Here is a 230,355-nt window from a genome sequence, read left to right on the forward strand (position 1 = left end):
TGCGCCACATTTGACCTTAAGTGGGCCAATTCGGCGAAACCCCCCTGCTTTCAGTGTAAAGACGTTTAATCACACATTTAATCCGTCAGAGATCTTAATATGAGATAAAGCGGTTGAGTTTCAACAGTATACATTAGTTTTTCTACATGACAAAGAAATGCTTTTGTAGTAAACGAAAGAAATATCTCAGCCCAACTATTTGAGCTTAAAATGGCATAAACAAATGTGTAAATTTACAGAAAAAGCTAGCGCCAGATTTGGGTATCAGATTGGAGGCCTCCAGGCCAAATGTTTGACATGCCCAAAGTAGAATAATAATGGGCATGTGGCTTAAATATCTAATTAAAGTATGGATATATTAAAATGATTCAACGATGAATGACAGTTTCACATTTCCCATCCTGTGCAAGTCATTCTTGAAGTAGCCTACATTTTTTAGACTAATATATTACACTTTATGTCCTCATATCACCAAAGAATGAGTTCAAATAGATCCCACCCAACCCCACCTCATCCCTACCCAGCCGACAAAGATCCGAGCTTCTCATACACTCCTGTCTGATCCTATATCTGTCTGTCCGCTTACTTTTTATTCAAACACACAGTCACGCTTTCCCCAATACAGTATGCCCCCTGGCACTGGCTAGTTCAGACAGACTGGCAGTGTTCTCAGAGATCTGGAAGAGCAGGTGTACTGCTGTCAACAGAGGGCCCATGATCTAAGACAGATTACACACTCATGTGTTCATATAAAAGCCACTATTAAAATATTTTCTCTCTGCAAAGGGAGCTGTGCACTGTACAGCTGATGTGAAGCAGCTTAGTCATTCATTTCACAGATGCAGAGCTGGCACACCGGCTTTTCCTTCAAACAGTTTTCCAAAAAAGGAGGGTGTTACAGTTTTATTACTGCTCAGACTGCACACCTTGAACCAACAGGGTGACATATTTATTACGTTTTATGATGTTTTTTTAGTGTAGCATTTCACTCCCTCTCAGCTTCTCTCATCTGCGCCCATGAGACTGAGCCGTGTCCAAATAAAGGCTGCAAAGAGCACCAGCGGCACTCTTACTGGATGCTGCTGTACATTACCCACAGTGCTTTGCCGTGTCTCATTCCATGGCTGCCAAGACAGTGGCTTTAGGCACCGGAGCTCCATATGTTTCTCTCAGGGGCCTTGAGCACCGTGTACTTGGCATGCTCAGAATAAGCCCAATGATCTCCAATTACCCTCCTCTCACGGATTGTTTGGTGTCACTTGCCGTCTGCCGGCTGGATATGATGATTCTGCGCCTACAGTGTAAAAGGATAGTCGCACAGTTCTCTTGGCATGCACTGTGCTCCTTACAACTCAATTGGAGCGGTGACCCGAAACCAGTCCAAACTAGACAATTATGAATTTCAAAAGCTCTTCAAGCCACACGAGTCAAGTCAGTGTTGTACTTGTGTTCCCCCTTTTGAGCTTAAGTTCTAATTCTTGTCTTTTATTTCCTTCACTTCTTGATGCCTGCTCCAAACGATGTCAGAGGTTGTGCCATGATGAGTTGGCCCAAAATAAGCCAGCTTGACTATCATCATTTCTCCAGTAATTTAGAGAAATAATAAACTACAGCAAATAATAAAATACAGCTACCGGCCTTCCTCCTGTTTGATTGAAACTAAAGCTGCATCATACATCTGACATTTGGATGCAGAAGCTGTCAACATATCCGATTATGGGAAACTCAGACAGGACACATTCATCATTGCTCCAATGTGAAAATAGAACGTGAAATAGACCGGAACAAACTTGCATTTTGTGCCAGTGAGAAGGCTTTCAGCTCTGCCACTCTATCACATTCTCATATGTACTGCTAAGTCCAGTCAAATAAAACGTCGACTGTACTGAAACACTGTACTGTAAGCAGTCAGGGTGCCCTGGCTGACCTGATATGGGTGAAGGTTGCCGTGCGACATGATGCCCGGGAAGACGACTCTACACTGGTGAAATGAGCGGAAGGAGGAGTTTGGCAATAAGCAAAAAGGAAGGATTCTGTATGGAAACACCATCTGTCCATCTCTTTGGCTTCGTTCACGTCTTTTTTTCCTATTGAAAAGCAGAGATGGACTGAATGGTGCATGCTGTTTCCTCCTGGGAACAACATCCTGATGCTGTCTGGGTGTGTAAAGCAGAACTCCAGCATCAGTGATTTTGTTGCCAGGGGGAGGACTAAGTCAACAGAAAAGCTGTATGGTGATAATAAAAAGTAAAACCAAAAAAAAAAAGGGAACAATGTGCAGATGCAATGTCAACAGCTGTGGTAAACGTATTATTTATAGCTGCAATGATCCAGCAGAAGCAGCTTTAATATTATTTCCATTTGTAGGTGAAACATATTATAGCCTACAGCAACATTAGCAGTCTAATATGTATAAGTAGGATGTGTATCTCATATTATTATATCAGGGTTTGAATGTATTTATTTTATATGCCAGGTCTCCAGTTTTCAGTAGGAACGGCTCCTAAAACTGCCTGTTATTCTGCTTCCAGCCTCTAGAGGGAGCGCTATTCATTGTTGAAACAATACTCATGAGACTGTCGGGGTCTTTCCAAGTATTTGGCCTTACAAATGCGTGGAATATATACTCTTAGGACACCAACTCACTGCTAAGGAGACAGTTTTTTTTTTATCTTCACCGGGTCAGACACAAACTGGACACTTTGCTCTAATGCATGAAGTTATTTTTGGTCGTGTTGTGTTTTTATTTGAAACTCCTTTTTCAAGGGAAACACTTTTGTTGGCAAATATGCAAATATTAAGGTTAGGCTGTAAATGTTTGGTTCTACTTCTGAGATTTGACTTGCCCTACTTTGTGTGCATGTTAACAGTGCAGTGTGTCACAAAATTACTTCTCTTGTACTAAAAATCTTGGAAAATGCTGCACTGCTCTTTTACGGGAGAGAGGAAAGTGAGAGGTAGAGCCATGTGAAAACACTGTAATGGTTTGGAGTCACATTTTTTGCTTTTTGCCAGTGATGTTGAGGGTCTTGTTAAAACTGGTGTAACTGTGAACACATAAAAGTACCGTCAGGTTTTGATCCACTATTCAATACTGTAATACATCTTAGAAGAGCTTGACTGACAACAGTTTCATAGTTTCATTTTTCAACATGACAATGCTCGCAAAAACCCTGCCAGTGCATTAAAAGCACACCTGGACAAAAAAATGAATTGGCATCCTCAGAGCCTGGACATCAACATTATTCAAGCAGTGTGGGATCATCTCGACAGAGGACAGAACAAAAGGGAGCCAAGATCCAAAGAAGTTCTTCAAGAAGAAGCCTGCAGAGCTATTCCTGAAGACTACTTAAAGAAATTACAGAAAAGCTCCCCAAGAACGTTCAGGCTGTGCTGAAGAATAAAGGTGGTCATAACCAAATGTTGACTTTCAAACTTGTTAAAATCGTTTTCTCTTTATGTACTGTATCTCCATGTATGTTTGCACATAATTCAACAAATCATTGCACCTATTTTCCATTTCCCTAGGAAAACATAAAGAAATGCTTTGTCATTTCATTTAAAGTGTAAAGAAATGCTGCCAACACACACGTGTTAACATATTTTATACTGTAACATCTTTGAGAATAGTGTAACAGCCACAAAGTGTCACAGATTTTATATAAGTCTACATGTCACTGTGACATTCACTCTTCTGCTATTCTCCATCAGCAAAGACAGATGTGTTACATTAGACGGGATAAGTTATTGATCCCCGTCCTGCACTCTGCTGCCGGGAATTCTCCCGGAAGAGTGTACTGTACATCCAACCCCCACCAACTGCTTTTCTGTGCATCTCTCCGTCTCTTCTCTCTCGCTCTCTCTCTCTTCTCCGTATGCTTAGCTTATCTCTTTTGTTTTCCTCGATAAGGTTCCTGCAATGCATTAAAATCAGGGGACTTACTTGGGCTGACTGAATGCAAGGTAAGAAAAGAAATGTGTTGGTTCTGTGCATGCCTACTGCTGCTGCTCAGAGATTATGGTGCAACACATTATGCAGTGTCATGATGCAGCAATGCATGTGAATCGATAAGCAGGTTCTTCTCTTTATTTTTACAGAGTTAAAACATTTCGGGGGTGGAGCCGCAGTGGTGATTTCATTGGATAGTTTGAACTTGCTTTCTAAGAGGAAATGCACTAACAAAGGAATAAGGAAAAGGTATCATTTGCTTTTTAATTATGCCTTGGAGTCTGTGTAGTATTTGGAGACACTAAGGGTGTAATGTGCAGTGTTTTCCTTTTCTTACTTGTAGACCTTTGAGATATCTGTTCATGGTTTTGCTGGATGGAAGTTTTATAATCTTATCCCGAGTCTGTCCACCTGTTACACAGTGAGGTGTTAATTTACCCGAAACAGGGCAGATTACAGGCTTTATGGCCTGCTGCATACGTGTGTGTGTGTGCGTGTGCGACCATGAGAGTGTGTGTGTGTCTTTTCACATCGTTTACGTCACAGCTGCTGTGAGTCAGCTCCTCTCTTCCTTTCCTGAGTCACTCATCCAGTGGTTGCTTGGTTACTGCAGAGCGGTGAAAGTTTCCTATTGCGTCTTTGTCTCCGTGGACGGATGGGCTTCGATATTTATTCAGGCTCAGGAGTGAGTGGTCAAATAATGTACGTGTTTGTGTGCATGCGTGCATCTGCGGTCGCTGCTTCAGCCAACGGGCAAAGGCTGACAAATCAGTTTCAGCACATCCTGTTATTGAGAGACACTGGACGTCTGGGCACTGCAACTGAACCCTTAATAAGCTGACACTGCCAAGGAATTGTATTTAGAGGAGACACAAAAGAGAATCCTAATTAGAAAAAGCATGCATGTCATTTTTGGTCATATTTTTAAAATTGCGACAGGTTCCATCCTCACACTATCAACATCCAAATGTTTTTGGCCAGGCGATTAAAAAGTCCATTTTAATATTTAAGCTACTGGGGCATAATTTTTAAAGGCAATTTGAGCCTGAGCACTGACTACTTAATTTTAAGTGGCATCGACACCATTAGCTGGTAGGTGATGAAACTGTGGAGATTGGTGACATATTAAAGGAAAAACCAATATTAAGTGTGCCAGCATGACCCCCAGAACAGCCTCATTGTTCCTTGCAATTGATTTTCTTTGTTTCTGGAACTATTCAGGAATGACAGAGCGCCATTCTTTAAAAAAAGAAAGAAAAAAAAAAGCCACCAGTTGTTTTTTTTTTCTCAACCCAAGATCAGATCTCAACCCAAGATCTCACTTGGGTTGAGATCTTATGACTTCAAACATGTTATTCACATAATTTTCAGACTCTTCCTTTGTTACATGCCTCTCCAACCCTACTGGACTGCAGTGACAGTCCAATGTTGTTATATGGACTTATTTGGAGGTGTAAATAAAGGATAGATAGATTGGGTTTTTTAATTATAACTATAACATAGTGAGTGTATTGGCCTACATAATGAATTTTATTTTATTATAACGTGTATTATCTCTGTATTCATTGAAGTATTTGCCAATCTGTGAATATGCTGATAGCACAAACATCACCACGACAACAGCAAGGCAAGAAACACATGTAGGTGGTCAGACAGTAGGTTAGTGCGTTAATTAGTTTGAGGTGAAGCTGTCTGAGTCATTGTGAATCATTCATACAGGGATGAAGAGCTTCATTTGTGGATGTCCTCAGGTCAGATGATACAGGATGACGAGGAGGGACTACCAGTCACCTGCTTCTGTTTTCAAAGATGCTGCTCAACCTGTAAACCGTGGAGGAGCACTGACTCCAGATCAAGCCTGGTAACAGCATCATCATCCTTCTCCCTCTTTCGCCAGCGCCGACGGATCAAGCAACTAGCGTTTGCTTTGCTTGATCTTTTTGGTACAGATTCCCCACTTGGACAAGACTTAGTTTAAATGTGTGGGACACAGTTTTAACACAAAGAATTTAAATATGGCCGCCCGCCAAGATCACCACAATAAGTTTATCAGTTTCAGCGATGACTGTATGCCAGCACAACTTTTTAGTGACATTTACTCCTTGCAGAATTGCAATACTTTTCTTGGGAATAGTGATTGTCTTATCAGTGACAACAACAATATGACAGCTATGAAAAGCTCCACTGCGCAATGCCCCTTCTGTCCGAACACTAACTCTGAGAATGACCAGAGGGAAAATGTTGACGGAGACAATTTAAATACTGCCAGCCAAAGAAGACTTCCAACATCCTCTCAAAACTACAATCACCCAGGAGAATCATGTGGACGGGACAGGAAAGTGAAAATAAGGAAGAGTGTGTCATTTGATGATGATGTCATTGTCTACCTGTTTGATCAGGTACTGATTTCCTGTTCTACTTTAACCTTTATTTTAATGCATTTTGAGGCTTTTTATCTTCTTTTTTTTAGCTAATAATGTGTTTATTAAATGTTTTTAACAGGACTATTTCAACCATGTTACTGAATACTGAATACCTCCTGTTTATTCTTAGGAGAGTCCAACTCTGGAGATGCACTTTGAGTCTTACACATCTCTGATGAGCAGCTATTCCTCCAACCTGCCAGGTGTCACATTAGAAGATAATGGTAATGTCTTCAAGAATTACACAAGTGATTTTGTAAATTGTATGCCATTATTTAGAAAAAGAGCAAAACACACACTGTACCAGTGAAACATATTACACTTTTACTTAACACATTCATTCATGCTGTAATTTATATTTAGTAGTATCATCATGTAAAGCTGAGGCAGAGAGAGCAACAGCAATACCTCACTATTGCAGGTATCCATAGCAACAAAATTGGGGTCTGCATGAAAAGAAGGAGCTGGGCTCGAGGTGGGTTGCAAAGTGGCTTGCAGATGAAGCTGTAGAAAGGCTGGCGTACATGACAGTTATCAATTTGACGGAGATAAGGGTATCAGCTATGTCATCAGTTTGACTGAAGTAATGCTACACTTCAGTTACTGTGTTTTTTTACATTACTTTTTCCTTTATATTTACAGAGAGACGGAACAATGAGCACATAAAATATGATGGCGATGTTATCACCATCAGCAACAGGAGTACAATTCTAAATAATATTTGACAGTGTTATTAACAGTTTTATCTTTTTATCTGTATCAAACAAAAGGCTTATGGCAATGTAACAAGATTAAGGGTTGCACCATGCACTGCAGGATATCTCACAGTTGTCAGTGTGGCTAATTATGCATGTGGTTGGTTTTGCGTGCAGCCTTCGAATGGGAGGATGACTTCTCGGCTTTGGAGAAGAGCTGCCATTTTCAGTATGACGGGCACTCTCATCCCTACAGCCTACTGCAGACACATAACCGGACCGCCCAGTCCAGACCAGAGAATGGCTGTCTATCCCAAACCTGCCTTTTCCTCACCTATGTCACTGAGTCAGACCTGGAGTGAGATAAGGGTGAGTGACACGCAAATGCACACACATACTGAGCTGCATGTGGTGATTTTTATGACACGTGGTAAGGTAAAGACAGCCTTTCTATCAGAATGTCTGCCTTCAGCCTAAGGCCATCTCACTGTCACCATGGCCTAATGTGACATCCACACTTGTTTTTCTTTCAGAGAGCCAGCCTTGGCCTAATGGAAAAACTGACTAATCGTCCAGATCTCTCCTCTTCACCCTAACTCATCTCCTACCCGCCCTCCCCCTTTTATGATGACTCAGGGATTTTAATAGCTTTTTTTTCACTCCGTCTTTGCTCCAAATAGATTCAGCGCACTTGCCATTCATGACATCACAGCTGAGCAGGACTCTCTGACAGCGCATTCAGTTTTCACAGTTGTTGGTATGACAAGATTACTGCCCATGATGTCAAATAACGGCAAATAAGAGTTGCATAAGAGTGCTGGTGCCTTTCCAGCTGCAAACTGCGTTGGAAGCTACTCTTTATGCCAGGTTGCGTCCTTGGACCTGATGTAGGAAACAGAAAAATGGCTGCTCAAACTTACGTGAGTTTAACAAACTCCTGTCTGCTTCTGCAGTTGCACTTTATCTTTAAATTGTTGTAATTTTCAGGCTAATCTTGGTGTTGGAGAAAATATGTTGTTTATACGGTTTGTTTTGCTCAAACAGAGCATGCTTGTGGGGGCCCTGTTTGCTTGCCTCATTACTGAAGTGTATTGAGCTCAGAACATATCAGCAGCTGTGGTAAAATAAACAGTGTAAGCCTTAGGGCCAATGGAGAAAGAAACTGTGCACACTAAAGCGCAAAGATAATATTTCCACAGAGGCAACTTCAGCAAGGTTTGGTTGATTAGATACAATGTACCTGAGGAGGGAAGGAAACCTGGCAGGACCTGTCTTACTGTTCACACACACACACACACACACACACACACACACACACACACACACACACACACACACACACACACACACACACACACACACCTCTTTAGAAGACATCAAAATAAATCCCATTCATTTATTAGAGACTTGTAGTAACCTTAAGCCAAGCGTCCTCCTAAATATCCTCTAATGATTGACATTATGTGGACTTTTGGGGCTTTTGTCCTTATATGGGAGGCGAGTCCCCACTGTGTGACTGTGTAAACAGGTTTATGTTCCCACAACATGAGTAATAGAAGTACACACACACACACAAACACACACAAGCTGCTCAAGGGCATCGAACGCTGGAAGTGTTTGCTTCTAAAAGCTGGGAGCTTCACACCTGTAACGTTGCTGTGTCTGTGACATCCCAACACTGTGCTAATGTTGTTAATGCTCAGACTAAGAGGTTTGGAGAAAAAGTTAGAGAGGTGAGGCTGAGATGGTTTGGGCATGTGCAGAGGAAAGATTGGACCAAAGATGCTGAAGATGAAGCTCCCAGGCAGAAGGAAAGGAGGAAGACCTCAGAGAAGATTCATGGATGGAGCAAAGGAAGACAGGCAGTGGGTTGAAGTGACCGAGAAGGATGATAGAAATAGAGTGAGATAGAGGCTGATAATCCACTGTCGTGACCCCTAAAGGGAATAACTAAAATAATAAGAAATCCATTAGCCATTAACTTGTTGAATAGAAAAAATGTATTGGCCAACTGCCATGAAGCAGTGTGGTTTCTGTGTATAGACATGAAGTTTTGTATGTTTTCTAGAGATTTGTTTCGTCACAAACAGCAACACCATTGTTTAGGTCTTGTGAGTGTGTAGGCCATATAGTAAGAATAAGCACACAAAGCTGAATGTGTGCCGCCGACGCATAACTGGTTCATAGTGTCCAGATCTGAAAAGTGAGGCCAATGTGGATGTGTCTTAACCTCCTAAGACCCGAACTCTTCCACGGCACGCATGTTTAATTTCTCTTTGATATTTGGGCTGATTGGGGCCCGATGAATGTAAAAAGAAAGAATTACCAGATTTTTTTTTTTACCTTATTTTTGTTTTTAAGAAAAATAAGAGCCAAGATATCAGGCCCTTGTAGAGCAAAATTTAGTATTTTGGTCTAAATAACCCAAAATGTGATGTCCACATATGTGGACGCCAGTCAGGGGCAATTCCTAAAAGACAGATACTGTTGAATACTGTACTGATACTGTAGAAGTCTATGAGAAAACAGCCCTCGGGCACTCCTGACCTTTGAACTCAGTAAACACCTTTCTAATCAGATTATGTTCTCCATCACTAGCTTCAGACCTCCCCAAATCAAACGTGATGTTTATTTCGGAAATTATGGGTGCCTTTAGAGTCGAAAGGGAGGATAAAGCAGGGTCAGTCTTATGACTGACAAATTGCTATCCCACGAGCCTGCACTGTGTCTGAGATTCACAGTCAGTCACCTCTCATTCGCCACATTGAATTTCAAAACACCAAAACTCAAATGTCAAAAGCAGGTAGCTTGAAGCGACAAGCCCATTGCCCCCCTACTTTAAGCCCTTCCCCAACATTGTTTTAAATTTTTATGTATTCCTACCTACCCAAATGAGGAATCATCACCTGATATATAAACATTCAGTATCTATGCACTGCGATAGCATAACTGCAATCATTTACCCTTGTGAGTCTCTCTGCCTGTGTATATGTGTCACTGAAGCAAAATATGGAATTGAAGACCATCAGTGTTTGTCCCTAATCTTCCAGATGTTTGCAGACACAGCAAATGCAGTCACTGATGAACAGTCAGTATACCTCACCGCAGTGACGCCTCCCTGTCTTTGTAGTCTTGCTACCACAACATAAGGTAATCCTAACTGCCAACAGCTGCATTAGGCTGCCAAGTTAAACAGTTGGATTACTGCAGATCACATTTCCATGTGAAGAAGGAGCGTGTTAATAATTGCAGTTGTTCTGCTTTTCTTTTATGGCATGTTTTTTTGTAATGTGTGTGTGTGTGTGTTTTTTGTGTGTTTTTTTTAGTTTTCTAGTGGCCTGAGGATGTCCATCAGAAGTAATGCAATGCAAAAAGCTCAAAAAGCTTGTCTGTTGAAAAGCAAATATTGGAGCAAAGTTTAAATGAGGCCTACATTCAGCTGTAGCCCGGAGGACTGTATTCAAATGAAGGAGCAGAAGGTGATAAGTCACAATGGAAAATATGTTAACTGTTCAGACGAACTAACTTTACTACAGTTGTCTTAAAGGTAAGAGCACCTCTGCAGCTTAGCAGCAAAAGAAGAAGGTTTACTTACGTTCACCTGAATGAATAAAAAGCATTTCACAGTTGGAAATGCTGTTGCTGAGCGTGTTATCGGCATATCAGTATGGAAAAAAGAGCAGTTTTTGTAAGGGTTTTAAAATATTAGACCATACCATTCAATTCCACCACTGCAATCTCATTATATTGCCTTAAATGTTTTTTAATGAAATACAGTAAAGTAAAACTCCTCAGTTACATTAGTTAGCCAGTAAATCCTTAACATTTTGCTTGCCAACTACAAAACGGCTACACTTTCTAGAAATTGGAAGCAGGAAACGCAAAAATATCACATCAAAATATTCCTAATTCAGCAGGTAAACTCGCCAAACTAACACTGAAAGGGTTTCAATTAAATATTTTTTTCATCACTGAACTACGGCACACAAATTTTCACTGTTCTCTGAATCTATGCAAATATCAGCTATCAGCTGGAACTTGTGAATGGTAAGTACGCATATTCAACCAATTGTACTCGACGTATTTCACTTTCTGAACTGAATAGTCGTGTTCTGACTGCTATTTGTGCTTTTTCTCAAATGAACAGTTGCACAGATATTAAAGCACACAAGCCTGCAGGACACTAAGATCTGTCTCCGTAACCATGTTTATATAAGATGATCCCTGGATTTGAATGCTGCTTCCACCAACTACTAAGTATCGTTGGAAAACATTAGTGGGAGCCAAAGTTAATCTGAATCCCCCCAAAATAAAAATAAAAAACATCCTAGTATAAATGTAAGTTCAGTATAATTCTTGCACATCTCTGACTTTCTGCAGCAACAGCAGCAGGTTGTTGGGAGGTTTGGGGTTGAGGGCGGAGCTAGCGGGGGAAAGGGCTGTCTCTCTATTGGCTGAACAGCGCGACGTGTACATCTGTTAGCAACAGGTAGCCGTTCACATGTGACAGTTATCTGTGAGCCTCGCGCTGATGTGCTGCTCTCGCGCTCCCTCCTTCCCACTGCTCCTTTAATTGACTTTATGTCGCTGATCATGTCCGGCTGCATGCTGACGCTTTTTCTGTAAAAAGAAACAGGAGGGCGAATATTAGTGTAACTTCCCAGGTAAGGCTTTTAGTTCCCTTCCATTTGTGTTGTGAGTGAATTTGACTTGTGTCTGCTCATCTTCATATCGGTTACAGCAGTGCCGTTGGTGTGATTAAGCTGAGGTTAGGGAAATAATGACGATGATGGAGAAATACCCGTAGTTTTTTTATTGTGCGTACTTATCTATGTAAAACAGCTTTATCTGACAGCATGTGATAGTATAGTTTAAACTGTCACTGTTTGTAAATTCACATTTAAAATATATAATAGTAATAGAACCTCTTCTTAAATAAGTTTAGGAGCTGATGGTTTAGTCTTAATATGTGAAGCCAAACTATGCAGTGAGTTAAAGTGAAGTTAAAGAGCTTTGCTGTTGCTATGAGCTGCCAGGTCTGTTTTTGTGAGTGTAACCTTGACATGGGCATTATCTCTGAACTGTGGGGTAAGAGGTGTGGAGTAACAGACCAACATCATGGAGTTTTCACACTGCAAGAGTCTGATTAGATACAACAGGATGCCAAGTTGTTTGAACTGGAGCTGACTGAAGGAAAACTATGAAGCGGGCCACTTTATATCCTTTTTTTCTTGTCCTTAACACTCCTATCTTGTCTTCCAGGTTTGTTGAAGCTGAGATCTGTTCTGTCAGAGATAAGAGGAGTAGCAAGATGAAATCCAAAGGGAAGGCTGTGAAGCCATCCAGAAGGACCTGGTCCGACCCGGAGCCGGAATTCGAGCCAGACACAGAGCCGGGCTCCAGCGAGCAGGAAGGCTCAGAGGCCTCGGTCCGGATCCGTGGCTCCTGGAGGGGCTCTCTGAGGAGCGGCGATGGCAAGAGGCAGGGAGGAGGCCGGCGACGCAAGCATGGCTCCAGCACCAAAGAGCGCAGCATCCGTCGACTGGAAAGCAACGAAAGGGAACGCCAGCGCATGCACAAACTCAACAATGCCTTCCAAGCGCTGCGCGAGGCCATCCCGCATGTGAAAACCGAGAAGAAGCTGTCCAAGATTGAAACGCTGACCCTGGCTAAGAATTACATCAAAGCTTTGACCACCATCATCCTGGATATGTCAGGGGGCTGCCTGCCTGCTGGGGGGGTCCCTTCAGAGGCCAGCGCTGCCAAGCTCCTCCAGTGCTACCAGCAGCACCTGGAGGAAGAGGGGGAGGAAGGTCTCACCCAATACCTAACCAGCATGCATAGCTTCAGCCAGCAAAGCTAACAGTAAGATTAAAGCAAGGGGAGCCACCAGGAGGGCTGGACAAATCAAACATTACCCACTTCCTACAGTCACACTGCTCTTAGAGACGTTCAGCTGTGTTTCCTGTAGGAAGTGGGCTCTTTTTTCCACCCCCCAGATCATAGACCTCTAATAAATGCTAGCAAGAGGTGGGCTGTGCAGAACTCCATGCAAAATATGGAAGGATTTTATACAGCAGACATGAAGAATGCAGACTGGAAAGTGAAACCAAATGGACCATAGTTGTGTAATGTTATGTGCCCAGGAAAGAAGGGCTGCTTTTTTTCCACTCTTTTTTTTCTTTTTCTTCTTGCGTGTTGTGGTTTAAACTGGGGAAGGGGATTGTTCTCTTTTGTGTTATCTTGCCATCTTCTTGTATCGACTCTTGAGAAACCTGCTCAGTGTAACCTCGAGCCATAACTGTTGCATCCATGAAAGAAAGACAACTAAGCAGAAGGCTTAAATATTGAGGTGTTGTTGCAAGAAAGTGCTCACAATGATAATCCACCCTTGATCTGAACGCGTAGCTCATTTCTCTTCTTCTGCACACAGAAGAGTTCTTAAAGGCACAGATGCTATTTAACGTGTATGTTACTTGCTTATCCCCCCTCCCTGCTGTGTTTCCATGTGTGTTTAAGCTGCAAACTTTGTGTGAAACATCATAACGGGGAAAAAAAAACATTTGAGAAGTTGTTATTAATAAATACATTTATTTATTATTGACACAGACTGTTTCTTTTTTTGACCATGCACAAATGGACCACACACACAATGTTCAGTATTCACAGATAATAGAGATCTCACTTGCAACATTTACAAATAGTTCAGCAGATTTAGACAGCGAAGGTGCATTTAAGCAGCTATCGACATAAACTGATGCCTGTGCATGATGTTTAGTAGTCCGTGTAATATTACAACTGCCACGATACTGAGTAGATACTAGTATTTTGCAATCTTGCAACAAAAGATAGTGTTTTTTTTCCCCCTTACTGCTCAGTCATTCTACAACCATTATGTCAAAGGAAGTAAACAGCATGCAGCACTCCTGAGAAAGAGGAAGGTTCAGTTTGAGCGTTTCAGCTATAAGACTACAGTAATTTTCCTCTTTTTTACAATATTCACCAGTGTACACGCTTCATGATAATGATAGATTTTTTTAGGTAATAACATCAGAAGTCCTTGCACAAGGCATGTGTAAGTTTAAACCAGTGTAGGTGTTCTAACAGCTGCTACATACTGGCTCCAAAAAGCAGTCCATGGGTAAACCTCTACGATCTGTCTAGAAACAATACTTGACTGATTAGAAGTGACTAATGCTAATTACAGAGCGTGTTTTGGAGTGTATTTTTACAATTCTCTCAGCCAGTGTCATTCAGCTAACAGTGGGTTCAGTTTACCTCACAAGCTGACTTTTTACATGCAATAATCACCCCAATTCTTGTCTTCAGAATCCAAAAGATGACACATAGATGCACATAAAAGTATTCAGTAGTGCCAACGGTGTGTCAGATCAGCGCACAAAAGGAGCAGACAAGTAAACAAAGATAAAACTTGCGTCAGATTAACTTGCCCTGTTGACTTGTTGCTCACAGGATAAAATGCAAAATAGCACTCACTCTGAAGCTGGTGGTCCAGCAACTATTCAACTACAATTCAAGCACATTTTAAAAAATATACATCTTTCATAAAACCCCCCCTACCGTCTTAACCTTAACTTGTTGTAGTAATCTATACACAGAAACCACACATATCATGAACATCACATCCTGATTAATAAATAAGGACAAAAATGAATTAAGACCACTAAGTTCAATGGCAAAAGACTAACCGCACTTACAGAAACATACACAGAAATGCCCTGACCATCACATGAATGGCTAGTACAAATAAAAACAACACAGGGACAGATCAGATCAGCATGTTTGTCATCAGCGATGGCTCTGATTGTCTGAAATCCATTGCTCTGTTTCACTGGCTCACAAGGTGTGAGAACTCCAACCTAAGGATTTAAGGATCACCTTGCTATTCCAGTGTTAAAATAAGCTGTGCTTTAAAAAAATACTACAAAGGTAATCTGAGTTTTTTTGTTTCTTTTTATACAGTTTGTGTGCACAAATTTGTGTTTGTCTAACATCCTGAAGTACCGCTGTCGACCTCCGTGTTCCTGACTTCCAGCAGGCTCCGAGGGGATGAGGTGTCTGTTAGAGAGGGAAGACGGATGTGGGGCGGTTCTACAGAGTTCCCTCTCACTGTGATATGGTCCCATCCACCCTAAAAACAATGACACAGGGGTCATAATTATTATTACTGAGGATAAGTTTGTTTACCATCTGGCTATAAGGACTAAACAAAGCCATGAAAACTGGGAGCCACACCTTTCTGTTGTTGTTCTACTGCAGTTTGCACATGAAGACTGAAGTGTTCCCGCAACGAATATTTACTCTACTGTTGTTGTTTTTTTCAAACGGCAATAAGCTTGATATACTTTGTGTTGGTAATTGTAGTTTTCAACACCTCCCATCCAACTCATATTAAAAAAATTTCCCCCATAAAAAACTGCATATATAAAATGTGACCCCTCTTTTTTTAATGAAAAAAATAAACAAGCCAAAAGAAAATAATATTACAATTAGCATGTTGAACACACCCCAGATTATGTACAGCGTTTACTTTACTTGAACAAGCTGCACAGGATGCTTGATGGATGATGCTTTTTAGGATTTTTAGGACAAGGAGACAAACTTCAGCAGATAATAAAAAATTCTAAGTCTGTGGGAAAATGTGATGTATAAATATATCTGCTGGAGACTGCTGTGCTCAAAATATCAACAACTACCAATAAACTGCTGCATTACTGTGATAACAATATGCCTTTATTTTGTTGGCCTATTGCATTTTGGGAAGGACAGGATCAGTAAAAAAAATGGTGACAATTTCACTCATGACACATATACAGTAGGGGAAATTATTGGACCTCATGTTGAATAGGTTTGCTCACTCACGAAGAAACAAGTGGTTTCTAATTTGTTATGGTAGTTTTACTTTACTGGGGAGAGATATATATCAACCAAAAATCCAGAAAAAACATATTACATAAAAAGTTGATTTGCAAATCACTGACTGAACTAAGATTACAGATTACAATCAGTCCAGTCAATCGCAAATACTCCTGATCCAGCTGTACTGGAAAATCTTGGATGAGAATCTCCTTCCCTCAGCCAGACTGCTGTAGATGGGTCGTCCAGCATGACAATGACCCAAAACATATTGATTTATAAATAAATCAACATCATGTGTTTTTTAGTTGATATTTTTTCTCTCCACTAAAATGAAACTAGCATAGAAGTTAGAAACTGTTCAGAAACTGTTATTTTCCACCACTGTACAGTCATACTGTTCGGTTTCTTTACCCCAATGCCATAGTCCCAGGACTGTCCTTTGGGCTGCATGGGTTGGACTGCGAGTCGATGGCACACCGTCCCGCAGCTTAGACTGTGGCTGCCCTGCACCTTGTCTGCTATGATCCATACCTGCAGCCCCAAAACAAAATCACCCACAAATAAACATGCGGTGTGGTACATGTTCACTGAACTGAATCAATTTTACATTAGAAGTGCCAAAAAGTAGAAAGACAAGAAGTCTGAACCTCCATGCCTATAAATATGTGAGGTAAAATCTGTTAACTGCATTCAGCTTTTAAGGATGAAATGGATGAAGGTGGTGCCATAATGTCCTACCTGGTCCAGAGGGCCTACAGAGACTTTGCGGACATTGTTGGATACGTGTTCCCAGGAGGAGCCCTGAGGGTAGCTGGGGGTCACACCCTGTCGATACCACAGGTTACCTTGATAGAAAAACACCCACATCAGACATCTTGTAAAAAATACATACCAGGAACTATAAACAGAACACACTACGTCATTCATCTATAAAAGTAACTTATAAACCTAAGCTGTAAATAAAAATCTGTGCTGCGTTTTGCGCTTTACCGTTCTCATCTACAGTGTAGACCGATGTTCTTCCCACAGACACCTGCTTCAGCTTCTGTTTGGCTGGAGACGGGATGTGGTACCAACAATCTCCTGCAGAGGGAGACACCCGCACACATAAAACACAGGTAAAATGCATCTGCTTGAGTAAATTTTATTTCAATATGCAGACATGACAAATGTAATTAAAATTTTCAGCCTTCACTTTCAGTTTTCATTTTTTCCCCACTGACCTGCCGGGTTCTGTGGTGACACAGATCCCCTGTAGAAGGCAGATCCGTCCCTGGCAATAGCCCACACCTGGCTGGCAGCCCCAATGGAGATGGACTTGAAAGGCTGGTCTGTTCCCACGTGGAGCCATGAAGATCCCTGAGAGAGCAGACAGAGAAAGCACTACCTCTCAAAAACCTGCTTCTCCATATTTAGATGTTCATAAACAGAAATAAAAGAAACTTTGGACGTTTTTGGTCTGTTGATAAACATCATTTCTTTTTTTTCCCTTTTTCTTTTTGTCTTTAGAAGCACTAATAAATTTAGCATAAAATAATACAATAATTATCTTTCTCCAAATGAGAAATTAAGCCAAGTATAGCTACCCTAACTCTGGCAAATCTGCATGCTGCAAGCCGCTTTTCAACCCACAACCAGCTCCTATTCATGAAACGTCTGACTTAGTCAGTCATCATTATCATCATATCATATTTCTTGTCATTAATGCCTGCCCTGCTGATAGAAATTACAATCTTCTTTTGACTGAAGTGGTTGTATTTGAAATAAATGCAAATATCTCTCAAACTCTCCACACTAGAAGCCCACATTAGAACTAAAAGAACCTCCACAGTAAAAATAAATGACAACGTGCTAATGCACCTCTCTGTACTTTGTGTGCATTTGTTATGCAAGCGGAAAAAATGACAATAAGCTTTAATGGTGGCTCTCCAAAGATGTTAAACCAGTTCATTTGGTGTCCGCTTGCATATTATTAATGACTCACAGCAGGTGTCAGGGCGGTGACTCCCAGTCGGCAAAGCACGTCGCCCTTGTTACTGATCGCCCACACAGGAACCATGTCCACGGTGCTCTGAGCTGCACATGGCAGGATGGTCACATCACTTAGTGCGATGGGGGGAACTTCTTGCCAAGGTCCTGTAGTGGTCAGTTTACACTTCCTGTGCATGAAGGCCAAATAAACACTCAAAGGTGTCCTTGACAACAAATCTCTTCAGTTAAATACCCTCCTGCACATTATTTCAGATTTTCTCCAGAATTTAAAATTCTACAGTAACAAGCTTTATATGATTAACACCACAATATATTTTGCTGATTATGGCCCATTTGTCCCAGTCTGATTAAAAAACAAACACAGGGATGGCAACTTTCAGAGTGCTGTGTGCCTGCTGAATAAATAGTGCACAGACCAATAAGCCAGTGATGCTTTTTATAGTACCTTGCCCATCGCCTACGACGCACAAAGTCCTTCATCGTTTTATAGCCATGATATGACCTGCACAGAGACACAGGGAAGCGAAAGAATGAATTAAAGGAAAGATAAATAAATCAAGATCATAGTTTGAACCAAGTGAAGCAGCAGGTGGGGTTTCAGGAACAGCATATGAAACCTACGCTGGAAAATCAGCTGCATACTGCCAGCCTTCTCTGTCCGTCCCACCAGACACGCTGTAGTCGATAGCCCATTCTGACACCTGAAAACAGCAAACAGGGGAAGTGAAACACTCAACGCACCTGCAGGTCTGGCCACACCCCTTATCTGCGATATATTTAAGAAAAGATACTAGTATTTTTCAAACTAATGGTTAGAAGGCCATAATAGCAGCTACTGTAATTATCACAGAGAAGGTTACAGATCAACACAGGGAATCTCCCACTGTGGGTGTGTCTGCCTACCCATGTCCACTGAGGGGAGGGAGGTTTTGTATTTGCTTTGGTGCACTCGTGTAGTCCTGAAGCATCACTCCACATGTAGCGGTCTGTTGGTAAGCCTCTAAAAGAAAGAATAGCAACGTTCAATGACAGAAAACACACATATTAAAACAACATGTGATTCAGCTGAAATGACTGTTAAAATATGTTGTCTATTTGTCACATCAGAGTGCAATGGCAACGTTTTAAATGTTTCTACAATTGCTCAGTTTATGTAAAAATAATAATAATAATGATAAAATAAAATAAAGAAATCTCAAATGGACTTGATCAGATGTTGGTTTTTGGTGTAGCTAGGCAACCTTTCAGTACACTGTTCATCAGAAAAGAAACTAGGATCCTGTTTCTTTTCTGGGCTCCGTCTCCCCCAAAAAATACAAAAATAAAATAAAAATCACACATATATTAATGTAAATAGTATGAAAAAAACCTTAAATCCACTGTTGTAACAGTTAAAGTGGAAGAGAATGGGATCAGAAATTCTCGATTAACTTATTTTTAGTGAAACACCTGCACCTGCTGGTGTTGGCAGGGAGAGGCTTATATAAAAAAAATGACACCTATTTTTCCCCCTTTTTTAAATCTCTACCTACTGCAGCTTTAACAAATGTATGAGATCTATTACATTTATTACATGTGAAAATTTCCCCTCTTTACAGTTATATTTGTCTGAGTGCAGAGGAGATAACAGGAGATGGGCTGTTACACAAGGAGTGCTGGATAGGGCCCTAAAAGAGCATCAACACAGGAGCAGGACTGGTATGAGCACAGGTCCCACTAAAGGATGAAACCGTCACAGAGTCTGTTTTGGACAGTTTTGCTCAGAAACATGAACATGCCTATTAGAAGTATTTTTGTAGGGCTCCTTTTTTCTCCTAGCACAAAGGAGCAAATACCGGTCCTGCTGCTGGGTTGACGCTCTGTCTCTCTCAAAACATTCTTGCAATTTCACTTATGCGTGTACTATGTTAGACAAGCTGTACTACCGGTGCAATGTAAATGCCAAAAAGCAAAACTAGAGTAAATTCAGTCAGGAGTCCAACCTAGAGGAAATGCATTTATTTCCTCTAGGTTGGACTATCGCAATTCAATATTATCACGTTGCTCTGAAATCTCGGTGAAAAGCCTTCTGCTGAATGCTGCAGCGAGAGCACTGACAGGAAGCAGTTAGAATATATTTCTCTCGTACTGGCTTCTCTTCATTGGCTCCCTGTTAAAATCCTTTTCTAAAATTCCGATCTTAGAGACTTCACAGTATCTCAGTATCCTAACAGAGCACATCACTCTGAGCCCGCTGGCTTACTTGAGCTTTCAAGTAAGCTTTCAGGCCCCTCTTCTGTGGAACCAGGTCCCAGTTTGGATTTGGGAGACAGACACCCTCTCTATTTTCAAGATCAGGCTTAAAACGTTCCTTCTTGGTAACGCTTATAGTTAAGCCTGAACCATAACTTAGTTGCAATAGGCTGTAGTGGGTGAGTATTTCTTCTTCACTTACCTCTTTGTGTTTATATTCGATTGCATTTAACCATTAGTAATCATTAAATTATTTTGTCCTGTCTCCCTCCGCTCACCTCCCAAACGGTCATGGGAGACGCCCGCCTCTCCCTGAATGAGTTTTTCCTTCCCATTGTCACCAAGTGATTACTTATAAGGGGTTGTGGGATTGTTGGGGTTATCTCTGTATTACTGTAGGGTTTTTACCATATAAAATAAACCACCTTGAAGTGACTGTTGATGTGAATTTGTGCTACATAAATACAAGTGAATTGAATTGTTGCTTCTCCAGAGCACCTGCTCCTGTACTTGCACCAGTTTAGATTAAATTAATTCTTATGCTTCCTAAAAGGACAGATTGGTATCCCTGGAGTTTAACTGACTTTGTGTTACACAGTGGACATATTGTACAGCTAGGTATTAGACTGGATATTTCTGTGTCCTTGACATAAAAGAATTAACTCTACAAAACAAATTATCGCATATATTCTGACAACACTTTCCAAAGCGACAGAAGCTCCACTCTTGCACAGTACCTGTTGGTGTAGCCAGTAACGGGGTTCCACCGCTGATTCTCATAAATGTAAACGCTCTTAACGTCCGTCTGGGTGTAAATATTATCTGTGCTGCTTGCCAATCCCTGGAAGAACCCTCCTCCGTAGCCCCCGGTGTAGATCCAGGCTGTGTGGTCAAAGCCGATCCCCCACACTATCCCAACACTGTTACACTCCACTATATGCAGATGGCCTCCAACCTGCCGCCAGAACCTGCAGACAGGAAAGAAATATAGCTAAGTGGTTAGAATAGAAAGTCATATATCAGAAGGTTAAAGCCATCAGTCTAGTGACGTGCAGCTCATTCTTACATCTGGTCGCAGGGTGTCGGGTAAGGCACGGCCTCTAGGCCAGGTGAGGGTTCACTGACAAAGATGTCCCCTTTACAGGTAATGGACCAGATGGCCTGTTTGGAGGGAGGACCCTGGATCCCCCTTGAGTCACAGCATGACACGCTCAACAATGCCAGCTGAAGAGCAGGACAGAGCAGACGGAGGGAGCCAAAGATGGAGAAACAAATGAGGAATCATTAGAGAGAGCAGAGAGAAGATAAGAAAAAGTAGAAACTGTAAAATGAATGTCAAATTCCTACTGGCACAGAGAAGCCACTGCAATAGTAAATCATTTTCCCCCTCACAGTATTTAGAATGAATGTGTTTTGTTTTATTTTCCTTACTAAGCCTGGTATACTCTGGTTAGAAGACTGACATGTATTTATCTATTTCATCTCAACCCTTTTTTTTTGTACAGTCTCAAAAAGTACACATTTTTAGATGATATAATGAATAAATTCTGCATAGCATTACATTATTACTTTCCACTGTGCTATTTTTTCTTTCCATACCCACCCAATCATGCATTTCCAGCTCTGTGGCAGCCGCCAATCGAATAGGCCACCTCTGTTTGGTCCGCTCAGGAGTATAGATGGCAAAAGTGTGTTTGGAGTCATTTAGCACAGGAACCAGGATGGTAACTTCATTGATAAAGGCATGCAGGTACTGAAAGAAGTGTTAGCAAAGAGAAGTTGAAATATACAGTAAGCCTTTAGTAAGCCAGTCTGCTTTGGTGTTATTTCGCAGCCAGCGGTAAATGATAATCAAAGAAAAGTTAATACATGAAACTTAAGGAAGACACTTTTTTACTAAACAAACGCACACTTCCGTCTAACCTTCTTTTCCTCATAATAGTTGTAATAGATGAACAGGATGCCATCCTTGTTGCCCTCCGGTCCTGAGAACTGCTCCAAGGCAAAATGAACATCTATCCACTTATGTGGCTTCCAGTCTCTCCACCACTGCATGCTTCCCTTCTTCACCCACACAGACTGCAACAGGATTGGATCAAGTGAACGAATCAAATGACATGCTAATGAAAGAAACGGCTGGTAAAGTGCATGGTTGAGAAGGTACCTGTTCTATGGCTTGTTCATAATGTTTGAAATTATCAATCTCTCTCCTGGTCCGCTCGCTGAGTTGCTCAAAGATTTGTTTTCGCCAAGCTGCCGTCTGGGCTGGACTGACTGACAAACTCATGGACTGGACCGACTGGACTAAAGCTGGATGAATAAAAGGACAAAAATAATGACATCAACGCAGCTTCAGTGAAACTGAGCATAAGCACTGACTTTACATCCTTTTATACAAGTTACATGTTACTTAAAGTTACATAAAAATCTAAATGTTCAATCAATCACCGGTGAGTTAGCTCACTGAACTCACATGCAGCATTCACAGAGTTAAACCAGCTGAGCTGGGAGTGACTGTCCACAGAGCAGCCTCCTCCACTGACCCAGGCCCACAGAGGGTGCTCGTCTCCACCATAAGGATCCTCCATGGCAAGGGTGTAGGTGGCTACTGAGGACAAGCTGCAGGTGTCAGCTGAGTCCAGCACTGCTCCAGTTTGAGCCTGCTGGCTCTGTGCCTCCTCCAGATCCACATTACTCCACTGGGTATCAAGAGGGCTGCCAGACTGGCTAGGAGAGAGAGCAACACCAGCGCAGGGGGCTTTGGCATCTCCTTCGTGTGAGATGGTGTCCTCCTCTAGGACAGTGGGAGTGGCTTTTCCAACATCTCTCGAGGTCTTCCCCAATTCTCGATCGGAGACGAGTTCAGAGATGAAGCTGTCGCTGGTGACCTTGGGGATACGGGGTTTGGGAGTGTCAGTGGGCGGGTCAGATGGGGCGTCCACAAAGGTATCCGGGGAGGTGGAGGTGACGAGGCAACCGGGCCCATCTGCAGATCCTTTCTCTAGGTCTGATTCTGCATCACTTGCTACTGACGGAGCACGCACCTCACCACAGAAAAAACATCCGGCACTGAGAAACACAGACAGAGAGAGAATTAACTTTATTATTATATTTTTAAAAAGTTAACTAGAGTGTGTGTCCTCTGAGGCGCATCCACCTCTGCAGGCTGTTTGCGCTGGCGCTGGAGTGGGATCGGTCTCCGTCTCGGGGAACGGTAATAGCCTTCCAAGTTTTCCCACTCAGCTCACTTGAGGTCACGCCTTGTCTGAAGTACACAGCTCGGTCCTCAGAGCTGATAGCCCACACCTATGAACACCAGCAACTTTCAGAAAACCTCAGCATGACTACATCACTTGCAAACATGCAGTAATAAAGCCATGTAGTAATCCTTATAAGATTCCCAGCAGTTACACTGAGGACACACTGAATCACCTGGTCGTTCTGTCCTACGTTGATCATGATCATTTCTCCAACCATGCTGATCCAGCCGGAGCCACACGGGTTATGAGAATTCACGCCACGCCTGAACCACACCTGGTAAAGCAGGAGTGTAGAGTGAGAGGTATTCTGAAGACATCGCAGGTTTAATCCCTGCAGTTTTAACAACAAGCTGTTACAAGCCTGTTTAACTATGTTTAGACATTTTTCATGTTGCGTCAGTCACAGTGTTGAAATTAGGAGTGAACTGTGAAGTGCCAACACAGATTATTAAAGTAAAAGATTGGCAGAGCAGCTTCTAATATTTGTTTCTGTTCTTTTACTTTGCATTTGTTGGTCTTTATGCTCCATTTACTGAGCTGAGGAAAGAAATAAATCTTCATTATAAATAAATAAGTGAAACATTTGAAAGCTTTTAGCTTGGTCACACCGCCATCTTTGCACATTCAGCTAGTGTAAACTGACAAAACAGAATTAGCCACTCACACAGGAAAATGCAAAATCTTATTTGCCAACAGGCCAAGATATTTAATGTATTGGAAGTACTTCCACTGATTACACGTGATTGCAGCACTATCTTACTTTATTGTCCTTCGTCACAACCCAGACCACGTTGTTTCCCACGGCTACGTGTGTAGCTCCCACATCGGAGCTGGGAGACTCCACTATTGCCCAAGAGGCACCTGGATTGCAGGAAATATTAGTTCTCAACACATTCACTCAGAAACACCACGTCACCCTCCCATCAATGAGCCTGTCTGTACCTTTAGGGCAGTCTCTGCTTATGCCCTCCCTGACAATGAGCTGCCCCTCCCAGAGCACAGCCCAGACCAGGTCTGCTGGGCCACAGCTGATCTGGACCACCTCCCCAGGTAGAAGCACCTCCTCCCATGAAGCGCCCTCAGGATTTTGGTGATAGATTCCCTCTCTAAACCACACCTGAACAGAGACAAAGACAGACTCTGGAAATTAAGAGTTGGTTTCAAGCAATTTTGGTGTGACACGATTGTATATGTGAGACCATATCATTTTAAAGTAGTTAGTTAGCATGCTGCTAATGTCTAACTCTGCTTTTAATGGCAAATGATTTGAAGCATACACAGTTAATAAACACACATTACTTCTACAATCAAGAAATTCTCAATCTGAGCCTATAGCAGCATAATAACATTGCCACTGAAACCTAAAACAAGGTAGGTGCTGCCCTGTATATATAATCTATACCTTGCCCTGCAGGGACACAGCCCACAGAGACAGCCGGCCCCTGGGTTCCTCACTAATCTCCCAACCTCCACAGCTGATGTCGCTGAAGGGATCTGGTAGAGTTGTGTGCTGTGAGGGGATCTGCCATGCACACAAGGAAAACAAGAACTTAAAACGCGCATTCACCCATCAGCACTCATTACATGCATATGTTATGCAGTAACACCCACCTTAGCCCAGGTGTCCATTGCTTTGTACTTCCTGTAGCGGAGCCATCGCCTGCGACGGACACAGGAGTTCCACTTCTTGTCTTTAGTATAGGTGGCAGGGAAATCGATGGCATAGGTCCATCCCTGGAAACACAAACATCTGAACAGGTCACACAAGAGAAGGGAAAAAAGGGCAGTAATTGAAGCAGACACATTTTTTAAACTCACCCCTTTCTCTGTGGGCTCTCCCTCAAAGTTTTCATCCACATACCAGTCACCCTCCCACTCCCAGCTGCTGGAGGGCAGCTGGAAGCTGTCCAGAGGTTGGTGCTGCAGACCTGTGACGTCGCTCCACTGCCAGCGGTCGCTTGGCAGCAAACGTTCAGAGAAACCGTCTACGGGATTCCAACGCTGACAAAAAGTTGGGCAGAGAGAGTGAACTGCGTTAAAGCCGGTGGTGTTGCCTTTTATTTCATATTAAGGGAAAAAAATAGCACTTTTAGTGAGATATCCCATGGAGATGTAGCCACAAGAATGAAAATGACTGAGTGTCGACGTAATGGGGATAATCTGACAGAGCAGTGTTATAAAAGGTCTCGTGATCTTGCACTGTGAGAATTTTTTCCCATTAAAAACTGGTTTAGCGTGCTTCTAAGGTTCACTTGTTAAGGCACGTAGCCTAATGGCTTGTGGATTTAACAACAGAGAAGTGGGACTCTGCCATATGAGGATGCTGAACATATAATGGGGAACTTTAACTTTCAATTTTACTTGTGCAATAATAAAAAAAAAAGAAAAGGTATTATAAACTTGCTTAAAGAAAGACGAATAATGTGGGTTCCTTATTACATATTTCTTGGCTTTTACAAGAACTTATTTTAATGTAAATACAGTCATTAAAGAATGACAGCCCCCGACTAGTCACAGAGACCCACTTGATTTTCGTAGGTCTCCTCTTGGTAGCGGATGGACAGGTCGGAAGCGTGAACGTTCAGGTAGATGTTGTTGTCGCAGGCGATGCCCCAGCAGCACTGCTGTGCCGCCGTGACCCGCTTGAACTCCATCTGGGCATCGCGGCACTGATCCCACTGCTGCCCCGCCGTGGACAGGCCGTAGACCCGCCCGTAGACATCCACAGCCCTCAGCAGGGAGACGGGCATGGCTGCACCTGGAACCTGACGAAGAAAATGGCTTAATGCTGATAATGTGGCTTTCAACTTACATTGTACATTTTCCCACAATGAATGGCTATAATACTGGGACGTGTATCACAACATTTGGCATCAGCTGCTGTGTAAAGATGCTGAAGTGTGTGTTTAAATACACTGGGCCTCATAAAAATGTTTTGGACATAGCAAAAATAAGTGAAATTGGCTCAGAGATAGGGTTGGACACTCTATTTAAGCAGATCAGTAAAAAAATTCAATTTGAATCCTTCACAGCTGGTCCATGCGTGGACTTATACGTGGAGCCGGCAGTCTAGAACTCCCACTTCCTGGCCGTCTCCTCTAGCTCTCTTGGGGGACACCATGGTGTTCCGATGCCAGCATGGGATTTGTCCCTCCCTTTTAGACATCTGTGAAACATCATCCTACTCAGATGGTTAAAACACCTTAAATCCCCTTGTAAATGAGTGAGTTCCTGACACTTTCTCTAAAGCTGAGCCCAGAGACACTTTGGAGTAAACACGTTTCAGCTGCTTCTATCTGCAATCTCATTTTTCAGTCACTCCAAACCATACGTGACTATATATAAAAGCAGGAACATAGATCAGCCAGTAAAACTGACAGTTTTGCTTTCACAGTAAACTGTCTCTTTATCACAACAGATGGATACAGTGATTCTACAATACTGCAGACACTATACCAGTCCATCTGTCTCCCCCGCCAATCTCCCCTCACTGTATCGCAGTGCATTATGATTTTATCACAAGTGATTCTTTTCTTACTCAACACTATATCTCAACACTATATATATAAAAAGTGGGATGGTGTTCCCTAGCAAATCGCAGAGAGCAGCATTGTATGATGTTTGTTTACAAGGCTCTGCTCCCAAGATTCCCTTAGCTTACCCCTGCTCCTTGATTGAATTTAAACCAGTACTTACAATGTCAGGTCATGGGACGTTTTAACATTAGCTGTACCTCTTGATCAGTCTGAACTTAATGGTTGCATCTGTCTATCTGCAACTACTTTTGCATATCTTTTTCTTAATATGTGATCATGTCTTTTATTATTTAGCTGTCTCAATTTTTGAATGTTTTCTGTACTCAGGCCTCTCGCACTATCCTGCTGAAAGACACCACAGCCATCAGGGAATGCCGTTTCCATGAAAGCGTGTACATGGTCTATAACAATGCTTAGATATGCGGCATGTGTCAAAGTAACATCCACATGGACCCAAGGTTGCCCAGCAGAACATTTCTCAAAGCATCACACTGCCTTAGCCGGCTTGCCTTCTTCCCATAATAAATCGTCGTATCAGGTGTTCCCCAGCAAAGCACCCACATGCACCTGGCCGTCCACATGATATCAAATAAACATGATTCATCAGATTAGGCACATCTTCTTTTGTGGCTCACATGCTCACTGGTGGTGCTTTCAGGGGTAGACAGGGGTCAGCATGGGCACCCTGACTGGTCTGCAACTATGGAGCCCCATATGCAACAAACCGTGATGGACTCTGTTTTTTTGTTTGTTTTCCAGAACCAAACCAGCATTACATTATTCTACAAGCAGCAACAGTAGTTCCTCAGCTGGATCAGACCACACAGGCCCCAAGTGTACTTGTGATCCTTGGCTGGTTCACCATTGTTCCTTCCATGGACAATGTTTAATAGATACTTAGCACTGCAGACCAGAAACATCCCACAAGAGCTGCAGTTTATGAGATGCTCTGACCCAGTCATCTAGCCATCACAATTTGACCTTATGAAACTGACTCAAATTGTTTGCTTCCCCATTTTTATTGCTTCTAACGTGTCAACTATGAGGACAAAATGTTCACGTGCTCCCTAGCATACCCACCCACTAACAGGTGCCATAATGAACAGATAATCAGAGTTATTCACTTCACCTGTCAGTGGTCAGAATGTCATACTTGATTGGTATAAATATATTTTTCATGACCACTGCATATCAAGCAAAGCATACTACACAATTTAAAATGAGCAGGAGCCTAAAGACATAAGACACCAACAGTACAGAAGTAAAAAGCAGGCCACAATTATACACAAATATGAACAAAGTGTGTGTGGAAAATAGGGAGATAAGGGCCACATGGCCTCCTTAGAGAACAGTTGTTTACCAATCTGTAAACATTAGTTGTTAAGATCATGCGCTGTAGTGGCGATGACCCTTGCACTGCGTTGCTCGATGTCTTCTCAGCGCAATTTGCTGACCCACATTTAACACACTATACGTGTGGCATTTGTAATAACCAAGCCTGTATGTGAAATGTACACAGATCACAGAGTGGGCTCTGGGCTAGCTAAGTGGCAGTCAACTGTTTCACAGCATCTCGTAACAAGTAGGGACGCTGCTGCTGCTACAAGGCGTATCCTGTCACTCACAGCTGTACATGCAGCACACGTCAGGTTGATGGTAACAATGAAATACATAAGGATATCACACGCACACATGTTTGAAGCGACTGCGCTTGTTCACCCGTGGGGCTTACTACCAAGTAATAAAGTACGTAGCTGCCTATTAGCAAGGGTGTAAGATTAGCCTGAAATATTGGACTATTTACAGTAGAGGCGACAGACAGGAGAGGGAAATGTGAAATGAAATGCCCCCAAACGAACGTGTACAGTAAAGCCAGCTCTGTGATTTAACGAAAATGCTCAGCTTGTTTTGGTACAGGCTTACGGGCTTAGCCCGATAGAAATAGCAAACTGAAAGAGTTCAAGCAGCCAACCTTGAGCCTCCTCTCATAAAGTGGCTGTCGGCGGTGGTGAGAAGTCACAGCTGTTCATTCATCCAGTGGAGATGGATCGTAAGCTGTCCAAATCATTCTGTGTGCCGTAGCTGCTCACTCACAGCAGAAATGATTCAGTTTGAAACAGGAAGTGCTGTTACTTCTGTTCCCACTGGCAGTTTCCGTGGCAGCAGGCGCTTGTAGAGGTGCTGTTTAGCAGACAAGCAGCAGAGGGTGCTGTAAAGCTATAATTCATGTTCAGGCTGTTCAGGAGTAGTACTGCGCAAATATCCCGAGCTCTCTTGTATTTATATTTTGCTTCTAAAGAGCCAGACTTCATTGAGCAATAGTTCTCCAGTCTTTCTTTGGGCATTGGCTGCTTTTTCACTTGTTTTCACTCCAGTCCTTAAGTTATGATTATAATCACTTTCTTTCATTTCAGCTAACAGACAGTTAAATTAGTGAGAAGACAACAGAAAATGAACATTCAGGCTTTATGATGTTTTATTGAAAAAAAAAAAAAAAAAAAAAGACTATCGGTCAACACAGTGGCAAGGTACTCGGAAGAAAAGCATGTTTCATTATGGCAGTGTGATGGGTTCACTTACATCAGTGGGTTAATACGATTCAATAAACTGTCTTATGAATCACTTGCTCATCATACAGCTGAACTCAGAAAAGCAAATTCATGGGGGAAAAAGTCATTTTCCTCACAAAATAACACTTTGAAGATTTCAAACAATGAGTCATTTTACTTATGCACATTTCAAATGATTGCCGTTAAAGTACATTCTCATTTTGCATAAACTATGTTGTGCACAGAAGCTACATATAACAACTACGAAACAAACAATGAGGAGTGAAATAATTCCCTTCATCAAAAGGTCATCTTATCCATTTAATATGCAAAAGCAGCAGTCAGGCCTAACAAAAAAAAAAAGAAAAAAAGAAAAGAAAAGTAGCATCCATGGCTCCGACTGAGCGTGGTGACTGCTGTGTCTGACTTTTGTTTACAGATTTATTAAATATTTCATACAAACTTATTTTATATATAAATACCTTTGTCATTCAAAACTGTGACTTAGTGTTTTTGCCTTTAATCCAATGACAAACCCCTTCTTTCCCAATATCACTCTCCCTTCATTCTCACAACTAAATACCTCGACAAAAAAAAAGAGACAAAAATAACTAGTAAAAAAAAGAAAGAACTAAAGATACAGATATTTTGGCAAGTCAGGGAGACAACCTGTATGCTTGTCTGTTTCATCAGTATCAGGTAGCAAACGTTTACATCTGGATCTCATCATTTTTCAATGAAACAAGCCTGACCGAGTGTCTTACAAAGCAATAAAGAGACCGGTTCATTCCAAAATGAAAACAAAGACTTCATCTACCAAATAGCATATCAGTAAAGTTTTGGTTAATACGTGGAAGGCCCAATAATTTTACCTGGGCCTTATAAGAAGAACAAAAGGCAATTTAAATATACAAATACATAGCGGAAAATTAGGCAAATAGAGCTCTTAATGTTTTGCAATTGTTAGTACCCAAAATGCCGGGAGTAGGTGGAAGACTGTTAAAGGAGTGTGGCCAAACTAGAATATAAAGGATACTTCGCCTCTTAGTTCTTTTGTCAGATTGAAAACGAAAGCACTGATCCCTTTGATCCTCTCCAGAGAAGCAAAGATAAAGTGCAGAAATAGCCCAAAAATTCTGGTGGCTGCTTGTGCCACCCCTCAGCCTCCTAGTAGCCTAGTAGACATCACCTACGTCTTCACCTAGAGAACTTCTCAGAGATCTTTAGTAGACGAATTTCAAACTTGGGTGTCCATGCCCTGTCCACCCAGCAGGGTGACAACAATACCCCATCAGCCTTTTACAACTGAGGAGTAAAAAGCAATGGTCGTTCAACCTGTTTACTTGGAGTAGCTGTGTATGTGGACTTTTTCCTGGTAGTGACAGAGGAAAATCTTCTAGTGGATTTCTCTGGACTGTTTTAAAGACGCATGACTGCAATTCAGTGCAATTTGATTACTTTGATAACAGCCTCACTGTTTACAGTTTTCTGTCTCCGCTCAGTATCAGGAGTCATATTAAGTTCCTGGTAAACAACATAAAGCAAATACTTTCTAATGGCACTGCAGATCACATGGCGGCTTTCACTGCAAAGCAGCCACAGGAAATGCAGCACATTCACCAATTTAAATGCTACTTTTACTAAAACGACAGGGATCAGAGGGAAGTCTAAATGTTCATTTTGTTGTGAATGTCTACTTGTTACACAAACTCAAACCAGAAGAACACACCAAACACTTTCTTTGTCCACAGTTTTTCCACAATTCCCGTGTCTCCAAATGTGGGTTATCGTGTGGTGGCTGATGATAAAACACGCGCTGGTACTGAGGAAAACAAAACTAGCATGCAGGCTGGTGAGATGTTGGGTTGGGGAGATAGTCAGTGTGTTGCAGAGGGGGTTGTATGATTCCAGTACAAGAGTCCCCTGAAGGCATAACAGCGGTGAAGAACCCCCCCACCACCCTAATAAGCTTAGAGTTAGATGAGTGGTGCAGATCTGTCATTTGTGACAGTCGGCTTCAGCTTGACCATGGCAAAGGGGTTCCCTCCTCTGCGGAAAGAAAATGAACAAAGATGTATGAGGTTATTGTCAAATAGAGTTTTAATTAGTCATATAGATATGTGAAAATCTGCCAGCTGTGTCACTCACGCAAGAAAAGGAGCCTTTGGAGTCCCATTGACTAAAGAAACCTGTTATTAAAGAAAAAGCAGAAGAAATTACTCTTTAACTTCAAGTCACCAAAATGGAAACAACAAAGTTCAACAGGCATCAGTGCAATCTCCAAAAACTGCCTCCAGCTATTAAGAAAGCACTAGTTGTCGGACTGGTTTGATCAGACTTCCCATCAACAGTTGTCTCCCCCCCCCCACCTTCCTTTGACATATAATTACACCACAAAACTCAGAACTCACTGAACCTGGAATCTAGACAATCTAGAAAGGCTGCCAATTGAAACACTTTTTTTTTTTACCCCCTCTCACCTTAGGGTGGTGATAATCTTACTGCCTGCAGAGCGAAAGGTGAGCATGGAAAACAACGAAGTTCAGGAGCAGAAATCTCTGAGCTGCATGCCCCGAGGGCTGCCGTAGTCACACAATATGTTCCGTGACAAAATGTTTTAAAATGAACCATCATTGCCACAGTGGTTTCTGTTTGCAGGTTTATGTTTTTCATGGTAGATCACATCAGCTCATGCAGATAATTTTATTATGTGTATGACAAGGCCGTTTTTGTTGTGTTTTTTTGTAGGAAACAGACATTACCCATCTTTTCCCCTAGAGAGCAGGCAACACCCAGGCGTCACCAAAAAAATGTGACAGTTCTTAAAGCCACAGACGGGCTTTTAAGGCATTACATTCATCATTCATTCGTTTGAAACATCCTGGCTTTTTTGTAGTTCTCAGCAAACTTTTACTTCTGATTAGATGAATCACAAATAAATAAGCACAGATTCGCTTCACAAAGAGAAAACCTCAATCAAAATTGTGTTAAAAAAAATGGAATTTCTTCTCCAGTTCAACTGATTATGTCAAAAAACCTCCCTAACCCTGCTTAAAGTTGTGTCCTGCAATTTTTCCCCTCAAACAGCACAGAATATAATTGTGTCCAACACACACTGATCAACTATGATGTAAAGTGACCCCTGATCATTGTGATTATGCACTGTTAGAATAATGCACAGCTTTTCCTTTGTCACATACCAGGCAATGTACACACCCCCATGGCAACAGCACTTCCTAGCAGTGGATATGGCCAGAAGGAAGGACAATGTGTTCCTTGAGACACTCCTGAGTTGCTTTTGTAGTGGAACACAAACTAACCCCACCTCGAAAAGCCCCAGATCCCAAATGAACTGATCGTTTTTGGGATGTGCTGGAAGAGGTCCCACCTCCCACAATTCACAGGACACCCAGGGGGTTCTATTATTGTAACTGATAGCTAGCTGATAGGGCTGATCTGAACATAAACGCTTTTTTGGTGGTAAATTTGTAGCTCCTACTTTCTCAAACAGGACGTAAAATTTTGGGGTACGCTGGGTTGGTATTTTCCCCACTGTCGTATATTTCATAGTGAAACCCTGACGCAGCAAACTCAGAGGACAGTACAGACAGTCCAGAACAGAAAGGAAGGTGATGAGAAAGGAGTGTGCCTGGGCTTGCCTGCTGGCTCAACAGATAGTTCATTTTCAGTCAGGCAGCACAGCACAGTCACAAAATTAAATTGAGACTGTACTCTCTCATCCTTTATGCTTCCATCTGTAACTCTTCTCTAGTCAAAACCTGTCTGGGAGTATTTTACCACCTTTTTCTCCTCTCCGATTTGTTTTACACTTTTCTTCTAGATACCGCGGTCATGCCTGTATCTGTCAAAATTGCAAACAGGCCCCTACTGAATGTGACTTCTCTGAAGATTAAACATACTTCGGGGAAACTATAGTCTTGATAAATATAGCGCATTTCCTTGAACCTTGTTTATAGAACACAGGTGTGCTTCTAGCTGTGCTGTTTCAAGGGCGTGGAGCCGGTGACTGCACACTAAGGAGATGTTGGTAAGACGCGATCAGTTCGACTTAAAAGTTCAGCCTGCGTGGTGGCATTTATGGTGCAGGAGTGGAGTGACGACTCAGCAAGGGCACGTGTCCCATCAGGAAGAAATAACCTTGTGTGAAAATGATGACTAACTCCACAAACTTCAGCCATTAAACTTCGCCAACGAGCAGCAGCCGGGGAAAAATGCATTTCACATTACGGAGCAGCTGCAGGATATTAGCTTTTATAATGTCTCTACAAAGTGCAATGTTTGCTGAGGACTTAAATATATCAAGACTCCCATGCAAACTTTGCAGAAATTCATTTTTGTGAATCACAAGGACTCTGGTGGTTCTTTTTCTTTATCTCCAAGTAGCCTAGAGTTTGACATGTGGTTCAGAGTGGAAGAGAGAACCACAGCCGATCAAAAAAAACAAAACAAAACAAAAAAAAACCCTTTCTTTAAATCTGACTGAAATCAGTAAATAAAAACTTGCTTGTGCTTGAGGCACAGCTGTTCTGAACAGCATACCATGTCGTATTTGACAATCCTTTGACAAGTACTGCATTCTGGATTTTTCAGCAGACTAACTCCTTTCTGTTCACAGACTGGGTGTCAAAACTCAACAGAGAGAGGGGAGGGCATGTGTGAGATATGGGGTTGCAGTTAGCTCAGACCTATTTCTAATAGCAAAGAGGGCCGAAGATGACGAGCAGCTACTCTTTTCGCTCCAAGCTTTCAACCGTCACTCTTAGCTGTTCTTTGTGTTGGTGCCTAATATTAAACTTAACAGCATGTTAGTATCTGATGGAACAAGGCCCATCAAAGAAAAGCCCTGAGGGAAGGCATGACTGGTGCAAACAGACTACTTTTATTGGACTGGAAATCGACATCACCTCCCTGTTTTTAAAAGGTGGCTCAGTGAGACGCTGCTTGAATGGACTTGAATGGCAAAGGCAGGTCTTGCACCAGCTTTCAAGGCACCTGGAAATGATTCCTGAATTTGCTGGTTAGATCATGATCTCAAGGGGCTGTTTTTTGCCACTGCGGGGTATTTGATCATTTTGTATAGGTCTTTTTTCAAAATAAAATTTAAATGAAATATTTTTAAATGCCCAGCATGTCAGCATAACAATATTAGCGCTTAAAGGAGACACATTATGTTCATTTTTCAATAAAGCTGTTTTAGCTTCTCTTGGCTAGCTTTCCTGCAATTGGCTACCTCTCACAAGCAAAAGGTTTCAACAGCAGCTTCTGTGCTCACACCAAGAGATGTGTGAATTAGACGACCGTATCAAGGATAGCTGCAGCCATACAAAGCCAAGAGCAGAAATGATAATGTGAAAGATTGTTAGAAGCAGCGTGAAATACACAGAAAAAAAGTATACTTATTGTTTTACAATGTAATGGAAAACTATAGAGCAGATTCAGAAAAATGCTGAGTAACACACTCACTGAACAGCTTCCCTAAATGACAACCCCTGATCATCCTTATAAATCAATCATTTGTGAAATTGCACAAATTCCATACATGCTTGTTGTGTTACAGCAAAACATCCAGTGTAAAGGCATGTTGTTTATCCGTTTTCTTCTACAGCACGTGTTCTTGGTAATACCTACAAAACTCAAATTGCTTAACTGCAGCACTATTTCAAAGCATTGCCACCTAAAGATACGTCATATCAACCCGAATTATCAAAACATGAGGGAAAAAAAGATATCAGGTCACGCTCTGGAAATGCTCCTGATACAGCTGATGACAGGTGGTTTACTTAATCGAGTGCTGATACTGACCGTGTTTACTGGCGAAGGCATTGAAAGGACAACTGGGCTGGAGGGGGCGTCGTCGCTGTAGTCTGGTGGTGGCAGCAACACTGTTTCGTCCTCCTCCTCCTCAGTCTCTGGCAGGCTAATCGTACTAAGATGATGCACCGGCGTGCCTAGATTACTACTGAGACACATTACATAAAGCTTCAGTTATCCAACAGCAGCTGTGAAATTTAAAAAAAAAAAGTTATTGATTCAATGCTTGGCATGCTCTGACACCTCTTACCTATTTGATACCACCGACTCAGTGTAAGTTCGACAATAGGATGAGGGAAACCAGCCCCGCCTGGGAACAGAAGCACATTGTTTCATCTTTAAAAAATGTCAAAATAAAATTACATAACGAGTCATGCAATTTCTTAGCCGTCATCTGGAATCCATCACGACAGAGAATCACCGCAGCAGACAAAACACTTGAATGAAATTCTAACATCAGACACAGAATAGAAGATTTTGTTCACTAAGACTCCAAAGTTGTCTCCAAGTCACGTCTGGAGAAAACGATGGCTTATCAGACCAGTGCAGTGGATTTGTTGCTAAGAAACAGAAAGCACTGATTTCTCCCAACACGGCCTCTTCTTGGGGGAAAAGAAGAAAAGGGAAAAAAAAGCCATTGACTGCATTAAAATCACTTGAAATTAAAAAGGCCGCTTAATGCCACGCACAACAAGCAGATAAGGCTCGTGTAAATTCTTTCAAAGTGGGACAAACGCAAACTGAAAGCACTCCATAATCCTGCATGATGAGCCCTAAGTGATCTGGCAAGGATGAATATGAACGTAATTATACACAGAAGGAGGGTAATGCTGCTGCAGCCACATATGCAAACACAGCCTGCTGTACATAAACAAGCCTGATCATTTGTAGAAGCGGATGCAAAGCTAACAGGTGCTATGTTTGTCTAGGGGAATAAAAAGCAGGGAGATCTTTCATTTAGCACCTGTGAACATTTTTCCTCCTTCTCTGGAGGTGACACGTAATCACAGCTGCTAAAAAGGTGTGACTTCATTGGAATCTATAAAAGTTCCAGCTAAAATATTTTCTTCCCTCGTGTTTGGGGAAGGAAAATGTTGTTGAGTAAAATCTACAAGATGCCTCCCGGTTTGTTTTGTTTGTTTTTTTTTTGCATGTGTACGTGAGCGAGCCAGATCAGGCTTTATGACTGTCGTGTTGAACATACCTGACATATTCTGTATTTTGAGGCATGTGGTACTAGCACGACAAAGCAGCAAAAGCACAAAAGAGAAACTTGTACTGTCAGCTGAGTTATGTGGGAAAAAAAAAATACCCGTGTGCCACGACTGCTACGTCTTTCTTGTAACAGAAGTATCATTCCTGTCTTAGGTGTACCAACAAGTTAAAAAAAAAAATTTTAAACGCTAAAGCGCCCACCATAGCTAAGGTTATGCACTTGAAAGGGACTGGTGGGGACAAGAAAACAGAATTCAGTTGACCACAATCTGCAATTCACTGACATCTAATGGTGAGATTTTACAAACTGTACCTTTATTGTTTTGATATTGCCTAAAAATTAATAAATAAAGGAATAAATAAAAATAATATTCAACTAGAGGTATTTGGGATTTCTAGACAACAAATCTATTGAGTGAATAAAATGAACGACACCCAGATTACAAAATGTAACTGTAACTGAGATTGTGGAGACTAAGCTCAGGTTCTCTTAGCTGTCAACACAGCCCTGAATACAAAAGCAGATGAAGACTCACTGCTGCGTCTTCTCCAGCTCTCCGTACAACCAGCCGTCCTTCTCGTCCTGGATGAGCAGAGTGATGATGTCGCCTTCATCGAAGCTCAGGAGCGTGTTGTTGTTGCCTGCTGTGTGAGGGAAAATGGTTCTAACCCGGAACTTCTTGCTCACGTTCAGACCAGATGACTGGGATGTAGATCTCGACAGACTGCCATCTCCAATACTGCCCTGATCTGGAGGCAGAAGGGGGGGGGGGGGGGGGGGGATGGATGGCTAGCTGTTTTAATGGACAGCTCTGGCATGAGAACTTTTCCTTTACACTTATACAGGAAATATGAGAGAGCCTGGCTATTTTAGACAGAAAGAAAAATAAAAAATAAAAACCACACATCATGTAGATAACAAGTTGATTTAATCTTCACCAATAAAGATTATATATTTATTTATGCAGTTCACATAAGCCAACTTTACCTGAGTTGTGGTCTGAAGAGGAGTTAAATGGAAATGTGGGCTCTTGATTAAACATGTTGGCAAGTGGGCTGAACTGAGCTTTGAGGGGTGGTGCTGGAGGAGGGCCAGAGTCCACATTGACCTGAAGAGATCACAAAGACTGATTAGTGGATGCATCAATATGACAAAGTGAATTGGCATTATTCAGATCTCAACAGGTCCTTAGTGCTATAATCAAACAGTCACACAGTAAATGGAGTTTATTTTCTTCCTCCGTGCGAAGCACTAAACAGCAGTTGCCTCACTGGACCTTAACACCACACAACAGCAACAACACAGCTGAGATTTCCTGCTGATAACAATCACCCATGTCTTACTACTTTACACAACAGCTTTCATCTGATACAACAGATTTCATCACTTTAACAAGATAAAGTACAACACAACAACTTGAGAAGATAAAAACCCCACAGGGCCAGTCTTTTACAAATGCTTTGTTCTCGTTATGCACTACAGCATGCTCTAGCCTCAGTTTTAATCTAAACTACCCCCATGGTACGATAAGAATATGTGATCGAACAAGGTAATACATGACAGAAGAATGCTTAACATCTACAAATTTCACACTTACAAATCAAATAATAAAATCAAACTAACCCTGTTACAGTGATCAACCAGCGGTGATTGTTGTGGAACGACGGACAGCCCTTCTATCATGCTCACCACAGAGTCTGGCACCTTGGTGATGTCGCTGCACTTTTCCTGCCAGGTGGGGATCTTCACCGACAGTATTTCTTTGGCCTGAAAGCACCAGAGAATGAGAGCAAGTTAACTGATCCATTATAGAAGGTGTGATGCAACTGTGCTGGATGTTCATCTCCGTCCTTGCTTACGTTCTCGTAGAAGTTGCTAATTTGACCGGAGAACATGCAGTGTTTGTCCGCCAGGAAACAGAAGCGTCGCTTTTCTTCCAGCAAAGCCTCTCTGCAGCCGTCAGCAATGAACTTCTGCATGTCCATCTGGCGTGATGAGATAGTCCGCAAGTACTGCAGAAGGTGGTCACAGGACAAGAGGTTACAGAATAGGGTGAATAACAACAATTTAATCTGTGCTTCATCGGGTTCATTATATGCATCGATGAGCTTATAGTTAAGAGGATCTATTGAGCCAATTTTCAGCTCCATAGTTTTGTTGTTTGGCTGTATTAGAGTAGCTTTGCATGATTCACAGTTCAAAATAATCTTTATTCATCTCAGTTCAAAAAATGTCAGAAGAAAGGCTATGACAAACAAAAGGCTTTAACCACATGTAGGTGGAGCTATTAACTTAATTACTATCATTAATATTGATGTCCATTTATTTATTCTATTTGTAGTTTATTTATTGTAGTATTAATATAGGTCCATTTAATTAAGTATTTTTGCAATTTTTTAACATGCATTATCCCTTTTGTTTTTTAAACTTTGCATTTATATATACATATATATTCAGTCACATCTGTATCAGGCCATAATTGCAACATAAATAAAATCCTCTTTTAAATGGAGTAAGGTGACTATTGAAAATACTTGCTGTTTATTTAATTTAATTTAATTTAATTTAATTTAATTCTTTGCTACCAGGTGCCAACGCCTCTGATCGGGGGACTTTTGTTGCTTTAACACCCAAGACTGGGAAAACTGACTCTTGATGGCTCCCTGTGAGCAAAAGCTGTTTGGGTGCTCAGGTTAGATGCACAAATCACGCTCCTAATGAGCTTTGTAGTCAAAGTCCCTGCACTTAGGGACAAGTTTATTTGAGTCTCCTGCTGCTCCTGGATCAATCTTAGCTCAGCGGGAGACCAAATCAGTCTTCTCCTTCCCCACAGAGAGCCTGAGACTGAGTCTACGTGTCACACCACACACACGGGCAACTGGACCCTGACACAAGGCACACTGAACCCTTTAAAATAAACTTCCCAACCTTCACTCCATCCCTTTTTTATTCAACGCCTACTCCCCCAATCTTTTTCATTTTCCCCAGGTTGTCATGGTGATGGTAAAGCAGCCTATCTCTAAGGGCTCTGTCAAAGACCCTCCCCTACTGTCTGGTCTGATTCCCTCTATGCGTGTCTCTCTCTCAGACACGGAATCAAAGCTCTTCATTTCCCATTTTCACCACTAAAATTGCCCAGACGTGAGGTGGAAGAGCAGGCCGACAGGGCTGAGCTCATTACTGGCCCCTTACTCAAGCCCTACACATTATTAGAAAGCTGGGCAGTTAGACTCGTCTCGCATGTAGCTCACTGGTGTCATTTTTATCAGATAATGAAAAAGTCCATTCTGAGGAAAGAAAGGCCCCAGTTTCAACCCGGCTTGAGAAACAGGATCAGGCTATTAAGCTCCACCCAGACAACATGGCTTATTGTATGGGTGTCTTTTAAAAGGTGCCATTCAAATGCAAGGATAAACAGAGGACTGATACAGAGTTTAGCAGCAGGAAAACACAACATTTGTAGAGGCAAACCTAGAACACTTAGATCTCTTTTGCTCTTTGTTTTTACTCCTTAAAGAATCTCATAATACACAAGTTTTAGACACTATCCATCATAGAAGCAAGGCCATGAACTCAGTAAAGTCAGAATAAACAGACAGGAGTTACTTATCAGGCTCTGTGCTGTCTGATATAGCTGCTCAACAGTCCTGGGTCTGCTTTGCCATGTTTTTCATTTTATGATGATTGAAATGTTTTCAACTTGTGAAAGGTCTGGACTGCAGGCATGCAAGTTCCCAGACTCTTCTACTTTTACTATGAAGCCATGCTGTCATTGTAGGTCCAGTTTAGCATTAGCATTGTCTTTATACAATGCAGATGAACAACACTGTACAGTACCAACTATGAAGCATTATGCTAGCAATAATAATAAAAGCCTTAGTGAGCATATTTGAATAACGATGATAAATTCAGCTACACACTTTCTAATGCCTTACATTACTGTGGACTTCGAACTGACATTCATTTTAATAATTTTCACTTTTGGTGTTGGTTGTGAACATTTTATTAAAAAGGATCTTCAGATACTTAAATGTAAATAGCTTATACCTGTAGACACTACTGTGGACTCCACTTTAAGTTTCCGTACTTAGATAAATGCATCATACTACGTCTCACAATAAGCATATCAGTCCACTTCAGTCCACCAGAGTGGACTGAAGGTTAAAAAGCCACAGAAATGCTTCTGTTTTGTTGTCATAAGAAAACATAATTACATGATGAAAACTTTCTGAGCAGAATGCAAATCAATGATAAGAATGATGGAGGGGTAGTATTTATATACCAACACAACACCCACACACACCTGAATGCATTCAAAGTTAATCAAATTAACTAGTCCATCAGTCAGTAATAACTGGATATTTAAAACAACTGTATTTTGACTGTTTTTGTGGGTTTTTCTAAATGGAATTGTATTTATTTAATCACTGCTTACATTTGTGGTTTACATGAATGAAACTTATTAGTAGACCAATCTGATGTGCTGCATCCAACACAACCTGAATCTCAACAGGGTTTGAATCTGTGCCTGCATGCATGCTTTCCTTTGTACAAAAATGGGTGTGTGTACCTTCTATGAAAACAGTCATTTAAGCCATATGTTTGTTCTATTGTGCACCATGTAAAAACAGGTGAACTGCACGCAGCTTTGACCACGGTGACTTCTTTGATAGTTTTATTACTACATGAAAGGTTTTTAAAATGCCCTTTTATCCCACATAAGTCAAAACATTTGAAGACACCAAGGGTGTCCTTTCTCAAACGCCTGTCGTCAGTGGCGCTATTATGTAATACTTTAAAAACAAAAAAATAAATCAACAACTGGAAAGCAAACGTGGAATTTCATTCCAATGAGTTGCCCTAATATTACAGGCAAACTAATCCCTATCACGAGAAGCCTTGGCCTCAATTCATTACCCTGTCAAATAAATGTTATACTAGTCATCCAGTCTTCACAGCCAGCCGAGTGTCAGCATTCAAACTCCACATACTTTAAAAAAAACATCCAAAGTATTAGCACACAGTCGCCTTTTAATGTTCAGGAAAGATTGGAGCTGGTTTTGTTTCAAGCTCACCTCGTTCTCTCTGAGGTCATATTTGGATGAGTGCTTTCCCTGGCTTTTCCTCCTGAGCTTCTTCAGGTCTGTCTGAGAACGGTCTAGGGATTCCTGTTTCACCTTGTGCTCTGACTGATAGCGCTTGAAGGTGGCCTGCAGGAGTCATTTAACAAGAGGAAAACAGCCATTTCACTACACAAACAAGGAGTAAACCATCATCAATGCTTCCCTTAGGGACGCTTAGCTTGCATGAAATATAGTTACATAAACAAGATAGGTTTTTGTATGCAAGAGGAAACTTCTGGAAAAAAGAAGAAGTAGTAATGCCTAAAACTGCATTTGCTGAAATAATCAATGTAGCTAGCTCCAAAAGTGATCCTTCCAACAGAACTCAACATGTGGTATGAAAAGGCTGGTATAAAATTCTTTTTATACCAGCCGTTCTTTTTAACTTCCAACCAAAGCTTTAATTTTAATAAAAGCTTAATGTTGTGTACTATTAGAGTGTGGCCACATTAAGTACATGTAGAACTCTTGACAGGTGCTTGTCGCTAGTAGCTTCCTGCTGGGCTTCTCCTCAGATCGTTAGAACCACTGAACTCTCGACCTGTGTTTGTGATTTTGGAAGATTTGTAATGCAGTTATTATATACAAATATGCCTTGCACTGTGGTTATTTGTACTAATAGACCATCCAAGCTTAAACTCTGGTACACATTTCTGATAACATAGCAGTCTACCCTGTGTTCCAAACTACTGGTTATGATCAAAATGCTAAAATTAAGGGTTCAAAATGTGATATCTAAAAATACTTGTTGATGTCAGGGTCGCCATGCCCATCTTTCATACTGTGACTGTGTTTGGATTAGAGACAGAAAAACGCTGTTTTCTCTATGGAGACACTTACGTTCATATATTTGACATCCATCTCTGTCTTCTTCTCCAGCTCGATAATAACATCTCTGTGGAATCTCTTGAACTGCAGAGAGGAAACATCACAAATTTGTTAATACATACATCAAAGTTACAGTTCAGTTCAGTCACATCACTCGTTGTGTACAGTAAGCATGGAGTGATCTTCTGGAATATTTGATAATGGGTTTCTGAGTGGACAGGATTTCACCCAGAGCACATAGTTTATCAGCTTATTAAGGTTAGAAAATTCCCAGTGTTGGCCCCTCCCAGGTAAATTAGGCAGTTAAGAGAAAAGATTTTTTGAATGCATATAGCATTGATTTTGTCACATCATTTTTAGACTTTTGTGCTTCAGTTGTTGACATATTTCATTTGGGAACACTTGTCTTCCGTTTCTATGTTGTCACAAGGTATCTGAAGCATTTTACCCTAAGGCACAGGTGTCAAACTCCAGGCCTCGAGGGCCGGTGTCCTGCAGGTTTTAGATGTGTCCTTGATCCAACACAGCAGATTTAAATGGCTAAATTACCTCCTCAACATGTCTTGCAGTTCTCCAGAGGCCTGGTAATGAACTAATCATTTGATTCAGGTGTGTTGACCCAGGGTGATATCAAAAACCTGCAGGACACCGGCCCTCGAGGCCTGGAGTTCGACACCCCTGCCCTAAGGCATCAGGTCCTGAAAATAATCATGTGGCTTTTCTACTTTATCAGCAGTTCTGTCACTTTTGCTTACAACGATTTTAAACTCAAAGGTTTGTAGAGGCTTGTGATAGCGAGAGTACAGAGGGAAAAAAAAAAGTTCAGCATTTGTTCACTAACATTTAGAGATAAGTATTTGTGGCCATAAATACTTATAGCTAGTAATTAATGTAATTAATAGCTTGCTCAGGATAAGGCCAGCACATATTGTGTTTTTGCCCTGCAATACTTCCTTACTTTGTGACTCCGTCTTTGATACTCATATTTTAAAAATGCTATGTGAGAGACAATAATTATAAAAATATGACTTCTTCTTTAAAAAGGTACTTACGTTATCTTCCAGGTCATTATGGACCTTCTTCTGGGCTTCTGCAATCTCCATCAGAACCACACCTGAGGAAAAATTCAGGAGAAGATTTAGTATTTCATCTTGATGCATTCTCAATCATCCAGGAAAGTAAATCTCCAAAAGTTGAATCTGTTCATCTGGACGTAGCGTTTTGTGGGAGAAACGTTTCGTCACTTATCCAAGTGACTTCTTCAGTCTCAGCTGACTGCAGGTTTCCCCAAATCTTATAAACACGGGTCTCTGTGGCTTTTAAACCTCAAAACATGCTGCGCCAAAAACTGGTCCACCCCAAGGATCGGGTCCCCCGACACAAACAGAGTAACATAGTGTACGCTGTTAAGTGCCAGGAGGATTGCCAGGATTTATACATCGGGGAAACCAAACAACCTCTGGCGAAGCGGATGGCACAACACAGAAGAGCTACCTCGTCAGGCCAGGACTCTGCAGTCTATTTACACCTACAGTCCAGTGGACACTCTTTCAAGGATGAGGATGTACACATCCTGGACAGGGAGGAACGCTGGTTTGAGCGCGGAGTCAAGGAGGCCATTTACGTGAAAAGGGAAAGACCATCTCTGAATCGAGGAGGGGGCCTAAGGGTACATCTGTCACCATCTTACAATGCTGTGATTGCAGCCATTCCTCAACTCTCTGTGAATGGTACTCATGGCCATTGATCAGTGGTCTTTGATCAGTGGTTGTTGATCAATGGTCATGAGAATTTGCATAATTATGATTAAGGAACTGACCTCCCAGCCCATTGTTCCTTCAGTGGGCTAGTTCAGTCATTATGCAAATGTACTGTTTATAAGATTTGGGGGAAACCTGCAGTCAGCTGAGACCGAAGAAGTCACTTGGATAAGTGACGAAATGTTTCTCCCACAAAACGCTACGTCCAGATGAACAGATTCAACTTTTGGAGATTTAGTATTTCAGTAATTACATCTAATCATTGATTTGTGTATCATGTGGGGTTCCACAAGGTGCAATCCTTGGTCCCATTTTGTTCAGCCGGTAGCAAAAAAGGTTTGTACATATTTCTAAAAATGATTTACTGACAAAAGGTTTACTGAGCTTTAAAGTTGCTGGCAGAGATTTATTGTTAGAACACCCTTTGACAGAATTATTTTGCTCTACACCCACAAAAAGGTACCTTATTTTTATTTTTTACTGCTGGTTCTAACTTCATTTACTACAGGGACACAAGAAGGTAGCCGATCATTTAATCAAAATTTGCACAGGAAATCCTCGAAGATTATAATACCATGAATCTTAACCTGTTTCTTTATGAGGGGTAGGACACAGCATTGGAAACCAGCAGGCACAGATGCGAAAACATAATATCAACAATTATTACTTTTTCAGAAACTTTGTGTATAAATCCATCGAGCCTGTCATACATTTGTTACAGTCCATATTTTACAGATGACTTCTCTTCTTTCAATATTTGAACAGCTGTCAATAAGTAATCTCCTATGAAACATTCTGGTATTGTGCAGTCGGATACAGAACAGTCTCCATTCACAGACAGGCTAAAGCACAGACCGAGCAGCATATGACATGAAACAATGGGAGTGACTCAATACTGTAAACAGAAGGGGACAATCATAGCTAAGCAGTTTATACTGCTACCTCTATCACAATTGGGTGAAATCTAGAGTCGAGGTTTATTACAGGGCAAAATGCTCTGGTGAAACCGGCAAAACATGCACAGCACACCCCACCCCCCACCCTCTACCTCATTTCTGAACATGTGATAGTCAATGAGGGAAAAGAGCAAAAGTGAATGACCTACATGGATTTCAACACCTTGTGAAGAAAGTGTAGAAAGCACAAGCATCAGTTTCACTTTGTCATTTTTGGGTGAAAACAAAAAAATCTCTATAAGTCACCCTGGTCAGCACACTCCACCTTTGAACACCTACACATATACATTCGATCCAACACCTGACATTCCTCTTTATATGACACCCCCTCCCCAGCTCAGAGCAAACAAACGTAACGATACAGAAGTGTACTTCTGTATCCAGCAGGCAGCATCCAGCTACAACAACATTGCCCTCTGAAGGTCACCAGAACGTACTGGTAAATGCTGCCTTTGTGTTTCAACCCGGGGGTTGGTGGGGGGTGGCCACTGGATGTTGAGCTGTTTGCACAGCCTCAACAACAGACCACATGGGGTGGAAGGGGGAGGCTGAGAAAGGCCAGGAGGGGGAGGCGGCGGGGTTCAAAGAGGCCATTGTACACCTGCCAGTTTCACCTTTGGGGTGAACAAGGTGTGAAAGCCTGCCTCAGTGAGGATAAATGCTACAGAAAGTCATCAGAGGGTGCATGAGCCTATCACATGAACAACTGACGGCTGAATCAGAGTTAAGAAAAACAGCACAATGTATGACGTCTGTGATTTTTTCTTTTTCTTTTTTTTAAGTGCAGGTAAAGAAAAAAAAAGTCTTTCTAGCTAGAGTGCCAAAAATGGAATTATGAAAAAGCTGTAACTGGCTACATAATTTTAACTTAAATTTTAACAGAAAACGGGGCTTTTCAGTTCATCTGAATATCCGTGTCTGTTGTTTGTATTTGAGGGCTGTAAGTAGACAGTGCAACTTCCCCTCAAATCTTTCAAATGAACAACTCCACATTCACATTTTTTTTTTGCAGGTTAATACAAGTTTGAGAAAAGATCCTTGTGGAAAAAGCACACATGATTCACACCTGTGATTCATTATTATTAATGCCGAACCCCTCATTCAACACCCGCTGAGTCCATGTAAAATTTACTCTAGCCTGTATATTACAGATAAGGTGTCTCACGACGCCATTAAATGACCTTTGGATTTTAATCAAACACATGTTGTTTGGAGGATCTGAAGCTTAAACAAAGCAAGAAAAACCATAACCCAACTGCGCTGTAGAACAAAGCAAAGGCTGAAATGAACCCCTAAAAAGACATTTCTTTGAGATTATGTTAAACTTCAAACAGCACCATGTCTCCACAATTGGCACTATTGAATAACTGCTGATAAATCGCAGAGTAGACAAGGCCTTAGACACTGTCAATAGGTGACTCTTTTTATGAGACGGATATGCCCTGTGCCAACAAAAAAGCAAAAGCAAAAAAAAAAAAAATCCCGCCTATGTGGAGTTAGATAAGGAAGCTGTCCAACATGAGGTGATGTTGGCATGGCAAACAGCGGCACTGACTTTTCTAGCATAGACTCTCTTTGTTTGAAAGTTTGATCAAACTCATGTTTCACCCATTCAACGAGTGTACACAGCAATCAACTAGCTCAGGAAGTGTCCCCAGTCATCGGCCACCGTCTCGCAACACGGTTTGATCACTGAGACACATCACTGGGCTTGTTCCAGCAAGCATGCAGTGTCTGCAGTGAATCATGGCCGCCTCCTGTGTGAATCAGGATCCAAGTTATAAACATCGCAATGAAGGTGGGACAAGTATTGTGTTTGGGGGTTGCCATGGAGGAGCTACTCCCTTAATATCAACATAATGATGTCACTGTAACCAATGATATCGAGAATGATAATGAGAACCGCAATATGCAGTTCATCCATCCAGATGACTTCATGAACAAAGTGCAACTGTAGACTACATTAAATGAAGTATGTCTAGTGTTTCACGTGATTTCCCTTCACACTGCCGGCTGGGTGTTGGCATAATCCGCCAAGGTAGATTCTTTAGGCACTGCCAGCTGAAGGTTTGCCAAAAACAAAGAACACATTTTTTAAAGTAGTAAGTAATGAATAGAAAGCAAATAGTTGCATTACAAATAAAATAAATTATAGAAAATCTGCTTACATTTTCTCTTCTCAGGAAAACACAGATATGATAGCTCGGCAAACATTTACTGATTACTATAATATCCTTCTTTTTTTTTTTTTTTTTTTTGTAAAGAGATCAAAAGCTTCAGAATGACTAAACAAATGGCACTTAAAGTGAGGCAGTTTTGTCAAAAAACAAAACAAAACAAACCCTCCGGTATAAAATCAAACAAGCATTCTCCAGCACACACACACACACGAACTAATTTTCACACATGGGCTTTCTGACCAGACCTCTTCCTTTACTTTAACACACACTGAAATTTCAAGTAGCAGGAGCAGTTCTGAGTTTGACGGCTTCCTCCTGTGTACTTAAAACATTTCGTAGTCTGATTCCCCTAAAATTCTTCAAAGTTCACACGAATGAAGGTGCTTATCTGCTTAGTGCATTATGGATTGAATCTTTCAGTCATCATCATCATTTACATAAGGCAATTTTGGGTGTTGATTGTAAGTTTCTATTCAATAACAATCACCCACAGTAACATTTTTTGGTTGAATGTTGTTTAATGGCTTGAGTAGTTACAGTGAATAAATATCTACTTGGTCTGTGGACAATCAATATCAGTGTAAGTTGGCTTGACAAAGAGCAATGACTTGCCGTCACATAGAGTACAGAATATCATTTATTAATACCAGAGCCAATAATACCCCGATCACAATGAGTCTCAATTTTCTTAATAGATTAAATTAAACACCAGCTTCAAAGGACTTCTAAAGGTTAGTTGAGGTTGTTACATAAAAACAATCATCATATGTACAGTATACACAATTGAAGTTTCATATCAAGCACAATGTCAGCTGTTTAGTTTCTCATATGCTGTGATATTAGGTTTTAACACTTTAGTTTGGATGATTCATTAGTTCAATCATGCCCATGGTTAGACAGTAGGATATATACCATGTCTGCAAATAAATGTAAAGAACTTTCAGCCTCAATTTCTCAGCTTAGCCAATCTCTGTATGAGAGTAAGAAAGATAACACAAATAAGATGTTATTTAAAAATTGTCCAAATGTGGTTTTGAGCTGTAGGCTGGTAGATTTTTTTTAACCTCTTGACAGTGTTAGCAATGTTCTCATTTACAGTCTTTAAACTAAACTAAGTTAACGATCTCCGGCTGCTGCATTGTAAATTAATGGCGCAGTCACACTAGAATAAAAATAGGACAGCAACCTCCTTGTCTCCAGGGAAGAAGAAGAAATTGGAAAAAAAAAAAAATTATCCACTGATTGCACTGGACATTTCTACACTTGAGGACAAACAGCTAGTACCTGTGTCAGCTAAACTGCCAGAGTGCAACAGCCTCTGCCTCTGGGGAACCACTTTTGAAGGCAAGGCGATTCCACAGGTTACCTGGGATGAAGCAACCTGTCTCCACACAATTGCAGTCTGACTTGGACTGTCTGCAGTCGCTCTCACAGACTGGTAAAGGTTTGCAAGTAAGTGCTGTCTAATTTATAAACACGGACAGACAGCCGGGACGCTCCAATCTCAGTCAGTCTATGCTAATTATCACAACTCATCAGCCATATGCAATGAGATTGCAAGTTCATTGCACGTGGTCACAATAAATTTAGTCATGCTATACCCAACCATTTTCTCCCAGTTGTAGCATATGAATTAAAAGAGGACATCAATCGTTTTGCTAAACTCCCAGAACGAAACAAACACATTTTCTCAAGAAATATTAAACTTTTGTTTTACCTCAACTTCTATAATTTTCTGTTATTCTATTATTACTTCACAATCATGATGGCAATGATTTTGATTTTTCAAAATAGGCGTAAATAATGCATCACAGCACCACTATTTTGAGAACAGCGCTTTTAAAACACAGCTGACCTGAAAAAGTCAGGCAAAAAAAGAAACGCCATCACAGATGATTCTCCACAGGAGAAAAAAAAATGTTGGTATGTCACCAAAGGAAAGACACAAGTATTACTAATGACTTAAAAATGACTGCTCCTTTTAAGCTGATCAGGTTCCAGGGTCATGGTAAAGTGCACGATGACTCACCAGCATACCTTTCTGAGACACTTAAAGAAGCTGAACCATCACTCCAGCTAAAACGTTCATCATAAAAATACATTTGATAAGGAGGAACACATTTTTACTCATTAAAGTCCAACACTGCAGGATATTGCAGATCTAAGTTTGCAACGTGTTTTCTTTTTCTTTTTTGAGGGGCAGGATTTCTTCGAAACAAGGTACATTTTTGACTTCTCTGAATCATTTCTGCCTGTTAGTAAAAATAAACCGCTTAATCACACACTGATTACATAGGCTTTACTGAGTGTCATGTCTAAAGATTAAAGCCATCCTCTGAAACAGCTACAAAAAAGATATTTGAAGTGCCGGAAAGTCTTATTCACCATAACATTAACCAGCCTCCAGAAGAAATGGTGCCTCTCAAAAGCAGAAACTTGCTACAAAAGCTATCAGCAGGACACACTCAGCAGACTCCCAGCTCTGAATTCTCACTCTCTAAAGTGAAAGAAAAAATCATTCTGGCTGACATAACCATTTTTTCTGTTGCAGACAGTTTACGTCAATATTATTTTTTTTTTAAATGAACTAAGGCTTGACAAACAGTGCAGAGAAAAGGTGGAAGGGGTGCGGTTCGTGCTATTCATTCGCCTGTAACATTTTCAACCTTTCGATACCTGCCGCTTTTCAAAGTGGAATAGCTCCCTGTGGAGTCCAGCCATTTGCTCATGCATAGGCAATTTCGAAATGTAAACCCACTGGATATGACATTCATCAATCAAAAGAAAACTTTTTGTAATAACCCGCTGAAATGTAATTTAGGACTAGCAAAAGCAGGCGACAGCTATAGAAGTCTGCAAACCAGCTATGCAGAGACAGACAGCAGTAGTTAGTAGTAGCAGTGCATTGAATGATCACAGATGGAAGGAGATGTGGGACAAAAAGAGTGCATGGCTGAAAAGCTCATTATCCAAGGAACTTACTGATAAAGTGAATTCCCTACAGTGCTGCCTTTTATGAATCCACTAAATGAGATTAAAGGAGTGCAAGAAGAGTGACACAGGTTAAAGGCTTTCACTCATCTGAGTACTTAGTGTTTCTTCAAAAAGAAAAAAAAAAATTCTTTTCTTATTACTTTCACATCCATCACAGCAAGAATCTGAGAAATTGAGCAGCACCCAAGTAAAAGCCTCGGGTAGCTTTCAGCAAATACCTGCTAACCTCTGTGACGCACGAGCTTTGTGCCATTCACTGAGGGAGGAAGAGAAAAAAAACAAAACAATCTATGACTACAGAGAAAAAATCTTTACAGGTGTCTGCAGCAGAGAAGTGCAGAGTAATCTATCAGGCGCCTCATTCTGAAGAGTCGTGCTGCTTAGAGTAAATAAAGATTAAACACTCGCTTTGAGCCGCGATAAACAAGTAGAAATCCTGCAAAAGTCAAGGCATCCTCTTTTTCAGACCGTTTGGAGAGGCAGATGGAGGGATAGGGGGATGAGGATGAGGATCAGCGGTGGGTAGACGGTCTCCTCTGTCTATCTGCCTGTCTGTCTGTTTGTTCAGCACGTTTGCAACTCTACGTGCTGCAGTGGGTGAGAGAATTCACACCATCATGTTGTCTACGCCAGGCGGTGAAGGAACGGCCACGGAGCCTGGAGTTCAACACTTCACCTGCCATTTCTGTATTCATTCTTATTCAAAGTCGAATTGATTTTTTTATGACTGAAGTCACATAACGTGATGGGAGTACATACAGATGAATGCACCTAAAAGAAGAATACACAAACCATGTAGCACAAACTCTATTCTTGAGCATTTGTTAACCAGAAGGGGTCTGTTTCAATAAGGCTAGATTTGACTAGAAAGCTCAGAGTCACACCTCCCATCTGTGACTTTCCACAACAGGAAAGAGAACAAAAAAAGAAAGAAAGTAAAGCTGTTTCACTTCAGCGTTTTTGGTATGCACAGACAATGCTACGTAACACCAACATATTATTAAATGAAGAAATGAAAACTGCTATTGTTCGCTGACAAGAGCGCCTTAACAAACATGGGCAGCATTTCATAACAGCGCAGTATGAGACGTCTCCGATTACATTAAAACATTTCAGCCTTTGTCAGAATGTCAAAATACAAATTTCCCTTGTGTGCGTTGCCACTTTGTAGCTAGATGGGCTGCGCTATTTTTTTTTCAGTCTATGCTGTAAGGAAAAAGCCTTTATTTTTATTTTTTAAATATCATTCGGTCTAACTTGTTTGCTCATTTTATGAGTTTTATCCTCAAAATTCAGAAAAAGAAACTGAACAAGAAAAGGCTGAGAATCTTGTCTGGGAGTCTACTTTAGCATTAAAACGCATTCTTCATCTCTGTGTTTTACCATGACTGCTTTTGTCCTTCACTGAAATTTTTATTTTCTTCTAAAAATTCTTTGATTTTTAGTCTAAAATCTTATCAAAGCTTAATAAAGGCTTAAAGGAAAGCGGATTTGATTTAAAATAAGAAAACTTGTTCAGAAATAACAGCGAAGAAATCAAAACACAGGAGACAACCACTGTCATCACAATAGTCCTTTACAAAAAAAAAAAAAGAAAAAAGACACTGACAGAGCATCATCTTTTAACTACCCTGCTCTGATTTCCTGTCACATCACTCTGATTCACAAAAGGCCGAACTGCAAAGCCCGGCGTTACAGAGTGATGCAGCAGAATACAAAAAGCAACTTAATGAATTGCAATAGCGGGGAATTATGACCCCCACCCCCCCACACCCGAACAAAGCAGGTCGGCTCCAAATTTCAGCACTAATAGAATAATTGGAGATGACTCACAGGATGGATGAAAAACAACCTGTACGTGCTTGATGGCAGCCTCAGAGAGGAGGCTGAAAAGAGAAAGTGCTTCAGATGGAATGAGAGATAGACAGGACATAATAATGAATTTCTGCTAAGTACCTCACCCCCAGGGTTGAAGCGTTGTTATTTTCAGATGCTTGTATAATTAACTTGCATATTGGGTGATGCAAGCAGAACGTGTCACTATTACGCTGAAACTGCAGGAAAGAGCATTTAGATACGAGTCCAGCTCACGTAATACTGGCTGGATGTGAGAGAGTTTAGCATCATTTCAAGAGAAACTTCAACCATGTGGAAAATATATGTAAAATGTTTGGGAACAAAGTGGTTTCTTATCAAATGTTGCCAACTTGTACAGGTGTAGGGTTTGTTTTTTGTTTTTTTGCACAGCTAATACAAATAGAGTAATCAAGAGGAAAACAGGAAGCCTATACTTGTTAGCTTGCCCTTTCCCAAGCTAACAAAAATAAATCTGTCACACTGATATTAATCAAAGCACAAGTGTTAAACTTCAAGTCTGCAAAGCCAATCCATTGCTACAGTACTTTAAACCTACATTCTAGCCACCAGGGGGCGACTTGTCTGGTTGGTAAAAAGAACTTGGCTTGTATATAGATTTATGAGAAAATGAAGTTACTTCTCACTTGATTTATGACATGACTATGCACTTTACTAATGTGTTTTAGGTCTCAGTTACTAATTTTAAGTCTTATTTAATAGAGCACAATGCTTATTTTGAAAAATTATAATTTTGAGCAGCGGCCAGAATCAGCCCTGGGCCTTATGTTTTACAATGTGTTCACAGTAAAATACATAAATAAAAAAGGACATTTTTTGTGAACTAACACATTAACAGTAATTGTTGTTAATTACAGCACAATCTGGGCAACGAGCTACCAGAAAATTTTTTGTAATTTATTTCATACAATTTACTCCTATATAGTATTTATCATGTAGAAAAACTGAGACGTGCACTTCTTTAGCATATATCAAGTCCTCTCTGGGATTAAATGTGCAGTTAAACTACCAGAACACTTAAGATTAAAGTGGGATCCATGTAAAATGTGTTCGACTTCCCCGACTTAGATGAGTACTCTAACAGGGACAACTGAACAAGGTATGATTCAGGGTACAGGTATTATAATCTGTTAAACAGACATTTTCAGACTAGTTTCTACTGTATGAGTACACACTTTCAAGGTCTTTCACGGTGACTGTAAAAATACTAAAACTGAGGCTTCAAAATGGTCTTTCACAAACTAATTGTTGACAACAGCGAGGCACATAACCCTGCTGTAAAGATACAAATTAGTGTTTCTGCACATTAGTAACACAGAATATTTGTGAATTGTTCTTTGGGGTAGCAAAGTGGATTTTGTTGGTTTAGTTTAGTTTTCAAGGTCTATAATAAGCTAATGGCTTCTGGCTATATTCTTACTTTCGTGTAGAAACATTAACTTTAAATAAATTTTAATAAAATAATTATTCCACGATGTCCAACTATTCCTTTAATTGTATTTAAACATAAGAGGAAGTTTAGAGTCACATTCTTTTAAAAGCTTCAATCTCACAGCAGAGACATTTCTAGCATGGATATCAGACAGACCCTCTCGAGAGCTCCCACATTGCAGGTAGATTTAAAGTAGACTTGCATAATACTCACCGAGCTCTCTGGAGACTGGAGACACGATAGCAGTTTCTCCGATCTTTGACACTGCATCAAAATAAGCCTTTCCAGCAAGAGCCATTGCTGTGCGGGCAGACAGACAAGACACTGTTAAGCTCCAGACGATTTCCAGGATCATTTATAGCTCTGCTTTGACCATTTAAAAGTGCTGCCAGTGTAAAAACAGCTGAGGTACACCAAAATTCATTGTAGCGGTTGCGGACCATTATGGGCTTATGCCCTTTTGTCCCTCGTGAGGGTGAAAACTGTGTTTACCTGTGACTGATTTCTCATAGCTCTTTCCGAGGTTGACCAGGTTCCTCAGGCCTGGATTGAACTGCTCCATTACATTCTGGGGTAAAGAGCAGAGTCTTATTATTGTGGATAAAAGCAAGAAAAAGCAAACAAACAACTTTAACTTTAAGACTCGTTTTTCCCTTTTTGAAATAGGTAGGTCTCGTCATTAACAATAAAACCCTCATAAGGCTATTTTTGTGGGAGTGGGTGGAGAAGAGAAATCCATGAAAACAAGAGCAAGTGTTTGTGCTGTTGCTCTATAAATATCTCCATGTGAGAACAATAAAACTTTCAATCTTTAACTTGACCCCTCACGTATGCCATGCAACTCCCTCGAAAGAGCGAAGTCCTACACAAAGTCCCAGCTATTTGCAGCACTAACTTCATCACTCTCACCAAACCACCCATCTCCCCCTCCCTCTATTGTAATCTCCCAATAATCAAGCACTGCTCACCCCCTGCCTCTATTCCCCTGGCACACCCTCAATAGAACAATGAAGGGGGGCAGGTATGGCTTTACATGAGTGGGGGGCAGCTGAGAGGAAAAACAGTAAACTACTGTAAACTACAAGTAGGACTAGTTCAGTCTCTTTTTCCCTGCTCCCCAAACCAGAGAGGGCACTTCAAAATGCACCCAAATCCAACCCAACTGTCATACTTAAACTTTTACTCTAAACTGTTGTCTATTTCTACTTCCTGTCATAGACAGTGAAGGCTCACTGCTTATCACCATTGAGAGGTAGAAGTATAATGTTGATTAGATTAGCCAGGAACGACCAATCAAGATTACACTCAAATTATTGCTCCAGTGATTTCAGATGTTCTGATAAAGCCACAGCAGATTGATTGAGCTGTGAGAAGCTTTAACACTGCTGTGGTTCACTGTGATTTACGAAATTATTTAATAACAGGGAGTGTCCCTGCTGTGGCAGTGGCATTGTTGAATTTTCTTTTCCCCTGGTAAACAACAGAAAGTTTCAGTTGCTCGATCAGTTTCCTTGAAACAAGAGGTAACAAAAGGTAAGGGAAACAGCCTATAAAGCATATTTAGTCCCAATAAAACAAAAGCACTTCATTATTTTATGGTACTTTACCTGTGGTTTACAGCCACTGTTGAAAAGCAACAAAGCAGACTCGCCGAACTATAAATTTCTGATTACACCTGAAGTGAACTACATTAAAAAAGCGACCCCTCCCAAAAAATAAAAATAAAAATAAAACAAAACAGGCATTTCCTTAAATGCTGAATGCATCACTCACCTTAAAAGTACTTTCAGTGAGCTTGCTCACATGCTCCGGATCCCGAGCCATCACGGCAGGTTGTTTCTTAAGCTCAGAATTTAAAAATATATATATGTATACACACAATATAAATAATATTTAAAAAAAAAAATAACAACAAAGCGGAGAACAAAAAGACACTTGGTAATCCAGGAGTTGTCTCGGTCCGAGTAATAAATCCCAGCGCGAATCCTGCTCCGTGTCTGTACACTGTGCACGCGAGCAAGCTGAAACGCTCGTGCAGCCGGCGGCGGACGAACTGACTGGGACACCGAGAGACTTCCCCGTGCCTTTAGGGGCGAAGGGGGGGGGGGGCAGCGCGGAAGGGTGGTGGTGGTGGAGGAGGGTGACGTCACAAGAGGTGTTACACAGGTCAAAGTTCTCAGCTGGTGAGTTAGAAAGCTGTGGGCTGTTCATTCTCAGGGCTGTTAGCGAAAAACACCATAGAAATGTGACGTATTTTGTCAGTGGGTTTTAGATATAATATTGCTTTTGGCCTGGAGAGGGCGCTGCTGTACAATAATTAGTACTGTCAAAATGACGAAGGAGGTTTTGGACCATGAAAAAGTCGTAGAAGGTTTAATGGAAATCTGTGCTTTAACGAGAATTCGTATTATTTCTCAACTCAAACTAGTCTTCTCTTTAAACTTTAGTTAGTCGCGATTTTTAACCTCTAATGCTGAATACACCATCAGTAGCTCTCAACAGGTGAAATGCATCAGAATATTATCTTTGTACATGAAAGGTCAGTGGGTATATTTCTTATGTTATGTGGGCCAGATAATTGTGATTCATCATCAATATCCCATCAACCTATGAGTTCTTAAACGATTGACTATACGTTTGGGGATTTTAATGAGTAATTAGGAAGACCTATCCATCCAAAGCAGTAGTACAAAAAACTAGGACTTTATTAGCCTAGTAGTGGTAAATCCGGACTGATTTACAGTTAAAAATACACTGCCATATTTTGACACATACTATATCAATGTTCAGGATCAGCTTGTAAACCTTCAGGTAATGTACATATTATTTAACAATGCAATTTGCAGCACTCTCTTGGATAATGTATCTTTATTTATACACAATATGTGTATATTTCACAAACCAGCATGCTCTGTTTAAGTACATGCATATGCTGTTGACATATTTACTCCCCCATGACCCTGAATTGAATTAGTGGAAGAAGATGGATGCATGGAAGTTATAAACATGAATACTGAGAGGTGAATGCAACTGTCACACTCCAGTTGAGTATTCACTTCATGTGCAGTTAAGTTCAAAGCAGGTACAATTTATGCTGATTTACACTGAGCCTGCTGCTTTCTCAGTGCTTAAAAATGGTCTAAGATCTCCCACACTAACAAGCTTTAAAACTATCTGAACCTTCTGTGACGTAATCACAGCAATCTCAATGCCAGTGAGTTGCAAACCACACCCATCATTGAAACTAGCCTTCATTTAGATATCAGCAATGGACTTGTAAAGTTGCGTAACTGTATCTTTTGTCATGGTAAAATGTGTCCAGAGACATGCAGCACTACACCTGCAGATGAACTCAAACCCACCTTGGTAGTAGTTTCCAGAACAATAGGTCTCAGCAGCATGTCATCTTGCTACACATTAGTGATTTTTTTTTCTGTAACCGCAAATTTAAAACACAACTGTGTGAAAGAAATGGACAAATGAAAAGTTAAATTATTTTCTATACATTTTTTACATTTTATTGGAACCTTAACAGCCTGACTGCTACTGGTGACAGAGTGTGCAAAATAAAGAGGGAAAAATTCAACTCTAAGTGAAGCAAGACCTTTAGGATTTTATCTATAGGTTAGTTAAATTACAATCATTTAGGAAAATAACCAAGTATGTCATTTGACCAGATTCCATGTTTTACATTGCATCCTACATTGCATGTAAGAGAGATTTAAAAAAGCAAAGAAAAAAAAGAAAATTAACAGTAAACCTAGCCCTGTAACTGACGATTATTTATTATTATGTGTATATTATGTTTTATATTTTATTGTTTGACTTTTTCCAGTAATGACTGGAAAAAGGAGAAAAATGTCTTGAATGTTTGTCATATGTCAGTGTGTCATATCTCATACGTATATCTCGTACGTCTTTGTGATTTGTTTTTGTAACCCTCTTACAATTGCAAAAAAAAAGGCCAAATGAAGCAAAAATGATACAAATTAACTTCTCTCTTTAAAAAAAAAATGTCAGAAGGTTTGATGAACACTAAAGTTTAAAAAAATAAAAATGAAAATTTTCTGGCAATTATTTCATGCTTCAGTCTTCTTTAGGGTTAACTCAATTTAAGTACTGTCCCAGTAACAAGTCAGTAGTTGTGCAATTTTTGTTGAGCTGATGATAATTTCCAGATACAATAAACACAGAGATAAACCCACCACATTTAAGAAGTTGTCCCATGTAACTGACAGTAATGTGACCCAGGCCGGAACCACCTACTCAAAAGCCGATTGTTGCTCATCATCCATGTGATTGAAACGCATGGTTATGATTTCAAGCCTTTACAGTTCTTATCTCTGAATCTCACTGACCAGAAGTAACAGCCTTCCATCCTTTTTCCCCAATGTCACTCGACTGCTGTTTTCAGAACTAGCTTCATACTGTGAGAGGACGAGCAGATATGGACGGGTAAGTCGAACATCCACCACATTAACATCATTAACTGACACGTTTTCAAACTTTCATACGCGTGCTTCCAGAAAACACATCGTGTGGATGTTGATGCTTCCCATACTGGTTCTCCTGGGTGGAACAGAGACTACAGAGTCTTTGATAGATTTGAGTATGTCATCCATTTTCTATCTGTCTCTCTTTTACTGTTCATTCTTCTTGACTCCGCAACTAAATACAGCTTCTCTTTTGACTAGAAAATATTGAAGGGAAGCTTGTTTTCTATCAAATGGAGGGAAATGCCACCTATGTGAGAGACAGAGGTGAACTGGCGTCAGATGTTCCCACAGAGACGATGTTTGAACTCTTTGATCCCCAAAAGAATTTCAGCTCAGCAAAGTTCACCTATACTTGGGACTTAGGGAACGGGTATGATTTCTTACACTTTTAAATATAGATTTTCAAAAAAATGTCAGAGATGATTTTCTTTGTCTCATATTCTTTTTTGATCTTTGATACAGACAAGTGATTAACGGCACTGAGCCGGTTGTCCGCTATTATTACCCAGAATCAGGAAACTACACAATGTGGTTGAAAGTGGGAGCAAATGTGACCAAATATTCACCTCCGGTCACCGAAGTCTACTCCACAGATGTTCAAGTGCTTGGTTTGTGGCTTTGAATTCATATATGCATTAATATATTCCAGTATAACTTTTTCCATTTTCAATAGGAAAAAGCAGTCTGCTGTAGGCTGAACATTCCTGGAAAATTTAATTTGAACCGTGACATGATGACCTGATGTAACTATCAGGATTCATAAGAAAGCAGATTTTGTAGCAATTCTAAGTTAAGGTGGTTTCAAAGTAGTACTTCTTAAGCTTGAGGGAGGGAGTTCATGGTGCAGAAGGGGCATAGATGGAGTGAAATTAAGTTGAATTAATGTGATTTATGTAGGGAAAAATTTCCAAAATGCTATCATCTTGATCTTTGTGGTCTTTGTGTGGGGAAACTAGAACACTTCTGTAAAGTTTTCCCACTAAAGAACAAAATGACTAATAGCTAAAACTTATTTGTAGATGCCATCAAGAACATCGAGCTGAAGGGGCCATCAGAATATGAGGTGTCACAGGACGTCAGTCTGATTTTTCATGTTGATGGAAGGTGAGCTGCGTTTACCAGGAACATTGCTATATATTAGATCAATGCAAGTTTAAAATAGTGTGAGCCTGAATAGTGCCCTTTCTTTTCCATTCAGCTTTTTATTTAATATTAATTTTGTCATTGTATTATAAAGAAAAGCTCCTCAATCCTGTGTGTGTGTGTGTGTGTGTGTGTGTGTGTGTGTGTGTGTGTGTGTGTGTGTGTGTGTGTGTGTGTGTGTGTGTGTGTGATTTTAGTCCTCCCATATGGGTTTGCTGGCGTTTTCTCCCCAACTGCATGCCGGACGTGACGGAAGGCTGCACGCTGACCATGTTGTATGACAACATGTTGAAACTGAACCACACCTTCGCCTCTGCCGGCTACCACTGTCTGGACATCAGTGTCCGGAACGAAATCAGTAAGCTGCAGACCTCCTTCAGCCTCTACGTCAGGAGAAACAGTGAGTATCCACCCACCCACCAGCAGAAATACCTGCAGGCATGTAATGCAGACATGTTGCTTTCTGTGACATTAAAGCAGAGGACATAGGGAAGAAGAGAAAGAAAAGACATAAACTGATGTGGCAGCGAAATGCTTTTAGGGCAGAGGATCGTTTAGAAGAAACCTTGTTACAAAATGTGTTGGATAACGTCAAAAAATGCACTGTCATGATATCAGAAAACACAGCTGAAACTCACACGGGAAAAGTGTATGTTGAGTGCTCCCTGCCAGACTTGCTCTGCTGGATTTAATCATTGTTTTTTAACTCAAGCAGTAAACTTTTCACACCCCAACCAAAACCAAAACCTAATCAAAGCCTAACCAAAGCACAGCTGAAAAATACAAAAGAATAAAGAAAGAACAGAAATAAAAGTTAAAAAGTTAAGAAAGCCGGAAAACTTTGGAAAGCTAGATTGGCCCCATTCATCAACATAAGACTGCATCTTCCTAATAGCTTCATTAGTACTACAGAGTACCGAGGAGTTGGGAGATGAATTTATTGGGAAAGTTAGCGGAACCAAGCTACTTGATCATAAATGACACAGAGGAGCTCACGATTCAGCAGCATATTCAGTTTTGAGTGCTGAGAATGGATTCTGCTTAATGACTTCTAAATGCACCTAACAGGAAGCCAACTGACTGCTGCTATAGGTAAACCTGAAGGGCCAACCTGGGAAAAAAAGGGGACATCCAAGGTGTTCAGGCCAGCTTTACTAATCTAAAACAAGGGAGGCAGGTTGAAGTTTCACATATGATCAAACGTTAAGACTCCCTAATTACTCCCATAACATTTACAACCTGTTTATGCTGCATGACAAATCACTTCACCCTGTGTAGAAAACCATATTTTTACTGTTCAAAAAGTATAACATGGAACACAAAATGCAACAGCTGCATTTTCCTCTCTTTGTGGCAGCCTGTAGTAAGAGGTTTCATTTTCACTTATTAACTCAGAGTTAATTAAAAAGGTTACTGGATAACTGAAGGAATGGGAGACATAAATGAAACAAAAGCACAGCAAATATTTGATATCTTGTCTATTTTCTTTTCTGAATGAACTGTCAGAAATGCCAAATATCATCAGCACCCCCTAAATTTGTAAATTTACTAAATCTACTTTTTACTGTTTTACTTTTTATACATCAATAAAAAAAGTTGGGGTGTTGTGTGAAATGTAAATAAAAACATAATGCAAAGATTTTTAAATCACATATTCCATTCACACTATAACATACGGATGTTTAAACTGAGAAAAAGCTCAATGTTAAGAAAGATATGAGGTGAAATTTAACGTTGGCCATCTTCAACACTGTGTAGCGTTCCGTCTTCTTTTAACAACAGTCTGTAAACATCTGGGAATTGACGAGAGCAGCTGCTGGAGCTTTGGGAGAGGAACATTGCTCCATTCTTGCATTGGATTCTAGCTGCTCAACAGTCCTCTACTCTGTTGCATTCTTTATTTCATTATGTGCCAAATGTTTTTAACCAGTGAAAAGTCTTGACTGCAGACAGGCACATTCATCACCTGTGCTCTTCTACTACAAAGCCATGTGTAAGAGATGCAGTGAGGGTTTAGCACTGTGTTGTTGAATAAGAAACGCCTGCTCCAAAAAAAGACACCTTCTGGTTGGATCATATGTTACATACCTTTCAGCACTGATGGTGCCTTTCCAGATGTGCAGCTAACAATTCCATAGGCACTAATGCAGCTCCATCAGAGATGCAGGCTTGAGTGCTGATAACAGGCCAGAAGGTCTCTTTCCTTTTCAGTCCAGAGAATGTGAATGTTTTCCATGTTTTACAAAAACAGCTGCGAACTTTGATTTGTATGATGGGCGACACACTGTTGCAGTTTGGGACCTTTTGAGTGTGGAGTACACATGTTCTCCCTGTGTTTGTCTGGGTTCTGTCCAGGTATTCCAGCTTTCCCCCAGAATACAAAGTTATGCTTGAGTTTAGGCTTACTGATGATTTTAAACTGATCATAGGCATGAATGTGAGTGTGAATGGATGTTTGCCTCTCTTTGTTAGCCAATTAGTCTGTGACAGAAGGGCAACCTGTCTTGGGATGTACTCTGCCTTCTGCCCCATGACAGCTGGGATTGGCTCCAGCCCCCTACAACCCTGAATCAGAGAAGTGAAAGAAAATGGATTTGTCTTATAGCGGAACACTTTTTCACTTTGCTTCAGTTCATGTTAAATGGCTCAGAGAAGATGGCAGCATTTCTTGATTTGACTTAATTTTTACATACGTCGTCTTCATGCATGATAGAGCTTCCTCAGCCCGTCCAATGATCCTGCCTAAAGACGAGATCCGCATTGCGCATAGATTTCTCTATCCTTTAAAGATATTGATGATTCAAAATGTTCCCAATTTTACATTGAGGAACGTTCCACAATTTCTTGATGCAGTTTTTGCTTACTGGTGAACCGCTTTCAACCTAATTAGTTGCAAAATGTTCTTCCAGTGGTTTCTTTTATTACCACTTACTTTTCCATCCTTTTACTGTTCCGGAACTAACTTTTTTGAGATGCGCTGCTGCGATCAAATTCAAAATAAGCCATTACTCTTTATGAAACAGTAAAATGTCTCAGGTCAAACGTTTGATATGTTTTCTGTGTTTTATTATGAATAATGTGTGGGTTTATGAGATTTTCAAATCACTGCATTCTATTTTTATTCACATTTTATCCAGCATTGCAACTTTTAACATTTATTAATAAAAATCCTTAAAGTATTTTTGGCTTTTTTTTTTAACCATCGCTCCTTTAGCTCATAGAAATTGCAGATAAACTGCACTTTTAATGCTTCATAGCTGGTCCAAACATTTCAGGTTGTAAACACATTGATAAGCATATCTGGACAATGTTCGTAAATTTCAGATGAATACCTTCACATGCTTTACCTTTCTGTGAATTTTGAACTGATGTTCATGTCAATTATTTTCCCTTTTAATGCATTTTTCTATGCAATGTTGGTCTTGTTCCAAGCATTATAGCATGTGGAAACATACACATGCTACTGAACACAATGAAACAAAACTAGAACAGCAACTTTTTTGAAACTGGAGTTGTAAAATGAATTAGCAAGTTTAAGGCGATTTGCAAAGTTCTCTTGGCTCTAAATATGAACTATTTTTGTATTAGTCATTGTGTACCTTCTGCTTTAATAAAGTTTGACTCAATCACAATAAATCTAAATCAATACAGCAAAATATTTTGAAACAAAGGTCAGCTGTACTGTGTCATGAGGTGTTTCATGTGCTGTTTAGCTGTGTTAGTTCAACAGACACAGATGAAAGAGTGAAAATGGAGGAATCCAAGCGTATCAGAGTAGGCTGGTCCAAACATGTCTGCTGTCCTCAATTGATTCGTTGTTGTGATTTTACTAAAGTTTCTATTGAGCCAAAATTAGCGTCCGCTTCCTACTTACTCAGAAACGCAGATTTTCTGGGACAAATTTGGAACTTTAGACTCAGTTTTAGAGTGTGTTGTGCTACTTAACACACAACAGAGTGCCTCACTTTCTTCTATCATTATACCGAACAGGGTCATAAAGCCAGTAAGAAAATTGTACGCTTTCTAAAACCACCATATTCATTTACAATAAAGAGCCAACACAGCATTCTAGTTACAGTGTGTAGCATGGAGAGTAGAGACTCATAGAATAAGTATATGAGATATAATTGTTTCAATTGCTTATAATTGTTTTTACTGCATCGTTAACAACAGACCCACACTCTGTCTGCTTCTTTCTTCCTTAATTACAGATGGTGCTCAAATTTTCTTCATCCTGTCATGTGCTGCCATTCTTGTGGCAACGTTCTCCTTCATCACAGTCATCGCCTGTCACCCTCATCATCACAACAAACTTAAGGTACACATGTTTGTGGTTCATTAACCACGTATTAACAAGATAAAGGCACAATGCAAACCCTTCAAAAACTTTAAAGGCCATATCAGTAAATGATTATAAAATTGTGTACCTCATCAATACTGTATATCCCAGTGGTTAGAGTTTAAGCAAATAGCCTATTATCCTAGTTTACAATAGCTCAACGAGTGCCAGTGATTGCAGTTAATTGCTGTGTATGACCACAAGGAGGCTGCCTATTTCCAGAAATAAATCACACTTGAACAACAACAAACTATAAACCACATATGCTCAGATATTTGAACCTACTTAACTGTGATACTGCATTTTTATCTAAAAGCAACTTTGAAGCTGGCTGACGTTTTTCTGGTAAATGTTATTTTGCAGATTGCTGCTTCCAGTAATGCTGTATTTCTGAAGAACCAAGAATCTGATGGTCAAAGCTTAATTCTTTTAAAGCTCTCCAACATTGAGAAAGCAGAGAAAGAGCCACTCCTGTTGCAATATGGGACTCAAGGCCGCTCTTAACCAGCACACTGCTTCTCTTTCTGTCCTCTTATTGTGGCTGCATACACATGTATTTGGCAAAGAAAAATCTAAAACTGCTAGTAACTGTGACCCTGCATATCTTGCATGTGTGATTATAGATATATTTTGCTAATATGTGCATGATCAAGTAGCTTGATATTGCATTTTGAAAAACAAAAAGAAGAAATAAAGTGCCTGTATGTATTTAGAACTATCCTCTAAGCTGGGTTAATTGGTGGTTTCACGGCCAATGTTCAGTAGGCTAATAGGTCAAACACTGTATTTGTCATAAAATAATGATGGCGATCAATTAATGAGTCACAGAACTCAGGCTGACATTCAAATAAACTCATAAAAAATTAACAGCTCAAGCGCGGGTCATGTTTAAACAATGAGTGTTAATAATCATGCTGTGAATGGATTGGACCACTCATTTATTCCATGTTTTTAATTGATGTATGAATCTAGGCCTTGCGTCGGTGTTACTTTCCAGAAAAACAATTAAATATTTGTTTTGACCTTCATCTTGCAGTCCTAAACGCTGAGGCACAGCTGCACAAGATTTCTTTTTTTGCAGAGAGCTAATACTTGACTCTGTCCTATCATGCCTGATGCTCAGGTTCACAATTCAAATGAGCATATTTATCTGAACAACTTCTACTTAGAACTTTACAGAAAGTACATGTGAAGCTGTTTATCTTTTATAAACCTTGTGTTTTGTATCAGTTATATTGATACAATTCAATGGACTATGAATGAATGTTACATTGAAATTTGGGGTCATGTCATGAACATGGTTGTGGTAGGTAACATGTTTTTGGTGTCACTGGACAGGAAATCAACCTGTTCATCCATTTTCTTTCATCTAACCAATTCAAGAGTTTCTATCACAGCTGTCTTAGGGCAATAGGCAGGCAACACCCTGGACAGGTTGCTAATCTGTCAGCTGCTGCAGTGCTAACACAAAACACATCACTCACGATCACACCTATGGTCAATTTAGAATCACCAATTAACCTAATGCCATATGTGTCTTTGTACTGTGGGAGAAAGCTAGAGAGAAACTGTCACGGCAGGCCGTGTGGAGGTGAGGTAAGGACCCAAATGCAGGTACTGACGTAGATGCGGAGATTGAGCTTTATTTTGTGAGGTGAACACAATGCAGGAGGAACGGAGAAGGGCACACAGATAAACCTAAACTGAGAAAACTAACAAAACTGACCTGAAACTATCATACGGCAGAAACACAGGGAGCCTCGAGGAGACAACACAGACGGAGCAGCAACAAGCAAGAGAAAACACAGGGCTTATATACTCACAGGGGCAATCAGGGAATGGGATACAGGAGGGAAACGCAGCTGGGAGAAATCAGAGCTGACGAGACAGGGGAACCGTAAACTGAACACACTGACATAAGACAAGGACCTTCAAAATAAAACAGGAAATACAACAGGTATGCACAGACATGAGATTAACACAAGACATGGCAACAGGGAGGCAGACAGACAGAACAAAAGGAGCTCGAAAACAAAACAAACTAAACCTGAGAACAAGAAATTCCTAACAAGAATGAACCTAAAACATAAAATAATCAAAACCAAAACCAATGAGTCCACAGACTCAGGACCAAGGACAGTAACCATGTAAACACAGGGAGAACATGCCAACTCTACACAAAAACACATTTTTCGATACTCTTGAGTGGGTCTCCAAGAATCATTCTCTAGGTTTCTTGAAGGACATTCAAAGTCCTTCTTTAGCTGTTGGCTGCCTTTTGTTCAGTTCTCTGTCAAGATGATCCCAGGCTGCTTCAATAATGTTGAGGTCCAGGCTCTGGACTCTGTGCTTCCAACCCATCTTACAGATGGCTGTAGACACTCACTGTTGTACAGCTCTCTGACGTCCTCCATATATATTAATGACAATTTGATCTGTTTCCTTTCTGTATGAATGACTTCTTTACAGCCTTCCAAATGTATCTCTGGGTCCTCTTTTAGGTCTTTGCTCAATTTTTGTCATATTTTTAAGGACATGACATTTAGATCTTAATAGTTTACTTCTTCCTTTGTCTTCCACTTGTTTGCTTTACTTAGATTTTTAAAATGAGAAAACTGGACAAGTGAAGAACTGCTGCAAAGAAAAATGGGCCAAACGTCCTAACAATGTGAGATAAAGTCATACAGAAAACCATTACTTCATTAGCTTGTACCAGTGAACCATGCGGTGAGGTGTTCTTAGTTTAACACACACAGTGCTATTTTATTAAATAAATGCATACCTAATATAATACGTCACATCTTCTTCATCTGTCTTTAAGTAGTTGTAGAACCTGGTATGGACCAGATTTGTCACAGCCGAGCAGGCCGGTGTGTTTGAGGTGTGGACAAAAATGCAGACACGGGAGAAAAACTAAGTGTAACAAAAAGCGAGCCGTTTGATTGCTATGATGTCAAAACAAGGCAAGGCAAACTGGAGAAAAACTAACCTGGAAACCTAAACTGAGAAAAACTAAAACATGAAAACTGTGACATGAACACTCTAACGTGAGGACATGAATGTGAACAGGCGCTTGAGAGAAAACCTGAGACATGGAAAGCCGAGACTCACAGAAACATGTAGAAAGACAGACAGATGACCCAACGCTGAACAGAGGACGACAGAGGACAGAAGGGTAATGAGGGAAGTGGAGACACAGCTGACACAAATGATCATGACGCCACAGGGAAAAGTAAAACCCTAACACACTAAACATGGAAACACCAGGCCTTTCAAAATAAAACAGGAAGCATGGAGAGACGAAGACGTAATAACACAAGCTTGACAACATGAAACACACAGACAAGAAACGTGACCGACTGGGTAGACATGAAGCACAGGGAGATACAAGGGAGATGCAAGCATGGGCATAACTAAACGTTAAACAAAGAGGAGAAGACTAAATAATAGCACAAGAACTTAGCATTATTGCAATGATGTAAGAAAATCAAAAATAAACTCAAGACACTGGGTCACGGACCCAAACCCTGACAGATTATTTTTGAGTGTGTACTAATGTGCAATATTTTAGAATAAAATGAGGGTGTACTTTGTTTTTCACATGGTTCTAGACTCAATCGCCTCCTCTGGATTTGTTTTTAGGCTTAGCTCACGAGGCTTGAGACAATCACAGGTCTTTCAGGCCAGATCTAGTGAGCATAGCAAAAACTTGTTTAAAAAGCAAAGTAGTGATACGGCATGGTTAGGCAACAAAAGCCCTTCACCTGGAAAGGCAGGGTTTGAGTCCTGTGTAAAACCAGAATGCAGGTTTGTTTGTTTTCTCTTTATTACTGATTAAGCCATTACCCAATTGTTGTTGAGAAATCAATACCACAAATATGAATGTGGTGTCATCAGCAGTTACTGGGTTAATGACTGACCTGTCCTCCACAGAGCCATATTACCTTCTTTTAATAAGACTTTATCGTAATCAAAACAAATTCAATCAAAATTATTTAAATTCAACTTTGTGATAGAAACATAAAAAATATAAAGCGATATTGTTTCTAATTACTGCAAAATGAAGCATCAGCCTGAGATGAAAGAAAGGATTGATTCAAATTCAGTAGAAAAACAGGAAGAGTTGTAAAAGTTGACCTTACATAAACTCTTTGAATCTTTTCTAACTCCTCTGGCGTCAGTCACGTTATTTTTATTCAGTTTTTTACCTTGATGGTGTTTAATGATAGTGTGTTCTCTGTTAGAGACGTCAGCATTATTAATTGTGAGTGTTTTGATGAATGCTGGTTGTCAAAGACACTGCGGGGAGATGCAGATGCTAAGATGAATATCAGGATGACCTTGAGCTAAAAAAACCCGTTAAAGTCTGCAGCTGTTCGCATTTTTTAAGAAAAAAATCTGTCATTAAATTTCAGCTCTGTTATATTCACTCATATCTACTGAAACCAACGTTTGAGGTTTGGATGTGGCAATATAAACATATGAAAATATATGTAATATACATATAGTATGGATCACATCACTGATGTGTAAAAAAAATTAAATGACTTAATTAGACATGTGGGACTTGTTTTTTGTTTGTTTTTGCTTCTTTTCTTCTCTTTTCAAATGTCAAACTTTGATTCTTTTTTCATCACCATCTTTTGCAACTTCAAGGTCTGCGTTTTAGCTGCGAGAGACAAAAGTGACCAGAGAGTGAAAGTTATAAACTAACACTACCAAGCTTGATTGGCAAGGTGCCATAACTGATATGGATGCATGCACAGATGCAGGCATGGTAAAATACAAATAAACCAACAGAAAGCAACAAAAAATAAAATAAAATTCCCCTCTCGCCCCTGCGGGCGGTCAGGGGAATTTTCAAGCTCAGGTCCTCTACCAGAGGCCTGGGAGCTTGAGGGTCCTTCACAGTCCTAGGAAAAGCTAATATACCGCGAAGGACCCTCACAGAGATCTTGGATGTTGTTCCTGGGATCTGCTGGAGCCACTCCCCTAGCTTGGGGGTCACTGCACCGAATGCTTCGATTACCACTGAGACTTTCACCCTCCACATCTTCTCAAGCTCTTCTCTGAGCTCTTGTTACTTCTCCAGCTTCTTGTGTTCCTTCTTCCTGATGTTGCTCTCATTCGGAATCACTACATCTATCACTACGGCCGTCTTCCTCTGTTTGTCTACCACTACTATGTCTGGTTTGTTAGCCATCACCAGTTTGTCCGTCTGTATCTGGAAGTCCCACAGGATCTTAGCTCAGTCATTCTCGACCACCCTAGGGGGCGTCTCCCATTTTGACTTCGGAACTTCCAGGCCATATTCTGCATAGATGTTCCTGTATACTATGCCGGCCACTTGGTTATGGCGTTCCATGTATACGCTGCCTGCTAGCATTTTGCATCCTTCTGTTATGTGCTGGATTGTCTTTAAACAGCCCCCACCTGGGGTCTTGCCTGGTGTGGTAGACCGCAGCCTCTATGGATCTTGTACTTAGAGGTTGTTCCTGTGCTGTCATGATTTTTGCCTCTTTTGTGTCTTTCAGCTTTGTCTAGCCTCTGGTAGGATTTCTGGATGTCTGCTACTTCCTCTATCTGTCAGTCCTACATATCATGCAGGCGCCTGTCCTTCCATGAATTGTTCCTCCGCGTTCTCCTTCTTCTTGGGTTTCTGCTGCCTGAGGTATTTACTAAGTACACAGTGAGTTGTGGCCATTTTGCTGATGTACTCTTGGCCGTTCGTTGTCTCATCCTGAACAGTCGTTCTGACACTCACTAAAACCCTTCCTTCTGTTTATAGTACAGTCTCAGGGTGCTGGATTTGGACTTTGTCTGAACCATTGCAGCACACCGATTCTTTGTTTTTATTCTGTTAATTTGGGCCAAGCTTCAGCTGTTGGATAGATGGTCTCACATTTAAATCTATAATACTTTGGTACACAGAGGAGTTCATGGTGGACTCAGTGACTGATGAGGGGGCCCAGGTCCTGTGTCTGTAAACAAACACAAATCATCACCTCTCCACCACCATTCCTGACAGCTGGTATGAGGTTTTTGTGCTGAGATGCTATGTTTGATTTTCCCCAAATGTGGTGCAGTGCATTACAGCCACATATCTCCCCTTTGATCTTGTCTGTCCAGAGTATATTGTTCCAGATGTTTTTTGGTTTGTTCAGATGCAACTTTGCAAACCTAAGCAATGCTGCAATGTTCTTTTTATAGCAAATGGCTTTCTCCAGGCAAACAAGTCTTTTGTTGTTCAGTTTTTGTTTAATTAAACTTTAATTGACTCCTCCCTGATTGATGGGCAGCAACAGTTGTTTCTACTAGGTTCCTTGCTGATGTTTATCCTCCTTAGCATTGTGTTACCAAATACCTGAATGCTCCAGAGCAGCGAACTGCAAAAGCTTCTGCTTTCATAGAAATGGCCACACTTGCTGATGATCAATTAATCAAGTGGATTTGATTTGCAGCATCTGGCTGATACTTACCCTCTTAATTCCTGTGGAAGCAGGAAGGGTGTACTTAGTTTTTACACACTGCTTCTGTGTGTCAATTACATTTTTAAGACCTGCTAAGAACCAGCTTATTTTTTATTATGTCCTGAACCTTTAAGGGTTTGCTTTCTTTTGACCAGTCTAAGCTTCTTAAATGCTTATCTAACCTGAAAACAACCTGTGTGAATTATATAAATTATTCTTCGCTACTAATTCACAAGAGCACAGTTAATATTCCCATCTTCAAAGACCCTTAGAGTATAACAGGTTTTGACAGTTCTTGGTATTGAGAAATGCAACAAATATTTTTCACCTGTCAAACTTAACTGATTGCTTTGTTTTGCTCAAGCTGGGCGGCTAAGCTAACATATAAAAAGATGGTATTCTATATGATTTCATAATTCTGGATTTAGTGAAACTTAAACTTAAATAACTCAAATAATGAATGTGTGTCATGTAGTTTCAAGGCTATGGCAGACTTGTCTTGTCTAACGGAGAGTGTCCGTGATGTCACCCCTGACCTTTCTCATCTGTTAAGAGTTGCTAAATCCACCTGGGACATCTGTTGCTGTTTGACTGAAGCCATCAGAGTCTGAACAGCCGTAAGACAGTAAGTCTGTCTTACTCGTGTGACGCCTAACCGTTGTCACAAACAAGATGGTTTTAAAACTGGCATATAAGATTCATATGATTTTTTTTTAAACAAAGTCTCACAGAGATTACTCGTATTCACTTGTAAATTCATTTTGCAGGAATAATTATCTTTATTTTCAACATTTTCTGTACATGGTAAACATTTGGAAACACTTAGTAAACATTTAATGGCACTTATATGAAAAGGCCACAGGACAAGGTGGAGAAAGCCTTACAAATGTGCTAAAAACAGACCACATTAAAAAAATACTTTTTTTTTCTGGACAGAGACGCTACATAATGGAAAGTTACATTCAAATTTACATTCAAGCACATGTTATAAGGTTTTAATTGATTCTTTTACTCTTCGTCTTCACAACACAGAAGCTGTGTGTATGTTTTCAAAATGATTCACCATTTCCTATGATGGAAAAAGCCAGGAAGAGAGAACAGTGATGAGCAGCAGCACTGGTGACAGATATCCATCTCACTTTTGTTTTTCACTACGTAAGCTATAAAATGAAATCAGCAGCATGTCTTACACAGATTTAGTTCAATCGCTGATGTGCTTCATCCATCAGTGCCACATGAAATATGGTCTTTGGGCTTTTCTGGGTTTTTTTTTTTTTTAGTATTATCCCTTTAAAAGAGCCAAACATGTGAGGATCAGATTGCTGTTGGCTCAGTGCTATTGCCTGGTTAAAGAGGTGGCATAACATTAGCCACCCTTTTAATCTTTCCTCCTACACAGCACGCAACACTCGCTCACATGTTAATGGCAACGTCGGTCTGAACCTTAATGTGTTTGTCATACTACAAGTGTGCTGCACTAGAGTGGATTTTCTTTACTCCAGAGCTTCGGAGTGAGCGTGTGTATGTGTGTGTGTGTGTGTGGGGGGGGGGGGGGGGGGGGGGGGGGGGGGTCGTTTTACGTCTTAGCACCAATACCTGCGGGGACTATGTTACTGCGGCTGTTGAAGTCAAGTATCCTAATCGTGATGAAGAAACTGCTGTCACTAAGGAGCGCTCTAATTGCCACTGGAAACAGCAAGCAGAGGTGATTGTGATCAGCCTGGCCGAAACAATACACACTTAGATGTGTGGCCCTGAACGCTGGATCACACCAAATGGTCAAAATGTCACAGCTGTAATCTCAGGGGGTCTTTTTTTTGTCCTTTTTCAGAATTGGTTCAGTAATCCCAAAGCTGTAAATGTAAACCAGACTACGAAAAGCATCCATCTATAAAAAAATAAAATGAACAAGCTGCCTCACAGTAAGAACAGACTACTTAAAATAAAAAAAGTTGAATGGATGGAAACATTAACAAATCAAATGACAGGCTGAGAGGTTTTTTTAAGCGTTGGGCAACCTCTCCTGGCATATCTCCAAGGGCCGCTTGAACGCTCCCCTCCCGAAAACTTCGACGTTGCTCGCCAGCCAGGAGACGACATTCCCAGGGACGTACGAAGTGCAGTTGGCCATAGACTGGATCTCGACGGGCTTCAGAACGCGATCCCAAATGTTCACCTGACTCAGCTCGCCCACGAAAGCCTGTCCGGCATCAAAGCGCCCGCCCACCACGTCCTGGAAGAGCCATAAACAGCAGGATGTGAATTTAAACCGCATCGACAACAACATCATCAAACGTAATTACCTGTTCCAGTGCGGAGGAAGAGCCAGTCAGTGGGAATGAATTGCTCATTAAACTTTTGTATTGTCTTTTAAAGTACTCTTGGACACGAGGTCAAGTCCTTTATCTGTTTTCTGAGAAATTTGTCATTTTGTAAAGACTTTATGTTTCATAATTTAGTAACACTAACAAATATAAGCAATCACGTGAGAGCATCATGGGTATTCATGTTGATTTGAACTTTAGATTCACGGTTAATATATTTGGTTTTTGTTTGGCTTTTATTGTTCTTCTGGCATTTGTAATCTTGATTATGTGTTCACTGAATTGTTGAATTCCTGATTTGATTAATTTATTATTTTAACAGAGGTTGAGTTTTTTTTTCTTGTGATATTATTGACTCTTTTCTTCTCTTTTAATTTTCAGTTTTACAGTTGTGTGTTTTTTGGTTCGTGCCTTCATTTTTATTCTTTTAGTTCCCACTGTGTTCCCTTGTTCAGCCCTCTGTGTTTATATAGTCCTGTTTTTCCTATGTCACTTTGGCAAAGCATCTATCATGCTTCCCTGTGTGCCACCTGCTGTGATCTCCTGTGGTTTTGGAATAAAGGCTTGCCTTCAGTTATTTAAGCCAGCCTCTGCCTCACATTCAGATTCTCACTCAATCTCTCTCCCTTGACAGATAAACTGCTTGAGAAACAAAACTTAGGAAACGGATTTTAAAACTGTTGATTTCAAAATGAAAATATGAAAAATACTTAATATTTATTTGTCATATCTGGTAGAAAAATGTTGTGGTAGACAGATAAGAGTGCAAAGTCCTTAGACAAACAGTTCTCCTGACCTTGGTCAAGCTGGTCCTTGTTACAGCTGAAGCACCTTTTCACACCATCTTCACACAATTTTGAGAAGCTTGACCTGAAGACCTGAAGCAATCATCTGACACAGTCATCTGTCTGCACTGCAGTTGCAATCCTTGTTAGGTGTAGTCTATAAAGTCCAGTGGTTTTATGTGTTTGCAATCAAGAGTATGATAAAACTACCAAGCCAAATTTCATGAATCCTATTGATTGGTCCCCAGCTCTGTCTGTCTTGGTCGTTGTGTCCTTGGGCAAGACACTTCACCTACCGCCTACTGGTGTTGGCCAGAGGGACCGATGGCGCAATATGGCAGCCTCGCTTCTGTCAGTCTGCCCCAGGGCAGCTGTGGCTGCAACTGTAGCCTGCCTCCACCAGTGTGTGAGAGTGAATGAATAGTGGAATTGTAAAGTGCTTTAAGGGTCTCGAAAAGCGATATATAAATGCATTCCATTATTATTATTATTATCATTAAGACAGAGAACTGACATCGGCTTTGGTGATGTATGTACTCTTCAAGTGCCCATCTAGTGGCTCAGATATTTCAGTATTGCGCAAGGTAGCAAACTGAGTTACCAACTAACAGACCGAAAATTATAGGTTCAGTGTTGATGCATATATACAACAGTCAGCATTTGTGCCAGTAATCCCTGTGAGCTAAAGGATCAGGCTTCAGAGGGCTCCAAATGCTCAGAGTTATGCTGTTTTTTCTAGTCTTGAATCTGTATGATGTCAAAGACAGTGGATATACTAAATATGGTCATTTCAGACACACACCTCTGGCTGTGAGAATAACAGTCCCAACCGATCTACTGTACAGAGTGCAAGGGACAGCCATTCAGAAGAAAGCTGGCTTAAAAGGAGTCTGGTTATAAAGGGAGAGGAGTAAAAAGGCTCGTCTCAGGTAGAGGAGGAACTGAGGAGTTATTTTGTACTGTGAATCATGCAAAGCTACTCTAACAGAAACCAAGAATATAAATATGGAAGTGGAAATTAGGTTCCCTTCAATCACATAAATATTCTGCATGCTGCTATGTAAACTTTGATTAGCAGTGATTTGGATACCAAATGTTCCCTACAGAACTAAACAGTAATACGATTTTTTTTTTTAAAACAACGATAACAGCACTCAAAGACCACAAGCCTCAGCAAACGGCCATTCATGCCTTTTAAAGAGGGATCTGGATGCACACCAGATATTTAATGGCTTCTTCCCTCAACACGAAGTGTCACGAAAATAGACTGGGCAGGTTTTGTGTAAAGCCATTAAAAGGGACACAAATAAACGTCAATAAAAACATGCATTATTACCTGCTTGGCAGAGGTAATAATACATTGATTCATTTAGCGACAGACCTCAGCATCTGTGGGCAGTGATAGATTCACTGTTGTTTCTGTTAATTGTTTTGTTCTGATAATCAGCCTGGATCTAATTTGTGCCGCTTTAAATCTGGGTAATTTTCTTCTTTCCATCTGCAATTTGCAGAGACACCTCATAAATAGTGCGTCTTATCAGTCGAAGCGCTTGGTACAGCATTTTCAAGTTTTTTTCTTCTTGCAGTAATGTGAGTGTGTTGAGTTGAGAGCACATAGCTGCAACACTTTCTTTTTTTGACGATGAATCTAAAAATAGACATTCATCAAAGATTTTACTGTATCATTTTACCTGCTCCTGCCCCAGGATGATCACTCCTCCAGGTTTGATGGGGTGCCAGGCCGCCAGGTTGTCACCAGCTCCCAGCTTCTCCCCGTCTTGGTAAGCCTCCCACTGACCATCTCGCGTGGTCCAAGAGATGCAGATGTGGTGCCACCTGCCGTCGCGTACCTCCAGGGGAAGCTGAGCAACCTGGGGTCAAAAAGACATAATTTTGAAACGTGTGTTTTGGTACAAATATGATTTTTACTAAATCACTATTTCAATCTGATTTAATTACTTGCCTTGTCATTAATGAGAAGCTCAATTGGGTTGTTGCCCCATTCAATCAGCACAATCTCATTTGCTTGCCCTGGTACACCGTAAGAAAAAGGCGTGCCTATGCCAGGGCCAGCGCTGGACTTGATCCACATGCAGAGAGTGAAAGCATACATCTCTGGCAAGCTCTTGGTGATACGGCCATACAAGTAGTTGGTACGCTGGGGCAGGGACAGCTTAAACTGCTCTGGGGATATGAAGTCTCCTCCGCCTGTAATAAGATCGGCAGAAAAGACCCGTGGTGTAAGGAGGGAGCGGTGACCCATGAGGCTAAATCTTTTCACCCTTATTTCACCTTTGGTGATTCATAAGATCATCTTGACTATTCTGAGTGCTGCCCTCTGTTTCAGAGTAAACTTCAGAGGGCAGCAGCCTTTCTCCACTCTTGTAATTTTCCTTTCGTGTGGCACTATTCTCTGTGTAGTCATCCAATCTGTTCAATGTGCTGTATGTCATTGAAACCTATTTATATCTCAAAATAACATTTCCTCTTGTTCTCTACAGCTATTGTAATGTAAATATGTGAGCTTGTGCTTGGCTGTACCTTTCTCCAACTCATTGATCCGCTCTACCAATGCGTTTAGAGTGCTCTCTGTTTTCAGCCTGTAGGCAGCTGTGGCATTGGACAGCATGCTCTTTTCCGCCTCCAAGGTGCTGACTTTTTTCAGGAGCTGTTTCTCCAGTTCTCCAAGACGTTGCTGCAGCAGGTCACGGAGCTCACTGGGGAACGAGGCTCCAGATATGTTGGCCCTCATTTGCTGTTGCTAAGGAAGAATCAACATCACCAGTTATCATAAGCAGGATGTGCACTAAGCCCCCCTGAGAGCTGTGAGCTTCTGTGTGACTGATTGGCAGGTTTACAGATTAAGTTTAAATAAAAGTCTTTCAGTCAGTTTTCCTCTCCTGTCAGGAGAATCCACTCATTTATTTTAATGTGGGAGGCACATACTGGGCTTGAAACAGAGTATTTTCATACTGTGTGGTAGTCATGGTAAGACTAGGAACAAAAGACTCTTCAATTTATTGAAAGCGCAAGCAAAGTGAAGGCAGGTCACACGAGGTCCTGCATCACAGGAAATTAACCAATTAGCTGTATAATCTCTTCCCACATACTGTTTTGATTCTCCACGATAAACTCAGTAACAATTCTTAGAAGTCACGCTCTGCTTTTGTGCGAATCGACAGTTTGTTTTAATCCCCTTAAATCCGTAATCCGTAAGCAAACTAGGTTTTTAGGTTCGGGCTTTGGCACAATGCTTTGCGCAATTATGCTTACCTCAAGGTTTTCCAGTCGGTCCTTGAGCCCCTGCATGGTTTTTCCAAGATTGTCGATAGTTTCATTTGGATCCCCGGGAACGTCCCCCATCGTGTTTTGTTTGTCTTTGCCCCATGTTCCCCCTTTGTCGTACTTTCTATCGGTGGTTGCTGACGCGCACAGAGACAGCTTGGTGGTAAGCTCGTTGATGGTGCCAATCTGTTTGGAAATCGTTTCTTTCTGTTGTAAAATCGTCTCCCTTAGCTGCATGACCGTGTTTCTGAGCTCTTCTTCTTGACCCCCGGCATTTAACTCGGGTAGCAAAGTCACAGGGCAACTGGCATCGCCCGTGAGGGGTATTGCCCGGCAAATGTAGCGCTTTCCATCGTCCGCCTGCCTGTTTGTTAGCTGACCACATCCCAGAGCACAAAAACATAACATCCAGGACAAGAGTGAAAACATACCGGCGGCTTGTGTCGCTCAGAGAGGTCAAGAAAGAGGTGAAAACCTCACAGTTAAATTCTCAGCACTCCAACGCGAGCCCGATGTTGAGTTCAGTGCGTAAAAGTGTACTCCAAACGGGTCTGCGCAAAAAGCGTCATGTATAACTATCTTTACAAAGTAGCGACATGATGTCCGACCGGCAAAATCAGGAGTGGAAAATCCGATCAGGGGAGTGTAAGCCTGTTAATGTGGCTTGTGATAACGGAACTATTCCTGGCACGAACGGAGCGCACAGTGTGGTGCTCATCAGACAGCTCCTCTCGATAAAGAGGATTACCAAAAAAAGGTGTCTGTGAAAAGTCCTGGATGTGTTGTAGTAGGCTGACGTCACCGAGTCTAGGTGAACTGTTTGCTTAAATGATGATTTGTTAAGCTGATTAAGACTCTAATACTCTAAGTCGTTGTCGGAAATTGATAGGATTGAAAGGTGTGGTCGATTAGAAGGCGTGGTTATTTTCATACGGATGCCTTATGATCCACCACGTTATCATGCTTTATTTTTTACCCGGTTCCCATCCCCAGACATATGTGTGAGTGTGCGCTGTATGTGGTAGAATTTGAGGTATATATGGATAATAAACAATAGAATAACTTCAGAACACATTTATGGAAGTCCTGCAATAAAATAAATAAATAAAAAAATAAAAGAAGAATCGATCTGAGTTTGGATGCATCAATTTTTCAAACATTGCACCAACACACGTGGCCTCAAGGCAATTTAGAGACTGAATTGCAGCTGTGAAAAAACATAACAAATGATTCCCAATGCAGGTGAGCCTCTTCAATAAAGCCAACGGTGGAGAAACAGGATGTGGTGGTAAACAATTAGCAACAGTTGCCTGCCTAGTTGCAAAAGGTCAATAAAGCCTGTTGTGCTGACTGGAAGCCTACCACTGTGCTTTGAAGATGGCATCCAACCATGATCCAAACCACAAAGTCAATCAGAGCTGTTTTACACTCGGGGATGATAAAATGGAAGCAGTCGAGCGCTGAGCAAAAACTGTTCAATTCTGGGATTTAAAACAGCAGAAATGAAGCTCGTGGAGATTTTGATTTTCTCCAAAGATATGATCAAAGACTTAGATAATTGCATGCAGAGTCGGTAAAAGACTAAACATTTTACAATTATTTTCATGTTAAATAAAATGAAGGCATCGCATCTTCAAGCTGTCCACGTCTGACTCATCACTCTCTCTCATTAGGAAGCACATGAATCAGAGAACTCGTGGCTGTAATCCAGCCAGATTTGTGAAAAATTGTCATTAAGAGCAACAATTATTGTCACTCTTGGAACTTTGGTTGGAACAATTTTTAATTGCCATGCAAGCTTTAGTAAAGTTAGGGGTAAAGTTACAACATACAGTACATAAGTACGGTTAGATATAGTCAGGTTTCCAACCAAGAGGCAACTTAACGTTCAAAAAATCAACATGGAAGTGAAAACTGTGGAGAAAAAATAAGTGTGGTACCCGGATTGTTCTATTTTTTGTGTAGAACATTTTTGAAATCACTGGGCTTGATCCTATTCTTCTTCTTTTTTCAATAAAACATCTAACACCTCAGACATTTGAACTGTGTCACGGAGGTTTCAACCAGTCCAGACACAGCTTCTTTTTATAAGGGTTCATAGGCCATAAAAGTTAGAACTCACTGGTTTAATATTATTAAAGCAATTAAAGTTTGATACTTGGCACCTTTCGTAGTTTTAGTTCGTGACAGTGCAAAGCTCAGCAGGACGATGGCCCAAAAACCCTCAGAGAACATTACTGCAAATCTGTTTGATGATTTAAGCAGTAATGGACAGCAGGGACTGACCATCAACGCTGTTAGTTTGGCCATGGGGTTCAGTTGCTTGTGCTCGTGCACACGTCTTGATTAAACACAAACGCTTTAACGCTGACTCTCACTATCTACTTTGTGTTTACTATAGGATAAAGACATAACTCACCTACCGGCAACGGCCAACAAACTTGGGACGTCAGTGCCGTTACAAAATTATGATTTTCATTAACAAGCATATTCACCGTGGAGGAGATTCTGCTATGAGTGTTTGCCTGTGTCACAGAGAACATGTCTCTTATTCATACAGACCTCAGGAGTGATATTAAAAAAAATGAGTGAATGTCCACGGGCGCTTCAGATGCATGAATAGATTTTTGGGTATTGTTGATGATTCAGACCCAGTCTCAAGGAAAGTGCACTTCTTTCTATGGAAGAAATAATGCAGGGGCGATGCGGCTTCATCATAAGGGCATCACCAGTCGCTGCAGAGCACTGAGAAAAACACATATCTAATGGACAGATGAGTGGTTTTGGAAACCAGTGTGTCATCCACTCTTCCCTCTCAGGATAAAGCCCCCATCAGGGAGAGAAAGAAAAAAAAAACCACTGATGAAACAAACAGGACAGCCCAATAAGCCAGAGACAAACATCTTTTAGCAGATCATTATTACTTAGGGAACATAGAGTGCAAAGGAGAATGAGAAAGTCACATTATATGTCAGATTAACTCTTACATCATATGTGGCATTCAGTGAGAGGGATATCTCATTCTGCAGTCTTTGTGCCAGTGGCTCCAGTCTATGGAAGGAGGAGGAGGAGGAGGGCTGTGAAGGAGGGAATTAAAACCCATTAGCAAAGCTTGTGGGTAGGACACAGGCTTGATAGATTATGCAAGATAAATAATGATCATCTTTCAACCAGACTTCATTATTTCCAGAGCTATTAAAACAAGCATTATGAAAAAAAAAAAGAAATCTCAAGCCTTATCCCTACACTGTCATTTGTGAACCACAAAAGCGTGCATGACAGCAACTTAATGTGGTCAAAATGAAAGTCGGGGGCTGTTTTAAAAATGATCATGAAAAGGTTACATGCTCTGATCTCATAGAATAACTGTTTAGCTTGTGACTCACTTCACAGAGTCAAGAGGATCAATGAACACTGTTAACATTCATTGCAAAATGTATAACTTTAGTTATTAATACAGTAAGGTGGCAAAGTATGGGGGCATCTTTAGTTTTTTAAATATATTTTGCTGGGAAAATGGGAAATAGGTGAAGGGAATACAGGCAAAAACAGAGTTTGTATTATTCAAATGAGCTTGAATGAATTGAATGAATTTCTATTGAGGCTTCAGTGAACAGGTGAGAGTTCAACTGAAGGGCCAGATTGATTTCTCATGTCAGCTGTTCATCTGCTGTAGATAGTTTTCTTTTTTTAGGCTTTGCACTTCTTTCGTCCTCCTCTTGTCTGGTTTCCTTTAAATTTTTAAGGACACACTGCACATCATGTTGAGCTATGCCAAGTCTCCTGCTAATAGCTCTTTGGGAATCACCTTGTTGGTGCAAAAACACAATTTCATGCCTGTCACACTGTAGTATTTTTGGCATTTATCACACATTCAACTAAACACATGGGAGCAAATTAGGGGTGGCTCAAGATTTTTGCACAATACCTTATTTTTCAAGTGTTTTCTTACCTTAGGATTTAGTACAAGCCAATACAAAACACAATAAAGCAAATCCATAACAACGTAATTCATCAACCCAGAATTGAGTCATTTTTTAAATTAATAATGTTATCAAACTGTTTGCCTGTTTTCCTAGGATATTGTTGAATCATAACTCACTGTTGCACATATTTCCTTTGGTATTGTCCCAGTCATGTGACAGTCTCAATTAATTAAAAAAGAACAACAACAAAGAATCAACTTGAAGCATAAGATTCCACTTTTGCTCTCTGTAAAAATCACATAACCTGGCATCAGGTGAGAGTAAATGTGTCATGTTTGCAAAACTTTGCAGTCTGTGACATTTTATTATTAATAAAGGATGGCATCACATTCACTTTACTTTGAGCACTGGTAATTTCAGAACATGGATAGACTCCAGAAACAGCTTCAGTAGGCTGCCATCTTGTGGTTAAAACAGCTCACGATAACTAACAAAAGCAACACGAACACATGGAACAAATTAGTCAATAAATTTAATTCAGATTAAATATCACTACATCCCATGGCCAATTAAATACAATTCCGCATACACTAGTGATTAGTTATTAATATTATCTATTGATCTTTTGCTATGTAGAGCAATATCCCCCTGGACAATGTTTACTGTCCTCCAGCACTGCTACTGATGCAAAATCTGTTCAACTCCGTGTAAACACATCCCTTAAAACATTATTTTGCTAACATTTGAAAGGCATCTACATGTGTGTTGGCTTTCCAAAATGCAAACTCATGACCTGTTATTAATTACAGTAGTTATTTATTGTATGTCCCATCAGTATTGTGGAATAGCATGGCAACCAGGTATCCATATAACTAAAAAAAAGGGCTTCAAATTGCCTATTTTAAAACGAAGCCATCAGTACAAACTTCTATTTTAAGTCCTCTATTAATGATTGCTTATATTTGAATATATATTGTTTGCACAAAGACCACTGATATTATATTTATTCAAGGTGAAACGTCTACCCCACTGGGAAGCCTATTACCTCCAGGAACCATGTTACTTAGCCTACTACTTCCTCTACTGTAGAAGCCTAGGAGCCAGAAGACCATCGAAAATGATGGTCTTATAGCTACTGTTTTACACTATATATTCTTCCGCGGGTACTAGAATAACAGCTTTTCATTTTAAAAATATATCATTGTAGAGCTGAATAACGAATTTGTCACTATTATGCACATAAATGCTAAACAGATATCATAATACCATATGTTATTGTTAAAAAAGAAGCTATAATATGCATTACGCGGAGAGATATCACACATCGTTGGGCGCAAACGGGAGCGCGAGCACGGCGCATACAGGCGAGGGACAGTTTCCTGTCTGTGGCGTTTGGTAAGTGAAAGATTCGCTCTCTCTTACAAACTTTGGATAAATATGAGCAGTTTTTTGGAGTCTTAGATACTGGTGTTTTGGGGTAGTTTTTAGTTGAAGCAAATGTGCTTTGTTTTTTTGTGGCTCTTGTTTATAGTCTCTTTAAAGGAGTTTAATGTTCTGGGATGCGCGAGCGCTTTCTTTCTTTAACGAAACTAGCTTAGCATTGCCGTTCGACAGCTGGTTCTCTAAAATAAATGTGTATAAATTTGTGTTTCATTGAGTAAATCATTAAGATTGTAATGCATCTTAACAAAACATTGGTTCCAGTTTTATGCCGAAACCCCAAGTTTTTTCATTTAAATTTTCAAACGCTATTAGAGTGCACAGAAATTGTGCTAGCTGATGTATAATGATGTCATCACTCTGCGCCCATTTATTGGCATGTTATTTATTATGGACGTTACCGGTTTGTTGGTGGGACGCAGCAGGTTTCCTGTTACAAACTAATTTTACCTGAATGCTCATCAGATACATCTTCTGTTTTTTTGGGGTGTTTTTTGCATGCAAAGATAAGGAAAGTAGTTTATCTCCTCTTGCAGGTAGTGTACATGAGCTCAAAGTGATCGCGTAGACCTGTGCAGACTGCATCCCAGTCTGTCCGTGCTGCCACCATGGCCTTTGTACCCGCGCCCAGTCCCACTGTGGTGGACCAGACCACGCTTATGAAGAAGTACCTGCAGTTTGTGGCAGCTCTAACAGATGCGAACACACGTAAGTTCATAAACATTGCTGTGTATTTTTTGGTGTCAAATGTTTGAAAAATCTGGAAAAAATTATTTAGTTTTAGAAAATATCTATTTGATTTTGTGAGGATTACTGTTTCAAATGCAGATTTATTGTTTGAATAGCTGCAAATGTAGTTTAAGCCTCTAAACACATAAATGCCCTTATGGGTTTAAAAGGTTTTATCCAACAGTAATCCAGCAGTTACAGATAAATTGTTGGGATTTAGAGGCATTATCCAATTTAAGCATAGATACTTGGCATGCATATTTAACGGTTATTAGGAGGAAGATGTGTGTGCATTAATTTTTTTTATAAAAGTGTTGTGGATGTGTCAGTTGATTTTGGCCTTTTTCACTGATATTTGCCATTAATCAAAAAGAGAGTGACATTTGCCAATGACAGTAGTTAGCAGTAATCAATTTTGCACAAGCTAAATGTTCATAGGTAATGTGATGAGGAGCTGAGCAACTTTAAAAGATTCAGTTATCTTATACAGTGCAGATTTCCTTGATTCCTTGTTTATAAAGAGTGAGATAGATGACTAGGGATGGGTATCGTTTAGGTTTTATCTGATACCGGTGCCAAACCGGTACTTTTGAAACGGTGCCGGTTTGAGCACCGTGCTCAAACCAGTGCTTAAAGAATGGAGAACACAAAATTGGTCCAAAAACCTCTCATGTTCAGCTGTTGTTGTTTTTTTTGTAAAAAGATAACAATATTAGCCTTTTCTGCAGCTATAGGGCATATACAGTATGGCATCACTCTTGGCTGGAAGCAGTGCTTAAACAATGGAAAAAACTTTGTCCAAAAACCTCTCATGTTTAACTGTTTTCCACTTTTTCTTTGGTCATTTTAGCCTTTTTGGCCAGGGTGAAGGCAGTATCTGCCGTCAAACAAGAAGACAGCCGCATGTAACTACGACGGTGTTTGCTAGTTCACCTTACATGCATTAATGTAATAACGTGGTTAGCCTACTCAATGTAAATTACACACGAACAACATTAAGCTACTCACGCAGAGAAGAACGGCTGCTGCTGCCATCATCATCGTCATCATTTCTGCTACACTGGCAGGGCTAGGGGCCAGGACTCTCCTTTTCGGGTTTTTGGGGGATGTTGCTAACTCCGCGTCCGATAACAGGCACCACACCCGCAGTAGATGTGCTCGGTGTGAGGTCTCGCAGCAAGCTATCAAACACGGCGCATTTCTCGGCTTTTAAAAAAACGCTGTGACGCCAGGTGTTTCATCGGATTTGAGGTGTTACCTCCTTTGACAGTATCACAGTATCACCTTAAAGCACTTGTTGCAGGCTGCTGAGTTTGCATCTTTTGCTGTGAAGTACAGCCAGACTTTTGACCGCTTCGCCTTGGGCATTTTTAATCTGTAGCTCTGCTCTAAAAGAACGTACGTACCTGGGCCCGCCTACTATCCTCGGAAACGTAAAATGATTGGCTAGAATTGGCTCAGGAAAAAAAAAAGCACCGAAATAAAGCACCGAAATGTGCGCTGCTTTTCGGTCTGGTTACTACCGTTTATGTCAGAACTGGTGCCATCATGGCACCGGACACCGGTACCCATCCCTATAGATGACAATAACAACAAAACCCCGAACTATCAGTAGCAGTGGCTGTTGGCGAAATTGTTACTTTAAACTTCAGGGTCCAACCAGAATTTTGCAATTAGTATATGAAAGAATAAATGTACACATTTGTTGATGGGCAAGGGAATAGTTAATGTGAGAAATGATAAGAAGGACATTTCTTATGCACATTAGTTATTAGATGCAGCTCGTTACTCCTGTTTGGTGTGTCCAAAATTGCTCAGATGAGGTCCCTGTGCTTAGCATGAGCGATGTGATGAGAGCGATATGCTTTAGTCCAGTCAAAGGTACGTATGTGTGGGAGAGTGCTTGTCAGTGTGAGTGTGTGCGTGTGTGTCTGTGTGATTCTTGATGTACCTTTTGATTAGCCTGGACGCTGAAAGTAAAACTGATAAGATCTGAGAGCCCCTGCTGAGCACATGGAGATAACAATGACACCTGGAACTGTATCATTAGCAAGTTTGATTAATGGCGACACTCTTGTCCTTCAACTTCCAGCTGATGAAACTAAACTGAAGATGATGCAGGAGGTCAGCGAGAACTTTGAGGTGAGTTTGATGAATGTTTCCACTCTGTGATGGAGTAGATTCATTTTCTTTGTCTCTAAAGATAGATTATGGTGGATTTTTGGTAGGTTTTATGGATCTTACTAAAATGTAATTGTGTGAGATTTTGGGTGGTAACTGGAATCCTAACCTTAAAAAATATTTGTATTTTAAATGTTGAGAATATTTGCAAAGATGAAAATGCTTTAATACAGGAAACTTTTGGATTTTTACTTGTAATCTATTTGTTGCACCATTAGTCATGAGAAATTATATCTGAGTGGGTTTTGGATGCATGTAGGTAAACAAACCTTGAGAAAGGAAATCTCTAAATAACTGGCTGTAACACAGTTTTGCTAATTAAAATTGACTTGCCTTCATATTTGTACTGTAAACAAAGACCCACAGATGGAATATAAAGTAAAGTATTGGTATGGGTAATATTGTCTATTAGCTTGGTATGCACAGGCTACACCAGAAGCCCTATTGGTCATTACCATGAGATGTTAGGTTATCAGATGAGAACTTCTAACGTAAGCATGCAGAAACATGAAAATGCTTGTAAAAAAGTTGCTCTTTTTTTGTACTTGACTATTTCAGAATGTGACCTCTTCACCTCAGTACTCCACCTTCTTAGAACATATCATCCCTCGCTTCCTTACATTTCTTCAGGATGGAGAGGTGCAGTTTCTTCAAGAAAAACCAACACAGGTAACTTTAAAAAGATGTGTTATCTATCTAGATTGGTGTGAGTTTTTAACATACTTTTTGTAAAGGTGTCTGATTTCTCTTTGTTATAATAGAACTAATAGCACATCTTTTTGCTACATAAAGCACCACTTGATTAAATCAACAGGACACGGTTACTGAAATGTTAATCAATGAATAACTGAACTAGACCCATCAATTGGATAGCGGTCTCTGAGCTGTACTGTTAGCTAGCTGCATCTTTGGTTGTTCTATGTAAACACTAGAAAAAGTCACTCCTTCAGTGACCCTGAAGATGATGACTTGTGCCTTTCTTTTCAGTAACTGAGTCATGAGGTTTTGCTTAGAGCACCACAAGGACAGTGTTTTTTTTTTTTAAATGCAGACATCTCTACAACTGATAACACCAAAGCTAATCAACTCACACCAAAACAATCTACATGGATGAAAAGCACTGCAGGCCAGAGGAAAATGCACAAATTGATTGATTGAGTTACCTTAACTTATTTCAGTTATATTCAGTAGTGTGCAGAAAAATCTACAGCTAATATCAACAAAGCTTATCACCTGACAGCACAACAGTGTAGATGGATGAACAGAACTGCAGAACCAGAGAGAGCTGCATGAATTGATTGAGTTACCCAAACTTACTGTTTAAGCATGGATTCCCCCCCCCCCCCTTACAGAGCTGTTAAATGTTTGTGGTATATTAATGAAATTCATGTCAATGAAATTCATTATAACACATCTCATGAATTTAGTGACTGTTGGATTTAATCAAAGTTGTATTATTGTAGGGTGTTTACCTTACAATATAAAGTACCTTGAGGCAACTGTTGTGATTTGGCGCTATATAAATAAAATTGAACTGAATTGAAATGATATGAGTGCAATCAAGTTTGAATTCTTAATTTAAATGTGATTACCTGTTATTTATTTCATTTTATTTTAATTTTTTAAGCAATTGCGAAAGCTAGTGCTGGAAATCATCCATCGCATTCCAACAAATGAGCACCTTCGTCCCCACACCAAGAACATCCTCTCTGTGATGTTCCGCTTCCTGGAGGTATGAACCCCTGTTTTCTTACAATATCTTGATTTTTATGGTTTTGTACCTGTCAGGTGCTTTAAAATTATATTGTCAATATTCTTACTGTAAATATTTTGCATCTTGATGTTTGATTTTTACCACTCACTGTGAATAGTAGGAATTAGTAATTTATCATATATGTAATTATGCATTGCACACATGAAGTCAGGTGGCTGCTTTTTATGTTTATATTTCCCCCTTTGTTTTTGTTTTTTTTTTTTTTTTTTCTAGATTGAAAGTGAGGAAAATGTGCTGATATGCCTTCGCATCATTATTGAGCTACACAAACAGTTCCGGCCTCCAATCTCTCAGGAGGTGAGCGTCTCTGTGTTCTGTGTTTAAAGTTTGTTGGGCATTGTAATGACGTTTGAGAAAGTGATGATGCTGATATTATGTGTGTCTTCAGTCTGAATTCTTAGTTAACTAATAATCAGTTAAAAAAACCTGATCATTGGTCATAAATGCTGTCCTTAATGAAGAAATATTGTGATCTCTTGAAGGACACTTTTTTATAAATGGTCATTAGATGTGATGAACACCAAGTCATAATTAATAAATACAGTAAATACTTTATCTCTTAAAACACACAGTGATCAATAAAAATATGACTAGCAAACTAAACATGTTTAGAAGAACATGAATGAGAGACGGCAGGGGGCAGAAGTACTTGTGTAACTTTTCATGAAAAATAGAACATTTAAGCAGTTTGTGAGTATTAGATCAACATGTTTACCGTATTCTTCTCTTCCCAGATTCACCACTTTTTGGACTTTGTGAAGCAGATTTACAAAGACCTTCCTAAAGTTGTTGTAAGTACAGGCTTTTCAGCAGGTGGTTTTGGGTATAGTGAGTAAAAGTGTTGGTTCTGATGTGACTCTGTTTTTAGTGAAAGCACTTTTAAGTTACCATTGTTTTCTCTCACTGCTCGCCTCCCTTGCCACCTGTATCTTTATCAAGGTGTAATTTCCTTCTATTTCTACTTTCTTCTAGGCGAGGTATTTTGAGAATCCACAGGTGATAGCAGAGAACACAGTTCCCTCACCAGAAATGGTGGGGATGATCACATCAGTGCTGGTTAAGACTGCACCTGAGAGGGAAGATAGTGAAACACGAACAGTAAGCTAACCGCCCCTTTCTAGCTGTTGTTTCTACATAATACTGTCTACTTTTTACAGTACTGCCTGCAGCCAGTGGAGGGTAGTAGTGCACCGTTTTGATACAATAAGAGCAACTGCAACAAAACCATAATATAAAATGTATTAAATAATACATTGTGCTCTTATTTTTAAAGCAGCGACCTCTTTTACATTTTAGACACACAAGGATTCAGCATTATTATAGTAATGAATTCTCTGCTCAGGGTAAACTGAACATTTATAAGCCATACAGTTTTGTCAGTTTAATCTGACGCTGCATATAATTTTTGTCTCGCTGGGAAACTTTGTCCATTATTAAATGTAAATTTCATAAACTCTTTTCCTTAAAATGAGTTCTGGTCTTCATTGGACAAAAACTATAGTGGAAGCATAACTTTGCAAGAAAAATCCAGAAAATGTGAACGCAAACAGTAGTTGTTTTTACTCCACGGAGCTATTTACCTCCTCTTTATGCAGCAGTATTGCATTTCCTGGAAACAGTTTTTATGTCCAGCTTGTGTGTCACTCAGGACTTACATTTGTCCTTTTCTTTCTGCCTCAAGCACACCATCATCCCGCGGGGGTCCTTGTCTCTCAAGGTGCTAGCAGAGCTGCCTATCATAGTGGTGCTGATGTATCAAGTGAGTGTAATACTCTTGAACTTCTGTAATATACACATCTGTTCACACAGGAAAATAAGGTGACGTTGTTCCAGAATGAGAAAAAAAGAATGAAGGTTGCTACAAAATGGGACGTTTTCTTGCTTATAAAACATTTTATAATATATTATGTTTAAAACTTGTAATCTAAATGCAAAGGAATAACAGCAATGTATTTTGATATATACATTACAATGTATATATCAAAATGTTGGGGGGTTTTTTGGTGTAGTAACTCAGGTTGTATGTTTGCTCTGTCTCCTCAGCTGTACAAACTAAACATTCACAATGTGGTGTCAGAATTTGTGCCTCTCATCATGAACACCATCATGCTTCAAGTGTCTCCCCAGGCCAGGTAAAGTATATCCGGCTAAAAGCATCTATGTGAGCTGTGGGAGTGTATCTCAGATCCAATTTACAGCCTTTGAAATGGGTTTGAGGAACTGATTTCATTTTCCTCTTTTTTTTTTTTTGCTGCTAATGCCAAGTTAGCTGACAGTGTTGCTTGGCTCTTTGCTTGCTAAAACCTACTTGGGGAAGGTAAAATTGTTAAAAAAATTGTTGTTTTAGTAAGAGACGAGACCTTTCTGGGTGGGGAGAGGGTTTTGTTAAGCATTCTGAACAGAAGGGAAATGGAGCAGAATTAATTTAACACAAAATACCTCAGCAGTCTCTATCAGGTACAGAGAAACAGTTTCTGCTTCATTCAGTAATAGCTGTGACGCAAGCAAATAAGTCACCCTTGTAGAATTGACTCCCACGATTTTAACCTCTGTAATTACTGCAGGCATACATCATCATTAACACTGTCATCAGTGTTTTGATGGGACTAAATGATTTTTTTGTTTCTTTTTTTAGGCAACACAAGCTTTATAACAAGGAGCTGTATGCAGACTTCATTGCTGCCCAGATCAAGACACTGTCATTCCTGGCCTACATCATTCGAATCTACCAGGTACTTCTTATTGATGGTTAATGACACTGCAAAACAGTGTCATTTGGTCCTGCTGAGTGAAGTAACATAAATGTAATTTCAGATGAATCTTTGTATGTGTCATGATGTTGTGAATCGTTTGTTTGAATTTTGTTTCTGCACATAGCTGTTGTGATTGGTAGGAAAAGGTGTACTATAATCTGTTCAGTAATTGGAAGACAATGGAAAAACGAAGCTAAAACTGAGTTACACTTGCTTTAGTTTCTTAAACCAAAATAATAATAATAATAATAAATAATAATAGCACAAATAGCTTCTCTGAATTTACCACCTGCTTTATTCACTGTGTGTAAACATTCTGAGACAACTTGTACTGATTTCAAAAACACTGACAGAAATTAGAACCCACTTACAGGAATTATATTAGCAAGCTTTTCTGTGTGTGTGTGTGTGTGTGTGTGTGTGTGTGTGTGTGTGTGTGTGTCCGCATTGCAAAGAAAGAGCTTGGCTGCTAGTCTAAAGATTTTCCTTGTATTATTACTGCCTTCTTTTTTTGTTTTGTTTTTGTTTTTATTTTGGTGTGTGACTGCCCTCAGAATAATCAATTTTAAAATAATCCTAATCATTAATGATACTGTATGTGTTTGTTTACCATATTAGGACTTGGTAGCAAAGTACTCTCAACAGATGGTAAAGGGTATGCTGCAGTTGCTGACCAATTGCCCCTCTGAGACTGCTCATCTCCGCAAAGAACTGCTCATTGCAGCCAAGCACATCCTCACAACTGACCTGCGTAGCCGTACGTATATGGACACAAACACATTCCATGTAATCCATCCTAACAAAGAATGATTTGAAGTCTCGAAAATATTTTTTACAGTCTTAAAGTCTTTTTTCTTTTTTTCCCTTTTTTGGCACTAGACATGTTTTGCCTTTTTCTAAAACGTTAATGCTAAGTGTAACTTAATGTGTTTGTTCTAGTCAAAACACCAGCAGCCTGGATCCTTTCCAAGGCATACTTGAGTTTACACATTTCACCCTTTCCAAAATAACATTTTTATTAGCTGTCAAAATGTAGCTGTAGAATCTCAGTTTGAATTGGTGACTGAGAGGTTAAAAGTGAGACTGTAGATGAAATGGAATGAAAGCACAACCATCCATCAGTGAAGCCTTGACACAGCATGACACATTTTGGATGATTTTCTGCATTTTACTGCAAGTTAGTTCTTCTGCTGCAGGTCAAACCACTTTTACTGATTTTTGGCTTATTTTCTGTGACAGATTTACCAACGCTGTTAGGTGTTTGCTGTTAACCTCCTGCTGACAGAGCAGTGTCAGGCACAGTGCTAAATTTATAATATTAAACAAACCAAATGGCATGTAATTTTTTTTTCTTGTATTAATCACAAATAAAAGCATTTCCAGTAACACCCTCTTCATATTTTTTTTTACTGCTTTTATTTAATTCTGTCACCCATCGGCTGTTGTTTCAGGTTCAACTATCAGCTCTGAATTCACAATATCTACTTCATTGTGTTTCAGAGTTTATCCCATGTATGGACAAACTTTTTGATGAGTCCATCCTCATCGGTTCTGGCTACACTGCTCGGGAGACGCTTAGGTAAGTTCTTTGTATGTGTAGTCACGATCATTCGAACTCCTCTGTGTCAGAACAGCCTCTTTCTCATGGATGATTTCTCAGCCAGGTGCATGTTAAGTGTCCTAGCATATTAATCAGGTAGTTCTCAGTACTGCAAAATTCTCAAGGAAGCTGACTGAAAACACTGCAGCACAGAAGGCACTGTCAAGTTGTCATGTACACCCTCATCTCCAGAGTGCAGGCTGCTTGCACATCCTCCTTTAGTTCGATTGCAAAACCTCCTTGACCCGCCTCAGTTGCCAAACTAGCTCACCTCATCAACAAAATGCCTGTCATTTCACATTAGTAATACATAGGAAGCACGGCAGCTGGATGAGATCTGGCAGGATTATCATTGTCACTCATTAGCTTGTCTTCTCTCTCCCTTTCTCTCTTCATCCCAAAGCTACTTTCCATATCCTTTTCTTCTTTCAGCCTCTTTGATTGCTTTTCTCTGCCTTTTAGAAAATACGGCTTCCTCACTAAGCCAGTCTGTTCAGTTTGTACCACTATTTAGTAATGAAATATGATTATGATTCACCTCCAAATGTCACAGTTACATGTCTGTCTTATTTTCTAGACCCTTGGCCTACAGCACACTAGCAGACCTGGTGCATCATGTGCGTCAGAACTTGACCCTGACAGATTTATCTCTAGCTGTGCAGCTCTTCGCTAAAAACATTGATGATGAGTCGCTTCCCAGTAACATTCAGACCATGTCCTGCAAGCTGCTGCTCAACCTGGTGGATTGTATCCGCTCAAAATCAGAGCAGGAGAACGGAAATGGGCGAGACATCCTGATGAGGATGCTGGAGGTGGGTTGCACAAGGATCAATTGAAAAGTCTTATTTATTTCAATAGACATAGCGCTAGATAAATATTGAAAATTTTCCCTCTTTCCTTATCTTTATCAACAGGTGTTTGTACTTAAATTTCACACCATTGCACGCTACCAGCTTGTGTCCATCTTCAAGAAATGCAAACCTCAGTCAGAGATGGGTGTTGTTGATCCAGGGGCGATACCTGGGGTGCCAGCCACACCCACTCCATCCACCACCCCTGCCATTCCACCACCTGCTCCTCCAACTCCTGTTACTGTGGCACCTCAACCACCTGCAACGCCCTTTGACCGAGGTGGTGAGAAGGAAGACAAGCAGACCTTTCAGGTGTCGGATTGCCGCAGTTTGGTCAAGACCTTAGTGTGTGGCGTGAAGACAATTACTTGGGGTATCACCTCTTGCAAGGCACCTGGAGGTGAGTGGGGACACAAAACAAAGATGGGGAATAGAAGTAACTTTGTGCACAAGTGGCACTTATTGCAAACCTATTTATATCTAATAAAATCCCACATGCTCAACTATTCTTGCCTGATTAAAAAGCATCTAGAAAAATGTATAAATGGACATGTAACAATAATTTCATAAGGAAATTCAAGATTTTAATCATCTCAAAATGTGTGATTTTTTTTTTCCCTTAACAGAGGCTCAATTCATTCCTAACAAGCAGCTCCAGCCTAAGGAGACTCAGATCTACATTAAGCTGGTCAAATATGCCATGCAGGCCTTGGACATCTACCAGGTACAACCTAATAAAAACTGACTGTACTGCGGGAGTGATGGTGTCTCATAACAAAAAATCATGAAGTAGTGGTATTAAAGAAATTCCTCTAATTTTTTTTGATGAACTGTAGCTTTTGAAGGCTCTAAAAAAGAAAGAAAAATGGGCTCTGGCATGAAGTATAATAATTCATGTGTATCATGACCAGGTGCAGGTGGCAAATAATCAGCAGACATACATCAGGGTGGCTAACTGCCAGACTGTACGCATGAAGGAGGAGAAGGAAGTTTTGGAGCACTTTGCTGGGGTCTTCACCATGATGAACCCTCTTACATTTAAAGAGATTTTTCAGACCACCGTTCCCTACATGGTGGAGAGGATCTCGAAGAACTACGCACTGCAGGTATGTCTTGTCTCACCTATCAAGAGAAAATAACATGGGATAAGGTCTTTGGTCTTGATTAATCACTTGCTCAAATTCCATTTCTTGTTCTCTTTTGTTTTCTAGATCGTGGCAAATTCGTTCCTGGCCAACATCTCAACGTCTGCTCTGTTTGCCACGATCCTAGTAGAGTATCTTCTTGAAAGACTGCCAGAGATGGGCTCCAATGTTGAGCTCTCAAACCTCTACCTCAAGCTCTTTAAACTTGTTTTTGGCTCAGTATCACTGTTTGCTGCTGAGAATGAGCAGATGCTCAAGGTAAATGGATATTTTTTTAGTTTTTTGGGGGGCGTAGTGGCAGACTATTTCACTTATTTCACTGTACCATTGCCATGTTTTACTAATAAGACTTTACCTTTTCATCAGCCGCACCTCCACAAGATAGTAAACAGCTCCATGGAACTGGCTCAATCAGCTAAGGAGCCCTACAACTACTTCCTGCTTCTCCGTGCTCTCTTCCGTTCCATTGGTGGAGGCAGCCACGACCTTCTGTACCAAGAGTTTCTACCCCTTCTGCCTAACCTGCTACAAGGTAAAAACCACACACAGCATTACTCTGAATTACAGACAACTCATGTATGAAATATTGTAAGCACCCATTTCCATTTCTATTAGGATTGAACATGCTGCAGAGTGGCCTTCACAAGCAGCACATGAAGGACCTGTTTGTGGAGCTCTGTCTGACAGTGCCAGTGCGTCTGAGCTCCTTGTTGCCATATTTACCCATGCTAATGGATCCACTGGTATCTGCACTCAACGGCTCTCAGACTTTGGTCAGCCAAGGCCTTCGTACCCTGGAGCTGTGTGTGGACAACCTACAACCTGACTTCCTTTACGATCACATCCAACCTGTCAGGGCTGAACTCATGCAGGTAGGGCGTTGTTTTTGTGATAATGATTACAGTTTTTTCTCTCCTCACAGAAGAGAATGAAAATGTTTTATTGATGATACACAAGGATAACTCAAAAGCTTCCATATAGCCACGTTCCCCCTCAATGTACCTGGTGTTTTTTCTTAAACTTATAGTTTATTCCCTTCCTACTCTTTGCTCCAGGCTTTGTGGCGTACTCTCCGTAATCCAGCAGAAAGCATCTCCCATGTAGCGTATCGGGTGTTGGGAAAGTTTGGAGGCAGCAACAGGAAGATGCTCAAGGAGTCTCAGAGACTACATTATGTAGTGACTGAGGTCCAGGGGCCCAGCATCAAGGCTGAATTCACTGACTGCAAAGCATCCATACAGCTACCCATGGAGAAGGTAAAATATGATCAGGTCTTTTTGTGCCCTTTTCTTTTCTTCTTTGTAGATATTTCTAAAGAGACTTTAGTCAGAAAAAACAGTAGAAAACATCAACCCCAATAACTATAATGTGAAGAAAATGCATAGATTTTGCATTAAAAGATGTCATATGCATTTTATGTGCGTAATTACCCCGCACAGGTCGATTTTGAGCCAGGAAAAGGCCTTATGCTATCCTTAATGTCGTTTAGCTTTTTGCCAAAGAGAAAAGATTTGGGAGTATTTCACTTTATAGCACTTTCTTATACCAGTTGGACTCTTTCTTCCCCTTTTTTCCTTTTTTGATTTACTTTTAGAAGGAAAGAATTAAACGTAAAAGAGTTTGATATTCCTCATTATTGTTCTCCACTGGGAGCAATATGTCTTTGTCACAGTTTTGTGTGTGTGAAAGAGAAAGTGAGTGAGGAGATGTGTGTGTCCTCCAGGTAATTAAATTCATCTCTTGTTTCTCCTCCTCATCCCCAGTCAGTAATCATCAATCTAGTGTGGGCCACCATGACGGCATTATTTACTCTCACTAATGGCTGCTCCTTCTTTTTGGCTATCAGTCTGCGTGTTTGCCATCATCATCATGGGCACAGGCAGCCCACAGAAACCCACACAGACTGTCACATGCTGCACAGCCACATGTTATGGCTAAAGGCATAAATCTCTGGCAGGCTTGAGATGCAGCCATGCGGTTTGCTGGCACATTAGGGAAGGGCAACTGAAGGTGCTGTTATATAGACTGAGATAAAAAATAGAAGTATGCATAACTTGGTGTGGTACAACAGGTAGAAATGGCACAGTGGAACTGAATTTAATATATTTGTATTTTCTAGCTTTTATTTATCTTCTTTAGCTCTTGTCCAACTTTCTTTTACCATATAAGCTGAGAAATCTTCTCTAACACATTATACTTTTAAAAGTTATATCTAATCACTAAAGGATTTGTTAGAGGCCCAGTCCTGACTAACACATCCGGTTATAGTAATCCACTGACAGGTCGACAGTTCAGTTTTGCTTGTGCCCTCATTTCCTCTCATGCGCTCTCAATTGTTGTATTCCTCCTCATGTTCTCTTCCCTGTTCTGAGTGGCATTAATTAGTTCATTTTCTCCCTTTAAGTGCCTGGCTGCCGTGGCTTGACAGCCCATAATGTAGAAATGATAATGACCTTTGCTCAACCAGATGGTGCTCTGTGTTACTTCTCCCAATTAATCACATATGTAGCATATGCAATTTAATTCCCATATTAATAATTTTAAGGATATTGGAATTGTGGGTCGGAGAAATCTGCAGTTTCTGAATGAAAATGTTGAAGATTTTGAAGTAACATTTGCTGCATTTCCTCTAAGGCGATTGAGACAGCCCTAGATTGCCTGAAGAGTGCCAACACTGAGCCATACTACAGACGACAGGCCTGGGAGGTCATTAAGTGTTTCCTGGTGGCCATGACAAGTCTGGATGACAACAAGCACTCGCTCTACCAGCTTCTGTCTCATCCCAAGTGAGTAAACATTCTTGCTTTGATTTGACTGGAGCATACACTTTAATATTGTTGCCACATGGCACCTGGGTACCATTCCTGATGTAATAAATTATTTACTTTATTATAGATGTGTTGGAGTTTATACCAAAAAAAAAATCATTGACACTACCTAAGGAAGTGTTTACATTCACTTAGTTTTATCTAGGATAAATGTCGCTGCAATGAGTTGACAAACGGTGCTGTATCTGCTACACTGGTTTTCCACTTAAGTGATAAAATTGCACCTTCGAGTACATACACAGCCAGACTCTCTGATTAATCACCTACCTTTTTCTACCTTCACTTGGCACAAGTTGACCTTGCCATCTACTTCACCTTTCCTGTCTGCCCTCTCCCACTCACATGAGGTCTTTATGTACATTACCTCCACCGCCTCCAACTGTCTTGCTACCTGCTGACATGTCCCGCTTTCTCTTTCCTCCTTGATGTCTTCACCCCACACTGCTTCATCAATTCCCTCTCAAGGGCAGGCATTGCTAATTACACATTTGCAGACACACCCTCTGGCAGGCTCTGCTGCAAGGCGGAAACCCATATATGAACAGACAAACAGGAAAGAAGGTTGTTGTCGGGTGGGTTAGTCACATTACCATCATTGATCCCCGGGCAGGGGCTAATTGACTTTCCCCTGTCTGTTTATTCTACACCATGCCCCTTACACTCTCCTGTCATTATGCACTAACACACATATGCCCACAAATACGTCTTTGTGCACATGGGGGTAATGAAGTGTGTCAGTTACGATCGCGGGGGCTGTGCCCGCCGCCTCTTCAGTCGTCTCGATTTGCATTGTCTTTTCTCTCACTTGAAAGATTTTGTCTCTCTTTTTCTCCCCCTCCCTTCATCATCATTCAAACATCTCTCTTTGCCTCAGTGTTTGTTCAATCTAAATATAGAAGAATGGGAGAAAACCCTCCCCCACTGCAATTCATGAAATGCCAAATTGGAAGAACGAAGTAGTGATACTGTGGCATGCCCCAGAATGAGTGAAGGGCAATTGATCTGACATTCTGTAGACCATGCCCCCTGCCATTTTCTCACCCCTCTTCCCTCCCACAGCATCATACGCTCCTTCTCCCTCGTTCTCCAAAGAGCAGTTTTTTTTAAATGGCAATAATAAAATGAGACGATCCATCAGGTCTGCCCCTGGCATGTGGCATTATAAAACACAAGCTCAAGCATGGAGAAAGCAGCTGCTCAATCACATCATGGCTCAGTTGCCTTCAGCTGCATTAAATAACAAAAATACCAACAGGGACAAAAAGAATTCAGAAGGAACAGAAAGGAGACAGAAAATTTAAGAACAAAGAGACTGACTGCAGACAGGCAATAGATATTGATATACAGTGGCTTGCAAAAGTATTCGGCCCCCTTGAACTTTTCCACATTTTGTCACATTACAACCACAAACATGAATCAATTTTATCGGAATTCCACGTGAAAGACCAATACAAAGTGGTGTACACGTGAGAAGTGGAACGAAAATCATACATGATTCCAAACATTTTTTACAAATAAATAACTGCAAAGTGGGGTGTGCGTAATTATTCAGCCCCCTGAGTCAATACTTTGTAGAACCACCTTTTGCTGCAATTACAGCTGCCAGTCTTTTAGGGTATGTCTCTACCAGCTTTGCACATCTAGAGACTGAAATCCTTTCCCATTCTTCTTCGCAAAACAGCTCCAGCTCAGTCAGATTAGATGGACAGCGTTTGTGAACAGCAGTTTTCAGATCTTGCCACAGATTCTCGATTGGATTTAGACCGCAGACAGGTCAAAGATAAAGTTATTGAGAAATTTAAAGCCGGCTTAGGCTACAAAAAGATTTCCTAAGCCTTGAACATCCCACGGAGCACTGTTCAAGCAATCATTCAGAAATGGAAGGAGTATGGCACAACTGTAAACCTACCAAGACAAGGCCGTCCACCTAAACTCACAGGCTGAACAAGGAGAGCGCTGATCAGAAATGCAGCCGAGAGGCTCATGGTGACTCTGGACGAGCTGCAGAGATCTACAGCTCAGGTGGGGGAATCTGTCCATAGGACAACTATTAGTCGTGCACTGCACAAAGTTGGCCTTTATGGAAGAGTGGCAGGAAGAAAGCCATTGTTAACAGAAAACCATAAGAAGTCCCGTTTTCAGTTTGCCACAAGCCATGTGGGGGACACAGCAAACATATGGAAGAAGGTGCTCTGGTCAGATGAGACCAAAATGGAACTTTTTGGCCAAAATGCAAAACGCTATGTGTGGCGGAAAACTAACACTGCACATCACTCTGAACACACCATCCCCACTGTCAAATATGGTGGTGGCAGCATCATGCTCTGGGGGTGCTTCTCTTCAGCAGGGACAGGGAAGCTGGTCAGAGTTGATGGGAAGATGAATGTGAGCCAAATACAGGGCAATCTTGGAAGAAAACCTCTTGGAGTCTGCAAAAGACGTGAGACTGGGGCGGAGGTTCACCTTCCAGCAGCACAACGACCCTGAACATAAAGCCAGGGCAACAATGGAATGGTTTAAAACAAAACATATCCATGTGTTAGAATGGCCCAGCCAAAGTCCAGATCTAAATCCAATCGAGAATCTGTGGCAAGATCTGAAAACTGCTGCTCACAAACGCTGTCCATCTAATCTGACTGAGCTGGAGCTGTTTTGCAAAGAAGAATGGGCAAGAATTTCAGTCTCTAGATGTGCAAAGCTGGTAGAGACATACCCTAAAAGACTGGCAGCTGTAATTGCAGCAAAAGGTGGTTCTACAAAGTATTAGCTCAGGGGGCTGAATAATTATGCACACCCCACTTTTCAGTTATTTATTTGTAAAAAATGTTTGGAATCATGTATGATTTTCGTTCCACTTCTCACGTGTACACCACTTTGTATTGGTCTTTCATGTGGAATTCCAATAAAATTGATTCATGTTTGTGGCTGTAATGTGACAAAATGTGGATAAGTTCAAGGGGGCCGAATACTTTTGCAAGCCACTGTATACATTTAAATGTTGTGTGAATGCATATTACATTGCTTTTGGGCTTTTTGAGAAATTTTGCATGCCACTGCCACAATATGTCATCCTTTTTAATATGTAGACATCCCATTCATCGTTTGGTTTTCTCCCTCATTAGCTTTACTGAGAAGTGGATCCCCAGTGTCATCATTTCTCACCGCTATAAGGCACAAGACACACCTGCCCGCCGAACTTTTGAACAGGCCCTGACTGGAGCATTCATGTCTGCTGTGATAAAAGACCTGAGGCCCAGTGCGCTGCCCTTCGTAGCCAGCCTGATTCGCCATTATACTATGGTTGCTGTGGCTCAGCAGTGTGGTAAGGGACTGGTATTCTTTGTACTATAGATCTAATAGTAGATAATATAGATCTAATATTTAACAGTGTTCACTTTTGCCCTGTGATCAGCATTTTATTCTCAGCTGATCAAATAAATTAGTTCCTTTCCAGTTTCCTGTGATACATATGATTGTAATTGACGTTCTACACATACTTTATCGTAAAGTTGTAGCATTCTTATGTTTGACATGAAACATGATTCCATTCCTTTTGTCCTACTCTTTCAACCCAGGCCCTTTCCTGCTGCCGTGCTACCAGCTGGGCAGCCAGCCAAGCACAGCTATGTTCCACAGCGAGGAGAATGGCTCACAGGGCATGGATCCGCTTGTTCTGATTGACGCCATAGCTATCTGCATGGCCTACGAGGAGAAGGAGCTGTGTAAGATCGGGGAAGTGGCCCTGGCCGTAATCTTTGACGTGGCCAGCATCATCCTTGGGTCTAAGGAGAGGGTACGTTACTAAGAGGAGGGCATTATATGGTTCACTTATTTAGCAGTCTAACAAAATCATGAATTGCTTTTCTGCAAATTTGTGGTAAACTAACCCAGCTTAGACTTCATTCTGTCATCCTCGTAAAAATGAATACTCTGCCAAATTGATTACTCTCATTTTCATATTGAAATTTGAACCCTATATCCAACTAGCCTCTGATCAAATTCAATTCATTTTTTAGCATCTTGCAATAATGACTCTGTGTTATGTGTATAGTTTTTAAATGGGAATCACCCTTAATTACCCTGGCTTCTACTTCCCCAGGCATGCCAGCTGCCCCTCTTCTCCTACATAGTGGAGCGTCTGTGTGCCTGCTGCTATGAACAAGCCTGGTATGCCAAGCTTGGTGGTGTTGTGTCAATCAAGTTCCTTATGGAGAGACTGCCTCTGATTTGGGTGCTACAAAACCAGCTCACCTTTCTCAAAGCACTGCTGTTTGTCATGATGGACCTTACAGGAGAGGTGAGAGCAATTGATTACAACTTGTTATGCATTTATTTTATTTATTAAATAACTGTGGTTGCAAAAATTTACCTGTTTGTGCTTTTTGTCACGTTCTGTCAGCATATACTGTATAACTTGTCATGTGATTCTTCTTCCTGTTCAGGCATTTGTATTTATTAAGTTATTGATTTTTCTTTTTTCCCCCGTTTTTTTTTTTTTGTTTGTTTGTTTTTTTTTTTTTGTTTTTTTGTTTTAAATCCACAGGTGTCAAATGGAGCAGTAGCCATGGCGAAGACCACCCTGGAGCAGTTGCTGGTGCGCTGTGCCACTCCACTGAAAGATGAAGAAAAGACAGAGGAGTTGCTAGCTGCACAGGACAAGTCTTTTCACATGGTCACCCATGACCTGGTCCGAGAGGTCACCTCCCCCAACTCGACTGTTAGAAAGCAGGCAATGCACTCCCTGCAGGTGCTAGCCCAGGTCACTGGCAAGAGTGTTACTGTGATCATGGAACCACACAAAGAGGTAAAAGTCTTAACAGTTTTCTCTAAACCTTAAATTTGGATTAATACTTTGCTGCTGTTGCTTGTTAAATGCACTGCATTCATGAATAGAAGGACCTCCAGTAAAAAGCTGCAGTATTACTTTCTGTCAGCAGCAGGTGTACACATTGCCAATTTTTTTTTATCTCTATCTAAAGATGAGTGTTGAAATATAAATGTAATGACAACACAAGGGCCTTTTTCATGGGTTTGTCTTTTCTTTAGGTTTTGCAAGATATGGTTCCTCCCAAGAAACACCTGCTGCGTCACCAGCCTGCCAATGCCCAAATCGGCCTGATGGAGGGTAACACTTTCTGCACTACTCTGCAGCCCCGCCTCTTTACAATGGACCTTAATGTCATGGAACACAAGGTCTTCTACACAGAGGTGAGTCATTAGCATAGAGCATTTTGACTTTCTTAATTGTGAACTGCACAGTAATACAACTGTTAGGACTTTAACCTTGAAAGAAACAATATTGTGGGTTCAAACTTGCTGCTTGGCTTTGGCTCATCTGTTTTAAGTATTTATTCTGTTACACGGTGCATATAAGCTTGATCTAATTTAATGGATCACTGACCTGTTCACCTCTGCTCTTTATGTCATATTTATGCTTTTTACACTATCCAGCTGTTGAACCTATGTGAGGCGGAGGATGCTGCTTTGATGAAGCTGCCCTGTTACAAGAGCCTTCCCTCTTTGGTTCCCCTCCGTATAGCAGCCCTCAGTAAGTAGGCCCCATTCTGCATTGTTTGTTAGTGTACCAGAGATGATTACTCTTCTTTTGAGTTTGTGTGCATGTGTGAGTGTCAGATTTAAACCTTCTTAAAATCCCTGTCTAAATCAGTACTGTAGACCACATCTTAAGACTATTATTATAGTCTATTCATGCAAGTGTAGAGTGTCATTAATATTCTTTATCCTCATTAGATGCCCTGGCAGCCTGTAACTACTTGCCACAGTCCAGAGAGAAGATCATTGCTGCCTTGTTCAAAGCCCTCAACTCCACCAACAATGAGCTACAGGAGGCGGGTGAGGGATGCATGAGGAAGGTCAGTGTTACCTCGTTTCATGTTAATTTTTTCACCTCAATTAAATTTCCTTTTTTGTAGTAGTTTTAGTTATAAAAAATGCTTTTCTAAGAGATGAATAACTTCTAATATTCTCAATATTGCTGTTAGAAATCATGATGCCTCAAAGATAAATATACAGGTTCATGTTGTTGTTGTTAACTTACAGTATCACAATGTGGTGCAAATTTTCAGCGAGGCTAAATGTCTCCTACTTTTAGTTGTGTTTTTCTGCTTGTGAGACCGTCTTTATTTAACTTCTTCTATTTAAACCTCTTTATCCTGGCGACTGCTTTGTTTTTGAATTGTTTGGAATTAATTTCAAGACTTTATCGATTACTTAGAAAGCTTGTATCTGTGTTACAGCACCTAATTTAACTGCAGTTCCCTTGGAGCCACAACAGAGCTCAGACTTGACGCCGTAACCTTTTAAAATATGCATTAATCTGTTTGGTTAAGCTATGAGGTGATCTACCCACGAACCGATAATTAAATATAGTCACAATCGTTTATTTGATTTCAGAATCAGGTTTTCTGCACATTTGAAATGGCTTCTACCGTGTCACTTTTTTCTCTTTCACCTCTTTATTTTTCTGTTTCTATATTATTTTGTTTTCCATTCTTCCCATTTCTTGCTTTATACATAGTTTTTTATTTGTAAGGTCTTTGTTAATTCTCTCCTCATATCATTTCCGCACCCACTTCCATCTTTATGTGGACCTCCCTCAGCTTTATCACACTGTCCCTGAACCAGCTCTGGATACTTCATTAAAGTATCCATACCATCTTAGTCTCTATCTATTTACACCAAGATCTTTGTCCCCTCTCCTATCAATTTATGTGTCCTTATTATTTTATTTATTTATTTTTTCTGCCACCATCACTCCTTTTCACTATCCTGTGATACTTTTTTTTCCTTGCCATTTTCTGTTCCCTCCCTTCTTTCATCTCTGCCCTGCTAGCACTAATGAGCGTTGCCATGGCCAGATCGATACAGGATGGAGTGTTTGTTCTCAGCGCTGAGAGGAAAATGAATGTGGCTGCCATGCATCATTCCTTCCCGTGTGTGTGTGGGTGTGCGTCATCAGTGTTTGGTTGGCATGTGTGCTCGTTTACAGCTCACCATGCTGTCATTTGAGTGGCCTTATTTCTTTAATGGAGACACAAGGGGTAGTGACCAGTTCACGGGGCTAGAAAACCTGAAAAGTCTCATGATTAGAGGGAAAAATATAGAGGTGAAATTAAAATCACTGTGTCCAAAACTTTAGTAAACATCACCAAACAAATCTGAATAATATTTGAGTGTTGTATACGTGTTATATTGTTAATAAAAACAAAAAACAAACCACTCGTCACTTTGTCTTGTTGCTGAACATTTCTACTTTGTACATTCTCCTCTTGTAGTTCTTGGAAGGTGCCACGATTGAGGTTGATCAGATCCACACTCACATGCGCCCATTACTGATGATGCTGGGTGATTACCGCAGCCTGACTCTCAATGTGGTGAACCGCCTGACCTCTGTCACACGACTTTTCCCCAACTCCTTCAATGACAAATTCTGTGACCAGATGATGGTGAGAAACTTAAGTCTCTTCAGCCTGTTGTCGCTTTCTTCTTCTTTTTTCCTTTCTTTTAATCAAAAGCTTTTATTTATTCAAAGACTAGTTTTTGATTTTATTTTAGTTAACTAAAAATTTTTGGCACTTAGTTTTTAGTTTAGTTTTAGTCAGCTATCAAAACCTTACTTAAACAAAGGCTCAATCTTATTTCTTTTTCTTTCTCAGCAACACCTGCGGAAGTGGATGGAGGTAGTTGTAATAACACACAAAGGAGGCCAGCGGAGCGATGGCAGCGTAAGTAAACTCATTTGAGATCTGCCCACGCGTAAAACTGCAAAAATACCACAGATGGGAATCTTTCTACAGTCTTGACATGTATTTGTCTTCTTTTCTTTTGTATGTCTTATTTTAAAATCCTGCTTCAGTGCAGTACAAAAGCATTCATGGCCACTAGGACCATGTTGATACAGTCGTCTGCTGGCGCCATATTTGTTCAGGTCATCCGTTATGTCCAAAGCAAATACCATTACCAAAAGGGAATGAGAAATTGCCCCTTGTTCTCAGAAAGCCTTAGTCACATGCAGTGCCCCTTCTCTGTGTGGCCTCCTCTCAGATGAGTTGTGAGTGTCCATATTACAATCAATGATTAATTAGGCACCAGGCAGGCTGTGGTTGGCCTCGTACTCTGTCTCCTCATTATCTCCCCGCAGATAACCTTGTAAAAGGCAGCGAGAAGAGGTGACAGAAAGATTGGGCAAAACACCTGCCTTTTTTTCTTTGCTCCCTACTCTGTGTGACTTCATCCTAACCCATCTGAAAGTGTTCTGTTTTAATTAGATGCAAATTGGCCTTTTGTCTTTCATGCCCTCCAAATTTTGGTCTTTGTGCCCGTTGACAGCAGACCTGGAAGTAAAAGCAGAACCAGGGTCAGGGAGTCAATTATGATAAAGGAGAAAAAAAAAGTGTGGGAGGAGGAATGGAGCAGGGAAGAAGAAGATGGTGTGAAGATGTGTGGGCATAAGAGGGTTTTGACGGGGTGTAGTAACGAGGAAGAGTTTTTGTGACAGATTTAGAAAAAAGAAAAAACACACAAAAAAAACAGCTTAACCACAGTGCATGCATGAAATGTGATTGTTTTTTCGCCCTCACTCTCTAGACTTTGTTTCAGTTACTTAAGTATTTATTCCATTGATTCTGTGTTACCCAACTAAAATTAAAAATATATATATACACACAGTATATTAAAGTTATCTTGGAATTGAAAAATGATGGGCTTGTCCATGTGTATCAGACAACATATATAATATCTGTATGTCGTCGATAAGCCAAAAAATCAGTCGATCAGTATGTTAGCTGACCTCTATTTCCAATGTGGCCCTTGCCTTTTTATTCACCGGAGGCTGAGAAAAGTTGTTCCTGCGGTCACTTGTAAAGGTTGCGATAATCTGCCCCTCCATTATCACCCTATCGTATCAGCTCACCTTCCATATGGAACAAAGACAGACAACAGATAGCCTCACAAAAAAAGCACACATACTGTTCTGCTGACTCTGATCATTGTCTCCCATTCTGGCACAGCCTGCGTTGGAAGGTGTTGAGGTGAGATGCGACCCGGTGTTGCGCCCTCTGTTGGTAACTCTTTGTCAGTGATTGAAATTTGGTCTGATCCAGTGTCGTGCTGGTGAATTGAGCCAATGTCATGGTAGTGGTGGAGTTGCCCTGTATTTATGTGTCCATGTGTCTGTTGTCATCTCGAGAATTGTTACCATCATCTCAGCTTCACTCTAACTCTAATTTTGAGTGTCTAGAAATGTAGAATTCTGCTCTTTTATTCCCTTCTGGCATCTTGGAAGCGCAAAAGTCATAGGATTTATAAAATAACCATGTTGCTCCTTTTATTTGTTTTTACTCTGTCTAATCCAGAGTCTAATCCAAAAGCTGGTGTGTGTGGTACTCTGCACCTTTCCTGTGGGAAGTTAACACCCTATTAATTACGAATTGCACTTTCAGTTGTTTGACTGAGGTTCATCCTCGTCTTTCCACAGTGGCTGTCGATCAAGACTGTCTGTCAGGAATGATGTTTGTGTGCAGCTCATCTGTCCAAGAATTTCATCCACTCCTTTGTTCCCTTTGTTGTATGTCTTTGAATCTTCCTGTAGGAGATGAAGATCTGTTCAGCCATCATTAACCTTTTCCACCTGATCCCAGCTGCACCGCAGACTCTAGTCAAACCTCTACTAGAGGTGGTCATGAAGACTGAGAGGGCCATGCTCATAGAGGTAGGAAACCAATTGCGTTATGTAGATGGAGTTGTAGGGAATGTCTAACAGTGGTGTAAAACTGCATTGGGCAGGCAGTGAAAGCAGTTGAATGATTAGCTAGTAGATCGCTCCCAAACAGTTCAAAAAGAGGGAGGCTTTAGTTGTTTCTTCCATTAACAAAGTATCTATCATTAAGGATTTAGACATGTCAGAAATTAGACATGCTTTTCTGGTTATTCCGGTTATGTGTAAGAGGGTGAATGGGGCCAGAAAGTAAGTGGTGAGTCTTATTTAATAAATACAATAAAAGAGGGAAATAAATGCTTTATATGTGATGTAGAGGATGCAGGGTTAAATGTATAATCAAAATTTTCACAAGGAAGTGATGGAGTCCATATTTACTGTGAAGTAATTCTCATCCCTTCTTCTTCAGGCTGTTTCCTTTGCTTATGTTCCTTCAGTTTCCTCATTATTTTGTCTCGCACTAGGCTGGCAGCCCGTTCAGGGAGCCTTTGATCAAGTTCCTGACGCGTCACCCATCTCAGACAGTGGAGCTTTTCATGATGGAGGCTACACTCAACGATCCCCAGTGGAGCCGCATGTTCATGGTCAGACAATAGGAGCTCTAAGTAGCCGTCCCCTCAGTCTTTTCATTGACACATTTGCCATTAAAAATGTATTTTGCTTCTTTGTTGCATTTGCAATGGGCTATATTCGGAAATGTATTGAGTGTTTCGAGCCTCAGTGGTCCTATTAACACAGAATTGAGATGGATTGCTCCAGTAAAATTTCCTAATTTTCTTCATCGTTCAGTATCACATGTCTGTATATCTGCTATGCACTGTTGGTGATTGAATGGGGTGGACCTTGTAGTCTATTGTTATAGTATATATTTTCTTTTGTGTTATAGTTACAGTATGTGTTTTTGTTCACATGCAGAGTTTTCTGAAACACAAGGATGCCAAGCCTTTACGAGACGTATTGGCCTCTAATCCCAACCGCTTCGTCCCCCTGCTTGTTTCTGCTGGCACTGCAGCAACTGTTCGACCTGGATCTCCCTCTACTGCCACAGCCAGACTAGACCTGCAGTTTCAAGCTATTAAGGTATGCAGAATTCAGTCTGTTCTTTAAGGTGGACTCACATTCACACAGTTGTTATACTCAGGGATGTCTTGGCAGTTTTTGATCCAAATCTATATACAGCTTAACTCATATTTCTGTTATTTATCCTTAACTAATTTAACCTCGTTCATCTTCACATCTGTTCAGATTATTAGCATCATAGTGAAGAATGATGAGGGCTGGCTTGCAGGGCAGCACTCCCTGGTCAGCCAGCTGAGGCGAGTCTGGGTCAGCGAGGCCTTCCAGGAAAGACATCGCAAAGACAACATGGCAGCCACTAACTGGAAGGAGCCAAAGCTGCTGGCCTATTGCTTGCTAAGCTACTGCAAGTAAGTAGATTTGCTGTAATTGTAATGAAAATGTTGCAGTTTTCATAGATGTTGCACACTGAATTTGCCTGTTGATATGAAATTTTGTCAGTGGACTGATGTGAAACCCCAAAAACAGCAACCAGGCAGTGCTAATGAGCTTTGTTGAAGACTTAGTGACCATTAGAGTGTTAGTTGATAGTTTCAGTAGTGTGAGCACTACAGGTTAATAATGCACATTTTTAAAGTTACTGCATTTTCTAACTTTACTCAAGTGACATTCCAATCACAAATGACCTTCTGACCCTTTCCTTTCTGTGTGAGCACTGAGAAAGTGCTAGCACACTTGGTGCACTAGGCATTTAGCAGATGTTTATTTCAGACCTTGCAATTAACCCCCAAACACTTCAGCCAGTAATTTTAGCTTAGTGTAGTGAGTTCAGTCAACCTTCCTTTGACAAACAAAGTTCTGCTTAGAAAAAAAAATATAAAAGTGGCTAATTAACAGTGCGTTGGTTTCTAAGGTTATTTGAAAGTTGTGTTTTATAGTGTCCCCATTGTTAACGTTAGCCACATCTCTTTGTGTCTGTGCACTGAACTTATCCACTCTCTCTCTTAATAGGCGTAACTACTCTGAGATTGAGCTGCTGTTCCAGCTGCTGAGGGCCTTTACGGGTCGCTTCCTGTGCAACATGACCTTCCTGAAGGAGTATATGGAGGAGGAAATTCCCAAGAATTACTCCATTCCTCAGAAACGTGCCCTGTTCTTCCGTTTCGTTGAGTTTAATGATCCCCACTTCAACGATGAGCTTAAAGCAAAGGTATGTACACGTCCAATCGGACGAAAAAAGTTAGTTTATAACTACAGGCTGCAGATATTTAGAAATTCCCTTTGACTTGTACTTTTCTTCTTACCCTCTTTTGAAATTGACATTGAAGTGATGCCTGGAGGTAGAATACAGTTTTGCGTAAGACATGCTGAAAAAGCAGTGCAGCCTAAACTGATCCAATAGCGCGATCAATAAATGTATAACATGACAACAAGCACTATACTGTTGGTATACTGGTTTGTAGCTAAAGTATCTGACTGGTTGTCTACTCTTTTATGATGACACGAGCAGCATCCACAAGGCCAGATGTAGTAACTCACATTAGCGATGATGGTGCACTTAAATATGCTTTCAGGTCAGCAGTTCTGTCTCTATAATCAGCACGACGCACAGTATCCCAACCTCTGCCTACGCTTCCTTACAACATATTGTGCCTCATGGGGATAAGTGCCTACAACCCATTAAAAAAAAGAAAAGAAAAGAAAAAAAAGAAAGTGAAATATTTTGCAAGTAGTCCATTCCTCTATTTAACTGAAAATCATGCAAAGACAGCATATCTGATTTTAAAATTGGTACTATGTTATTTTTAAATATAAGCTTATTTTGGAATTTTATGTATTCATCTTTACACACAGGTAAGACAATAAATGATTAATCAACTGAAATTCATTAGATATTTGTTTGAATGGCGTAGTTTAATTCAATTAAGACTATTTAAAACAGTCATCCCTCCACCTCTGACCAGAGATCTCATACTATTTGCACATTTTAAATACATTTGTTGACCAAACATCATGTTAATCCTGTGAAAGACTGACCCATCCAGATATATCCACCCATGCTGAAGTGAAACAGCCTGCAGCTCCCCTTTGGCCTGGTGTAGAATAGGCACTCGAATGATGGATGGAAGGTGCTTTGGCGGTGTCTGTGGAGGGATTATTATGATGGTAGATATGTAATACCATTCCTGTCAGATACTTTAACATCTGTGGCCCATACTGACCACGGCTGAATAGCACACACTCATTATGTGTGGGCACGTATGAACGATATTGAGCCATAATGCAAATATTTTGCAGCATGTTATGTGTCATGTTTTGGTTTTATTGCTCCATGATGCAGTGTCTGCACAAGCAATCATGGACTTTATTTTGTTTTATGTAGTGGAGTTCTTCAGGTTTGCATGTCCACAAAAGCTGGATTTTGCAAAACAAGATGTTTCTGTTTAAAATGGGACTCTAAGGACATTTTGTTGTCATTGATGCAGCAATTTTAATACTATAAAGCAGCCTTATTAAAAATAAAACAAAACACATTTGATAAATATGATCATTTTTAAAAACCCATTGAAAATAACACTAGATTTATGTTCTGGGCTTTTTTTCATTGTAGAAAGATAGATTTAATAATATCAGATTCATCATAAGCTCCCCATCTCCACGGCTCGATTACTTTCCTTCTCAACTGTTGGACATGCAGCATTTAGGGACCTGATCTGTGTGACTTTTATAGTTAGTGTTTTGTACCAGAAGTTCTTTGATAGAGTGGGGAAGGTCATTTTGTCTGGTTCTAGGACCTCAGAGGCTCACAGATGAATGCTTCTGTAGTCTCTACCTGACCTGCTGCTGCTGCAAGCATTACAGTCATTCAGGCTGCTTTTTAATTAAGCTCCCTCTCCCGCATGCAGGCATCGGCACAAACACACACCCACAAACACATATTTCGAACAGCTGTAATGGCACATAACCTGGCACAGAGAAGCAACAGCACTGCTGTTAAGTACAAACGGGTCAGTGGGGAAGGCCTGTCCTGGCACACAATAGCACATATCCAAATGGCTGTGTGGCACACACAACTGTAGGCTCACAGGCACACCATGCCATGTGCACACACACCACTAAAATCCAAGGACAAACAGTTGTGTTTCTGGTGCTGCTCACTGCACCTGTCCCTTTTGCTTGTATTCAGTTTGCATTCCTTGAGCCGCATACGGGCTCTGAAATGAGAGGCAGAATAAAGGCAGAGGAGAGAGAGTTCAGCCAGCTCATTTCTCTGTATTTTTCTTTTTGGGTGGAAATGCTGCATTAGAATTTTCAGCAAGGTTTACTCTCTTAGCTAGCAGAGCTGCAGCACCCCACCAAGCTCAGCCCACCCCCCCAGAAAAATTTTGCTCCTATTGTTGTTTTTCCCCCTTAATTGTCCTCCGCTGGTGTGCAGCAGATGCTGGCTGTGCAGATGAGGCAGAGACCCAGACTGACAGGCGTGATGTGTTTCTGTGCGAATATGTTTGTGTTGATTGGTGTACGAGTAGTGAGCATGAGAATGAGCGTGGGTGTTGCCTCCATTGACATTTAAATAATTGCCTGTAGCATTTATCATAGGAAAGTGTGTGAGTCTGTGCGCTTGCAGTTTCTCAGGAAATCTGGGAGTTAGAAATTCAGGTTCGTATAGAACATCAGAAAGGTCTAGGAGAGTATTTCAAACAGAGGAGTGTCTAGAGAGAGAGAAGGAGAGAGACAGCAGAATGGGACAGCAGCAATGAATCATCTACGGTAGTGCAGGCTGACCCCGAGCTGCTGGTACTGCTGCTGTGTTCCTTCTTTTTGTTTTATCCAAACACTTCTTACAGAAAACCATTTTTGTGCTGCTCTTCTATTCAAAGGCGTTTCATTATTTGCGGAATCCATCTCCAGTCGACGAGCAAACAAACAAATATATGAAATTTATGATGTGCCGTGCATCTGTTTCGCATTCTGCTGCTTCTTTGTTCCAACATGAGAAAGAGTGTAGTAGGATTTTCCAGAACATTTTTCTACAGTATGTACGACCAATCCCCTCCTCGAATAGAGACATTAAACAAGCACGTGTGCAAGTTTTTAATACCTGTACCCTGTCTGGCACAATAATCTAAACAGCGATGAGGAAGATTAAGGATTCTAGACAGTTACATCAATTATATGAAGGAAGACTATTGTTAGAAGTTAATTTGATGTATCACATTCAAAATATTGTTCTTGAGCAACTCTATTACTAACATACATTGTCTTTTAGTTAACATAATTATTATTCAAACAAATAATCAAACTATTTTAAGTGAATCACGTTATTGAAGCAGAGTTCTTAACTTCATCTACTCTCCTTGGTTATGTGCACTCAAAGCGAGACTGCATTTCTTTATCTAGTCATGTGTAAAATGAATGTACTGTTTACATCTAGTAGTGATTGTCGTCATTACATATTCATTGTGGCTTCGAGCCATTCATTTTTTTTCTGGTTTATATAAAGACATTAAAAGACCCCCCTTCAACCACCCACCACTCACCACCCCAGTTATCACAGCTCCCCTTAATTGAGCTCAGAGAGGAAATCTATGGGCACTGCAACACACACACACACACGTACACACACGCACACACTTGTTATATGTGAATTGAAAATGGAATTTAAGATAATTAAGACACCTGCAGAATGTGATCTAGGCTACTCGCCCAGAACTCCTGCAGGAGCACATCATCAGTGGCATTACAAAATGATGCTGTTATCGTACAATGATTGATATCAGAGAAGCTTAGAATTAATAGGAACAGATGACACTGAAAAACAGAGTAATGCTCAGTGTGTGTTCAGCGTGTGAGAAAGAGAGCGAATATTGTGCTAATGGAGGAGATGGAACATATGCTACCACAGCTCATTCTCCACTGAGCGATGCCCTGTCCTCCCAGTGATGGATTGAATAGGGGTGTTCATTAATAGATAGCAGCTTCTTTAATAAATGCAGTCGTTAGCTGCATAGTGGTTGGGTTAGTCGGATTTTACAAACTAATCAAGCCCTCATTCACATTCCCTGTTAAGATACTCTAAATCTTATTGACTTTTGTTTTTGCTTTAAATGCTTGTAGATTAATTAAGGAAATACATTGTTTCTTTAGTTTTGCCTCAGAGAGGAAATTGTTTTCTTTTTGCTCTTTAAATTATTTATTGCAATCATTTGGTGCCACATTTGACATTGCTGTGGTCAGATGTGTCTTTTTTCTCTCTATAATCCAGTTGTTTTTATTTATTTATTTTTTGCTGTTATTATCAGTCCGGAAAGTATTCTCTTCTTGTTCCTACCCCTTTCCGTGTCATCACTTATTTATTTGCCACTGAGGGCTGATTGTGTGCAGGGTTTTCTTTAATGTAGGTTTGAAAAGGGTACACTAGGTGATTTCACTGATTAGTTTCTCCTTTCTTGAAAGTGTGCTATCGGTGGAATCATCCATTGTAATCTCTCTCGAAAGGGTCAAAGCTGTAAACTCCACTTTTCTTCTTTAATAGGTGCTGCAGCACATCTTGAATCCAGCCTTCCTGTATAGCTTTGAGAAAGGAGAAGGTGAGCAGCTGCTTGGACCGCCCAACCCTGAAGGAGACAATCCTGAAAGCATTACCAGTGTCTTCATCACCAAGGTACACATGCTATCTCTATCTTTCTAAATCCATAAAATATATGGATTTATTTTCTTGTTATTCATATTTTTCCTCTTCTTACCATTCTTACCATTTTCTTCTCACAGTCAGCAGACAACCCTTGCTGTCTGTTTATTCCATGACTTTGTGTCTCTTTGTGTTCCTGTTTCTGATTTCATTACCTGCTGCATTTCCTCTCATAATGCCCTATCAGCCCAACATCTCTCCTTTCTGAGTCATCATCAGCTACATCCTATTTAGTCATCTTCTTCTCTCATGGCCTTACACTTTAATTACTGTCATTTCATCTTTTTCTTCTTCCTTTTTTCCCCTACATGTCTTTGATTTTTCTTTCTTCCTCCCAGAAGCTCCTCTCTGTTTTGTTATCACGTTTGATTCATCAGACTATAATTTCTGGTGTAAATGTCACATTGTGACCATGCTAAAGGTCGGCATGTTTGTTTGTACTGTGGCAGATCTCATCACTGACTAACACCAATCCTAATGGCTGCTAATAGCTCCTCTACAGTCTGGATAAAACTGATTTCCTACCTCACCGCCCTGTCTCCTTATGTACTGTGCTGTCTTCTGTACGTTCTCTTTGGGGAATTGGTATTTGGGTGGTTTGAGTGATGCAAGGTTTTCAGTATATGTAAAATTAGATTGTGTTGTTGTAAAGTGTCATTCAGAATCAATGAACTGTGTTACACTCTAGAAATTTAAGTACAGATTATTCAATAGAATGAGTTTCGGCTTATGTTTATGTACATATGAGGAGACTTATTGATCTCCAACTGGAGTTGTGAAGAATTAGCATAACAGGGCTAAAGTATTTTTTTGTGATAAGTTTTTAGTAGTGTTAATACAACATCCCACCAAGTCAAGTTCCTGAAAATGTTCTGTGCCAATTCTGCTATAGATTGCAAAAACAGTATAATTTTTCTGTATTGCCCAACAATTTTTAATGCCACTTCTTTCCTATCCCTCTCCAAGGTTCTGGACCCAGAGAAGCAGGCTGACCTGCTGGACTCTCTGCGAATCTGCCTACTGCAGTTCTCCACCCTGCTAGTGGAGCACGCTCCCCACCATATTCACGACAACAACAAGTCACGCAACAGCAAGCTGCGTCGTCTTATGACTTTTGCCTGGCCGTGCCTGCTGCCCAAAGCCTGTGTTGATCCCGCCTGTAAATACAGTGGTCACTTACTGCTGGCCCACATCATCGCAAAGTTTGCCATTCACAAAAAGATTGTCCTGCAGGTGAGAGCTAATAAAAAAGAAAATAGGAACTCAGTGAGGCGGGAATTTAAACAGTAAACAAAGATTAAATGTAGGAAATTTGAACAGCAAATATGTAAATGGTTAATTAGATTAGGAAATGTTTCGATGCTGAAAGGGACACGACAGAAAAATGACAAAAGATGGATTTTAAAATGGAAGACAGCAGATGAATTCACAGTAGAAAACGGTGCACACTTAGAAAGGTACACTTGCTTTCTGAGTCACACTTATGAAGAAAAAGATGTTGTGTAGTTGTGAAGTCAGAGGAACTATTTTGGGTGCCCCTGGTTCACTAAAGCCCCTTTCAGCCATGCACTTCCATTAATCTGTCGGCCTCTGAATGTGTCAGCTTCATGGCCGAATGAGCACCTCGATGTTTTTTCTGTAAAAGTTTCAGACGACGGTCTTACTACGTCAGGTTTAGTAATATTTACATATCACTTTCAGTGCTGCAGGAGCTTGAACTGCATGCAGTCACATTAAAGAGCAAGCCTGCAGAAGATTATGATGTACTGATGTAAGAAAGAACTAAGAAAGAAATCCATTCATCGCCAGACTTCTGAGATCCTGTGCAGGCTTGTGGCTGACATGGACAGAGATTTTAATCAAAGGCTGTCTTCGTCTAGAAGTAGAGGGAATATAAAGGACTGGGTTAGCAAAGAGACAAGGGAGTAAGAAGTGCAGGAACAGGCCATGCAGATGGCACTCTTGAGTGCTGTGAGTGCCATCTGCATGGCCTGATCTTCTTTTGTTTTTCGAGTTAGATATCCAGCATTATGTTACTTAATGTATTGCCTGCTTTCATGCATCTAACAGATGAGCGTGAATGATGGTTAAATCCCTATTTGATTAGAAGTCTATATTATTATTCATAAGTTGTGTGTCTTGTTTTATGTTGAGTTTTTGAAATAGTCAAAGGTAGAACGAAATTACATCTCTTAAGTTGCCTTTGCAGCAAGAAAAAAAAATCACGTCTTAGATTACTCCACTTTTAAATTTTGTATCTGGTGTTGATGGATTTAGCAGTAGTGGAGCCAGCTTAACAACTCAAGTGATGAAGCATTCGAATTTATGCCTGTCATCAGCTTCTTTCATTTCTTTTCCAACTCTGTAAGGAAGATGAAAACGTGTGGATTGTGTATGTGTGTGTGTGTGTGAAAGGTGTTTGTGTGCTTTTTCTATCTTCTCTAAACGTGTAGGCAGGAAAACAGCACTTTTAAGGGGCAGTAAAATTTTAAAAGTATATGGTATGTTACTAAATTAGACATGCGATCTCTGCTCTGTACAGGTCTTCCACAGCCTGTTGAAAGCCCACACAATGGAGGCCCGGGCCATAGTCCGCCAGGCTATGGCCATCCTGACTCCGGCAGTGCCTGCACGCATGGAGGACGGCCACCAGATGTTGACGCACTGGACTCGCAAAATCATTGTGGAGGAGGGGCATACTGTACCACAGCTGGTTCACATACTTCATCTCATTGTGCAACACTTCAGGGTGAGTAGATTTAAAAAAAAAAAAAAAAAATGAAAAGAAAAGAAAAAAAAAAAGCACACACATAAATGCAACTTAGGCAGCAGCAGACTTCCTTATGTCAGACCACCACTACCAAAAGTATTGAGTCCCCATGATATCCTCCTGGGATGGATGGAGCACTGCCTTCTGTCATTTAAATTACACATGACAGATTTGTTAGACCACTTAATAATAGCAAAAGTAATATGCTTCTGAGGATGACAGTAAAATATCAGCGTTTTCTGTTTTACAATTTCTCGTGTTTCGAGGTAAGCTGCCACCACACATACTGAGAGGTTAAGTGCCACTCAAGTGCACACATAGACATCCATTTAGTGTCTCTGCCGGGTCTCCTCTCAGCATGCTCACTGCAGGGAACCACGTGGGGGGAGACTGTTGAGGCGCTAATTTTACTGATTATCTAAGTGCCCTGAATTACATGACACATCTTAATAAGTCCTAATGGGAAAGGAGCATACTCATTAAAATGTAGATGATCTTATGCAGACCAATTAAAAATGTTTATGATTTTTTTGTTAATTTCAGTTTTATATTGGTTGTAGCCAGATCATTTGTACTTTGCTCTGTTATCAAGTCGAAAGCTGGACTCTTGTGTCTAATTATGTCAACCGCCTGGTGTCCACAGTTGACTTAATGCAGATACAGCGTTTAACACACCCTTCACAGCAGTGATCAGTAGAGTCAAAGAGCAGCTCATGTGGACTCGTCATCAACAAAAGCAAATGATCATTGAGCTTGCTTTTCGCTTTCCTCCATAAACTTGAAAGACACTTGTGCCCTCTCGCTTCTTCAGCTGATGTTCACCGCCTCACCAGTCAGAGAGCGACAGTCTTTTAGCAGAAGACTGACATTTCCCTCAGCTTCCCTCTCTATCTCACTGACAGGCTGCTCTCACTGGGCCAGATGACTAATCTAATGTAATCACATCAGCATAATTACACTGGGGAGGAGATAATGACAGACAGATGAGAGACTTTGTGCGTGTGCATTTGATAAAGAAATGGAGAGATTGTGTGCGTGTTTGTCTGTGTGCACACGTGATGGACAGGGCTTAGCCACTCTGTCATTAAGGGGCTGTGAAGTCCTGCTCTATCGACTATAATTACCCTCAAAGTGAGAAGCTTTAATATTCTTTGACACTGACAAAAGCCCTCAGATAGACATCTCATCTCTAGCTCCTTTGTCTGCATGTGTGTTTGAGAGTCCCAGTTCAGTTTTCGGAAGCTAAGTGACTCTTGAGCGTGACACTTGAGTGGGGCTAAGTGTGTGTCATCATGTCCTTGAGACTAAGTAAGAATTTGATGTCAGAGTTTGCCTATTCTGACTAAAAGTCTCAAAGTGATTGAGCACCCCATTTAACTTTGCATGTGTTATCACCCTAAAATCTAAACTGGTAGGTCTGGAGTACAGAAAAACAAACTTTTCCTGTACATGTGTGGACTTGCCTTTATTTTTGTCCGCCTCCCATATATTAGTGCATTGTGCATAGACCAGGGGTGTCAAACGTACGCTGTCCACATTCGGAAAAACAAAAAAAAAAAAGAAAGGGAAAAAACTAATCTGTACAGTCTGGGCAATGAGCTACCAGGACTTTTTCTGTCATTTTATTTCTTACAAATTAAGTTCAAAGAGTTGCGCTGACAGATTTCTTTCTTTGTCGCAGCAGGTTTTCTTCATCATATAGAAAAACAGTTAAATATGTAACTTCTTTATACTAATAGAAAAGGGGGCTTCACTGGTACAGCCCGTTTTTAACATCAAAGTGGGCTGTATGTGACCCGCCATGTAAAAGGAGTTTGACACCCTGGTTTACACCAAATGTGTTGCAGCAGATGGAGCTAGCACAAGGATAAGCTTCCTGGGAGTCGTTCTGTGTGATTCTAGTAGAAGCACAGGAACAAGATGCTGCAGCAGATGACATATGTAGGCCATTGTTTGGTTGCTTCTTCTGTTGCTAATGCAGTGGAAGAAGGCCTCGTACAATACTGTGCAGAAGTCTTGAGGCATTCGTCGTTGCTTCTATTTTTTTGCTTCCAAGGAGCCGGATTTTCCTCTTTCTTTTTTAAGTGGGCTTGAGCAGTAGTTCTCCAGGCTTTCTGAAGGTTTTTTCTTTCAACATTGGCTGCCTTTTTTCTGTTGTCTTTTTTTTTTTTTTTTTTAAGTTAAAGCCTCTTAACACTGACCTATGAATATTCAAGCATACAAAAGGCACCTAACTCAACTTTTTAATTAAATCTAAGCAAAGTATCAAACATAACACAATATGACAAGATCTTCTGAATTTATTGAGGAACGTGTCTTTGAATTCACATTTTTGGGCTGCAAGTACGACAGAGAACTGTTTTTGTATGAGTAATGGGGTTTTTTTTTTGGTCTCACAGAGTTTAAGTGGTTCCACTTCATGCAAAACAAGCTTGTCTTTTTTTAAAACCCGTAATCTTGTCATCCACACTAGTTTTCCACTCTTGGAGACTGCATCTGGTTTTTACAGAGTAAAGGTTCAAGTTGTGAGATATACAGATGAAAGAAACGCACGCCCCAAGCCACAGTGCAGTTTATACTGACGTTTAAATTTGTCTGGTTAGCCTTAGGGGCTATTGTAGTCACTTTTTGTGCCTCTTTTAAACTCTACCATTGGTGCTATCTGACTGTGGTGCTTTGTGAAAAAAAATGTGCCAGTCCCTCCTGACAGCTTCTGTATATAATATTAAACATAAGCTTTTGTGACACTCTATCTATTAATCATACAGTTAGGTCCATAGGTTATTCAACAGTAACACAAATTTAGCTCTTTAAAAACTGTGGAGTGTGGAGTGACTGTTTATAAAATTGTCTGCAATTTCTAAACTGTTGAAGGGATTTAACAGATGCACTGCATTAAGTCACCACTTCAATCACATGTTAATTGCAGGATTTCAAATGTATTGTGGTGAAATAATGGCTTATGAGGCTTTTGGGACTTAAGGACGACTTAAGTAATTGTTTTCTAACAGTTACAAAATAATTGGAATTTTAAAAAAAAACCCACATACACCAAAAAACCAAAACCAATACAAACCTGTGTTTTGCATAATCTGCAGTGCTCTGATGTCAATTGAATATTAGCGGAACAAGGGATATGAAAATATTGCTTGTTTATAGTACTTCAGCATTTTGATACTTTTTCAAAGTTATACCTGGTGCTTTTCCCCCTTCTAGGTGTATTACCCTGTCCGACACCACCTGGTGCAGCACATGATCAGTGCAATGCAGCGTTTGGGCTTCACTCCAAGTGTGACTATAGAGCAAAGGAAGCTGGCTGTGGACCTGGCTGAGGTGGTCATCAAGTGGGAGTTGCAGAGGATCAAAGACCAGCAGGTAAACCACATTGTTTTTACTGACTTCTGTTGATGTCAGGAGTACCAGTTTGGGATGGTCATCTAGGATCTTGACATACAGAGTCACCAAATTATGTTTCTCACTTCTCACAAAAATCTTTTTACTGCAGATTGAAGATGCTCATTAAGTCACAAAATAAACCTTATTCATCATAGCAGTTAAAGCGTTTCTTGAGCCGTGTACCATAAATGCTCATTACTTATGTTGCTATATGAGCTAGTGACAAACTTCAGCTTTATTGCATTGTACAGAAAGAGACATACTGTGGTTATATTGTGTTAACAATTGGATTTGTCTCCTCCTTTCTTGTGTGTACCTTTCTTTGGCACAACAGCCAGAATCTGAGGCTGAAGTAGGTCCTGGTGGTGAAGGGACCAGTGGGGCTGCTGTGAAAAGAGGCCTGTCTCTAGAATCCGCCGGGGCTGGACAGGACGTCAAGAGATTCCGTACAGCAACTGGAGCTGCTTCCACGGTGAGCTCAGTTAGTAATTAGTCAGATGCCAGACGAATGTGGCTGTGACTGATGGGCCCTCGTGCCCCAGACAGAATATCTTACCTTCAGAGTTCTCACTTGATATCCCTGTGTTACTTGCTTCTCTAAGGGTGTTTGTTGTGCAGCTTGAAAGCTACTAATAAGACAGCCAGTTTTACTTTTTTGTCTCCACAGTCATTTATTGAATGAGTCTGAGGGGGAAAAATTGCTAACAGGATTGACAGCAGAGTTGTTGCTGTTATCCAGCTTGTCTTACAGCAGTATGGCAGCGCCACATATACTTCGTCATATCCCTCTGTGGTCTTTTGTTTTGAGGTCTTTTGGGATACCTTTGTTGTAAAAAGCGCCTGTTCAAATTTTTAATCAAATTTGTTAATTTGCACTAATGCCAATCTTTCAAAAGGCAGTTTATACTTAGATTAAAGACTCTGAAATTGCCTCGTGATGTTGCCTGACGCATCTGGAGTTCTGCCACAATCAGCTTAATGTCTGCATGTCGTAGATTAGAGGGCATAATTGGGCAGTAACTACACGTTTTAAATAAAGCTTGTTTTATGTATTAAAGTGTTCATAATGAATTCCACTTTAATACAAGTATGTCGATTTACAGATCACAGATTTATTAGCCCTGCAACAGAGTGAAAACCTGTCTCTCGCTCAGTGACAGCTAGAATAGGCTCCAGCCCAGCTACAACCTTTAACTGGAAAAACTTTTAAGAGGATGGAAGGATGAATGTGACACTTAAAAAAATAAAACAAATACTTAAAGATTATTGTAATAAATATTTGTGCTCTTGTTATAATTTCTGTTTTTTGTGCCTCTTCTTGTGATGTCAAGATAAAAATGCATCTTTTTAACATGTCAGAATTTGTTTCTGCTTAAGCTAAGGAAACATTAATTGCCCAGGAAGTTGTCAGAAAAGTTATCAGACTTATTGTGGCTGGAGCCTCCTTTTTGTAGACTTAAAAACCCTTTGTACAGCATTTCTGCCTTTTGACAACTTTCTGTAATCATTCTTTTGTCAAAAAAGAAAAAAGTTTATATATATTTGACAGATTATAATGTTGGTGTTTGTAGGTATTTGGCCGCAGCCAGTCCATGCCAGGCACAGAGAGCATGCACAACAAACCTGTTGAGAAACAACATACAGACACTGTGGTCAACTTCCTCATCAGGATTGCATGCCAGGTAAGACCTCAGCCACACACACACACACACACACATAATATATGTGTTTTGCTATCCATTAGTCCTTCCAAGTAGGCACAATTATTCGAACCACTCGTTTGGGTGAGGATAACGCACACACAAACACACATACATACATGGAGTCACTCTAGAGTCATTGACGACCTTGGTTACTAGGCCTGAAATAGACTGCTGAGATTTCACTCACCTTGACTTTTCCTACTTTATTTTTTGGGCCAAGTTTCATTCTCACTGTTCAGCCAAGCATCTCTGTTGAATATAACCTTCCCTATAACCGCTGGGGATCACTCGGTGCTCACAGAACACTCTATAGCAACATAATCTTTTCTTTGTATTCCTCTCGATAACAGTGTATTGTGATACTGAATTGATCCCAGTAAAAAATTATGTCCTCACTGGCCCGAGGGATTGTGATCAGCCATAGGACATCACACCTAGCGCTGATAGGGATTTTCAAGGATACCTCTCTAAAGTGGATGCTTATCACTATAAAGGTTTGCACAGGGAATGTTGATTGAAAGATGGTCTCCATCCTGGTTGTGCCTCTTTTGAACTCCAGCTGCATGAATTAAGTGCCTTGACAAATATGTTCCTTTCCTTTCTAGGTGAACGATAGCACCAATGTGGCTGGATCTCCAGGGGAATTGTTGTCTCGCCGTTGTGTCAGCCTGATGAAGACAGCCTTGAGGCCTGACATGTGGCCTCGTGCTGAGCTGAAGCTACAATGGTTTGACAAGCTGCTAATGACAGTGGTAAGATGGCACGTCCTTTGAGAATGATTGTTACATTAGAATCCATGCATGGTTCATATTGCCAGATCCATACAAGGTGATATTTTAGGTATGAAACCTGTCAGTACTGCTGTTATTCTGCACTGCCTTTCTGAGTAATCAGTTGTCATTGACTGTGTTCAGACCCGTCTAAGTAATAATTGGTCTAAAAGTCTCTACTATTTAACCATGGTGAATATTACTGTTTGTGGTATGTTTAAAAAAGAAACCTATATCTGTGTAGAGTATTCATATAAGTTTGTTATTTGGACTTACTAGTAAAAGAATTTTTCAAAGTACTTCAGTCAAACTAGTCTGAATAAAATCAAAATATTCAATCTTTGTGTTGTTGTTCAAGCTCCAAGCAATAAGCAGCAAACAGCTGAGGATAACTAATAGCTTCCCAGAGAAGTTTTCCCTGTCCTCGCTTAAGCTCCGTCTTAGTGTTTGCTCTAACACCTCAGAGTCCTTTGTCTGTTATCAGTAATGCATGAAGTGAGGCGCCAACCACCATAATGACAAAATAATGACAGTGGTGAGATAACAGCACTCTATCCGGGTTGGCCTGTGCCTTCTCATTCAAACCCCCCAAAACCCCTCTACATCCTAAAGCCCTCATCCTTGCTTTCTGTATCGCCCCACTGTGACTCTGTTCATCTGCCCTCGCCTTTCCCTCTGTGTCTAACCACTTCCTCTTCTCATCTCTTTTCCATCCAGCCTCTTATCGCAGCCTTTATTCTCTTTCTTTCTTTTTATCCATGTCTCCTTTCCTCCTCATCTCTCTGGTCTGATTTGGCGTCACTGTTGAGACAAGGTTATCACCACGCGTTGCCAGTTGTCACGTACTGCCCTTGTTCTCTTTTGGGGATCACTTCATCGGCCGCACCCTTTTCTCTCCCTACACACACACATTCACACAAACTCAGTCGACCCTTCCATATCCCTTTGGGGATCGTCTAACAAACAAGGTCTTCTGTAGGTTTTATGCAGATGTACACAGGCCCACCCCCTTGGGACCTCGCTCTACCTGCCTAGCCGCCTTACTCAGACTAATGAACAATGCTGTAAATCGGATTACCTTTTATCATCTCATTGTCTCGGCGCAGCAGTGATTAAGAGTCTGGGGGAGTGGCATGAGCAGGTCGTATTTGGAGTGTAACATGAGAGACACACAAAACATGTACAGTCTCACAGGCATGCCTGCATCTGCATGGTTCCTGCAGCGACAAGTTCCTTTTCTGTTAATGCACTGTCAAATCAATACTACCCTAATATCTAGCAGGAGCCTTATCACCAGAGTCACCTTGTTCATTAGGCAAGATCAGTGCCATGGATCTGTCCCAGATTACCCTCTTGGCCCTGCCATTGTAAACCTTGTTTGCAATTTAGACAAAATTAGGAACCGATGCTGCCCATTGATCTTTGGTTTAACAGCCATCACAATGCCTTGTTTTTGTGTGTGTTTGTGAGCAGTATTGATTTCTGAGTTGAGTGGAATAAAAAAAACTGTCTGTCTGCAGATGAAATTGCACTATTGTCTATATTGCTTTGTTTTAGCATTGGGCGCTTGGCTAAAAAGATACATATCAATATTTTTTTTAGATATGAGGCTTTTATTGAAAAGTCTAAATGGATTTCTATCTGTTTTAAGAGCAATACAAATAAAAAATGTGTTTCGTTGACCTTCCACTTATAGTGTCTACTCCTTTTTGACCTCTCAGGAGCAGCCAGCCCAAGCAAACATCTCCAACATCTGCACAGGACTGGAGATTCTCTGCTTCCTGTTGACAGTGCTGCAGCCCCCAGCTGTCCTGGCTCACTTCAAGCCGCTCCAGCGGGGCATCGCTGCGTGCATGACCTGCGGCAATACCAAAGTGCTGCGTGCTGTCCACTCCCTTCTTTCTCGTCTCATGAGTATCTTCCCAACTGAGCCTAGTAAGCTGCAATGATTTCTAAATTCTCACTGGAAGCCAGACCAGCTGCACACAGGAAAGCACTATATATCTGATTCCTTTCTGAGAAATCGTCATGCCACACTGTGATAAAATTATAAATAGAAGTGAATTATACTGGCTATATAATTTACAAACTTTCTTCCCCAAAAGGATTAAGTGATGAGACTCATTGGCATGGGATTTGGGGATTTTATAAACCTAATTATGATACAGCCAACAAAAATTGTTTGCATAATTACAAAAAAAATTATGACTTATAAAAGCTGCAAGTTCTGTATTTTTATTCATTAGACATGCCATTTCTGTAAGTAATTGTTTTAATTAATGTTTTGTTGTAGTGTTGTAATTGGTTGTGTTTTTAACATATATGTGCAATTTAATGTGATTGATTGTGTGTCATTTTGAAATATGGAGAGATGCTTATGGGAGAATAACTGTCCCGCATCTTTCCATAGAAAATGAATAGAGCATCATCTGTTTTAGATCATTGTATGAATTGTTTTAAAGCACTTTTGACAAAGGCCTAAAGGGGCTTGAAACATAGTGTGATCAATACATTATGATGCTGATTCCTTGCAGCAATATAACTGCGTCACTTTGCACGGCAGTGATTTCGATTTTCAGCTGTTCTTTGTTTGAAACAAACATTGCTGTTTTTCTAGGCACATCAAATGTGGCATCTAAGTATGAGGAACTTGAGTGTCTATATGCTGCTGTGGGCAAGGTCATCTACGAGGGGCTTACCAACTATGAAAAAGCAACAACCAACACTAACCCCACGCAGCTCTTTGGTAAGACCAGCTCTCGCGTTTATTTATTTTTTCCTCCTTTCTTGCCCTCGGTTACTCTTCTGTTGTTGCGTATATATACTTGGAAGGGAAAAAAAGTCAGTCTCCTACTCTCACTACAGCACCAAGCGGCCCCTCGGTTACTTTTACCAGTTAAGCCATTGAGTGGGCCGTTAAAATGCAAGCCGATGGGCTCTGCTGCTCGGGCTAACATCTGGTCTATTTAAATGGGGGCCACAGTCCAGCGGTTTGGGAAAGATTGTCTTGGGAAGGATTGCTGGTTTCAGCCCCTCTTCCTGTACAAACATTACTGGTATCCACCCAGATGTCAGAGTATTTATAGAAAAAGCTTTCATTAAAGTTTATTTCAAGGAGACTTTCATTTTTTTTTCTTTTAGATGAAATATATAGTAGGTTTCAAAATATAGGCCATTCAAGGTGATAAATGGCTATTTGAGAGCAGTCCAAAGGTAATGCTGCTTTATGCAGTTTCCTAAAATTACAGTGGTGGTCAATAAAATACAAAAAAAAAGAGCATTCTGTATCCTGCTGTTGCAGTAAAGTCACAGCGATGTGATGCATCCGTCTGGCCAGGAGGTGACATTTTAACATTTGTCTCCTCTCCAGGGAACAGCAACAAAGAAGAACATTACTCATTCTTATTTCTGCCTCTGTTACACTCTTGGGGGGGGGGGGGAATATATATATCAAGCTGCGTGAATGAACACAAGCTGACTGCAGGTGTCTGTGTCTGTTACCTCTCCCCAGAGAAGTGAAGCTTCTTGTCAAACTGTTCCATTTCCCATACTTCTTATCCCTCTGCCTTCATTTGTCTTACAGGGACACTGATGATCCTGAAATCAGCCTGCAGTTACAATGCCAGCTACATTGACCGCCTCATCTCAGTGTTCATGCGCTCACTACAGAAGATGGTGCGGGAACACCTGAGCCCCCAGCAGGCTAACCCAGGGGTCACTGAAACCAGCACAGGTACATGAATACAGTGGAAAGATGTGAGGAAGCCAGTGGCAAATGTAATTTAAAAAGTAATCACATAGGAAAGATGTTCAGTATGCCATGTATATTCAGTAGATTTTATATGAGCAACATTTACATGCTCTCTTGTGCCAATTCATGCAGTTTCACAAATTCGCAAGGTTTGCTTTCTATCCCTTTTTATTCCTTGCCCACAGTCTCTTATGTGTTGCTTAATATTTAACTCAGATTTTGAGTTCACAACATATTAGTCACCATTATTCTCCAAACTTGGCACCAGATAACCACTACTATTTCAGCTGAACTTATTCTACTTGGCTGCGGTTACACCTGGCTGACATTATTGGGGAAGTTTTTGCTCGTACTTTCCCCCAGCCCACGTCCAACAAGGAGCTGACTGTGTGTGAGGTGGACACAACACAGACATGAATGTACACTCACATCACAGCCTTTCTCAGATTGTTAAAGCTCATATATCCCAGGTGTCCCACCAGTGCCTCTTTCCGTAGAAAGACGGTATCAAAAGTTGTATATCAATGGCCCCAGCTGTGTTCTCAATAGCTCTTGTGGTCAGGAGAGATCCATTGTGCAGATAGTATGCTTTCTCGGGGAATGTTTCTCAGCTCTGGTTCCCAGTCTGTATTGTCTTCTGCTCTTTTTGTATCAACAGATGGTCACCTTGTGCTCTTTTGCTGTGGGGTTTGAAAGGGTAGTCACAGTTTGACACAGAACCTCTTGACAACTTGCCCTTTATATTAATCCGTGAGGGGGTGAAAGGGAAAAAAACACTTGGTTAGGTTTCCTGTTCATTTACTTTTCTGAACTTCAAGTTTATGGAAGTCTGGCAGTGCATAATTCCTGTTGCTACTCTTCAGACAGGAGGTAATGACTGTAAGATGCTATCAGTGCTTTAAATGGGTCCCTAATGACTGTATTGGGAAACACAGACATTAACTGTCCACCATGAACAGTTAGTCACTAAGACCAAAGGCCTTCTGACCATTAGGCTTTTTCCTCTAAAGATTATTCACGTTTCAGTAATCTAATAAGCTTAACTGTAGTAGTTCCATCCTGATTGTATTGAAAATGTGAAGTTCTGACTGCTGCCACCATTTAAAAATAGATAAGTCATTTCAATTTATTGAAGGCCAGAAAATTTGCAATAGAAGGAAGATGGATAAGTGCACAGATAAATGCATCTGTTCTGTAGTTTGTCTTGGCCCTGCCTTTGAATATTTTCATGTGTTTGTTCTGACAGTGACCAGCGAGCTGATAATGCTCAGTCTTGACCTGGTGAAGACACGATTATCCGTCATGAGCATGGAAATGAGGAAGAACTTTATCCAGGTCATCCTCACTTCCCTAATTGAGAAGTCTCCTGACCCCAAAATCCTCCGTGCTGTTGTCAAGATTGTGGAAGAGTGGGTGAAAAACAATTCTCCAATGGCTGCCAACCAGGTAAGGAGGAGGACTGTTCAGGTGTGAGACAGTAAAACAGCATTAAGTGAGGAAAAAAACAAAAACAAATGTGGTATTCAAGAGATCCTGGCATAATTCCTCTCATGAAAACAGGTGTAAATTAAGAACTGAATCAGCAAAGTTTTGAAAGGTGTGAAACCTTTGGACAAACAACAAGCGAAGCACATTTTCTAAATCTAGTAAGGTTAGCATTAGCATAATACCTACAGATGAGTCTCTGGTCTTCATTTTCTTTTAAGCTGAAGAAGAGCAAGCGGTACACAGCTGACCTAGACAGGTGCAGCTGCGAAAAACAACTGAATAGAGAATAGATTATTTTTCTTTTCTCACACCTTTCTATTTGTCTGTTTATTGTTCATAATATTTTTTTTCCCTTTATCTTACTTTCTACCCTATTCTTCTTTCCCTTTCAGATGCCAAACCTGCGTGAGAAATCCATCTTGCTGGTGAAGATGATGACCTACATAGAGAAGCGTTTCCCTGATGAACTTGAGTTAAACGCCCAGTTCCTGGACCTCGTTAATTACGTCTACAGGTAATTACCGTCATTCATCACATGGCTAAATGGCCACGCCACTGATGCCACACCGCCCTTGCATCCATCTTAACGTGAAAAGTGAAGGTCGGGGGCGGTTGAGGCGGGGAAAAGACACAGAAGGTTGGGTCAGGGGGAAAAAAGGAAAATAAAGATGAAGAGGAAGAGCTTGAAGTACCAGAAGTGTACCTTTCCTTTTTTATGACTAAAAGTTAATTATTAAAGATGGTAATAATTATAATAAGATTGTTAAACTCAGGAACTGGATGAACTAATTTAGAATCATTGTAGCTGTAAAAAAACAACAAAAAAAACAATTAAAAGCTGGAAAATTTAAGATGGCCACGAAAAGATTGACTGATGAAGATTGATAATAGGGTTACAGTACTATCAGTATTCAGCTAGCTGATGACAGGACACCCAGCAGGTGGTGGTCAAAGGCGAGAGACCGCCTCTGCCGGCTATTCATCAAACTGTGGCACTCATCACCTTTCCATCTTCTACACATACACATTTAATCAGCCCAGTGTATCCGCATCCTGATGCCAAAAGATTTAAAATGAGCAGTAAAGCCATGATGGACAGCAAGTAATGATAATGGAAGGATAAAGCAGCTGTGCCAGCGCAAAGTGTGATTAGGAGGACGGTGTAAATACGAGCAACATGCAGCTGTGGCACCGTGTTATTCTTTTCATCCCACCTACTCTCTCACTGCTTCTGTTTTATGAATCATCGCTTTGGAGCACATTCAGTGCTGTAGAATGACGTGGAAACGATCGCCTTTGTTGTTTCAATAGTTAGGTAGGTAATGTTACATCAGTCTTATTGTCAAAGACGCAGACTTTTGCCCAATATTCAGTTTTAACCACACCAAATGTAAGAAATAGTTCAAAAAGTTGTTAAAATAAGAGTATTTTCCAAGTTGCAAATTCCTGCATTGTTTCAGTGGCATATGCATGTTTTGCCAAAAGCTCTCAGCTGCACGGGGCACCGAGTTTTATCTGTGTGTGCAGTTCTCTGTATTACAAGTTAATGGTGACATTTTCTAACTCAGGCTCTAATCACTCCACCCCCACACACCCCATTTTTTTAATAACATTTTTGGTAACAGGCATCTCAGATTCTTTCTCACAAAACTTTTGCCCCTTTAGGGATGAGAGCCTTTCAGGAAGCGACATCACATCAAAGTTGGAGCCAGCCTTCCTTTCAGGGCTTCGCTGCACTCAGCCAATGATCAGAGCCAAGTTTTTTGAGGTGTTTGATGCCTCTATGAAGCGGCGCGTCTATGAGAGGCTACTGTACATCTGCTGCTCTCAGAACTGGGAGGCCATGGGCAGCCACTTCTGGATCAAACAGTGCATAGAGGTAAGCGGTGGGTCTCGGGTCTTTCTGCAGGCTTCATAAGGTTTTTATCCTGCGGGCATCTACGTGCTGGTTATCTGCCACCAACCGTCACCAATCTTCTTTTATGTATTTTGCACCTGTTTGTGTGTTTGATAGTTGTTACTGGCAGTTTGCGAAAGAAACACCATCATTGGCACCAGCTGCCAGGGATCCATGCTGCCATCTATCACAAACGTCATCAACCTGGCTGACAGCCACGACCGCGCCGCCTTTGCCATGGCAACGCACGTCAAGCAGGAGCCTCGCGAAAGGGAAAACACCGAGACCAAGGAGGAGGTGAGATACACAGACAGGCGCACAACGCCTCGCAACGTGTCTCACATAAATTGCCACATTATCCCATTAGGAGTTTTTACATACTGTGGGTCTAAGAAAAGAGTAATGCTGTGCCTCTTTGCTCGTCTTAAAAATTGTCCCTGTTGTCGTCATTCGTCCATTATCAAGAAGCTGTTGATAAAATGTTCTTTCAAAAACAGCCCAATACGAAGACTAAATGTCAAAGCTTGAACAACAATACATGTTTTTCCTCTCCTCATTTACCCCCTGGTAGGATGTAGAAATTGACATAGAATTAGCACCAGGTGACCAGACAGCCATTCCCAAGACTAAGGAGCAAGCAGAGAGAGACACAGGCAACCAACTGCACATGCTCACCAACCGCCATGACAAGTTTCTTGATTCATTACGGGAAGTCAAGGTAAGGCACTCCTTCAGTTTTGACTGGCTGATGAAATGAATTGAACTTTGATAGAGTGTAGGCAAAATTACAGAGATCATCCAAGGTTGACTACTTGCAGTTCAAAAACAATGTTTTATGTATTAAATTAATTATAGTTTCAAAACATTTTCATGTTCCAGTGGCATTATTCATTAACCCCCAAGAAGGATGATATGTCAGCAATATTCTTGAGCCCTAAAAGCATGAATTAAGAGTCAGTGCCTTGCAGAATCAGCAGCCAGAAGCTTTCATTTGTCTCTTTTCTGTGTTAGACGGGGGCACTTTTAAACGCCTTGGTTCAGCTCTGTCACATCTCCACACCGCTGGCTGAAAGGACCTGGGTCCAGCTTTTCCCTCGCCTCTGGAAGATCCTGTCTGACAGACAGCAGCATGTGAGCATAATTTATTAGCATCTTTCTTCTTCTTCTTCTTCTTCTTCTTCTTTTTTTTTTGCTCCCAGAGCAAGAATGGACAAAAACAGTGTGTGACGTGCATGACCAAACCATCCGATATCCTGTGAATAGTCAAGAGAAAGACATGCATGCTGCATTGTAATTTACATGATGATTTCTTTTTAGCTTCAGCAATAGCAATATGTTCATCCAAAGACATAAAGAAATAATATTTAAATGCTCCCTTAGGCTTGTTGTGTCCGCTATGAAATTCCTTTAAAGTGTTCACATTATTATTAAATCTCAGTAGATGTAAACTGCAGCTCGATTAGCAGGTAGAGACTTAAAACCAACAGATGTTATTTCTAGTTAACGTGTACATTTTCTTTTTGTGGTCATCATATACAAACACGTGCCTTTCTGTACTGTTTCAATAACTTGTGCAAACAGGCAGCGTCTTATTTCTGTCTCAAAATGATTAAAAGTGATTCAACTTTTAAACGAGATGCAGTCACTGGTCAGATTCTGAATAATTTATTCCTATGCCAGACCTCAAGCCACAAATGCTTAAGTTATTTATTTTGATGCCTGTCTCTGCATTTTATGTAGCGATTATGCCAACTTATGGTAAAAATGGAAAGATTACTGCAATTGAGGCTTTCTATCCCTGGGTTGACTCTTACAAGGGAATGACAGAAAAGTATATTTTCCATCGGAAGGATTTTGATGACACGTCGGCGTTCACCACCAGTCTAATTAAAGTGACCATTAAGGCATAAATTACTCCATGCTGTCATCGGGCAGCGAAAATTGCATTCATTACCAATACATCAGAGTGTGTCAGTCATGATTTTCAGAGCACTAACCCCATGATCATACTCAAGGTCTATTCTGTCCAAATGTGTGAGTCTCTGATTGCAAAGAGTGGCAGCATGCAACTCAAGCTAGCATATTATGCATTTTTCACTGATTTTCACATTGTATTGAATAAATATATACCTCCTTCAAAGTTGCATTATTTAAAAAAGGACAGCTTATAAAAAGAGCTGGACAAAGTGGTTTAATTACTAATGCAGTAACCATGTTTTTGCAGTATTGCAGAAAATACCGTAGATATGTATGTAAAAGTGCAACATGGTTCACTGATTGGTCTTGACTAACTTGTTGGTCATGATGTGGTGTGACACAGAAAAGCAGCATACAGTTGTCATTTGTCCCTTGCCATTCCTCTTATGTGTTATCCTCTTCCTCTTTTTTCCTGTTTCTGAACAGCACTCTCTTACTGGAAAATGGCATCATGTTGCATCCCGTACATGCAATTCAATGCTTTTGTCAATATGTCGTATCAGAGCACTGCTGCTAAAGTAATACTGGGTAGTTGATGATCTCGCCTTTTCTCCTCTCCAGGCTTTGTCCGGAGAGATGAGTCCTTTCCTTTGTAGTGGCAGCCACCAGGCCCAGAGGGACTGCCAGCCGAGTGCCCTAAACTGCTTTGTGGAAGCCATGTCCCAGTGTGTACCTCCTATCCCCATCCGTCCCTGTGTCCTGAAGTACTTGGGCAAGACTCACAACCTCTGGCTACGTTCCACTCTCATGCTGGAGCAGCAGGCCTTTGAAAAAGGTCTTAGTCTGCACAGTAAACCCAAGCAGAGCACAGAGTTCTATGAACAGGAGAGCATCACGCCACCTCAGCAGGTAATGGGTTTTCATTTAGATTGTGTGTTGACTTTTTAAGGCTTTTTAAACAATCAGGACTCTGTAAGACAAAGAAAAGTCCAATAAAATCAGGAATTCTATTGAGTAAATAAACTCCGATATTGCGAAATACGATCAACGTAACCCTGAAGTCATTGCCATTTTCTCAGCTGTGCAGGCTCTACTACACGTGCTAAAGATAACTGCTCTGCTGGATAAATTGTGCTATAAAGTATATTTCTAACCCAAGCATCTTTTTTGCATTATGGTCTATAATTATGTAGGGTCACAGATATGCAGATATCTCTCTCATAGGCTAACAGTCTGTGGACTGATATGAGTCAGGCGTTTAGCAAAACAAAATGAACTTGGCTCTTTCATGCTTATTGCTGCTGTTCCTTTCATTAGTGGTTCTTTTCCACAGCGGAGGGTTTAAACATATATTTGTCACGTCACTGCAGCCTCGTCTTTGAAGCTGGAAAATCTCCCTCTTATCCTGTCTGAACTAGACTCATTAGCAAATCTGCTCTCATTAAATTTACAGTTTGATCACTGCAGATGATCCAATTTGTTCTGCTTCTATCCACATTGTGTTCTTCTTCCGTATAGGAGATTTTGGACTCTCTGGCAGAGCTCTACTCTCTACTCCAAGAGGAGGACATGTGGGCAGGCCTGTGGCAAAAGAGGTGCAAGTTTCCTGAGACAGCAACAGCCATTGCCTATGAGCAGCATGGCTTCTTTGAACAGGTGAGAGAAAGCTTAAAGTAGACTCACCGAGGTAGTAATTTGTGGTGCTGTTATACTGTAATGTATATTTTGTTAACCCAAAACATATCCATTCAGGCTCAGGAAAGCTACGAGAAGGCAATGGAGAAGGCTAGAAAAGAGCACGAGAGGAGCAATGTTTCCCCGGCAGTATTCCCTGAGTACCAGCTGTGGGAGGACCACTGGATACGGTAAGATTTATGTTTCTTAAGTCCATACAAGATAGAGTCATGACAAGAAATGACCCTCATGCTTCCCTGCAAATCCAGCTGTCTCTTGTGTTTTTATGTGTGCTTGTTTAAAAAATGTGCTGTGAATTTACGTGGTGTTTGCTGCATTTTACAATGAAGATCATTCCTAAAATGAAAAGGACACAGAAATATGTAACGCTTGGAAAGTATGTTTAGGGTTTTAAATGATACATTGTGACTTTTAAAAAGACTTGTAGAAAACAAAGCAGACTTGTTGATTAAGTGAGAGACGGGAAGAAAAAGCGGCGCTGTCGAGGATGTGAGTTGCAAAGCAGCCTGTTGATGCTAAAAACATGGCCTAAAAATGACATAGCAATGTAGATTGAGCAAATAAAAAATGTGAAGAAATGTTATCGTCAAGTATAGAAAATGTAATCTTTGCTAAACTTCTCATCTCCTTTGTCTTTAGCTGTTCTAAGGAATTGAACCAGTGGGAACCGCTGACTGAATACGGCCAGTCTAAAGGCCATTCAAACCCTTATCTGGTGCTCGAGTGTGCTTGGAGGGTTTCCAACTGGGCTGCTATGAAGGAGGCTCTGGTGCAGGTGAGGGGTGCACAGTTCCAATATATAAGTATTTATATATATATATATATGTGTGTGTATATTTCTTTCTACACACATTCACATAGATTTCTTCTCTCACTGTCCTCAAAAGGTACCAATAACAGTTTCACGGGAAATAGAAACAGTAACCGCAAGTTGTCACTAACAAAGTCACAGACACAGTGGAGCCTGTAGGCATGAACCCAGTGAACCAGACAGACTCCACTAAACTTTTCTTTTTTTTCTTTTTTTTTATTTTACTCCTGTTACTAGTGCAGTCCTGGATATTAAACCCAGGCCTCGTGTTAGTGTGAGGTAGAGAAACTTGATATTGGTGCTGTCTGACCTCTCTGTAACCTCACACACCCTGGAAGAATAAGAGTGGCGGCCATAAAGCTGTGGAAATGCAGTTAAGCTGTTTAGTCCATGAATTTATTGGCCTCATGTTTTCCTAAAACAAAGTATAGATGGGTGGCGGGCGTGTGATAGTACTTGACATATAACAAATACTCCTACTTTGCTCTTTCAAGGAGACTTGGAACCAATCCATTGAGCAGCTCTGTCCGAAGGTGACATCTAATTAAATTGTCTGGATGCCAACACCAGCTTCACTATATCCCCTCCTTCTTGTTTCATTCTTTTGCCTCCTCTGTTTACTCATTCCTCTTTCTTTTGTCTCATGCCTCCCCAACCTCTCTTCTTTACTTGGTCTTCTTTCTACTATTACTGCCCACCCTACTTTTACTTTCACCCCCATCTCTTCATCCCTCGCTCCATAGCTCTGGCTGCAACAGCTAATATTTACGACAGCTGTGTGTGTGAATAATTACCCCAGCATCTGCTGCAGGGCGATTTGTTTTATGGTGGAGGAGAGGAGCAAGGCTTTCAGTTGCCTGCATGCCCACTCCTCACCAGCTCAGAGGCGAAGTCCAAATGTCCCTGCTTTCAATTAAAGCTGGCTCTTGATAAGGGCGGCCCTGTCTCCAGGATATTCATCAAGCGTCACCCCCGATAAGTGCGCTTTGACCGATCACTGTAATTTTCTCCAGCATCGGAAGAGCTTTCGCAAATGCGCACACCTATACCTCCTCACTCTCTTGCTCTTTTCACTCTTTATCCTTTTGGCCTTCTGTCATTCTGTCTCTCTTGCTCACTTATAAATGCACAACAGCAGACCACAGGTGTGACGTAGGAGGTTCCCTGCGGGTGTTATTTGTTTGATGCTAATGCGGTGAGCTTATTAATCAATAGCAAGGCCCTTTCTGCTTCTTCGCCTCTGTGTCAGGCGTGTCAAATTTATTAGTCATTAGTACAAAAGTTCCGCTGAACCCATTCACAAAATAAATCGCAACCAATATTGTTGTATATTTGTCTAAGTACTAAATTGCACAAGGAAAATGTCACAGGCCCTTTCCCCTCAGATGTTTTCATGTAATTAAAACTGCTACAGCACTGTGAAGAGTGTGCGCTGTTCTACTTGACATTATGGCGACAAATACACATAGGAAAACAAACAGGCAATTCAATATGAACTCCTCTGGGATTTACCTAAAAGCAGTACATGTGAGAATGTAAATGTTTGCTAAACCTCCCAACCTAACGCACAAAATTGTCAAAAGTTCATGTGTGAAATTCTTAATTCTTTCAAGCTATTTATATTGTATATGTATATTTATATTTGAAGCACAACGTTGTGCACTTGTTATTCACATAGCCTGTGTTTTACCTGTTGTAAGAAAATGACATTAAAATGAAATTGACACTCACTTTTCACAAGATTTTTTTTATCCTGTGTTTCTCCCTCTATTTTTTTTGGGGGGGGGAGAGAGAAAGAAAAGTTGATTTATTTTCAACATAAAAAATGCAAGAGAAAGATGTTTCTCATTGTCATTTTCCAGAGATAGTAGATTATAGAACAACGATAAGATGGATTCAAAACACACATTTATGCTTATCGTGGCAGGTATATGATAGTAAAACACAAGTCCATTGATGTACGAGACTGATCTCATCTTTTAAATGTGACTGAGCAAAAGTATGCTAATTTCAATCAAAATTGCTATTGTTCTACTAAGTTGCTACCATTAATTTTTGTTTAAATATTTCATTTTCTTACTGTATGAATTTCCAGGTGGAGCTGAGCTGCCCTAAGGAGATGGCTTGGAAGGTGAACATGCACCGTGGCTACCTGGCAATCTGCAACCCAGAGGAGCAGCAGCTCAACTTCATAGAACGGCTGGTGGAGATGGCCTCCAGTCTGGCCATTCGTGAGTGGAGGAGATTGCCTCACATTGTTTCCCATGTGCACACGCCATTGCTTCAGGTCAGTATACCCAATACATAAAGAGTTTGGATTTAGACGAAAGACTTAGTCAAATGACCAAGAATGGTACCGAGGAAAATACGTTTATTGTGATAAGCACTTGAATAGATGCATGTCAAGCGATCGTCTGTGGCCCTAAGACATTGTGCTGTTGAGAAGTGCTGATAAGCCCCCTCCCCACCTTCTCACTCCATTCTTGTAAAATTGAGATGGATGATTAAAAAAAAAAAATCAAAAACCCTTTAAGCCTCTCTGATTCCACCACAAGAGATTACAATAGACAAGGCAAAGATGAAAAAGGAGAGTGGAAAAAAGACTGCAGACTGAGGGACTGAAAATTGAAAAAGGTGGAGAGTGAACAGAATGGAGGAACACGGGGAGAAAGAGTGAAGAATAAAGAGTTAGTTTAGAACGGCTGTAATTACTTCCCTGCCATCAGATACTATTTGATTAAATACCTGCAGCAGAATTACATTTACATGATGAATGGGATAGTCTGAATGAAGGTTAGAAATGGGCCATCAGCTGATATTAACAGATAATTGTGAAAAATATTGTACGGCCTAATTTATTTTGTTTTGGGAGATTTCATTCCGGAATGGGGGGTTAAGTCTTCAGCTTGCTCTGATTTACTACATTTATCTTTTCAAAATGGGTATTTGAATTGTGCAACTATGTTCCTCGTTAGTGTGTGTGTGTGTGTGTGTGTGTGTGTGCGCGTGCTCGTGCTCGTATATGTGGAGTCCAATTATTTAACCTAGCCGAGGGAAAACAAGCTATTTATTCCTCTGCCCAGCCAAGCGGCCTGTTGTAAATCTCCATTCCAAACTCTATATCTCAAATTCACGACTCCATGAGCCTTACAGACCAAGAAGCCCAGACTCTGCAAATACAGTAGGGTTCAACTACTATTTGAATCAAGTTATCATCAAATCCCAGCTCTCAGCAGTGGCTGACGATCAATGGATTATCATCCACACTATTGATTACGAGGGCTGGCATTAATATTGATTGATGAGTAGTTATAATAGAATGATTGATTATATGTTCACAATGCTGCTTTGGGCCAATCAATGAGGCCTCTTTTCACAGAATGAGATAGAAGCCCTCGCTTATCATTTTCACATTTTCCCCATCTCCGTGTCTTTTTTTTTGGCCACATCCAAGCAGATTAGCTATTGAATAATGTAGGAAGGCATAATGATTTTGCCTGCAAAATAATTTTGTTGCCACGAAAAAAAAAAATACTGCTGCATTGTATTTCCATTGCAAAGTATGTTTTTGTTAAAATGTCACAGGAACAAGAACAATCTGCAGTATCACAAGGTTTCTTTGACCAATAATAATTGAGGCATATTGGCCTGAAAGCATTATGTACAAATAAATAGTGTAAAAGTTCATAATGTGATGATATTTGCTACATAAAGAGTGTCACTGTTCTGAGCAGGCATTGCTGTTTTTTTCCCCAAAGCTGTTAGACCTCATACTTGAGTATGAGTTTCAAGAAAATGACTTGGATGTGGTTAGATTAAGTGATGTTGTTTTTTTTTTTTTTTTTTTTTTTTTTTACCTTATCTCTCAATAGACTAGCAGTCCTTCATCCTGCTGCGTTTTAAATCATCCTTTTTAATCTCCATGCTTTTACATTAGTGCCTCCTTTCCGTTAACACAGCAGTCACGGCATCTTTCTTGTTCGAGCTATGGCTTCTGCTCGTGTCTTTCTGTTAACGAAATTCTAAATGTCAATTTATCGGTGGGTTGATATTACCGACTTAATGATCCATCAGCATCACATTTATAACAGCTAATAAGTGAAATTTTAAAAAATAGGAAAAGACGAGACCCCCCCCCCAAAAAAAAAAAACATTCTCTTGACAAGACGGTTATTGGTGACAGATGGACAATGTGTATATCTCGCAGAGCAAACTAAGCAAGGAAGTCTGGATGGATGTTTAAATTTGTTTAGGTGTGTAGACAAAATATTAACAAGATTAAGATCAGCTGGTGTACGTTCTGGACCAAATCTCTAACGCTGACTGTAGGAGCAGACCTGGCAACACAAAATTTTAACTCAACATCAAAGAAAAAGTTATTGCAAGCAAGACAACCATTTGATATATTTCTGCTACTTCAGATGCTCAAATAAAATTCTACATGTTCAATTTAAAGTGGTAATGTACAGCTCCATCAGTCCTCCCTCACTCAAACCTCTTCTCATTCTATTTGAACCCTCTGCGGTAACCCTAGCTCCCTATGGTATCAGAATATGTGATTTTTGGCTTTTTAAAAATCTCATCCAAGTTATAACTGCCATATATCAAAAAAGTTTTAACAATAGGTGAGGGTTACTTACCCTGATGTCATTGTCCTTGCTAAATAAATAAGTATTGCTTTTCAACTATTTTTAACTTGACTTTCTCGTGCAGTCAGCATTTATTTTATCATAAGATAGTAAAAGAAGTTCCTATTGAAAGCTTCTTAGTTATAAAACTTTCAGGAGGAATAGTCAAAGAATCAGGCAGGCATGTTTAAGTTTATCGTGAATATTGAATCAAAAATACAAAAGAGTTTATTATCATTTCTCTCCAGGCTGCACAGCAGATCATTGAGCTGCAAGAAGCCGCCCAAATTAATGCAGGGCTTCAAACGGCTAACCTCGGCCGCAACACCAGCCTCCACGACATGAAGACTGTGGTGAAAACATGGAGGAACCGACTGCCTATTGTTTCGGACGACCTGTCGCACTGGAGCAGCATATTCATGTGGCGCCAACATCACTACCAAGGTATGACACGTGCTCTAACACAACTGCATCTAAATGCAAGACCATGATATACTGAAACATAAATTTAGCCATTGTACACGTGTCAGGATGCCACATTCATGCAGACACACTTTCACATTGCTGCTTTGGTGTCCACTAGTTCCAGGAAGGGCTCTTCTTTAAAAGGCCATGACGTGCAGAACCCCCTCAGGGTCTCAGTACCTTGCCAAATGTCAGCCCACTAAAGCACTCTCTCTTTCACTGCAGGACACAACACACACACACTCAGACACACACATGTTTACCTTGCTCAGTGCTCAGCTCTCTCCCGCAGTGACTTTGAAACCATTCAGAAAGGCAGCCACTGCAAAATGTGATGTCTCAAGCAACTTGAGCTTCAACTCTTACTGAGAGGCACTGAAATAATGATAGTGGTGGTTCTGCAGCACCATGCCAATAAAATCCACTTCATTTATACATGACAGCCTTCAAACTTAAAGTGAAATGGAATTTTCTTGATGAAATTCATCGCCATGGCTCATTTACTGTTCAATACGTTTAGTGTCCCCAGTGCCCTCCCCTGCGTTATGACAGCAGAGCCTTTAGAGTGCTAGAAGTTCCCCACCCTTCAGACTGCCCTAAGCGCCCCTCTTTTAGCTTTCTTTATCAACTTTATCAATTGTGCAGGGAAAAAAATGCTTCTTTGTCTTTTTGTCTGTCCACAGCCATTGTGACAGCATATGAGACAAACACACAACATGATCCCAACAACAACAACGCCATGTTGGGAGTTCATGCCTCAGCTTCTGCTATCATTCAGTACGGCAAGATAGCTCGCAAACAGGTACTGGTTCAAGCCGACAAACTTTTATTAAAATGAATAAATGTAATCTGCAAAGATCAATGCCACATTTAGCATCCATCTTTAAAAAAAAATAATTGTAACCTATCACACGTTTTTTTTCCCCCCCAGGGTTTGGTGAATGTGGCTCTGGACATTCTGAGTCGTATCCATACCATCCCCACAGTGCCCATTGTTGACTGTTTCCAGAAGATCAGGCAGCAGGTCAAGTGTTATCTGCAGTTGGCAGGTGTCATGGGCAAGAATGAGTGCATGCAGGTGAGATATAAAGCTCCATGTGTTCTGCTTTCTGCTTCTATATCAAATTGAAGCGACTGCTACCTTCTGCATATATCATTTTCACCTTTCATGGAAGCATTTGACGCGTTAGTAATTTAAGTATTTGGGCTGATATCTGTCAGCAGTAGCTCGAGGCATAGTTAGGGGTACTTTGAGTGGGAGCTATAGAAAGAGCAATAAGTGTTTGGGGTGGCTCTAGGTGACAAGTTATAGCAGTGAGACTTATAAGAGAGTGTGTAACTCAGGAGCTTGCTCTTAAGCCCATGGAGTGCTCTGATTAATAGAAGTAGTTCAACACACCACAAGTCATTAAAAGTGCCAGTAGACACTCTTCTCTCCCTCTCTCCCTTTCTCTCTTCTATCTCATCTGTGGTTCTCTCTGTCTCTTTCTCCTGCTACACATCGTTTGTCACAGCAGTACATAGGGGACACCTAATCAGAGGCTCACCGTAATGGAAGTTTAGTTCCCTTAACACCTCTACTCTTACTTCTTAATGAACAGTGAGCAGTTTGTTTGTTCTTCACCTGTGATTATGGCTCTGTCTAAAACACAACGTTGCAGTACTTCTTGAGAAATCTTCTGCCTAACGTGGATGAAAATTTACCTGCTGCAGTTTTGTTTGAAGTTAAACTTTTGTTGTTCTGGTGTCTGTCTGTCAGGGTTTAGAAGTGATAGAGTCAACCAACCTGAAGTACTTCACCAAGGAGATGACGGCCGAGTTCTACGCTCTAAAGGGGATGTTCTTGGCTCAAATCAACAAGTACGTTAACCAGATGTTTAGTCTTTGATGGCCTTTCATGCATTGTGCTTTTTTTGTCAACATCCAAGTTTATATTCCTGGCGCTGCCTTCCCTTTATTCATCATCACATTGCCCTGAAACTGTGTCAGTGGTCCCTTGACACTGTGTGGGTGTTTCATCCTGCCAGTACATAGCAGTTATGTTTACTTGGCAATTCTTGCCTCAGAGTAATCCACCTCTAAAGCTCTGTTAGCAGGTAACCCATGTGACATGGCTTAGATGAGATCTTTGTCATCAGGTGTCAGTAATTTGTTTCTCGCTGCAGGGTTTGCCTGTAGAGTGTACAACTGCTCTCCATGTGTAGCTGGGCCTTGCACACCCACAGCCACACTCTTTAACATTCCTTCCTCTTCAGCACCAGCTTTTTTTTTTTCTTTCTTTCTTTTTTTTTTTTGCCCGTCATTTTGTCATGACATGGCGTCCTGAGGGGTGAAAGACAAATTGAGGAAGGCTTATTAAATGTATATGCAGCTCAATAATTAACTCTAGGCAATTTACAGGAATCTCTGGGATCAGCAAAACTTGCCTCCACCTCAGCAGGGTTTATTGCAATCATTAAGTTTCCCCTGCACCAGGGGAGAATTAACAGCTGAGTGGGGGTGAGGGGTTCAGAGATTCTTGTGTGTGTGTGCGTGTGCACGTGCAACCACATGTGCTAAGGATTTTGGGATCAGTCAATTAAACGGGTGTCAAATATTTGACAGTCTGTTGGGTGACTGTGCTCCTGTTGAGCCGGCTAGCAGAAAGCGTTAATGTACTTTAACACTCGCAAAGCGACTGAGGAAACCCCATTAAGTATTACTGGAGGGTCTTCGGCTCTGACTCCCATAGCAATCAAGCTCCCGTTTTTTAATCACATGCCAAATGCCTTTTATAATAACACATTTTAATTGATTGGCTTGGGAGACATTTCACTGCAAGTAAGTGGCAGAGCTGTTTTGGAAGCACTCCTAAAATGGAGGTCCATTCACCAACTTCAGCTCAGTAAGACTTTTTCATTGACAGGCCTGTCTCCTTGTTTTGACTGCAGGGTAGTGCGTCTCGGGGTGCCGCTTGCATCTTATTTATTAATCAGAGGCTGAAAGGTGTGTAAAAATTATTCAGACTGCGTGCCAACGGTTAGAAGCTTCTTGGCATGGTGAAAATAGCTGATGATTCAGAATATATTTCCCTGTCAGCATAAATGTTGCAGTCAAAACTTGGGTCGGTTGCCAGAGTCTACTTGTCTGTTTCATAGCCTGCTATTTAATAGTTTGTGTATTGAATCTTAAGTGTGTGATTGCTAGACCGCAATACCACAATAGAAGTTGTCAGGAATTTATTAAGATGGAGTGATGGATGGATAGATATGAAGTTATATCTGTACAGTTAGGTTTAAAATATATTACATAATACCATGAGACCAAATAGTCAATATAAGTGCAGACACAGATAAAATGTGGATTTTATTATACCCACAAAAAAAAGCCCCAAAGATGATATCAAGAGTCCGTCATCAAGAAAATGAGCTATTTTAAGAAATAAGTGGCCCCATAAGCAAAAGAGGTCACCTAAACAGAACTATACTGAACCATACCCAATAAACTGACCAAGTCAAATGACAAACAACTCCACCAAACTATCTTATTTTTAAAATGAAGAGACCAATTCTTTCTCATGTGAATACAGCAGATGGTTCTGTCCATTTGGCTGGCGTCTGCATTTAAACCTCTCTTAGCGCCCTATTTTGCTTAAGGAGCCACCGGGAAATTCAAGTCAATATAAACCAAATTTGAATGCTTCGTGATTTTGAATACAGAGTAAACACCAAATAATACCAAATTAAATAAATCAAACTAATTGTTTGCTTCACAACTTCAGTGACAGCAAAAATAACTTAAATGTAGCAGCGATGTGGGAGCGTAAAACCTTGGTTCAGTGTCTGGTTTATATGAAAGCGGAGTGTGGATGAATATTACGATTGTGTGCTTGTGGATACTGCAGCCACATAGTAAAACAAAACTGTTAATTCATACTGGGTTGAATTTTTATTCTACAGTACCGTGAGAAAAAGCGCTGAAGATTACAGCAGCTGAAAATCTGTGGTTTATTGATGTTTAGTTAATAATTCAAGATGTGATCAACATTTCTCGCACACTCCATCTTTTTCCTTTTCTCTTGTTCGATCGCCTCCCACCGTTTCTCCTCTTACATGCTGCTCTCTTCAGCATCTCTACCTATTTCCTTTTCTTTTTTCCCTTCTGATTCACCTTTCACTCAATTTTATTTCCTTTCCCCCAGCTACCTCCCTTTTCTCACTTGCCCTTGACACTCATTAACCGTAATATACCCTTCACCCTCTAACACTTTTCCTTTCCCTTCTTTCTTGTTCTAGGTCAGAGGAGGCAAATAAGGCTTTTTCAGCAGCAGTACAGATGCATGACGTTCTGGTGAAAGCCTGGGCCATGTGGGGCGACTACCTAGAGAACATTTTCGTTAAAGATCGTCAGCTCCACTTGGGAGTCTCTGCCATCACCTGTTACCTCCATGCTTGCCGCCACCAAAATGAGAGCAAGTCCCGCAAGTACCTCGCAAAGGTGATAAGAGAAGTGGGATGCAGGGGAGGGATTTGTATGATCATCATGGTTGGTAAAACTCCTTGCAAAATGCTGATAATGGCAACATTTCTGTGGTTGCTTGTTTATCTCTTGATTTCAGTTGTCAATGTTTTGTTTGCTTGATAATGAAACCAGCAACCTTCCTGCCTAAAGCCATGATTTTTTTTTTTTTACAACAGGGAGTCACTTTTCATTCTCTAGTTTCCTGACCTCATCTACCCCATACATTATTGCTGCCAATGAGAAGAAAGCCATTCTTTTTTCCACCTCTCAGGCTTAGCCATGGTTAAAAGTAGAGTAGTAATTTGATCGATTACAGTCTAGCAGCAGGGTAGGCAGCGGGGATGGGTTCCCACAGTAGATCGATGGTGGAGTGAAGGCCATCCTCTGGCACTTGGGGTCAACAGACTAATGGCATCCCCTGACACTCCAATCTCATGACCCTCTACATGAATTGACCTTTCTCTAACAGTCTGACCGATTTCCCCCATACAGCAACTCTGCAGGCAGTGCCTAGGAGGTAAAGAGATGGAACCTCTTGCTAACAACCATCCTACCTTCTTAAATGGACACTAACTCATTCAGTGTAGCCTCTCGAAAAGTTACCACAGCACAGAGCCACCTTGGTGTGTGTGTAGATTGGCTGTTACTATCGATTTCTGTTTAAATAATTTAATGCCAGCTTCACCTTCATATTAAATGGGGTTTTTTTTGTTTTGTTTTGTTTTTTTCTGGTGACCCCACCCATAAGTATTGTACTGCCAAATTGGGTTGGCAGCGCTTACTTCTGATGGATGAAGCGAGATGACCAGTCATTATCAGTAATTATGCACAATCTGTGTACTCAGAAACAGGAAGGGGGGTGGGGGGATAATGTCTTCATCATAATGCACACACACAAGCTTACCAGGGGAGGAGAGATCACCACCACATGGCTCAGCTTTGATCATACTGAGGATTGCCAAGATGCACTCGTATATTGCTCTGCACAGCAATCGCCTGGTTAGTGGTAGCAATGTTGCACCTTGCGATTTGGTGTCTTGCAGTAGGTGAATAATTGTGACTGTTATTATTGACCTTTATGTGACCTTTTTCACATTTGTTGTTTCTTCTTTCTGCTTCTGTCCTTTCTCCCCAACTATCTTTGACTTTCATCCCACCTTCTAACACTTTTTTTCCCACCCGTAGGTCTTGTGGCTGCTCAGCTTTGACGACAAGAACACTCTGGCCGATGCTGTTGACAAGTACTGTATTGGAGTCCCACCCATCCAGTGGTTGGCATGGATACCACAGCTTCTGACCTGCCTGGTTGGATCAGAAGGAAAGCCTTTGCTTAACCTAATAAGTCAGGTGAGGCTTTTGCAAAACTCCATTTGTGCTTAAGTCAAAAATCTTTGTGGTCAGCTCTCAGTGGGTCTGGATGTTTGCTGCACCCATCAATCTTAGTATTGCTTGGCTCTCTGTATGCATTTGGGGCAGCACATCTGGCTTAGTGTGTAAGCGTCAGTCCTTGTGCACGTCTTTCTAATCAAGATAAATTAACTGCATTCACGCCAAAGTAGTCTCTCTCCTGCTTTCTATTTACCAAATTAAGCATCCAGATTCTTTTAGTGTCCCCTTTTACAACAATTTATTGGCTTCCACTAGTCCCTGGTGAATTGGTTTTTAAATTATTTGTTCAAGAAATGATTATGAAGTTAATATTGAACGCATCCGCACTGCAGGAACAGAGCTAGTAATTAAACCAAGGACTAATTTGCTTTGCTTAATGGAGTATTATTTCTGCACAATTTGAAGAGGGTGATCTTCAAAGAGTAGTCTGCTATAACAAACAGCCATCCTCTCAACAGAGCTGGAATGTTGTATGGAGGATGTGAGGGAAACTGTAAAGGAGGATAAAAAGACGAGAGTGAAAAGGCGAGGTTTTAAAGTGACTTCGATAAAGTTAAAAAGTGTCACACATTGGATAGCTGAATAAAAAAAACATACTTAGTGGTTAGAAGGAAAATATAATAAAAAATATATATATAAACCCAAATCCAAGCATTTTATTAGAATTTAAATTGGCCTACATTGACAGGCCCCCTCTAGCCCTTGGGCACGTGTGTAGTAGCATCATAAGCACCGTGTGTATGTGAGTGTGAAGAAACGATGATTACTTTACTTTAGCAGTCTTTCTTACTTTTTTAGTATGCAGATTAAAAGGAAACATGTCACTGATGGCTGGTTGTTAAGCCCATTAAGAAATAGCATTTCTGAAAGTTAGCCATTAACCCTGTAAGACCCAACTCATCAAAAAATAGCCAGAAAATTCAGATTTTTGGGGAGCTGAGATGTTTATTAACCCTTATGACAAAATCCACAAAAATGTTTTTGCTATATCATGTTGTGTATAATATATATTTTTTTATATATTTATTCAAATTTTTTTTATCGCATTTGATACATTTTTGTTTTTGGCAACTTCTTGTTAACAACAATGTTAATTTTAGACAAAAAAAAGGGGTTTGTCCATAACATTTTGAAATTATGGTAAGTATTGATCATGTTGATGAGATAGAGTATCAATTGTGATACAGGGGGCATTATAGAGTTAAATATAGGCCCAACTGTAGAAGCTTGCTGCATTATTTTCATTTGTTTTAGTGTCTGTGGAGGTTCTTTTTTTTCTTTTCTTTTTTTAAAGATGTTTCTCATCCAAGAGGCTTCTTCAGTTCTAGAACAACTGATGGAAATCCCAAATATTTAAACCCTCATTTTCCTGTTTTGGTTTTTGGGAATCTTTTTAAAATATATTAGACCATGACACATGACTGATAAAAAGCTTAGCTTTAATCTCTCAGTTAACCCGAATCACTTCTGTACGTATATAAAATGGATGTCAGTCTGTGACTATACAAATTCTCCTTCCATAGAGACTCACTTCTTCCTTTTGGTCCGCCTTTTCATGCTATTATGACTGAAGTGTAAAAGGTTGACACCCGTTTCTTCTCTGCCTTTTTTGTGTAAAGAACAAACCACATTTTAATGCATGGCATTCTTTATCCCTCTCGCCTGACTGAATTATTTAGAGTTTCTCTGTGGCGGCGGGATGTTTAAAAAAACGTATGTTGAAATATTGATGAAGGTGAGGAGAAGAGCGCCTGGGGGCAGGCGGGAAGATGAATCAGAAGTTAGCAGAGAATCTCAGCACCCCTTCCCACACATGCTCCCTCCCTCATTGCCTGCACCGTGTCTGGCGTGCTCCCTCTTCCCCTTAGCTCACCTCAGCCGTGCCAAATTATGACATTTCTTATCTTCCCATTAGTGCGGTGATCTCTGGTTCCTCCTCTTCCTCTTTCCCTTCCTTCCTCTTTCATCTTTAATACAGCTGTTAGCTGACACTTAGCACTCCCTCTTCCACTTGCTCTTGACATCTCACTTGTCAGCTCCATATTGTACTTTTCATTTCAAGTCATTTTCTCTGTTTTAGGGACACTGAAAAAGAAAAATGTGAAAACAGCATATTTACTCTTTGTACAACATATAAAATTAGTAAATATTAGTGGGTACACTAATGTTGCTAGATATCTATAGTATATGTAGTTCCCATGTATGTGTTTGTTTAAGAGCAAGGATCACATTAAGTTGAGGAAGTGGAGAGTTTTTCCTAATTAAATAATCATTTGTTTGACTTTATGAGACGTCTGAGATGTCTAGGCTTCAACCCAAAGCGGCCACAGCCTTTCACTACCTTGTTATTCCTGTCTCTCTCTCTTCCCCACCTTCGGGCCAGTGTAGAGTTATATTCCTTTTGGGAGCCACGTCTCTTGAAGATTTTCAGACCAGCTGAGACCTGGAACAGTTCTTTTGGTAACCTAAGGAAGATGTACAAGTGTGTGTTACATAGCCACAGGCTAATCCGTTTTCAACTTGAACTCAGTTTTATGTAATCATGATTTGTACAGTCTGAGAATCTTTCTAAAGACAGCTAGATGTCACAGGAATGTGAGTCAAGCTAAAGAAAGCGTAGAGGTTCCAAAATGCATTTATCCTCAGTCTTCTCTGTCGTCTTCTGTCTCACTACTGTAGCCCTCTCTCTGTAACCACTGATCCTCGGCCCACCGTTAGCCACATTGAGCTTAGTTTTGTTGGATTTTTGGATTTATCCTTTTCTGCCCTGCAGGCAGCTACACTGCACTTTTAAAACAATTCTCCAATTTGGCCGTATTTGAAATGTTCAGCAAAACTGTGGCTAGGCTTGTTTTACTTTGGCATACAGTTTTTAATACTGTAAAATAATTTAGTGAGGTTTGTCACAACTCATGTTCTGCCTTGAAGCACTCACTTTGTGCAGTGACAGGGAGTATGTGTCATATATCAGTGTCAAGTTTACGGTGCTCATCCAAAGAGAGATTCCTTTACATTGCAATTTGCACAGGTTGTCATTCATTCTGGTGTTATTTGGTGAAATGTGACTTGAATTCAGACTGTAGCCACGGGAAAATGTGTGGATGGATGTTTGGTCAGAGGTTTTACTGCATGTTCAAGACTTTTAGGGTTTAAACAGTGTGAATCGAAACAAACACTTTTCACATCACCATCTGAGCTTTCAGATGCTGTTTGCACATTCACACCGCAGTCCTGAACTTTTCCAGACATCACCCAGCAGAGGTGCACGTGACAGCGCAAGTGTCCATCCTGCCAGCTTGTTAGTACAAAGTCTGTGCAATGTCAGATGATTCCTGTGTACAGTTAAAGGTTCAGTGCATTAACTGCAAGTGAGTGGACAATATATGTGTTACCTCCTGCCTGAGAAAGGGCAACTGTGACAAAATAAGATTCTTTAGTTGAAGACTCACCTGAATCTTCTGTCACAAGTTAATGCGAACTGTATTTGCAAACTACAGGCTGAAGGAAAGGCTGAACTCTTTACCCCTGCAGTAAGGGCACCTGGTGGCTTTGTTATTGTATTTTGCTGGCATGGTTTGGGTCTTGTTGTCAAAGTAAATCAATACAGAGCTGTTCTGAGTGATCGCCTTTATCCTAAGATGAAATATTCCTATGCTGATGGGAGTACGGTCACCCATCCATAGGGTATGAGGGGTCACTGAATGTTTTCTTACACCCTATTTAACACCTTTGGTGTGTTTTTGTTTGTTTGTTTGTTTGTTTTTAACTTCTTAGACAGCATTCCCTACCACTATTATTAAAACACCAAATGAGGGAAATGTCTTCTTAAGAAAATCATTGTGACCAACTTTAAAAGCTAACTGAAGCTCAGTCACATTGGTACATCGTAAGCTTTCACAAACACTGACTTGTTTTTTCCCCCCCAATAATTTGTCATCTGTCATGCGTATTCTCTCTCTCCAATGTATCCTGATAACATGGTGGATGTTCATATTAAAGACGGGCAGTGTCAAATTATGATGCCAGCACCTATAATATGGTCATCTCAGTTATGTTAGATGACCAAATTATAGTCCCACTGACCTGCTGTTAAAAGCTTCTGTTTACAAGGGGCAGCCACTTAAAAGAAAGTTGCCTTAAAGGGGAGGGGCAAGGGAATTAAAACAGCTTGTTTCGGACAGAAGATGAACTGCAGGACGGCCCCAAGGCCCAGTAGAAGATTATAATGGGTTATTTTGAATTATGAATAATGTAAAGCTACTTTAAACAGCCAATCATGTAATTTCATTATAAATGGAAGAATATAAGAAAAATATAACATCAAGAAGAATTTATTCCACATATCAACACTTTGAGTTCACTGATTGTTTGTTTTTTAAAAACACAATACTTTGATGGTAGAATGGCTGGCTTAGTGGCTTAGTACAGATACATAAATCATACATAAAAGACGACCATTGAATTCACCTGGTGTATTACTTATCAAAGGATTTGCACTTCAGTAACTTAAAGGTAAATTTGCTGTGCGTTTAAAACTCATAACCTCTTATGTCCCAACTTTGACCATTAACTCTTCTAGTGGTGTCGGTGACTTTTCTTGGAAGTCTTGAAGGCAGTTTCATCATCAGTCACATTGAGTTTTGTAGCTCAGCCATGACATGTTTTTAACTCCCCTAACTCCACCGACTCAAAGCTTCAAACACCCCCTCTGTAAGAGCACAGGTCTTTGGCAGTATCTGTATGATCTCTCTCTTTCACTCTCTCACCCTGACACATATAGTCATACAGTATCTCTCTGTCCCTCTCTCACTGTCTCTCTTTCTATCGCTTCCCTCTTTACCTCTATCTACACCCCTCTCTCTCCTTTGCAGTCCTTAGGGGGAGTCTTTGAAATGTAATCTGTGACCCTCTTTTATCTGCTAGGTGGGACGAGTGTACCCCCAGGCTGTCTACTTCCCCATCCGCACCCTTTACCTGACTCTCAAGATCGAGCAGAGGGAACGCTACAAAAGTGGTAAGTAAACATAAGTGCGTGTAGTGTGTTGCCTGATTTAGCACACTTTGAACAATAAAAGGTGGGGTTTTTTTGTTTGTTTGTCTGGTTTGTTGTTGTTTTTTTTTAACATGTGAAGTTTGAAAGCACGTATAGGCGCAGAAAATATATTTGGAATATGCTTAGCGGTGTAACTTTACCTGCACATTTATCTATTAATAATTTATCAGGACAGTGTTGAACTGGCCTCATCTTGTGTTTTCCCCACTTTTTTGCTTTTCTGCATTCTTCTAATCCATCAATTCTCCACTGCTTTCTCCTCTTTTCCACTCTTTTCTCCCAGATTCATCTGGACAGCAGCAGCCCAGTTCAATTGGGGCCCAGCCTCACTCAGGGGCCTCAGACCCAGGGCCAATCAGGGCCACTGCCCCGATGTGGCGCTGCAGCCGTATAATGCACATGCAGCGGGAGCTACACCCCACACTGCTTTCCTCCCTGGAGGGCATTGTAGACCAGATGGTGTGGTTCAGAGAGAACTGGCATGAAGAGGTGAGGAAAAATAGTAATAAAAGGTGCAGAACAGATTTTGCTGCAGCATGTGCAGCAGAAGATCAGAAGGCGAGAAAATATTACAGCTGCCATTGAGAATTTTCATGTATGACAGTTTGAACATCTTCTGTATACAAGGGTCATGTGAACCTCTAAAGCTAAGCATGTGTGCATCACATAATGAGGTGCGTCTGTCCAAACTGAACTTGATGCACTTTTAAATAGTTTTAGCCTTGCTAAGCAGCTTCCACACACAGCAGCTATTCTGTGCTGTAGGGAAAGTCTGGCAGACGGTGATGCAGTAAGAGGGGAGAAGACAAGTGATGGATGGGTGCTGTGAGCGTGTAGGATGGGGCGAGGGATTTAGGGTTGGAAGTTTGATGCTATGTGTGTGTATCTGTGTGATTACCTGTGATGATCAGGGGCACTGGGCAGCAGCTGCAGGCTCTATGCATCATTCCACTGGGCAAGCAGGGGAAACATAGTCATTGCCTTCCTTCTTTCCCTCAATTTGGTCACATTGCTGCATCTTTTTTTTTTTCCTGAGGAAATGACTTATGTCTAAGTTTGTAAGAAGGACAGGATGTCTCTAATAATTCCCATATCATTACAGTATTTCTTTATTCTCTCTTCTTCCTTCTTCTCTCTACAGGTTTTAAGGCAGCTTCAGCAGGGCCTGGCGAAATGTTACTCAGTGGCCTTTGAAAAGAGCGGTGCAGTGTCTGATGCCAAGATCACACCCCACACACTCAACTTTGTCAAGAAGCTCGTTAGCACCTTTGGAGTCGGCTTAGAGAACGTTTCCAATGTTTCCAACATGTTCTCCAGCGCTGCCTCTGAGTCACTGGCCCGCCGGGCCCAGGCCACAGCCCAGGATCCTGTTTTCCAAAAGATGAAGGGACAGTTCACAACAGGTTGGTTGGCTTTTATAAATACGGTCAAATAAAGCTATACAGATAGGCAAAGCACTGAAGAAGTTTTTGTTTGAGGTTGTTTCTCCATGTTTACATTCAGTTTCAGTTTTCAAGCTTCGTCAGAGCCATTGAGTGAATATGAAAAGACATAAAATGTGTGCGGGAGGAGCTGTTTTGTGAGAGTATGACAAGGTGTGACAAGTGGCCACGTAGTGAAACCAACAACACCTCCTAGCTCTTCTCACTGAAGCCCCTCACCAGACACCAGCTGCCCTTCAGCAAACAAAAGCAGCCCTTGTGCGACTGTACGTCTATGCTCATTTAAATGATAAGTCAGGTGTACGGCTGGCTTTTGTAACAGTATATTGAACCGGTCACATTATATCTACACAGACACTCGTGCAGCTCATATCTGTGCTAGAGCAGGCTGCCGCTGTCGCTCGGAGCAGCTGGAGCACTGGCTCTCTACAATGTAATTAAAGTTTCCAACTAGATGATTGGATTTTAGGGAGGGATTGGGGCTGGTGACTGGTCAGAAAGAGGTGTTTGCATGTGTGTCTGTCTGTGCCTTTATTACACTGCGTGTACACACGCCCACGCCGGTTTTGATTATACACAAGGCAGCAGCATTTCTATTCTAAGCTTGTGCAGCATTGCGGTGATGATATCAACAACTAGTCAAAGTTTGATGATGTAAAGCAGAAGACTTGTTTTCCTCCTGCTCTTTTGGAAGCTGCAAAACATTTCAAGCTCTCTCTGGTTTCATTGGGGGTTTTCAAAAGTCTGTAAAACCCTCTGTCAACTTATTGAAATACCCTGTAATGAGCAACTTTATTTCTTGCGAGGTTTTATATGAGGGTGAAGCCGGTTTTCAGTTCAGGTTTTACAGACCACAAAAAGTTGAGTAAAAAATTTTTCCATAAAATTGTGTTGGTTAAACGAGGCATTTTACTGAAATGTAAATGTTTCGTAAGTAGTCAGGTGCTTTGTTGTTGAAACTTGTACTGGCTGTGTTGTTGTTGTTGTTGAGCATTGTTTACCAGGTGTCTGCTGTGCCAAAACTAAATCTAGCTCATACAGTATTGGCACAAGTAGGTGAATTAAAAAGTCTGCTTTCTCTTCTGCTGCTGTAGCATAATGATAAAACATTTTTCCTGATATATAGTGGTTGGCATTTTTGTTCTTATTATAGAAAACTTACAGAGGAATAGATTTGGTTGTGAATTACTAACATAAATAACTACTGTCAGTGTGGATTCACTAAAGTCCTCAGATACAGCGGCAATGAAAATAATTTACTGAATTTGTCCAATTGCATCTTTTTTTGTTTTTATCTTTTGTTTTTTTTTCGTCTGTATTTTGTTTTACTTGATGGCAGACCTCCAGTGTCAGGCACATTAATGTCAAATAGAATGCCATAATTGAGATGGTCCATTAACAGTTCAATTCTAGACAGCATGTAGTTTATTTCTTTTAATTCCCTATTTTTTTTTATATCCTGGAGCCTTGGAAAATTCTTTCTACTTTCCTGATGTTTTCTCTGAAGTGCTTAGACATGGACACTAATGGCTTGAATGAGACTCTGCAGCAAGAGGAAGTCTCTGATCTTTTCCCAGTTATGGATTAACACATTTAAAAAGACGAATTCCTGTCATGCACTGTGTATGCATATAAGGCAGTAAATGAAACCTGTGGTCAGTTTTTGGCCTGCGTGTTCAGATTCATGTGAAAGCTGTGGAATGCAGCAAGGCAGGTGCTGTTTTATTTTAGCCAAGACCCCCTCTGAGATGTTACCTCAAAACAATCATTCTCCTGTTTTTTTGGAAGCCACGTGTCTGTTTTCCCGCATTACATAAGGGAGTTGAACCACAGTTCAAACATGGACCATCTGCAAGACCCCTCCAGGTTTCAGTGTTCACATAAACCTTTGTGTTTTCTTCTGCTTTCTTTCTGAATTGCATCCACAGTAAACTCGCGCCTCCTTTTATTTGTTGCATTTCCAAACAACTCCTCCTGCCTGCTCTTTAGTCTCATCTGCTATTCCCGTTTAACTAGTACTGAGCCTGGCCAGTGCAGCTAATGTGTTTGGCCCTGAGACGGAGGACAAGGAGAGCGAGTGTATGAAAAGCAGCTGGGGGAAAATGTCTTCTTACTAAAACAGAATAAGAAGTAGTAATCCAGGTTAACCAGACCTCATGAACATAGAAAATGACCGAGATTAATATACATGATGGAAGAAGACAGAGGAGAAAACTAATGTGAAGTCAGTGAGAAACCATGAAGACAGGTGTGGTGGCTTTGGTGGGTAAAAGCTCAGGAGCTGCGTACAGACTGATTGAATGAACAACACAAACAAGACAGAGCGAGACTCACAATGAGCACTTTGATGATGAATCTTACCAGATGTTACGGCGCCAGCTGTGCTCACGCAGCTAGGCGTCACCAGGGCTTCTGCCTCGCAGGGTGCCTGCCGACCGTCACTAGGCAGCTGTCCCCACGGCTACGCGGGAGCAGGGCCGACAGAGACCGAAACCACACAAGCCCTCCAGAGTGGAACAAACAGGGTTTACGGAACTGCAGAGCAGCCAAGCTCCCATTCCCTGCACCACGTTAGTGGCTCACTCGCTTCCACAGGGTTTGTGGGCCGGAAAATATGGGTTTATGTGTGCACATATAACATTTGGCAGCAGGGAGGCATTCAAATCCAATTACGAAGAATGCTATTTGCATGAGTTACTGTTTTAGCAGTGGATCTCTTCCAGAGACCTTTGTTAGAAAAGGTTTTTTGTTTTGTTTTTTTAATATATTTAAAACAAAAACAGACACATTTCCTGGATTTTGAAATTTTTGCCTCTTGGTTAGACTTTTGTCTTGCTGAGTTAAATCTAAGTGTTATAATTAAATGGAACAGTTTGGCTTAGCACCTGTGTAACTTTATATAGTCTTTAGTGAGAAGTCTTAAATGTAAACATACTGCATGTTGGTGACCTCTGAAACCTTTAAAACTTTAGCTCACCAGTCTGCCATAAGAAAGCAGAGTTTACTCGCTACAGAAAAGTCAACCAGGCACAAGCCAGAGCCAGGACAGTACATGAAGAAATGATGGTTCTGTATAGAAAGGTGGCCCACCTCCAGCTCCACAATCTATAACCTGGCTTCAGCAGTGTAGACCATCTGGCACAGCCAGGTAAGGCAGAATAGCAGCACTGATTTCTACACACAGGTCAGAGAACAGCCTGGCTACTTTCCACACTGCACTCTTTTTCTCAGCATCCTATTCCCCACCAAGCAGGGGTCAAATATAAGTTCAGGGGGACTGAAAATAATTCCCTTATCCACTCACTTTCAGTATTGCACCCGGTACAGATCAATCCTGACGTTTTTTCTCAGCAACAGACTCTACTTACATTGTCGGCACACATCTGAGGAGCAGGATTTAAATACATGAAAAGGAGGGAATATGTCCACCCTCTTCAAATTGGCGTAACTACAGTTTGTACAACTTGTATCTTGTTTGCCTTTTAATGACGGCCTGCAAATGACACTAAATGTTTCCGGTTTGGATCTTAGTCAAAATGAGTAATGCGTCGATTTTTTATCGATAGTCTCTGTTCGTATAGTCTCTGTTCACACATTGAGTCCTAAACATAATGCAGATGACTACCACATTGAAGCGGTTAAATTTTATAATGAAAGGTGAGATGTTAATCTCTGATTCTATCAGGAAAAGTATTAGATAGCTCATGTATGATAACATGTTAAACGCTAAGCTTTTTTATTTATTTTATTTTTTTAAATGAATTGTGACGGTTCTCCAGTTTTAAACAGAGGGAATGTTTTATATTTGATGAAGATGGAATGAAATTACTGTATTGCCTCATGGCTTTGAAACAGTGGCGCATGCCTCGCCTTTTCTATTTGTAAGCATTATACACTTTTATGGTGCTGAATTGTTGTCGGGCTGCAATTTTCACAGGACTGTTTCAATTTTACCTCTGCTATCAAGGCAGGTGAATTGCAGGCGGACAGATAGCGAAATAGGGCCACTCCGAAAAGAACATTGGCTGTTTTAAAGGGCTTATTTAAAGTATTAGGAGGTCTCACTCTGGGAGAGATTGAACGGGTTTGAAATGGCAAGGCCTTGCAGTTTCATGGATTCATTATAACAGGCGGCACAACAGGGTGTACTGAAATAGGAGAGGTAGTCGAGTGCACATCTGTGTGTGTGTGTGTGTGTTTAGGTGTGTGTTCGTGTTTCAGAATTGTCCTAGGGGCTTTACTCTAAAATGGAAAACCTGCTTGGCTCACTTCCCCTCCTTCCGTTGTTATTGCTGCAGCTCATCTCAATATGTTATGTGCAATATGAGTTGTGACTTGAAACAGGAATTTAATACTTTAAGACTCTCATTTTTATAGCACTAATTTAATCAGCTCCTGGCCTCCGACAGGGAGTTTTAAGTCAATAGAGCAAACAGTTCTCCTTGTGCTGCCATGAATAACTTATCTGTGACGTTCCCTTAAGCAAGGCACTGCTGGAGTGGAGTGGGCAACAGTGCAACATAATATTTAAAAAGGCCGTTTCCCAGATGTAAATTTGTGTTACCGCTGCCTTGCCGTAGGCCATAAGAGTAAAAACAAGGTGTTTTTAGTTACTGGATTAGAACAACACCCAGATCTTACTGCAATTAATCTTAATATGTGGTTTCAAAGAGACCTTGCAAACTTCACACTGAAATGTCATTTGATCTATAAGCTTTGAAATATATTTTCTTTTTTCATTCTTAGTTATGTTTTACGTTGCTTTGAGTAGGAATGTCCTGAGATCGCAGATTGGTCTCTAGTTTCTAGCTTTAGCGAACTTTTAAAAATGATTTTAAATTTTTTGTATATAGGTAGTTAAAGGTCACACATACGGAAACTGCTCAGTTTTACAGTCTTGTCCTGCTGGTGATGTAAAACAGGTCCACTGGAACACTTAGGGGATTAATGTCTTGCCGAAGGGGAATTTGAGGGTAGTTCATTTAGGAGGAACAACTGTAACATACTCCTTTTTCCCCATGCACACGTGCAGATTATATCTGACCACTTTCAAAGGTTGCATGTGGTTTTATACAGTTATCTTCAAATTAAACTGTCAAAGGACCTGTTGTTTAAAAGCTGCTTTCACTACAAGTCAAGGTTTTTTTCTGTTTTTTTGTTTGTTTTTGGTTTTTGGTTTTTTTGAATGGGTAAAGGAAATAACTATTCTCCATCCTTACAGACTTTGACTTCAGTGTGCCAGGCTCCATGAAGCTTCACAATCTCATCTCCAAGCTAAAGAAGTGGATCAAGATTTTGGAGGCGAAAACCAAACAGCTGCCCAAGTTCTTCCTCATTGAGGAGAAGTGTCGCTTCCTCAGCAATTTCTCTGCACAGACAGCTGAAGTTGAGATTCCAGGCGAATTCCTAATGCCCAAACCCACACACTACTACATCAAGATTGCAAGGTACATCATTATTCTACACGAGTGCAGCCGGGCTAATAAGCACATGTGGAATTTGCTGTAGTCATGGTTGGTACTTAGTAAACTATTTAAGTGGCTAACGATTGTCAGATTGACCTGCTTTTACTGGAGCTTCCCCCCCCGGGGATTTTATCCTGATCTTAAAGCCTTTCATTTTAAATTCTGCCTTCCACATGTACTCCAGTGCCATTCTTGTATCGCAGATGTTCCTACCCTTCCTCTCTCCCACACTGTTTAATGCTCTGATTCTGTTCCTCTGTACAGATTCATGCCCAGAGTGGAAATTGTTCAGAAACACAATACCGCAGCACGCCGTCTCTACATCCGCGGCCACAATGGAAAGATCTACCCCTACCTGGTGATGAATGATGCCTGCTTGACTGAGTCACGTCGAGAGGAAAGAGTCCTGCAGCTTCTCCGGCTCCTAAACCCTTGTCTTGAGAAGAGAAAGGAGACCACCAAGAGGCACCTCTTCTTTACTGGTATGACTAAAATGAGGCATGGGCGCATTTTAGGAATAGAAAGGGAATCGGGATCATTTTGTTTAGAGATTTGCTGATTGTGAAATTGTAGCTTCATACTGATGTTTGGTCAGAGGGCCCGGTGGCGCCAGTGTCCGGCAGCCTCGCCTCTGTCAGTGTGCCCCAGGGTGGCTGTGGCTACAATGTAGCTTGCCATCACTAGTGTGTGAATGTGTGTGTGAATGGGTGGATGACTGGATATGTAAAGCGCTTTGGGGTCCTTAGGGACCAGTAAGGCGCTATATAAATACAGGCCATTTACCATTTATTTACCATGTTTAAAATAATATTTTGGCTCGTAACTAATCCCAATAATTTTTCCTGTTAGTTGTTATTTTCCTCCTTAGTGCCAGGAAAACAAAGACATCTTCAATATTGAAATAAATGACCTTCATATAAATACTATGAAAACAGAGCCATAAAAACATTTAATCTTATGTCTTGTCAGTATATCATTATCAGTCAACATGGCCAATATTGGAAAATACTGCGTTTTAACCAATTTCTTAGAGTATCTTTATGTGAGGAGATTACATAAGAGGTTTGCCTCTCTGCAGATGTTTGTTTTACACATTTATTTGCTCATTGGTGTCTTTAAGGGGAAATCTGCACACAACATTAAACAGCCCATACCAACCCAGTTCCTTCCAACATGAATGGCTGGTATTGATTTGATTTGAGGTGTCACTGCATGTAAATGTTTGGACTGCTTCTACTGTGACCTGTGCACAGCCTTTGACCCTGGTTGGCGTTGACTGAAGGCACGCCTTCAGTGTTGTTTTTCCCAAACTCCAGAGTATTTTAGCTGCAGGTTTAAGGTTTCCAATGGTAAATCAGAGTTTATCTAGCAAGTGGAGACAAATATTTACAGTTTCTGCGTCACTCATGTGGCTGTGTTCCCATCACTGCCTCCCACTTATTTTTCTCTCTTGTGCTTCTTTCTATTTTACTTCCTTCCTCTGCTCTCCTTTGCCTGTTTTCCACCTTTTTTTCCTTCTCCCTTCTTCCATCTCTTCAGTGCCCCGAGTGGTGGCAGTGTCGCCTCAGATGCGGCTAGTTGAGGACAATCCTTCATCTCTGTCACTGGTAGAAATCTACAAGCAGCGCTGTGCCAAGAAGGGCATCGAACATGACAACCCTATCTCCCGCTACTACGATCGCCTGGCCACTGTGCAGGCTAGAGGCACACAAGCTAGCCACCAGGTAACTGTGTTGTGGTACTGTTCTGCATTAACATGCATCCAGAGTGTCTGATTTGAAATTTCACATCACACTTGAGCTAAACTTAACTTTTAATCATCTAAGGGGAAAATTGTTTTCAGCTCTGTGGGTATTTTTTAAATAATTGATATTAAATGATTAATGTAGCATAAGAAATACACTAATTTCTCAGCCTGAAAAGAAACTCTAAACCCCAAGTTAATTTGAAAATCTGCAATTGTGGAGATTTCAGTTTTCCCTGGATGGGGAGGATTTTCTCTAAAAAGTGATGAAATAAAGTGAAAAGAACAAATTGATTTTGCAAGCTGTTATGTCATCTAATTGCAGAAATATTAGATTGTTAGCTCTTGGTTCAGCCTGACTCTCTCCTACACCTGCTGAGCTTAATGCACTTTTAGCTGCCACCTTTTGCCGGCAGCTAAAACGCAGGCAGATCTATAGGGGAGCATGCCTATAACGTTGAAGATAAAGGTGGGGTTAGGCTGCATGCTGACCCTTGTGTTATCTAGGGAGAACTGAATTCATGTCTGATGCACTGAGAGAGCATGGATCCCCCCCTACACGCTTAGCTGAGGCTAAAGTAATCAATAGGGCTGTCTTCAAGGAAAGCATTTTTAATCAACCTGTTATAGGGGTTCAAATGGGGAACTGAAGAGGGCAGCTAATATTACGCGAAGGTCTCACAATGGAGCCAGTTGTTTCTGTGAGTAATTTAAGGCATGCACCATTCATGAAATGCCATATCGCATAATGCTAGCCTATGGTCTCCCCCTCAAAACCACCGTGACTTTATGAAATAGCTGCCAAATACACATTGAGAAGGCTTTACAGTTTTAAGCCAAGACCTGAAGAAATGATAAAGTAATCACCACAGACCAACTGCAACAGTATGGTTTGTGATCCTGATTGAGCTGTGCACAAGTTGAACCGCACAAGTTGGCCATTCCCTCTCAGCTAAGGGAGGAAATGATGACAGGTTAGCCGAGCAAGCTAGCCTCCGTTTGGGTTGTTAGCTGCAGCCATGATTAGTGAAGTGTTGCTTCTTCACTTTGGGAAATCTTTTGCTCTTCAGGATGCAAGCATTGCCACTTAACACTAGCACTAGCAGTATTACTAGCACTAAATGTTGGAAACAAAGTGCTAGTGTCCCAGTGGTGCGCTCAAAACCTTGAAAGTTGAGTTTAGTGCCCAGTTGCCAACAGAGTTCTTGAGATTTGAGAAGTGGTTTTCGAATGACATCCCACACTATGTCACTCTGTTAAATGAGGGAGGGGGTTCCTAACATGGGCAGCCTCTCCTAACATGGGCATCGCTGAGCTTGCTGATGGGGTCACACAGGAGACGTTCCCAAAGTCAGATAACGCTATTGAAGAGAACCCACTAAAACCTCTGGTGCAATTCATAATGATGGGAAAAGACAATTGATGTATCAAATAAAGAAGAACCTGCCCAACTAACCTCCAATCCTTGTTCATTGGTATACTTCCAGGTCCTGAGGGACATTCTCAAAGAGGTGCAGGGCAACATGGTTCCCCGCAGCATGCTGAAGGAGTGGGCTCTCCACACGTTCCCCAACGCCACTGATTACTGGACGTTCCGAAAGATGTTCACCATCCAGCTGGCCCTCATTGGTCTGGCAGAGTTCATGCTCCACCTCAACAGACTCAACCCTGAGATGCTGCAGATAGCACAGGTGGGAAATGCACGCAAACACGCACAAACAACAATGTGTTGGACTTCCTGTGAAGGAGAAAGTGGAATCAGTTTGACAGGGGCAAATTCAATAGATATACACACTCTTAGATGCATTAATAGATCTCCATTACCCTCTCCATATCAGGCTGTATGAATTACCATTCTCCCCCATGACATTCACGCTAGGCCTATCAGTCAGCCAGCCGCTGTCAATGCAAAGGATGTTTTGACAGAGCGTTATATTCAGTCCCACTGCTCAGCTATCAAAGACGTTTCAATTTGAAGAGGCCATGTTTGTGTGCGCTTCCACACGTCTGTCTGCTGCTCAGGGTCTGCAGGCGGCTTTCTCAAAGTCATTATTAAAGATGATTGTGTCAGTCGGCCACCCCTCCCCTCTGATCCTAATCGGCCTTTGCTGACAGGCGTTCCTCCGGGCAGCTAAGCACTAGTATTAAGCCCCCTTTCTGCCTGTTCCACTCCACAGATCCCATTAGACACAGGCGGATTTTGGTGCAAAGAGTGTATGCACATACAAACACACACACAAACTGAGAGTGTGTGTGCAAGGACGGGACATCACAACCCGCAGCAGTGCCTCATCTTGACTAAATAAAGACCGTATTTTACTTAAGGTTGACTCAAATAGAGCTCAATTAGGAATCAGCACCAAGCATACTGCTAAACAATGTTTATAGGTCCTTAATTCAGTTATAAGCCCAAATTTAACTACACATCAACAACAAGTACAAACACCACAGGCAGTGTGGCATCTTCACTGACACTGAATATAAATTGGAGGGCGTGGTGCTTAATAAATTCGCTATTTGTCAGTCAGATCACTTGTATCATCACCCTGGAACAGCTCCACCAGTCACAATGACACATGACATCAACAGCTCAATAAATGAACAGGGGCTTCTCAAGAAAATTATATTATTTTCTGGATGGTGCAGAGCAGCACAGTGGGCGTGTGCCATTATTGAGCTCATACAGTGACGATAGAAATGGACGTCAATGGCAGCATTTTTATCTAACATCTTCATTTAAACGACAGAACAACGGAAAAATGGGCCAGTCTTAATGACATTTGAGGCATTATTTCATCATTATAGTTTGCAGGCAAAGGTTGTATCCAGATATCAACAATAACCCTCCTCCTTTTCTTAACATTCATCTTCATTTTGCACCAGAATATCACAAATCATCCAGTATGATACTTTACACCACTGTGGAAAAAAAGGATCAGTAAAAGCATCCCATCATGTCTTGAGAATTAGTTGAATTTCCTTACAGTGTTAAGTGTCTTCACTCTTTGGCATTTGTTGTGGAATTTGTCCACTGAGGTTTCTCACCGTCAAGCCCGCAGCCCCGAGTCACTTCACGTGGCACACTAATGTTGCATCATTCCTTTCACACTGGCCTCTAAATGAAGCCATCGCTGACCACTAGTCTGGCGCTTTAGCATTCTGAGCGCTGCCTTCACAGCCAACAGTCTGCAGGCTTATCTGTGCCTTCTGGGAGTTGCTGGTGTCTCAGCCCACTGCCTCTAGGCCCTCTGCTGGGGCTTGGAGGAGCAAATGAAATGTAGGTGAGAGAGGGGGGTGTGTTAAGGAGAAAGAGGGAGGGAGGGAAGAGGCCAGACAGAGGAGGAGGAGAGCGAGCACGAGCTGGAATGAAATGCTCTGCTATAAAGCTGTCAGAGCTACTCACTTTTTCATATAAGGGAGCTTATCTTTCCTGGAATGGCCGCTTGTGTAGCGGCCTTCTCGCACATAAATGCAGGCTTAAAAGATGAAACTCGGCCGTATATATTTAAGTCGGCAGAGAGCAAAGGGGGAGGGGAACAGGGGGCAGTGGAGGTGAGTTAAGGATTATAGATGCTGTGCTGCGGATAGTTTGACATGTTACTGTTTCTGGGACATGAAGATCAATAATGGCAGCCATTTTGTTGGCATGAGCTTGTTTTGTAGCTCTCCCAGCTTTACTGAAGACCAGGAGTTGTTTTCTTGGTGCTAATGTGGTTAAAGGAATGTGGAGTACACTGCAGAAAATTATATTTCCTGATTATTTTTTGTTTTTTGCCATTGTATAAAAGTTATGTTTATTTCCTCCTCTGATTTCAGGACACAGGAAAGCTCAACGTTTCTTACTTCCGCTTCGACATCAATGACGCCACGGGTGACCTGGATGCTAATCGCCCCGTTCCATTCCGCTTGACGCCAAACATCTCCGAGTTCCTGACCACCATCGGCGTCTCTGGCCCACTCACCGCCTCGATGATCGCTGTGGCTCGATGCTTTGCACAGCCAAACTTTAAGGTACCACGTCTGCTTCCTTTTTTTAAAATTTCTTTTCTTTTTAAATACACTACATAGTGTATCAGAGAGGCTTTTTAAAGTAATGGGTAATAGACATAGAAGCTTGCAGTGAACTTGAAATTAAATGGCTGAATATAAAGTTTTACATACAAAACTTAAGTGCTCATTGTTTCCCCCTCCAGGCGCACGGCATGCATCCATATGATAATCATACTTTTGCAAGCATGTCTGGAGTCACTGCAGCCGCTGCTGCTGTTACGCTGCCTGCCAACAACAACATGAAACTCATGAATCCACTCTTTCTAACAGTCTCTGTTTTGACTCTTACTGGTGAACGACCATGACGTTACAGCACTTTGAAATCCTGTACTTTAACAAGTAATAAATGGATTGATTACAGCCTCTGATTGGAGGTTTTACTTTAGTGGATGGGTGGGAGGGACACCTTTGAATCACTTTCACTCTTTTATGATGCATATCCAAACCAGGTTGACTGGATGCATAATAAGCCTAGCCGCCTGGATGTCACCCATAGGTTTATGGATTCCAGATTTTAATGCCATGTTAGGGTGTTTTTTTTTGTTGTTGTTGTTTTTTCCATGGAGCTGGAAGTGACTGTACTTGGACTAACAAATAAAATGCTAAATTGTGAGCTGAAAACGGTACAGTACGCATAAACACTACGGGTTCAGTACAGTTGCTTTTTGGATGGTCTGTACCTCAGAGCTTGGAATAATATTTGTGAGATCCAGTTCAGTGATTCAGCACAGGTGAGGTCTATCGCATTGCTTCTGGCTACAACCTCGCCCTGTTTATTAGTGCCGCCATGCCCCTAATTTTATGCCTTAAACAGTTCTTATGAAGAGGAAAAATGATCTCCAGAGGCTAACATGTTAACTTCATCCCTGAAGGTGTTTGTTTTAAAATGCAAGCCTGAGGAGATTTACTCACTTCTGCAGCAAACCTCAAGTGGTCATTTGAGGAACTACACTTTTTGTCGTGTAGTTTACGTTTAAATCTCAGATATATTTGAAGAATTACATTTGTTTAATTTATATAACTTATTCACATGAGTCTTGGAAGCTTTTAGAAGAAGCGGGGTCAGTCGGCTGCCATTGCTGTTGCTTGCGGTGACTCGAGCGTTGCGGTTTGTTGTCAAATTTAAGCTCCTGCAGCGCTCTCCGGATATTGCCTGGCACTTAAACTTGGTGAACTTCCTCTGGGTTTAGGTCTGAGGCTTAACTAAAAACAAAGCAGTGAAAACAGTAGCAGTCATTGGGTTGTGTAATATATGTAAAGCAGGGCAGTAATGACAGGCCTGCAGTGTCTGTGTATGGGTCAAGCTCATACTTAAAGTCTGACTGATGTTCCAGACACAGAAGCGCTTAAGATGCAAATAAACAGAACACTTGACTATGTGAACTAGTTAAGACCAAATGCCAGAGACCAGTGCTGCTTGTGGCCAGAGCAGAGAGGTATTACCACAGAGCACAGGAAAACACAAACACTTAACAGTCATCCACTCAGATATAGTGAAGCCTTAAACTATTTAAACAGTCTAGTGCCGTCTGAAACCGAATAAACACTTTAGGTGAGGGTAGGGAACGGCGTGTACGTAGTCAGGCGATGATTGCCAGGTCTTGGTTTTGATGGTTATGCGTTGCAGATCTGTGTCACCGTAATGAGCTGTTAACATCTCAGAGATTTCCCTGCAGATGACTGCCATGCCCTAAATTGGAGTTAACAGCTTTGTTTTATATGTATGTTTGAAATTAGCAGGGACTTTAAATAAACTGAGGTTTTTGTCACGTTTCACTGCTCTCATTTCCACGACAGACTGTTTGAACACACTGCCCAGGAGACTGGCATATAATCATATATTTGAGAGCTTCATATAAACTCTATGACTGTAGTTTGCAGTATAAAAACTTCAGTTTTACATGATTTGTTGCATTGCATTATAAAAAGGGAAAGTCTGTTTGCATCCTGATGTGGTCAGTCCTTAGTAATCAAATGTTTTATCATCAGGATGTTGATGTTTTAAATTCTAGGCCTCGTACATTTCTTAAAAAATGAATCTGTTTCCTGAAAGTGACCTCCTGATTTCCTTTCTCTCATAGGTGGACGGAATCTTGAAGGCCGTCCTTCGTGATGAGATCATCGCGTGGCACAAAAAGACCCAGGAGGACACGTCCATTCCCCTGTCCCCAGCCGGGCAGCCAGAGAACATGGATTCCCAGCAGTTGGTCTCGCTGGTCCAGAAGGCCGTCACGGCCATCATGACTCGCCTCCATAACCTGGCTCAGTTCGAGGGAGGCGAGAGTAAGGTCAACACTCTGGTGGCTGCAGCAAACAGCCTCGACAATCTATGTCGCATGGATCCAGCCTGGCACCCCTGGCTCTGAGAAATCGGAGGCGAGAGAGGAGAAAAGGCACAGTGGAGTTCACGGGATGAAGGGGAAACACTTTTTTTTAGTTTGATTAAAACAGACAAGGGTCGTTACATCTATGTTGCTCTTTGGAAAGTGAATTCACATTGAGACAAAAGCCCTGGTTGTCAGAGCTTGCCTGTGTTCTCAACAGTTACGTTTTTATTTTTATTTTAAAAGAAGAAAAAACACACAAGCCTCCTTCATTGTATATTTATTTTTGTATCAGAATGACAGGGATCCTGCATAATGTCAGTGGCCCTTCTCTTTACTGTGACAAAGTGGTATTACAAGGATTTGTTTAGGTACCCGCTCATTTACTCTTGTGGAAGTTTCTAATTAAAACACTTTGTTTGTTGTTTGCAATGTGTTTTACACGCATCAAGATCTTGGAACGTTTCCACTTTGATTTGTTTTCTTCTCAGATGGTCATGTGTCCTCCCAGACCTTTAGCTTCTTTGCTATACCTTCTAAATGAGGAGTATTGTTGTCCTGTGAATAACAGATGTTGCTCTTTGATTTTTATTTCATCCACTGCTTGAACTGTATTAAGATGTCAGAGGATTCCTGTGTAAAAAGCTTCTGTTCTCCACATTTTTTTTTGGATTCAGCTGGTGCTGTAATAAGCTATATGACCACTGTAATGCAAATATGTAATTCCCAAGCTGCCTGTGTATGCTATTCGCACCCCCCACCCCTTTATTTTTATTTTTTTTTAGAGGTACTGTACCGTTTCCAACAGAAGAATTCTCTCTTGCCTTGTAAATAAGCATTTTATTGTAATAAAATGCTCATTTTTTAATAGAGAAGCTGTGTTGGCTCCTTTTGCCTGTAATCTCCTGCAGTTTTCTTTACACTGTAAAGAAACCAATGAATCTCAAAAATGAGTTTTAACTGTGTTCACAATTACCATAAAGCAGAACTAACAATTAGTCTTCTCCCCATTTTTTTAAACGAGTTGTAAAACAGCAATAAGAGCCAGTAATGTGCCTCTGTGCCTCACATCTATTGCATCACTGTCACAGCCATAATCACCCTGAAGGACGCACTCTTGGATATTATTGCTGTAATAACTCTTGCTGTGAAATGACTCCAGACGAACCGTTCTCTGATGTTTAAAAAGTCTATTGCCGTCATCCTCGCCGTTCACAGTTAGCAGACGTTTATGGGGAGGCATTTCTTCCCAGCAGTGTTGAATCAGAGCGTGCCTTCTGTCTCGTGGAGGTACAATAACCTTGTGGTCATTCCCCTTCGCTTTGGTTAGAAAGTCCTGCAGAGGTGTGGCGAGGCGTCCCACCGCTGGTGCTTGATTAATGCGTGCCAGCAGATCTCCAAGTGGGCTGGCCTCGCTTGACTTATACACACTGTCAGCCGGCCCGCCTGCACTCATAAACAAAGGTTATATCTCTGTTTGCCTCTATAGAAACACAGTCTCTGCCTCTCAATGTGTTTACACACTCCCTCCAAAGGTTTCTGATCCACACAAGAAAAAGAAAAGAGCGTTTGGTCTGCGAGTCGCAGCAGCTGCTAGTTTCTAACATTCACCGTGAACATCCTCCTTTGTATCTGTCATTTCAGTAAGCGTCTTTACCGGTGGATAAGAGGCTGCAGTGTTTTGGTAGGTGCTTGCTTTTGTACATGCAGAAAGCATCTGTGATCGTTTATACAAATGTTGGATTTTTTCCCTCCCCCTCTTGGATTTCTCTTGGCTTTAGCACATTCTTGGAAATGTTTTCAAATCTGAAGAAGCTCCATTTCAGCTCGTCTTGTTTCCTCGCATTGTGAGTCAGTTGTTTGGAGTCATCTAGCTCTGCAACTACCCAACCCTAACCATGCTTAAACCCCCAAACCCTCAAATGTGGCTAAGTTTTTGTCAAGCTAACAAAATGATAAAGGACATGTTTAAGGAAAAATTCATTTCTCCCTTTCAAACAATAACTGTAACATGTTCCATGTTCCTGATGCAGCAACCCAAATTCCCAGACATTACAAAACCTGACTTTGCCATGCTGTAATTAGCATCCTTACATAATTAGTTTTGCAGGGGAAAATAGTATAGATCACATGGAACCATGAATGTCTAACTGAGCTGGTATGCCACAATCATTTAGGTACACAGGATTTGTCCTTTGGGTATCATGAATCTGAAATATTTTAGGTAATTCCATAGGACATCTTAGTCAGGCCCAAATAGAAGACATTCGGGCCTGACTCGCTTTATTAGTTAAACATTGCTAAAACTGTGTTTGACCCCCTTTTACCATTAACTGGTTTCATTCTTTGTGCCATGAAATCAACACAGTGGAGGAAACATTCCTCAGAGATTTCAGCTCATATTGACACGATAGCATCACACAGTTGTTCCAGATTTGTCAGCTGAACATCCATGATGTGAATCTTCATTTAACCACATCCCAAAGGTGCTCTATTGAGATCTGGTGACTACAAAGGCTATTTGCACAGCAGAGTAAACAAAAAAAAAACTGTGTAAGCTGATCTGAGCTGTGTGACATCGTGCATTATCTTGCTATATACAGCCATCAGAAGAGGGCTACACTCTGATTATAAAAGGATGGACATGGTCAGCAACAATACTGTATGTAGGTCGTGGCTCAGTTGGTACTGTGGAGCCCAAATTGCCCCCTCTGCCAAAAAGATCCCCCAGCCAGGATCGATCCATACTTTCAATCAAAACCTATCAGAACAGGCAACATTTTCAAATCTTGTATTGTCCCATTTTGGTTGGCCTATAAAAAATGTAGCCTAACTTTCCTGTTGTTAGCTGACAGGAGGGGCACCCGGTGTGGTCTTCTTCTGCTGTCAATGTTGTGCATTCAGAGATGTTCTTCTTCATACCTTGATTGCAACAAGTGGTTATTTTAGTTTCTGTTTGCCTTTCTATCAGCTTGAAGCAGTCTGGTCATGCTCTGACCTTTTCACTCAAAAAACTGATGATTACTGGATATTTTTCATGACTCTGGAAACCCTAGAGATGGTGGGAAAATCCTCACACCAATTTGTTTGGCACAAACAACCATGGCACACTCAAATACTCCTAAATCACCCTTTTTACTCCCGTTCTGATGCTTAATTTAAACTCTGGCAGAGCATCTTGACCATGTCTACATGCATAAGTGCATACTTGACCTCCAGCCATGTGATTGACTGATCAGATATTTGCATTAAAAAGAAGCTGAGCAGGTCTAATAATGACTGTTTGCTTTCGTGCATCTACAAACCACAGCTATCTTTACAACAGCATACATATTCATTACAGTTGTATTTGATATACAACTAGATATGTTTTATATCTAGATATAAGATTTTATATAAGAATATAAGATATATATCTCTAGATATAAGAGCTCATAACATCAGCTGCATCATCTCACTGGCTGCTGCGTCACTTCCCAGCAGACTCACATCAGTTTAGGCAGAATCCAGGCAGGACTCAGTGACCTGAAACAAATCCCACTCTCCAAAAAACAAAATGATATTTATGTCAACTCTCAGATGCTAAACATGATGAAAGGATTAACTTAGGTGGAGACAGGCTCACATTCAATCGTTTTTTTTTTTCCGGGGGGTGGGGTGGGGGGGTCCAATCTCTTTGAACAATTGTGCGTGTGTGCAGTTGTGGGTGTCCTCTGTAGGGACAGGCATCTATTTCACGCCTCAGGTGTCTGTTCTGATTTTAAAGAGATTACGTGACATATGAAATCCACAACAGACATACAAAAACCCACCACCCTCCCCCCCACCACCACCCCTGCGATGTGTCATAAAATGCCTCCTGGGGCTCTTTTCCCGGCATCCTGCGAGTGCAGGCAGACATCACAGGAGCAGAGGTGACGGCTGCGGCACCCACACCTCCGTCTCCACCTTTATTTCCCTTTTTCCTGCGCATCATATGAGTGAAGTGGAGTCAAAGGCTTCACCAGCACCACCGCCACCACACAAAATCTCCCTCGCCTCCCTCCCTTCCCCAGAACTGTGAGGAGTGGAGGTGATTGATGTGCTCCGTTGGGAGTGGAGGTGTAGAGCCTGGATCATCATCAGTGCTGGCACAGAACAGATCTCTCAAAGGACATGCCAAAGCAGGAATAGATCCTGGCAGGACCAGATGATGAAATCTTCCCCTCTCCAATGATCCTCAGCCCCGTGGAGGATGGCTGAAGGGAGGGTAGGGGAAGGGGAAAGAGCTTAACGGAGAAGTGGAAGAAGGAGAATTTTTCAGCAAAGTCGCAACTAAGCCGCTATAATATTTCACAAGAGACACATTTGGATACGGCGTAATGAAAACCTACAGTAGATGTTGAGTCTGGGGAGAAGCTGTACTGAGCGTAAAAAGAAAAGAAAAAAAAGACAGAGGTGAAAAAGTACTTCACCAAACAGCCTAATCCACTCCTTGCCTCGCTGCACAATTTATCGTTCAAGAAAAGGATTCGTAGCCAGCATTCAATTATATATCACAATGTATCAGGCTTTGCAGCGCAGTGGGGGGAGACGATTCTTTGTATCTTCATGTAAACAAACAGTATTAATCAAAAAACGATTGTGTGCTGATCTCCAGCCAGGGAAGCAGCTCAGCTCATATCTAACAGCTGAGGATTTGTTTTGTTGCTCGGAGAATGAGCCCCATTAGGACCTCTAATGGCATTTCCACTCAGAGGAGTTGAGCTCATTAGTTGTGTTTCGAAAATCTGCCATTATGATTTTAATTGCACAAGCTGTACACACAGCAGTATGGTATGCAATCAAAGTCACTCTCACTGTCAGGGTGACAGTGATGCAGCAGGCCCGTCCACGACTCACTTCTGTGAATGAAACTTGCTTTGATATATTTTACAGAGAGGGACAGCAGAGGGCTTTGGAGTGAACGGTGTTAAGTGACAACAACATTTTTTTCTGCTTTTTTTGGCAATAAAATTGCATAGAGACTGGGAGCCTCTAGGTAGTTAGCTTCATCAGCACAAACTTAGCTTCATCTCAGAGAAAAAAAAACTTAAATTAGCTTTAAAGCTCAAATCATCTTTGATTAAAAAGAAATAAATAAACAAAATATCAACTAGGTTCTCTTAGGTGCACGTATGTGGAATGTCAAGCTTTTTTAAAGTACGTTAAGGGCCAAAACCTTCTTTGATTCCTTGTTTTTTTTATTTAAACTGTCTGTAATTTTTCATGTGCAGTGTTTCATGTTGCTCTATATTTACAGTGTGCTGTATTGTGAATCCTCAGTATCAAGTTTCTTTTAAAATTCAGTTGAAAGTAAAAAGGGAGTACAGACAAGCCTTTTGGCTGGTGTGTTGAAGTAGAAGATGATTAATTTTGGAGTATGCTTGGCCCCTGAATAGCACACTTCAGTGGTGTTAGTACAAGTGTGCATGAAGGGAAGGTACACTTCAGACATGAAGCGCATAATCCTCCCGTCCTAGGAAAACCAGGACCATCGCAGGTCACCCCTTGCACCCCTCCCACCACCTGTTTGACCTGCTGGACTCTGGTCAGCGCTGCAGGTCAATCAGGTCCCACACCTCCAGACTCACAAACCCTGGGACATTCAGACTGTCAACATACACCCCACCTCTGCCCACCCACCTCACCAATCTGAGCCATAGTCTGAGTAACCCCCATCACTCGGGCCACTCACATACAGACTCTATACTCCTTTGCACTACTTTCAAGCACTTTGTTCTCCAATGTGTGCCTTTCTGTTGTTTTGTATATATTGACTATATTTCTATTCTATTCTATTCTATTCTATTCTATTCAGAGTACCTGCCCACTTTGTTAGCTATACGTATCTAACATGCCTATCACATGGCAACAGCTCAATGCATTTATGCATGTAGACATAGTAAAGACAACCTGCTAAAAGTCAAACTGAGCATCAGAATGATTAAGAAAGGTGACCTAAGTGGCTTTGAATATGATGTGGAAGGCAACAGTAACTCAAATAACCACTAGTTACAACGGCAGTATGCAGAAGAGCATCTCTAAACATACTACACATCAAACCTTGAAGCACGTGGACCGTGGGCAGTAGAATACCACACCAAGAAGACTGCAACTATGGTTCAGACTGCTGGTGGTGACATTAAATAGCTCTGTATAATTCTATGTAGAGCTATTTAAAATATGATAATAAGTTGATTAATTACAAGTGGATTAATGTTCTGACTTTTTTATGCTCATTGCATAAACAGCTTATTTACTAAGCGTTTAAATGAGTTTTACTAAATAATGAAATAACATGTGCTATTTCCACATAAATAATAAATAATAATAACTATACTCAAAACTATCAAATATGTTAAAGTGGGTCCCAACAGTGCAAATAATAAAAGTCTATACTCTGCACAAATATCATAAAGTAGGTCTAAAAAGAACAAAACCCCCAAAATGAATATATACAAAATACAATACTGTTCCCTTAAAAGTAAGTACTGCCCAGAGAGAGAGCTGCCCTGGTGGAGGTTTGCGCTCCTTCGTGTTGTATCTGGTTTTATACTTGTTCTATTTCTTTTGCTGTCTGAACTTGCAGTAGTGCTAAAATGAGTCTCGCTGAGCCTTTTCCCTTTAAACATGCTTCTTCTAACTCAATCCTGTTTCACTCTCAGTTTGTCTTTACTTGTGTCCCTTCAGTTTCATTTAATAGAAAAGCCCATTTTCTCCTTAAATCCAAGCATGTTTTAATCACACAAGTGACTGCCTGACCGGCGTTTACATGATTCCTGGTGTCAAACACTATTTAGCACATCACACTGCTTCAGAAATCAATTTGTGTGCAGTAGCGATCGGTGTCCCGCTCCTGCTGGACACATTGATTAGGTACAAAGCTAGAAATGTGCTTGCCCTTGGCAGTGCGGCATGAAAGGCACTAGAAAGGCTCTCAAACCTGTAAGTCAAGTTGTGGTGATGGATTTGGTGACTGTGTGAACCCATGGGTGAGAGGTCTCTGAAATGCTCCAGTAGCAAAAAAGCTGACGTACACTTTATGGCAACAGAAGACTTATTTAATTATTAATATCATTTTTTAAAAATTCCACAGTGCTATGAATGAGCACATTTATACTCACAAACAAGTGCTGCACATTCTGCAAACGCCTTTCTTGCTCCATACCACAGTTATTATTTTAATTAATGGAAAAGTCTACGGCTTCCCATTATTTTTATAGCAATGAGAAATGTTCCAATAAAATTTAAAGTCCTTCACACTTTCTCCAGTGTTACACTCCCTAAATCTATGGCTCAGAGGAACTTAACATATAAGATGTCACGACACTGTTGTGGTTCAACAAACCTTTAATAATGAAAACATGGTTATATAGAAAGAAAACAAAACAAGAAGAAGAACCAACCACAGTGAGTCGTGGATTCTGTTTTTTGCCCTAAACTAGTGTTAGTGAACTCAACTAATAGGACAAAAACTGAAAGCAGCACTGCTGGAAATGAACAATAAACTCTTAACTAATAAACAAAAATGCAAAAGCAGAAAGATAATGCCAGAGCTGATGAAGAAGTGAGAGGAAACGAGTCGGATCAAACTTTCATCACCTTGTCTGGCCTCATACAGTGACCCAGTGACCCTCTCAATGATACATTTACTGAAGCCAATCAGCCAATTAGGGATCAATCAGAGGAGAGAGCAGGTTAATGAGGATGGCAGAAAGACAATAAAAGGATAGAAGACATAATAATCAGCTTTGAGATATGGTCCCATGATGAGATACATTTACTTCTTTAAATATATAAATAGTAAGTGCACCACATTTACTTGAAGAAAATTTCACCCCCAAACACACAAGCTTACAATCGAGTCATCAGACGAGCTCTTCTGTGTCTTAGTATACTTTTTGGTGCGTCAGTTTTATCTGCTTCCAAGTTAAAATTAGACATTTGCCACTTTCCCATAAGCAACCCTGGTATGTGTCTTATAGGAGGCAGCAAACTCTGTATGATGGGTGATAAGTTGTAAGGGCAAAGCAGCGTGTTTTCCAGTCAAGAGACAGCCTCGGACGTGGTGATGGCCTGTCTTCGCATCCTGTTGTTTTCCCAGAATCAGCCCTTTAATAAGAGATAGAACACACCTGCTGTTCCTGTTCAAACTCTCTCCCTGTTAGACACTTCAAATAAAAAAGCACCGCGACTGGAGTCAGGAAGCTCTGCACCGGTCGAATGCCACTCTGGTGGGGAAATCGACAACTCTGTTTCTTAATGGATTTCAGGACGGATTAAAAGGCTTTGATGGCAAAAGTTTAAAAGTGGCCTTTTAGCCATGGTAGGGACTTAAAATGACCCAAATGGAAACATCAGGTCATCTCCGTCGATGGTTTGCCTGGCTTTGCCTCCATTAGCTAAGCTAACATTGAACCTGGGGAAGATATTCATTATATCTCCTTTACTCATTGCTTTATTATTACGAGGTGTTGCTAGAAATGCTTGCAAAACCTCATATAAAGGCTCACTTTGTAATTGAGCCAAAAGTACAAAGCAAATGTTTGCATGCCAGCACATAAATTAAGACGAGCCTGGTAAAGAATCAGGATGTTAGCATGGTCATTTTGAGCATGCCACTATGGTTATGGAGTAATCTTTTCTGATCTTATTTACAGAAAGAGGAGGGATGGACCAACACTGAATTATTTCCAGACAGTGACATCACCTAAATGAGTGTACCTAACTTGATCCTTAATTTACCTGCACTTCCTGTTTATCTCTGGTGAGGCTCTCAATATGAATGTACACACATTTAAGTTACATTGACATCAGCAGTTTAGATTCAATATTAAATTCAAAAACTGTATATCCGACATTTTATAAAATCTGTCACAGTTGGATCAGCAGTGGTCGCAATCTCTGGACCCTACAGTGAGGAAAAACATTAGCTCAGCCCTTTGAATTTTAACCCGAGGAGGAAGCTTTACATTACTTAGGAAAAAGCACATGAAAAAGAAGACCATCATTCGTGCAAAGACGCAGTCGCTGTGCAAAACCCTTGGTGTCTCTTAGAAAGAGCTCATCTTTCTGGCAGCAGCTGTTGCAGGTAATCGTACAGATCTAATTTCTCTTTTTTCGATAAAACATCCTAATTCCAAAATATGCATGGACTCTAATAATACTTCCATTTAAAAAGTTTAATCCTAGTCAAATTCATAGTTCTTACAGTCATTTTTTAGTCGCTGTCTGAAGACACGAGTTTTTCTGAAAGTTATCTCCCTCCCCAAGTTCTTCCCCGCTTCGTTCTGCTCTTCTTGACAGGAAAGCAATGAGGACTCGTTTCCTTCAACCTGGAAGTTCAGCCAAGAGCAGCGCACGGTGACATTTTTTCATACTTTTTATAATCCCGACTTTTAGAGAACTTGTCATGATAGCTCTGGAGTGCAGCCGGTTCATGTCATCGACTCAGAGTGCACTGCTCACGCAATGTGAGTGCAACCTTTGTAGGTCGTGATGTAGTAAACATTTAAGATTTGATAGAATAGGGTGTTTAAAGCATATTATGGCCCTCAAGCTGAAATAGTTTGCTCTTTTCTTAACTGCTGACCATCATGGATTTGTTATGGACAAGGCCAGCAGCACCTGAATGGTCTCCCTCCAGTGCTTCCCTCCATCCCAAGCCAATTAGTGATTCTCCTCATAGGATGTCCTGATCAGAGCAGGCAGAAAGCTGCTCAGCTCAGTTGACAACTGCTCCCCTCCTCCCTCTCTTCCCTCCCCTCTTTCATCCCAGCATCCTCAGCACTCTCCCTCTCCTCTGCGCCCAACCGCGTGATTTAATTTGTTTGGTAATATCAGGATTGGCATGTTCAGCCCAGCTTCACTCTAAAGTGAAATTGGACAAGGGCATTGGAGCCTCACCATGTAAAACAGCCTCACCTTGACAGCTGCTTGAGTGGGCAGCGGATTGCAGGAGAGTGGAGGAGGAGGGAAGAGAAGAGAAGTGTGTAGGTGGGAGAAGGATGTACCTGAGAGGAAGGCAGACACCAATTCACTTCTCTCTTTTCCGCAGGGGAGATTTGTGTCAAGGAAGGGAGCCAGCTACAAAGACGGAAGCTGTTCAAAGTGAAGACAAAGCACCAGGTGCTACTGGGACCAACTCTCTACACAACAGCATGCTGGAGCTTGTCCAGTATGTCCAGTCAGCTTCCAGTGAGACCCTGAAAGATAGATAGATCTACCTCTATCTGTGACAGATTTGTCGTATCTATTTGATCAGGTCCAAATCTTTGCATTGTAGAGATCACAGTATATGTACAAGAGGGCTTATTTACAGATTTCCACAATGCTTGGCATTCTGTGGCAGCAGATATCGATTTTTTTTTTTTTATCCGTGGTTGAGTCAGATCCATTATGAGGATTTTTAAATATCACTAAAGACTGATTATAAAAACACTGTTTGGAATCTCACGTTTTCTTTTTCTTCACAAGGAAATTGATGATATTAATAGCACTCATGCGTCTGTGTGCTTAAATGATATTCCAAATATGGCTTAGCCCACCCACAGGAGGCTCTGTAGAGGTCAGGTGTAATGTGTGCCATGTTTTCAGCCAGTGACGTCTGCTGGCGGCCTGATCCCCATCTACCGAGACTAGCTATTGGGATATGGAACGTCACCTCTCTGGTGGGAAAGGAGCCTGAGCTAGGGCGTGAGGTTGAGAGGTACCAGCTAGATATAGTCAGGCTGACCTCAACACACAGCTTGGGCTCTGGAGCAAGTCTCCTGGAGAGGGGCTGGACTCTGTCTCAGTCTAGTGGGGCGGTGGGCTTGGGTGGGTATCTTAGTATCCCCTCAGCTTTCTGTCTGTAGGTTGGGGTTTTTTCTGGAGGACAAGAGGGTTTGTTCCCTGCACCTTCAGGTTGGGGAATGTGTCTTGACTGTCGTCTGTGCCTAGACGCCAAATGGCAGTTCAGAGTACCCAGCCTTCTTGTAGCCCCTGGGTGGGGTGTTTGAGGGTGCTACATCTGGGAACTCTGTCGTCTTACTGGGAGACTTCAATGTTCATGTGGACCACAACAGTGCTACCTAGAGGGGCGTGATTGGGAATTAAATTCAATTAATATAGCACCAAGTAACAACAGCACTTATCTCAAAGCCACATTATATTGTAAGGTATAAATGAGAGATAACCCAACAATCAGATGATCCCCTATGTGCAAGCACTTGGCAACAGTGAGAAGGAAAAACTCCCTTTTAACAGGAAGAAACCTCTGGCAGAACTAGGCTGAGGGTGGGGCCTGAAAGCTGAAAGCTCCGCCTCCCATTCTAATTTGCGATACTTTAGGAACCACAAGTAAGCCAGCAGTCTGAGAGCAAAGAGCTCCAAGATAACATGGTGTCTGATGAATAGAAGTATAAAGTTGCACAAATTGCAAAAACCCTAGTACTGATACCTCCAGTTGGTACAACACTTGAGTAAATGTTACTGAACCACTAGTTTAATTTAATAAAGCAAAAACAACAGCAATTCTAATTACTGAAAAAGTGGTCCTGCAGTACAGCAACAATACAGCTAGGAATCCAGAAAGGCAAGCTAACTAGCTTAATGTAAATGTACAAGTGTGCTTCTATCTAGTACTCTATTCTCTGGCTCCCTTTTTTGGCCACTTCTCTGCAGCTTCCTTCAGATCCAGGGCTCTCAGCTTTGACTTCTGCATTATTGTGAGTGATACCTTTCAAGTTGACTTAACATTATTATCCCCACACAGCAGACCTCCTGCAAAAAGTTTAATAGAGGAGTGCAGAGGCTAAGAGGCAAAGCCGTGTATATGGAGTGACAGCTTAGCAACCCGGTAGAAAGACAAGTGAACCTTATTGTATATATATATATGGAAAGTCCAGCTCCACGTCTCTTCTTCTCCTGCTGTAACTCAAACAGTAAAAGCTCCTGGACCAGAAACATGCTGAGGCAGCGAGGAGAGATGGTAATAAGATTAGTTTTTCTCAAAACTTTCATGCAAGGCAGATCATGACCATCATTTGCGACTATGTCACTCTGTCAAGGCCTCTGCTGCTTCTGATAAGTCACGGCGGCTTGAAGGACAGTGATGAAGAGCAGGCAAAATGTGAGTCCCTGAATGTTTAGCTGACACTGCTGCTTCAGAGCATCAGATCAGCCTGAGAAAGAATTGAAGGTAATTGGATTCAATAAAATTGTGCTGTAGTCGATCATTCTGTACTTTTAGAAAGTTGAAGCTTTGGCTCAGAGGTACACACACACACACACACACACACACACACAGACACGCACATTCCCCGTTTGGATCCATCACGTCAAACAAAGTGAGATGGCCTAGATAGGTAGACGGGGAGACAAGCAGGGTGTTAGAGGGAGCAGAAAGGAGTGGGGATCTGAGGCCAGATTCATTTCCACCTCCAGTGGAGGGAGACCACCTATTTAGCCTGTCTGTGAGAGGCCAGGCCACAGGGACGATAACAGATCACGGCCAATCAGCCACCGGAGCTCAGATCTAACTGATGGCCTTGAGAAGAGAACTCATGACTGCATTTCCCAAACTTACGACTTCAATTTCCATATCATTAAGCCTGTCTGCCGTGCTAGTTTCCATAAATCCAGAGCAATACATAACAAATAATGGCTGTCACAAATGCGCCAGTGTCAGTGCTTGTGTTGTTCATCAGTTTATGTCCAAAATTGTGGCGTGCTCATTTTGTCTGTCATATCACCAGCATATAACCTTGTTAAGGGACATGGGGGAATATTTTGATGTGTTGCTGGAACACAGTGAAAAATCTTATTCTGTTGTTTAGCAAGTGAAAGAGTGGAAGGGTGGCTGGTGGGGGGACTAGGGGGGTAGCCCCAATCTCCTGTCTTCCCACCTCATTACCCGCACCTGGATAGGACTGTGGGGGATCCTAATTTAAGTCACTCGTTAGCAAATTCCTAATGCATTCTGACAGCAACAAGAAAAAGGGATGGAGGGAAGGTGAGGAAGGATCAGGGGAGGAAGAGGGTGAGGAAGGCAGAGAATTGTCTTGACAGAGACAACCGCAAGACACAAAACTAGAAGGAGGGGAGGCGTCTGTGCGTTACAAGAATTATTCTTATTTTTTGCTTTGATTTCCATAAAATGAGCATCATCTTAAATCATCCGAGCCCTCTGCTGTTGGCCTTGTATGCATAAACCATTAGATGCCTTTGCTAATGCACACAAAGTAATGAACACAATATCGTTCCCCTGCACTGTATGCCGCAGCACAACGGGAAATCAAATAAAACCCTGTTTACCAAATAAATTCTTCTGTGTCTGTTAGGTCTGCCTCCGGTTGATTGTATGTTTTGCAGCAGACACAGCTGCACGGTAGCTACAAACACTAACAACACATCAGCATGCTGGGTGATGGATCGGAAGAAATTATCAAGGGAGTAGGGGTAAATTTGACTTGTGAGAGTGAAGCGTGGTGAATTTACACCTCCAAATGGGTTTGGAACAAGGTCGGAAAGATTTTCTGTGGAAGCAAATCCCTTTGTCTGCCTGATATTTGGAAGGATATATCCTCCATTACCTTGCAAGTCCAATGTTCACATCTAGCACAAATCCTATTTTGCAATCCCCAGTGAAACGTTTTACAAGATTTCCATATTAGGCCAGTTATATCCCGCGTTCAGTAATTGAAAGTCAATGATGTCTCCTACACAAGAGTGCTGGTAAAAGAGAAAAGCATGATTCATTTGATGAGGAAAAGGGGGTTTGTAGGTCTTTATTAAGTGGGGCAGAATAAAAAAATGTTAATATCAAAATGTTCAGAAGCAGGGACCCTGAAATTGATATTTATTTATCTATGATCAGGCAGCAGTCCTTTCCAAACCCCTTACCCTTATCGTGACAATTGCTGCTGTTGCTTCTATTATTAAAAGGTCACGGCTCGACTCAGGATTCCTGGATGCCTCTTAGTTTTACACACAAAATTTTATCTTATGTTATTATTAATGTTAATGTTAATGTTAATAAGAGTCTGACGTTTGGGTCTCAGTTTGAGTGAGAGCAAGGACAACAAGAAATCCCTTTTAAAACCTGAGACAACAACAGAATAAGAGAGAAGGTTTGGAGAAGCAGGAGACCTGCAGGTTCATCTGGGTAGATATGAGAAAATGCTCCAAACCCGCTCATTAGTCCTCACCTCCTGTGTAATTCTGGCTCAGCTGCCTGTCGAAGCAGCGCGGTGGGAGATGGAGACAGAGGCAGGGTAGGAGGAAAGAAGGGCTGGTGACAATATTCTTCACCGTGACATTTGCAGAAGAAAAAACATTTTAACTTCGAAGGTGCTGAAGGATGAGCGTGAGGGGAAATATAGGAAATGATTAGAAAATGTCTAAATGAATGTGAAGCAGCTTTGTTTTAGTGTGACAGTGAGACTTGTTATAGCCTATGATGTGAAGTGTAAGATTATTCAAATATTTAAAATACTTTTTTTTTGTTGTTGCATTTTTGCATGGCACTGTGTTACCGTGGTTAGCACTGTCACGTCACAGCAAAAGGGTTCCTGGTTCAAACCCTCATCCCACCTTCTATCACTGTTCTCAACATTTAATCTTGTTAACAAATAGAACACAAGAGAAAATATTTCCCCTTCTTTCAACATTCTTGATGACAAAATTCAAAATTATGTACAATTTGCTATACAAATAAAAATGTTTAGTGGCTTTTTAGGAGCCAAATAAAGAGAACAGAAAATAAAATGAAAACATTTAGCAACTAGCAAGAATGTGGTGGAGGTACTGGGAGACAGGTCGTTACACGAGGAGAGTAGGATGAGGCTGTAGACGGGCAGCAGCCCAGCTGCAGGACCAGTCCTTTGTGCAAACAGGAACAGAACATCCACAGCCACTGCAAAATGACCTCTAGTGGGCTACTCATGTGTATATTTATGACCAGCCTGCCAGAAACAGACTCCCTGATGGTTCCATGAGGGTCCGATGTCCTTTAGCGGGACTTTTGCTCACAGCCCAGCACCATGTAGATCAACTGGCATTCCTTAGAGAATACAGGAACTGGCTGGTCTGCCACTAGCCCCCCATTATCTTTACAGATGAGAGCAGGTTCACACATTTTTTGTTATCCAGTAAAGACTGATGGCCAGATGCTTTCTGGAAGTCTTCTTCTCCACTTTTGATTCTTTCCTGAATTTTATCTGTGATACAAAACACAAACACAATTAGTAATGTGTAGTTAAATGTGGACTGCTCTGTGACATACATGTTCTATATTAACAATAAAAGCAGTAAAATAGTGGAGATTGGCAAACAGCATGTTTGCGGTGTCTGTAAGTTACTAAGTATCAGAGTAGTGTGCATGTCTAAAGAGGTTATGTAGCTCTAAAGTAGCTTTAAATTATATTATATTTACTTAAGAGTGAGCTATGTAATAGCTGTACATTTTATTAGGTAAACAGCCTTTTGCACTTGCACATGCATTGATGGTCTTCTCGGCTTTAAATGTGGACTGCTGGATAAATAAATCGTAATTACTTGAATGCCGATACCTCATTTGGAGAACATAAACTACCCCTGTTAAGACCAATACTATACAATAATCGTATAATAACAGTAAATATAAAGGGTCACTACAAAGTCTCACAGTGAGACACAGTAGATGATGATTGTAAACATGGCACTTGAAAGCCTTACAGCATGCAATACTACATGTACAGTGGTAATATGTACGTCTTTTTGTGTAACCCTGTCACCAATAAATCATTTAATGACTCTACAGAGAAGAAAAACAAAACAATAACCTCAAATCTATCTGACAGCTGAATAAATAAATCTGCCTACAACCAAAGAAGCACGTGTGCTGAACGCTAACTATTGTGCAAAAAGGTAACAGTGCCTAAATCATTAGCTTTGCTACCAAGCTCATTCTCATCTATTATAAGAGGGAAGATTGGGGTAACAGTTTAGTAAGTAGATGTCGCTTCTGTTAACTATATGCAATATGTCTGGTCATAAAGATTTAGCACCAAGCTGGAGCAGAGTTAGTGTGGTGAATTATCAAACTAATGTGATTAAGCTTGAGGTTGGTGTGTTTGGCTTGCAGATACAAAGTCTACAACTGTGCCTACTGCTCTGACTGTGAATGGCTCTTTGCATGTTCGTGAAATCATGTTAAATTTGTGGCTGCATTTTAAAACTCTTTTTAAGTAGAAAGTTTTAAACTGTATATGTATATTTATACATACATGTGTTTTTTTCATTAATTCATAGTCTATTTTTTAAAATTTTATTGGTATTTTTTTTAAAACACAGGAAAATTCATAGTTATCTTTCTTTTTAAACTGTATAGTTCCATGAGAAGCATGTATTGTAGCTTCCATGACAGATAACTGTAATACTTTAAACTTTAAACTGGCTGCAGAATAATTTTAGTGCTGATAATTCTTTGGGTTGATTTCAGGTTATCACAGATAAATAACGACTCCTGTCCAGACTGCATGCAGCTAAGATAAATATGAATGTGCAATACATAATATAATATATATATAACTACATAACTACATATTTTGTAGTTGATTATGCCCTCACTGTACTCACCCAGTAATGCAACCTCACCTATCCCAACTATAACAGACAACCTTTGCTGAATAATTTTGTCCCTGATTGGATATAATATTGGGAAGCCTGCAACACCAAGATATCAGTTTTAATTTGGTTGGCTGATGGATTTGGAGGGATAAACAAATACACAGGGGCGTGATCTTAGACACAGGCACTGATGGATTTCCTGGTTACTTTAGATTTGTTAATGTAGCATGCAGTAAAACCATCCCAATTACATTTTAAAGCTTAAAATATGGGAAATTTTATACTTTGATGGTTGAGGGAAGTTGATGGAAAGTAATGTAATTATTTATTTAATTTTGTATACTGACGTTAGCTGTAGGAGATGAAAAGGATCCATTAACTGGACTTCTTCTCCAAACTATTGCCAAAATCAAAGTTTTCCATGGGTAATTAGGGAAGGCAGCCCCATCGATTTGTGAATTTCTTCCATGAACTTTCGCTGCATGTGTGTCGTAGTTCATGTCAAACTGTATTTACCCATTTTTAAGGCCTGGTGATTTTTTATTTTAAATTATGTGCTGATATGTGAAAGATTTAGAATAGACACAGGGTGTAGTTTGCTTTTATTGTAGGGTCTTTACCTTACAATATAAAGCATTTGATTTGGTGATATATAAATAAAATTTGAATTATTTAGTAGAATGCAGAATTAAAATATGGATCTGAAAATGAACATAGTAGCTCCTCTTTTAAATGAAGATTTTATGAAATATTTATGCTACGCCTCTAATTTGCATTTGCCCGGTGTTCAGAAACATCTTTGAGGCCGATCCAAATGAAGTGACACGAGCAACATTCTGCTTTGTCCTTGTCCAGCTGAGCTGACTACGTTTCCCAACTAGTTGACCTCTGCCGCTGCGTCGGAGGCACTTTCTGGCTATTAGACTAATTTGTTCTGGGCTCCTGCAGTCCTGCAAAAAGAGCAGTGAAAAGGTTTCAGACTACAGTGTTCCTTCACAGGAGGGTTGTAATTAGCACAGATTGAAACGCTGCGCCTACCCCTGTGCAGCATGACAGATGTCTTGAATGATAAACACAGTGTGCAACCATGCAAAATTGCATTTACGGACACATTTTAAAATCTGAATAAATATGAATTCGTTGGCATCGGCATTCAGATTCACACACGGATATTACAGTTAGACTAACATCACTTAACCTTCATTTAACCTCTTAATGTGTTTGGTTTTATTCCGTCCAGCTGAGGTGCAATTTAAAAGGGGTCACATGTTAACCTTCAGCTTGTGTAATAGTGTCTCTATCTCGGTAAGAGGACGCGTAATACTGTCTGGCAGATCAAATCAGTTTAAATGTGCGTGTGTGTGAGTGTGTGGCTTTGTGTTTGTAAATGTGGATGTGTGCAGGTGTGTGCCTTCCTGTAAGGCAGGTCAATGTCACTGGATCACCGAGAATAGCCTTCTTATCTATGTGCCGTTGCTATTCCACTTGACACAAGGGACGGTTGTCAAATGAATCATAGTATACGGGCCTCCGCCACAACAAATAACCCTATTACCTTTGTGGGGAGGATTGAGAGATGACTCCCGTGGACTCTTCCCTATTAATAATTAAAAACACTGATGCTGTTGTCACTTTTAATAAATCACATTTAACAGTCTGGTGAAGGAGGCTATGCGTGCAGGTGTCAGCATGCATTTTCATGTTTTTCGTGTGCATGCTGAGCGGGGTAAACTTACAGCATGACCTTAGCTGTTTGATGACGGATTGTTATATAGTTTGCGATAAGTTTCTGACAATTGACGGCACCACTAGATGCTAAATAATGCCTCGATTTGCTCATTGAGGAACAAAAGCCAAACTCGTGTTACACTTAATAAACCCGCGAGGTTAAAAACAAATCAGTGGACAAAAGACAATTTGTTTAATTGGTTTTTATGGTAATGCAGAGACGTGAGAGCTTTGTTTACCTGCAGAATGAAACCTTAATAGAAGAAAAAAGAAGGATATTTATAGAAAACAATTTTCCTCCTGGTCTATAAACTGTTCCGTGAATGAATGGCTCCTGCTATGTGTGTGAGTGTGAGCGTTTGAAAGAGCCATACAAAACCATGCTGAAGGCGCTCGGCGTTATCATGAAGGACAGAAGGTAATGTCCTGTCACGCTGACAACTGTGTGTCTTTGAGGCTCCATGCACGCGGGTGACTTTGTGTGCCTCTGCTGTGCCACGTTGCACGAGCGAGCGTTAACGCGGGCGTGCGCGTGTGCAGCACCGTCCAGGCCTCTCCGTGCGGGGGCCCCATGGGGCCGCTGTGATAAATTGTTGACAACCTGCAGTAATTACTGATCTGCGCTCCGATAGCTTTAGCCACCGAGTCTTAGGAGCGGATAGTTTTCAAGCTACCAGGTCGTCACATGCAGTAAAGAGATTGTCTCATTTGATCTCACTTGGAAAAAAGAAAAAGTCTGAGGAGACATTAAAATTAGACCCCGTTCATTCTGGAGAGCATATCTTGTTTGAGAGACGTTCCTCGACTCTGGCTTTTTACTTTGCTTTTCCACTTTCTCTTTCTCGTGTGAGTCACTTCCCTTTGACGGAGTTATAATGGCACATAGATGAAAATAGATGAAAATAATGAATTCACCGCGCACATTATCACGCGAAGGCTCTGTGGCTACAGTGAGCCTGATGACATTTAGATAGTATTTGTGTTTCTCTGTGGGTGACCCATGTCAAAAAGCAAATCTTCCCTTTTCATCTCACTGAATCTCTAATTAGAGTGCAGTGAATCATGTTATTTCCTCCTATTGATACATTCTCACTGACTTATTCACAAAATCAGGCAGTTGCAGGAAATCAAGTAAATTGTGTCTAACTGATGTTTGGGATGTGATCGCTTTCATGTGGCATCTGTTTGTATTATCAGCCTGCATGCTTTTTTTTCTTTTTCACCGTGGCTATTTTGGCAGGGTGTCTTAGCCGCTATGCTAGCAAGATAGCATAATGGGAAATTATCCCCCTCAAAGGCAAAAAGAAGCACTTTGCATCAAACACTTTAATGAAGCTGTTGTACTGTGGTTTAGACATGAATGCGTTGTGATAATTTCTTACTGTGCATTCACACTTCTTTCCTAATGTGTTGCTGTAATGCACGGTAATGGGAGGTGTGAGAGGCTCTGATTGCATCCATGTGGTCCAGAGATTTTTTATTTTATATTTTTTCTTTTAAACATGCTATTCATGACTGCTTTTCAAAAATTTCTTCCAGAACTTTTTTTATTTTTACCTTTTATCATCCAGAGGAGGTGATGTGTTCCTCGAGGATAATTTTGGCTCAACTTTTTTTTAGCTGTGAGCTCGAATCTGAAGTGAAATGAGAAGCGGTGAATGGGCTGCAATTGCATTCTCATTCGCTCCTGAGAAGAAAATTGTATTTGAAAGAACAAAGTGCAGAAAGAAGAGGGATTGCTGTCATTTGATTGGCTCTTTTTGTGTGGATGATGTGTGACGGACCTAAAAATGCCCGGTGTGTTATTATAAAGTGAAAATGTTTACATTTTTATTCTATTATTGCGACCACATAAAGTCATCGAGTAAATGCATCAGTGACAGTTTCTAATAATAAATGTTGCCATAGCTGATTAAACTCCAGTTTAGATGAATTATTTCACCATTATTATAATTAATAATGTACCTTAATTGTTTGTATTTGGTTTGTAAGGTGTCTGTGAACATTATCTGGATGCAACAGTAAAGTAGTAAATTCTAAGGTAATAATTGACATTTTGAAAGCACATTAAACTGCTATGAAGTGCGGTCTTCTGCTGCCACATCATCGCCTGACGTGTTGTCCATCCAGTTCTGCTCTTCTGCAGTGGGCGGTTATTTTAGTTGCTGTTGCCTTCCTGACAGCGCTCTGGCGTCAACAAGGCAGAGAACTACCCACAGAACCACCGCTCACCAGGCATTTACTTTTCTCAGACCAGTCTTGTTAAACTCTAGAGCTGGTTGTGAAAATCCCAGCAAATCACCAGTTTCTGAAATACTAAGACCAGCCTGTGGCATCAACAACCATGCCACGTTCAAAGCATCATCTTGACGATGTTTACATGCCTAAATGCACTGAGTTCCTGCCATGTAACTGGCTGATTAGATACTTGTGTTAACGAGCAGCTAAAGATGTGTACCTAATGAAGGAGTTTGTTTAAGGAGATGGGTTTGAAGGCATCAGTCTCCACTTTAGAAATTAAAAGATGTTCAACCAAAATACTGTGGTTTGTTGGTTTTTGTTCTGGTTTTTTTTGTTTTGTATTGACTTGTTTACTTTCACATTCTGCTTGGTTAGATTAGGCCGGGCTTCCCTATAAGATAAAAATGAGTGGGATCTGCCTCACTATTACTGCCACATGTGGTCCTTAATTTTGGTGATGCTCCATTTTTTGTGTTTTATTGCTCTCAATGTTTCCCTTGCCTCTTTTTGACTGTCCAGTAATAGCTTTTTTTTTCATCCTTGTCGTGTGAATTCCCAGCAAATAGTCATGACCCCATAATCGCACAATGTTAATACAGTTTTATTTTATCTCTCCTCTAATGTTCGGTTAACTATCAGTTTACCATTTATTAATTATTATAATTATAAATTGTGAGAATATTTTAATTGACAGTGACCAGGATGGACAGGATTAGAAATATAGGGACAGCTCAGGTTAAGCGGTTTGGAGACAAAATTAGAGAGGCAAGGCTGAAGTGGTTTGGACATGTGTGGAGGAGGGATGGTGGATATACTGAACAAAGAATGCTGAATATGGAGCTGTCAGCCAGGAGGAGATCTCAGAGGAGCTTCATGGATGTAGTGAAGGTGGAAAAAAAGAAGGCTGGTGTGACAGAGGAGGATGCTAGGGATAGGGTGAACGGAGGCAGATGGTCCATTGTGTTAAATGCTAAAGAAGAAGAAAAATGTAAACTGTTATCAGTGCATTTGTTAAAATTGTTAAAGTTATTTTTAAGCCATCACCAGCTTCTGAAAAATGTTTTGCTCCAGTATATTCACCACCTAATTGGTAACTGCCACACTGTGAGGGAAAACAACACTTCTGAGATCTGTGAGATGCTCAAAGGCACTAAAGCACCCCGTGGAGCTGAGTAAAAATGCTGAATATGAATTATTGCAGCTCAAGAACAGGAAACAGGGCCCACAGTTTACACAGGTTGACCAAAATTGGACAAAAGACGCTTGGAAAAATCTTCTGGTTGTCAAATGAGTCTCGATATCAGCCATTCTGCTGATGTCTGCTTCAAACCATATCACACCATGCCACAAAGCTCAATCTCAATGTAAATCAGGGGGACTGGTACATGACAGTGAGGTAACTGTAGTCCGATGGCCTCTAAAGTCACCAGATCTCAATCCAGAGCCCGTGTGGGACGTGATAGAACAGGAGATTTACATTGATGCTATCGTGTCAATATGGACCAAAATGTCAGAGGACTGCTTCCAGCACCTTGTTGAATCTGTGCCATGAAGAATTAAGGCAGTACTAAAAGATGCCGGGTTAGTACATTTGATGCCTGCTCTGTTTTGTTTACTAACACTCTCCACACCTCTAGCTTCCCACTTATGCACATGTGTAAGGTTAGAGAAGTCCACTACAAGCTTGTACCATGAAGAATAAATGACTGTGGCTGGAAAGATTTCTTTTGTCCTTTTAACTATAGTGGCCCTAGCTCATTCATATTAACAGGAGCTTTCTGTGTGATACTATCTGATCATTGAGATGATCATAAATACACCAGTAAAAACATTTAAAGCTCGTGAACGGCGAAAAGATTTCAGATAAGGATGTTTTCCAGATTAATTTGCTTCTGATCAAACATCGCATCTTCTTTTTCTAAATCACTTGTCTTTTAATCCACCATTCAGGCCTTTATCAAAACACTTCCCGCTTTAAGATCATATTTATCAGCTCAGTTTAAATTTCATCAGCTGTTTTTTTTAGTTTTGTTTTTTCTTCCGCTATTTTTCACCAGTAAGTCTGTTCCCTGTAATGAGTTTCCATCTTCACATAAGAAATGCACGGACCTTGAGTCACCAGTTAATCCTGCTGTTCACAGTGGAAACATAATAAACAAAACATGTGACATCAGCACAATCACATTCAAAAAGGTATCTGTTTTGCACTCACACAGATCTCACAGTGATAGTGACATTATACAAAGACAAAGACAGCTTTGGAAAATAAGTTGGAGGGCATAAATTTTGAACTTTTAATTGTATTTTAAATTGTATTTTTATTAATTGTATTTTTGTAGCTTCTCCTACTGACAAAAACCTCCCCCACGGCCACGGACACCAAAGTAATTAAGTAATAGATAAACAATTAAATGACAGAAAGGTTCCTGTTTTTTATGATCTACTGAGTTCAGTTTTTTACAGTGGATACAATTACAAAACAACAGAAATGTCCTCTTTTTCTGTAATTTTACACATTTATGTCTTACATTTTAAATCACTGACACATTTCTTTCATTTACTACAGCAGGATTTCTGTATCATGTAGAAAACTAAGAAATACTGTTGAAATCGCCCTTCTTTATCTTTTTCTAAATGTGTAATTAAACTTTACGCTGGCAGAAAGGGGAGTTCGCTGGTCTGGCTCATTTAGGTTCGAGTTGTATGTGGCCCACTATGTAAAATGAATTTGACTTCCCTGGATTATAACATGTCTGAACAGTCAAAGATGTTTTGTATGTGCAGAACTTTTAGTTTCATTCTGCTGTGAAGCTGTTCAGGTTGTGTGCTTCACTCGCTGCTTTTGACTTACTTTTGAATCAATTCTGCACTTGTATCAGATGTTGGTCGAGGCTAAGAAACTCTCACCAAATCAATGGATATAATGTAACAATTAACATCAGGTCATGTATTGATTAACTGGCTATCATGCTGCAGGGGCCTGGTAGAAAGCTGTACTCTAAACTAGAAATGTGAACAATTTTAGCTGTTTTTGGATTCCTGTTGGTTTCAGAAACGAGGCTTAAGGTGAACTAACAGTCAAAACCCCCCGAGGACTCCAAATGAAACAAAAAACAACCTTGGCCGTGTGCGTGCCAACAACCTTTGAGTTATGTTTTGCAACCTTTTCACCTTGCAGAACTGTGTTTGCAAAGGCCATGAAAGGTCAGTGTTGTATCTCACCTCCACTTGACACTATGACTCCAGAACGATTACTCAGAAACCACTGCAAAACCTCTCACTGCTCAAGCGCAATAGATGTGAACTAAAACAGAGCTTTCAAAATGTCTGATTAGGTGAGTATCACATGTGCAAAGTTGGGGGAAAACTCCTGTGATGTTGTGGGGAAAACAAACTTCTAAAGAAGGTGAGATCAGAAAATGTCTTTGCTGTTTTAAAGTAGAACATTAGTTTGGACAGGGCTGTCCGTTTCTCCTACAGATGAAACTGGTACTGCACAAAACTCAGTTTTCTATTCTTCACTCATAATCTGCACTTTTAATCCTAACAGGATGTTTTATCCTCTGCACATCTGCTATTGTTGGTTTTGCTTATGGGCTGAAGATTGCCTCAAATAAATAATTAGGAACACGCATTAAAATCCAGTTCAGCTGTCACCGGGCAAGAGGTGGTACAGTCTATCACAGGACTAGCAGTTAGAAAAACGGATGGATGAATATTTCCAAATATTCCAAATTTCTATCTTTTAGTGGTTTCAGCAATGTTAAAGGAAAAATGTCAAACTTTTTCTTGTTTTTTATTTTCTCACATGAGCAGAGCTGCAGTGTCTCATTTAAATTGACCTTTAGCTTTTAAAGAAATGGATGTGTTTAGGAATCATAGGAAAAATGGCATCAATTATAGTCATTTTGGAATACTAGAGTAACCTATACTAAACTTAGTTTAAATGCAGAGTTCATGCACTGCTTAACACCTGTCTATTTAACTCAACTTCCTTCTGATTGGCTGCCCCTCACATTAGAACATTTGATGGTGGGCGGGGCTTCTCTGCTCACATCCAGAGCTGTGTGCCTGAGACGACCATAAAGTCAATATTTTGGTATGACCACCTTTGTTCTTCAACACAGCCCAAACTCTCTTAGGAAGGTTTCTTGTAATTTCACGCTTCTTGAAGGGCAAGATGATCTCACACTGCTTCAACAATGTTGAGGTCTGGGCTCTGATGAGGCCAATCCATCACTGATAGTGTCGTATTGTGTGATTTTCTATCGATTGATGCTTTTACAATATTGGCAGCATGTCAAATGTTACTGAACAAAACTCCCAATAAAAACAGTATGTTTTTCAAAAACAAAAAACTTAAAATGCACTGTTCCAAATTATTACGCACACAGAGTTTCAAAACATTTTATAGGTTGTAGAGAATTGAAAATGGTCCTTTGTTGAATTTGCAACATTAGTAGATCAATTTTACTGAAATCAAAAGCTATTTCAATCAAAAGCATCTTAACAGGTCAAGTTACATATTAACATAGGACCCCTTATTAGCAGTTTTACAATTCTTGCATCCATGGAACTTGTGAGTTTTTGGAAAGTTTCTACTTAAATGTCTTTGTCTCCCAGAGCTGCTGTTTGGATGTGAACTTCCTCCCACCCTCATATTTCTTTTGCTTGAGGAAGCTCCAAAGGTTCTCAATAGGATTGAGGTTAGGGAAAAATGGGGGCCACACCATGAGTTTCTCTCCTTTTATGTCAATAGCAGCCAATGATGCAGAGGTATTCCTTGTCGCATGAGATGGTGCACTGTCTTGCATGAAGATGGTTTTGTTGTGGAAGGCACAGTTCTTCTCTTTCTACCATGGAAGACAGTGGTCAGTCAGAAACTACACATACATTGCAGAGGTCATTTTCACACCTTCAGGGACCCTAAAGGGGCCGACCAGCTCTCTCCTTGTGATTCCAACCCAAAACAAGACTCCACCACCTCCTTGCTGACGTTGCAGCCTTGTTGGGACATGGTGGCCGTCCACCATCCATCCACCACTGCATTCATCTGGACCATCAAGGGTTGCACTGCACTCATCAGTGAACAGGACTCTTTGAAAATTATTCTTCATGCAGTTCTGGGCCAACTGCAGCCATTTCTGCTTGTGAGCATTGGTTAGGGGTGGCCAAATATAAGGTTTATGCACAACTGCAAGTCTCTGGAGGATCCTACACCTTGATGTTTGCAGGGCTCCAGAGGCACCAGCAGCTTCAAATATCTGTTTGCTGCTTTGTAATGGCCTTTTAGCAGCTGCACTCTTAATCTGATATATTTGTCTGGCAGAAACCTTCCTCATTGTGCCTTTATCTGTATGAACCCATGTGTGCTCTGACTCAGCCACAAATCTCTTAACATTATGGTGATCACGCTTAAGTTTTTGTGAAATATCTAAGGTTTTTATTACGTGTCCAAGGCATTCAACTATTTCACGCTTTTCAGCAGCAGAGAGATCCTTTTTCCTTCCTATATTGCTTGAAAATTGTGGTCTGCTTAACAATGTGGAACATCTTTCTTTAGTTGTTTTTCCTTTAATTGGACTCACCTGGCAAACTAATGAACATAGGTGTATGAGATTGATTTCAGTGATCCAAAGAGCCCTGAGACACAATTCCATCCATGGGTTTAATTGAAAAACAACTTATATAATCTTTATGACACTTAAACACAATTTGCATAATAATTTGGAACGCGGTGTAAGGACACACTGCACACCATGCTGAGATTTGCTCTTTGTAAATTTCCTTGTTAATGCAAAAACAGTATTTTATGTTTGCTAAACTGTGTTGTCTGTGATATTTTTCATAGATTCAATGAAAAAATTGGGAACAAACAAATTGTTTTTGTTACAGGCTGCTAGTTACAAAATGCCATTCCTTGACTTAGACACACTTTTGAATAATTCATAGGTCAGTGATAACACATCCCTCTGAAAATGGTCTGATTCAAGGACTAGACTGAAAATGACTGAATAAATAGCCAATGTCCAAAGAAGGACCTTCAGAAAGTTTGGAGAACTATTGCTCAAGACCAAGACCGTGTGTTATTATCAGTATTGGAAAATACAAACCAATAGTTAATAATATTGAATGCAATGGAGGGATATGTTTTGTGTTCCTGAAAACCTTCAGTGTTTTCAGTATACAATAACAAGCTATCTGCCTAATCTTCCAGTTCAACACATTCTTCCTGCATATAGGGATAATCGGTGTGAACAAATTAACGCAGCCCCACAGGTTAAAATGTTATTTAAATCAAATGTTTTATTTACTTCCTGCAGCAAGCTTCTCATTTCCCTAACTCTCTCTAATTAGTAGCACTGCTTGATTACATTTCTTTATTGATTAAAAAAAAATCATTTAGTGTTTACATAAAGTGGATTGACCTACAGCTATGAACTTCAGGGAATGAATTGAATATTAATGTATTATCAATATGTATCCTGGAGCATTGCTGCAGACAGATAGGGTTTAACTGAGATTTACAGTTGACTTTCAGACATGTAGTTTCCTGCATTAAGGCAATTTTCAATATTTTTTTTAATTACAATGTAACCAGTGGTAATTCTTGTAGGGCCACCAGTGCCACGTTTTCTTGGAAAATAAGAATGTGTAAAAAATAATAAGTAAATAAAATTTGTACCTACAACATAATGAGTATCCCTGATTGTTCATCCTCTTTGTAAGCATCAAACTTTTCATACATGAACCTGTTCTGTTCCTACAGAAAATCTGATTAGTAATTGATTAATAACTGCTAATTTTAAGGAAAAATCAGCCTTAAATAGGAAAAACCGGAGGTCCAGACTTCTGGGAATCCTTGGATAGATTATTAGCACAGTCATACAACAAGGAGTAGACTGTGTTGTCACTCACTTCTCTCGTGACTGTCAGGCTTCATGCTGACATGGCAGACAGAGCGCAGGGATTTTAACACTTCCAGTGTATCCTGTATCTTTCTGATGCTACAGCAGCCGTGAAGTGAGCCGTGATACAGCCGCTAATTAAACGTGATGTTTTAATCAGCCTAACAAGCTGCAGTCAGTCATTCCAACAGGTTCCTAATGAACCAACAAGTGTTTGTAGTGAAAGGAAATCTCATACTGTGTGGGAACAGCCTCTGAGTCCTTTGAGCGGGGAAGGGAGCGACGTGACTTCCTGGAAAATTTGGTGAATTTTCTGAAAAACAAGATTGACAAAGATTATGCTGTTAAAAAAAGGAAGAAAAGAACATTTTCTACCTTGTGGTCTTGCACTTTAGAGCCCTGTGCCTAAACCGTTCCTAAAATCTAGCCTTCGAGTTGATTCACTGCAGCAGCACATACAGTTAGACCTGTAACACCAAAACTATTATATTTGATACATGCATTTTTTAGTCGTCTACATCATCAGTGATTTAACCTCCTAGGACCTGGTGTCCACATATGGGAACATCACATTTTGGGTTGTCTAGACTATGATACAAAATTTTGTTCTTTCAAATGGCTTTCAAATGAGCCATATTGCTCAAAGAAGCACAATTGTTGTTTCTCATTTTGTTTTTGTACTCAGGTAAAATGCTGCTGTGGTCAGACACCAAATAAAGAGTTTTGGGTATCATTACTCAATTGTGACTTTATAATGTTCTATCGAACACTATAAAGCCAAATAGCAAAGAGAAATTAAAATTGCATGCCATGAAAGAGTTCGGGTCTTAGGAGGTTAAGAAAACTTTTTCTTTTACTATTTAAAAAAAATATATTTTTCTTTGTTTTTTGCCTTAAAACAACAACAAGCAGCTCTTTAGGCCAACTGAGATACAATACAATAAAAAGGCTTTTTGAAAAAAAAGTTTTGCATTTAGGCTTAGAGTGCACTACACCCTAAAAATATGTTACCCATAAAAAATATCACTATCATTTTGTTAGTCCCCAAAATGTTGATTCTGTTCATCTGGACGTAGCGTTTTCAGTGGGAGAAACATTTCATCACTCATACAAGTGACTTCTTCAGTCGCAGCTGACTGCAGATTTCTCCAACCTTATAAACAGTACATTTGCGCAATGACTGAAACTAGCCTCCTGAACGAACAATGGGCTGTGAGGTCAGTCTCTTGATCATTAATATGCAAATTTTCATGACCACTGATCAAATGTTTTGTGCAAATGTACTAAAAACATGTGAATTCACAATGTCCTTGTAGTTTGACCTTCTAACTTCCAAATTCTAAAGATTTCATCTTTCCTAGTGCCAAAATTCCCTGAAGAAGTATCAAACACCTGGTCAACATAATGCCGACCACAGTTGGCGGCGGCTCGGAGCCAAAGTAAACCACGAGAGTCTGACTGTTGGTCGGTAAGTGTCTCTAGGATTACACAGGCCAGCGGGACAATCACCAACATGATTCAACGTAATTACTGCAGATGTCACAGAGAATGTCCTTCGCTTTAGGAAAGACTATTTAAATAAATCCCATTATCAATATGCTGAGGCATTTTTTTAAACATCAAAGAGAAAAAAAAGATGAAGGTGGAAAAGAGAATAAAGAAAACGAGTGAATGAAAATGAGGAGGCAGATAGACGAGGCGAGGGAGTGAAGATGTAAAACAGCGACTAACAGAGATGAGAAACAAAGAAAGAAGGGTAGATGTAGGGTGAGGAGATATGATAATAGATTCACTACAGAGCCAAGCCAATTTCCATTCTTAACCTCATCTGGACCAGCTGATGATTAAGAACACAGCTGGGGTCACCTTCCTGCAGCCCTCCTTTTCCTCCGTCCTAAATTAGAGACACTTATGGATTCATGACATGCACAGAGTGGATAGTGTCATTCTAAATTTTATACCAATATGAAAAACAGGACACTGAGAGTTAATAAGTTCGACTTTCCAAGATAGGATATGTATGAGAGTGTTTTAAGGACGGTGAAATATCTATTTCTGATTAGAGATCAAAGACACATAGTTAGGATCAGGAGATAGAAGTTATATTTAGGGAGTGTTGAAGTTCACTTGCATACATATTAGTGGGGGGCATTCCACTCAATAATTTGACACTTTTAAAGAGGACTGGATCAAAAGGCTTTTAGAAACAAGTCTGGCTGTTCAGCAGTCACCCTCGTGACTCTGAGCAGAAACTTTAGGGGTTATGAAGACCAAGCTCTAAATCTAAATGAATGGGGACAGCAATGTAACTTTACCTTCAGTGGTCACTGGGACATTAAACTGGTCACGAAGAATCCTCACTGATCATCGTCTGTTAAAAAAAAATGCTTAAAAGGTTTACAACCTGGACTCAAAAAGAAGATTTAAGACGTTTTTTCCACCTCCACAGATAAACTTCAATTCAACTTTATTTATATAGCAACAAATCACAACAACAGTCTCCTCAAGGCATTTTATATTATAAGGTGAACGGACCCTACAGTAATAAAGCCAAAACCCAATTAGATGTCGACCCCATTATGAGCAAACACTTGGCGACAGTGGGGAGAAAATCTCCCTTTTAAGAGGAAGAAACCTCCACTTACTGATGTTATGAGTGCCAAAAATATCCGTTTATGTGACTCACACTCCGGAGGATGTGACAAATGCCACATCACATTACGGATACAGATAATTAGTAAGGGTACGTATGTGCGTGTTTATTACGGTAAGGAGTAGATATGTGGACCGGCTTACATTTGAATCTGAACTGAACAGACAACCGACTCTTTGAGGGATTGGGATATCCATGTGTCATGTCTCCGCCTTATCATATTCTGTATGGAGTTCTTGGAAGTTACAGGGCATTTAAATGCATGCTACATGACCGTTCATTAAAACAATAGCCAGTAGTATAATACCACATAATTGCCTCTTTGTATTGAAATTTGTCCTGAGTTTCTGTAGGTGCTGCTGCCACTCTTTGTCTCAGTGATTACAAAAACCCACTTTTTCAAGTTCTCTCTGTCGTCGCTTCAAACAATCATATTTCTGCCGCTTTGAAACTTTTATGTGCGAGATTTCTGAAAATGTGTCGCTGAAGTTGCGGCATCACTCACAGACCCCGTTGGAACGGTGTAACAGCAGGATTTTGTTTTCCAACATTCAAAGCGTAATCTGGCATTCAGTGAGATCTCTCACAAAGCACTGATCGCTTGCTACAACTAACAGATCCGTCCCTTCTTTCATGCACATCTCCGCCGACATGCTTTCTTTTTCCCCCCCTCTGGACTCATTTATCCTATTGGAGTGTAGCTTAGTGTAATTGACTCCAAGTGCAAAGTAGAGCCGAAATTGTTCACAGTAGAGCTACAATTTCCAGTATTACTGCAGGCAGGCGAAAGCCCAGAAGTTAATTTCCTTTTTCTTTATTTTTCCTTTTTTTGGTCATTTCATCTCCTTTACAGTGTGTTTGGCTCCCTGATGTGCGTGCTTCCTGGCTCTCTGCAGCTTTTGAGGAATGTTTTATAATGGTTGCTCTACAATGTTTCATCTTATAACAGCTTAAGCTATAGCCTAGTGCCAGTCTCAGTCTATCCTTCGCAGTAATAATAACTATCATTGTAAAGCTATTAGGGGGCATTGGTGTAATCTTCAATTTTGTACTTAGGAGCACTAAAACAATCCTTCAAACATGTAACTGAAAAGTAAAAACAAATTGGAAAAAATAGCAGCATAATCGAACTGGTTCCTGTTCTTACTGACCTTAATATCACACACGCTTACACAGAGGTAAACTCTTAGGCTGTGTCCTGATCCATGCTGAAGATATTCCACATTACGTGTTTATCATTTAACGTAAGGACAAAAGTGGTGTTTGAATGAATGACTGTAACCTATTAGATTCCTACTGCAAATTTGGTGACTGTAACGCAGGTAATCGTGTATCACATGGACTCCTGTTCTTATTTTTCTACAGCTGAAGGGCAAATCTAATGGAAATCAAACAGGATTTCCATTAGAAAACACCACATTACATCCTCTCCTTCAGCATCCAATTTCCTCGCTGTGGCTGTGTGGGCTAACAGGTTAATAGGTTCAGTGGTAACCCTGTGGTAAATTGGTTGCTCTGCAGTGGTTAAGGGAGTAATCAAAGTGGCTGATTGTGGACCATTCACCTGTCCTGAACCCAGAGGTCGCATCATCAAACGGGCCGGTCTCACTGCTGCTGTTGCTGTCGGCCAGGCTACCAGATGGCTAATTGAATGGGCCGAGGCTTTCAGAAGGCAGATAGCAGGGGTTGGAAAAAACAACACCCAAACAAACAAACCAAAAAAAGAAAAAAAGAGGGACAAAGGATAGCCAGAGGGAGGAATGAAGGACTAATGAAGGAATAAAGAGTGCAGTTTTTTACAGGAAGTCAGCAGCAATATTAAGAAGGACTACATAGCTAAGCAATTGAAGCTTAATAACAGGCTGTAAATAAAAGATGGACGTAGAATTCTGGTCAGTGAAAATTAAGCAAATGACAAAGAGCAATTTTGAACATATCGAGCCCTTTAGCTTCCTGATGAGATACCAGACTTGAGTCAATGTGTCAGTGTGCTTTTTCTAATGGCCAGCAGAGGGCGACTTCCCTGGATATAGTGAATAGCATGGGAAGATATCCCACTTCAGAGCTATTTCCTTAGTCAAGTTAGATTAAACAGAAATAGAAGCAGATCTGAGGCCGCTGTGATGTGAGGGATTCAGATGTTTTGGCTGATGTCCAAACATGACTTGATGCTGTGATAGCAAATGAAGTTAAAGATTGCACCACACACTAGCTTAAACTAGCTTATTGCTACAGAAAGTTGTTACATTTGTAGCATTTGCACAGACTTTTACAGTATCTGCACCCAGCTGTTCCAGCTGGACTGCCAGCTGTAACTGCTGCAGAGCCGACATAACTAGAAAAATGACAAAATGAATGTTAGTTTGCCTGTTCTGTTCACACTGGTGATTAAAACAGGCACTGATCTAGAATCATAAATTGCAAGATGTTGCCTTATTCAGCTTTACAGTCCAAGTTTTTTCATAGATGTGTGGTGATGTTTTAATAGAAAACTTAAGCTTCCTTGTGAGATACATGACCAGTGTCAAAATGAGTTAAATCTGCACTTCTTCTAATGGCCAGCAGAGGGTGACTCCTCTGGATATATAGAAATCTATGGGAAATTACTCTACTTTACAGTTGCTTTACGATATAAGTAAATGTTTTTTCTGAGGAGTTCATGTCCTACACCTCTAGTTTCAAGTCTTATTAAAACTGTCTTTATATTTGTTTGGTAAATTATGATCTCATGTGAAATAGATAATGAACACAGTATGCTTTAGAGAAACGGACAAATTCTGTGAGTGCAGTGTCTTCACGCTCTTGTTCTTCACATCAAGTTTAAAAAACAAACAAACTGGATGTTCATGACCCAAATTCTCAGCTTGAGGCTTCAGAATAGGATTTCACGAACACACGGGTGACATCACAGTGGCTACATCCATGCTTTATATACAGTCCAGCAAAAAAATGGCAACTAGCACCTCTGAAGCGTATTAATTAATAGATTAATGAAAGAAACAAACTGGAAAATGGGACATCTCAAAGTATTAAGGTGACTATTTGTGCTAAACTCACATGCTTCTGGTTTGTCCAAGCATTCTCCCATAAGGCAAAGTGGAATTCTAGGAATAGGCACTGAGAGGTTATTAAATTGGGGAAATCTAAAAGAAAACGTGTAGCCAATAAGATGAGCATAGAGATGAAGAGATAGAGGGTTTTGCCAAGTAAAGCGTGAGAGACAGTGAAACAGGAAAACTTTTAAATATTATGTACAGAAGAAATGAGGCAGGCCAGAGGGCCACTCAGTCAACATGACCTCTGTCAACCTTTTGCAACACGCTAGCAAAACCCTGTTTGAACAACCACTGCTTTCCTAGCACCAAACATGACCCCAGGACTGTGGCTCTGAATATTTATAGAGACGACACGCAGAGGAAGAAGCTCCGCTGCACATTATCCCAGTAATAAATTCATCCTGCTATTGTCTCTCATTGCAAATGCTTTACAAAGCATTTTTGACCTAATAAAAAAATAATACTGTACTATATGCATTTATTTTATTTTTTTTTGCTCAGCAAGAGATCTATTTCAGCCCACACTGTGGCCAGTTACCCTTTCTCTGATTATCATAGTGGCACTGAGCTTTTAACCTTGAATGTCCAGTGGTATCTGCAGTAAAAGGTAATGTAAAAAGTTAATGACTTTGGCTTGAAGGACAAAAAGTTTGGAAGCGATTTGAACGGAGCCATATAGCATATGCGCTGTCAGATGCTTTGTAATATTTTATTTCTGACATTTGATGGGTGATTGCGGAATGTGTTAATCACTCGCAAAAATAAAACCATCAATAATGGCTGTTCCTTGCATCCCAATTTTCCTGTCACTTGATGTGATTGTGTTGTGATTGACTTTCTGGCTCACGCAGGCAAACAGCTATTGAGAGTGGCAGGCGAGAGGCAAGACAGGTGTTCGCAAGCAAGCGACTAGTCAAATATTCAGGCATTTTTGGGAGTCAAGCAGTCAAGCTGTCAGACAGACAGGTCACAGTCATCTGCCTTCAGGCAGAAATTCGATTTTTTGCACAGAGAGACGGACATTTAGGAAATTCCACATTGATGCAGTCAGACTAGACATAATCAGGTGCTCGGACAGGTGGTCAGCCAATTCACCAGTTAGGTGGGCAGTGCAGATATCTGTGCCAGTCAGAGAAACATACAGGCGCTCTGATCAGAGAGTACCACCAGCGTTCAGTCAGCCCTGTTACATTCCTACAGACTCAGAAAGCACGGCAGAATAGACACTCTTCACTGACCGGAAACAGCAGACGCCCACAAAGAATGAATGGATCATTTAACAACAGGTTCCTCTTCCTGTAGTGGATGGAGGTAGGCTCACTAATTTGACTGCTGTGAAAGATGGAGGAAAGAGCGTCTGCTAGGCTTGTCTTGGTTAGGGAAAAGAATCGGCTGTTGAAAATCACGAGTGCACTTTGAGGTGCATTTTGCAGTTTGGGTGATCACAATGCAAAACAGAGGCAGGGCAGTTTGGTTAAATTGACTGGAATGATGCAGTTTCAGCCTCATTAGCCAATCGTTGCCCATTAATTCTTTTAGAATCTGTGTTGTGATGCAAGGTTTCTGGTGTGGACACTATCTGTGACCTTACTGTCAACAACATTAATGATCAGGCTTTCATAAAAAATATATTAGGCTTCCTCAGTGAAGCAAGATTAGAAGGAAACGGAAGCAGAAGATCTAAGGCTACTAGCACATAGGGGATTCAAACACCCCAAAACTAGCTCTTTAGTACAAAAAGTTATTACATTTGCAAAATTTGCACAGATGTTTTACAGTTTTTGCACCCAGCTGTGCCAGCTGTACTGCCAGCTGTAATTGCACGACAGCTGAGTTAACTAGAAACATGACAAAATGAATGTTAGTTTGCCTGTCCTGTTTAGACTGGTGAGTAAAACTGCAATATTGTAGAATCGTAAATCACTCTGCAGGATTGCATAAAAAGTTTTTTTCCAGTGATGTGTGGTGATGTTCTGCACCTCACAGAGCACTTTAACTTCCTTATGAGATAGATGACCAAGATCCCTGCCCCCTAACCTCCTTTTGGCTTCACACACGCATGAATGAGCTTCAACATAAATAAAATAATCGGTCGCACTATGGACCGCAACTTAGGGTGTGATTCTCCTGGAGTTTAGTGTATTTTAAAATTACAATTTAATTATATTTTAAAGGAAAGACAAAATAAATATAGCATAAGTAATTTTAAGTAATGTCTAACTTGTAGATGATTTAGTGGAAAAACAAGCAAACTTGCTCCCATTTTGTATAAAATGTGCTGTACTTTTAGGGGTGTAGTCGTTTATCTGTACCTCATCATTTCAGATCAAATGTGCAGAAATTTTATTTAATTCTAGAGGAATTCCACCCTAAATCATGTGGCATTTCAAATGCCAGCAGACAGAATGGCCCCAGTTCTGACAATGAAAAGAAAATATTTTTGTCAGTCTCAGAAAAAGTGCTTTGCTGTTTCACTGCTCCTCTTCCAGTGATTGCGTATGAGGGAAAAATGCATTTCAGGCCAGTGTGCATCATGTGATAAATGCTTAAGCAAAGCTGTGATTTTGATTGCATAATTTTGCTTTGAGACCTAATAAATACTGTGGACTCTGAACCACACGTGTGTCACGCCTGCATTTACATAAAGGTGGCCAGTTAAATTCTCTCTTTTGATAGCTTGCAAAGTTGCAGTGCTACCTATCTACCTAGTATAACTACTGATGGTGCAATCAGTTTTTTTAATTTATTTTTTTATTTCAAACCAAAGGATTTGGCATACACACTGGTGTATTGAGTGCGTCCTTTTTTTCTGGCCAAATTTGTGCAGAAATTCTCAGTAAATTAGCACAGCTCACTTATCATCCCTGGTATAGCTGTCTTCTAGATTCTGCTTCATTCTCTGCCATTTGGATCTACTTTTAAATAAATAAATAGAAACACTTTCCTTTAAATTCTCCTCACATACCTCTTTCTGTCAGGTTGTTTGTTAAGGTATTTTGCCTGCTCAGAGCTGCTAAATGATTAAGAGAGATTTATTCCAACTCCTGCTCAGGTCAAAAGCCTTGTTTTGCTTCCGGGTGCAGCTTAATAATGCTCATAATGAGGGCTGGCGGAGAATTAATATAAATTAAAATAGACCACAGAGTGCATGCAAACTTGTCTTCATTAATAGGTAAGTGACAATATAATTTTTGTGGGGTACTATTGCCAAGAGGCTCATACAATGAGCTCTGTAGAGGCTGACATCCTATGAGTTATTTCATTGTTTTTGGCTTAATTAGCTTTTGATAAAGCTTTATGAGGGGGTGTGTAGACGAAGGCAGGGAAGAAGAAGGGTAAAATAAAACTGCTTTATCAGGGTGTTAGCCTCCGGGCTCTGTTTTCTTATTGTGGGGTCTGGGCTCTTCACGTTGTGTATTAGGTTATATTAATTTGGAGAGTGGTATCTCTTGGAAACAAGGGAGGCCTGTCTTTGATGTGCTCTCCTCTGCGGTTTCTCCAGAACCATTTTTCATGTAGGTGCTCCACTCTGTATTGATCAGGCCTCATAAATAGTGAAAGAGTATAGGGGTGATGGAGAGGTCTGAAAGCTCCCCTAAATAGGTTAATGCTGGAGAGCGAGAACCAGCAGGGAGGAGAGAAGCAATGAGAGTCTCATTTCAGAGTGGCTCAGTTAAGGCACTGCTGAGACCCTTTATGAAATTAACTAAACGTGCAGGGAGCTCCTGATCTACCTTTGTCTCACCCCAGTGCAGACATGTACGATGTGAACACTGCTACTAAGTCACCTAAGAATTAAAGCCTCAATTTGACTCCTAATTGGATTTTTAAATTTTTTTTCACCAATGCAAAAAAGATAGTTGATATTAAAGTTTAATGTGTATTAAAGTTAAATGTGCACGCAATCATAAACTGTATATGAAAGATGGCTGTAGCTTTTTTAAATCTATTGATTTGTTGGCTTAGGTATTGAAGCTCCAAATTTAGCAGATATAATAGAGGCCTAAGTCATCAGCTAATGCAAGCTAGCTTGGTTAGCAAGCTGGGTCAAAAGGCTGTACTCGTGCATTGACAGTGATAGCTACTAATTACTGCTCCACTTGTTTTTAAACTATAATAATTTCACTCATGATCGTGAAGAAGTGTTTGCCCACTTTTCATGAAGGCATCCAAACCTACCTGACTCTGTTTGTCCTCTAAACCTAATGACTGGTTTTGCCACCCTGGCAGCAAAACCTGCAATCAAGCGTTTGCAACAACAGGCAATGAGTCTTTCACATCGCTGTGGAGGAATTTTGGCCCTCTTTTTGTTTTTTCTGTCCGTTTAAGGTCAGGCCAAAGCATCTCCAGACTTTAACTCTAAAATGTTTATTTTGTTTATTTTTTAAGCCATTCAGAGGTAGACTTTCTGGTTTGTTTCAGATGATTGTACTGTCCAAAATGGCCTTAAGCTTCAGGAACTGATGCCTGGATATTCTCCTTCGGTATTTTCTGATAGGGAGCAAAATTCATGGTTCCATTAATTACAGCAAGTCATCCAGGTCAGGAAGCGGCCACCTACCGCCATGTTTAACCATCAGAATTATGTTCTTTGAATAAAATGTTGTGTTAGTTTTACATCAAAGGTAAGAAACCTCTTTAAGAGTTCAGCTTTTGCTTCGTCAACACAGAATATTTTATAAGTCTTGGAGATCATCAAGATATGTTTTGGCAAACTTGAGATGAGCCTCTGTGTTCCTTTTGGTCAGCAGTGGTTTCCTCCTTGGATCTCTCCCACGGACGCCGTTTTTGCCCAGTCTTTTTCTTAGAGAAGTGAGTCCTGCAGTTCTTTAGCTGTTTTTCTGGGTTGTTTGCAACCTCCTGCATGAGTCCTCAATAAGTTCTTGGAGTTATTTTGGTAGGCCAGCCACTCCTGGGAACATTTACCACTGTTCCAAGTGGTGGAACCTTAGAAATGGTTTTGTAACCCTCAATGATTTTGTTTGTTTGTTTGTTTGTTCTTGAGTTTCTTCAGCAGCAATCAGGCATGGGTGTGGCTACAGAAATTTAGCTGAGTTTTGCAGAAAAAAAAGATTATTTTTGTCTAATATTCAAATTTGTTTGCTATTCCGAAACATTTAACTGTTATGAATATGAACTATAAAAATCAGGAATGAGGTAAATACTTTTTTCATGGCACAGTACATGAAAAATAAAGGGCAAAAGCTAAAATGTAATATATGTCATATCAGAAATCAGATTTTTATCCTACATATACAGTGTTATTGTCAGGATTTCTTTCAGGCTGGGCTGTCCTCGTATTGCTCGGATCTATTTTCAGTTTATTTCACAGAGCAGCAAACTGAGAGGAAAATATCAGTTATTCAGTTCAGTAAAAGCTTAAATTTGTGTTTTTACTCTCTCACTGCATACCTCTTATCAGCATTGTAATGTTTTTAATATGCTGTGATATGGAGTAGGTTACACCCTGGAGTAGATATGTTCATTTCCGTAATTCAGATCAGTCAGATAGAGGCAGCAGTTTGGAACTGAGCCGTGAATGAAAACTCAAATCCACATACGCTAACACGCTCACTCATGCATACCTTCTGTTTTTTCCCCCCTCTCTTGTTTATGCCATATCTGCTAAACTGAATATATGCTTACAGTGGCGTCTTCTGATTTCACAGATACAGACGTATCTGTGCCAGTTCTTTTAGATTCAAAGTACCTCGCTCCATTTCCTGTTATCACACTAGACTGTGTGGCTGTCACTGCTACATTAGTGAGGAGAGGACAGAAAGATGAATGTCTGTGTTACAGCATTTGTAACAGTGTACAGTATATTACGATGTGTGTTTTGTCTATGTGCATTTCCTCTTGGTTTGTAGTAAATCTTCTGTGTGTGTGTGTGTGTGCACATGTCCTCCACCTCATCATGTGCATGGATGTAGGGTAATGGTGTAGCAGGGAGCCACAGTCATCTGTCTTTGTTCAATGCTGATGTCCTGTTATATATCAGAGGCAAAGATGAATGCAGTTAATAGACTGTGACGCAGCCATTAACTACAGCTGTAATAGAAGTGTAATGGAATCAAACAGCCACTGCTCCCCCTCAGCACAGGCAGGCACAGGTAAATGTTTAAAGACCAGTAGGTGTTGAGGCAGCTGTGTCTTCCTTTCTCACGTTCTTTGTTATGTGTCTCTTTTATCCCATCCACCCCTTGCTCTTTTTCTTCTCACACACAACCATATTTTAACCTCCCCCCCAACGCTGTCGCACCCCTTCTCAGTCCCTCCCCTCCCTCGGTGCAGCAGTTGTCCTTGAACGTCCATCAGCCTCTTCACCAACATCAAAGCCAGGAGATAAAAATGTCCAACTGTCCATTTTCCTACTGATACTCGCTGCCAGACAGATGCACTGATGTCTGCTTTTATCCGATGCATCTTGGGAATAAATTGTGACATTGCTCCCTGCACACCCCCTCCTTTGCAACCCCATTTGTAACTCTTTGTATATTCCTGGATGGAATTACTGTATTGATTGGCGAAATTGTCGTTTATGGTGGTGCTCTTGAGTTTCAGGAGATAATGGAAGTTGTGTTATCCACCAACCTGGACAGAAAATCTTTGGGAAATGGAGAGCGATCATATCCGCACAATGATCCTATCCCTTTATGGACAGCTTAAAATTCTGCAGGACTGCGAGCGCCTCAGTATTACTCATGACTGGTGTTTAAATCCTACCTTTACGTGATTTTGACCATGACATCTATTTCTGTATTTTTTCATGCTTAGCTCAATGGAAGTTTTGAACCTAAAATATTCCATGTAAAAAAAGCCATTTCCATCAAAGCCCAATGCAACATTTTTCTTTTTTTTTTGCAGCGATGTATATATAATATACAGCAATGCAGAGAATTCACCACTGCTGCCAGTAACAGTGATATATTTAGAGTTGAAACACATGATGCAACCTATGAAATATGTTGTTACCCGTGGCACAGCCCCAAGTTATCTAGTCTTTCTAGTTTACTATGTCTTGACATACATTACAGTGGAATATGCTCTTCACATTGACAGCAGTAATGGGAGTTCAGGTGCTGTTACTTGTCACACCAGGCTGCTCATCATCCTCTATTCACCACAAGACAGTATCACACATGAAATTAAAGGGACAAAGAGGTATACTATACTATCTGGACAATTTACTACTTGAGACACTACCTGGTTATGTTATTGTTGCCGTGTGCATGTATGTAATTTACAGCTCGATGCCAGAGACAAATCTTTAACAGAAACTGTTGCTGCTGATGAAAAGCGGGCACTGACATGGTTCCAAATTTGGAGCGAGTGTAGCTCATTGCGCTCTTAGGCATCACATTATAACACACACTGGGGATTCCTGTAGTGTCATGTAGTAAAGTACATGTGAATGCAGCCAACAGGCCTCTGTTCATCATTAAGGTGGGATGTATAACCACGGTAACCAGCATGTTCCACTTGGGAAAAATAATTCTTTATATTTTACTTTGGTGTTTGTGTTTGTTGCTTTAAACTGACCAACTAATGACAGAAAAGGAAGTCTTAAAATTAAAGTATATAAAAAAAGGAAGCAAAAAATGGCAGAGATTTTATTTTTTTCTGAATTTATAAAACTTTTTGATGAAAGCGTATAATTTTTTTAAAAAATATGATGAAAAGAGTCTGGGTTGGCCAGAGAAAGGCTGATTTTAGATCAACATGTGCCTTCTACTAACCTTTTAAGATTAGGCTTAAAACTTTCCTTTTTGCGAAAGCATATAGTTAGAGCTGGATCAGGTGACCCTGAATCCTCTCTTAGTTATGCTGCAATAGACGTAGGCTGCCGGGGGATTCCCATGATGCACTGAGTGTTTCTTTTTCACTCACCTTTCTCACTCACTATGTGTTAATAGACCTCTCTGCATCGAATCATACTTGTTATTAATCTCTGGCTCTCTTCCACTGCATGTCTTCTATCCTGTTTTCCTTCTCTCTCCGGTCACGGCAGATGGCCACCCCTCCCTGAGCCTGGTTCTGCTGGAGGTTTCTTTCTGTTAAAAGGGAGTTTTTCCTTCCCGCTGTCGCCAAAGTGCTTGCTCAGGGGGTCATATGATTGTTGGGTTTTTCTCTTTTTGTATTATTGTAGGGTAACCTTACAATATAAAGCGCCTTGAGGTGACTGTTATTGTGATTTGGTGCCATATAAATAAAATTGAATTGAATTGAATTCTGCTCAGTCAGCTCCACTTGACATAAAATGTTTGTGGTAAAGTTTGGACACTTTAAATAATAACTGTAAATTTTCAAAAAAATATGAATTGAACATTTTTTGATATATGAAGCAAAAATTTCACAGCTCTGACAGTTATATGTTCAAACTTCGGACCATCAAATTTTTATGGAAATCGTAGAAGGTCAAGCAGAACGTGTTCTTAAAATTTGCTGATTGAAATTGATGAAAATTATGTTACCGTTAAATAGCGTGTTCAGTTCAATTTCATATCATATTCATATTTGTTAACTTGGACTCTCCTCAGTTTTCCTTTGCTACTTTTCTTTGTGCATTACCACCGCCAACAGAAAACATCAGGTAGTATGTTGCGCATATATATCCTCATATGCTGGCATAACATTAACAAAGCAGGGTACCCACTGTAAAGAGATTTATCCACTGCACAAGTAAAGGCCAAGAACTCCACATGGTACCTTTAAGGAAATAAATTGTACCTTGTTTTCCAATAGAGGTTTATAAGGGAGGACATATGTGCTTAGGTAGTTTATATAAGGAGACAGAGCATTGCAAAATTAGTCCATGGGCTGTTACTATGATGAAGTGCATCTAATTAAAAGCAGTATTTTATTATCTGGATATTCTTCTGTTTGGCATGTGACATTCAGAAAATAAACCACACCTCCTCCTCCTCAACAGCACCTGCAGAATTTTTCTCCTATTAAAAGTAGTTGCCATCAGACTGATGTTTCCTTCAGTTGTCTGACTATAACCGTGCATGCTTGTGTGCACATCTATCCACTGCAGCTGAAAATCAATCAGGAAGCATGTCCACTAAGCATATTGATGTTTGCTCTATATCAAGATACATATTTATGCACTTCCTCGGCTCTATTAAGCGAACATACAGAGAATTATGTTACAATATTTTACACCTTTGATATGCCTTTGGAGACCTGCTCAGTATGAAAAAACCTCTCCCTGATAACGTACGTATGTCGTTGCTTATTCTTTTGGAAGAAATGTATTTAAAAGTTAGATTTGTGTGACTTTTCTGGTGCCACTGGCCTTGAAGGGTAGTACTGGATGTCTGGCTTGTGAAGCAGTTGATGAGATTTTTGCCTGGATGATGGGAAAATATTTAAAATGTCCTCAAGTGTCTACAGTGCAGCGTTTCAAACAAAGGAGAAAATCTCAACCACAACAAATCCTCGAACTCTAAAAAAGATGGAAGTGATTCAAGGTGAATAAACTCCATCCCGTCCAGCTGAGAACAATCATGCGGTGATAGATGAATTGTGTCTGCTTGCTGTTTGTCAGAGATGTGTAGCCGCTTCCTGATTAATCAGACTCACCTGTTTTTGGCCCCAACTGGGACTGGACAAACCAAGTAGAGAATGATTACCTGGTCTGATTAGAGCTGGTTGGCTGCAGATACCCACCATGGGACCGTGCACCTGTTTTCTTCTGCTCTATAAACCAGCGTTATGACTTTCTGCTGCTCCTTTATTTTTGCAAGTTAGCTGATTCATTTGTGTACCTCTGTCTCTCTTTAATCTGTTCTTCCTTCAAAAATCATTAAAATGTTACCACTGCGTCCAAATTGTGCACTATATGAAAGCAAAGAAAGAAAAAAAACTTACCTGATTGCAAGCAAGATGAAAGCATACACTGTAAATGAATGCTAGCATCTCAGCAGGGAGAGCAACTCCACTGAGTAGTAAATCAACCTCAACTTGTCCTTCCACCTACTGCCCCCCCCCCCCCATCAGTGTTACGAGTCATTGCTCTCAGGAGCACAATCCACCATTCTGGCTGCTTATGTGGCTGCCCGCTCAGGATTTAGTAGACTGGTAAATGTTGTCATCCACGGTACACAAGCACACACACTCAAGGCCTCTGTTGTTTGTCGCGTCGAAAAGTCTTGTTAGTGAGAGTGATGGAGGATTACAGCGCTGGAGATTGCGAACACGCTTCCGAGCGGAGCCTGAACAAAAAAAGCACACCAGAAATTAGTCGTGCTAGAAATGCCCCTTAAAGACTGCTCTTTGCCAGTAAGCAGCAGAGCAAGTCGCGGTGGACGTTTTAACGATTGTCCACATGACTTTGTAGGTGGCGCAAAAATCTTCCATGAACTGTCGGGAATTGACATAAAATTTGAATTGCCACTTGGCCCACGAGGAACAAATGAAAATGCTGTGAGGTACAGAAATACAAATAAATACAATCACAACTAACTGATCGGTCCAGGTGTTACACTTTTTCCTAAATGCCACTAACTGTCTAACTTCTATTCCTCCATCTTTTCACTGCAATAGTTTCGATTTCAAATTTTAGACTTTAGATTAGAAACAGTTAAAACATTAACATGTTAAAAAGTTCTTTTTCAGTGTTTTATTGCTGTTAATATTTTGAAAAAACAAAACAAAACTATACTGCTCAAAAATTAAGCTGAGAGAAGACTCTGGGGAATCAGTCTCTCCAGCTAGGAATCCATTTCACTTGCTTGGGTATAAAAGACAGTAACAGCTGGTTACTGAAGAGGCAACATCAAACAAACCCTCAAAACAGGAATGTTTTTTCGGGTGGTGACTAGAGACCATAATGCTCTCCTTATCCCTCCTTCTGATTTTTCTTTAATTTAGCTTTTTGGTAATGACCTAGTCACTGCTGAAAGCATGAGGCAGTATGTGAAGTCCATTCCGGTTCCACAGGTAGTCCTGCTTATCCCGGATGGCACATCCATTACGTGCCTTCTCAAGAAGGTTTGCTGTCTCTCCCCAGCACAGTATCAAGAGTGTAGGGGAAATACCAGGAAACCAGCTGTTACATAAGGAGAGCTGTGAAGGGCTGTAGAAGGGGATCAATCCAGCAGCAGGGCTGGTATCTGCTCCTTTGTGCAAGAAGGATGAGCCATGCAAAAGCTCTACAAAATGACCTGCAGCAGGCTACTTATGGAAACAGACCTCATGAGGGTGGCCTTTAGGGGTTTACATCCTTGCGTTCAGCAAGAATATACCTCCACACCACCCAGCATGCCAAACTGATCGTGCTGGATGGTCTGGAGGTATAAATCCAGGCGTCATCCAGCACCATCATTGTGAACCTTCTTCACCTTCTTGGGTAAATGCCAGTTAAACTGCACAGTAAATCACAATGGAATCACTTAAGTTACAGTACAGCACTTTGTGTAATGCACTTTGTGCTGTACTGTGATGATCAAGTGTTCCTTTCATGTTTTTGAGCAGTGTTATACATTGTTGTCGTTGAAGCACTTGGGAAAAGTCCAGGTTAAAATTTGTATTTTTTTTGGTTACTCATTGATCGGTTCCCACCGGGTGAAGAATGCAAGAATTCTTTGCACTGGTCGAGTCCTTTATTTGATTGGAAAACGGAAAGCGTGCAGTCTGAAGCAGTGGAAAATTTTGGGACTACTGTAGCAGAAAAAAAAGTGTCAACTCTACAGGAACTACTTGATGATATGTTTGAAATCCCACTGTAAAAACCCTCCTGATAAAATATAATGGTCCTGACACACACATACAAATAATAAAAGAAAGGAGACATTATAAAGAGAATAAAAAGCCAGCACGGACACACACACACACAAAGGAGCAGTGAGGCTTGGAGGCTCACCTTGCTGTGTACTCTGAGATGTAAATGTGCTGCTCACCTTGCCACTGCAAACCCTGCTGTGATCAAAGCACTTTTAGAGACATGACTGCTCTGCTCACTGTGAAAATCTGCTCCGAAGAATATCACTGCAGGTGGAGACACGGGGCATTTTAATTACATTGTTTGCGGGTGCTTGCACACACGTGCATGCAAATGAATGTGTTTTTATAAAAAAATATAAAAACATTTAAAAAGCATTCAGTATGTGAGTGACTGTGCAGGTGCACATGGGTGTGTGTGCATAAGTTACAGGGTTGAAGTGTGACTCCAGGCTGCCAATGGTATCTCAAAGAGGCAGGTGGATCGCTTCGAAACATCTTCCCCCACCCCCGAGCAGCCACCATGCTCACAGCCTCTGCCACCTGCTGTTTACATTACAAGCCTCCAGACCATTAAGCACATCATGCAGGTCTTTGTATCAGCATTTTTAACAATGGTTGACTCCTCAAAATGAAACCTTTAATTTTTTTCTCCAACCTCTGACACATTTTGTAATTCAACTTTGCAAATTCTTTTTAGTACAAAAGGTTCTGCAGAACGCGCCTTCATACATGGTTTATGACAACGACACAGTAACAAGAACAATAAATGAAGCCCATGACTCAGAGAGAGAGCGCGCGAGAAAGCTCGGCTGCAAAATTCTGCGGCCGTCTTGAAGATAGTCAAACAATTTTCAAGACCAGCAACTTTCAAGTCTATAAAAATTGATCTGTTTGTCATGAGACCAGACCCATTTGGGATTCCTCAAGCATGAAATCTTTGTGAAATGGGTGTATCAATCAGAAAACACACAGAGACATAGATTGAAAGACGATTGGAAGGAAAGATAGAAATGAGAAAGAAGAAGTGAGTGGAAGAGACAGAGAGAGAGAGAGAAAAATCATTTTAATTTAGTCATTGTCTAAGCTTCCCTAAATCTTTTCAAGATGAAAGGCACTCTTCCAGCCATCTCTCTTTCTCTCTCTCTCAGTCTCTCTTCTCTGAGCAAAGAGCAGAGTATCACTGCACTGTCACACCGGATATGAAAAGCCATCAGCTCCCCTTACGTGTACCAGTATATGATATCTTGCATCTTCTTTATGTTCCTAACAATGCGGCATCGTCGTCGAGTGAATGCTGCATTAGCGTACGACATCTGTGAAAGTAAATGTGCCGCATCTTAAGCACGGAGTAAGCTGATTCTTCTCTGCTGAGCCTCGCATTCAGTCAGGGTACAAAAGCAGCTCAACAAGCATCTTTCATGTTTCCGAAGCCGCCAGAAAATTATTCAAGAGCAGCAGCGCATTGTTGACTCTGGTTTTAAGAGCTTCTGAAGCAAAGGTATACAAAAGCTCCAATCACGGGCGTTTTCAGTGTTTTCTGTTTTCATTGAATGTTGTTGAAAAGACAGCAAGGTTCTCATTTCTAGCGAACAATGGTGGAATTTGTTGCATGAAATGAGAACTGTCACCGGCACACATTATCAGCTATAGCTAGAAAAGCACCTAGGTGCTAATTCTATTATTTCATTTCAAACTTGCAGATTTGTTGCAAAATTTAAAGATGTTTCAAGCTGACATTTTCTAAAATGTAAATTTTGTATTAAAAAAGTGCAGTCCAGGGCAAAATTCAGATAAAACTAACTGAATCTTTGAAGTCAGGATCAACTTTTTGTGAATTTTAAACCATTTTGCAAGGTTGCATTACTTCTTGCAAGAGTTGGCCCGTGTATGCCTGCAGTGATGACCTATTTAGATGAGTTAAATTAAGAAATAATGAAAACTAATTCTCAAGACTATTTTTTTAGACATTTGCAGTAAATCAGGTTTATTCAGAAGAAAAAGAAAATCATGTTAAAGTGTTGATAGCTTCAGGTGAAGAAGTGTTAGACACTGATGATCACAGTTAATCCTACCCTACAAAGTGAAACTATGTTATCTATCTATCGACCAATATATAGTTTATATAATGCACAAAAAGTTTCACTAAGTGAAACAGGACGCTTAACTCATAGGTTAAGCGTCAACTGAGAAGTTTTTGTGGCTACAGGAGTCACCCTGTGTGGGCTTATAGAAAAAACAAAAAGCTGTTTTAAGCCTTCATAAGCTATTTAAAATACACCAACTGATATTGCTACAGCGGTCAAAGAAAATAGAAATCAGTTGACTGCAATCTGCCACCTAGTGGTGAGATTTTATACACTGTACCTTTAAGGACTTGAATAGTTATTTAAAGTGTGTCAGGAACTGCTTATAGTAGAAATAAAAAAGAAATAATTTTTCCAGGCTTGAAAACAACATTGAACATTTTTTATCTGTTCTGCTTTTCTAGCATTTTGCGCACACAGTATCACCTGTCAGCGTTTTGCAGCTCAGATCACAAGATCCTCGCAGAGGGATTTACAATGCACACAACATAAGACTTTCTCTGTGAAGATTGCATAGCCTTCATGTGTTTGAATGACCTGTCCTGACTTAAGTGCTTTATACTAAACGAAAGAGGAAACAGAGTCATAATAAGGTCAGGGTTGTGTCCCCTGTGCAATCATGTGATTACACATCAGATTTTTTCATACTGGTCAGTCTTGTTTGGCAGGTGCAACACGACGCCTGAGTAATGCCGTCTTGTGAACTGGCAACTGGAGTGAACTGGAGTAACCTAAATACCACGTGTAGGTGTGCAATTCTTATCCACTGCACATATTCATCTCTCGGCAAGCATTCCTTTTAATTGGTTTATTTCCAGGGATAAGCAGTCACAGCTACAGGGATGCAGGGCACAAAAGGTACACGACATAACCAGGAAAAGTTCTCACTTAGAAAGCAGAGCTTGACCACCAAACAGAGACGGCCCCCACATCATTACATCACTCTAAAATGTAGCCATTAAGTCTGAGTTTAAGAGGGAAGAGAGGAAGCTAAAAGCCCTAAAAACTGTCAGTGCTCTTGGTCAGCACTACTCCCCCCACCATAACATGAGCTGAAATGAAGCATGATCCCCACCACCACCACTTACCATCACCCACGATCACACACATAAGCACACACACATGCACACCATCACCTTCAGCTCTGCTCCTCTTCCTCCATTTGTCATCAGCCTGGGAGAACAAAGAGAGAGAGAGAGAGAGGGAGAGAGAGTACCTGAAAATGAGTATGGTGGTAGAGATATAATTGCTTTCTTGTCTTTTTCGGTTCCCTCCCAAAAGCAGGAGGCATAGCTGTGAGTGACTGAGGTTATCTTCAGCGCACTATCTGCTGAAGAAGCACATTAATGAATAGTGCATTAAAAGTTTGAGTCTGTTCTGCACAAAAAAAAAAAAAAAAAAAACACGCACACACTATCCTGCAACTCCTGTAATTTAAAAACCACAATAGCCTCTATGCAATCTTGAAAATGAAAAATAAAGGCCTTCGGGCAGTGTGCAAAAAAATTCTTTTTCTTCAAACAAGGCAAAGAAAGAGTAACATTTACCCATCTGTGGTCGCAGCCTAATTGATTCATTTCACACTTCTTCAGTCATTTCGCGGGTTCACACTTTCCTTCGGAGAAACATACTGTAAGCAAATATACGTCCAAGTAAACAGAAATTACCATGAACCAGCAGCAGGCAGGAGCAAATCAAACAGGGCTGCCGTGACTAGTTTGCATTCAGGTAAGTCACCACAAGTAAAAACACTGCAAAAGGACATGAAAAAAATGATGAAAGCCTCCACCTTGCACCAGCGCTAACCAGTTTGGGTAGCTCTGTGAACTCAAAGCCCAGTTTCTATACTGTGAATGGCTGTTTAATTAGCCTTGTATGATAGGCTGCCCATCAATTTTGCGGCTAATTGCCACCCTATCAGGCCAAATAAAACGCGCTATCGCACCCTGGAGTCTGCATCATTGCGCCAGATGATATAATTTCCCTGTGAATCATCTGGATAACGAAACGAGGAAGTGACTGACATAAATGTGAGTGGGTGTGTGCACGTGTATGATGGAACGCAGGAGGAATCTCGAGCTGTGATTCAAACCTCTGCTTTGACAAAGTACCCATTAGTCTTAATCGAGGATGAGTTGTGTTTTTTCAGTGCGGCGGGGCCTCACTAGCAGACAGCTCTCTGCTTTCCGAGCTCCCCGTGGAGAGTAGTGTGCTTCTTGAGCTCATTTGCACCGCACAAACCCTCATCCTTTATTAGCTACCCAGCCAGCAGTACTGCCCAAACACAGAAACAAAAATTGTCTATTCATTTAACCCAATCTAGATACCATCCAAACTAACCTGCCGTCAAATAAGTTTACTTAGGCACCCCCCTCCCCTCTATTTAGCCATACAGTCATATGCTGCCGTATTTGCTCCTTTCAGGGGCCAGCAGCAGCAGTCTATTCTCCTGATGGAATTGAAGCAAAGAACGACTATGAGTAGATTTTCACATCGGCCAGCCCATGTGAAGTAGAAGAGACTGTCATTATGCTGTTCAGTGGAGCAGCAATATCTCTAGCTGCTTGGGGACATTGGGTGCCTGAGCGTTGCCGGCCTGCCCTCCTGTCTGTCTGTCCACCTGCCCGCCTCTACCTGCCTGCCTGCCTGTCTCTCTGTATGGCTGCACATGTGTTTCTCTGATTATCTGTCTGTCCACTTGCGAGTTTTCTCCTGGTGTGTGCACATGTGTGTCTAAAGGGAGGCACAAGCTATACCCCAGGGATTGGACTCTTGGCTCTGAGACAGCATGGCAGATAATAGGAGCTTCTATGGAAAATTACTGGGCCTTGTTCTGTCCCCATCAAGCTTTTAGTTTTTCCTCTTGTTCCAGCTCCTGCTTTAAACCTGACTGGTTAGGTTGTCCAGCCAATTAAATCCCCTTCCTGTCACTGCCTCTGTCACCTTTATTTTTATTTCTCCCTTTGCTCACCCTTCCACGTTTTCCCTTCTTCCAGTTTCAGGACCTGTGTACAGACTTGCAAAGGTTTCCGATAGAGAGAAATTGGGCATCAGTCTTTCATCTTTTTCCTTTTCTTCTGCCTTTTCTTATCATCCCTTTCTCCCTTCGCTCCCCCCCTATCCTTCTCCTTTATGCCAGACCGTGACTGCTGTCCTCATACAAAGAGCTGCAGCTTAGACTGAGACAAATACACATGCTGGTAACTTCCATCATGCACTTTGTGTCTAAGACTTAAAGCAAAAGCAGTAGGGTAATAAATTGCTACTCTGCTGCTTTTGGAGAATGCTCTAAGAGCAGACTAGCAAAGTAGTAGTTATAATGCATAATTTTACATTTTCAGTTAGTCACATGACTTATTACATGTGAAAGATATTACTCATACTGATGGACTCTGAAATCACCTGACTGATCACAGCTGCATGGGTCAAATATCACATAGGCAGGAGGATAGTGGAAGAGAATGGATCAGGGAAATAGCTTGTCTGGTAATGTCCACTGCTGCTATGTCATATATTAAAGTTTAAAAAGCACAACTTAAAAAAAGCTCAGTATTTGTGTAACACACTGAACAACTGATACAATTTGTGGTTAGCTTTTAACTCCATAAAAAAGATGGCTGTAACACCAGGGGTTTGTGGACTCCGCATTGGTAAGACTCCAACCTTATAATCTTAAAAGAAGAGGGTGTAGTGCTAATGTTAGCAATCTTGATTAGCGAAACATGCAGAAACAAATAGATTATACAGACAAAAGAGTATTGAGTAACTATTAATCCTTTAATTAAAGTGTTTTTAGTCTGATTGCCACAGGCATATAAACTCTAAATAAAGCACCTAGCCTTGTCTGCCTTTACAAACATTTCTGTAAGAACAGGTTGTTCTAAAGCGCTCACTCACTTTGAATATACTGTAATAGGATGGCACCACTGTAATAAGTGAGTTTGTGAAATTTCTTCCATGATCAACTGTAAGAAATGATGCAATAAATGCAGCGTTCCAAACCTTCTCTAGCATTAACATCAGTGCAAAAACCATGTGCTGAGAGCTGAGCAGCTCTTGTTGGTGTAATGTGTAGTTGACCCAGTACTGTGTACCTGCTACCTACTTTGTGCTAAGTGATATTCTCAATATCACTTCTTGATATCATAATGGATTGCATTTATATATATATATATATATATATATATATATATATATATATATATATAGCCTATTTCTAGGCACCCAAAGCGCTTTACAATTCCACTATTCATTCACTCTCACATTCACACACTGGTGCAGGCAAACCACAGTTGTGGCAGAAGCGAGGCTGCCATATCGCGCCATCGGCCCCCTGGCCAACACCAGTAGGGTAAAGTATCTTGCCCAAGGACACAACAACCAGGACAGAGAGAGCTGGGGATCGAACCAGCAACCTTCCGGTTACAGATGAGCTTCCCAACCACCCCGCCCACGGTCCTAAACCTGACTGAAAGATTCAGAGACTGGAATTAGCAGAGATGGAGCCCAGTAAAATGCTGTCAATTAAAGCGATGATAAATTTAAATTAAGCCTTTGCAAAATCAAACAGATAAGTTATAATAGCGTTAGGAAGTCAGGCAGAGGTAAAGTATCTGTAGAGACCAAAAACCATTTTATGTACTAAGAACATGCAAACAGCTTTTTTTTTTTAATGCTGTTAAATCAGGCAGTTTGATATTTGAGTCTCTGGGCACTGACTTGCTCTTTGAGCCACTCTAGGAACTGCAGTTTTTGGCACTTCTACACTGACTTACACTTTTCAGCCACTTGTTTTTAAAAAAACCACCGTCAAAAAAAAGACACCTCTAAAAGACACTTGAAAAGAGCCACGTTACTTTGCTTCCAGGCATTATGCTAAGCTAACTTGCGCCTCCCTCTAAGCCCGTACGGTACTTAGACAGGAGATTAATTTTAATCTTGTGTAATTCTCCCTAATTTGTGGAGGCCATTTGCATATTATGGTGTGCACAAAAGTGATTACGAGAGTTAAGCAAGGTATCATATATAGTGTTTGAGACCACATCAACAATCTGTCATATAAAGATGAGAATAATCAGAAAGGTTGAGGACTTCCACCCATCATTATCCAGCTTGGGCACTGTGGAGCTGGAGCCTATCTCAGCTGTCATCTGGAAGACAGACAAAGTAAAGTAAAGTAAGTAAAGTAAAATTTATTTATAGCGCGCTTTTCACAGATAAAAATCACAAAGTGCTTTACAACACAATCCATCCATTCGCTTATCCTTTCCAGGGTCGCTGGAGCCTATCCCAGCTATCATAGGGCAAGAGGCGGGGTACACCCTGGACAGGTCGCCAGTCTGTGGCAGGGCCAACACACGCTCACATTCACACCTAGTGACAATTTGGATTATCCAATTAACCTATCCCCTCAAACTGCATGTCTTTGGACGGTGGGAGGAAGCCGGAGTACCCGGAGGGAACCCACGCAAACACGGGGAGAACATGCAAACTCCACACAGAAAGACCCCGGCCTGATGGTGGAATTGAACTCAGGACCTTCTTGCTCTGCGGCAACAGTGCCAACCACCGTGCCACCGTGCTGCCGCTTTACAGCACAAGAAATGGAAATATAAAACAATGTAACAGATAGATAAAATGATAAAAACAACATAAGGGGAAATTAATCAAATGCTTTTCTAAATAAAAATGTCTTCAGCTGTTTTTTAAAAGAATCAATGGAGTCCGTGCAGCGTAGAGACAGTGGAAGAGAATTCCACAACCGTGGTGCCACTGCCTGAAAGGCCCGATCACCACGAGTTTTAAAACGAGTGCGCGGTACCACCAGCAGTCTCTGAACTAATACCTTAAAGCTCGAGAAGATGAATGTGGTTTCAGCAGGTCAGATAAATATTGGGGAGCTTGACCATGTAGGGCCCTAAAGGTTGGAACTAAAATTTTAAAATGAAACCTAAAACTTACAGGCAACCAGTGAAGGGAGGCTAAAACTGGAGTACTATGAGATCTTCTATTGGTGCCTGTTAAGAGACGTGCTGCAGCGTTCTGCACAGTCTGAAGACGATTTAAGGCTGATTTGTTAAAACAAGTAAAAAGACCGTTACAGTAGTCTATACGGGAGGAAATAAAAGCATGAATAATCATCTCATTAGTCTGAGTTTTGAAACAAACACTCACACTTACATTCGCTGAAAGTTACATGTATTATGAAAAAGAAATATCACATTTAATTTCATGTATGCCACTGATAATGTTAACTTTTTTGTTAACAAGTTCACATTTTGAGACTAATGGGGTTCAGATCTACTCATCAAAGGCTTGTTCAAATAAATCAACCGCCATTGTTCACCTGACTGTGCCTCAAGTTTCCAGCAGAACAATGCTCACTAAGTAGCATTGTGACAGTGAGAAACACGGCATTGCATCGGTTAAAGTATCAAAAGTCAACATTTTATTCTCTGTGTCAAATCATGGCTAAGTGAGGGTCTTCTCAGGAGGCAGTGCATGGACCTCTAAAACACTTTGTGGAAACTGGATCACTTTTAGCCAAAGCGCAATCAAGCAGACCAAAAGTGAGCGCACCATCAGCAGATGGGTTTTGTTTTCTGAGAGTTAGAAAAGCAGCTTAATCACAGGTACAGACTTTACTGAATTTAAACCCCCCCCGAACATCCCAAGATTCCAATCCAAGATTTGAATCAAGAGATGAGAGTGTCTCAAAGCATGAGCCATGGTTTATAAAACACGTTCTCAGGAGGGGAAATAAGACTATACATGACGGGATTTTACAGTGGATTACCAGAGAAAAGGATGATCAACTGATCCATGTTTGCAATTCATGGCAGCAACAGAAAGGTGTATGTAAGGGGATTAAGACCAGAGAAAATGATATCGCTGCAAACTCTCATTGAACCGCAGTGGAGGAAATATTCAGATTTTGTGACTCTGGAGTTGGACACCTACAGTGAATTGACCCGACTCAGATCAAGGAGATCCAGAACTGTATTCCTCAGAGACTTGCTTCACCCTTTGGTTTGTATCTTTGTGGTGCAGAATAATGAGTTCTCACCCACCTCAAAGGTTTACAAGAATTTCTTCAGACATAAAGAACACCAACGTGTGCTGACTGTTACGAACTTTCCTCCACAGTCACTTGACCTCAAACTGAGGAGGTCTAGCATCGCACTTCACAAGAAGCTTCTTAGAATATCGTAAAATTATTCTGGGATGCTGATGTTCTGAATTCATATAAAGGTTGTTTTTTTTTCAAAACTCAACTTTTCAATCAAAAATTTAAAGGGGACCTACTATGCTTTTCCCTTTTTTCTGTATAGTCCTGGGTTCAGGAACACTCACCGTGCCATCCACAAATGCAGTTTAAAGCTCGATCATGCAAAGAAGCCATATGTGAACATGAAAAGCTGCCGTCCTCTCTGGGCTAAAGCTCATTTAAAATGGACTGAGGCAAAATGATTCATCTGACCGCAGAAGAGCTGTCAGATTAATCGAAATTTCAAATTCTTTTTGGAAAGCATGGATGCCACATCCTCCACACTAAGGATGAGATGGTCCCTCTTCTTATCAGCGCTAGTGTTCAAAAGGCTGCATCTCTGATGGTATGGGAAGATCACTTTATATCCTTCTGATGCATCATGATTGTGAACATGAGCATGCTGATATTTCCCTTCAAAGAGAGCAAAATGCACCGCAATAAAGCTAAATGTCTGCACTTCAATCCCATCTGCATTGTTCTTCATTAATTCTACTATAGTGGTGTAATATAGGGAAAATTACAAAAATTCTAATGCTGTCCAAATGCTGTACAAGTAAATATTTTCTATAGCTAGAAACACATTAATTAGACACTGTTTTGTGGGTTTAACACTGCTGTCCTTCTCACTGCACAGTTTTAGCTAAAATAAATGAGCTATGCCTGGTAGCCGATTCTTCAGTTGATCAATCTACAAATAAACACATAAATTCACATTTTTTAAAAAAAACCTCCAATAATGCATCAAAAATCAATGATCCCAAACATTGGAACTATGCTGATCACTTAAAAGTCAGGTCATGGCTTCCATAATCGGATTATATTGTTCACCCAGACCTGTCACTTCCTTTTATTGTGAATTAGAAGCACTTAATGAAATGAGGATTAACTAATGAAACTAAAATTGTGGAAAATCTGTGCCAGCAGCCTTCACAAAGTCAATTGTTTATCCATCAGGGCTGAGATTATATATAAACGGATAAAGCGGTTTAATGGGGGCCACTTAAGTGAATATTTTAAAAGCCCTTATTAAAAAAAAGGCTTTAATTCATCATTAGTTTTTTTTTTTTCTTCCTACCCTCTACACCCACTGCTAATCCAGGCCTGGTGTTCCTCATCCTGACAGCCAATGAAATCAAGCTTGGCACCTTCAGCCCCACATTATTAGCAAATGCACAAGAAACTCTGCCTTAGCCTGCTGGATATGTCTCTCGCTCCATCTTACTCTCACTCAACACACCAGGGCTACAATTCCCAGTGACAGGTTTCCAGCCTCAGTGTGTGTGTGTGTCCGTGGAGGAGGACCTGGGTGTTCTGCGGCATGATACTCAAGCTACAGAGCAGCTCTTTTTGCTAATTGCAGCTATTAGGCCTCCAGAGACCATCTCAGAATCTAGCATGGTTAATGAGGAGTGCACAGTGAGATAAATGAGACATTGTATATCTAATGTTGGAACAATGATAGAGTGACATTAGATGTGCAGTTGAGGGGCACTTGATGCATTTGTTTCCCCCATGACCCCCCCCCCCCCCCCCCCCCCCATCCATCCCAACAGCACTGAAGAGGTATCGCTAAAAATGTTTTTTGAATGGGGATAATAGAGGTTATCATTTCCCTTTCCCGAGTGCTGATTAGGTCTTTGTACCCGAGCGATAGGTACTGTGGCCTACTCGCTTCTCTGTTTATCGTGAAAACCAGCTCATGCTTCAAACAATCCCGGGAATCAATGTTTTCAAAAGCCAAGAGCTCAACAAAGTTCAGGACCCTCGGGGGAATATAGAGTCCTTCAATTAAACATAAAAGATTGTCACCATCAAGAGAAAAGAAAATCTTTCGGCTTCAAAAGTTCGATTCGGGGACGTAAAAATAACTCTCCCACTCTCTCTTTATCTTGCTCGTAAGATATTTATATAGTGGAGTTTGAAGGAATTGTAAAGCTCAAGCTTCATGGCCTCATGGTTTTTCACCCACCAGCTGCAGCAGGAATATCACCAAATGACAGTGAAAAAGATTGGATGTCACTTTAATTTTAAGTCATAATGTACTCATCTGGCGACAGCATTAGTAACAGCAGTCAAATGGGCCGATGCTTTTCACAGTAATGAAAAGCTACTATTTATGGATGTCTCTGCGCATTCTCTAGCTTTGCAGGAAATGTGATGGGCAACAGCAACGAGGTAGTCATGTTGCTCACTGCGTAAACACATGGTGAGGCTATGTATAGGTGCAGCGTGTCACCGTGGTGGTGGATGAGTATAATCTAGGTCTAATAAGCAGGGACAGTGGCAGCTTCGGGCCGGCAGAATGTACAGTCGCACCCTCGGGGGGGATATCAGTGGCTAATTCAATGAATCATGGTGTCAGTTTTGATAACCTTGTGACACTGCCACCTCACCCTTTAATCTAACACCCAGTACCAGTTTCTACACCAGGAGCACACAAATAGCATGTGTACACTTGATTTTATTGCTGGGAATACTTTGGAGGACTGTTGGACTCTCTTCTCAGTGGTTTTTTGGTGTAAATAAAAAGAAACTGTATTAACACAGCCTTGCAAAGCCTTCAAACCTTGACTCATATAATGCAAATTTGAGATGTCTGTCCATTTACAACATATACAGTTATGTGAAATGGGAGGTTTCACAGGACTCTATTGCACTCCATCATTCAGTGGCTTGTAAAACCATCTTTAGCAGCAATAACTCGGATTAATCACTTTCTATATGATTTCACCAGTCTGTCACACTGTTAGGGAGGAATTTTTGCCCTCTCTTCTTTACAACATTGATTCAGTTCATTAACGTGTGTGGACTTTCGTATATGCTCAGCTTTAATTAAGGTCCCACCACAGAATCTTATTCTAGACCTCAGGTTGTGGTCTGGACTTTTTCAGCCACTCTGTTTCGCTTCAATGTGTGGGATTGCTGTCCTGTTACATGACCCAATTTTGGCAAAGCTTTAGCTAATAGACAGATGGCCTCCCATTTACTTTGGTGTACAGATGAGTTCAGTGATTGAACGGCCTAGCTCCTGAGACTGTAAAACGAACCCAAATGATCACCCCTGCACTACCGTGCTTAATAGTTAGTATGAGGTGTTTGTACTGAGAGCCTATGTTTGGTTTGGTTTCATCTGGTCAAAGGACATTGCTCTAGAAGTCTCAAAATTTGTTCAGATTCTGCATAATCTAAGCCATGTTCGTTTTTTTAACATGCCACCTAGGGTCTGTAGAGTCTACGATGTTGCTGAGCTTATGGTGAATTTCCTGGGATGTTGATTCCTCTGAAAACTGTGGCAGATACCTGGTCTCCTGCTCCACACCAGCAAACTGACAAAACGCAAATAGAGAGTGTCAACTGATCATCAGTTAATCTCGTACATTTGATGATCAACACCTGGCTGCTAGTTACTTAGTTGGTGGACTTAACTTTTTGCAAGTCTTGTCAAAACTTTCTCATTCTCATGACTGTATATAGTATTGTGTTACTCCATTTGAAAAATGTAACTAGTTAATAAGGAAAGCTAATGAGCTTTCTCTTACTAATGTTTGCATTTACTGTCACTTGTAAAAATAATAAAATAATAATAATACATTTTATTTGAGGGTGCCTTTTTAAAACCCAAGGTCACCTTACAAAGAGAAAAAGATATCAATAAAACAGTAGATTAAAATAGATTCTAATAAATTAAAATATAAAAAACAGCAAAATACAAAAAACAACGAATAAAAACAAACCAAAAAAACCCCCCAAATAAACAAGAGTTGACAGCAAGTAAAATCTGTATTAAAGTGAGTAAGCCAGTTTAAAAAGTAGCTTTTGAGTTGTGACTTATGTTGTGATCAATATTTCTTAAGGCTGAAGGAAGTGAGTTCCAGAGCCGAGGAGCAGAGCGACTGAAAGCTCTGTGCCCCATAGTGGTAAGGCGAGCACTTGAGGTTTGTTTGGTTTTAACAAAACTCAAATAAAGACAAAGAAAGTAGCGACTGCCCATCCTGAAGTGACTGGCTCGTTGAAGTAGGAGGCAGAGATGAGATGCGGACCATCGGGTGTTAATTCACCAAATCATAACAAAACTTACTTTCAGAACTAAAGTGATATACTTAACACACAGCTTGCATAAAAAAACTTTATTAATATTAAATCATGACTGCAGAAAAAGCAACAACTATTGAATAAATATTGCCTAACTTATCCTTGGTCAACCTTTAATGTAAAATAAGGGTTGATATGCCCGTTCCATCCCCTCCTCAAATACACTTGGTGATAACTGGAACCTGTAAAAGCCTTTCAGGATGTCTGGAGACTCTTAGCCCCCTATTGTACAGGGTGGGCCATTTATATGGATACACTGCAATAAAATGGGAATGGTTGGTGATATTAAAGTCCTGTTTGTGGCACATTAGTATATGTGAGGGGGCAAACTCCTCAAGATGGGTGGTGACCATGGTGGCCATTTAGAAGTCGGCCATCTTGGATACAACTTTTGTTTTTTCAATAGGAAGAGGGCCATGTGACACATCAAACTTATTGGTAATGTCACAAGAAAAACAATGGTGTGCTTGGTTTCAATGTAACTTTATTCTTTCATGAGTTATTTACAAGTTTCTGACCACTTATAAAATGTGTTCAATGTGCTGTCCATTGTGTTGGATTGTCAATGCATCTTCACACACTGATAGCAACACCGCAGGAGAAATGCCAGCACAGGCATCCAGTATCCGTAGTTTCAGGTGCTACACATCTCGTATCTTCACACCATAGACAATTGCCTTCAGATGACCCCAAAGATAAAAGTCTAAGGGGGTCAGATCGGGAGACCTTGGGGGCCATTCAACTGGCCCACGACGACCAATCCACTTTCCAGGAAACTGTTCATCTAGGAATGCTCGGACCTGGCACCCATAATGTGGTGGTGCACCATCTTGCTGGAAAAACTCAGGGAACGTGCCAGCTTCAGTGCATAAAGAGGGAAACACATCATCATGTAGCAATTTCAAATATCCAGTGGCCTTGAGGTTTCCATTGATGAAGAATGGACCCACTATCGTTGTACCCCATATACCACACCAAACCATCACTTTTGCTGTTCCAACAGTCTTGGAGGGATCCATCCAATGTGGGTTAGTGTCAGACCAATAGCGGTGGTTTTGTTTGTTAACTTCACCATTCACATAAAAGTTTGCCTCATCACTGAACAAAATCTTCTGCATGAACTGAGGGTCCTGTTCCAATTTTTGTTTTGCCCATTCTGCAAATTCTGTGCGCCGATCTGGGTCATCCTCGTTGAGATGCTGCAGTAGCTGGAGTTTGTAAGGGTGCCATTTGTGAGTAGCTAATATCCGCCAAAGGGATATTCGACTAATGCCACTCTCCAGAGACATGCGGCGAGTGCTACGCTGTGGGTTCTTGCTGAATGAAGCTAGGACAGCCACTGATGTTTCTTCATTAGTGACAGTTTTCTTGCGTCCACATTTTGACAAATCCAACACTGAACCAGTTTCACGAAACTTAGCAAGCAGTTTGCTAACTGTAGCATGGGAGATGGGTGGTCTCGTAGGGTGTCTTGCATTGAAATCTGCTGCAATGACCCGGTTACTGCGTTCACCAGATATCAACACAATTTCGATCCGCTCCTCACGTGTTAACCTCTTCGACATGTCAATGGCTGTGAACAAAGAGAAACTTGTAAATAACTCATGAAAGAATAAAGTTACGTTGAAACCAAGCACACCATTGTTTTTCTTGTGACATTACCAATAAGTTTGATGTGTCACATGGCCCTCAAAAGTTGTATCCAAGATGGCCGACTTCTAAATGGCCACCATGGTCACCACCCATCTTGAGGAGTTTGCGCCCTCACATATACTAATGCGCCACAAACAGGACTTTAATATCACCAACCATTCCCATTTTATTACAGTGTATCCATATAAATGGCCCACCCTGTAGATTCTATAAAGTGTATAGTATAATAATTTACTATATAAATATTAAAAGACTGTATTAAAACTATTATTTTCTATTGGCCATAACCAAACTTGCTGTACTAATCTATATTTATAGTCCTAGGGCAGAGCTTCATCAGTACCAACTGACAGGCTACCAGCAAGGAATCAAGTACAGAAAACATCAATCAATAAAACATGACAAACCTATTTCGATGGGTTTTATTCAGATACTATCAAAGATACTCATGTGTAAGTGCTTATCTAAGTAATAAAGAGAACCATCATTACACTTTGCTACAATACAAGTGCAAAGTGGAAGGAAGTGTTTAGGGCGTCTTTTGATCATAAAATAAAATTCCCATTTATTTCTCCATGGATGATATTACTTGACATTGTGTTGTTTAGCTGTTCAGTTGTACTCCAAAGAGTCAGTGTATCAATATCTCCAGTAATTACATTGTGTTTTAAATTTCGGCTGCCAAAGTTGCAGCAATTATAAATGCACCTTGCAAGCCAAGCTAGTGCTACCCAGTCATCTGAGTACTTGTATCAGTTTAATTAAAACGAAGCTCTCTTGATTTAATCATTAGTGCAAAATGTTAACAACTGAATAAAACCCTAAGATGGATGTGTAATGTGCTTAAATGTGTTAAACTCACTGTCATGCAGACTGGCAAAAAACGTAAACACGGAAAGCTTAAGATAGTATTATTATAGAATGGGGAGGACAGTTAAAGCTGAACATAACCATGCTGAAAAAAGTGATGACAACCTGTATTTTCAGTAAATTCTGGATTCTGTTTTTTTTTTGTGTGTGAAATCCAGCGACCGTGACACTGTGTTTTATTCACAAACTCAACAGCGAAGTGTTTTTAATCTGTGCTGCTCAGCCTCGTGCCTCTGACAGGCTTTATCTATAAAGCCAGCTATGTTCAGGGACAAAACAGGATTTGTCTGAAATGAAGTTGAAGAATTTGCAGTGGACATAAGTAAAATTACCTGAGAAAACCTTGTATTTTATTGTTGACTGAGGCATTAGCTTAAGGACATATTTAAAGAAGGATACAGAATTTGAAAATGTACTTCACTTATATGTAGATAGAAAACCTTTTTTATATTTATTTAGTATAGGAATTATTGTGAGATCTTTTTCCAAAGGAGGCAGGTGTATCTTTTCATATGTGAATCACTACACTAGGGCTCTCAAAACCTGCAACATGAACATGGACTTTGTGTACGGTCTATGCAAGTGAAGGATAGGAGCTCATGCATTATGCATATACAAGAGGGACTGTAAATGAAATTAGAAAAATGCACTCTGCTTGATGAAATATGACTGAAATATTTAGATAGCACAGAGGTTCACAGAGATATGACCTAAGGTTCAAATTCATTCAGCCACTGGATCAGCGTCCATGAAAAATACTAAATTAGCGCAAGTTAAATTTTATTTTATAAGATGTTGTAATATTTCTGTTGCAAGAAGCAAATCAGATTCTATGAAGCAAACCTGTTCCTGTAAAATAAAATAATATGGATGGATGCATAGGAGCCACAGCTAGTCTAGTGGTTAAAATAAGATTGCATTCAGTATTTATTGTGACTTCAGCTGTAAATGAAATGTATGTAACTCACCTTACACCCAAAGTGAGAGGTTTTACTGAATTTCTTTTTCAGCATGTTGTCAAATGACAACTTGGGCAGCTGAGTTCTCTGATAGCATGGCAAGGCGAAGCCAATTCCACTGTGTCTCCAGTGCGAGTTCATACTTGTGTTTTTCTGGAGAGAAGATGTTAAGTTGATGATATGGTTTAGACAGTAGCACCATCTTTTTCTCCCTGTGACGTTCTGTTGTTGCACATCATGGTGAATGCTTGGATACATGTCAAATCTTGTTTTGGAAATGTATTCTGCCCACAGTAAAATCTTCTTTTCTCTCTGAGGTTTAGGTCCTGTTAAAGCTTTGAGAATGCTTTGTTCTTCTGGCTCCACTGGAGGCAATCCACCACTATATTTTTGTATTCAATTAGAAGCTTGTCAAATACTCTTCTTAATTTAATTTCCAGACTTGGTTTTCAGTTTACGAGGACATCTTGGGTGTTGTAATTGGAAGCTGGTCACGGAAGTTTATTATTCTCTTACTGGAAATGCGTCTTTAACGATTCCTGGAGATTATGCAGATGTCTGAAAATTCTTCACTAGTGTTTTGGCATTGGCTTTTAATCTTGCTTGGTTTTTCTCATTTCTATAAATAGATATTTTCATATGAGTATGTGGAATATACAGGTGAGGGACAAGATTTTGGTATGGAAGCTTTCTTGTTTGTAATGTGGCCTACTTGTAGACCCAGTTTTATAGATCCATCACATTTGATCAGGGTTTGTTTGCATGCCGGTAAACAGTCCATGCAGAGAGAATTAGAAGAGTTGCATTTGCCAAAATGCTGTCTCACAACCACTAGCTATTGTCTACTATTGTCAGTTTATTACCTTTTTTTAAATGAGCTGGAGGACTGAACAGAATATCTTGAACCATGCAGGAAGCCCCAAAATATTGTCCATTACCCTTGCAGCTGCACAGAGATCTAGTTTTCCTTGGTGTGACTTTTGGAACAATGTGCTTTGGACATCGGATGAGATGAAAAGCAGTAATGCGCAACAGCACATGGAGAAAAGTTAATTCAGCGTTTAAGCACAAATACCTCATACCAGCTGTCAAGCACGGTGGTGGATGGGTGACAATTCGGGCTTGTTTTGCAGCCACAGGACCTGGACACCTTGAAGACTTCAAGTGAACCATTAACTCCTCTGTATTGTAGAGTATTGTAGTCAAATGTGAGGCCATCAGTCAAACAACCATACGTTGACCGGAATTTGGTCATGAAACAGGACAATGAAATTAAGTTGCTGTCAAAATCCAGACTTGAGTCCCTGCACTGCATAGAGTCCTGTGAAAGCTTTCTTTTTCACCTGACTCCACAAACTTAATAGCTTAAACAGAACAGCTTAAACAGGATTTCTAAAAACGTCCCACGGGACCAATTTGCTATCATCTCTGATATTAACACTGACCAGCGGATGCTCTCTCTGGGGGTTTCAGTTATGATGATAGACACGTAGCTAGAGCCGTTCATCCCTATCTCTATTGTGATTCATAATGAAGTTATAATCTTCACAGTGGAGAACGAGCAACATCAAAGATGTGTTCTTTGTTCTTTCGCAACTTTAGATGAATATATTCATTCCCTTCTCAATTTCCTCCTTTTCTTTCTTGGCAGTTCCTCTCTCCTTTCTGCTTTTCTTTCAGGCTTAAATCTCTGTCACTCTCTGCTTGCTGATGTTGGCGTTTTCTCCAGTACTCATCTCCATTTGGGATTTCTTGTACAAATCCCTTTTCCCATCAAAGTACTTCTTGTTCTTCTGTCTGTCTTTTTAAGACCAAGTCAATACCTGGATACAGCAGGGGGCATGAAACCAATCACTGGCAGCAAAGACAAAACTATTTGTATCTCTTAATTCAGCAAAGAGGTCAATGGACTGAAGGTTGTATTTTTCTTTTTTTTCCTTCTTAATCTTCTGGACAAACAAACCGATCAGTTTAAAGGCTAGCTTGACAGACGGGGCTGCTGTTGATCAAAAGGCCTCATTAACATTTCAGTCTGCCACTGCCCAGATAAGACAACAACAGCCATTTTGAGATGGGTGCCATCTGTCAGATGTGCTGGGTGGCCAATAATGATGATGATATTTCATGTATGTTATCAAATAACAGATGCCACAGGTTTAATGTGTCTACTTTCCATTTTCCTGAAAGTAAGCATAATGATTTGGAAGCTATTTTTTTAAGTTTAGAAGAAAAATGTAATAATCTCTCCCTCTAAATAATAAAGAAAACTGAACATTGACTACATTAACCTTACAAATGTGTGCTAAATGGCTTGGCTTCAGTTATATGATGAAGAGAGCGTTCACCAAAGTCCAGTCTAAACAAACCGAACAGAAGACGGAGGGGCCGATGTAAACAACACGGTAGCTACAGAGGCCTTAAAATTAAAACTAACCAATTATGTAAAACCTGATACGCATTTTGAAGTTCTGTCATTTCTTTTTTTTTTTTTTTTCTTTTTTTTTTTTGTCTGTCCCATTTGGTTCTTTAGCCGTCAGAATTGTTGTCTGAAGACCAACAAGGATACCAAATGGATTTATTTTGCCAAATGGATCATCATGGCATTGCCGTATTGGTCCATTTGATCAAACTTTGTTGTTATTATTTATTTTATTTTCAGTTGTTACAGATGGGACAGACATGACTGGGGGATAGGAAAGAGAGGAAGGAAAAGAAAAACAGAAGGGAAGAGGGACAGTGAGAAAGGGCACTTACAAAGACAAAGAGAAAAAAAAATCTCCTGGATCACCTGTTGAGAGAAAAAGAAGAGAAAACAAGCAAAAAAAAACCAAAGCAACATACTAAACACAACACCATCCCGTTAATCTAGCTAAGTGTGAACAGTAGTAAATACTAAATATTGAATGTTATTGTGCAGCACGCAGGACCGACAGCGCACAATGTGCTTTGAAGTAGCAGCCAAGAAAGGTGTAGTTTATGTCTACGAACAGTGAACACCCGTGTGCACACCTGTGTGGATCAGTGCGCTTGTATACAAAAGGTTTCCCCATGTAACGGTCTGCTAGAGGGTGTGGAGGGCCATAGCCCCGTCCCCCAGGGCATGAAGCAGGCATGGAGGAGATCCAGGCTCCAGACATCCAGAGGCCCCAGAGTGCGAGAGCCCAAGGAGTACCACCGGAGGGGCATCCGTGCCACCCTCCTGGGAAGGGCTGAGGAGATCCCCAGACGAGGGGTCACCCAGTAGCCACGGAGCAGAAGCCAGAGGGGGCTGCACTGGCGTGCCCGCCGGCTCTGCCAGCAGCCAGCTGTGCCAGAGTGAACCGAGTCGCAGGCCCCGAGGCCGGAGGCCCGAGGGCCCCCTTTGCCCCGGAAGAGGCCTGACCGAGCGACAGGCACCAGGCCCCGCCAAGTAGCCACCGGGAGTGAGCTGGTGTATACCTGAGCGCCCAGCCCCGGACACCAAGAACCACCAATGCACCAACCCCTGAGGGCATCAGTTACCGGCAGGGAGTGTGGTGAGGGGAGATAGGCCTCCACACTTTGGAGGGCCTGGGTGTTCCCAGAGAGGTGGAGTCTAAGACCCGACCTGACATATAGACACAGACAAACAGGCACACACAGACACAAACATGCTTTCCCACCCTCATGCACACATATACAAACACTCAGCACTCACCCAACGCAGGGATAGACATACATGGACATGTACACACAATCACACTCCCCAAACATACTCTATACCCCGGGTCCAGGTACCCTCGCCCCCAGAGGGGGAAAAGGCACCCAGACCCAAGAGATGTGACCCTTTCCCCCCGGGGTGGAGGCAAGCAGACCGCCCCAGGCTCCACGGCAGCAGGGAGGCCAATCGGACAGCCAACACCTCCTCCCAGCCCCCTGCCCCGATGGCTAGTAGAGAACGGGGGTGTGTGAAGACCCCATACCTCCCTCCTCCCGCTCATGTGTAGTGTTGCTGCGTGTTGTTCTAAAGTGCATTTAAAACAGGGGAGGGCATGGTGCTGCTGCCAGAGAGCAGCAGGTGTTAGCACGGCCCCTCCCGAGAACCCTCAATGTCTACATGGATTTAAAATTGAGAGGTGGGCACCGGCGCCAGAGGTAGGGTTGAATACACAGACCGTCCACTGGACGCCGTTAACGTGGTCACCCTCAAGGCCCTATATATATGTGTGTGTTATGAGAGTGTGAATAATGTGGATGTCTAAGTTGTGGAATAAAATTGAGGCACAGGTGGCCAGAAGGGGACAGAGGGGGGGGAATGCCTCCCCTGCACCCTGGTGACACACCCGCACCCCAAGGCCCTACCTGTGTAGGTGGGTGTGGTGGAGCGGGAAGAGGGAGGCAGCCGGGGATGGGGAGGAAGAGAAGGGAGGGGCAAGATGCCCCTCCTTAGGGCCAGCTCCCCCGCTGACCCCAGTAGGCACCCCCGTCCTCTGGTACCCACCAAGGCAAGGGAGTCCAGGCCCATCCAGACCGGGGCCTACGGCAGCAGCACCGCTGCCGAAGTTCTGTCATTTCAACGTTGCTCTGTTCACTGTGTCCCTCCAGCTGCTGGACAAACATGCTGACAGTCAAATCAGACAAGTTACTGAGCCTTTTCTCTTTTCAACACTGGATCGAGCTTTCATAATTGTGCGGGCAGAGAAGACTCACGCCAGGAATACTAAAGACATCTCTCTTCATTCACCTTAACCAACATACACATGATGCACATTTGACTTGCTCGCGGTTCAACTAAGACGAATAAGAATGAAAATCTGGGCTTCATTACACACTATATGACAGACTGAAGGACGGCTGCAGTGGCCGCAGCTCATCTCGTCCCACCACCTAAAGTTGCAATGCTTGACACAAATAGCAGATCTGTCCTGCTGCGAGATGCCTCCTGAAATCATTTAGTTCCACTTAAAAGGATTAACAAGTTAGACTTTTATTGCTCCATAGAACAAAATGAACTGAGGTCGATAGAGGCTGTTGATCAATACTAGTGACTCAGTGACT

General features: G+C 40.8%; 6 protein-coding genes across 12 annotated transcripts; 3 read left to right on the top strand and 3 right to left on the bottom strand.

Moving 5' to 3' along the window:
• Nucleotides 1-6,088: 6,088 nt before the first annotated feature.
• Nucleotides 6,089-13,632, top strand: bhlha15 (basic helix-loop-helix family, member a15). 5 transcript variants are annotated; one of them, XM_063482111.1, is made up of 4 exons: nucleotides 6,089-6,348; nucleotides 6,503-6,596; nucleotides 7,245-7,436; nucleotides 12,330-13,632. In XM_063482111.1, the coding sequence occupies exon 4, from the start codon at nucleotides 12,379-12,381 to the stop codon at nucleotides 12,928-12,930; it is 552 nt and encodes a 183-aa protein (XP_063338181.1). In that variant the 5' UTR covers nucleotides 6,089-6,348; nucleotides 6,503-6,596; nucleotides 7,245-7,436; nucleotides 12,330-12,378; the 3' UTR covers nucleotides 12,931-13,632. The 5 variants fall into 5 exon arrangements, with proteins under 5 accessions (XP_063338181.1, XP_063338184.1, XP_063338182.1 ...); XM_063482114.1 differs by lacking the exon at nucleotides 12,330-13,632 and adding an exon at nucleotides 7,601-7,686; XM_063482112.1 differs by lacking the exons at nucleotides 6,089-6,348; nucleotides 6,503-6,596; nucleotides 7,245-7,436 and adding exons at nucleotides 7,849-7,987; nucleotides 10,118-10,217.
• Nucleotides 13,633-13,665: 33 nt separating this feature from the next.
• Nucleotides 13,666-29,151, bottom strand: tecpr1a (tectonin beta-propeller repeat containing 1a). The gene is made up of 24 exons (XM_063481498.1): nucleotides 28,940-29,151; nucleotides 25,957-26,196; nucleotides 25,250-25,432; nucleotides 25,043-25,165; nucleotides 24,834-24,953; nucleotides 24,374-24,548; nucleotides 24,192-24,292; nucleotides 23,604-23,705; nucleotides 23,329-23,477; nucleotides 22,645-23,240; nucleotides 22,336-22,481; nucleotides 22,095-22,250; nucleotides 21,775-21,924; nucleotides 21,238-21,395; nucleotides 20,909-21,139; nucleotides 18,843-18,939; nucleotides 18,561-18,640; nucleotides 18,385-18,441; nucleotides 17,932-18,106; nucleotides 17,171-17,306; nucleotides 16,938-17,030; nucleotides 16,686-16,792; nucleotides 16,359-16,478; nucleotides 13,666-15,219 (listed from the first exon to the last, which is right to left on the bottom strand). The coding sequence occupies exons 2-24, from the start codon at nucleotides 26,179-26,181 to the stop codon at nucleotides 15,076-15,078; spliced, it is 3,624 nt and encodes a 1,207-aa protein (XP_063337568.1). The 5' UTR covers nucleotides 26,182-26,196; nucleotides 28,940-29,151; the 3' UTR covers nucleotides 13,666-15,075.
• A 268-nt stretch (nucleotides 29,152-29,419) lies between these two features.
• Nucleotides 29,420-55,754, bottom strand: baiap2l1a (BAR/IMD domain containing adaptor protein 2 like 1a). Of its 2 annotated transcripts, none has more exons than XM_063481500.1 (14): nucleotides 55,486-55,754; nucleotides 54,205-54,280; nucleotides 53,926-54,012; nucleotides 43,568-43,629; nucleotides 42,528-42,599; nucleotides 41,640-41,774; nucleotides 38,424-38,576; nucleotides 38,188-38,331; nucleotides 37,552-37,672; nucleotides 37,100-37,313; nucleotides 35,599-35,658; nucleotides 35,340-35,493; nucleotides 31,665-31,705; nucleotides 29,420-31,565 (listed from the first exon to the last, which is right to left on the bottom strand). In XM_063481500.1, exons 1-14 carry the CDS (start codon nucleotides 55,534-55,536, stop codon nucleotides 31,493-31,495), a joined length of 1,443 nt encoding a protein of 480 aa, XP_063337570.1. In that variant the 5' UTR covers nucleotides 55,537-55,754; the 3' UTR covers nucleotides 29,420-31,492. The 2 variants fall into 2 exon arrangements, with proteins under 2 accessions (XP_063337570.1, XP_063337569.1); XM_063481499.1 differs by having other exon boundaries at nucleotides 35,340-35,496.
• Nucleotides 55,755-55,859: 105 nt separating this feature from the next.
• Nucleotides 55,860-64,506, top strand: tmem130 (transmembrane protein 130). Its single transcript, XM_063482247.1, has 9 exons — nucleotides 55,860-55,895; nucleotides 58,127-58,167; nucleotides 58,239-58,321; nucleotides 58,407-58,578; nucleotides 58,671-58,816; nucleotides 59,228-59,312; nucleotides 59,549-59,751; nucleotides 63,563-63,669; nucleotides 64,054-64,506. Exons 2-9 carry the CDS (start codon nucleotides 58,160-58,162, stop codon nucleotides 64,192-64,194), a joined length of 945 nt encoding a protein of 314 aa, XP_063338317.1. The 5' UTR covers nucleotides 55,860-55,895; nucleotides 58,127-58,159; the 3' UTR covers nucleotides 64,195-64,506.
• A 7,223-nt stretch (nucleotides 64,507-71,729) lies between these two features.
• Nucleotides 71,730-77,267, bottom strand: nptx2b (neuronal pentraxin IIb). The gene is made up of 5 exons (XM_063481501.1): nucleotides 76,543-77,267; nucleotides 75,811-76,030; nucleotides 75,233-75,477; nucleotides 74,961-75,140; nucleotides 71,730-72,393 (listed from the first exon to the last, which is right to left on the bottom strand). The coding sequence occupies exons 1-5, from the start codon at nucleotides 76,981-76,983 to the stop codon at nucleotides 72,163-72,165; spliced, it is 1,317 nt and encodes a 438-aa protein (XP_063337571.1). The 5' UTR covers nucleotides 76,984-77,267; the 3' UTR covers nucleotides 71,730-72,162.
• Nucleotides 77,268-81,835: 4,568 nt separating this feature from the next.
• Nucleotides 81,836-164,353, top strand: trrap (transformation/transcription domain-associated protein). Of its 2 annotated transcripts, XM_063481502.1 has the most exons (73): nucleotides 81,836-81,875; nucleotides 82,457-82,628; nucleotides 84,742-84,791; nucleotides 85,389-85,499; nucleotides 86,458-86,562; nucleotides 86,818-86,901; nucleotides 87,339-87,395; nucleotides 87,577-87,702; nucleotides 88,286-88,363; nucleotides 88,648-88,736; nucleotides 89,240-89,336; nucleotides 89,976-90,114; nucleotides 90,858-90,936; nucleotides 91,535-91,769; nucleotides 91,872-92,208; nucleotides 92,435-92,532; nucleotides 92,720-92,914; nucleotides 93,020-93,211; nucleotides 93,320-93,485; nucleotides 93,569-93,825; nucleotides 94,009-94,209; nucleotides 95,588-95,739; nucleotides 98,904-99,103; nucleotides 99,357-99,574; nucleotides 99,881-100,078; nucleotides 100,325-100,585; nucleotides 100,828-100,989; nucleotides 101,233-101,329; nucleotides 101,533-101,654; nucleotides 103,077-103,247; nucleotides 103,458-103,526; nucleotides 104,811-104,831; nucleotides 105,392-105,511; nucleotides 105,982-106,101; nucleotides 106,433-106,597; nucleotides 106,763-106,944; nucleotides 107,546-107,744; nucleotides 112,071-112,199; nucleotides 113,193-113,459; nucleotides 114,769-114,975; nucleotides 118,213-118,371; nucleotides 118,727-118,864; nucleotides 119,964-120,074; nucleotides 120,701-120,847; nucleotides 122,587-122,800; nucleotides 123,483-123,611; nucleotides 124,449-124,598; nucleotides 125,863-126,062; nucleotides 126,497-126,618; nucleotides 127,770-127,983; nucleotides 128,119-128,298; nucleotides 128,573-128,719; nucleotides 129,013-129,132; nucleotides 130,540-130,827; nucleotides 131,437-131,574; nucleotides 131,671-131,783; nucleotides 132,253-132,388; nucleotides 134,520-134,711; nucleotides 137,301-137,496; nucleotides 138,201-138,319; nucleotides 138,449-138,595; nucleotides 139,277-139,377; nucleotides 141,792-141,993; nucleotides 143,203-143,364; nucleotides 148,330-148,420; nucleotides 148,743-148,948; nucleotides 149,601-149,862; nucleotides 155,123-155,348; nucleotides 155,631-155,848; nucleotides 156,906-157,090; nucleotides 158,598-158,801; nucleotides 160,927-161,121; nucleotides 163,242-164,353. In XM_063481502.1, exons 2-73 carry the CDS (start codon nucleotides 82,529-82,531, stop codon nucleotides 163,524-163,526), a joined length of 11,553 nt encoding a protein of 3,850 aa, XP_063337572.1. In that variant the 5' UTR covers nucleotides 81,836-81,875; nucleotides 82,457-82,528; the 3' UTR covers nucleotides 163,527-164,353. The 2 variants fall into 2 exon arrangements, with proteins under 2 accessions (XP_063337572.1, XP_063337573.1); XM_063481503.1 differs by lacking the exon at nucleotides 104,811-104,831.
• Nucleotides 164,354-230,355: the final 66,002 nt, after the last annotated feature.

The sequence above is a fragment of the Pelmatolapia mariae genome, linkage group LG8, assembly GCF_036321145.2.
Source record: "Pelmatolapia mariae isolate MD_Pm_ZW linkage group LG8, Pm_UMD_F_2, whole genome shotgun sequence".
In the NCBI taxonomy this organism is placed as follows: domain Eukaryota; kingdom Metazoa; phylum Chordata; class Actinopteri; order Cichliformes; family Cichlidae; genus Pelmatolapia; species Pelmatolapia mariae.

Bases quoted from the DNA above. Each gene is read 5' to 3' on its own strand.
- trrap (XM_063481502.1), top strand. From the start codon at position 82,529: ATGGCCTTTGTACCCGCGCCCAGTCCCACTGTGGTGGACCAGACCACG. The intron at 85,500-86,457 runs GTAACTTTAAAA...TAATTTTTTAAG, and splicing joins TTCAAGAAAAACCAACACAG to CAATTGCGAAAGCTAGTGCT. The intron at 87,703-88,285 runs GTAAGCTAACCG...TTCTGCCTCAAG, and splicing joins AAGATAGTGAAACACGAACA to CACACCATCATCCCGCGGGG.
- baiap2l1a (XM_063481499.1), bottom strand. From the start codon at position 55,536: ATGGCTCGGGATCCGGAGCATGTGAGCAAGCTCACTGAAAGTACTTTT. The intron at 43,630-53,925 runs GTGAGTATTATG...ATTTTTCCTCAG, and splicing joins TCCAGTCTCCAGAGAGCTCG to GTGTGGTTCTGATGGAGATT. The intron at 42,600-43,567 runs GTAAGTACCTTT...TCCTCTCTGCAG, and splicing joins ATAATGACCTGGAAGATAAC to TTCAAGAGATTCCACAGAGA.
- bhlha15 (XM_063482111.1), top strand. From the start codon at position 12,379: ATGAAATCCAAAGGGAAGGCTGTGAAGCCATCCAGAAGGACCTGGTCC.
- tmem130 (XM_063482247.1), top strand. The intron at 58,579-58,670 runs GTATGATTTCTT...TCTTTGATACAG, and splicing joins ACTTGGGACTTAGGGAACGG to ACAAGTGATTAACGGCACTG. The intron at 59,313-59,548 runs GTGAGCTGCGTT...GTGTGATTTTAG, and splicing joins ATTTTTCATGTTGATGGAAG to TCCTCCCATATGGGTTTGCT.
- tecpr1a (XM_063481498.1), bottom strand. From the start codon at position 26,181: ATGCCCGTCTCCCTGCTGAGGGCTGTGGATGTCTACGGGCGGGTCTAC. The intron at 16,793-16,937 runs GTAAAGCGCAAA...TTTTCTATCAAG, and splicing joins CTACACTGTAGATGAGAACG to GTAACCTGTGGTATCGACAG. The intron at 16,479-16,685 runs GTAGGACATTAT...TTGGGGCTGCAG, and splicing joins CTGTAGGCCCTCTGGACCAG to GTATGGATCATAGCAGACAA.
- nptx2b (XM_063481501.1), bottom strand. From the start codon at position 76,983: ATGTTTTCACTCTTGTCCTGGATGTTATGTTTTTGTGCTCTGGGATGT. The intron at 75,478-75,810 runs GTACAGCCAAGC...ATCTTATTACAG, and splicing joins GATCAATGAGTTGGAGAAAG to GCGGAGGAGACTTCATATCC. The intron at 75,141-75,232 runs GCAAGTAATTAA...TTTTGACCCCAG, and splicing joins AGCTTCTCATTAATGACAAG to GTTGCTCAGCTTCCCCTGGA.